The following is a 288,358-nucleotide window of genomic DNA, read 5'->3' on the forward strand; positions in this document are numbered from 1 at the left end:
TATTATGTAACACCTCCAGGGGGTCCAAACTCTCATCGTAGGAGAGTGTGCCAACAGCACTGAACGAGTGATCCCCTGGAAACATAGTGAGTGATTGACTATGGAATACATTGTATGATACGGAATCGGATGATTAAGGAACGGTGTGATAGTCTTTGTGCTGTTTAAGATGGGCCTCCCACAGGAGTTTTGTGACTCCATGAAAGTCCTGAATAATAATAATTCCGTATTATTGTTGTTGTTCAAATTATCAATTAAAACCAAAATAAAAAGAGATTTGGTCCACTGATGAGATGGTAATAAACAATATATAACCTCCCAAAGTCAAAACAATCCGGTAGTCTCGAGTTTTGGTCTGCTTCTACTAATAGTGCTCTGGCGCTCTCGGTGAGTGGTATGGACAAGCGATGCCTTTGTAATTGAAGAAATATAGACGCTTCCATGCTTATTGGAGACACGAAGTGGCTGATGAACTGTGAGCTTTAAACATACATCGGACAACGGTAGCTCTATCCGTTGGACACTCTAGATGCCATGGAGGTTGAATGTGCTCTCTGTACTAGTAGTATGCTTAAGAGATTAGTACTGCAATCCCTGCAGATTGTCTGTTCTTTTTGTTTTCATCGTTTAAATTCAAATATAGCGTCGCTATTGTTTAAATTAAAAAAGTCCCCTCAAAAATTTGTAAAACAGTATATAATCAAGAAACCTTACAAAAAAAGTCTCTTCTACATTCACTTGATGAACATTCGTAACATGCACAGCTACTTACTTGATGTATCAATCCAATCTTTAATCTCCTGTTTTTCACAGAATTACAAGTTACTGATCAGTGATCACAGTCCATCTTAACTGTTTAAAATACACCCTGATTGATACATTCTACTACAAGGGTTGTATTTGTGCATTTGTGCAATCTAATATTTCTTGCTAGAGGAGGCCTAATCCTGAATCACCTCACTTTGGCCTTCTATGAACTAAGATTTCTTTGCCTGATTATGAATTATTCATCTGCTGTCTCTCTCATTCTCAAACTCTCTGTCATTCTCTCACTTCTAAAAATCTTGTGACCACTTAGAATGCTATCATTGAATCTTGATTTACTGTAATCCAATTGTCCTGACAGTAATGTAATCTTTCTTTGTGCCTTTAATGTCCACAATTGAGGTTTTCTTACTTTTCCCCAATTCCATTGAACAAGTTAGAAGAGATGCTGAGCTATTTGCTGCAAGCAGTTAATTAAAGAAAACTGTTCATATACCAACCAGAATATGAGACAGCCTGCACACTCATCCAGCATTGTAGATCTTTCCTTAATTAGTTTTCTTTCGAAGTTACTGGTAACCTCTCTTGTTGGTAATTCAGAGCATAATTTGATGTTTCCTCTCTAGTGGAACGTCCTCTCCTCATTCATTCGCAACCTCGTATGTCTTTGTCCTACAACAATGCCAAGTGGGAAAAAATCCCCAGTATCCTCTCCCACAAGCGATCACTGTTTCCATCCTCCAGATTCGGATCACTATTGTCACCATGTTTTTATATTATAAATATGAATGAAGACCTTCTATCGCCCCTCTGTTCAAGATTCCAGCCCAGTATCAGTATCCAAATCATGATTTTCCATCATCCTGACATGGCAACAATTATCCGCACGCTCTTTCTCGCTCTCATCCCGATGACCTCTGAAATCATCGATAGGCATAGTGGGGACTGCCCTTGGTGAGGGCTTAGGACGGAGATCGGCTGCCTTACCAATTTCCAGAAGCGAAAAAGTGAGAAAAAAAAAAGCACTAATAACAGAAAATAAAACAATAAAAAAAGCATCAAATTTGCTTTGTTTCACTTTCGGATACAGTTCAGTGTTATTCACTTTATTATAATACTCTCCTGTATGGTCCAATAAGTTCATCAAACAGATTCTGTTTTTATGTATGTAAATAAATAAATAAACATATTATTGCTATTTATAAGTATTCAGCCCCAAACCATCTCCATCCATTTTTCCTTTTCTTACATTTATACAAAAATGTGTTTGTTGTCTCTATAATTGCAGTTTATTTTTTAGTTATTATTAATTTTTTCTTAATTCCTACGCGCCTGTAAAGCTGGCACGTCTTTGGGGTTGTCTCAAACAAATATTTGAAATACACATAACGTCCAGCGCGCGTAGTTTAAATTTTGTAAGCTGAGGTTTGTGTTTTTAGATATGCTAATTGTTGATTTTATATCGAAATCAGAAAATATGAATATATTTTGAATGATATGTCAGCGATTAAAATCACGTGATAAAAAACAATGATTACTTATAAATTCTATTTCAGACAGTAATAAAGTTTAACGAATTCTAAAAGTACGGAGCTCGGTGATCTAATTGTGATAACGAAAATTGTTTTGCGGGTATATAATATTCAGTTTTCATAAAAAGCGGATAGCGATATTATTGAGGTACATACCTAAATTGTTCTGCGGAGGTCAGCTATGTACCTAATATTTTTATTTGGTTGGAGATTTTGTGTAGTCTTCCAAACGATCTTCTAATCGAGATATGACAGATGATATTTTACATGTATATGAATCTGCTAAAAAAAAAGTTTAATAAAAATGAAAAATATATTTTGAAAACAGTAGTAGTACGTATTGTTTCCATGGTAATTTTAACATCCATATATTGCCTCAAATGAAAATATTGATAAAAAAAAATCGAGACAAATGAAAATAGTACGTATAGGTTGACACAAAAATTACTGATTTTTCATTGTGCTATGGTAAAGTCTTTTTTAAAAAAAAAAATTAAAAAAACTTGTATATCTTTAATCACATAGATCAAGAGATATAAAATTGAGTTGAACTAAATTTTTTATCTCTGTGAGGCCACATAACTTTTCATAGTGTAGTTATGTTCCATGTATATTTTGCACTCTTAATCCCAGTTATTTGCTGCAAGGAGAAAGTCAATCCCTTCCCACCATCATTATCTAGTTTATGCTTCTTCTAGCTCTTTGAGATTCAATTCTGTTGCTCTACCAATTGTTTTGTAGTCATTCTCTTGATTCATTGGTTTCTCTACATCAACCAGCAAAGGTTGGTCGATTGGTAGAGCCTCTGCTACTAATGGTTATGAAAAAAGTTTACAAGTTTGAACATAGTTAGTAGTTAGAAGGGGTACAATTGGTCGATGCTGTTGGCACACTTATCACAAAATGTTAACAGACATTTTGATTATAGACCCTTAGCTGTGTTCTTCACATTCAGTTTTTGGCTATCTTGTCCAAGTTGCATACAGTTTTTCCAAACACAAACTGGATTATTTTATTCTAGAACTTTGTGACCTTCCTCTGTCAGTATTGTCACCTGTCTGCCACTCACCTGCCTAAACACCTCCAAATATGTTAAAAACATATGAATTATTACTATGGTGACTTAATAATGAAGAGGAAAGTTTGCTTCTTGTAAAATGTCATATTATGTGAGTTGGTAAAGTAATAAGCATTGCTTATATCAAAATTTCTGGATGGAGATTTAATAGCTAGCTGTTTATTATTATATCACACCTCTAAGGCATCCAAAGACTCATCGAGGAAGGGCACCTACTCTACAGCTCTCTGTCTCTACCAATTAGAGTGAACTGCATCATCTACACCATCTACTGCCCACTATTAGTATTTTCACAGGCAATCACAAACATCCATGCCCAAGGCAAGATTTGAACCCGCAGCCTTTTGGCTGGAGAGCAGATATGCTAATCACTCGGCCAACCAGGCTGGCAGTTAAACTGTTTAATTAAACAGTTATCTTTTTATTAATTAATAAACAAGGTGCATTATAGTATCTGAACTCATTACCTCAACGCCCCCTCCTCCCCAGTTCTTACAAGAGACAAAGTTGGAAAATATAGCTGTACTCTGACACCAATGATAATAAACAGCTATTTGTTATCACTTTTCTGTTAGATATTTTAGGTATCTAATTACTCAGTTGTGCATTGCAATGACCATTAAAAGATGCTTGTCAGTTAAGTAACTTTCAAATGTTGACAACTAATACATAATGCAATAGTGAACTTTATCACTCATTTCATATCTTTCAACAGCTAATTTTTTTGTGGGTACAATTTAGCTACAAAACATTTTTTTATATCAATGTAGAAGATTAGCGAATGTGGCACAAAAAAGGTCCTACAACAAAAATAATCTCATGGCATATCCAGTTGCAATTATATTTGCTTTATTTTCTGGTGAGTATGGCTGCCACATAAACTCTTCTATTATTATTGCATATCTTATGCTATGATATGTAGAATGTGAGAACAAGAGATGCAGGATTAGGGTATGATAGTGGACAGGAAACAGAAAGTCAGAGTATATTACGAATGTTTGAAAGACAGTACATCAAATCATTGTAATGTTTAGAAGGTCACTGTGTGGTTATTGTTCCATTATGTGATGTAATCAGTCCACATCTCTACTACTGTGCTAGGCTCTTGGACTTAAGGTGGATTGCTGAGCACATTTGAGAGCCAGAGTTAAGATTTAAAGAAAAATTAATACAATGGATTGTATTAATTTATCCATTGAATTTATTAATCCATTGAATTTATTTGCATACAATTTTTACTCTTCAGTTTAAATTAAAATATGCACTAGTAACATAACTGAATAATGAACAATGAGATTGCATCTCTCACACCTGATTGAAGTAAGTTCAGGTAGACAGGTTTATATGTTGGCTATTCATAACTTTTGTTTTTCAGGAAATAACTGCATATACTGAATATTAATTATAATAATCATATTAATCTTAATCATAAAGCTAGCACCATAGCACAATTGGAAGAATAGCGGAACATTGCACCCTTCGATTGGAAAAGACCTGGGTTCGGTTCAATTCTCGTCATGATGAGGGGAATCCTTATATGGTCTTTTTCAGTTGAAGGTGAGTTAGCCGATCTCATATGGCAGCAACAGGGCTTTTCTCCCAGAAACTCAGGTTTTTTATCCTGTATACAGACAAATCAGCCTTCGGAACACGTGCAATTTACAGATAAAAAATACTGTTGTTGGTGATGATGGGTGATAGATGGCATTGATGATGATGGTGTCATAGTTGGAGAATTAAGTAGTAGTGGAGAGGATGAGATGTATTTAGCGAAGTAGAGTAGTGTGCCCTCCCATGATGAGTCCTTGGACTCCCTGGAAGTGTCATGTAATAATAATAATTTTAATTAATACTTTCCTGTATTTTGGCAATGTTACATTGCCATCATCAGGATCACAAAACAATGATATGTGCATGCAGGCACTAATACTGAGCAAATGAGGCTTTCTTCGGCCTCATTTGCCAATTATTAGTGCCTGCATAGACATATCATTGAGTTGTGATTCCTGATGATGGCAATGTAAAGTTGCCGAAATATAGGAAAGTATTAAAGTTATTATAATTAAGATTTGCAGAGTAACTTAGGGGATAATGTAATTCCTTCTGATTTATTCAAATTGGGATGACTTATCATGATTTCATGGTTTTCTTTAGACAGCGTTTCTATAAAAAAATGACTCCTATGTAGGATTCATTTTTTTCAAAGAATCCTGTATATGGCATAGGTGGCATATACAGGCAGCCAAGATTATAGTCTGGATGTTGCTCATGGCAAGCAGCAAAAGATCTGCACGGCTTGTCCAAAATTGGATGGACCACAGATTCAGTGAATTTGTTAGACACCAGGGTAGGCCAAAGGTGGAAGTCTCAATATAGAGCTTAGAGAGGAAGTAAGTTAATCATGCAAAATGCCGCTCTGATATCAAATGGATTTAAGAAAAGGGTTTAAGAATTGGAGATTTGTGCAGATAAACCTTTGGCATAAGGGATAGTGATGCACTTGACAACTTCTTGGTAGACTGTTAACAATCCTATTGACAAGAGATTCAGTGAAGACATTAAACAATAAGATGGCTTTGAAAAACTGTATTTCATGTGTTAGCAATGTCTTGGTAACACATGAGCCTGATGATACAATTTTTGATGGTGCCAAATTTTTGAAAGGAGAGTGGTGGTGTTACAGTGCATGGGTATAATGTCGTATGTGGAGTTTTTTTTTTTTTTTTTTTTTTTTTTTTTTTTACTGGAGATGAAAAACTGAGGGCTACATCTGGCTAAAGAAGAATTAGCTTGTCTAAGAAGGAAAATGATTTGTACTTTTCACTTTCTAAGAAATTTGTATATGAAGGTAAATAGCATTGATCCTTGTAAGAAGTCCTGAATTTTATATAGGGAACCTTTTGATACTGCAAAGATATCATTTACTTATCTGCAAGATACTATTATTATTATTATTAAACAAGACCTCATGGAGTCAAAGACTCATCTAGGAGGTCCTTTTATCTCACACACATCTCATCATACCGGGTCTTAAACACATTCAAACTCCTTGCAGACACCACACTCTCAGGCAAGGCATTCCAATCATTCACAACTCTGCACGAAAAAAACCTGCCTCTCACTCCCCTACTCACACCCTCTTTATACAGTTTCCAGGGATGACCTCTGGTTCTCCCCTGATCTCCCACTATTCGCTGTAGAACTTCTCCACCATTGATCCTATAGCAACCCCTTACCAACTTGTAGGTCTCTATCATATCTCCCCTCTTCCTTCTCTCCACTAGTCTCTGCAAATTACATCTTTTCAATCTTTCCTCATACTCGACAATAGCTTTTTCACAAACAAAGGACTACTCATTTGTTATTTGAATACAAATAACAAATGAGTAGTCCTTTTTCACTTACTCTTCAAGAAGGTATTTGTTATCAAATGCCCATGGCAGTACCATCATCTATTGAATGAAACTCTTATACAGAATTTCTAGATTTTTGCTATGCAAAAATCTAGAAATGCCATATATCTGTTATAAATCATGATTGATGAAGAATGCCCATTTTAGCAATAACAGAAAAGTAGTATACGGAGAATCAATGTTATTAAGAAAATAGAGCTATTACTCCTGCAGTGTTATTACTGTACATTAGAGAATACCCCCCCCCCAGTCAACTTTCCTTGGTTGGTGTTGCTTCGACTGCTACCAGATTAACCTTTAATGAGATTGTATATAATTTGAGCTGAGGGGTAATCCATTTGTTTGCTAAACATGCAAAATTGTAGGAGTTATAAGATGTAATATTAGTTTCTCTTGAGGAAAATTTCAGAATCATACAGTGGTACTGTGGATAGGTGAAATCAAATGCACATTGGATCTTGCTAAGTAGAAAACTTTACACTTCATACTGTGTAACTGGTAAACTCTGTACTGTAATAATGAAAATTTACTGCAGAAGTTAGAGACAAAGGGACAGGAAGTATCATCTGGATTACTAATCTGGTCTCCTAAATTTCCAGATGATGAACAGTGGAGATGATTGAATATAGGTAACTAAGATTTGGCAGCCTGGTTGGAGGTGGATAGTGTCTCTGCTCTCCGACCAATAAGTCACATGTTTGAATCCTACTATTGGCATAGAAGTTTGTGAAAATCTCTCAGTGGGAGATGAATTTCATTGTCCAATCTGAGATTACCACCACCCAGTTTAGTGGAGGCCCAAAGTGGTTTGAGGAAGTTCGGTTTGATCTCTAGAGTAGAATTTCCACATTATGTTAGAAATAAAAACATTTATTCACAATATACCTGATCGTCGACTTACGACCAGAAAAAAAAAAAAAGAATAAATTAATAATAAATCAGGCAGCTGCACATATGATAACTATGAGATATGATAGTTATCGTATGAAAACTGTCTCTCAGTCGCTTTAAAGCATCTGTTGCATGTGGTGTATTAATTAAAATTCTACTGAAACACTGCCCATAAAATGTCTAGTAAAAAGAAAATGCCTTCATCTAGATATGCCAGCTAAGAAGTCGAGGAAAATTATTGATTTAGAGTGTAAAATGAAAGTTATCCAGAAGTATGAAGGCAGAAAGAAAGTGAATACGATAACACATGACTTGAAGTTATCACATTCCATGGTATCGACGATACTTAAGGACAAAGAAAGAATTTGGGAAGTTGTGAAAGGTCCATACATCTATGAAGTCTACAATTTTAACCAAACAATGACAGAGACCCATCCATAAAATGGAGAAATTGTTGTTTATGTGGATGGAAGATTTAATAGAGAAAAATTCACCCATGAGCCTTTGCACAGTGCAACCGAAGGCTAGAAGTCTGTTTCAGAGTTTAAAATCACGCACCGGAGACGATTACACAGAAGATTTTCAGGCTAGTACTGGATGGTTTAAGCGTTTTAAAAAAATATTTGCTTTGCATAATGTACATGTCACAGGAGAAGCAGGAAGTGCAGATGAAGCCCAAAAATTCATTGATAATTTCAGCTCTTTAATCCAAGAAGAAGGTTATCTACTGGAACAAATATTTAATGTGGATGAAATCGACTTGCAATGGAAACGCATGCCTAATCGTATGTACATACACCAAGAAGCAAAAAGGATGCCAGGATTCGAAACTTTTAAGGATCGGTTGACTTTGTTGCTTGGTGGGAATGCCACGGGTTTTAAGCTGAAGCCTTTTCTCATTTATTGTTCAGAAAACCCTTGTACATTTAAGCACATCAACCAGCACACGCTTCCTGTTTACTACCGTTCAAACCCTAAAGCTTGGATGACTCAAGCACTATTCAAAGATTGGTTCATGAACTGCTTTATTCCTCAGGCTCGTGAATATCGTGCAGAGAGAGGTATCACTTTCAAGATTTTATCGATTCAACCCATGGATCAGGGCGCTATTTCAGCATTCAAGGCTCTCTACCTCAGAACAACATTCTCAGAAGCCATCAAAGTGATAGATTCTTATGCTGCTTTATCTTTGCGATACTTTTGGAAGCAGTACAACATTCTTCAGTATATCAAGAATATTTCGACCGCATGGGAATGTGTAGCAAAGAATTGTATGTCGGGAATTTGGAAAAGTGTCTAAAATATTATGCGAATACATTTGAAGGATTTGAAAAAGGAGAGGAACTAGAAGTGATTACAGAAAAAATAGTTAAACTCGCAAATAATCTTAAATTAGAATGTGAAATAGAAGATGTAGAAGAGTTGCTAGATTGTGAAATAAAAGAACTTTCGGATGAAGAGTTGATTGAATTGGAAGCACAAAGAGTGTCAGAAGAAAAAGCGAGAGAGGAAGAAGAGAAAGTAGAATAGGAGCCAGAAAAGAAATTCACTGCAAAGAGTTTATCAGATTCTTTTTCGCAACTCAATAAAGCTCTTGCCAGTTTCGAAGCAATGTACTCTAATGTCGAATGATTCACAAAGGTTGAACGTATCATTCAAGATGCTGTGTGTTGTTATCATAAAATATATTAAGAAAAAAGAAACAAACTTTTCAAACAAAGCTCAGCATGTTCCTCATCAAAAGAACATCTCCTACCTCAACCCAAGAACATGACCCTGATGATCCACAACCCAGCACAAGCAAAGATTAAAAATCGATTTTGTAAATTTCATTTGCATTAATTTTTTATTGTATTTTTGTGTTTACAGTACAGTATGTACAGTATTATTTTTCACATTATGTACAATATACATAATTATAAATTTAAAAGATTATAAAAATAAATTATAAAGATGATAAAAAGATTAGAAAGGTTAAAGAATACTGTTAATAAATATATGGCCGACATACGACTAGATCGACTTACGACCTGTCAGGCCAGAACGGAAGTCAGTCGTATTATAGGTTTACAACCTTTTGTGGTTACTCACTTTAAAAAATGACATTATATGAAATGTTGATAACTTCAAGTATGCAAGTTTCAGAGCTTAGTAAAAAAAAGATAGGTTAGAGACATTTTTTTTTTTTAAGTTCAGTTCTTACATTTTTGCTTATCAATAAAATCTCCTCTTGGTTACCATCCATGAAAGATAAACAGCCTCTCCCACTTCCCCCAATGTTTACCAAGTTCATTGTGAGTGTCTCAACTTGTACTATGGACAAACAGGACATTCTGTTGAAAAACAGCATTCTGTTTTTGTCTGTCTGTCTGTCGACGAACATTCTGTTTGCAAGAGAATTGGCATTGCCCCAGACAAAGTTGCTCATCTAAGTCTCAGCTCTGGCAGGATTCCAACCTGAATGGAAACACAGTAAAGATGGCTCCAAAGCAAAGGTAGCAAACTACAAATCAATTATTATTATTATTATAAAAACTTCCATGGAGTCAAAGACTCATCAGGAGAGGTCCACTGTTACACACACACAGTTTATCATACCACGCCTTAAATATATTCACTGTCTCTGTGCTCGCACACTCTCAGGCCATGCATTCCAATCACTCACCACTCTTTATGCAAAAAACCTGCTCCTCACTCCCTTGCTCACACTCTCCTTATACAGCTTAAAAGGATGACCTCTTGTGTTCTTCCTATCTTCACTCATTCTGTGCAAAACCTTCCCAACATTAATCTGGTAATAACCTCTTAACAGCTTATATGTCGCGATCATATCCTCTCTTCTCCTTCTATCCACCAATTTCTGCAAATTGCATTTTGTCAGTCTGTCTTCATACTCAACATTCCAGAGACCAGAAACCACCTTAGTCAATCATCTCTGAACCTTTTCCAATACCTCTTCATCTTTTTGAAAACCAGGTGACCAAATCTGTGAAGAGTAATCCTTATGTGGCCTGATCAAAGCCTTATACAAAGGAACTGTAACATTCTTACTTCTACAAGTCAGTGCCCTCCGCATCATTCCCATTATCCGCTGTGTTGTCCTCACAATTTTAGTAAGATGTCCACGAAATTTTAGGTCCTTGTCTACAATCACTCCCAGGTCTCTCATCTCCTCTACCATTTCCAAGATATTGCCACCGATTGTGTACTCTACATCCCATCTCTGCTTCCCAAATTTCAAAACCTCACACTTTGCAACATTGAATTGACATCCCCACTAATTTACTCATTCAGTCAGTATATTCAAGTTCTCTTGCAAAGCTACAGCATCTGCTCTACTCCTGATAGCTCTCCCCAACCTTGCATCATCTGCAAACAACTGCATTTCACCATTCAGACCTCTCCAAATATCATTTACATGCAAATTAAACAGCAATGGACCCAAAACAGACCCTTTTGGTACACCACTAGTAACTTAACTCTTCTGGGATATTGCTCCTCCATAGACAACTCGTTGATACCTATCAGACAGCCAGTCTCCAATCCAGCAAGCTAATCTACTGTTCTGCCCTGTCTGTTCCAATTTAATTATCAGCTTGTCATGTGGCAATTTATCAAATGCCTTTGCAAAATCTAAACATACTACTGTATATGCAAACCCTTATCCAATGCATTTGTCACTTTATTATAAAAAATAAGCAGATTGCTAAAGCACAACTTTTCTGTTGTCAACCCAATTCTGAATCTTTGTCCTAACTTCTCTAATACCTTAACCACAACTCAAACACACAGATTGGTCTATAATTCAAAGCCCTACTCTTATCTCCTTCCTTATGAGTTGGAACAATTTTATCCTCTTTCCACTCTTTTGGAACTTGACCCAGTGAGGGATCTCTCATGTTGAAAAGATGTGTAAAGCTGTTGTTAACTCTCTGGAACATTCCATCAAAACACATGGTGAAATTGCATCAAGTCTATTCAGCTCTTCATATACTTCCTGTTCACTTACTTACAGTTCCTCCTCCTTTCCCACTGCTTTCAAGCTTTGCATGATGTCACATTCATAAGAATGAAATGCCTTTATAAATTGCTCATTAAATATCTCAACTATATCCTCTGCAAAGGTTATCATTCTTCTGTTTTCACCAATCAATCCCATCTTACCATAATCATTCTTTCTTCTACTGGCCACATATCGAAAAAACTCCTTAGGATTATTTTTTGATTGCTTTAGCTGACTGCTGCTCATACTGCACTTTTACTACTCTTATCAAGCAAATCACCATCCTTGTCTACTCTTTGTACTTCTCATGCAACTGGTTTTTATAACTACTCATCTTGTATTTCTTCCATAATACCTTCTTCTACCAGTTTGCATACCTTATCTCTTGATTCATCCATTTCACACCTGCTCTGTTTACCCTCTTAACCTTTGAAATAAATTGTAATATTGCCTCCACCAAGTAGTTCTTGAGTAGGGCCCAAGCAGCATTGATATCCTTTCCAATTTATTATCGCAAGCTGTTTCCTGAGCTTTTCATAATTACCAGTCTTATAATTCCACATATATCCCTTTGTAACAGATATCCTCGAATGACTGGTGACCCCAAGCGATTGCCTCATGGTCACTCTCACCAAATGGTGAAGATTTGACACCTCAATTATAATAACATCATCTGATGAGATGATCAAATCCAATTCTCTTGATCCTCATGTACCCTCCATTACATACTGCCCAAGATAATTGTCTTTCAAAAACTCCAAAAATTCATTTTCTTTACCTCTGAATGCAGTCTCTTGATTCCAATCTTTATTACCATAAATAATGTCGCCTATAATGATCGCTCATTTCTTGCTATCTAGGCCAATTTGCCTACACATTTCCTTCTCATTACTTTCCATGTTACCAGGTCTATAGCAACATCCAACTAAATATTTCAACCTGTTTACCACTACTTCACACCATACTGCCTCAAAACTGTGGCCACTATTTGCACCTTGCAGATCAACCTTAGTTGGGCACAACCCATCTGTTACCATCAACAGTACTCCTCCTTTTCTTCCATGTCTGACTTCATAAAAATATCATATCTGTTCATCTCTATTCCTGTCAGGATGTCATCGTCTTCTAACCATGTCTTGCTTATACCAACAATTTTGGGTCGAATAAATTAATATATTGGGAGTGGTTGTTAAAGTATTGTAAAGTTGGTTAAAGGTAATATACAACAGTGGGGTAGATAGGGATGCGATATTCTATAATTGGCAGCACAGCTTTGTAAAGAGTAGGTTCTGTCTTAGTAACTTATTCGCATTTTATAATAAAGTGACAGTAGAAATGGATAAAGGTAATGGCTACACCATGATACTGCTCGATTTTGCCAAGGCATTCGACAGAATACCACATGGAAAACTATTACAAAAAACTGGAGCAAATGGGAATGAAAATGAGGCTAATAGCATGAATGAGGTGTGGGGGTTGGCTGACAGACAGACACCAGAGATTAGTATATGGTGAAATGAAGGTGACTAGTGGGGTACCTCAGGTTTGGTACTAGGGCCACTACTGTTTAATTTGCATATCAGTGCCATAAAGAAATTGTGTGCTGATGATGCAAAACTGAGAAAAGCAATAGTTGATAAAGGTGATGTAGATATACTGTAGGATGATTTAAATAAATTGGCATTGTGGGCAAAAGATAATTATTATCAATTTAATGATTCGGGTTGAAAGGTTGCATATTTTGAAAGGTGTATCATATTGATGATATTGGATTGCAGGAAATTGATGAGGCTAAGGACTTAGGGATAATGATAAAGAGTTGAAATTCAGAGGGCATATTGCAAAAGTTGGTAAAATAACTCAGATTATTTATATGCTGAAAAATATTCTAACAAGTAAAGATAAGGAAGTTATTGTCCTTCTTTGTAAGTCTATGGTTTGGCCATATCTTGATTACTGCACACAGATTTGGGTTTCTTATGGACCAGGAGGTGGTCAAGGGGATTCAGAGACTTGTGACATAGATGGTGACAAAACTGTGGAATACTCCCTATGAGGATAGGCTGAAGGTTTGTGGTTTACAAAGTTTAATTGATAGTTGGAAAAGAGGGGGACATGATTTTAACCTTTAAGATATTAAAGGGTTTTTATAAAATTGATGCAAGTGAAATTTTTCAATTTATGACAAATAGAGAACTAGGAACCATCCATGGAAGTTTTGTAGGAGTGTGGTTAGTAGGGATGTGTGTGCAGACCAGATTTTTTATATGGAGAGTGGTGAGTAGAATGGATTGCCAGAATTGGTTGTGAATTCCTTGATGGTGAATGGATTCAAGGAGAGGTATGATGGAATTTATATGATGGTTGATTTGGGTCTCCTGCAATGAGTCTCCAGACTCCATGAAGATGCTGTAAAGTAATAATAATAACTACAGTAACACCAATCTTATATTAACAACAATCTTCTTCTTCTTCTTGACTTCGCATGTTAGGCAAATGTTTGCCTGTGACGTTTTCAAGGGTTTAAAAAGTCCTTTGCCCATCTCCTCCTCAGTCTTCCTCTTGATCAATGTCTCTTTGGTTTATATTTCCAGGCAATATTTGGCCATCTATCCTCATTCATTCTTTCTACATTAACAACAATTAACCTGAAAAATCTGGCCTTGCTCAGCATGGAGTAGACACTGACCACGATATGCTGTAGTCCAGGACTCACCTTTTACATCGGTGCAGGTTTAGGTTTGAGCAATTATTTAAACAGAGTGCTGAAGCACTTTTAAACCATCCAAATTTAAAACAGAATTACCTTCTCTCTGTCAGCAAGATTTGGAAGTCTCATCCTCATTAATGACAAGCAATAATGCATTCCCCTTCTAATTAATTAATTTTTTAAGAATTTCATTAAAAAAATTATTATTTTATTGTAAACAGAATTGGAGAGAAAAGATTAGCAAAACAAGTGTTCTCTGCCAGGTTGGCAGGAAAAGACCTAGAGGAAGATTAAGATATAGATGGATTGATACAGTAAAAAGTACCTTAGAAGACAGAAATATAAGATCTGATAATGTTGGAACCTTGACAGGTAACAGATTGATTTGACGGAAAATTGTAGATTGGAAGTTAGTAATGATATACAAGTTTTTCATGTAGTACTGTCATATCCTGTACATGTCAGGAATTCACTGATAATTATTTTATTGTAACACCACCTCTAGTGGCATCAGACACATGGCTCAGCTCTGTAAATAGAATTAACTTTCTTTGTTTTAGTTTCACCTTGTAATTATGCTGATGCACTGATGATGACCAGTTAGTTTCTGGTCAAAATTTTTGCAGAAATGAAATTATATTCTTGTGAATACTTGTGTCTAATAAAGAGACATTAGTTCATGAGAATCTTTAGGAGATACCATGTGATGGTAATGCAACACAATCGATAACCAGATATAGTGCCTGTACAGATAAGATAGATAGTAGATAATCAGCTGTAATATTTAATTTTATCATCAACAATCCTATACAATTCTCTTATTTTGTATAAAAAAATAATAAAAATCCATCTTGTAGCGCTTAGAAGAGCGAAGGACGCTAACAGCACTGTTTATCACACAGTGTCATATTACTACGTGCACAAGCATATGCACGTCATAGTGAGATGTGAGCTATTAGTATAATGCGGCACTGTCCATCGCGCAGTTCCACTGTTGTTTATATGCAGTAGCAGAGTGTTCGTAGTGCTTATCGTGTTTACTTCGTCTCTTTAAATATTTTGACATTACAATTAAAGGATTTAATTGTAATGTCCAAAAATTGTAAATCCATTCCATTAATTACAATTAAAGGAATGGATTTTATTTTAAGTAATTTTGAATTATTCTAAGCTGTATAATTTTATTGATAATAAACAATATTTTTTCATGAAACAAAACAAGAAGAATATATTTTAGTTTTAAGTCATTTTGAATTATACTAAACTGTATAATTTTATCGATAATAAAGAATGTTTTTTCATGTTTCATTTTTTAAAAAATTTTTACTATAATTTTTATATAGTACATACAATGTGTATGTATTGCAACTCTCTCACAATTTGAAGCCATGAACCACTACGGTATAAGAATGATGGTTTGTGTCCTCCATTTTTTTTTTTTTTTTTTTTTTTTACACATGAGCGGCCACAAGACATGCAGCAAATAAATGCTATGGGAGGCTAGGATCAATAGCAAGGTAATCCTGTTAATATTCTTTTTGAAGAGCTTGATATTGTAGTCTTTGATGAATTCTTTATAAAGAAAATTTATCAATCAAAATTTTCTTCAGCATGAACCAAATCAGAAGCAATAATTACCAATATTTTATGACCATACATATTGGGTGAAGTAATAGAGGATTTGAATAAAACAAAAAGCATTGCAGTCAGTTTAGATGCATCAAACAAAAAAAGATATCAAACTTTTTCCAATCATTGAGATTATTATTATTATTATTCCTGACACCTCCAAGGAGTCCGAAGACTCATTGCGGAAGGACACCTACAACTGTCTCAACCACTACACCGAACCTCTACTACGAATCAACGCCATCTACCGCCCACCTCCACCACCACCACCACAACTGGTATTCTATGTCTGTAAATTGCGTGTGTTCTGAAGGGCTGATTTGTCTGTTGGGATGAAAAACCAGAGTTTCTGGGAGAAAAAACCCTGCTAGATTGGAAAATGATTTCTCCTGAATCATTGTAGATTCAGGAGAAATTAATGAGGCTAAGTTTTTTGAGGTAGTTGAGAATTTCTATGAAACCAGCTTAGAATATGTCAACAAGTGGAAGTGCAGTTTAGGAAGCACTGAGAAGTTCAAGTGGGTGCTACTAAGGAAGACAGCTGAATGGAAAGAAAAATATAGGGCAGCCTGAACAAGGAACTCATCACACACACAGAAAGAGAAGAAACTCGTATTCGATCGGTGGACCTCATTAAATCTATAATTGTGAGGCAGTTGGATACATGAAATAATGCACTCCTGTATCTGATAGATAGGTACAGATTTTTTCTGAAATGAGTGAAAAATGCCTAGACTTTCAGGACTTTTGTAATATTGTAGAGTTTATTCTTTTTCTTTCAGGAAGTACAGCACCTGTTGAGAGAATATTTTCGGTTATGAACAGTATGTGATCAAAGGAGAAATCTAGATTAAATGTTGAGACAATGAGGGCTATGTTAGTTATAAGACAAAATTGTGTCATGGGGTGTGAGAAGTTTTATGATAAGGTGTTGAAAGACCAAAATTTGCTGTGTAAGATCAATTCATCGGAGAAATATTCATGGTACGATTGTGGCGAAATACAGCCCCCCCCCCTCTATGTCTACATAAATTTTTGTATGGGTTCTCTGTCACTGAAGAATAATGGTAAGTTCAATAAGTTTATGTAATAAATTTTTTTTATCGTCTTACTTTTTCATGAATACGGAATATTACATAACCCCCGTACCATTTTTGCCATTTCAACATCCCGTTTTTGTCTCAAGGAAATATGGTCAGCCTAATTTAACAGAAATGGAGAACACGATAGATGCCAGTTTGCTGAACATTGTTCATGGAAGTATTTGTGCACAATGCAGAAACTAACTGTTGATGAGGCAATTGCTGAAGACAGTATGAGAGAGAGAGGGGAGAGGAGTGCATTGTCAAATAACTGAACTACACTCTTCAGAGAAGCACCAAGAATTTTTAGAGAACAGGGTTTTTTTAAATGCATCACCTCAAATGTGAGAGCAGTATTCCAAGGTTGGGCTGATATGGGATTTGCACACAGTAAGTAGTTGAATAGATGTAAATTAACATCTTGAGTGAAAAAGGCTGCCAATTTTTTTTGAAGCCGAGGATACTATAGAGGTAATATGATTATGCCAGGAAAGGATAGAAGTCAATCTGAGGTATGGTCTTTATTATTTAGTTGAGCATTATCAAAGGTAAGAGAAGAAAAACTAATTCTTTTTTTTTTTCCCCAAGGATAAAAAAGACAAAACTATGTTTTGGGAGAATTGAAAATGACTATGTTTTTATTTCTCCATTGAAAGATGATGTATGATCAGCATTTAGGGACATTTATTGCAGATGATTTTGAAGCTTCAGGTGTCGTGCACTGCATAGATTTTCACATGAGTTGGATGATTGAGCAGCAGCACTCATCAGTAAAACTGTGGATAGAGTTTGAAGCCATTCAGAAAATGTTGTTTATGTGTACAAGGAAAAGTGTATGTGAAATAATAGCAGAGTCCTGAGGAACACCTGTATTAATAGGAAAATCTGAAGATACAACACACTCCGCCATTGCACACATACTGAAGATCTGTATTTCCATGTTCAGATTTCCATAGCTGTTGCTATTATTTGTGTTGAAGTTACTATGTAGATAGCCACCAGAATGAAAGTAAATAATATACTGACTAAAAGTAATTATTTACAAGCTGACATTCTGAGAGATTGTTCTTGGAACCAGCACAATCTGTACAAAATCTGGGTAACTGTTACAGAACTGATGGTAATCTTGCACAGATTTTGGCACACTGCCCTATCCACCCATCATCATTAATAACAGAAATTACTACAAAGAATGTCACTTTTGCCCTCCTTGTGCATGTCCTTGTTATCCAGGTCATTTTGTTTTGTCTTCACTGAGTGTGTATTGCTAAAGTGCTGCTGCTAATGCTAGCAAATGCTTGAGCTAGCATTAGCAAAATGTCAGCTTGTACGTAATTAATTTTAGTCAGTAAATTATTTACTTGTATTCCAGTGTTTACATAGTTTCTGAAACTTCAATATGAAACATAGTGAATACATGATAGAAAACTTGCAATCCAGTTAAATCCAATCAAATTCCAATGAATCCAATTAAAGAGAGAGAAGAAGACATGTTTTAATGGCAATTGGCTGAGACGCTCTCGATTCCAAATCCTGTCACATGCCTTGGAAATGCCAAATGTACAGTTTCTCCAGACCTTTCCTTGACAGGTGTCTAGCAATGGGTTATATAGAAAAGAAGATTTGCTGTGAATCTTGATTTGTAGAATTATTTATCAAAATTTGGACAACACAGACCAGTAGAAATATGTGATATCTACTAACATATCCTTGGTGAAAGTAAATTTTAACTAAACAGGTAATTTAAATTAATTTTATCTATAAAGTAACATTTGTATATGAAAACATCTAATAATTTAGATACATTGTGACTTTGTCCTGCATATATTATTATTATTATTACGGGTGACTCCAAGGAGTCCTTAGGGAAGGTAAACATCATGTCCATCACAACTATTCGACATTCACACAGTATCTATCATAACTTTGCCTTGAACTCATTTACTGTCATAGCACCCACAACAAACTCTCTGGCAGCTTATTCCACTCATTTACCACTCTAAAAGTAAAGAACCCAGTTCTAACACCCTTACTAACCATACTCTTACCCAGCTTCCATAGATGTCCCCTAGTCCTCCCACCACCAGTCCTGATCTCAAAAATATTATCTGAATTTATCCTATAGAAACCCTTCAACAATTTGAATGTCTCAATCATATCTCCTCTTTTCCGCCTAACAACCAATTTGATATGCTGGTATACCATCCAATCCCACAGATGTATTTACATTAAGGTTCTGTAATAGACTATTCAACTCTACTTCATTCACCACAATTCCCATATAAACTAATGGTTTCTTCATTCCTTCAAAGTCACCACCTGGATGATATACTCTTGCAAAGTGCTCACTCAGTAATTCCACTATATCGACTGATTCAGTGACCTCCCTACCATCGGCATTTCTTAAAATCATCCTGCCGTATACAGTTTTTCTTTTACTTGCAGCATATTGAAAGAACTGTTTGGGATTCTCTTTAGCTTGCATGGCTAATTTCCTTTTATAATCCACTTTTGCTTTTCTTACCAGACTCGTTACCCTTCTGGCCTGCACTTTATACCGTTCGTGTGCCTGCAGGTCACCTTTCTCCTTAAATTCGTTCCACAGTTGTTTCTTTTTTTTGCAACTCAAGTTTAATGGTGTTATTCATCCATTTAACCCCTACTTGATTTATCATTCGGACTCTAGGTATACAGTCAGCCATAACCTCCTGCAAATGCTCCTTGACCGCTTTCCATGCCCTGTCAACATCCAGCCCTTGCAGTTTTGAATGCCAGGGCACTGATCCAAGCAATCTTCTAAGCTTGTCATACTTGCCAGCACGGTAATTCCACATGTACCGTGTCTTAATCGAAAATGTAACACATTTAGCCACCTCCCAGATCAAGACCCTATGATCACTCTCACCAATAGGTGGCAACATGGTCATATTCATTACAGTCAAATTCTCAGATGCTATTTCTAGGTCAAGCACTCTTGAACCCCTAGTATTTTCCATTACATGCTGTCTAAGATAGTTACCCCTTAGTAACTGAATAAAATCCAGTTCCTTCCTCACGTGTCCTCTCCTCCTCCTAGTCAATGTTACCGTTGAAATCCCCCATAATAATTGCCCTCTTTCCATTCATTTCATCAATTTGTCTATGCATACTGTCCTTCACCATCTATTCCATCACCTGGTCTATAGCAGCACCGAATTGTACATTTTGTTCCGTTAGTCTCAATCTCACACCAAATAGCCTCAAATTAGCTCTTTTCGCTATCTTGCAATACAACTTCTATTCTCCTTGGCTGCAGTTCATCGGCTATCATCAATAGCACTCCTCCCCTCATTTTATTTTCTCTGTCTCTCCTGAACACACTATACCCTACACATTCTATCCCACTAACTATATCATCTTCTGTCAGCCATGTTTCACTAATGCCAATAACCTGTGGCCAGAAAGAGCCAACCAAGGCCAAAAATTCTTCCTTCTTGTTCCTAATACTCCTGGCATTAGTATACATGAAATGCAGAGGTCCATTTGTCCCATCCCTATCTTGATGCATTATACTAACTATTCCATTCTGATTTCTTGTCCTTTATACTGGCTCGGGCACATTATATACATTCTTACACTCAACTGCCTTATTGATGTCTGTATATCCACTTCCTCCCCTCCTTAATAGTTCTAGTTTCCCTGATTTTGCACATCCAATATATAAATTATTTTTTTTGTTCTGTTGTAGAAAGTCTTTAATATGCCCAAGACATTTATTACAAAGTTATTCTTTGCAAAATTAAAAGAGGTTTGCAGAGAAACAGAAAAAGATATTCAAGAATTAGAAATGAAAATGAATATGCCAAAAACAGAATTTTCAGAAGATACAGCTCTACTTTGTGCAGTCGGTATCAAAGAGCATACCGATTCTCTTTTGGTATGTTTATTTTCCTAATCTCTCTCTCTCTCTCTCTGAACTTTTATATGTAATTTTAAAATTATAACAGATTCTGAGTAATATATATATATATATATTTATTTATTATTATTATTATTTTGAACATATTATCATAGGATATCTTCTATTTTGCTATGTATGTTCTTACAGTGATGTGACACTTATTAATTAATAATAATTGTCGTAATTTTTTTTTTACCTATACTCTTCAATAATATTTCAGAGTGACATTGAAAGAACTTGTTCAGACCTACAAAGTTTCAACTATGAAACAGATTTATACCTTATCCAGGCATCAAATTGTTTATCTGAAATTCTAGAACAGCTTGAAATGGTAAAGAAACAACTTGGGATAGAGCCTCTAAATGTGGACTGTCAAAGTAATTTCTTTTAGATTCCATAATGCACATTAGATTTAAAAAATAAAAAAAATTGTAATACAGTATAACTTTATACATGGTTTTATCAGTGGAAATGATCTACCTGTTTAATATATGTATATATTGAGATGTTTTAGTTGCTTTTATTTTAATATTTTTAAAACTTATATAAATTCTGATAAGTGTAATATTTCATCATAATCAAATTTCAGATATGCATCCTCAAGGAGTATACAATACTACGAGGGTTGTTTGAAAAGTTTGGTAAATTTCCAATAGACACGACACAGTTTGTTCATTCATACCAGTGTCAGCACATATCATCTTTTTCATTACCCCTGGTAATGAAAAAGATATATGTTTTCCATGACCTTTTTTTCTGGCAAAATGTTAGCCACGTGTGATACGTAGTTCTCGTTTGGCAAATGTTTAAAATGACCGTGTTCATATTTTTCATAAAAATGGAGAATAACGAGTTTCATGCAGTGATAAAATACTTTTATTTGAAGAAGTGGGTGGCCACGCAGATCAAAGCCGAGTTAGATGCAGTTCATGGGTACTCAACACCAGCATTAAAGACTATTTATTTTTGGATAAATGAGTTTAAACGTGGTCATAAGTCCATCGAAGGTGAAGTGTGCTCCGGACACCCGACTGAGATTACTGTGAAAGAAATCATTGACAAAATCTATGGTATCATTATGGAAGACCGCCGAGTGAAAGTGCATGAGATTGCTGAGATAGTAGGCATCTCAAGTGAATGGGTGTATAATATCCTGCATGAAAAATTGCACATGAAAAAGCTGTGTGCACAATGGGTGCCACGATTATTGACTGTTGATCAAAAATGCATGTGAAAAGACATTTCAACCAGTGTGTAGTGATATTTAATCGCAGTTCGCAGGATTTTTGTGTCGATTCATGATTGTAGATGAAACTTGGATCCACCACTACACGCCTGAGTCCAAGCAGCAGTCAAAACAAAGGACAATGCCCAGTGAAAGAGCACTGAAAAAAAGCGAAGACCCTTTTGTCAGCTGGGAAAGTGATGAATTTTTGGGATTCCCAAGGAATTATCGCAATAGACTACTTGGAAAAAGGTAAGACATTAACAGGAGTCTATTATGCATCATTGTTTATATATATATATATATATATATATATATATATATATATATATATACACATATATATATATATATATATATTTTTTTTTTGTAAATATATTTCTATCCTACTGAAATAATGAATGTTTAGGTTCACTATATCTATCTTTGAGGATTTAATACAGTGGAATGAAATTTTTGTTTGCTCTGGTAAATCATTCTGCTGGAACAAAAAAATTTCGTTCCAAAATAATGTGTCTGTATTACACAGACAGACGTATATGTGTGCGTGTATATATATATATATATATATATATATACATACATTAAAAATCATGACAACACACACACACAGCTTATATCTTCTCTATAAATAAAACTTTTCTTTTATTTCCATTTTGTATTTCAAGAAATTTAAATTATCAATATTCTTTTCCTTGTTAAAATTAACAAAAAATAAAAAAAAATACTATATCCCCTTAATTTAAGTAATGTTTTCATTGCCGAAATGAAGCTTATTAGCTCTTTATACTTAAGTAACTTAATGGTTGCACCTGTTTGGAAACTCATATCGCAGAGTATATAAGTTCTTTTCACTATACACTTTGGTATTAGGTCTAGCTACTCACTGATGAAGCCTCAAAAAAGGCTGAAACCAGTCTGGGTAGTGACCTCCCTACCATAATGTAATAACAGCATACATTTCCTAGGAAATGTGTTTTTACATTACGGAAAATACCTAAGAATAGCGATCAGAATTTACCGACTTTGCTGTGAGTCTTCCGGTATTGCACTATGTGCTAGGGTCACTTGCATTTGCTCACGCTAGTGGTTGCCGATACTTTATAGTTACTATATTCGGCAAGAAACTCTCTGATTCCAATCTTTGAGTTTCTTATTCGGTTTTAAAACTATGTGGGATTTAATATCCCCTTAATTTAAGTAATGTTTTCATTGCTGAAATTAAGCTTAGCTCTTTATACGTAAGTATACTATTTTTTACACCATTTGTTTTCCACTATCATAATTCTTAAATTAATGAATAGTCAATAAATAGATAGATAGATATTAATGAATATATTTTTATTTTTTATTTTTTTTTTATTTTTCGATGGAGCATTATTTTCTGGGAATGAAATTTTTTGCTCTGAACCAGAAATATATCTTTAGAGGAACAAATAAATTGTTCAAGTCCAGATAGATAAAAAATTTGCTATAACAAACCTGGACAAAAAAAAAATTCTGTCCAGGATTATTAATTCATGTGATTAGGAGAAAAAAAAAGTTCATTTTGAATTGTTCCAGTCTAACAAAACAGTGGGCCAAATTAATGTGATATCAAACATTAATTTGGTCCATGCATCAAACAACTTTTGTTTGCTTACCTCTCATTTCCATTTCAGTGATCATACTACTTTGAGATCATCTCTGCTCATACATTCCTAGACACTAATAATATTAGTTTGCTTCCTGATATATTCATTTTTCACATGATTCTGCCAGTGATGCCCTCTATCCACTGCTCTAATTATTTTCAGAACTGTTGTCATATCTGTGGATCTATAGTCTTTGATCAACTGTTTTATTTTTTATTCTAGCTGTCATATATGTAAGTTAAAATAGGTTTCAATACTCTTATGTCACATAATGTTAGTTTAGTGGTTTAACTATTATTTCTCTTATTCCACAAGTTTATTCATTTGAGTCCTTACCATACCATCTTTGCTTATCATGCTATTTCTGTATTTTTTAATTTTAATTTTATTTTATTTATGCCATCCCACAGAAGAGAAGCCATAAAGCCTTCAGCAGCAAGCAAATCAATAGTGTGTGTGGGCAATATTTAATTTGCCATCTTCATTGTGCCTAAATAGCCGAAATGTTTTACTTGTTCTCTAGGTTCTCTGCTCAGAGCAAAGATGATGTTTTCAACATTCTTGCCTAGTTTCTTAGTTTTTTTTTGTCTTTTTGCTGGTGAATTTAGTTACAATGGTTAATCAATTCCTGGGATTTGTTTAAGGGTATAACATCATCCATAAAGTAAATAGCTGAGATTAACATCTTCAGTTTGGATATCAGGGTTAATCCGACTTACCTTCATAATGTGATCATATAGATCAGGCGTGGCCAACTTCATTCTATACGAGGGCCAATATATGATGAGTGGTAGCGTCATGGGCCGCACACTTTTAGACAGAACTTAAATAAAATAAACTCTGCATTTTTTCAAGGCAATAGTTATATGTATTGAATTGCTATATCTGTTAAATCATTTTACTACTGGAACAATATAAAATACTTGATTGATTTAAATATAAGTTGCTAAATTAAATTTAATTACATATTTCTGGTTTTTTTACAAGTAACACAACTTAATGAGAAGACTGTGGGCGTTCATGTGCGGCAACAAGGTCATCAAAGTCGATTTTCAACGATGATGATGATATTCGTAACAAATCCTGAAGATGATCGTCAGTCAGTCGGCTTCTTTGTGACGATTTAACCGCCCTCATAGTTGAAAAAGTGCATTCACATATGTATATGCTTCCAAACTTAGATGCATTTCTCAAGTTGAAATCACTCAATGCAGGATATTTTTCCCTTGGTACCAGTTTCCCCAAAAATCAATGCCTATCTCCACCATTGACTGAAAAAAGGGTCACTTTGAAGGTCACACAACTCCAATTGAATAGTGTCATACTGCTCTGAAATGTCACATTTCATTGGGTTGTTAAATAATGTTAGTTGTGGCGGCATGTCACTGAAGTCAGAAAATCGCTTACTGAATTGCTCCAAAAGTTGGTCAAATATTGGCACAGAAAACTTGAAGTCAATTTCATGGCTCCCCTCCATCAACTCCCTGCAGGAAGGGAAATGTACCAAGTTTCCTCTGACTAGGGTGAATTTAAAAACCTTCAGTCGATGAACCCATCTAGGTGTCCAACTAAATCTGAGATTGTTTGGTTTACGTCCCTGTAACTTCACGTTGATTTCATTCATGTGGTGTGTGATGTCTGTTAGAAAGGCAGGTAAGCTGTTAAAATGAGGATCACATAGTTTTGTGATTAGTTCTTGTTTGTCTTCTCGTGTTCCTCTGAAAACTGTTTTATTTCCTTTCTCAAAGCAAAAAACCGTTTCAAGCAGTTCCCTCTGCCTAGCCAACGTACTTCTGTGTATAACACTAAATCATGATATTCTGCCTCCATTTCTGTTAGAAAAGAAAGAAATTTATGGTGTGTCAAGGCCTGATTTCTGCCCTTAATTATATTCACACACTTCATTACAGTTTTCATAACATCCTCTATCTCCAAAATTTTACCACACAGAGCTTCCTGATGTATAATGCAGCGCAATTGATTCCAGCCTTCCTTAGTAGGCCAACTAAGCCTGTTTGAGTCCAACGCACTGCTTTGGCGGGCGCCATCTGTCACAATATCTGTGATATTGTCGATGTCGCTAGTACCATTTACAACCTTCATAACTGCATCATAAATGTCTTGATCTTTTGCTGTGTTATGCAATGACTCTAATGCTAGTAGCTCTTCATTAATAACAAAGTCTTTAGAAACAGTTTGAATTAAGATTAGAAATTGAGCTGTATCTGTTATGTCAGTTGATTCATCCAGGGCCAATGAGAAGTAAGCCGAATCTGTAATAACACTTTTTAATTTATTTAATATGTGAGAACTTATTTCCTCGACTCTTTTTGTTACAGTTTGTTTTGACAGTGGGACGCTTTCAAACTCACTGGCAATTTTATCTTTCCCAAATGCACATGCCATTTTCACAAAACAGTGTTTTACAAATTCACCATCAGATAATGATTTTTTTGCTTTTGCTATCTCTTCACTTACAACAAACGATGCCAAGAGTGAGCTTTTTTTGTATTGATGTTGGTTTAGTAAAAATAGATTTCTGAGCACCAACCTTTCTCTTCAAATTACGTACAATTTTAGTACATACTTGTCCAACGTATTCTTGGTATTTAGCGGCATGGTGCTGTATGTAGTGGCATTTGAGGTTATATTCCTTGTGCACAGACAATACTTGCAAACACACAAGGCACTGTGGTTTGTTGTCGTTATTGTTTATAAAAAGAAATTCGTTTTCTAATTTCTTCTGAAATGACCTGTTTTCTTCACAGATCTTACGTTTCTTACTCATAGTACACAAAGGCTGAACTGATCACTGTAACCAGAGCAGAGCAAGTGACCTTCAATGATGCTCTACTCTGGAGTGCATAGAAATCTACCACTCCCACTACTACAACTCGCGCAGAGAAGCAGTAGATTTTATAAATTGAGTAATCTTTTTAAAGCAATTTTGATTCCGTGTTGAGAATATAAAATGTTTCTGTCATCAGAAATAATGAATATAACCAGTATATCAATCAGAAAGTCTTGCGGTCGAAACTAATAGCTAAATTGATAATACATATAATTTAATATAGGTTTTATCCTACCGTGGGCTGCACAAAATCAAATTACGGGCTGCATGCGGCCCATGGGCCTGCTGTTGGCCACCTATGATATAGATGATGAATAACGGTGGAGGTAGCATGTGTCATTGTCTTATGCTTGATTTTACATCAGACCATTTTCTGTATTTCCTTCATTTCTAACAGCTGACTATCTAACTTGCTATTTTTAAAAGTCCTATATTCCCATGATTTTGATTTCTCGACTGTTTGATCTAAAGTAAAAATGTGATTCTATCTTATCCTCTGTTTGACCTGAAATCAGCTTGTTCTTCTCCAAGTTTCTCTTACACAAATTTTTTTAGTGTCTTCTGGAGTAATGCTTATTAAATCTTACTTGGAACACTCAGTGATGAAATTCCTCTGTGATTTTTGTATTCGGTTTTATTTCCTTTTTTATCGATGGGTACTATGAGGGCACTCTACTCCCATCATAAAATGTATAAAGTGCATTCATCATATGTATAATATTTAATTTTATAAAATACAACCTCAACAAAATTAAAGACTATTAATGTAAGAAGCATAAATAGTGGATCTAGGCATTATCAAAAGTAAGGGAATGTTGAAAATGGGAGAAGGGGGTGTGTATGTGTGTTTGAGGTATGAGATAAGCTTCTGATCTCTCTCTGCTGAGTAAGGCCCCCCTCCCCTCCCCAAACCTAATGGGAGGAGAGTTGGAGTATTACTCCCATAATGACCCGGTCCATCTTGGAAAAGTATATTTTGCCTGTTGGCAAAATATACTCTTCAGCCAATTAGGTTGTCTTCTGCTCATTGAAGGACATCATGAAATCTGTATTTAAAACTCTAGTTCTTGAAGTCTTGATTGCTTAAGTATAATACATGTCAGATTTGCCAAATAAAGAGGAGTGAGTGCTGTTCAGAAAATGTTGAGCAGAATTTCAAATTATGGAAGAAAAGTTGGTTTGCCCAATTACAAGGGGAAAGAAAAATTATCATAGGATAGGTAAATAGGATGGATGTCTTAGAAATGTCTACAACAGTTTCTTGAGTGTCTCTGAACCATTAATTCTAGACTGGTAGTGTGCATACTGTTGATTATTGATTAGCTTGATGAGTTCCAAGTGAAGGTAGTTATTGGCATTGAATTTTTGAATTAACTGATTGTGTCATGCAAACTACTTGTAGTATATGCTGTATTGAGAACTTCCAAGTACAAAATGGAATGTGTACTGCTGTCAATAAGAAATGGAAGATAAAATAGTGATGATGATGATGATGATAAAGAGGAAGGTTGATGAAAAATAAATAAAAAGAAAATCTTCTAATAGTGGAGTTGTAGTCTTGCAGTATTAAGTATTTTTATTCTAATTGTTTCATAATGAAAAAAAAAAAAATACATAATACTTTATATGATACTTTATATAATACTTTATACTTTATATGTACACTTTTACCACTTTATTATTATATTTTTCTGCATTTGACTGCACTGCATATTGCTGCTGCAGTTGACCAGTCATTCCCGATCAGTTTGTTGCGACCATTTTATTAATCATTATTATGAAAGCATGGTAAGGCGAAAGTTGAAATTAGTGGCTTTAACTGAAAATTAGAGAGCACAACTACCATTTAATTTGGACTAGTATGCTTTCTATCCTTAAAAAAGTGCATAGTGTAATGGAGGGGGGGGGGATTAAAAGTTCAATAATTATAGTATTCAGTTGTTTTTTTTAAATCAGTGGCCTCTATTTGCTATACAACTACTAAGTGGATTATATCTGTCCTTTGCTACCAACAAGTTGCGATTCGTTGTCCAGAAAAAAAAGCAATTGTATATTGAAAGCAGAAAACATTTCTTCGTTCAATGAATCCTTTTAAATCTATTCTACTTTCCAGGGATTTTTTAAATTTCTGGGCACTAACTTATGGTCCTTTTGTGTGCATTCTGCTTGCAAAGGTCATAAACTTAATATACAATAGCATATGAGGAGCTAAGGGTTACACAATCCACAAACCAAAGCATGGAAATCTTTCAGATCAGCAGGCTGGTAGGCTCATCTCAGGTAGTGAAAATTATTTTGTCTTCAAGACTTCACAAAACATCCATGCTGCAGTGGAATGCAAACCAGAGATTGCATTCTACATATGGATACTAACACAGCCTTGTTAGGTAGGAGAATAAGATGCCTATTTACTCAGTCAGTCAGACTAGCAAATACTTTCATTGAGGCAGATATGATATGTATATATGTCTACCAAGTTGGACTTGCATGATCTAGAACAGAGTTCTTAGATAACCTGGTCCATCACTCACCTATAAGAGTAATATGACATAAAATGTATGACTTTCATAATCAGCCTTTTTGTATCTACTGTGAATCCTAGATACACCTCTCCAGTAACCTTGCAGATAGTTCTGTATCTGGCTTTTCTTTCCCTTTTTTTTTTTTTTTTTTTTTTTAATAGTTTCTTCCTCTTTAGCTTGTCTCTCCATTTTCTTTTCATTCTTCTTGGCAATCAGGCTGTATATCTTTTATCCACCTGTTGTCTTTCATTCTTGGCACAAGTCCTGCTCGTATCCATTTGACTGGATGAAGTTTATTATGATTTTGACACCAGTGTTTTTTTTTTTTATTGCATAAATTATTTCTTTTATCTTGTATTGCGGTGTTTATGATTGCTCTTTCCATTCTTCTTTGTGAGTTAGAAGTAAATGTGCGTATGTTTTCCATAATAAAAACCATAAGTTGGCATAATCAAAAGAAATATAAAAATGGAGGAAAACTTACATGAAAAAAAAAAATTTTAATAGTGTAGAATTTTCACCGAAGTGTCATAGGCATTATCAGTACAGGATCGCTAAACAGCAGTTAAACAATGACAGACAATTCTAAAGAGCACCACCACCTGAATAGAATTGACTTATTGTTTATTTGCTGTTCTGTGATCTACTGATGATGCCTATGACATTTAGCAAAAATTCTACACTATTAAAGTTTTATAAATTAATCCAAATTAATTAATTTGGATTAATTTATCCAAATTAATTTAGACAAATTAATCCAAACTCACATTTTAAAGAAAAATGTTAATTTTGCAAGAAAATAAGTACAAAAATTAAACTCCAACTTTACCTAATAATTTATATGTGCTCTTCTGTTCCTAATAAGTTCATTAATTTGGTTAGGCATGGATTTGACCAACGTAGAACACATTTTTCTTATTTCTGCATCTCAAAACCATACTTTTATAATGGATTGCATTAAATTTTCCTTTGTATCACAATTTAATTTTTCAAGTTTTTTTTTTCACTACGGCCAACATATTTTCTGTTGGGTTAATGTCAGGAGAGTTACCTGGCCGCTGAAGTTGAATGTTGTGATTTTTTTTTTTATGTGTTTTCCTCCATTTTTATATTTCTTTTGTTTCCATAAGTCATAGTAGAAATGTGCACATAGGAGTTTTTCTTTTGAAACTAATGAGAATTTTTTTTTTCTATTTTAAATGCAAATATACAATATCAACGTGCTGTAGATTGATGAACGAAACTTATTGATCATTAAAAAAAAATTGAATGCCATTTTGCTATCTATCTTGATTTTATGATTAATTTCTGTTTCTAAATATTGTCCTTAATACTTGTATATAATTTCTAGAGCCATGGCATTATTGTTTTTTGTGATATTTGTACATTATTTTCGTTTTAGCCAAGAAATGTTTTAGTCCAATCTAAGCAATTTATTTCTATGCAAATCCCAACCATAAAAAGCTGTGGATTAGCCCACTCAAAGTACATTGGTACTTTGAGTGGGCTAATCCACAACTAAGGGTTAGGTAATCTCTGAACTCTGCTTCAGAGTTCAAGTATAGAAACTTTCTCAATTTAGTTCAGGCCTTAATTAAGCAAGGTGTTGGTCTCATGCCAAGCAGTAAAAATAAAAATACAGTATAAACATTATTCCATTCCCAGAGTTAACTCTAATTAAGAGAATTTTTGATTATCATCATCATCATTAAATTCCTGCCATGTACCCTCAAGGGGTGTACAGGATATGATAGTACTACATGAAAATTTACATCATTACTAACTTCCTATCTACAATTTTCCTCCAAATCAGTCTGTTACTTGTCAAGACACTCCAACATTGCCAGATCTTATATTTCTATCGTCTAAGGCACTTTGTACCGTATCAATCCACCTATATCTTGGTCTTCCTCTGGGTCGTATTCCTGCCAACCTGGCAGAGAACACTTGTTTTGCTAATCTTTCCTTGCCCATTCTATTTAAGTGACAATACCACCTGAGATTAGCTCTGCTAACACATTCCTGGATGACGACAATGTCAAGTTCTTTCCTAATATCTTCGTTTTTAATTATGATATTGCCATTGATGCCATCTGCTCATGCCTCTAATCTTTCTCAAGACTCTCATATCTGTGGTCTCGAGTCTTTGGTCAAGTGTTTTATTTCTTACCCAGATCTCAGAACCATAAATTAAAACTGGTTTGAACACTGTCTTGTATACAGCTAATTTAGTGTTCCGATTAATTTCTCTCTTATTCCATATGAATTTATTCAATTGACTTCCTATCATACCAGCTTTGTTGATTCTGTTGTCTGTTTCCATATTTAATTTACCATCTTCACTAAAATTCGTGCCTAAGTAGATGAAATGTTTTACTTATTCCACAGGTTCTCGGTTCACAACGCAGTTGACCTTTTGAACGATTCTGCCTATTTTCATTGTCTTTGTCTTTTTATTGTTGACCTTCATACCATATCTATTACAACAGTTATTCATTTTAGTCAGAGACTGTTGCAGACTTGAAGCGAATTTATTTAGAAATATAACATCATCCGCATAAAGCAAAGAGCTGACATTGACATCTCCAATTTTGATATCATGTTTAATACCACTTTCCTTCATAATGTGATCCATATAGATAATGAATAACAGAGGAGATAATGTACATCCTTGTCTCACACCAGATTTAACATTAAACCATCTTCCTGTACTTCCTTCAATTCTAACCGCTGACTTACAACTCAAATAAAGACTAAGTATTGCTTGATATAATGCCCCATTGACACCATATAACTGCAGCGTATTGAATAGCTTCTCTCTTGGCACCTTGTCATATGCCTTTTCCAAATCGACAAAACTTAAATACAGATCTTTGTTATATTCCCATGCTTTCTCGACTATTTGTCGTAAAGTGAAGATCTGATCCTGACAGCCTCTATTTGGCCTGAATCCAGCTTGTGCTTCACCAAGCTTTTCTTCCACAATTCTTCTCAACCGTTTCTCAAGTATACTTGCATATATCTTACCAGGAACACTCAGTAGGGAAATACCTCTGTAATTCTCACATTCAGTTTTATTTCCCTTTTTATATATAGGTACTATGAGAGCTCTACTCCAATCATTGGGAATTCGTCCCTCTGCCCAGGCATTCTGAACTATGCAGTGCAGCCACTGTAAGACTTTTATACCACTATACTTCAGCATTTCTGGTCGAATATCATCTACTCCTGCTGCCTTTCCACATTTCAAGACTTTAATGGCTTTTTCTACTTCAAGTATGGATATGTATTTCTGACTGCATGCCTAGTCAGTGTTTTTTTATCACTGTGCTGTCATCACTGCTTGTTTCATTTAGCAAATTTTCAAAGTAATTACTCCATACTTCAAGGATATCTTTTTCTCCCGTTTTCATTTCACTTTTATCATCTCAAACTCCTTTTACAGCACTCTTTCCTCTATTCCTAAGCTTCTTCAACAACCTCCAGAATATTTTGCCACCTTCTTGATATTTATTTTCTATGTTCTTGCCAAAATTCTCCCATGACTTTTGTTTAGCTAGTTTTACACACTGTTTAGCTTTCTTACATTTGTCTCTGTATTCTCTAAGAGCACAAGCTGACTTATTTGACAGGAACTTTTGATATGCTTTCTTCTTTTCCTTCACTGCCTCAACTTCCTGTGTCCACCATGGAGTTCTAATTTTTCTATCCTTGCAGACAACTTCAGCACATGCCTCTCTAGCTGAATCAATCAGAGTTTTCTTCAAGGCTTGCCACTGAATCTCCAAGGTTTGGTTCCTGTTCTCAAACTCTTTCATTTTTTCTTCAATAATCTTTGTGTATTTTAGTCTACAGTTCACATCTGAGAGCTGCTCAACTTTTATTTGCTTTAAAACTTTCTTACATGTTATTCTTTTCAATATGAAATTTAATTTTATCCTTCTTAAGACTAAATAGTGATCACTTCCAATTTCAAATCCTCTGTACACTCTGGTGTCCTGCACCAGGGAGAAAATATCACTATCAACAATAACATAGTCAATGAGACTTTTCTTATTCCTTGCCTCTTCTCTCCACGTGAATTTGTGCACATTTTTATGTTGGAACATGGTGTTAGTAATAACCAGTCCATGTCCTGAGCAGAAATCCAACAATTTTTGATTATGTAGCCTCTTTAAAGTACTATGGGAATAAGTGCTTACTCTATTATATTTTAATTAGAAATACATATAAAACTATCAATATATTGAAAACAAGTTGGAATTTATTAAATTATGGAAATTCAGTCTCCTCATTTCCTCAACTTACAAGGTGAGATTAATAAATCATCTTATTATTCAGACTTGGAAGCTGAAATGAAAATTTCAGGGTGTTGGACAAACCATATGGAATATGCTGCTATTACATACTGTTGGTTATTGCTCAGCCTTTTGAAATTTAGTGAATGAGAAACTATTTATTCCTCTATGAGTATACTAAATGAAGAAAAGTTTTTTAAATAAGATCTCTTGCACATGATATTTACTTACATACAGTAGTAAAAAATTAATCCAAACTCACATTTTAAAGAAAAATGTTAATTTTGCAAGAAAATAAGTACAAAAATTAAACTCCAACTTTACCTAATAATTTATACGTGCTCTTCTGTTCCTAATAAGTTCATTAATTTGTTTAGGCATGGATTTGACCAACATAGAACACATTTTTCTTATTTCTGCATCTCAAAACCATACTTTTATAATGGATTGCATTAAATTATCCTTTGTATCACAATTTAATTTTCCAAGTTTTATTTTCACTACGGCCAACATATTTTCTGTTGGGTTAATGTCAGGAGATATACCTGGTCACTGAAGTTGGATGTTGTGATATTTGAGGAACGCTCACTTTTTTTTGAAGTATGGCATGGAGCAAGATCCTGTTGGAAGATGAGTTCTTTGTCTTATTGGATCAGTGGGACCACTCTTTTTGCCAGTATTCTTATGTATTGGTCACTTTTCATCATACCATCAACAGGCATAAGTGATCCTGGACTGTCATGTGTAAAACAACTTCAGAACATCTTTTTAGCTGGGTATTTAGGAGCTTGTTGAAGGTGGGCAGGAGAAGTCTTCTCAGCCGCTGATTTGCAAACATAGGGTATGCTCTCTCCTTGGACAAAGAAATGGCTCTCATCTGAGAATGTGACCTTCCACTTCTCAACAGTCCAATCTTTGTACAATTTTGTCCACTGGAGCCTCTTTTTCTGCATAGCTTTCGTCAATAGTTGTTTCATTTTTGGTCTGTGGGCAGTCCTTCCTGCTTCCAACAATCGTCAATGGACTGTCACATCAGAAACATTAATCCCACTAGCTGTAAAGTCTCTAATAAGTCCACAGCATACATTTTTGGATTCATTTTGCTTTTCCTAACTAGTAAACAATCTTGAGTAAGTGTACTTTCCTTTTTTGTCCACATTTTTCTTTACTGTCAGGAGAAAAGGTACATGTCTCCCTAAACCTCTTTAAAATTGCATTAATGGCCATATCAACACCACACTCATTGACAATTTATCTTTGATTCAGGGATGTGTGCGGAGATACATTTTTTTATTTTTTTGAACACTTTCTTGGAGATGTATCCATTTTATAGTTACACAAAATGAATAAAACATTATTAATAAATATCATAGAGACAGTTAAAATACACTGCACTTAACCAAAATAGGGAACTAAAACCAATACTGAAAATAATAACCCAAAACCAAAAACTTGACAAAAATTCAGTTTGTTTGGATTAATTTGTTTACTTCTGTACAAATGTTTATATACTTTTTTTTAGTATGATTGTCATTTAAGCATAAATATTTTATAAGAAGTGAATAATAGAGAAATGTGAAGAAAATAGAACTATATAGATAAATAAAACAATAAAGTATTTAATTACTTAAAAAACACTAAAGTGTTTATCACCAGGAAGATTCTATGAAAGGAACTCTGTGTGTGAGAAAATACAGTGAGTTAAAAATCTTCATATTTCAGTTCATGTTTAACTAAAAGTCACTTAAAATTCAAATTTCAGATTTGTATTGGTGTTTTTGTTTTATTTAATATAAAAAAAAGTTTATTACTTAAAATAGAAAATCTCCCAGATCGTGAATGTTCAGGTGATGAAAATATTAAAACACAGTTGCAGAATCATGAAGATCAGTATCCTTTGATATTATAATTATTATTATTATTATATGACACCTCCAGGAGTCCACAGACTCATCGAGGGAGGACACCTACTCTACAACTCTGTCTTCACCAACCACATCCATGTTCACAGTGGGATTCGAACCTATATCCTTTTGGCTGGAGAGCAGATATGCCAATCACTTGGCCAACCAGGCCGGCATTATGTTATTTATTTGCTAGAAAATTGTCTTAGCACTAAGATAAGATGCAGGTAATGAGTGTGTGTGGGGGGGGACTAATATAGATCCATACAGTATCAGATTCCTAGTGAATAGTTGGAATTTGGCATGTTGTATTATGTTGTGCTGTCTGTAAACACTGTTAGGAAATAGGGTTTAGTTCATCTGCAGTGTACAGAAGCATTCTTTTTTTTTTTTATAAAAATAAGTATGATATAAATGGCCAACCCTAAAGAAACATTTCCAAAATAAATTACATGAATTGTGAAAAATGCATTTGAATACGAATCTTGTTCACATCAGAGTAACTGCTGTAACTACATTGAAATCTTTGATATGCATTTCTGTTTTTTTTTTTATTATTATTATTATTTTAACTTAACATTTATGACAGTGATTCCAACCAAAAGAAGCAATCAGCAACTCCTTCAACTAGAACACCACATATTAGAGAGTTTGTATCTTATAAAACATCTGTACTGTGTAAATCAAATATATCTTCTGTGCTGGCGTCAAATCCAAAAACAAAATTTTGTTATCAAAGGTGTGTTTTAGCTTATTTAAATATGAAAAATTGTGTATGCTATTCTCCTCTTCCATGAGTTTTTGGTTTTTGTTTCTTTTTATGTTATTGGATTGAGAATTTTAGGGGATTTCTGTTTTAAAAATAACTTTTTTAGATAAGTTAAAAATTAGAGAGTTTAAAGAAAATGGACATAAAAAATTTGAACACCTGAAAAAAAATAAAAGGATTTCCATAGTAATTTAGAAATTTTAATTTTATGTTCTTTATTATATTTTTATGTTATGTTGTTATAGAATGCACTTATGCATTCAGTATATATAAATAATATGAGCATTATATCAGAAACCCTTTCCATTTGCATCTCGAATTTTCTCTTAGATTCATAGAATATAAGGGATATATGCCAGAACAAATTAACTACAAATGAGCATGCTTTAATATGGAAAGGAATTCCTTCAAGAATTTTTGTGAAAAAAGAAACATAGGTATTGTTTTAAGGCAGTATCTAATAAGACCACTACTCCTCTCAACTAATACATTAGTATAAATTAAAGATGCCAAGAAATTATATTCTTGGTTTAATCCTTTATCCAAGTGTAAGCAAACAAACTTTGCACATATAATGAAGTAGTATAACCAAGTGGAAAAACTTTCAACACCTATCTCTAATCCAAAGTATTTTAAAAATAAGGTGTGACACCTTTTGACTACTTGTATATGGAAATATGACTTCTGCATTACTTCAACTTTGGTATCACTGGGTCTGGCTTCCACTGATGAGACCTCAATAAAGGTCGGAGCCAGTCTGGGACCATTCCCATAATGCATAGCATCATACATGTCCATAAGGATATGTGCTTGAATTATGGGATACTAAGGCAAGAGATGCGAAGTCATTAGTCTCTATATACAAGTTGCCAATTTTTACTAAATAGTTTAAGGAAATTACAACATATGCTAGGATATACATTAAAATAAATTTTAATGCACTTCCAATATTTCGGCAACGTCACGTTGCCATTTTCACAGGAACTTAAAAACAAGACATGCACTCAAGCACAACAAACAGTAAATAAGGATGAAGCAGGAAGCTATTCTTTCTCCTAAAAGTCCTGATGGTGTCCCCCTAGCGGGCAATGTTGGTATTCTTGGGTGCTTGGGCTGAAGGTCTTCTGATGTAAGTTTCTCAAATTTGGGGCAGTCTCCTGCAGCCAAATTAGTTGAGGTTTGGTTTGTTTCTTAGGGTTAATTCCATGAAAAACCTTTCGTATTTGAATTTACTATGGTGTATTATCGTGGCTTTCTTCCACTGTATTCTATGGCGGGTATCCAGTGCATGGTCTGCAAGACCAGAGTGGCTGTATTGGTGAAGCTGGATGTAGTCCTTGTATTCTGAAATTCTGATATTAGCTGTCCTGCCTGTTTGGCCAAAGTAGGACAGCTTACAGCTGCAAGGGACCTGGTATACACCAAGTTGGTCTAAGGGGGAGGTTGGTCTTTAGTAGAGCGGATAAGGGATGCCAATTTTTTATATGGTCTGTAACAAGAAGTTAAGTCGTGTTTTTTTCAGATTTTTTTAATTTTTTTCTGAGAAGGGGGGAGGGTTGTGGTTTATTGGTTTCAATATTTTCTGGATTTTTTTTTTGGTGTGTGTGGGGGGGTAGCCATTGGCTGAGAAAATGTTGAGAATGTGGTTTAGTTCTGTGGTTAGGGCATTGTCATTTGAACAGATAAGTTTAGCTCTGTTATGTAGTGTCTTAATGACTCCATATTGTTGTGAAGGGGGGGGGATTGTTGGTGAATGTATCTGCCTGTATGGGTGGATTTTCTATTGACTGAGAAAACCAAGGTTCCATCAGGCTGGCGGGTGACTAGTATGTCTAAGAAAGGAAGGCAGTTATTTTTTTCTTCTTCCAGGGTGAATTTGATTCTGGGATGTTGGTTGTTTAAGTGTGTTAGGAAGGTAGGAGTGCATCGGAGCCATGTGGCCAAATAGCAAACACATCATGAACATAGCAAAGCCATATGGTTGGTTTTTGTGGGGCAGAGTTTAAGGCTTTCTCTTCAAAAGTCTTCATATAAAAGTTTGCCAAGGGTAGGGAGAGTGGAGAACCCATGGCTGTCCCCTCTATTTGTTTGTAGAATTTTCCTTGCTAACTTAGCTATCTAGGCACTCGAAGATGACCTTTCAAGCACCTTAAGCCACGAAATTTGGTCTATTTTATACAACATCTCGTGCACTGCTGCGGAGAAAGAATTTAAAAACGTACGAGATCGACACATCAAAAAATTTGAAAATTTAAAAAAAGAACTCGAACTCAAAACCACAACTTCCTACCAAAATGGCAGTCAACCTTTCGTCAGTTAGTGTGAAACCTGAAGCACTCAACGCTCTCTCACATGGCCACAACTTCATCATTGCACCCAGAAGAATACCTGCTGAAGATATTATGATATGAATTGAACGCGGGATACGACACCTTCCAAACCACGTCGCCAACGATATTAGACTGGATGTGGCTTGTGTTCTGACCAAAGCAAAACCACCAAAAACTAACATGTCTAGTAAGGAAATTAAATCTCTACTAGAATTAAAGAAAAACAAGGAAATAATAATCACCAAAGCAAATAAAGGGAATGCCACAGTATTGTTTAACAAAAGGATTACACAGGTAAGCTTAATGCTCTATTGTTAGATCGAGCTACTTACGTCCCTATCGAGTACAATCCCACCAACTCACAAATTAGAAAACTCCACAGGCTCCTTAAAAGGTCCCCTCTTGACCTGTAGAAGTCACTAACAAATTAAAATAATTTAACTCCATAACCCCCCCGTATTTATGGAATCCCAAAAATACATATAGAAAATGTGCCATTACGTCCCATAGTGGATGGCATTGATTTCCCCACATACAAACTAGCTAAACATTTGGCCAAAGCTCTCACACACTATACTGGCAACACACCTTCACATAAAAAACTCAGCCCACTTCAAAGCCAGCATAGAAAATCTTACACTCAAACACACTAACGTAATGGTCAGTTTTGATGTCTCCTCCTTATTTACAAATGTCCCACTCAAAAAATCCTTAGAGCTAATTCAAGCTAAATTTTCTCCCGATATCACAGCCCTATTTCAGTTCACAATGAACTCAGGCTATTTTGTTTGGCAAGGAAAATTCTACAAACAAATAGAGGGGACAGCATGGGTTCTCCACTCTCCCCACCCTTGGCAAACTTTTATATGGAGACTTTTGAAGAGAAAGCCTTAATTATGCCTCACAAAAACCACCCATATGGCTTCGCTGTGTTGATGATGTGTTCGCTATTTGGCCACATGGCTCCGATGCACTCCTCTCCTTCCTAACACACTTAAACAACCAACACCCCAGAATCAAATTCACCCTGGAAGAAGAAAAAAACAACTGCCTTCCTTTCTTAGATACACTAGTCATCCGCCAGCCTGATGGGACCTTGGTTTTCTCAGTCTATAGAAAACCCACCCATACAGGCAGATACATTCACCAACAATCCCCCCCCTCCTCGCAACAATTATGGAGTCATTAAGACACTACACAACGGGGTTAAACTTATCTGTTCAAATGACAATGCCCTAACCACAGAACTAAATCACATTCTCAACACAGATCTACCTGGTGTATACCAGGTCCTTGCAGCTGTAACTGTCCTACTTTGGCCAAACAGGCAGGACAGCTAATATCAGAATTTCAGAACATCCCGTTTCACCAATACAGCCACTCTGGTCTTACAGACCATGCGCTGGATACCCACCATAGAATACAGTGGAAGAAAGTCACGATAATACACCATAGTAAATTCAAATATGAAAGGCTTTTCATGCCTTTCATATTTGAAACAGCCTCAGCCTGAGAAACAGTCCAAACCTCAACTAATTTGGCTGCATGAGACTGCCCCAAATTTGAGAAACTTACATCAGAAGACCTTCAGCCCAAGCACCCAAGAATACCAACATTGCCCGCTAGGGGGCACCATCAGGATTTTTAGGAGAAAGAATAGCTTCCCGCTTCATCCTCATTTACTGTTTGTTGTGGTTGAGTGCACATCTAGTTTTAAGTTCCTGTTAAAATGGCAATGTGACATTGCCGAAATATTGGAAGCATAGTAAAATTTATTTTAATGTATATCCTAGCATATGTTGTAATTTCCTTTAACTATTTAGTAAAAATGCATAACCAACTTCGAAGCCTTTCCACTAGAATTACAAGTTGCCCAGTTGTGAAATTGCTCCACTTTCAAGCTTTGTTTGCTTATACTTGGATAAAGTATTGAACTAAGAATATAATTTCTTGGCATCTTTAATTTATAGTATAACCATGTGGAAAAACTTTCAATATCTGATGCATTAGTAAACTAATTATAAAGATATTTTAAGCAGAAAAACACGTTGTTGGTGTTGATGTTTCATAAATTGTATCAAGTTTTAATTGTGTGAGTTTCAAGAATGAATGTATGTACTGGAGATTTAAATTATGTTCCGTGATATGGATGACAGTGTTCTTGCAAGAGAATGTTGAATAGTAGGTAGAATTGAAAGTGGTAATAAGTGTTACACAGGGGTAACATGATAATCACTGCATTTTGAAAGAAAAAAAGATCTGTGCTTAGGGAATTTACCTTTGTTAGAAGGTGCTTGTCATAAGCAGTTAGAGTTTTGTCGAATATTTTATAAAACTTTAAAGTTCCTCTCTTCAAAATCACAAGATTTTATAATAATGAACTGGGGGGAAAAAATCACAGTGAATCTCTTTAGGGTAAATAAATGATTCTTCTTTCATGGAGAGAAGCTGCAAGCAATAAGAAAAGTCTCATTGATTATGGCATTGTTGATAGTGAAGTTTTTCCACTAGTTCAGGACAAAAGTATACAGATGATTTGAAACTGGAACAGGTTGCCATTTAGTTTTCATCATGATAAAATTGAATATCATATTGAAAAGAAGAGTATGTAAGAAAGTTATAAAATGAATCAAAGTTTAGTAGCTTTCAGAGTGATATCTGTAGACTTGAATATACAAACATTATTCAGGAAAAAATGAAAGAATTTGAAAACAAGAACCAAACTTCAGAGATTCAGTGGTAAACTCTGAAGAAAACAACAGAAAGCCGTGTAGTGAGGTTATCTGCAACGATAGAAAAATCAAAACTGCAGGGTGGACTCTGGAAGTTAAAGAAGGAGCCAAGGACAAGAACAAAGCATATCAAAGTAACTTGGCAAGTAAGTCAGCTTGTGCCATGAGAGAATACAGAGAAATATCTAAAAAAGCAAAGCACCATGTAAAACAAAAGTCATGGGAAGACTTTAGTAAGAACATAGAATATAATTATTATTTTGAAAACTATTGAAAAAGCTCAGAAGTGGAGGAAACAGCACTGTAAAAGGAATCAAAGATAATAAAAATAAAATAAAAACTGAAGATAAAGGTATGTCAGATGTCTGGAATGATTACTTTGAAAGAAACAAGAATTTAAATGAAAACAAGCGGTGACAGCACAGTGATAGAAAACAACCAGCAAAAATAAGGAATATATATATCAATACTTGAAGTAGAAAAGAAGAACCTGAAATCTGGAAAGGTAGCTGCAGTAGATGATGTTTGACCAGAAATGCTCAAATATGGAGGTATAAATTTTTACACTGACTACACTGCTTTAGAATGCCTGGTCAGAGGGTCGAATTCTAGTTGGAATAGAACGCTCATAGTACCCATCTGTAAAAAGGGAAATAAATCTGGATATGATAATTATAGCAAAATTGCTCTACTGAGTGTTCCTGGTAAGATTTATGCAAGTATACTTTAGAAAAGGTTAAGAAAAATTGTGGAAGGGAAGTTTTGGGTGGTTGTCAAGATCAGATTTTCACTTTCAGACAAATAATTGAGAAATTATGGGAATATAACAAGGATCTGTATTTACGGTTTGTAGATCCAGAAAAGACATAGACAAGATGCTAAGAGAAAAGCTGTTCAAAAATGCTATCACTTACACACACCCTCTGTCCAAAAAGAAACGAACTTTTGATAGAAAATAAAACACAGGCCAATTATAATTATTCAAATCATTTATTTCAATCAATATACTCTCCCTCAGCTTCAATACAGCATTCGGCACGGTCAATTAATTCGTTAAATGAGTTTTTTATATTGGTTTTTGGGATAATGTTGAGAGTCGTGGTTACTGTCGCTTGAACATTTTCAGTGATGTCATATTGCTTTCCTTTCATTGGCAAATGAAGTCGGGGGAAGAGAAAGAAGTCACTGGATGCTAAATCAGGTGGATACAGCGAGTGATCTGACACACAAGCTTGGTTTTTGCTCAAAAACTTTCTCACAATGTTCGAACGATGAGATGGTGCATTATCATGCAAAAGTGACCAGCTGCCTGCATCACAATATTCATGCCATAAGTGACGAATTCTCGCTATCAATTGCATCAAAACTTTGAGATAAAACTCACCATTGACAGTGTGGCCAGGCGGAATGAATTCTTTGTGGATAATGCCCTTGGAATTGTAGAAACAAATCAGCATTGTCTTTACTTTTGGCTTCTCCAAGTGACTTTTTTTTGGATGCCCCTCTTCTGGTGGTCTCCACTCAGCACTCTGGCACTTTATTTTGGGCTCATACTCAAAACACCATGTTTCGTCATAGTAATGATCGTTTCAAGGAAGATAGAGTCCTTATGAGTGGTTTTAATGAAGTCCTTGCAGTGTTCAATTCAATACATTTTTGGTCGTCGGTCAACTTTTGGGGAACAAATCGCGAATTCAATTTACGAAGGCCCAAACTCTTGGTCAAAATGTTGTGCACAGTTGATTTTGAAATCCCCAATTCATCTTCAATCAATCACATGGATGATTTCAGGTTTTCTTTGATGAAATCACGCACTTTTGGATGTTAACTTTGCTCAGTCCAGTTTTTGGATGGCCTGACTTTTCGTCGCCCTCAAGCGTCTACCACTTTGAAATCACTTAAACCACTTGTAAACTTGATTACTGGATAAGCATTCATCACCATATGCTTTTTGAAGAATTTGATGCGTTTTGGTAAAACTTTTACCAAGTTGAACACAAAAGGCAATCGCAGCTCTCTGAAACTCATTTTCCAAGTTTCATCAAAACACACTGTCACTCTTGGCACTATAACTTGGCTTCTAATGAAACAAATGTCATAAACCGTTCATACAACACTAATGAAGGTTGCCACTTTCAACAACAAAAAAGATACAACAGATGGTGTAAATAGGACATTATATCTGAGTTATAAGTCAGCAATTAGAATTGAAGACAGTACAGTGAGATGGTTTGATGTTAAATCAGGTGTGACACAAGTGTGCCCATTACATCCGCTGTTATTCATTACCTATGCAGATCATATTATGAAGAAAAGTTGTATAAAACTGGATATCAGAATTAGATATGTAAATTTTAGTTCTTCTCTTTATGCAGATGATGTTATAAATCAACACAGTACAAGTCTGCAGAATTTCCTGACTAAATTGAATAATGGCTGTAATAAATTTTGTATGAAAATCAGCAATAAAAAGTCATAGACAATGAAAATAGGCAGAAACATTGAAAACATCAAATGCATCCCGAATGGAGAACCTATAGAACAAGTAAAAGATTTCGATTATTTAGGTGCAGTTTTTAGTGACGATGACAAAACTAAATATGATGGAAATAGACAACAGAATTAGTAAAGCTGGTGGCCTGGTTGTCCAAGTGGTTAGCATATCTGCTCTCCAACCAAAAGGCTGTGGATTCGAATCCTACTGTGGGCATGGATGTCTGTGATTGTCTGTAAAAATACTAGTGGTGGTGATGGATGGTAGATAGCATTGGTGCAGATGATGATTGCAGTTGCGGTTCATTGTAGTTGGTGAATTGAGTGGTGGAGACAGAGAGTTGTAGAGTAGGTGCCCTTCCTCCCTCAATGAGTCATTAGACTCCCTGGATGTGGCATGTAATAATAGTAATAAATGATCTTCTTCTTCTTCTGCAGCTTCTCCCACTTAAGTGGGGTCACTGTTTGTTATGAGTCTCCTCCACACCTTCCTGTCTTGGGCTGTCACCACATCCAAGTTCTTCATCTTCAAGTCCTCTTCTACCAGCTCCCTCCATCTCTTCTTTGGCCGCCCACGCTTCTGCCTTCCTTGCACATCCATCTGCATGACCCTTCTTCCCACATATTCGTCCTCCCTCCTCATCACATGACCAAACCATCTCAACCTTGCCTCCTGTATTTTCGCTCCTAAGTTCGTAACTTTCACTGTTCCCCTGACATAGTCATTTCTCAGATGATCCTTTCTTCACTGCACTCAAACGTCATTTTATCAACTGATATCCTACAATGTCCTCTGAAAAGCTTATAGACCTTTACCATATTACACATCTTTCTTTTGTCTACCAGGATCTGAGTTCACATAGTCCCAATCTGTTCTCGTAATGTAGGTTCCACCAATATCATCTTTATAACTCTTTTCAGCCTTTCCACTTCTTTATCTCTTTGAAACACAGGAGACCAAATCTGTGCACAGTGGTCCAGGTGTGGTCATATCAAGGCTTTGTAAAGAAGCAAAATGACTTCCAAATCCTTATATGTCAGGGTTCAACTTAACACCACAATTATCCTCTGAGCTGTATCTGCAATTTTTGTTATGTGACCTTGGAACTTTAACTTTCTATCCACCATAAGTCCAAGATCTCTAGTCTCATCAGTTACTGCAATCATAATCCCATTACTATAATATGCTGGCAGATATCTCATCATACCAAAGTGCATAACTTTACACTTCTTAACAGTGAATTGATAGCCGTTATCATTTGCCCACACTTCCAGCCTGTTCAAATTATCCTGTAAATGCTGTATATCATATAATATAAGCACGTAAACAAAGAAAGATATTTAATTAGCCAGATAACTAATTGTTCTACTCCTAATTTTCTAGAGAAAGAACTTTCTACTGTCCAACAGCACATGAAACTCAATGGCTTTTCCGAAAAGAGTACACAACATCTTCTCGATTCATATAATCCACCACTAAACAACAATGATTCAATACTTTGAGTTCCAATTCCATACATCTCCAGGATTTCAGAACCTATCTCAAGAATTCTGAAGAAATATGAGTTAACAGCTACTTATTCACCTATTAACAAATTATCTTCCCATTTTCCTTCTCTTAAAGACAAACACTCAACTATGTCTCTTCCTGGAGTTTATCAAATTCCCTGCAACTGTGATCTCTCCTATTTTGGACAAACTGGATGCTCTCTAGAAAAAAGAATCCAAGAACATCAATTCTCCATTCATCACAACAAACCCGAAAAATCTGGATTGGCTCAGCACTGGATAGAAAGTAACCACAACATCCTTTGGTCAAAAACTCACCTCTTACATAGATCCCGCTATAAATTTGAACATTTATTCAAAGAAAGTGTAGAGGCCTTACTCTGTCGTCCTAACCTGAATCGGAATGACTGTATATCTGTATCAAAATTCTGGGAAAGTCTAATCAGGATAACTCATTAATTCATATTAATTTTATGTTATTTAAAATTATTGAAATTATTAATTAATGTCTTTATTTCAATCATGTCTGCTTAAAAATATTCTCTTTAATACTTAGTGATATAACATCACGCGACTTGTTCTATTTTTAAATAATCTATTGTTATTATTCCACCTTGTATTTTTTAAAAACTGTTCTTGTAGTGCACTGAAGATGGTCTGCAATTTTCAGACCGAAATATTTGGCTAATTAAATATCTTTCTTGTGTTTACGTGCTTATATTATACAATCTTTATGTCACAAGTATCATTAAAATATCAATGCTGTATATCAGTAGCATCTTTGCATCACCAGTAAACAGCTGAAGATCTCCTGTCAGATCCTTTTTAATATCATTAATGCATAGATTAACATTTACTGCCATGATTCTCGGCCATAGTTTGTTACCGCATACCAAGCAATTTCACTTCAAGGTCAGTACGAGTAATCTCGTTGCCAGCTGTAATCGACATACAAGTATATTCGTAGTTGGCTTGCGAGGCCCATATACCAACTACGAGTATACACACTTTCGCTGCTACGCTCCGCACGCCAAGCACTTTCACTTCTTCAAGGTCAGTACAAGTAATCTCGTTGCCGCCGGTAAGCATCATACGAGTATATTTGTTGTGGGCTTTTGAGACTCGTATACCAACTACAAGTATACTCGTAGTTGGCAGCGAACGTGTTAAATAACAATTGTCCAAAGACTTATCCCTGGGACACACCACTGATCACCCTAAATCTTTTGGATTCGCTTCTCCCATATACTACTTACTGATGCCAGTTCTGTCAAGCCAGTACTTTATATTCCAATCCCATATTCTTTAGTTTATTTAACAGCCTTTCATGTGGTATCCAATCAGACTCCTTTGCAAAGTATAACTGTATCATATTGTGGCCATTCCATTTATCCAACTCAGCCATAACCTTATTATAAAATATGAGCAGATTGCTGAGACATTACCTCCCTTTAGTAAACATATACTGTTCCTTGCAAAGTATGTTTTGTTTGTCCACCAACTTCTCTAAAATCTTTACAGTTACTCCAGAGATACTGATAGGTTGATAGTTAGACACATCAGTCTTGCACAGTTTGATTATCATACATTAGCCTATATATGTAGGTTTTTGGTAGCCAGTGTAAAACATATAAACAGGGGAAGAACATGAAGCAAACACACTGGTGTCTAGTGTATGTTTTATTTATTTTATTTATACCATAAAAATGAATTCTTCACCTACAGCACCATGGAACAATCAAACATGATGTTGATTGACCCCTTTGTTGCAATATCATTCACCAGTCATAGTCTCTTTATCCACCACTTGTAGCCTGGTGCATCCATTAAGTATAATGCCTCCTCACACCATGACCCCAGCACTACAGTATGTATCCATATCAAGAATGTTCTCTTGAAATTGGGCAAGACACCAATGGTCTAATGTACTCTGTACAGATGAGTCATTTTAGTCTTTCCTCCAATTCTAGATGACACTTGATCTGGCCTGATGGTGGTGAGCAATACCACTTTCATGCCATATCAAGCGTCATCTAGAATTGGAGGAAAGACTAAAATGACTCTCATCTGTAAAGAGTACATTAGACCATTGGTGTATTGCCCAATTTTTATGAATACAATACTACTGAAAACATGCTCTACGAGCTGTGGATAAAGGGATGCAGACTATAGGCCTTTGGGTGTAGGCCTACAGTTATCCACATACCTGTGTTCTTAAATTTTCTAAATTTTGCTGTTATAATCAAAAGTCTGTCTTCATGCTCCATTGTAGAGTGAGGATGACCTCTCTCTACAATGGAGAGAGGTCACCGAATGTCTGGAACACATTCTGTTTGTTTGAAATGCTGCCCAGAGCCTGGATGCAGTGCTGTGTGAGATTTCAAACTCTCTGCAATATCAGTAATTCTGCAGCCTTCTTCAAACTTTCCAATATTCCCAGCATGAAATCATCTAGACGATGTCTTTGAGGCATTACAAGACATCCAAGTTTGCAACTTTATTCCTTCCAGAAAAGGGAGGAATGTACTAAGAATGAACTAAATTTCTAAGAATGATGTTCAAATACAATTCGTTTAGCAGCCTTTTATCCTGTTGAGTGCTACTATGTGACCCCTTTGCACATGATTTGCAAATTTGAATGTGTACCTGCTTTCTACTCAGAATTGTCAGTTATACAAATTGCCACAAGCTGATTCATTTGAATTTGCAGTTGTAATCTTCAGAAATGGTGTTTGTCTTTAGATTTTGGACACCAGTGTACATGAAGAAATGAACATGCATTCTGGATTTTGCTTTTAATTGTAAATTGTTTGCTTCATGAAATTTCCACATTTAGTTGATATGGTAAGCCCATGGTTGTATCTTCTTTCTTTGAGAGAACTGTTTTAGTACACAAAAAGATCAGAATGCAACATATGGGCAGAGAGAGAGAGAGCAATGTTAGGATTTGCCTTGTAAAAGAAGAATGGTGTTGGTGATTGAGCATTCCTGAGAAGGGCAGATATGTCACAGCTGAGTTTAAAGTGTTTCTAAGAATGATGTTCATAATTATATTAACCATGTTTTTTTATATAGGAGATAGGGAATGATCTCTAAACTGCTTCAGTGTCACCTCTAATTTCTTGGTTAACTCAGCGTTAGTAAGGTGGCAGTGTCATAGTTATTTTTTTCTATACTTTGGGTCTGTGATACCCCACCTTACTAACGTTGGATTAAGCAATAATCAGAGCTATCAGTTTCTTCAATTACCTCCTGAAGTCTCATGTTATTTTTCTATATTTCTACAAGGTTGTAAATTCATGAACAGGTCCCACAGCAGGAAAGGTCATGGCATCTGTGTTTGTTTTGGGATGCTAAAGGCATTTTCTTTATTAATTATCTTGAAAAGGGTAAAACAATAACTGGGGAATGTTGCAAGATCAGTGGTGGTTATTACCAGTTAAACTCCTGCACACCATCATAAATAGCATGAAACATCATTGTGAGCACTGTATTACTGTGAGATGTGACCACATTCCTTATCGATCAAAGCAGTTTGGCAATATCTTTTTGGCCTCTTGTTTTTTACTTTTGACTTTGTGTACCCATTTGCTACTGAATTAAACTATTTATTTACAATTTTTTGTGAGTGTTTCTTTCACACCTCATACCATACCATACTGCTTTTCACTGAATTGCATAAAAATTCATAATACAGTTTTTGAGTTATCATGATTTTCCATTTTGCACCTTAATTTATGGAAACTACTATAGCTTTTTATTATGTACTGTGACATACTTCATCAGGAATAAAAATGCGTTTAATATGAAAACATAGCAGCAAAATGATTTTTAATGCATAAATGAAAATGCGTTTAATATGAAAACATAGCAGCAAAATGATTTTTAATGCATAAAATCTGTTTGATGTATTAAAAATCATTCTGTTCCTATATGTTTTCTAATTAAAAATACCTTTATTCTTGATGAAGTACAGCACAGTGCATAAGAAACTAGTAGAATGAAACAATTTTAGCTTTGTATTTTTTCATTGTGGTTTATAATGATATTTTTACCACAGAAGCTTGATGTCACTAGACTTCTAATGTCGTTTCTTTTTGTTGTTGTTATTTCAACAAGATTATCCATATAACAGAATAAATGAGCTATACACAGGTGTTTTAATGATCCTGTTTTTGGAGTTAGATAGCGATGTGGAGATATCAAATACAAAAATTTGAGTGCATAATAGCCCTTGTCTCCACTACACTTCCCTGACATTTTTGCACTTTCCTCAACCAAGCTTTTAGTATATTCTTTTAGCAATTTCATAAGTACTGAGTACAACTTAGCCAAGCTGCAATTTTCTTCTCCCACTAAAGGTTTGTGCTATGGTAATATGGATGGATAGGTAATATATTGGTGGTTATTTTTTTAAATCTCGCAGCAAGTTATCTTGTATGCTGCAGTTGACTCTCACTATAGTAAATATATCAAGATCATTTGAATAGCTTGTTATAGCAGATAATGCAAGTAGTTTAATTTTAATAGCACAATTTCTTCTAGCATAGCATTGTGCCTGAGTAATGTTGGTCAAGACTCTTAGTACTGTTTGACGAGTTTGCTACTGGTATTTGCAGGGCCGGCTATCTCGGGGGTGCAGTGGGTGCATTGCACCCAGGCCCCACGATCGAGTGGACAGTCGGTACGCATTTGCGGAAACATATTTTTTATTTTATTTTATTTTTTTTTCTTCTTCTAATTTTGCTTATAACTAAAGGGATTTCATCGACAGGATTTTAGGGGCCCCAGTAATAATAATATCTCTGTGTTTCTCTATTATATTAGGGTTTTTGCTTAACCCTTTTCATGCATTTATGTAGTGTATAAAAATTAACAAACATGATTTCGTTTTTATCCTAAAATGCTAAAATGCCTGATTCATCATTAGTTTTTTATAATAAATATTTTTGAAAAAATATTTATTATATTCTTTATATATGGTTAGTCTAGAGCAGGGGTGGACAACCCATAACATGCCTGCCAAACGTGGCATGCCAATGACTTTTTTCCGGCATGCAACCCAGGGCTCATCTTAAAAAATAATTAAATAAAAAAATACATTTCAAACATCTTCGCTGACACATATTTTAACTTCATATAATACAATTTTATTAAGTACAGCTATACCAAATAAAAATGCAATAATTAATTAAACTCTACCAACTGTTTCATAATAATAAGTAATAAGAAAATTAGAAACAAACATCCTATATCCAAGCCATCGATATATTGTATAGGAGATATATCAACAACTGAACTGGACAAGTTTTGACCAGTTCAGTTGTTGCATTATCCGTCAGGCATCCAGACATGGCGTGACTCCTTTACCATCATTTGATATATCTTTTCATGTTTCGTAAAGAACGTATCCATTTGCTAAAGTGTATTTGGATTTTATTAAATCATAAGTCATTAAAATATGGATTGGAAGTATTTATTGTCAATTAATATGTTTAACTTATTAGATATAAAATCAAATTTCCTTTACATTGATTTTCGAAAACTAAAGTTTTCAGTTTTTTTCGTAAAATCCACGCATATATTACAATTGCTATTTCCTGCCTAGAGAGCAGTTTCCTTGTGTGCATGCTACCCAAATAGCACCATATGCTTTCCCATTATTTCATGCAAAAATTCATAGTAATTTACAAGACTTGAGATATTTAATGAACAATCCTTCATGAATGACTAATGAACAGACAGCCATGGTACTAGGCCAGCAAAGATATGTGCATATGATTGGTGTGGTATTAACAAAAGATCACGCAAGTCAAAGATAAAACTCAGCATACGATTTTTGAATTGAAATGCTAATTCTTGCTAATTCTCTTCAACCAAATTCAATATCTAGTGCCATAACAATATTCCCTATATATTTCCTAGCTTTAACACGTTTACGAATTTTAATACTTTCTGTTGATTTTTATTGTTGCTCTGCATTTGAGCTGGGGGAAAACAGACTTCCACACATCTAGTTTTTAGTGTTTGCCAATGCAGCATATGGTTTTTGCTTGCGGCTAAATAGCATAGTTTTTTGGGGAAAGGATATGCGATTCATTAGTTAGTGCCATTTTTATCCCAGTTGTCTTTAATTGCACTATTTGTTGAGAAATATATTACACAGACTGCAAATGTTTGTACCTTATTCAGTTAAAAAATAAAACGACCTGCTTTTACTTGCATCTGCAGACGTATTGGCTAGTATGGAGGGCGCATGGTTTGCCATGGGAAGCATGTCACTATTGCCATGAGGGGAACGTGATTAACCTTTTTTTCTGTGCGAGGTTACGGAAACGTTTCAATTTCTTTTTTTCGCAAAGTAAAATCAGGGGTGCGAGTTATACGCAAGGACCAATTATGTTCCAGTAAATACGGTAAGTTATTTTTAAAGCTATGCGAAATGTATTATCAGTATTCAGGATTAAGAAGTGTTGCCTGCACGTGATTAGATCTCAACTACGTTAATTTCAACTCAGTTAATAGTAATAGATAAGGGTGAAACTGATGTACTGAAGTAAACAAATGAAAAAAATAAACACATTCCTTGAGTGTTTCTAAAATTTTGTAATATTGTAAAAAGTATGTACATATTTAACTTTTTGTTAATTCATGGGATAAAAATATTTAATATTATTTACTCATTTGACAGGCAAAGCCTAACCCATAATGTCCATGCCAAGAAAGTATCCGTCTGGGTGTCAAAAAAGGAAATCAGCAGAAAAGAAAAAAGAAAAAACGCAAAATCTCAAAAAGTCGCAAGTAGATTTGTTTTCATGGCGACAAAATAAATCTGACAATGAAATTGCTATGACTTTAGCAGTTGCGATTCAAATTTCGACTGAAGAAGAAAACTCCAAACAAGCTACACAACTTTTCAACAAAAATGTAGAAACTGTGGGATTCGTCGAAAAAGACGCGTCTGATTATACAAACGTTTTGGATACAACAAATAATGATGAAAACAATAATAAGGATGGTGATCAAGTGAATATAAATGATCCAGGTTTGTGGCCAAATATTATAACTGATAAATTTAGATTATTTTGTGTTAAAAACGGACCTAAAAAACATCATCAAGACACATTGGTTAAGAATGTTGAAGGTAGATCATTTTCTACATCGTACTATTTAAAAAAAATGCCAAATGGTGAAACTCAGCTTCAGCTGGTTAGTTTACTCAAAAGCTCAAGACTCAGTATTTTGCTTTTGTTGTGTATTATTTTCCAAAAGAAGAGGAAAAGATCAATCAACATGATTTATATATTATTATTATATCACACCTCCAGGGAGTCCAAAGACTCATCGAGAGAGGGCATCTACTCTGCAACTCTTCGTCTCACTACTCTACCAACCTTCGTCATCTAACACCAACGCCATCTACCACCAACTTTCACAGACAATCACAAACATCCATGCCCACGGCAGGATTCGAACCTGCAGCCGTTTGACTGGAGAGCGGATATGCTAACCACTCGGCCAACTAGGCTGGCAATGGTTTTAATAAATGGAGAAAACTGTCATCTGTAATTCGAGATCATGAGCTTTCTGTTGGTCATTTTAATTCTTTTATTGCTTGGCAAGAATTATTAAAAAGGCTTAATTTATGTTCGACTGTTAACAGAACAAATCAAATTAATATAAATAAAGAAACGAAACGTCTAAAATTACTTTTCCAAAGAATTGTAGATGTAATTCTATTTTTAGCAAGTAATAATCTGTCATTTCGAGGATCCCATGAAACAATAGGAATCCCGAATAATGGAAATTTTTTAAGTTTAATAGAATTATTAAGTAAATATGATCCTGTGCTAATGGATCATGTAAACAGAATTATAAATACGAAAAAAAGAATTGTGCATCATTTGGCGCATAGATTTCAAGAGGAAATTATTGCTGCATTAGGTAATGAAATCCTTAATAAAATTAAAGACGATATAAAAGCAGCCATATATTACAGTATCCAAATGAATTGTACTCCTGATATTTCTCACAAGGAACAAACTTCAATAATTATTAGATATGTAAATTTTGTAGACAAAAAATTAATTATAAATGAGTCATTTATAGGATTTATTGAAGTAACTGATGTGACTGGTGAAAGACTAGCAAATTCGCTTTTAAAAAGAATAGGTGAGCTTGATTTAGAAATTATGAATTGTACAGGGCAAGAATACGATAACAGTAGCAATATGAAGGAACATATAAAGGCGTACAATCTAGAATAATTAGTTTAAACCCTCATGCAATTTATGTACCTTGCTTATCACATTCTTTTAATTTGATAATTTGATGCTGCTGCTTCCAGTAGTATATATTGTAAAAAATTTTCGGAATATTGCAACGTTTATACTGCGTATTTTCTGCATCTACAAAAAGGTGGGAAATTATACGAAAGTATTTAAATTTTACACTTAAACTATTATTATTATTATTATTTGACACTTCCAAGGAGTCCAAAGACTCATCGAGGGAGAGTGGCCAACAGCATCGAACGTTTGTTCCCCTTCCAACTACTAACCGCACTCAAACTTACTTAACTGAGCCATTAGTAGCAGAGGCTCTACTAATCGACCAACCTTTGCCGGCAATTATGTGATACTCGATGGGAAGCCAAAATAGATGCAGTCAAAGCAGTGTATACACAGTTTGAACAAACTTATAATGCCTTAGAAGAATTTTTGGTGCAATTAACGATAACACAGCAGTATCCGAAGCTAAAAGTCTACTAGAATTATTACAAGAAATGCCATTTATTTTAAACTTATCGGTGTGGTTTAAAATATTGTAAAAAAATTAATAGTATCAAACTATTTCAAGCAAAAACAATTGTTCTTGACTTTTAATTTTTGTTTTGTAACTTGAATTGTAATTATTGCTTTTAATTTAGTGAATAAAATTAAAAATGAAATCCAAAATTTAAGATCAAAATTGAATACATTTTTAGATGACTCAAAAATGATAGCACAAAACTTGAATATTTCTGAAGACTTCCCTGAAAAAAGAATTTGAAAAAGAAAAAGATTATTTTCCGAACTAGCAGAAGATGAAGTTTTACTAAACCCGGTAGAGGAATTTAGATGTCACTTTTTCAAAATGTTGTGATTGATACTGTTATTGTACAAATAGATGAGAGATTTAAAAATATACCCAATGTTGTTTCTTATTTTAAATTAATCACTGATATAAAAACATTAGAAAAAAATGAACTAGAAAACTGCTCAAATCCAGGAAGTTGATTTGTTATGAAAATTAATCTTGGACCAAAAAAATGTAAATAATGCGCAAGACATATTGCAATATATATATTAAATAATAGTTATAATGAACTATTTCCAAATGTGCTAACTGTATTGAACATTTTCTGTACATTACCAGTTACTATAGCAAGTGCAGAGCGTTCTTTTAGCAAATTAAAATTGATAAAGAATTGTCTTCGGCCAAGTATGTGCGAAGAACGCTTAAATGCACTTGCTGTATTAAGCATCAAAAAGTAAATTCCGAAAAATTGTAATTTTTCAGAAATGATTAATGACATAGCAAAAAAAAATCGCATATTTAAATAAATACATATTAAGCAATATACGTGTTAGTAAAACTAGGCCCCTAAATAGTAAACCTATTTATTTTTTTATGTGCGTAAGTTAATTTTTTTTATTACTTTAAACAATAATTAATCGTAAATAGTTTTTTGTGCGCTAGTTGGTTAGCCAGATTACTTTTGTTTGTGTTAAATATTTATTTATTTTAATTATTTAATACTTTTGTTTTGTGTTCAGTAAACGTTATGTTAACCTGTTATATTTTGAATGTTTTTTTTTTTTTTTTTTTTTTTTTTTTTTCCTGTGCCAAAATCATTTGCAGGTAGGACGTTTTACAATACATTTATTTCGAATCCTTTGATTATTACCTTTGAAAAATATTTTAGGGCCCCAAAAGGTTTTTTGCACCCAGGCACCTTTATAGAGAAGGCCGGCCCGGGGTATTTGCTATAGTAAGAGTTTATTGTATATCTGTAAATTGTGTATACTTGGACTAATTGGTCTATGTGGGAATTACGAGGGTGGTCCGAAAAATTCTCTGCCTCAACCATAGATGGCGACACTATTGGCAAGTTTTTTTAAGTTGGTACATCTGTCATAAGCATCCATGTGAAAAAGCAAGTCATTCTATCAGTAGTTTGTTTTATACAGCTGTCTGAAGCAACAGTGTTGTCTGTATCCCTTGAAATGGATAAAATTGAGTATCATGTGGTTATAAAATTCTTTGTAAAAGTAGGTTTAACACCAAAAGAAATTCATTTGAAGTTCATAAAAGTTTATGGGCACTCTTCTCCTTCACTTTCTACAATTAAGAAATGGGCTGCCGAGTTTAAACGTGGCCGTACCAGCCTCGAAGATGATCCATGCAAAGGACGTCAAAAAAGTGTAACAACACCAGAAATCATTGATCGAGTGCATGATATGGTATTGGATGACCGGTGAATCAAAGTGCATGAAATTGCTGAGATTATAGGCATTTCAAAAGAACATGTAGGATATCTTTGCATGAAGAATTGCATATGAAAACGCTTTGTGCAAGATTGGTGCTGCTGCGCTTACTTCAGCAGATCAAAAACACACTTGCAAGAAAATCTCTGAACAGTGCTTGGAGCGTTTTAACAAGAATAAAACTGATTTTGTGTGTTGATTTATTACTATGGATGAGACTTGGATTCATCATTACACACCGGAATCCAAACAGCAGTTGGATAGAAGCCACAGATAGTTCAGCACCAAAGAAGACAAAGTAGGTTCCATCAGCAGAAAGGTAATGGTCAGTGTTTTGGGATGCTAAAGGCATTTTGTTTATTAATTATTTTGAAAAGGGTAAAACAATAACTGGGGAATATTATTCCGATCTTTTAACCAGGCTAGACAAAAAAATTCGTGAGAAAAGACCCGGTTTGCAGAATTAAAAAATCATCTTTCATCAGACAATGCACCTGCGCACAAAAGTGTTTTAGGAATGGGAAAATTTAGGTATCTGCACTATCAATTGTTGGAACCTCCAGCCTATTCCGCAGATTTGGCTCCCTCTGACTTCTGTCTCTTCCCAAAACTAAAACTCTTCCTTACTAGTCAGCATTTTTCTTCAAATCAAGAGGTGATTGCAGCTGTAAGAGGGGTATTTTGCAGATCTCACTGAGAACCGCTACAGGGACAGGATAATGGCACTGGAGCATCGCTGGAATAAATGTATTAATCTTAAGGGAGATTATGTTGGAAAATAAAAATAATTTTGAAATTATAAATTAGTCTTTTCATTGTTAGGCCAAGAACTTTTCAGTCCATCCTCATAAAAGCTGAATTTCTCAGACAATAGGAGAACCTTCTCTCAGTGTGAGAGTGACTGCCTGAAAAGCTGTATAAAATTATTTTCTTCTCAGACAAGATTTTGATATGAGTGTCTTTCCTAACTAAGTCACACAGCCATTGGTGTCTCCCTACATTGAATGTACAGATGGTGACATATTATAGAGAGCGTATATTTGATATCAGATTTCTGTGTTAGTTTTTTAAATTGTCATCATCATCAAATTCCTGATAAAACCTTCAGAGGGTGTACGGGATAATTATGATAGTACCAGATGAAAAATTACATCATTGCTGACTTCTAATCAATAATTTTCCTCCAAATTAATCTACTATCTGTCAAGACTAATATTATCAGATCTTATATTTCTGTCTTTCAAGGTGCTTTTTACTGTATCAATCCATCTGCATCTTAGTCTTCCTCTGGATCTTTTTCATACCATCCTGGTAAAGAACACTTGTTTTACTAATCTTTCCTCTTCCATTCTGTTTAAGTGACCATATCACCTGGGATTAGCTCTACTAACAAGTTCCTGAATGCTAACAGTGGCAAGTTTTTTCCTAACATCGTCATTTTTGATGTCTACAGCTATTGATGCTGTAAAAATAATCATAATTTAAAATTCTGAATATTTTTGCGTGCTGTTTATGTTAGAATGTTTATTAGTTTTGATTTTATAACAAGCATTGTCGGCACTTGCAATGTGCCCGTTATTGAAATTGTTTTGTCAAAGTGATATGTAAAGCATTTAAAAAATTTATGTACTTACCGGATTTAAATGGTTGTATTACTTTAAAAAAAAAAGTTATTATAGTTTAAAATATTAAGTTGTGTTTTGAAGAGACATTCTTGTTATACTAACGTAATCTACGTGTCAGCCATTATACCTAACTTCTTGCTTGCCAGTTTCATGGAGTGTGCATGCTCGCCGAGAAGTTTGATGTGTGATTGACAGCTGACAAGGGAGCGTTCGGTATCAGGGTAACGAGAATTAACAAGATAGCATTCGGAAAGAAATAAGAACACAGGCCGGCAGATATTTAGATTCGGAGGAACTTAAGTTTTTTTTATGTGACAGTCGGAGGAAAATTAATAGTATATTCTGAAAAAGGAATTGTGGAACTATAAAGTTTCAAAGTGGAATAAGTATTGATAAATAAAAGAAAATATTGCTATAGATGTTTTAAAAGGAATATCGAGGAAACTCTAATTGGAAGATTAGTAGATTCCAAAAAGGGAAACGTAGAACTCTAAGTTTTTTTAAAGTGGAAGAGTTAAGACTGTCAATAAGCATTAGTGAATAAAAGAAGAAATTGCTATTTACGTTCTAAAGGAAGTTTCGAGGAAACACTGATTAGGAAGTTTCATCTGTCTTAAGGACACCGAATCTAACTATTATTTCTACTGAAGAGAAGACAGAATTGAGTCGGGAAGAATTAATGTGTGTTACATGAGTGATGAGAAAGGATCCTATGAAAATGAAGAATAAAGTCATATATCTTCTGAAAAGGGTCTTAGCAGACAGAGAAACTGGCTATGAACATTTTGTCATTGTGAAAACAAAGTGTTTAGTCTGGTCTTAAGTGTGAGTTTATTTTAAAAGGCCTTGGATCCAATTAAATTTGTAGTTAGTTATGTAATATTGTTTGAAGTGTATATATATTAAGTGTTTGTGTTTTATTAAAAGTGTTTATTTTATATTTTGGTCTTGAGTTAGTGATTTTTTGGATTCTGAAAGAAATAGTAAAAAAGGAGGTCACTGCACCAATTGGAGTGAACCCTTGATCAATAAATAAATAAATAAAAGCACTCAGAATTTAAAAATAATTGTTATAGAAAAATCTCATAAAACTGAGGAGAGATTAAATAATACAAATAATATCATATCTATAAACAATGCCCTCTGTTTCACTCCACTAATTTTTCTCAGAACTCTGATATCAGAGGTCTCTAGTCTTTGATCAACTGTTTTATTTTTAACCCAGATCTCGAATCCATAAATTAAAATTGGTTTGAATGCTCTCTTGTATATACCTAATTTAGTGTTTTGACTAAGTCGTTTTTATTCCATATAAATTTATTCAGCTGACTCCTTACCATACAGCTTTACTAATTCTGTTGTCTATTTCCATATTTAATTTACTATCTTTCTTAATTATTGTGCCTAAATAACTGAAATAATATTTCTTTTAATTTTTTTAAATAGTATAATTTTTTATTTTATTTGTATATGACATTTATCAAATAGAGATATTAGCTGTGTGATTTTCAATCTGATGGCAGATGTAAATAATCTGACTTGCTGATAGAAAGTTTATTATTCCTCTTGTGATATGATCTCTTAACATACTAACATTTTATTATTAAATTTTTTTCTTAGATCTGCTGTTTTATGCACTCCAAGCCATAAGCATTCCCATACTCCATATATACCAACACCTCTGTGCTCTTCAAAACCAGGCATTCCTTTATGTTCATTTAAGAGAACGCCATTAGGTAAACAACTTGTAAATATAATGTTTCACTGATTTTGAAAGTTTATTTTTCACTTGGTTAGACTATCATAAATTTAGTTTAATCCTTTATCCAAGTGTGAGCAAACAAAGTTTGCACCTGAAAATATCTTCAGGACTGAGATAAGGTAGTACAACACCAGGCAACTTGTAGCAAAGGTGGAGCAAGATACCATCTCAGCAACACTACCTTATCCCAGTTCTGAAGATATTTTCAGGCGCAAACTTTGTTTGCTCACACTTGAATTAGAATTGACAGACATAAAATATTACTTAGCACCTTATTATTACTTAGTATTATTTAAACATTACTGAGAGTATCTAATTGCTGCACATGAAAGGATGCACACTCTCAATGCAAAACATTAGAGATACCTACTTAATAGTGTGTCCTCCTCTAGCATTAATGTCCTGTACATTCTCTGAGGCATCTACTCCACCAAAGGCCAGAGGTAATTCCAGCCATGTCTGTTACAGCACTGTCCACACCTCACCTTAGATGTCGGTTCCAGAAACATGGATCTGATGTCTTGCTCTACGGCATCCCAGAGAGAGATTCGATCAGATTTAAATCTGGGGACCTTTGGGACTACTGGATAGTCCCAAACTCGGATGAGTGTTCCTCAGGCCATACCTGGGTGGTTGTGACCTGGTGAGGGCATTGTCCTGCTGAAACAGACAATTGGCTGCAAGTTGCACTAAGGCCATGAAAGTGTGATTAGCCAGCACATTCTGGTAGCTTGCAGCATTTATGGACCTCTCCAGACACACTAGGGGACCTAATGTGTCACATGAGACAATGGGGCCATGGCATCATGCTGTGGACGCCACACCCATATCCTCCCATCAGTTTGGTGCAACTGATAACGGATTCATCAGCACAATTATGGTCTACTTTGCAGAGATCCAGTTTTGATGGTCATGAACACCAGGCAAGGTGCAATGCCCAATGATGAGCTGTCAACAGTGATACATGATTAGAGCATTGGCTCCCATAGACGATGCAGGGCACACCATGCTGTTTGGACCTCTGACCTTGAAACTGGATGTAATTTGTGTTGCTGTTGGCCTGTATGAGCCTGGACAGTCTACGTTGACCCCAGTCATCAATGGCATCTGGTCAGCCACCACTTGTTCGCTGAGTGCTGGTACATCCATTGCTGTTATACTTGCAGTAGACCTTTGATGTGGTTGCCCTCGAGAATCCTAGGGTTCTTATCACTTGGATGATAGAATGTCCCCATCTGTCTTGTGCTGATAATACGTCCATGATCAAAGTTGCTTAGATCACCACATTTAATCATGTTTGTTGATTGGAAAGCCCCAACATCTGTCTATTTGTGGTCTGTGTTCAGGTTGGGTATATTTCACTCTGTACAGGGGATGCCAGTGTCAAAGTTCCAAATGCCAAAATACCAATTTTGGCATTTGGAAATCATAATACTAGATTATTTCTTCTGATGAATACATCTCCTAATGTAAAAGTTATACATGAGTGATATATCAAGCATTTAGAGGTTATAAGCAAACAGTGCCGGTAATCATTTTTGGTATACTTCTTGCATAGCGCAAGCAGTTATGTTAATCTAGGGTCATATTAGACTGAAAATAGTAGGTGTAGTTTGCAGGCCATGCTGGACATCTGGGAGGATACCTCACACGAGCTATAAGGAAAGTAGAGAACCAATCAGGATTTCTGACTCAATGCCCAATGCTTTCTTCCTCTGTACATTCCATTATACGTATCTATTTTAATGCTGATTAATCAGATGGACTGACATTTGGGACTTGGCCTGATCAAATTGTATTCTATGTTGGCTAGTGATGGTACAACATAATCAGATAAAATGCTAGTTGAAGCATTGCTTCATGAAACGAGAACAAACACTTAAACATTAGCTATTATCAACAACCCCCATATAGCTGACTGTAGATACCACCATAAGACGTCACTGAGAAAGAAATGGAGTTAGCAGAGGAATTAGAGAACTTGCCAATGCAATTACTAGTGGTCAGAGGAAGGAGTAACAGCTGTAATATTCAACATTAAAAACACGAAAATCAACTTCTTGAATGGAATTCAGTTAAATATAGAGGAGTGATGCGGGCACGTTTCAAAATGGGGAAATTCTTCAGTGAGATTTTATCAGGGCTTTTCACCTGAAGCTGATGTAGTCAGTATCATACAGAGGTGGCAGGTTTTTTTATTAACTCAAGCTTTTCATCCCATAAACAGTTACACTGGCCTTGTGAACACAGTTATGAACAGACAAGAAAATACTTACTGGACAAGCAAGTCAACGGTTTAAACAACCTTGTTTTATTATTATTCCCTAGTAAAGTATCTTTGCTTCTTATTCTCGCCAACAGTAGGTTGGAAAGATAAGAAGGTCAGTGAGACTTACTGAATCTCACTGTAGCAAACATAGGTAAACAAATTTGGTAATCCTAAAAAAATAATAATAATAATAATAATGCTCCAACCAAAGCTCTGTTTTGGTTGGAGTAGCTCATAATTATCAACTCTTCCCCATTGAAACAGAAAATAACTGTTTTGGAATGTTCTTGTATTTTTACTTGACACTTGTCATTTCCACCAACAGAGAATAGCTTTCCATCTAATCTTCACTCAAAAACCAAAAATTATAATAGTGAAGATACAATAACTTCTGAATAAGAACTTAATAAGGAATCCGCAAAAAACAGCTATTCCTTCCTTATATACACACACACACACACACGCGCGCGCGCACACACACACACACGCACACAAGGGTGGTCTGAAAAGTTGACAGTCTCGACCATAGATGGCGACACTATCGGCAAGATATTTTTTTTCTAAGTTGGTACATCTGTCATAAGCATGATATATGATGATATATCCTGATATATATATATATATATATGTGTGTGTGTGTGTGTGACTAAAGTTTATTAGGCAGAACACTGGAATAAGTTGATACAATTTATTTTAATTGTCAACACGATATTTCATCCTAATTGCACAGGATTTCTTCAGGTGTAAGACTAGCTGACAAAACAATAAGGACTACCAAAGGTTACAACTGCTATGCACTTATAGAAGACATTGACGTTATTTTTAAAATATTTCTAATTGTTCAGAATGTTCTATGTGTTTACGCATTCAAGTGAACGTGTTTAACTAGTGAAGGCTAGGATGTACTCAGAGAAGTTAATATTTAGATGTTTAGGATCTAATCTTATTTCCAAAGGCTCTCAACAACGGTGTAATAGTTCCAATTTATCCAAAAAATCTTTATGTATCATTTGTGACGTGTCTTCTGAGTCAGCTGAAGAGAGCATGTGTGATGACAAAGCAGAGGCTTCACTTCTATGGTATTCAATATCTAAAGTGTTCTTCAATGCGTTGTTCAATTGATTTTTCTGTCTGTCCATAGCAAGATGACTGGCAATGGCACCATAGCCGATAAACACCCCAGATATTGAAGTGGGCTATGTCGAGGTTTTGCGGATCAGAGTAGTGATCTCATCTTGAAAATACTACTTTGATTTTATATTCCTTAAGTATTTTTGATAGTTTTATAGAAATAGGGCTGATATTATGGGAGCATGATAAATTCTCTGTTTAATTTTTCATTAGAAATTTCTCTTGTCTCATGTCAGTTAAGTAGCCTGGAGATGGTGTGGTTATTATAGCCATTTTGAAGGAAAATTTTTCTTAGATGTTGAAATTCTTTGGCTAGTTCATCTTTGTCAGTGATGAGTTGGCAAGGTCTTTATACTAGTGTGGAAATAATATATATATATATATACACAAGGGTGGTCTGAAAAGTTCTCAGCCTCGATCATAAGATGGCAACACTGAAGGTAAGAATTTTTTTTTCTAAGTTGGTACATCTCTCATAAGGATCCATGTGAAATTGGAAGTCATTCTATCAAGTAGTTTGTTTTATACAGCTGTCTGAAGCAACAGTGTTGTCTGTATCCCTTGAAATGGAAAAAATTGAGTATCGTGCGGTTATAAATTTTTTTTGTAAAAGAAGGTTTAATGCCAAAAGAAATTCATTCAAAGTTCATAAATGTTTATGGGCATTCTTCTCCTTCACTTTCTACAATTAAGAAATGGGCTGCCGAGTTTAAACATGGCCATACCAGCCTTGAAGATGATCCATGCGAAGGACGTCAAAAAAGTGTAACAATACTAGAAATCATTGATCAAGGGCGCGATATGGTATTGGATAACCGGCAAGTCAAAGTGCGTGAAATTGCTGAGATTATAGGCATTTCAAAAGAACATGTAGGATATATTTTGCATGAAGAATTACAAATGAAAAAGCTTTGCACAAGATGGGTGCCACGCTTGCTCACAGCAGATCAAAAACACACTCACACGAAAATCTCTGAACAGTGCTTGAAGCATTTTAACAAGAATAAAACTTATTTTGTGTGTCGATTTATTACTATGGAAGACTTGAATTCACCATTGCACTCCAGAATCCAAACAGCAGTCAAAACAATGGACAGAAGCAAATTGTTCAGCGCCAAAGTAGACAAAGTTTGTTCCATCAGCAGGAAAGGTCATAGCATCGGTGTTTTTTGGAATGCTAGAGGCATTTTGTTTATTAATTATCTTGAAAGGGTAAAACAATAACTGGGAATATTATTCCAATCTTTTAACCAGACTAGACGAAAAAATTTGTGACAAAACACCTGGTTTGCAGAAGAAAAAACATCATCTTTCATCAGGACAATGCACTTGCCCACAAAAGTGTTTTGGCAATGGGAAAATTAAGGTATCTGCACTATAAATTTTTGAAACATCCCCCTTATTCCCCAGGTTTGGTTCCCTCTGACTCCTGTCTTTTCCCAAAACTAAAACTCTTCCTCGCTGGTCAGCATTTTTCTTCGAATCAAGAGGTGATTGCAGCTATAGAGGGGTATTTTGCAGATCTTACTGAGAACCACAACAGGAACAGGATAATGGCACTGGTGCATCACTGGAATAAATGTATTAGTCTTAAGGAAGATTATGTTGGAAAATAAAAATAATTTTGAAATGATAAATTTGTTTTTTCATTGTTAGGCCGACTTTTCAGACCACCCTTGTATTTTTCTTTCTTGAAGTGAATTTGCTACTTTCCTTTATCTTCCCTGATCAACTGAATAAATTTATATGGAATAAGAGAGAAATTTGTCAAAATGCTAAATTAGCTATATAAAAGACAATGTTCAAACCAATTTTAACTTATTGGATCTGAGAGCTATGTCAGATATGAGATATGAGATAAAAATATGAGATAAAAGATAGAAACCGCAGATATGAGATTCTTGAGAAAGATTAGGGGCATCAATGGCAACATCGTATTAAAAATGAGGATATCAGGAAAGAACTTCACATTGTCAGCATCCAGGAATACGTTAGCAGAGCTAATATCAGGTGGTATTAGCTGGGAGACATGCTAATACCACCAAGATATATGTGGATTGATATGGTAGAAAGTACCTTAGAAGATAGAAATATAAGATCTGATAATGTTGGAGTCTTGACAGGTAACAGACTGATTTGGAGGAAAATTGTAGATAGGAAGTTAGTAATGACGTAAATTTTTTATGTAGTACTATCATATCCTGTATATCCCCATCCCCCTTGAGGAAACATGTCAGGAATTTGATGATGATGTTTATTGAAGACAACCAAAATGACCTGGATAAGAAGGACAGTCATGGTGATTCCTGTTGTTAATGCTGATGAGTAGATAGGGTAGATCACCAAACTCTGTGTAAAATCAAAACCATCCATTGTGTTACAGTTAATCAGCTCCTGTTAAACCTTTGCTGCTTCCAGGAACATTCCCTCCAGTTTAAATCAGAGACCTCCTGGAAGCAACATAAGATCTGCAGAACTGTAACAGAACAGATGATATGATTTTACATAGATTATATAGAAATCAAAATTCTAAACAAAGGTTTAATTTTGCTATTTGCTCCAGTAAAAATCTCATACACACAGATAATTGCAAATATCGAATTTGGTAACAGCAACTGTCCCCAGTTGAAACAGATGTCATTAGGCTAGAAGCCACTTTCTTACTAGAAGCACTATCTCCAATGGAGAAAAAGCAGCTCTGAAAAAATTTTAAATTAAACCAAAATATAATAATAGTGAAAGAAGATAAGGGCAATGCTATAGTGATCATGAACACAGATGACTACAATAATAAATTGAAAGAATTGTTATCCATTAGATAAATTTATTCACCTATAATAAAGAACTGTAGAATATGAAACAGAACTTGAAGTTTGCTAGATAACCTTACAAGTTGCCCAACTGAAACTATGTCCAATCTAGAAATTTTTTTTTTATCTGCATACACCAAAACTGTATGGGTTACCTAAAGTCCTTAAACTTGGAATCCCCCCCCCTTTCTCCCCATTGTGGATACCATAAATTGTCCCACTTATAAACTCAATATACACATTGGCTAGTCATTGTCATATATAAAAATCTCAGTGCACTTTAAACCACCACTGTATAAAGCCTTAAATCAGAGAATGATCACTTAGTGAGCTTTGATGTGCTGTCTCGTTTTACAAATATTCCAGTAGATAATACACTAGTTCTCCTGTCCAAAATTTAACACCCATTTAAATTGCCAGCTCTTTAAGCACTAGCAACTTAAATTGGCGCCTTTTAGCTGGAACAACAAGCTCTTAAACAAATTGAAGATATAATGATGAACTCCCCACTTTCACCCCCATTGCTAACTTATATATGGAATCATTTGAATCTTTGGCACTTAATTCGCCCTCCTTCAATCACAAACTTTGGTTGAGATATATAGATGATGTCTGCCATTTGGCTGCATCCTCTCTCTAACTTTTTACATTTTCTCAATAATATCTATCCTCAAATTAGTTTCACTGTGGAAGAGGAAAAAGAAGGGGGCTCGTGCCTTCTTGAAAACACTTCACATTTCATGCCACCATCCTATCCTGCCCAGAAAGTCTGAATTTTCAAAACTTTAGCCTCCAGAGCAGTGCAAATTTTGTCCTCAGGACTAGTACTGCACCTAGAACAACAGTCTCTACTCATATCATTCCCATAAAAATCCCTTGCCGAACTCTTTAAAAATGAACCCCCCCCCATCCAGACTATACATACGCTATGTATTTGCCCTACATCAAAGACACAACAGAACTAAGCTCCATCCTGAAACGACACAAAATCAGAACAGTATATAAACCTCTGAACAAAGCCTATGACAAATCAAGGATTACCTGGACCGTCCTTCTTTCCCAGGTGTCTTCAGTATCCCCCTGCAAGTGTGGCTCCCAGTATTTCAGACAGACAGGGTGAGCTACTTTGATCAGGAAAAAAGAACGTGAAAAATACATCCAGAATGGAGAACCAAAATGCACTGTCTCAGCATGCCTTAGAGAAAGATCACTTCATAAGACAGAATGCCAGGCTACTTCACAAATCCTGGATTAAATCAGGAAGGGAGAAAAAAACTTCCTGGAAGCAGCACAAGTTCTACAGAACGTGATAAACTGTAACAGAACAGATGGTATGATTTTACATAGAATGTGGTGCACCACCCTATCTACCTATTAGCATTAATAACAGGAATCACCATGAAGAGTGCCACTGTCGCCCTCCATGCATGTGAGTATCCTTGTTATCCAGGTCATTTTGCTTGGTTTGTTGTCTTCAATGAATGTTAAATTGCCTTTGATAATGCTAGCTTAAGTTAGTGAAACATCGGCTTGTAAAAAATTAATTTGAGCTATTATTTATTTGCTTTCTATGTCTACATAGTTTTATCTTTTAGCAACTTTGATGTGAATAATAGCAACAGTTACAGAATTTAAAATGGAAATACAGACATAAATGAGTTGGCTCATTATTGAGTCATATTATTACTACAAGGCAATGTTGGAACTCATGGATTCACCCACATAAATAAACATAGACCTTATATTCTTACTTTCTGTTCAGTGTCTTGTACACAGCTTCCCTCAAGGAGCACATAGTGGAAGTCCATTATGCAGTTTCATTACTAGTTTCCATTCAACAGTATTCTGGCCTGTTGGTCTTTTATATTTTCATATCTAGCACATACAGGCAAACAGAACCAAAAATTTGTTAATAGTAAAGAATAATATTATGCATATTGAAAAACAGTTATTTAATTTTTCTTCTTCTAATAGGAGCATTTGCAGTAAAGTCAAAACTAGATTGGGATGCTATTGAAAAAGAAAATGAGGTAAAGGTTCTTGTATAATATTTTATAATTAAATTCACGTCACAGTTTTTATAAAATGCTGAAAATGGCAGCTGTTATCCCATTAGTTATCTCATGTTATAATAATTCTGCTTTCTTAAGCTTATTACAGGAATACCTTGTAATGCCATTGCACACATTTCTAGCAGAGAAGGAAAAAACACAAGCTGGGTATAAAGCTTCAAAAGACCGATTGACACTTTTACTAGGAGGTAATGCATCAGGTGATTTAAAATTGAAGCCACTGTTAGTGTACAAAGCAGAAAACCCAAGAGCTCTTAAGGGCTTTACAATTTACCTGTTCATTGGTGTTCAAATAAAAAAGCATGGGTGACTCATTAAATTTTCGAAGACTGGTTTAAAACTTGTTTTTGCCCTGAAGTTAAAAGCTATTGTAAAAATAATGATATTCCTTTCAAAATTTTGATTTTATTAGACAATGTGCGAGGCCATCCAACTCTGTTGACTAACTTAGATGAAAATGTCAAGATTCATTTTTTCCCTCCAAACACAACATCAATTCTGCAGCCAATGGATCAAGGCGTTATCTCCACTTTCAAGGCAAACTTTTTAAGACGAACTTTTGCTCAAGCTATTAAAGCTGCAGCAGAAGAAGATTCTTGGACTTTTGAGTGAATTTTGGAAGAAATTTAACATAAAAGATGCCATTCAAAATATTTATGAATCTTGGCAAGAGGTGACCCAAAGCAACATGAGAGCCATATGGCATAATATCTTGCCGCATTATTCAAAGTACTTTGTTGCCTTTGCAACATTGTACTTTGAATAATGAGATTGAGATTTTGAAGAAATCTCAACAGAAATTGTGCAGATGGACAAAGATGTTGGTTTTACAAGTTTATATTGTAATAATGTGAACGAATGTATTGATTCTCATTCAAATGATCTGGATGATGAAACTCTTTTGGAGTTGGAACAACAATGAGCCTATGAAGCAGAAAAAGACGAAGATGACCTCACTGATGTCATGGTTGAAGAATTTTCCTTTGCTGACCTTTCAACTTTTGTGATAAAAATCAACAAAGCGTCCGACTTTCTCATAAATGCCGACCTGAATTTGGAAAAAAGCATCAAAGTGAGACAAAGTCTCAATAATGCCATCAAATGCTACAGAGATCTAGTACTTGAAGAGACAAAGAAGACAAGGATGGTTCAACGAACACTAAAAGACTACTTTATTAAAAAGTAAATTACTGCATGCTAAAATTGAAGCAATATTTGTTTTGTTTTGTACAACTTTTATATCAGTTTAAAAGGATTTTATTTGTTATTTAGTTAATAAAAATAAAAATTTTTTTTCATTTTTGAACATTTTTATTATCCTAAATTTTTGTAATAAACAAATTAAACTGAAAACCTTTATAAATAGACCTTGAACAATGCAGTTTTGCATAACGCGGACGCTTCTTGGAAAATCAATTAACCACGCTATACAAGGTATTCCTGTATTGTGAACAATGGGAGTTTGGGATATATAGAAAACTTCATTTAATAGCAGGCTTCTTCAAAATCCGTACCCAAAATTGTTTATTCTGCTAAATTACACATATTTATTTTGAAATGTATCTAATTTAGCAGAACGGTCATATTAGAGAGCTAGGTATTACTGGTTATAGACATAGAAGGAAGTCACCCAAGTCTTAGAACATAGGAAAAATTGATTGAATTGCTAGGAGATCCACTTGTTACTATGATTAGCTGCTGAAAACTAGCAGCTCTGAATGTTGATTGGATGACGTTTCCTTGTTTGTTTACCCAGAAAATTAAATGGGCATAGCCATTCCTTGTGAGTGCACTTTGGACCATAGGAAGTTTGATATAATGAATTTCTTTTAGCAAAGCATTGTATCCCAGGACTTTGGTCACTACTTTTAAATAGTTTGTTGTAATGAGAGAGTTTGTTATCATGGTGTTTACTATATTGAACATCCACTGTATATGGATTTGGCAACAAAGAAGAAACTTGTTCTTTATGTGGATAAAAATAAAATAAAAATGTTTAAGTGAAAGGGTTGCTTAGGGGTCAGGGCTAGATAACAGAGAGGACCAGACCTTTCAGCTAAATTACAGGACCATATCACCTTTAAGGAATACAGAGAACTGCATTTCATAAAGGGCTTCTGATCTAATATCCAATCCTCACCTTTATTTGGTGCACCTTGTTAGTAGATATCACTGGATACTAAATAAATGAGAATGGACTGGCAGTTTGGTAACAACTACGTTGTATTTAACTAGAATTATGTTTGCAATTTGTACCTATGGTCCAAAAGAAGGTTCTCCAAAGGAAAAAGTGGAGGAATTTTTTGAGTCATTACAGAAGGAAGCTAACATAAAGAAAACAGAAATTCTGTTCCTTGTTGAAAATGAATCCCTGGTATAAACTATTTCGGGGAAAATTTAAAGAAAAGGACAAAGCTAATAATAATTTTAAGTACTTGCTGGATTTCTGTGCTGGATACATCATTGACATCATGTTTAAACATAAAGATGTATATACATTTACGAGGGGAGATATATCAAAAAAGAAAACTCTTATTTGACTATGTTACTATTGATAGCAATATCTTCACACTAGTTCAGGATATAAGAATATGTAGGGAATTTGAATTAGGAAGTGATCATCACTTAGTTTTGAGAAGGATAAAATTGAATATCATATTGAAAGAATAAACTGTGTTTTCAGAAAAGAATCAGAGTTGAGTAGCTTTCAAGAGTGAATTTGCATTCAACTGTATAAAAAAAAAACTTGGAGTCTCAGGAACAAACTTGGAAGAAAACAGTTGATTCAGCTTTTGGGGGGTATCTGGTGAAGATTTCTTTGAGAATAAAAAAATGAAAAATCAAAACTCCATAGTAGATGCAAGAAGTTAAAAAGGCTGTCTGAAAAAAAAGAAAGCATACTGAAAGTTCCTAGCAAGTAATTTAACAGATAGCTTAAGATACTACAGAGAAAAATGTCAAAATGTTAAGCTATGTATAAAAATAAGTAAACAAAAGTGAAGATAATACTGCTATGAAGGTAGAAGATAAATATCCAGAAGATAGCAAAATATTCTAGAGGCTGTTGAGAAACCTTCGAAATGGAACAAAGAATACCATAAAAGGAATCCGAGATGATAATGATGACATGAAAACCAAAACTTAAGATGTTTTAAATGTACGGGGTGATTATTTTAAAGACTGTTAAATGCTTCAATACTTATAAAGTAGAAAAGCAATCAGAAGTGTGAAAGACAGCTGGAGTAGATGATATTCTGACAAAAATGCTCAAATATGGACATATAGAAGTTTATAGTGGTTGCCCTGCATAATTCAGTACAGGAAACCTCGTTTAACGTGAATTTGATATGCATGATTGAGTGAAATGATACTATTTCCTGCTTTAAGTGAGTGATTAATCAGTTAGCGTGATTTTTTTTATGTTATATGAAATTTTACATTACTCAAATCTTTATCGCCAATCTGCAGAGAGCGGCGGCACTTTTCAATGTAGTGTCATGCTGTGGGCAGTGGCCGGCAACACTTGGTAGTTGACTCAAAGCTATCATCACAAGCACATGTGCAAAGTCTGTTCTCTTGCTCAATCACATTTACTTCATTTTGCTTTAATTTTAATACCTATACGGCTTTGTTGATTGAGCTTATCCTTGGTCTGCCCCTTGTCGGTTTGGTGGTTTTCCATCCTAGGGCAATGTAAGGTAATCTCTGTTGATTCATTCTGTTCATCAATATTAAGAAAGCTGCTAAGATCAACAGCCTTCAAGATCTTTCAAGAAAGACTTCATTAGGAGAAGATGGACTCATGAAGTATTAAACCTATATTGATGGAAGAGAATCAATCATAAGGCTTTATTATATTCATCCCCTGATATGGAAAAGAGAAAAACTGATAAAGAAAATAACAGTAATAAAAAGAGAAGAAAAATAATTACAAGGGCTGTTCAATAAGTAATGACTAATTTTACTGTCGCAAAACCACTCATCACAATATTAATTTCTGTGGAATAAAGAAATGTTGCTGTCTGTATTAGCAAAAGAGGTTGATAGATGGCGTACGGGCTGATGTGCCAGAGTGTCATGTGACTAAACGCAAGCTTGTTTCGGTGCGCCTACGAACCGCGACCAGTCGTCGAAATGGAAGCGTCTTTGGGACAGCGTTATGCGATTAAATTTTGTGCGTTTGCAAAAATCGGCATCAGACACTTTTAACATGATACGCAAAGCTTTCCACGATGAAGCAATGTCGAGGGCAAGTGTTTTACGCTGGCATAAAACTTTTAAGGAAGGAAGGCAAAATGTGGAAGATCTTGAACGTGAGGGAAGACCTTCAACGTCCATCACAGAGACAATAATCAACACAGCAGCGATTATCATCAAGGAGGATTGCAGAATTACAGTTCGCCAGCTGCATGTTGTCCACACTTCCCACAGAAATATTTCTGTGGGAAGTGTTCGCTCAATCATAGCTGAACATTTGGAACTGAAACGTGTTTGCGCCCGATGGATTCCCAAACTCTTGACACCAGAGCAAATGCAGCATCGAGTGGATGTGTGCACAGAATGGAAAGAAAGACTGGAACAAGAAGGCGACAACTTCTTAAAATGCATCATTACAGCAGATGAAGCTTGGTTTTATCACTATGACCCTACAATGAACCAACAAAGCAGTGAATGGAAGCATCCATCTTCGCCTACCCCAAGAAAGCAAAAACTGTAAAATCAGCTGGTAAAGTTATGACCATAATGTTTTTTGACTACGAAGGCATTGTTTACCAACACGCTGTAGAACCCGGGAATACTGTAAACAGCTCATACTATGCAGATGTTTTACAGACAATGTTACAGCATGTCAAAAGAAAGCGTCCATTTCCGAAGAATGGCTTCTTATTGCACCACGATAATTCAAGGCCACATATTGCTGGTTGTGTAGTGGACGTTTTGCAGAACAACATAGATATCCTACCACACCCTCCATACAGTCCTGATTTTGCTGTATGGAGGGTGTGGTAGGATACCCGCAGCTCAAGAAACCACTAAGAGGCTGTCATTTCGAAAGCAACAAAGCATGTGTAAAAGCTGCGGAGATAGTTTTGAAAAACTCTCAAAAAACGGACTTTCACATGTGTTTAAGAAGTGGACGCAACGTTGGGACAAATGCATCGCGTCTCACGGTAGTTACTTCGAAAAAGACCATGTAAATGATGATGATTAAATGTAATCTGTTTTCTATATAAATATAGTCTTATAACTTAAGTATAAAGAGCTAATAAGCTTCATTTCGGCAATGAAAACATTACTTAAATTAAGGGGATATTAAATCCCACATAGTTTTAAAACCGAATAAGAAACACAAAGATTGGAATCAGAGAGTTTCCTGCCGAATATAGTAAACTATAAAGTATCAGCAACACTAGCGTTAGCCAATGCAAGTGATCCTAGTACGTAGTACAATACCAGGGCAGCTCGTTGCAGAGGTGGAGGAAGTTCAGATCGCTATTCTTAGGTATTTTCCATAATGTAAAAACACATTTCCTAGGAAATGTATGCTGTTATTACATTATGGAAGGAGGTCACTATCCAGACCGGTTTCAGCCTTTTTTGAGGCTTCATCAGTGAGTAGATTTTATATATTTTTATATTCGGCAGGAAACTCTCTGATATATTCGGAAATTCTCTGATATATTGGAATCTCTGATTCCAATCTTTGAGTTTCTTATTCGGTTTTAAAACTATGTGGGATTTAATGTCCCCTTAATTTAAGTAATGTTTTCATTGCCAAAATGAAGCTTATTAGCTCTTTATACTTAAGTAACTTAATGGTTGCACCTGTTTGGAAAACTTGTTCGCAGAGTACATAAGTTCTTTTCGCTATACACTTTGGTATTAGGTCTAGCTACTCACTGATGAAGCCTCAAAAAAGGCTGAAACCAGTCTGGGTAGTGACCTCCCTCCATAATGTAATAACAGCATACATTTCCTAGGAAATGTGTTTTTACATTATGGAAAATACCTAAGAATAGCGATCTGAACTTCCTCCACCTCTGCAACGAGCTGCCCTGGTATTGTACTACGTACTAGGATCACTTGCATTGGCTAACGCTAGTGTCGCCGATACTTTATAGTTTACTATATTCGGCAGGAAACTCTCTGATTCCAATCTTTGAGTTTCTTATTCGGTTTTAAAACTATGTGGGATTTAATATCCCCTTAATTTAAGTAATAGTCTTATAACTTATTGAACAGCCTACATACATTAGAGGAAAAGCGAGAAGTCATTAAGAAACATGAAAGTAGCACTATAATAATGGTTGTGCGAGACCTGTGATACCAAGTGTCTACAGTTTGGACTCTATGAAATATGAGCAAGGAATACAAAGAACAAGGAAAAGTTGCTACTGCTTCTTTAAGCATGCATAAAGAAGTAGAAACCATTTAATGATCAAGATGAAGCACCTTCTATCACTCTGGATTGAGGATTGTGACAAAAAAGAATACCTCTTAGTATAGGTAATATTCAGGAAAAAGCTCTCAATATTTTTACATCACTGAAAGAAACCAAATTTCAAGAGGAATGTGAAACATTTACTGTGAGTTTAGGATGGTTTAGAATAATTCAGGAGGGTGATTATGATAATTGTAAAATATTCAACATCGAAGAAACTGGTCTCTTTTGGAAGCATATGCCAACAAAATCTTTCCTAGCTAAAACTGAAGCATCTCAACCAGTATACAAAGTATCTAAAGATCGTCTTACACTTTTATTAGGAGACAATGCAGAAGGCGACTTTAAAATCAAGCCTATGTTAGTTTATTGTGCACAAAATCCAAGATCTAACATTGTAGAAGAACAATAATTGGAAAAGAACTTCATTTAATGAACTGGATAATAAAGATGTGAGAAACTTGCTCGATTCCAATTCAGAACAGTTAAGCAAGAATGATCTCCTTCAACTTGAAGAACAGTGTGCATATGAAGAAGGTAAGGAGTGCGAACAAAAAGAGAATGTCACAGCCAAAAAGCTAATGGCAAAAATTGAGCAAAAGGAAATTTTGTTTGATGCTGATCCTGATATGGAAAGAAGCTTCAAAGTCCACAGAAATCTTGATAGCGCGATCGCCCAGTATCGCAAATTGCATGACAAGATGAAAAATTCTACCACTATTCAAACATCTTTACTCAATTTTTTGTAGAAAAGTAGCTCAATCAAATGTCATCATCAAATTTCTGACATGTACCCTCAAGGGGTGTACAGGGTTATGATAGTACTACATGAAAAATTTATATCATTACTAACTTCCTATCTGCAATTTTCCTCCAAATCAGTCTGTTACTTGTCAAGACTTCAACGTAATCAAATCTTATATTTCTATCATCTAAGGCACTTTGTACCGTATCAATCCACCTATATCTTGGTCTTCCTCTGGGTCGTATTCCTGCCAACCTGGCAGAGAACACTTGTTTTGCTAATCTTTCCTCGCCTTTCTGTTTAAGTGTCCATACCACCTGAGAGTAGCTCTGTTAGCGCATTCCTGGATGCTGACAATGTCAAGTTCTTTCCTAATATCCTCGTTTTTAATATGATATTGCCATTGGTGCCATCTGTTCATGCCTCTAATCTTTCTCAGGACTCTCATATCTGTGGTCTCTAGTCTTTGGTCAAATGCTTTACTTCTGACCCAGCTCTCAGATCCATAAGTTAAAACTGGTTTGAACACTGTCTTGTATAATTTAGTGTTCTGAATAATTTCTCTCTTATTCCATATGAATTTATTCAACTGACTTCCTACCATACCAGCTTTGCTGATTCTGTTGTCTATTTCTATATTTAATTTACCATCTTCAGTAAAAATCGTGCCTAAGTAGCTGAAATGTTTTACTTGTTCCACAGGTTCTCCATTCACAATGCAGTTGACATTTTCAATGATTCTGCCTATTTTCATTGTCTTTGTCTTTTTATTGCTGACCTTCATACCATATCTATTACAACAGCTATTCAATTTGGTCAGAGAATCTTGCAGACTTGTAGCAGATTTATTTACAAGTATAACATTGTCTGCATAAAGCAAAGAGCTGACATTAACATCTCCAATTTTGATATCATGTTTAATACCACCTTCCTTCATAATGTGATCCATATAGGTAATGAATAACAAAGGGGATAATGTACATCCCTGTCTCACACCAGATTCAACATTAAACCATCTTCCTGTACTTCCTTCAATTCTAACTGCTGACTTGCAACTCAAACACTAAGTATTGCTTGATATAATGCACCATTGAAACCATATAACTGTAACGTATTGAATAGCTTCTCTCCTGGCACCTTGTCATATGCCTTTTCGAGATCGACAAAACTTAAATACTGATCTTTGTTATATTCACATGCTTTCTCAACTATTTGTTGTAACGTGAAGATCTGATCCTGACTGCCTCTATTAGGCCTGAATCCAGCTTGTTCTTCACCAAGCTTTTCTTCTGCAATTCTTCTCAACCGTTTCTCAAGTATACTTGCATAGATCTTTCCAGGAACATTCAGTAGGGAAATACCTCTGTTTCATTTCCCTTTTTATATATGGGTACTATTAGAGCACTACTCCAATCATCAGGAATTCATCCCTCTATCCAGGCCTTTTGAACTATGCAGTGCAGCCACTGTAAGACTTTTATACTCCATACTTGAGCATTTCTGGGCAAATATCTACTCCAACTGCCTTTCCACATTTTAGACTTTTGATGGCTTTTTCTACTTCAAGTATGGATATGTATTCCATATTGCATGCCTGTTGAGTGTTTTTTTTACCACTGTGCTGTCACTGATTGTTTCATTTAGCAATTTTTCAAAGTAATTACTCCATACTTCAAGGATATCTTTTTCTCCTGTTGTCATGTCACCTTATCATCTCTAACTCCTTTTACAGCACTCTTTCCTCCATTTCTAAGCTTCTTCACAACCTCCAGAATATCTTACATCAGCAAAAGCTGACTTATTTGGCAGGAACTTTTGATATGCTTTCTTCTTTTCCTTCACTGCCTCTTTAACTTCCTGTGTCCACCATGGAGTTCTGAATTTTCTGTCCTTGCAGACAACCTCACCACATGCCTCGCTGGCTGAATCAATCAGGGTTTTCTTCAAGGCTTGCCACTGAATTTCCAAGGTTTGGTTCCTGTTCTCAAACATTTTCATTTTTTCTTCAATAATCTTTGTGTATTTTAGTCTATAGTTCACATCTGAGAGCTGCTCATCTCACATCTCAATTTTATCCTGCTCAAGACTAAATAGTGATTGCTTCCAATTTCAAATGCTCTGTACACTCTGGTGTCCTGCACCAGGGAGAAAACATCACTATCAACAATAACATAGTCAATGAGACTTTTCTTATTCCTTGCCTCTCCATGTGAATTTGTGCACATTTTTATGTTGGAACATGGTGTTAGTAATAACCAGTCCATGTCCCGAGCAGAAATCCAACAGGTATTTGCCATTATTATTAGCTTTGCTCTTTTCTCCAAATTTTCCCAAAATATTTTTGTATGTCTGACAATCATTTCCTACTCTGCTATTTAGATCCCTAACAAGGACCAACTTTTCCTTTTTCATTGTGTCAGTTGCTTTTTCTAAAACATCAAAAAATTCCTCCACTTCTACCTTAGTAGAACCTTATGTGGGACCATAGTAAGTCTCATTGTCCAATTCCCCATTTCTGATATTTGTCACATCACTCTACTTGAGACTGCGTGCCATTCAAGAAGATTAGCCTCGTATTTTGTGTTGAATACTATGTCTGCTTCTTCTTTTCCTTGATTGTCATTTCCTGAATATAACATTTTATATTTATTGCTCAGAAAGATCTCACCAGTTTTTGTCTTTTTTTGTTTCAGTCACCCCTATTATGTTGATCTGGTACTTATCTAATTCTTCAGATAGCTCCATTTCGTTGCCATTCAAGCTTCTTATGTTGATAATACTGATCTTTAACTCTGGTGATGTTGAGTTGGGGTGTGCTTTCAGATGTGCTTTTTCAATGAAATGTTTATACATTATATAAAAATTTAAGCAATTGATTTTTATTAACTTTGATGATTTTATCTAGGCCGGTCTAGGGGGCCTCGAAGGTGGCAGCCCCCACCAGCACACCTTAATCCCTGCACACCTTAAAATTTCATTCATTAAAAGAAATAACAAAGAGATAGCCGAACTGCCTAAATGGTTAACGACAAAGCGAGGAAAAAGGTACACGAGATACGGAACATGGAACGTTAAAAAGTCTACATGGAAAAGAAAACGAATTAATAGATGAATTTAAAAAATCAAGATTGGATTTGCTAGCAGCCACAGAAACAAAAAAGAAAGGTCAAGGTTGCCAGAAAATGAAAGATGGGTATATACTTTTCTATTCAGGGGTAAACCCAAGAGAATGGGGAAAACAAGGGGTAGCTTGCATAATTAAACCAGATCTCAAAGAATATATTACTAAATAGCAACTAATAAACGAAAGGTTGTTGACAATTACTACACATTTTAAATCAGACAACCAAGTATTCTCTGTAATTGTTGCATATGGCACAAACGATAATGTCAATAAAGAAATTAAAGATGAATTCTTCGAACTCTTACAAAAAACATTTGAAGAAGTTCAAGGGCATATCATACTACTAGGAGACCTTAATGGCCGGGTAGGGAATCAAGTAGATGAAGAAACGAAACAACTGTTGGGATCACAAGGAGAAATAACCCGGAATAATAATGGAGAAAGATTAATAAATCTTTGCCTTACAAATAATTTAGTAATAGCGAATACTATGTTCAAGCATAAAGAAATCCATAAGTTTACCATGGAAGAGCCCAATAGAAACGAAAAATCTATAATCGACTATGCCATCATAAGCAGATCGTACTGGAAGTATACAAAAAATGCAAGAGTCTACAGAGGTCCTGAAATAGCCACTGACCACTACTTATTAGTATTGGAAACAATCCATAAAATAAAAGTTGAAAAATGTAGAAAAAGTAGCAAGGAAATAAATGTTAAGATAAAGAACTACAACCTAAAGAAAGAAGAAACAGCCATTGAGTATAAAAGTAAAATAGAAGAGAAGATGAAAGAAGTAGAAAAAGAGATATATGAAGACCAAGATGTAGAAAACCTATGGTATGGGTTCAAAACACTTCTAGAAACAAGCAAAGAAATTTGTGGTGTATCATTAGATAATAAACAGAAGAAACATAAAACACCCTGGTGGACTGAAGAACCAAAAGAAGAAATTAAAAAGAAAAAGCAATTATGGAAGAGATATATAACATCAAAGCTACAGGTTGATAGAGAACTATATAACAACCAAAGAAATAAAGTTAAAACCTTAGTGAAAGCAGAGAAAACAAAATGCTGGGAAGACTTCGGACATACTTTAGAACAAAATTTTAAAGGAAACCAAAAACTCTTCTATAATATTTTAAGAAGGATGAGGTCAGAGAAAGAATGCCCCATAAAGTTTATCAAAAATAAGGATGGAAAGTTACTCACAAATTCCGAAGACATCGTGGAAAGATGGAAACAGTATTTTCAGGAATTATTGGAAGATGCAGGACACGGAAAAAATAGAACCCTAAGAGCAAGACACACAAGCAAAATAGAAGATCAGAGTGAAGAAATTCATGCAAATGAACTGTTAGCAACAATAAATAAAATAAAACTGGGCAAATCAGCAGGCCATGACCAAATAACACCAGAAATGGTAAAGAATTTAGGAACGAAAGCAATAAAATTTCTTTTACACCTATTCAATGTTGTATGGAAAAAGAAAATTATTCCCAAAGACTGGGAAGCAGCTGTAATCCTATATTTAAGAAAGGAGACAACCGCAAATGTGAAAACCATAGAGGAATTTCACTTTTAAGCATTCCAGGAAAATTATATACCCACATTTTAGAAACGAGGCTTAGGAATCAAATAGAGGATACACTGGATGAAATGCAATATGGCTTTCGAAAAAATAGAAGTACACAGGATCTTATCTTCAGTCTTAGACAAATATCAGAGAAAACATTGGAATATGGAAAAGAACTACATTCATGTTTTATAGATTTTGAAAAGGCCTTTGACCGAGTTCCCAGACACTTAATATGGCAAACATTAAAGAAAAACAAGATACAAGATAACTTAATAGCAGCCATGCAAAGCCTCTACAAAAGTAATAGAAATTATGTAAGAACCTGTAATAATAGATCAAAAGAATTTGAAACAAATGTAGGAGTGAGGCAAGGCTGTATCCTCAGCCCTCTTCTCTTCATCGTAGTAATGGATGAAATTTTAAAGGCATGCCAAACAAAAACAAAAAAGTTCCACTTAGGATACAGGAAACTGAAAGAAACCAGGATTTCACATATGGCTTTTGCAGATGATGTAGTGATTCTAGCAAATACAGCTGAAGATCTGCAATACAATATCAACATTTGGTATGAAGAAACAAAGAAAAGGAATATGACCATAAATATAAATAAAACTAAAACAATGATCATATCTAGAAACCAACATATAATAAAAGTAGAGAATCACCAACTGGAACAAGTCCACTCCTTTAAATACTTGGGATCATATATACAAGAAGATGGTAGACTAGACACAGAAATTAACAACAGGATAAGAGGGGGAACAAAGCTATTCTATGCAATGAAAGGCCCATTCCTAGATAAGAAAGAAGTCACCCAAAATACCAAAATGGCAGTGTACCTTTCAGTGTTTCTACCAATATTAACATACAGTTGTGAGTCTTGGTGTTTAACAACAGGAAACACAAATAAACTACAAACAATTGAAATGAAATATCTCAGGAAAGTGGCACAAAAAACAAGACTAGACCGAATAAGAAATCAAACCATAAGAGACAGCCTTCAAGTTGCACCTCTGATTCAATTCATAACACAAGCCCAAATGAGATGGTTTGGACATCTCAATCGAATGGAAGAAGGAAGAATAACAAAAACTGTATACGAAAGCCAGAAAATAGGAAAAAGAAACATAGGCAGACCCAGGAAAGGTTGGCAAAAGGAAATTAAAGAAAAATTGGAAAAGAAGGGAATTAACTGGAAAGAAGCAAACCAACAAACCTTGGACAGGATGGCATGGAAATCTCTTTGGCAAAATCTCGACGCTTAAAAGCATAAGAGATCATAGACAAAGAAGAAGAAGAAGATGATTTTATTCTCTAATATAACTTATACTGTAATTTTTTTTCGAATTTATGCTAACTGATGGATGAATTATAATTTCTTATAATTATAACTTTATTGCACTCAGTGCGGTACAGAGCTTGTAATCTTTGTCATCCCAAAATGCATTACTTTACACTTTTCCACATTAGTTTGACATCTATTATTTTTTGCCCATACTGTCAGTCTGTTTGTCATTCTGCAAGCTCTCTACGTGACCTTGAGATTAACTATTACCCTACCCAACTTTGCATCATAGCAAACAACTGAATATCTTCCTTCAAATTATTTCCTATTTCATTTATGTACAAAATAAACAGCAGTGGTCCATCCATAGAGCTCTGTGGAACACCACTAGTCATCTGCTTTCTCCTGAATTCTGCTCCTCTATATATAGTATTTTGTATCTGTCCATCAGCCATCTTCATATCAATATCACCAGATTTAGTGATTTTAATGACAGTGGGAAATTAAATATGAAAACAGATAGTTGAATAAGCAAAACTGGTATGGTGGGAGAGAGCCAATTGAATAAATTTGTATGGAATAAGAGAAAAATTAGCCAATATACATACTAGCAGTATGAAAGGCAGTATTCAAACCAATTTTAACTTAGGCATCGTGGAGTTGGGCTTGAAATAAAACAGTTGATCAAAGACTAGATCTCACAGATATGAGAGCACTGAGAAAAATTACTAGAGTGAAGAAATGGCACTAGTGACAGAATGATATTAAAAATTAATATGTTAGGATGGATTATTAATACAGGTATCCCTTGCTTAACACGGGATTTGATTAATGCGGCGAAATTAATTGCGGCAATCCCTTGATATACGTGGCAAGAGTCAGATCAGCTGCTACAAGAGCTCACAGCTGATCTGACAGATACATGCAAAATGTTTAATATAAATATTCTTACACGATTCAGTGTATAGCTTGGAGGTCATGAGTAGCTGTGTATTCACATGCTATGAGTGATATTCCGCACTGTTTTTTGCTGTCAGTTTGGTTTAACACATGTTATGTAAAGGTTTCTGGTATTTGACAGTAAATTGTATCTGAGAGATATTGCGACCTCCATTGTCAGTATAGTATGTTTTTTAATTCTTTGTTCAGTTATTTCTAGATTGTAACTGAAAATAAATAAACCATCGTATATTATTACTGAAATAGAGAGCCAAAGGCTTATTTATCATACATGTCCTCTAAGAGATGTGCTTTACATTATGGAAAATACTAAGGAAAGTAATCTGGAGCTTACTCCACCTTTACTACGAGTTACCCTTAAGGTTGCTTATGCTTGCATCTGCTGAAACGTTTAGTTTCTGTCTATTCGGCACGAAACTTGTAGTTTCTATATTTGACTATGAAATAATGTTGGATTCAATCCACTTAATTTGTACCATCATGTATTATATTTGCAATGTTTTATTGCAAATATAATACATGATGCCATAGTCTGGAGAGTCATTTTGCTTGTTATCGTAGACTTTATGCCGATAAGAAAAAACTAAAACTGTTCAAACTAAAATTCGTGATAACTTCTTTTGATAAAAAAATTGTAGTAAATAATGTAGGTACAGTGTTTATTAAGCATTTACTTTCCATTCATTTTTTATCTTTCCTAAAAGAGTACCATATAAAATGAATTATTAATGCAGTAATCGATCATGGGTGAATTGTAATTTTTACCATTGATTATTAGATTTGATTAATGCGATTTTGATATATGCAGTAACATCGAGGGATTAATTAATCGCGTTAATCGAGGGATACCTGTATTAGATATATTAGAAGGAAGGATATTAGATATTGCCAGCCTTGTTGGTCAAGTGGTTAGCTTATCTGCTCTCCAACCTGCAGGTTTAAATCCCATCATGGGCAGTAGTGTTTGTGTTTGTCGATTGTCTTTAGTTGGAGATTCATTTCATTGCCCAGTTTGAGATTACTTCCCTGCTTGGCCTAAAGTGGCTTGAAAAAGTTCTATATTTGGTCTCTAGATTTGGGTTTCCAGACTATGTGTAAAATATAAATAAAAAAAAAACATCTAAAAAAGACCTCTGAAGTCAAAGCCATAACATTGTTTTACAAAATGAAAACAACAGTATCATTCTGGAGTGTGGCCAGGAGTGATTCGCTGAATCTTGACCAGGTCAGCCAAAGCCTGAAGAGACAAAATTATAATATGTGTGTTGGACTCTGGCCGAACACTTTGGACAACGCGCAAAGAAGCCAGCCATTTCGGTAACTGGCAGATTTTGGACTTGGACTGTACCATACGACTGTTTGCAAAAATGTGGTTTATTATTACAATTGTACAACTTAATTGTTATCTCATACTCCCCTCCTCTATCTATACACCGTTGCATATGAATTTTCCATTGTTGGAAGCAATGCTGCCAGTCATCAGGTGTTATCTGCTTCAGTAGCGCTGCTGTTTTCTCCTTTACCTCATCCACTGACTGAAAATGGGTGCCCTTCAATGTGGATTTCAACTTTGGAAAAAGGTAAAAGTCGCATGGAGCTGAGTCCTGCGAGTAAGGTGGATGGTCCAACACTGGGTTCTTCTTATCAGCCAGATACTGCTTTACAGACAGTGCACTGTGGGCTGGAGCATTGTCCTGATGGAATCCAAGCGTTGTTCTTCCAAGTCGGGTCTCTTCTTAATCACTCGTTCTCTCATCTTGGCCAGAACCTCAAGGTTATAATATTGGTTAACTGTCTGACCCTCTGGTACCCATTCAACCATTACCACACCATTGATATAAAAAAACGATCAGCATTGTCTTCGGTTTTGACTTACTCATTCTTGCTTTTTTCATTCTCGGTGACATGGGAGTTTTCCAGTGCATTCCAGAGTTTTATTAGTGCAAATTTGTCTGCACGGTTCACCTAGTGGCTTTGCGCTTCGCAACCACATGCCTGGGGATGGAATGTCCTAGGTTTGATTCCCGTCGGTGACGAGAGGAGCTTAAGGATCTTTCTCAGCCATAGCCAAGTTCTTGGGCATGGTTACAGCAGGGTTTTTCTCAATTTAGCTGGGGTTTTTCATCCTGCAAACAGGCAAACCGGTCCCGTAAACACACACGGATACAGCCAGGAATACCTAAGACAATCTCCAGCCATAGGTCTGAATTGTCAGCTGTGCTGGTCCTGAGCCTGGATAAAATTACGGGGGAGATTGAGGTTGTGCCATACCTCCCCGTAAAAGGGACTCACGGCTGTTGAATCACCATATGAAATAAAATAAATAATAAGTGCATTGTTTCCTAAAACAGCAGCGCTACTGAAGCAGATAACACCTGATGACTTGCAGCACTGCTTGCAACAATGGAAAATTCGTATGCAGCGGTGTATATTATTACAATTGTACAATTAAGTTGTACAATTGTAATAATAACGTACATTTTTGCAACCAGTCTTGTTATTTAATTGCTGCACATCGTATATAAAGTCAAGAAGCAATACAATATCCTGAAGAGAGTTACACAATACTAGGCAACTCACAGCAGAGGTGGATCAAGCCCCAAGCACTTCACACCCTTCCAAAAATCAGTTTAATGTCTTCTGTTCTATATCATATATGAAGCTGATAAGAATAGATACTGCACTCTTATCTGAGCCAAAATGCCAAGTTGCAAAAAGTGTAGTATCTGTACTTATCAGTTTAACATCTGATATGGGCCAAGATATTAAACTGATTTTTGGAAGGTAGCAAAGTGCATGTAGATTACTTCACCATTACCACAAGTTGTCCTAGTGTTGTACTAACTCTAGAGTCAGCTGTTTCCATCAGGAAATAATGAAAAAATGAAAAACATATATACACTAAACTGAAACAAAAGTTTCACAAAACAATACATCTGTCCTTATTACATATAATAAAGTAAAAAAAAAATGTAAAAGTTGATAAGAAACATGAATTTTATTAACATTTAAATGCAACATAGAAAAGAAACTCAGAATAATGTCTTGAACAGGCCTATGGTATCTATTGGGGAGGGAATATTTATCACTATACAGGGATATTTTCATTCATCTTTAGAATGAATAGGTATAGTGAGCAAAACTCTGTTAGTTCTATGAATAAAAATGAATCCATATGTGTTTTATGGCAAGCACATCTGTGGCATTAACAAAAACAGAAATTAGGAAATATTTTATTTAATGCCATGAATGTGCCTGCCTTAAAACACAGAAGGATTCATTTTTATTTGTTGGACATAGTGAGAAAAACAGTGTTTTGCTCACTATGCCTCTTCTTTCTAAAGACAAATAAAGTTCCTGTATAGTGACAAATATTCCCGCCCCAATAGACACCATACTGCAAGAAAAAAAAACATGTGGCTTTATTGTACCACTTGTTTATTTTGTATGGGGTTTCCCCTTTCCTCTCCCATTCCTTAGGATGGGTTTAGCCCTCCCAATGAGGGATTAGAGTAAGGACACAATTAGAATCTGGGTACTATATGTATCAACAATTAGTGTAAATTGAAGACATCTGGAATGAAATTATCTGATTCTTCATAAACAATTAACCCCTGCTATAGAAACTATACATTATTATTAAGACAATAGTGATTTTACAATTAAAATTTAATCAAGAAATTCAAGCTAACACGCCACATATATTTAAAACTGTAAAAATGTCCCTGCATAAAGTACACAGCATACCATTAAGCAGCTCCCTCCTGAAGGGATATGTCAATTGTAACACTGCCCAGCATGAACAGGTTAAAGCTACAAAATCTGTAAGATGGACTCTGATATTTTCTATTATACAGTAAAACCCCTTTTTTACACTTTCCAGGGGTAAATAGTAGGAGATGTCAAAAATATTAAAAAAAGGCTAAAAGATGACTTACTGCTAGTATGTGACTCTACATACTAGATTACAAAATTTAATAACTGAAAATAAATGAATTTACAATTATTTACATTTATCTATTTAAAGAAATCTTTAATTGTTGATTGTTTTTGCTTTTTCTGCACTCTTATAATTTCCACCTGCCTCTCCACAGTGTATAAGGCATTAAATGCCCCCCTCGTCTCCTGATGCACTTGCAATTTATACCACCTCAAAACAGAGGTGGCTTCCATTGCTTCTTTACTAGTACGGACGATAGGTTCTTGATCACAGTCTTCTTCAATCACTTCTTCACCAAGGTGGTCGGAAAGGATGTCTTCTACACTTGGTACATTGATGTGATCACACCAGCATCAACATAGTCTTGAAATGAGGAAGACTTATTCATCACATACCAGTTGGACTCTAACATATCTTCTTCTTCCTCCTGTAGTTGTTCCTCCTCTTTCACAAAGTAACTCCTGCCTTCCGGAAACAGTTGGATATGGTTTCAGGAGTAACATGCAACCATGTTTGGCCACATAATGCATGGCATCAAGGATTGATATGGTCATTTGTTTTGGGTCCATACCATTTTCATACATAAACACAGCTTTTACAACAAGCATTTTTCTATATTTCCATTTAATTGCATGGATGATGCCCAGATCTAATTCTTGAAGCTCACTTGTACAATTAGGGGGAAAGAACACTAATCTAATGTTTCTGAGCTGCAGGTCTTCAGGGTGTGCAGGACATTTGTCTAGCAGTAGTAGTATTTTGTGGTGATTTGCCCCCATTTTAGCATCTAGAGCATGCATGGTGGATGTGAAAATGCTGTTGGTCATCTATGCTGTGCTGTTGGCATCATACTTAGTAGGCAGATTTTTCACGTTCTTAAAACACTTGGCTTTTGAAATTTACCAATTACCAGTGGAGGTAATTTTTCTGATCATTCAGCATACACCATGAGCAAAACAGTTACACTCTGCTTGCTGAGTTTTCTATCATGACACTTCTCTCCTTTAAAACACAATGTTTTACTTGGTAGAATGTTATAAAAGAGCCCAGTTTCATCAACATTTAAAATATTTTTTGGTTTGTAGTCCTGAATAATAGTCTTTAGTTCATGTTTCCACTGGTTTACAGTTTCCCCTGCAACACTATTACTTTCTTCACACACTTGATTATGCACAATATTGTGGTGAGTCTTGAAACGATCAATCCATCCATTTGATGCAGTAAAACCATTAATCCCCAACCTCGCAGCAAATTCAAGGGCTTTCGCTCGGAGTATAGTACCATCGACTGGAATACCCGATGCTCTCGTAGAAACAAACCACTCCGCCACAAGTTTATCCAATTTGTCGTATGTCGATGTCTGGATATATTTTCGTTTTTTTGGCATAGTGCCAGATTGCTTTGCATCGAGTTCAATGCTTGACCTGTTTTTTACTATTGTGTTCAAAGTGGACACGGAGAGTCCAAGATCTTTTGTTAATTGCACACATGTTCCCACATGCCAATCTACACGTTGCAGAATTGCCATCTTTTCTTCTACCGAAATACATTTTCTGTCTTTTTTCTCCATGTTACTAACATGGATCATCCACCACCTCAACTTGAAAGCAACTATCACACGCTAAATTACGTAGCAAAAATTCCACAATATAGCCATGTGCTTCTGAATTGTGACTACTAACACCAACACTGCAAGCTAGTGAAGTGATATTTCACGAACTGTGGTTTATTCACTGATATCTAATATTCACGAGTAAAAACTGTTACTTGGTAGAAGTGGGAATGTGATTTCACACATTTGTGTATGATCCTTGTTCACGATTTCAATAGAGCACTGTGAATGTGAAATCACATCATAACACGTTACAGGTGCCACGAGCTACTGACAGTTTAAAATTACTGATATGAAAACTTCACGGTATCAGTTCGTACTGTGATTGAAAAATCATGGTATCGCTCATCACTACATTACTGCTGCAAGCTACAAGTCACCATGATGGCGGAAACAAAACTACAGCCGAAAGCAATGCCATCTGGGACAGAAATGTGCAGATTTCTGCAGAAATTGATTTGAATTAGAGGAAATCAATTCGAAAATCAGTGTTGCCACCCAAGAAAAAACCGTGAATCATGGGAATTAATGTCTACATCAAGTTGTTAATGGTGGGAAAACAATATATCGTAAGAATAGGCCTTAAGACGGGAACAACGGAAAATGACATAAATTGCGGGAATGTAAAAACGTGGTTTTACTCTATTTCCTTTTTAAAATATGTTCAACCCACTGAACTGATTTCACAGGCCACTAACAGGTCGCAGCCTGCAGTTTGAAAAACACTGCTCTAGAAGATAGAAATATAAGATCTGACAGATTTGGAGTGCTGACCAGGGATTGACTAATTTGCAGGAAAATTGATGACAGGAGATTAGCAATAAAGTAAACTTAATTGTGTAGTATTGTCATAGTATCCTGCACATATCTTGAAGGTATATATCAAGAAATTGATTATTATAATGATCATCATCATTATTATAATGATGTTTAATGAAATATTTTAATTTAAATTTTGTTTTCTTATGTTGAATAAAAATTTTTCAAATCTCTTTTCAATTCTATGTAATATGGGTTATGCTGCTTTGAAACGATAATTAAGTGAATCCAAGTAAAAGCAAAGAAAAAGGAAAAGTTGGTCTTTGTAGTAGATCTAAACAGCAGAACAGAAAATGATTATCAGATATATGGAAATATTTTGGGAAAATTTGGAGATGAGAGCAAAGCTAATTATAATAAGTACTGGCTGGATTTCCATTCAGACATGGACTAGTGATTACTAATTTCATGTTCCAGTATGAAGATGAGCACAAATTCACATGGAGAGAAAATTTGTTAGGCATATTCTCTCCATGTGAATGAGAACTGAGGCAAGAAATAAGAAAAGTCTCATCAGTTATGTTATTGTTTATAGTGATATCTTCACTATACTTCTTATGACACTAGAGTATACAGAGGATTTGAAATCAGAGATTACCATTTAGTTTTCAGAGCAGGATAAAATTTAATATCATATTGAAAAGAAAAGTGAGTAAAAAAGTTGAAAACAAATCAAAATTAAGTAGCTTGCAGAGGTGAACTGCACACTCGTTTTTTTTTTTTTTTTTTTTTTTTTTTTTTTTTTTTTTTTTTTTTTTTTTCCACCCACAAAAGGTTTATTTGTAAACCTGTAGTACATTATGGGTGGATTTTTTTTTTCTATTTTGATTTATTATATATATATATATATGTGATTATCAGCTATATTGACTCGGTAGGTATGTAGATATGTTTATATTATTTATTGACTGAATTCCGAGAATTAGAAAAACAAATTAATTTAATTTAATACACAACATGTTTCATTGGAATGCAGACTTCTTCAGGCATGAAGAAGTCTGTCCATAATCTGTTTTTGTAGTGTATCACTACAAAAACAGACTATGAACTGGAATTAAGTTTGAACTGAAGCTACAGTCCTGGCTAAAGTTCTATCATTAGGCATCTGTGAGCGTGACTTCACGGGTGCACCAGTATGTGATAGCAGAGTTATGAGTCTGGCAAACTATAACTAAGGTTACTGTTTATGTGAAAAGAGTCCAGGATAATTTCTTTGGATTCAACTATACGGCGTTCTATTTCATTGTGGCATATATGAATGTTTGATGTTGTATTCCAGTCTATTTCGTTTGGCGGCCTTCATTATTTGTGTTCACTGAGAACTGGACATGGCTTGAGAGGGCGCTTGCTCTGGTTCTACTATAAGCGATGTCTCTCTGATGTTCTTCGAGACGCAGGAGGATGGACTTCTCAGTTTGGCCTAATATGGCTTTCCACAGTCACATATGATTTTATTATATACACCTGGAAACTGAAGATGGTCGTGAGCCTGTTTTGGTTGGCTTAGAATTGATTTGAGTTTAGGAAGAATATTATTTTTTTAAAAAGCTTATCAGAAGACCTTCAGAAGCATTGGACTTTTCATTAACAGGCTCATCGTCTTAAAACGTTGTAAGTTCTTTTCTATCATTCCAAAATTCCTACAATTTAGGGAAGTCATAACAATGAAAAGGACACACAGAATTTACAAAAAAGCAAAATTAGAACTTTTATCAGAAAGAATTAGTGATACCAAACGCAATTTAGCTTTTCTCTTTAGGAAAAAATCATCTTTAGAAAACCAATTAGTGGCATATACTTAGACTATATGTCATGGAATACATTCAAGAGATAAGCACACATCGGGCCTCAAGATCTCAGAAAATTAGGATATTTAATTCGCTCAAATCAGCACAAGAACGATCTGCCCCTAACAATCATCATAAAGGCCTCAAAAAATTAGTGATAAACCATTCGTCGTATATTCTTAGTCCTGAAGAAGAACATATTCTCTCAAAAGGTCTCGATTTTTTCTTTTTGCCTAAAACAATCCCTGGAGAATTGTTTCTCACTAAGATAGAGAAAGCTACTTCACTACTTCCTACTGCAGAGGTGAATTTACGTCACATGGAGGCCATATTTGCGATCAACAACGCAAAACCTCCAGTTGACAACATTTCTTCTGGTGAAAGACTAGCCATTAAAAAATTTACAAAGAACACAGATATTATCATCCTCCAAGCTGACAAGAGTAATGCAACTGTCGTCCTAAGATTACTGTAACAAAATCTTAGCGTTATTAGAGTCAGATACATACTCTGAGCTAGAGAGAGACCTAACAAGAGAGGTACATAACAGAACCAACAACCTTCTAAAAAAGACCATGAAACTTCCATGAAAATATATGCCTTTCTCTTCATTCTCTACATCCACTCATCCCCAGATTATATGGCCTTCCAAAGGTACATAAAGAAAATTGTCCACTAAGGCCAATTGTTGATAGTATTGGACTCACCTACATATAAGTTATCAAAATATCTAGCATCCTCCTTAAAAGGTTTAGCAGGAAAATCTCCTTACATGAAAAATTCAAAGGACTTTGTCTCTAAAATTAAAAATATAAAGCTCAAGAATTCAGATATTATGGCGAACATTGATGTGGTGGCACTCTTTACGAATGTTCCAACTCAAGAGGTTTCTCAATATTTTAAGTAACAAGCTCTCAAAAAAGATGTTTGCTCTGCTGTCACATTGTGTTAATTCAGGCTACTTTAAGTTTGAAGAAAAAATTTATAAACAAAATAATGTATTAGCAATGGGCAGCCTCCTGTCTCCAATACTAGCCAACATTTTTTCCGAGAATTTCGAAGAAAAGGCCATCTCTACTGCTACATTTAGTATATTCCTTATTTGGGAATACGGTATAGATAATCTTCACAATTTTTTAAATCACTTAAACAACTTCCATCCATACATCAAGTTTACCATCGAAATTGAAGAAAATGGATCTCTGCCATTTTTAGGCTTCAAACTTACTAAGATGTCTTACTCCTTAAAAATCTCGATCTTCAGAAAATCAATGCATATGGATAGATACCTGCATGCATCCTCACACCACTATCAGCATAGAAGTTAGGTATCATCTCCACTCTGGCTCATCATGCCAGGACTGTATTGTCAGATGAGGAGAAGCTAAAAAAAAATGAACTACATCTCAAAAGAACCTTCATTAATAATGGCTACTCTTCAAAAACTATCAATACCAATAACAACTATACCGCCATTCTCAAAACAACACAGAGACACAGGACAACCCCAAGAATTATATCTCTTTACCATACATCAACTCGATCTCCCAGAAACTAAGAATTTTGAAAAAATTTAATATAAAAATGTGCTTTTCCACTCTTCTTAAACTCAGATCAATTCTAAGCTGACCAAAACAGGCTCACAACCATCTTCAGTTTCCAGGTGCATTATTATTATTATTACGGGCGACTCCAGAGAGTCCTTAAACTCATCGAGGGAGGCCCTAAACATCATGTCCACACACTATTCGACATTCTCACAGTATCTGTCATAACTTGCCTTGAACTCATCCACTGTCATAACACCCACAACAGACTCTGGCAGCTTATTCCACTCATTTACCACTAGAAAAGTAAAGAACCCAGCTATAACACCCTTGCTAACCACACTCTTGCACAGCTTCCATAAATGTCCCCTAGTTCTCCCACCACCAGTCCTGATCTCAAAAATATCCTCTGAATTAATCCTATAAAAACCCTTTAGCAATTTGAATGTTTCAATCATATCTCCCCTTTTCCACCTATCAACTAATTTCTGCAACCCACAAATCTTCAACCTGTTCTCATAAGGTTCATTCCATAGACCTGCTATGATCTTGGTCACTCGCCTCTGGATCCTCTCCACCTCCTCCCCACCTAGGTGACCAAATCTGGGCACAGTAGTCAAGATGAAGTCTTATCAAGGCTCGGTACAGTGGTACAATAACTTGCTTGTCTCTGCTCATCAAAATGTTTTTCAACAACCAAGTGAGTTGATGAGCTGATTTAGCCACTTTTGCAATGTGCTCCCTAAACTTCATCTTCCTATCCACCAACACTCCCAAGTTCCTGGCCTCATCAATCTCATGGAGTACAGTTCCACCATGTGGTATACTGCTGCTAATCATTTCACCCCAAAATGCATAACCTTACATTTTGTCACATTAAATTGACATCCATTCTCCTTAGCTCAGAACTCCAATCTATCCATGTTTTCCTGTAAGATTTTGACATCTTCTGCATTCACTATTACCCTATCTAACTGTGCATCATCAGCGAACAAATGAACTGTTCCTCTTAGATCCTTCCCTATATTGTTAATGAACAAATTAAACAGCAGTGGTCCAAGAACAGAACCCTACGGTACCGCTAGTCACAGACCGTCTTTTGGACTCTACTCCTGAATAAACTACTCTCTGATCTCTCTCCATCAACCACCCACCTATCCATCTCACCAACCTTATATCCATTCCCATATGTTGTAGTTTATGGATTAGAATTCCATGTGGTATCCTGTCAAAGGCCTTAGCCAGGTCAAGCAGTATCACTGTAAACCCATTACCCTTATCCAGTTCAGCCGTTACTGTGTTATAAAACTTGAGCAAATTACTGAGGCAATATCTGCCCTTCACAAAGCCATGCTGTCCCCCGTACAGTATCTCATTTTCATCAATCCATTCCTATATTTTTCCCTTGACTACTTTCTCCAAGACCTTGACAACGACTCCTGATATGCTGATTGGTCGGTAATTTGCAACAGTAGTCTTGGATCCTCCTTTATGCAGTGGAACTATTTTCCCCTCTTTCCACCCCTTCAGGACTAAACCAGACCCAAGACTCAGATTAAACAATATGGTCAAGGGCACTGACAATTCTTTAGCCTCTTCACGTAAGACACGTGCTGGTATACCATCCAATCCCACAGATGTATTCACATTAAGGTTCTGTAATAGGCTATTCGCCTCCACTTCATTCATCATAATTCCAGTATAAACTAATGGTTCCTTCATTTTTTCAATGTCACCACCTGGATGATATACTCTTGCAAAGTGCTCGCTCAGTAATTCTACTATATCGACTGATTCAGTGACCTCCTTACCATCGTCATTCCTTAAAATCATTCTGCCATGTACAGTTTTTTTTTTTGCTTGCAGCATATTGAAAGAACTGTTTGGAATTCTCTTTAGCTTGCATAGCTAGTTCCCTTTCATAATCTGCCTTTGCTTTTTTTTACCACACTCATTACCCTTCTGGCCTGCGGTTTATACCGTTCGTGTGCCTGCAGGTCACCTTTCTCTTTAAATTCCCTCCACAGTTGTTTCTTTTTTTGCAGCTCAAGCTTAATGGTGTTATTCATCCATTTAACCCCTACTTATTTTACTATTCTGACTCTAGGAATACAATCAGCCAAAACCTCCTGTAAATTCTCCTTGACCACTTCCCATGGTCTATCGACATCCAGCCCTTGCAGTTTTACATGCCATGGCACTGATCCAAGCAATCGCCTAAGCTTGTCATACTTACCAGCACAGTAATTCCATATATACCCTGTCTTAATCACCCTTAGCCACTCCCAGGTCACCTTATGATCACTCTCACCAATAGGTGGCAGCATGGTCATATTCATTACAGTCAAATTCTCAGATGCTATTACCAGGTCAAGCACTCTCAAACCCCTAGTATTTTCACTTAGATGCTGTCTCAGATAGTTATCCCTTAATAATTTAATAAAATCAATTTTCTTCCTCACATGTGTCCTCTCTTCCTTCCAATCAATGTTACCATAGTTGAAAACCCCCATAATAATTACCCTCCTTCCACTCATTTCATCAATTTGTCTATGCATACTGTCCTCCACCATCTATTCCATCACCTGGTCTATAGCAGCACCCAATTGTACATTTTGTGCCGTTAGTCTCAATCTCACACCAGATAGCCTCAAATTAGCTCTTTTCGCTATCTTGCAATACAACTTCAATTCTCCTTGGCTGCTGTTCATCAGCTGTCATCAATAACACTCCTCCCCCTATTTTATTCTCTCTGTCCCTCTAAACACACTATAACCTACACATTCTATCCCACTAACTATATCATCTTCTGTCAGCCATTTTTCACTAATGCCAATAACCTGGCCACAGGTTATTGGCATTAGTGAAACCTACACATTCTATCCCACTAACTATATCATCTTCTGTCAGCCATTTTTCACTAATGCCAATAACCTGTGGCCAGGTTATTGGCATTAGTGAAAAATGGCTGCATTATTCTAACTATCCCATTCTGATTTCTTGTCCTTAGTACTGGCTCAGGTACATTATATACATTATTACACTCAACTGTCTCAATGATGTCCGCATATTCACTCCCCCCCCTCCTCGGTACTTCTAGTTTCCCTGGTTCTGCACATCCATTTTCACTTTATTCAGCACCACTTTTTCCAGTCTCCGCACACCAAATCCATTCAAATGCAGGCCATCCATCTTGTATAAATCTTTTCGACCATCAAACTCATTCCTCGTGTCCACGAATTCCACACCACACCGTCTGCATAACCTGCGCATAAAATCATTTGCGATTATGGCCCTCCTTCTAAACTCCTCTCTGTCATACTGCGGTATATAAAATCATATGTGACTGTGGGAAGCCATATTATGGCCAAACTGAGAAGTCCATCCTCCTGCATCTCGAAGAACATCAGAGAGACATTGCTTATAGTAGAACCAGAGCAAGTGCCCTCTCAAGCCATGTCCTGTTCTCAGTGAAAACAAATAATGAAGGCCACCAACACAAAATAGACTGGAATACAACATCAAACATTCATATATGCCATGATGAAGTAGAATGCCCATAGTTGAATCCAAAGAAATTATCCTAGATCTTCTTAGTTATAGTTTGCCACTTACATAGCTCTGCTATTAGATACTGGCACACCCGCGAAGTCACACACTCGCAGATGCCTAACAATAGAACTTTAGCCCGGACTGTGGCTTCGGTTCAAACTTAATTCGCGTTCATAGTGTTTTTTATGTTTGCTTTTAATGTTCTCACCCCTGAAGAAGTTGGCATTCTGACGAAACATGTTGTGTGTTAAATTAAATTAAATTAATTTGTTTTTCTAATTCTCGGAATTCAGTCAGTAAATAATATGAACATATGTATATATATTTAAATTTTTATTCATTTTTTATCTGGTCTGGAAACCCTGCTCCAGAGATCAAACATGGAACTTTTTCAAGCCACTTCAGTGCTCTAGTAAGCTTAGCAGTTGTATTACAATGTATGATGAAATTCTCGTAGATAAGCTTATACATTGTTAGACATACTTCTGATTTTTTAGGAAATTACAATACAAACTAAATTATTAATTATAAAAACTTTAATGACTACCTATATTTTGGCTGTGTTGTCATGTTCAGGGATCACAAAACAATGATATGTACATGCAGGCACTCACATTAAGCAAATGAGGCTGAAGAAAGGCAACTGAAGTCGGTCCTAAAGTCCTAGAAGGTGCCCCCTAGCAGGCTAAATTGGGTTGTCTTGACCATTGGGCTGATGAATTTAGAATGTAAGCTTCCCAAATTTGGAGTAGTGTCATGCACCAAAATTTAAGAAGTTTTTCAATGCTGATGCTGATTCAAGGAATAATCTCTTGTACTTGCTGCAGTGTAATAAAGTGGCCTTCTTCCAGTGTATTCTGGAATTCAGGTGTGTGTTTAGTGAATGGTCAGCAAGTCCTTAGTGGCTGTATTAGTGGAACTGGATGTAGTCCTTGTGTTTGGATATCCTGATATTGGCTATCCTGCCTATTTGGCCATGGTAGGACAATTTCCAATTGCAAGGGACCCTGTATACTCCAGGTAGGTCTAGGGGGAAGCGGCTGGCCTTAGGTGGAGCAGATAAGAGATGCCAATTTTGTACGTGGTTTGTAACTAGTTTTGAGGTCATATTTTCTTAGTATTTTTGTTAGTTTTTAGGATGTACCTTGGATATATGGAATGGTGATAGATTTAGAGTAATCTGTGCTATAAAGGGGGTAGGGGAAAGGGAGTTGTGTTTAACTAATTTTAGCATTTTTGGGGGGTTGTGGCAATTGGCTAAGAAGGTGTTAAGGATATGGTTAAGTTCATTAGTTAGGGCATTTTTATCTGAACTGATTAATTTTGCCCTGTTATATAGGACTTTTATAATCCAGTATTGTTGGGAGGATGGAGGGTGACTGTTGGTGAATGTATCTACCTGTATGTATGTATGTATGTATAAGTTTTCGTTAACATAAAAAGCCAGGGACTTCAGTTGCCTTTCTTCAGCCTCATTTGCTTAGTATGAGTGCCTATGTGCACATATCATTGTTTTGGGATCCCTGAAGATGTCAATATAACATAAGTTACATTGCCACGAAATTTAAGTAGTTATTGATTAGTTTTTATAATTAATAATTTAGTTTGTGTTTTTATTTCCTAAAAATATAGAAGTATGATGAAATTCATCTCCCACCAAAAGACAATCACAAACATCCATGCCCATACCAGGATTCAAACCTGTAAAAATGATCACAAACATTTATGCCTGCAGGATTTAATCTGTAGCCTATTGGTTTCGTTGCAGATATGCTAACCACTCAGCCAACCAGGCTATCATGCACAAATACACAGAAGAACAAAAAGAGTTTGAAAAAATGAACCAAAACTTCTAGATTCAGTGGCAAACCCTGAAACCTTGATTGATTCAACCAGAAACACATCTGGTGAGGTTGTCTGCAAGGATAGAAAAATCAGAACTAAGTGGTAAACTTGGAAAGTTAAAGAGGCAGTGAAGGAAAAGAAGAAAGCGTATAGAAAATTCTCGACAAGTAAGTCAGCTTGTGCTCTAAGAGAAATATCTAAGAAAGTGAAGTGCTGGGTAAAAATTTCTGAACAAAATGTCATGGGAAGACTTTCATAAGAACATAGAAAATAAATATCAGGAAGGTAGCAAAATATTCTCGAGGCTGTTGTAAAAGCCTAGAAATGGAGGAAACAGTACTGTAAAAGGAATCAGAGATGATTACCTTGGAAGCTTGCTAAATGAGACAAGCAGTGACAGCATATTAAGAGAAAACATTCAAGAGAGAAGATATAATCAGAAGTACCTATGAATACTTAAGGTATAAGAAGCCATCAAAAAAGATGAAATAAGGCAGCTGGACGTTATATTTGACCAGAAATACTCAAAAATGGAGGTATAGAAATTAATTGGCTAAACTGAATATTCAGAAGTCTTGGTCAGCCTGTTGAATTCCAGATGATTGAAGCAGCTCATTTTTAGTACCTCAATGTGAGAATTACAGAGAAATTTTCCCTGCCGAGTGTTTCTGTTAAGATTTATGCAAGTATACTTGAATAAGGCTAAGAAAAATTATGGAACAATTTTTCTTAGCCTTATTGATATCAGAAATAAAATAAAATATATAAATAAAAAAAAAGCTAAGACAAATTGTTGAGAAATCATAGGAATGTAACAAGCATTATTATTACCCCCAAGACCTCATGGAGGCTGTTCAAAGTGCTACAGTTATATGGTGTGAGTGAGTCATTATATTGAGCGACACATAATCTATATTTGATATAAATAGTTTTAATGGAATATGTGCACTACAAAATAACTTGCATGGCTTTCACATGTAGCAAAAACGATGTAAAATTTTATTAAAAATAGGGCACAGGAGCATTGGATTGTTTCTTGGATAAGGTCACCTCTCCATATTTAGAATGTAGTAACACTCAGTGCATTGTCACACTTTACTACTACTATATTCACTGGGCATCTACAGATGCCGTATGGTCACTCCAATGCTCGGTGATGTGCCACACCAGGCCTCGCTATGTAGTCCTGTTGTTTGCTTTTCTGGCGGCCTCAACTCTGAAGATCAATCACTCCACACACGCCATCCAGCCATCTCATTGATGGTCTACCCCTGCCTCTTTTTCCAGGAACTTTACCTTCTATTACTGTTCTGAGAAGTCCCCCTTCCATCCTTTCTGTGTGACAGAAAGGATGGAAGGGGGACTTCTCATATTTTAGCTTTCTTCTGTCAATATCCTTAAGGATTCTTAAAGTTCTGCTGATCTTTTCTAACACCCATTCATTTGTATGCCTTTCAGTATATGACTCAACAGTCTTCTGTAACACCACATCTCAAAAGCAGATATCTGTTTCTTATCTGACTTCTTTAGGTTCCAAGTCTTACATCCATAAGTCGTTGTTGGAAAAACAACTGCATCCAAAATCCTCAACTTTGTTCCCATGGAGATAGATCCATCCTTCCAGATTTTAGACAGGTCTCTGACTGTTGTTTTAGCCATTCTTAACCTTTTTCTGACGTCTTCTGAACAGCAATTCTTCACATTAATAATGGATCCCAGGTACTCAAACTTGCTGACTTCCTCAATTCTTTCTCCATTAAGGTACACTTGTTTCTCAAGAGCTTCTTTGTTTGTATTTCCTTTGAGAACCATAATCTTTGTCTTGCTAGGATTGAGTTGAAGTCCTCTGTTATTACTGATCGTTAACTTTGTCAAGAATTATTCCTAGTTCTTCAATGTCATTACAAAGGAGTACTGTATCATCAGCATACCTCAGATTACTGATCAATCTACCTCCAATCCTAATTCCTGTCCTGAGCTCATCCGATGCTTCACGCATGATGTCCTCTGCATATATACTAAACAAGTGAGGAGAAAGTAAACATCCTTGCCCAACTCCTTTTCCAACTTGAAGCCAGTCAATCAATCCAACACCTGTTCTAACCGTGGCTTCTTGCTCCTTATACAAGTTGGCTATCAACCTGATAGTGTGTTGAGGAAAACCCATTCTTTTCATTACTTACCACAGTTTCACATGCTCAACACAGTCAAAAGCTTTAGAGTAGTCTAAGAAACACATTACTAGAGGGAGTCTGAATTCTTTATATTTTTCTATGATCTGTCTAAGGCAAAGGATCTGATCTCTGGTGCCCTTACCTTTCCTAAAACCTGCTTGTTCCTCGGGCATCTCTGCCTCAACTTTGGACTCAATCCTATTTAGCATGATCTTCAATAAAATTTTGCTTGCATGAGATATCAAACTAATAGTTCTATAATTCTTGCATGCCTTCATATCACCTTTCTTATGTAGTGGTATGAAAACTGACCTTCCAGTCTCTAAGCCATGATCCTGTCTCCCATATCCTTGTAATCAATCTATGAAACACTCTCATCTTTCCATCCCCTGTGGCCTTAATTAACTCTGCTGGAATTTCATCTGCACCTGGGGCCTTATTGCTGTTAAGCTGCTTAACTGCTCTTTCAACTTCATGCCTAAGTGGAGGAGGTTCCAAATCAATATTTTCCTGGTGGGAAGTCTTCACATTTTCTTTATCCACTCTGCTGTACAGTTCCTCACAATATTTTTTCCATCTGTTTTTGATTTCCAACTCTTCTGTTAGTAATGCTTTATTCCTGTCTTTGATGACATTCAATTTAGGCTTAAACTTGTGTTTTAAGTCCTTTTATAATTGTGCCTTCTCATTTGGAACTCTAATTTCTTCACATTTATTAGTATAGAACTTTTCCTTGTCCTGCTTGATGGCTCGTCTGACTTCTCTATGTAATCTCTTGTATTCTTCAGTCCCTGTGTCTCTTTGTTTTTCCAACTGCCTTCTTTTGATTAGTTCCCATGTTGAATCTGATATCCATGGGTCTCTTAGTCTTCTTATTGGGCTGAGATACTTCTTTGCTGTATCCTTATTATCACCTTGACTCCTTCCCAAAGCATTTCTGGTGAGTTTTCCTCATTGGTCTCCAACAAATCATCCAACTGAGTTGATGTTTCTTCTGTGAATCCACTAGGAATTACTCTAACATCCAACCTAGTGGGATGTGCCTGACCTGGCAGTTTTCGGCATCTTAGTCTTACTTTGGCCCTTACTAGCTGATGGCCTCTACCACAATCTGCTCCATGTGCAACATCTCTGATGTGCAACTTGTGCACATCAGAGATGCTTGTCTTCCACTGCTGGAGAGCCAGGATGTAATCAATCTGGTGCCTTGACCTATCAATGTTAGATGTCCAAGTATAGGTCTGTCGTGGATGTTTCTGGAAGCAGGTAATGGTAATAACTAATCTGTTAACACAGACAAATTCCAACAGTCTTTCACCACAGGCATTACGTTGACCCAGACCATACATTGTCACACTTTGGCGGAAAACAATTACGAAAAATGCAACTAAACTTTCAAAAGTGCACAAAATTGGAGTTCTGCTCCGCTCGATCATCGACGAAAGAAATTCTCCTACATATCTATTAGCTAAACATCTAGCCCGTCTATTGAAAGAAAATATAAAAAAAATCAGATTCCTTCATAAAGAATTCTAAGCATTTCTCTGAAAAATTAAAAGGCATTTCCATCGCAAGCTTAGACGTTGTTTCGTTATTTACTAATGTAACTGTTGAAGAAGTTATCAATATCCTAGGCAATCTTTATCCACATGACACAGCTCATCATTTTCGTCATTGCCTGAAATTTAATTTTTTCAAAGTGAATGACACATTATATGAACAACTTGGTGACTTAACCATGGGCACTCCCTTATCACCTCCTTGCACTGATCTGTTCATGGAAAAACTAGAAGCTGACATCCTTTCCAAATTAAACCCAAAGCCATTGGTTTGGTGGAGATATGTAGATGATGTTTTCATAATTTGGAGAGGCACAGAAACAACCTTATTTGAATTTCTTACAAAAATAAATTCTTTCCACCAAAAAATACAGTTCACGTTAGAGCTTGAAAAGAATAGCCAGTTGCCTTTTCTAGATACACCAATCAAGAAACAAGAGGATGGACAAATCCATTTCGCAGTCCATCGAAAACCAATACACATTGGACCTGCACTTCAAATCGACTCACCATATTGCACAGAAACTCAGCATGATACATATGCTTAAGAATAGAGCAACCAACATTATCTCAGAAGAAAAAGATCTTGATGAACTCATCTCATATCTCAGACCCTAGTAAACAACGGTTACCCAAGAAACATAACCAAACTCCTTAAGTCTTTCAACGTCAGAGTTGCTCTCAAACCTGTTAAGACAATATGCCATATTTTAAGATCACCAAAGGACATTAATGCCTTTTTCAAATACACAGGTGTATACAACATTCCATGTTCCCGTGGACTAAATTACATAGGGCAAACATCAAGAAGCCTGGAAATTTGAATAAAAGAACATGTAGGAGACGTGAACAACAACAGAACAGATACTTCAGGATTAGCCAGTGGCATAGCTAGAGCTTTAGCTACCCTCTCAATACACACCAAAAATATTACAAAAAGTCAAAACGATGTGGGGAAAGAAATTAAAACACTATGTTTATTTTAGTTATAAGTATAGTTGTTGAAAACTAATTATTAATTAACTAATAAAATTACTAAGTTAACATAAATAGAAGAATCATCGAAAAATAAAATTGTGTCTAACGTGAAAAGTGCTGCTCAGGGTGGACTGCCCTCTCTGCACAACCCCACCCCACCCCAGCCACGCCACTGGGATTAGCCCATCACTTCTCGATCTCTAACCATACCATCGATTGAGATAAAATCTCCATGTCCTATATAGAAGAGGATTTTCGATGTAGAAACTTCAAAGAAGCTGCCGTTGTACTCCGCTCTGGAGAAAATCTAAACAGAAATCAAGGAATGATTCTGAAAGACATCTGGAAAAGCCTAATAAGTTCACTCAGCTTACCAGAATTTCATTCCAAAATCTATATAATGCGCTCAATAAACAATGACTGATACACCACGTCCGATGCTTATGATGTTATTCACCATTTTAATTTATTTGACTGTGTTACTCTGTTCTTCTTTTTGACTAGTAAACGTTAGTTCCATGTACCATTACACATGTCCTGAGGAAGCCAGACAGTAATGCTGGTGAAACTTGTAGACAATTCTTATATATTTTACAAATATTTGGTCAACTATCTGATCTGATTTTCCCTTTCAGTCATTTCTGACCATAGGTGACTTTGTAGGCATTGCCCACAAAATACTCCTGATGAGATTTTTACATTATCTCACCAGGAGTATTTTGTGGATAGTTCACCATTGCTTCCTCCCACCCACCCCCTCCCAATTTTATCTGGACTCAGGACCGGCATATGGCTGGGACATATTCATGACTGTAATCCGTGTGTGTTCTGGGGGTGAAAAAACCACCCACCTCCGTATGAGACTGGCTAACTCACCTTTCATTGAAAGAGACCAGATAAAGGTTCCTCACGTCACTGATGGGAATCGAACCCAGGTCTTTCCGACCAAAGAGCTTCATCTATACTGACTGAGCTACTCAACTAATAAAGCCAGTATATAATTTCAGTTCAATGCTAAAGTATGTTAAAATAAAAAAGAAATGTTGGCAAAGACTTGTCATTTTAATGTTATCTAATTGGCACTCTCACTAAAAAACTTGTAGGGACCATAGAAATAGTTATGTGCCCTCCTCTCACTACAGCAAACACCATTATAACAAACTCACTCGCTATAGCAAATTATCAAGAAATTCTAACCATTCCAATAGTCATAGTGCTATTATACTATAGGAAATCTACCATAGCAAGCTGCTCACTGTAACAGACTATTCCTGTTGTCCATGCAACTTTGCTGTAATGAGAGTCCAGTATAATTTATTGATAGAGTAAAAGCTGGCTGTATATCATAAGCAGAGTATGTCTGTTTACCCCTTCTGACTAGGTATTTGAGTATGATTTCTTTTCTTTCCTTTCCTTTCACTTTGCTATTCCGTGTGAGCATATTTTACTTTATTGCACAACTGCAAAAAAAAGTTATATTTTAGAAAAATGAATTTGACTGTATGATATAAATAATTAATGCATGATTTGACTTGTAGATTCTCACTATATCAAATTCATAGATACCACAGGAATAGTTTATTATGGTGGAGAGTTTGCTGTAGTAAATGCCTATTAGTATAGCAGTGTGTGGAGCTTTGGCTGTTTGTTATAGCAGCAATAGTTTGTTACAGTAAGTTTATTATATTAGTGTTTTTTATGATAAGAGTCAACTTTACTATGAACTAGTCACTCTTACACCTGGTCACTTGATTGTGAGTTGGCATCTCATGGATAGTTTGTGGTATGTGCCAAATAGTGGGTGATCAGATAATTATAAATTCTGTAGCATTTGTTTTTATGTACAAAGTTTTTCTTCAAAATAATTATAACTTTATATAGATATATATAGTATTGTATATTTTTTTTTTCAATATTTAGGAAAAAACATCAATCACTCCTGAAGAACCTCCTCTGAGCTGTTCCAAAAAGATTTTGGTAAATCGTTAATTTTATATACAGTGTATTTATTCTTGAATTGAGTTTTTTTGCACTTATTATTTATCTGCAATGTGACTTGAATTTAAATCCATTCTCTGGTAAAATGAACTTTATTATACCCTTTTCATGTTGGAGGTTTAATGGAATATTATCAGCACTGAGAAAGGATTAAAACTAATTTTAATGCTTCCAATATTTCTTCTCAGTCACTGAGACATTTTCAGGGATTACAAATAACTTTTTGTAACAACACACACACAAATACAATACAATGATAAGTAAAAACATGTAAGTGAAACTAAAGTCCTATCTAGGAGGTGCACCCTCTATGGACATTTGCAAGTGGTCTAGGATGTAAAGAGGGATCTCTGATAATTAATGTTTCCCAAATTTTGGGAAGTTTTATGCAACTGTATTTGTTTAAATTTGGTTGGTTCCTAAGTGCAGATGTAGATTCAAAAAACAGTCTTTCTTTTTTGAATTTACTATGGTGGATTTTTTTCAGGAGATCCTGTGGGTTGTATCCAAAACATGGTCTGCAAGGCCAGATTGACCATAATCATTGATTGCAGACATATGATTTGTGTTCTTCTAACCGGATGGTTCCTGATCTGCCTGTCTGTCCAAAGTAAGCCAGCTTACAAGAACAAGGTACTCTATATACTCTAGGCACTGAGAGAGGAGAGAGCTAATCTTTGGTGGAATGGATAAGGGTAGTAAGTTTACAGTTGGGCCTTAAACACTGTATGGAGGTTGTACTTTTTTAACGACCTGGCTATTTTTTCTGATGTACCACGGATGTAGGGTATGTTGATGGTATTTCTGAAGTCCTGAAGAGATGGTTGGGAAATGGAGAAGGAATTGATTATTTTGGTTCTATAATCTCTGTAGCCGTTGGAAAGGAAGGTGTTGTGTATGTGTTTGAGTTAGGTTGAAAGGACTGTTTTCACTGGTACAAAGATTGTGGGCGCTATTGGTTAGAGTTTTAATAATGCCATATTGTTGAGAGGGGGTGGTGGTGGGAAGAGTTTGTGAATGTATCTGCCTGTATGAGCAGGTTTTCTATATACAGAGAAAGAAATTCACGTTCAAGAGTTGACCCCAACTCAGCATCACCAGAGTTAAAAATCGGTACTATCAATGTGACATGAAAATGAAAGAAAAAGATATCCTTGAAGTATGGAGTAATTACTTTGAAAAACTGCTAAATGAAACAAGCGGTGATGACAGCACAGTGGTAAAAAACACTGACCAGGCATGCAGTCAGGAATACATATCCATACTTGAAGTAGAAAAAGCCATCAGAGGCTTGAAATGTGGAAAGGCAGCAGGAGTAGATGATATTCGACCAGAAATGCTGAAGTATGATGGTATAAAAGTCTTACAGTGGCTGCACTGCATAGTTCAGAAAGCCTGGACAGAGGGACAAATTCCCGATGATTGGAGTAGAGCTCTCATAGTACCGATATATAAAAAGGGAAATAAAACTGAATGTGAGAATTACAGAGGTATTTCCCTACTGAGTGTTCCTGGCAAGAGCTATGCAAGTATACTTGAGAAACGATTGAGAAGAATTGTGGAAGAAAAGCTTGGTGAAGAACAAACTGGATTCAGGCCAAATAGAGGCTGTTAGGATCAAATCTTCACTTTACGACAAATAGTCGCGAAAGCATGGGAATATAACAAAGATCTGTATTTAAGTTTTATCGATTTGGAAAAGGCATATGACAAGGTGCCAAGAGAGAAGCTATTCAATACGCTACAGTTATATGGTGTCAATGGGGCATTATATCAAGCAATACTTAGTCTGTATTTGAGTTGTAAGTCAGCAGTTAGAATTGAAGGAAGTACAGGAAGATGGTTTAATGTTAAATCTGGTGTGAGACAAGGATGTACATTATCTCCTCTGTTATTCATTATCTATATGGATCACATTATGAAGGAAGGTGGTATTAAACATGATATCAAAATTGGAGATGTTAATGTCAGCTCTTTGCTTTATGCAGACAATGTTATACTTGTAAATAAATCTGCTACAAGTCTGCAAGATTCTCTGACTAAATTGCATAACTGTTGTAATAGATATGGTATGAAGGTCAGCAATAAAAAGACAAAGACAATGAAAATAGGCAGAATCATTGAAAATGTCAACTGTGTTGTGAATGGAGAACCTGTGGAGCAAGTAAAACATTTCATCTACTTAGGCATGATTTTTACTGAAGATGGTAAATTAAATATAGAAATAGACAACAGAATCAGCAAAGCTGGTATGGTAAGTCAATTGAATAAATTCATATGGAATAAGAGAGAAATTAGACAGAACACTAAATTAGCTGTATACAAGACAGTGTTCAAACCAGTTTTAACTTATGGATCTGAGAGCTAGGTCAGAAGTAAAACATTTGACCAAAGACTAGAGACCACAGATATGAGAGTCCTGAGAAAGATTAGAGGCATGAACAGATGGCATCAATGGCAATATCATATTAAAAACGAGGATATTAGGAAAGAACTTGACATTGTCAGCATTCAGAAATGTGTTAGCAGTGCTAATCTCAGGTGGTATGGTCACATAAACAGAATGGGAGACAAAGTGTTCTCTGCCAGGTTGGCAGGAAAAAGACTCAGAGGAAGACCAAGATATAGGTGGATTGATACGGTACAAAGTGCCTTAGATGATAGAAATATATGATCTGATAATGTTGGAGTCTTGACAAGTAACAGACTGATTTGGAGGAAAATTGTAGATAAGAAGTTAGTAATGATGTAATTTTTTTCATGTAGTACTATCATATCCTGTACACCCCTTGAGGGTACATAGCAGGAATTTGATGATGATAATAATGAAGAAAAATAACCAGAATTGATAGCAAAGGAAAAGAGCTCTGAAATATCAGAAGGAAAAACGTTTTGTAAGAGTGTTAAGGTGTCATTTAGGGGAATATTGGTAAACAATGAGATGATGTCAAAGCTCATCAATATGTCTATTTTTTAAAGTAAGATTTTCAATTAAGTTTTTAAAGTGGGTAGAGTTTTTTACATAAGATGTGGTAAGACCAGTGAGGTGGGGGGGGGTCAAGTTAGCTGGCTGCTTTGACAATTTGTAGCAAGGTGCATTAGTGGCATCTATTATAGGTCTTCGGGGAGAATTAGGTTTGTGGATTTTAGGTCAACCTTATATCCGGGTGTGGGGGGGGGGGGGGGAATCTGAAAGGCTTGAGTTTTTTTATAATGTCAGGAGGCCAAAAGGAACCTTTTTTTAAAATAAATTTTTTGATTTGTGTTTTGTGGGATCGTGTTCAAGTGGTATGTAGGTAGTGCGATCTCGAAAATAAATCTCCATTTTCCGATTATATTCTGTGGCGTTAAGGACCACTGTGGCATTACCCTTATCAGCTCTGGTGATGACGATACTTTTTTCTTTCCATAATTTTCTGAGGACAGAGAGTTGTCTAGAAGATAAATTACTTTTTGGTGGTGATGCCTGTTCAAAGATATTAGCTACATCAAGCCTGATGTTATTGGCTGTTTCCGGTGCTAAGTGACAGATTCCGCGTTTGATATTGTACATGATATCTGCACCGGAACTTCTTTAGGTGCGACAGCAAAATTGTTGCCGAGGCTTAGGGCACTGACAGCATCCTCGATGAGTCTTTTTGATGATAGGTTGATTACTGTGTGTAGCTAATATCCTTGCCCAGTCGTTTTTGTTCAGGTTTGTGTTGTGAATGTGTGCTTCACAGCTTTCCTTGTACAATTTTTCCAGAAGGAAATAACTTTTGTGTAATACTTTGGTTCTGTTTCAATAAATACTGTGGGTTCTTTAAGTAGAATCTGTTCGTGATATTCTTCAAAACGAATTTGTGCAGAATAACAAGTCTGTCCATAATAACATAAGCTGAAAGTGCAGGGGATGTTTGCAGAAGTCAGCAGGGAATTCCCTGCTGACTTCTGCAAACAGGATTAGAAATAGGAGGATATTTGTCTTTGGGTGAGATAAGGAAGGTCTGTGAACTGGATGGAAAGAGACTTGTGAGTTGATCTGTCAAAGTAGTCTTGCTATTTTTTCTGAAAGTTCTTTAGCATATGGAATGCAAATTCTGGTAATTTCTTCTTGAAGCAGGTTAAGACAACAGCAATAATTATTGATTATTTTTGTGATAGTTTTTGATTATAACCATTAGAGATAAAGATAGTTCTGATAATAAACAGTTCTTTGTTTAGAAGAGAATCTATAGGACATATTTTGAGCTTTGTCGACTAAAGATTTGATTACACCATATTTCTGACAATCTCTATTTGGCCTGAATCCATCATGTTCTCTTCTGCAATATTTCTTAGTCTCTTCTCAAGTTGTGATTGCATAAATCTTACCTGGGACACTCAAAATCCCTCCATATCCCTCCATAATTCCCCACATTCAAGTTCACCTCTGTCTCTTTATGCATAGGTACTATGAAAACTTTACTCATATCAACCTGAATTTGACCTTCTGATCATTTTAGAAGCATGTGACTTGATTAACAATTGAAATGTTTAACATTACACCTAGGAAATCTTCCTTTTAGGCTACTTGAGAATAAATATGGTTATAACATAAATTATAGTTGAATGTTAATGGAAGACAAATTTCTCTAAAGCTGTGATATTATTTTTTGGCAGATGACTGTTTAATGACACTCAAAAGCTCACATCTTGTGAGCATGGGACTGGCAATCCCAAGGTACCCTGAGCTGGATTTGATCATATTTCATGCTTGAAGTATGATCAAATATTTCTGATGGTCTGATGGTCAGATCCCTTTCTGGCCTCCTTAATTTCATCTTGTTTCTTTCTGACTTTTTTGATTCTTCAGCCCTTATGATATTAGAGTAACTCGAGGGCTGAGGGGTCTCTATTTTATCCCCCCCCTCCTTCCATTTCCTATTACTCTACTATACAGCTGACAGAAAGCTAAAAATGTATCTCCCAATTCATTTGGTCAACTTGGAAGATTAGACCCAAAACCTCCATGAATATGAAGAGAAGAAAGAAAGAAAGGCCATAATAGACAAAGTAATATAATCATGAATAATAATGTTTGAGGCTAGAAAAATGAAGAAACAGTTCCAAACTTGCAAAGGAGTGCTGTCTCAGATGAAAATAAACCTGATGTTTAAAAAATGGATAAGCCATTATAAGAAGAAACGACCAGCAAGAATTCTGTACAGTTACTTATAATGTGGATACTCTTATTAGTGATGACAGGTTAATAAACCTAGATAAAGAGCTAGAAGGTATTAAATGGGATATAATTAAATTAAGAGAACATAGATGTAAAGGAAATACAATCCATGATCTAAACAATGGGCATTTGCTAATAACAAACAAAACAAACAAACAAAAAGAACTTGGATGTAAAATTTTTATCAGAAAGAATCTGCCAAATTACAATAAGACTAAATAGAAGATATACCCTAAGAATAGTGCAAGTTAATCTACCTACATGGATGAAATAGAACTTGAGGGGGCACTAGCATCGTCTTGAGTAGTGGATGCAGTACAGTGTTGTTCAGCCAAGTTATTATTTTTTAGTAGATATTAGCTAAATTGTTAAATATGATATATTGGTGGTATTTTGTTTATTTTAACAATGTTGTTTTAGTCATCTTTTATTAAGTAATATTCTTTTCAGAATCATTTTTCATCATGACACCAGTACACACGAGAAAAATGGCAACCAAGACATCAATGTTGGCCGATATCAGTGTGTGGGATTTAGTTCAATGCATTGTGTATCTGATGTATTCATTGCCGAGAGTGATTGGTTTGTGGTGTGAGAGAGAGAGAGAACAGAGAATTATTTGTTGCAAATATTTTGTAAATGAATATAAGAAATGCAAGTCACGAAAGAATGAAGTGACCGACAATAAGGATATAAGGCAGGATTGTCAAGGTGTTGTGGAGAATGCAGTAGTGGTAGCAGTGAGTGACAGCACTCAAAATATGGCTGAGAGTTTGAAGGAAGTGGTTAAGCGTAATGTGGATGATGAGATGTTAGTGCAGAAAGAAATTGCATGCTTATGTGGACTCTCCTTCACAGGACAAAACGTGAATTCAAGCGACTGTGATTGGCGAGTAGTAAGGAAGGATGGAGCATGAAAGAAAGAGTGAATGTGAAAAGCATAGGGAGAAAAGAGATAGTATTATATAGGGATTTGAATGATAAGAGGTGTACTTACTGAGAAAGTGATGAAAGCATGTTTTCCAGGTGCCAAGATAAAGAATATTGGTGATGCTGTAAGTATGCAGAAGAATGGAGCGAACCAGTTATTTATATTGGCTGGCACAAATGATTTGAAAGGTGAAAAATATGCAACGAGAGAAGATATGAAAGAGTTGTTAGTGGAAGTAAAAATGAAGAGCAAGAAAGTAAAGATTGTGAGTCTGCTGCCTCATAGGACAGAACTGAGAAGAAAGGCCATGATTGTGAAGGAGGAATGGTGTGCAGTTTATTGATGTATAGAGTGAGTTTGATGAATGAAAGGACTTGTATATGCCAGATGGATGCATTTGAATGGTTTTGGAGTTAGATTGGAGAAAGTGTTGTTTAGTGGGAGTGTGGTAGTGCAAAACCAGGGAAAACTAGAGATATTAGGGAAGATAAAGTCTGGCATGTGTCTGGTCACCCCTGTGATAAATCAACATGGTTACAGTAATGATTATGTAATGCCGAATGGGATCTCACAGGCCTCTAATTTAATTGGGTTGGTAATGACATTACACAAGGGTAACTATGAGGACAAAGGGACATTGAAATGCATGTACACGAATGCTAGAAGTATCGGGAATAAGGGTGAGGAATTTTAGGTATTGGTAAGCTCAACTTGGCCAAAAATTATAGGCATCACTGAGACATGGTTGACTGAAAATGATATAGTTACAGGGATAGAATGTAAAGGGTATTGTATTTTCAGGGAGGATAGAAGGAACAAGACAAGAGGTGAAGTATTGTTTATGATAGCTGCAGAATTACAACCAACAAAAATAAAAGTAAAAGAGAATATTTTACTTCTAATATCCTAATGATGAGACCAAGAAGAAGGTGGAGGGATGAACTAGAACAAATTGCAGGAGTGAGATGGATGGGAGAGGCAGAAAACCGAGTGATCTGGAAAATCATGGGGGAGACCTTTGTCCAGCAGTGGATAGAACCAAAAGGTTGAAGAAGAAGAAGAGATCCTAATGATAAGAGGTGTACTTACTTAAGAGGTTCTGAGGGAGATGATTCATTTGAGGCTGTCTGGTGTGAGATAGAGGCAAATAGGACAAAAGACATTGTTGGGTGCTACTATAGACTGGGGGGGTCCACAGGAAGATGCCATATATCTGTAAATCAGCACAATGAGTGTAGGCTGAACAATTATTCTGGGAGAATAATTATATGTGAAGTGGGATTTATAAGTCACTAAGGAATAATTACATGAAACAATATGTTATAGAGGGGAACAAGGGTCTTGAGGATGTTGGATCTGATAATAGCATAAAAAGATATATCCATAACCAACTGGAGACAGAGTATATCTATACTCTGTCTCCAGTTGGAAAGAGTTACTATGCGTCTTGTTCTGGGAAGTTCCCAATCACATGGAGTTCTCTGTCAATAAGGGGGTTTATGTTAAATTATAAGGCTGGTGATTATGAGAGACTCGGGAGTCATCTTGGAACAGTGCCATGGCGTGAGAAGCTACAAGGAAAAAATGTCAGTAGTACATGGCAAGTGGTCAGAGATTGTTTGAGAGAAGCAGTATTAGACTTCATACCCAATTCATTGTATTTCCAAGGTCCAGAGGATAAACTAAGTTGGAATTAAGTGGATGAGTAGGGATATAAAGCAAGAGCTGCAAAAAAAGACAACAATGTGGAGGAAATATAAAGAAAAAAGTGATCAACATACTCATGAGCAGTGAAAAGTGCAAGCAAGAAGGGTGACTAGTATGGTAAGGAAGGCCAAATCAGACTATGAGGGAAATTTAGCCAAACAAGCCAAAGTAAAACCAAAAGATTTTTTTCGTTATGTAGCAAGTAAGAGGAAAATTGACTGCGATATAATAACTTTAAACATTCTCATGGTAGGAAGGTGACTGAACCAAAAGAAATAGTTGAGTTGTTGAGTGATCATTTTGCAAAGGTATGTCATCCAGGTGGTGATTTTACAGTTGATGTTACAGAGATGCATATCAACAATGAGGTAGATGAAGAACAGAAGGTTTTCCACATATTAAAAGATATGAATGTGAACACACAAATGGGATTGGATGTCATATTATCTCGTCTACTACATGAATGTGCAAGAGAATTTGCATTATCCCTGATGAAGTTGTTCAATCTAAGTCTCATCTCTGGCAGGGTTCCAAGGAAGTAGAAAGAGGGTAAGATAGTACCATTGCATAAAAGTGGTTCCAAGCTACAGACCAATTAATGTATCTGGAAGAGTTGTTAAAGCATTGGAAAAAGTTGTGAAAGGTAAAATATAACAGTAGGTCGATAGGGAAGTGATATTCTATAATAGGCAACATGGCTTTGTAAAGGATAGGTCCAGTCTTAGTAACTTACTGTATATGTCGGCATATAAGACGAGGCCTAAATTTTAGGCTTTTTTTTTTTTAGGTTTTAAACTTATGTCGATTGTATACGACAATCCCCCCAATTTCTTCTTTCTTGTATTAATAACAAAGGCAGAATGGTTATCTTGTTACAAGAAATATGATTAGAGCATATGCACTAAAATGATCAAGATTGAATCCAGATGAAAGTATAGAATTTCAAGCTACTTCAGGACGGTGTAATCATTTTATGAACAGACAAAATCTGGTAATAAAATTCATCAAAAAACAAAAATTGCTCAAAAACTACCAGCAAATCTTGACCACAAACTTACCAGTTTCCATAAATTTATTATTCAGTTGAGACAAATTTCTATTATCAACTATTGGAAATATGGATGAAACTCCTATGAGCTTTATGAGCTTTGATATGATAAGCAATAAAACGGTGGAGTCTAAAGGTAGTAAGAGTGTACTAGCTTGAAGCACAGGTCATGAAAAAACAAGATTTATGGATGTGTTGTCATGTATGGCTGATGGAACCAAGTTAAAACGAATTATCATTTCAAATGTAAACCTAAGATAAAATTTCCTTCAGGTGTTTTTGTACATTTTCACGAAAAAGGATGGATGGACGAAAATAGTGTGAAATTATGGATAAATAATGTGTAGAACATGTGACCCGGTGGCATAATGAAGAAACGCAGTTTATTAGTATGGGATATGTTTCGTAGTCATTTAACTGAGAATACTAAAAGTCTTCTGGAAAAAACTTTTTTAAATAACGAAACCTGTGGTGCGATCATAATTAAAAGAACATCTCTGAAATTTACCAACTTGTTACCTTCTCCTAAGGACAAACTCTCACCTTTGATGTTGCCTGGCATTTATGAGATTCCATGCTCATGCAAATAGTCTTACTTTGGACAGAGGTAGGTCTGTTCAGAAACGCATCTCGGAACATCAAGGCCACATTTGTCTTTTTAAAATGCAGAAATCTTGCCTCTCTCAACACGGAATTGAAAATCCAAACCATAGGATCCATTGGGAAAAGTCTACACATTTACATTTACATACATCTTTATATAAACATGAACGGTTATACAAAGAAAGTTCTGAATCCTTACTACACAGACCAAACTTAAACTGCAACGACGTTCTTACTATTCCTAAAGTATGGGAAATTGTCACAAAACTGTGTTAAATAATTTTTTTTTTTTACTTCTCATTTTTTTTTTAATCTCATTAAACGTGCATAACGTGTTACGCACGTTTAATGAGATTCTATTGTAATCATGCACCCTGTTATTCCTATTATTGTTTTAAACTACTGTACTGATGATGTCCTAAGATACTTAGGATGAAATATTTACAATTAAATAATTTTCACTGTAGTTAATACTTGTGTTTCTTTTAATTCTGGAAAAAAATAACACAAAAATTGCTGTTATACCAGGTGGTTTAACTTCTATGTTGCAACCACTAGACGCCTGCTTGAACAAACCATTTAAAGATCACATGCAAGAAGAGTGGAATAATTGGATGTTGACTGGTGAAAAATCATTTACAAACGGTGGATCTATGCATGCTTCATCACTTGAAATGTTGTGCAGTTTTGTGATCAAAGCATGGAATAAAGTAAAAGTAGAGACTGTAATAAAATCATTTAAAAAGTATGGTATCTCTAATCTTATAGATGGTACGAAAGATGATCTGTTGTGGGACACTGATGACGATGAAAATGAAATCAATTCACCGGATTTGAACTGGGATCCATGTGACAATCATTTAAACAATGAATCTGAAGAACTAATTTCAACAGATGATGAAGAAAATTAACATGAAAATTGAGGTTAATAATTATTATTTGTTTTTTAGATTTACATCTATTGTAATATTTTAAATAAATTTATGTAACAAAAAATTAATCTGATTTGTTTATAAACATTGCCTATTTTATTATATAATGATGTATTGTAACTACCTAAATGTTCATCCAAGAAATTAAGCTTCCCTTTTTATACTTGCTGTATAAGACAACCCATGATTTCGAGGGGGTTTTCTGTAGTATTTGAGAGTCATCTTATATGTCGACATATATGGTATTCACATTTTATAATAAAGTGACAGCAGAATTGGATAAAGATAATGGCTACACCATGATACTTCTCAACTTTGCCAGGGCATTTTACAGAATACCATATGGAAAACTATTACAAAAAACTGGAAAGGATGGGAATGGATATGAGGCTAGTAGCATGGATAGGAGGATGACTGAGGGACAGACACCAGAGAGTAGTATATGGTGGAATGAAATTTTGGAGAAGGGTGACTAGTGGAGTACTTCAGGGTTTGGTACTAGCACCACTATTTAATTTGGTGCTAGTACCAAATTAAATAAGGAAATATTTAAGAGGGGATATTCAGTTGTTTGCTGATGATGCAAAACTGGGAAGAGCAATAAAGGTGATGTAGATATCCTGCAGAATAATTTAAATAAATTGGTATTGTAGACAAAGGATAACGATTGTCAACTTAATGTTGCAAAATGTAAGATTATTCACTTCGGGTTGAAAAGGTTGCATATAGCGTATCATATTGATGGCATTGGTTTGCAGGAAATTGATGAGGCAAGGGACTTGGGGATAATGGTGGACAAAGAGTTAACGTTCAGAGGGCATATTGCAAAAGTTGGTAAAATAACTCAAAGGATTATTTGTATACTGAAAAACATTCTAACAAGTAAAGATATGGAAGTTATTATCCCTTTTTATAAGGCTATTATTTGGCCATATCGTGACTACTGTGCTCAGATTTGGTCACCTGGATTTCTTGGGGACCAGGAGGTGGTCAAAAAGATTCAGGGATGAGTGACCAAAATGGTGATGGGTCTGAGGAATCTTCCCTACAAGGATAGGTTGAAGGTTTGTGGGTTCCAAAGTTTAGTTGATAGACAGAAAAGAGGAGACATGGTAGAAAATTGTAAGATATTAAAGGAGTTTTATAAATTGATGCAAGTGAAATTTTTCAGTATATGACTGGGAGTCATCTGTAAAAGTTTTGTAAGAGCGTGGTTAGTAGGAGTGTGTGGATCAGATTTTTTTTTCATGGAGATTGGTGAGTGAGTGGAATGGATTGCCAGAATTGGTTGTGAGTTCCCTGACAGTGAATGGATTCGAGTAGAGATATGATAGGATTGTATGTATGATGGTTAATTTAGGTCTCCCACAATGAGTCTCCAGACTCCATGGATATGCCATAAATAATAATAATAATAATAACTTCTTTATGACCAAATACATACTCTTCTAGAAATGATAAACATTATTTTATTACTTTGATGGGAAATTTCAATACAACTGTTATTGCCAAATGAAGCATCTGTGGGAATTGATGGTACTGATACCAAAAATGAAAGAGGAGAATTTTTAGTGGAATTAGCAGAAGAAAGAAATCTAAAAATAATATTTTTTCAAAAAGAAACCTCAAAACAAATGGATCCAGATGCATTCAAATAGAACTAACAAGGACGAAATTGATTATATATTAACAGATAAACCATATATGGTTCAAGACTATTATAAACAAAGTAAGATTAAGCAAAGATCATAGATTACTCCAAAGCAAAATAACAATAAACTAGGAATGGAAAGACAATAACTGATTTAAAAAAAAAAGGAAAGAAAGCAAGCCAGAAACATCTTAGAAATATTTCGAATGAAAAAGAAGAATTTCAGGTAAATTTAGAAAAAGACATTTAAAAAAATGGGCCAATTTCAAATATTGAAAATTTCAACAGTATTCTAGCAAAAAAGTACAATAAAGAATGTTGAAAATTTATCTGGGAATTCAAAAAGAACAAAAATAGACAAAAAGGAAACTGAAGACCTAACAAAAAAAAAAAATAAGCATGAAACAAGATGCATATGGTGTAAGAAACATAGAATATACTGAACTTTGCACATAATCAAGAAAAAGATAAGAGAGGATGTAAGACGTTTCTATACAAAAATTATAAGAACAGCAATAGAAAATAACAACAGTATAAAGAAAGCAAAAAAACTTCTTGATAATACAGGTAATCTTTATATGAACAAGTATAAAAGATGAAAATGGAATACTGATTACAAACATGTTGGAGATTATAGTTACATTTTATCAAAAATTATATACAAATAAAGGGAAAGTAATAGAGAATAACAATAGAAAAAAGGATACTGAAAACTATAATTATTGTTATTATTATTATTATTATTATTCAGGCCTCCATGGAGTCAAAAGACTCATAGCGGGAGGTCCTTCCTAAGAAACACAAAGTCTATCAAGACTCATCATGGGAGGTCCCTCCTAGGAAACACAATGTCTAACATACCACTCCTTAAACTCATTGACCGTTCTTGCTCTCACCACTCTATCAGACAATGCATTCCATGGTTCAGCTACCCTCCATGCAAAGAAACCACTCCTCACCCTCTTGCTCACGGTTTCCTTTCATAACGTCCAGGGATGGTGGTCCCTTGTCATCACTCCTTCCCACTGTTCAACTAAGCAAAAGAACTCTCCAGTGTCAACCCTGTAACCACCTCTGAACAGTTTAGAAGTCTCAATCATATCACCTCTCCTTCTTCTATCCACCAAACTCTGCAGTCCACATTCTCTCAGCCGATCCTCATAACTAACATTTTGTACTAATATGCCTTTGTACCCTTTCCACAGTTAATTTATTCCCTTCAAATCCTGGGGACCAAATCTGAGAACAATATTCTAAGTGTGGTCTGATCAGTCTTATTCAACAGAATGATAACTCTTTTATCTCTGCAGGTCAGTGTCCTTCTCATTATTGCAGCAATCCTCTGCGTTACCTTCACCACCTTTGCAATTTGTGTCCCTAAATTTACAAATATGAGTGCTGATCACCATGTAACCTTAAAAGAAAGAATGTCCCCTAAATTTCAGGTTTCTATCAATCATCAACCCCAGATCTCTTGTCTCCCCTACTTCCTCCAGTATAGCTCCTCCAATAGAGTATGCAGTGTCCCATCGATGTGTCTCAAACCTCAAGACCTTACATTTTGTTGCATTAAACTGAAACCCCCATTCATTTGCCCGTCTGTCTAGCTTATTCAAATCCTCTTGCAGGGCTACCACATCTGGACTTACTAATAACCCTTCCCAGCTTTGCATCATTTGCAAACAACTGAATATTCCCCTGCAATCCACTGACAATGTCATTGATATAAAAGTTAAACAATATAGGTCCCAGTACTGAGCCCTGTGGGACCCCACTTGTAACCCTCTGCCTCCTTGAAACTGCCCCACCATACACAATTCTCTGATACCTATCGGACAGCCAATCCAGAATCCAGTTGTTGACCAACCTGACATTCAGTCCGATGTGAATATACTCTCAAAGATGATGAAGCAAAACTTTCAATCTATGATTCACTGATGATATCATTCTAATAATGTATAGTATATAGTGGTTAAATATCTAATATATAGTGGTTAAAGGCTTTGTTTAGAAATGAAGCTGCTATATTAGTAAGATTATATTTTCTTATATAGTGAGACCTGTGGAGTTTCCATAATTAAACATTCGCAAATGTGTCTCAGCCAAATATAATATTTATTTTACAAATACTTTGTCTTACATATTGTAAGACATTGTCGGTGAGAATGAAGAAAAATGGTAAGGAATTTGAACAGCAAAATAGTTCAGCACATGTGCCAAATTTGAATCCCTCTGTGTAAGCAAAACTTTTAGTCTATGATTCACTGATGATATCATTCTAATAATAACATCACCAAAAGAACTAGAACACATGATTATTAAATTAAATGCAGTAAGTCTGGAGATAAGACTACAAATAAATATGAATAAATAAATAAAATTAATAGTTGTGTGTTTGTTAAAACTATTCGGTTGAAATGGTAAATTAAATTAATTATTATGATACAAACTCTTTTACACAATTGAATATAACAGTTTCCCAAACTTTTGAGACTTAAATAAAGCAATTGCTACAAATAAGGTTTGGTCTATGAAATAGAGATTTAGTACTTTCTTTGAATAGCCTTTCATATCTGTACATATATATCTATGTAAAATTTTTGTATTTCCATTGGATCCTATGGTTTGCATTTTCAATTCTATGCTGATCCAAGCCCAATTTCTGCATTTAATAAAGCAATCGTTACAATTAAGGTTTGGTCTATGAAGTAGAAATTCAGTACTTTCTTTGAATAGCCTTTCATATCTGTACATATATCTATGTAAAATTTTTGTTTTTCCATTGGATCCTATGGTTTGCATTTTCAATTCTATGCTGATCCAAGCCCAGTTACTGCGTTTACATGAGCTGGATGTGGTCTTGATGTTCAGAAATACATTTGTAAAACTGATCTTCCTGTTTGTCCATAGTATGACAGGTTGCACGAACATGGGACTTGGTATACGCCAGGTAGAATCATGTTGAGAGTTTGTCTTTTGGAGAGGTTAATAGGTTTGAAGATAGCAATAAGTTTTTTTTTTTTTAATAATCTTTGCAACTCGTATAGAAATGCCTTTAATGTAAGATATGGAAATTTTGTGTAGTCCTACTTCTCTTGGATGTTGTCTTGGAGTGGTGTTAACTAATTTTTATGTTGAATCCATTTAGTAGAGCTGTTTGTTTAATGGTTTCCAATTCCTGTTTGAGCACCCCTTCAGAAGAACAAATCCTGTGTGCTCTGGTCACTAAAGATTTTATGATGTCATATTTCTGAGATGGGTGTGTTCTGATATATTGTGAATATAGCATCCTGCAAAGCTTAGGGACTGCAACTGAATAAATTTTAAGTAATTTATACTGAGGCAGAAACCGCTTGTAATGTGAGGTCCTAAGCTGTAACTTCTCTAGCCTATACATAAACCCAGACTGTCATTCCTGGAAGGAATGACAGTCTGGATTTATGTATAGGCTTTTTATGTATATTGATGTTATCATGTATATTGTAAAAGCCTATACATAAATAATATATAGGTTTATATTATTTATGTATAGGCTTTTTATGTATATTGATGCATCATTATATATAGGCTATTTATGTATAATGATGCACAAATCTTTTTTAAAGGTTTGTGCATCATTCTGTGACCAAATTTAATTTCATTATCCATGCCATCAGATTCTAATACTCATATCAGAAGAGATAAATTCGGAGAGTACATGTAATTAGAATAAATAACAGTGGTATCTGAATCCTGCACTTTGTCAAGGCACTAGATTCAGATTTTTCCGTAAACAAGGTCTTGGTTTGAATCTTACTTTAAATTTGCATATTTGTGAATGTCTTTAGGTGGAAGATGAATTTTACTGTTTATAGCAGATCTAAAGTCTCATGAAAATGTTCCATGTTTGGCTTATAGAAGGTTTCTATATAATAAGGTTACTCTTATTACCATACTACCCTTACAGTACTACCAACATATTAAGTTTATACCTTTCCATGGTGGGATTTGCATTTTGAGATGGAGAGACTTGTGTCTGTACATGTATCATCATCATATGAGTCAGTTTTGTGAATCCCATGTTCCTACAGCATTTCATTATCTTCTGAAAACTGTTACAAAGAAATTGGTAATTGACATTCTTACCAGTAATTTGAAAGGAATGATAGTGACAGGCTTTGTTTTCCTCATTTATGGAGATATTTCTCATCAACATATTATCTGTTCACTCAACATCTGACTTGGACAGATGGGTAGCACAAGTTAGATTTTGGGTGGTCAGATAACATCTGTTCTAGATGAATTTTATATACAAATTGTTCAAAATAATTATAAAGGTATATAGTATTTTTTATTTATTTATTTTTTGTTCAATATTTAGAAAAAGCCATCTATCACTCATGAAGAACTTCCTTTGAGCTGTTCGAAAAAGATTGTGGTAGGTATTTATTTTTATAATGCAGTATATAAATATGTATATACTGCATTATTCAACCGTAGATTATTGATGCCCTCTTCTTATTATTGAAGCATCTCAATTTTTGATTGTCAAACAGAGTTTGAAAGAGATAAACTTTACAAAAACTTTCCAAATTCCAAAATCTTGGCACAGTTGAACTAACAACACACGTATCAAAAGAGTGTGAATTTTTATCAGTAATTTCCCCGATAATTATCAGGGAAATCAGTCATTTCCCTGATAATTATCAAGGAAAATTAATGTTTTATTTATTTTTAATGTCTTTTTATTAATAATTATTATTATTTAATAATAATTAAATTATTAATGTCTATTTGCTTTGAATCAGTTTACTGACAGTATTGCTAATGTCTGTTTAGCTGGTTAAATAATACTGTATCTGTAATACGTTATCTTCAGTTAATAATCATTTATTTTTGAAATGAACTTACCTTTCAAAAAGAAATGGTTTTCTTATTTTCTTCATATGCTGTTTTTAATATTTCATTCTTGCATTTTTAAGTCAAATGTTGATGCAAGTTCACTTTTCTGTTCTTATAATCATTCTAATTTACTCAAGAGAATTCTTTTTCTCGAGTAAATTGACAGCTGCTCTTTCCCTATATTTCTATTTTGTTGTGGATCACAAAGATTCATGTTAAAAAATAACATTGTCTTTTCTCTAGCAGGGACAAAGGAGAATCATCATGTTTGAAATATTGCAACAACCAGTACAGTATCACCACTTGCCAGAAAAAAAGAATGAAAAACACAGTAAGGATTCCACAGTCATAACACTACAGTATTGTGTTTGTGTGTAAACCCCACATATGAGTTGTTGCAATGCCTATATCATATCACTGATATGTATTTAAATAAGACAGAAGTCAATAACTGATTGACTTTCCATTATATTTGGATTACATAACAAACTAAACAGTCATATTCCCTGATCCATTGAATCATCAACTGTTTGAAATGCTCATAACTACCTATTTGCTGAGAACTGTGGCAAGCATTTCTCCTTCTATATAAGGGCTGTCTTCTGATAAATGTCTCTTAATGTGATGTTTTAACACTAGAAAAAACTCATATACCAGAGGAACATTTTGTTGTTCATCTACTATGAAAAAAAAGTCACCATTCACAGTACTGTAACAATCAAGGCATTTTGATCACATACTAGAAAAAATTATGTAAAATGCATTAAGGATTCAACTTTCATAATGTTATTGTATGTCAAATACAATAAAGTTGGTAATTGTGTTTTAATTTACTATTATATATGATAAGCAGGGTTTTTACTTTTCATTCAGTTATTTAATAGGCTTGTTTTTCAGAAAATTGAATTAGGTGGCATAATGAAAATAATTAATACACTGTCTGGTCATCTGACTACTTTTCCTATTCTTGGTTGCTAGATGATAAGCAAGAGGCTGATGAAAGGTTTATAGCATAAGTTAGATTTTGGGTGGCTGGATAACATATCTAAGTAATGCTCTGGCTTAGCTTCAATTTTATTTACAAATTGTTTGTTCAAAATAATTATATATTTATATTGATATATACTATATTTTTTTCAATATTTAGAAAAAGCCATCAACCACTCCTGAAGAACCTCCTTTGAGCTGTTCTAAAAAGATTACGGTAAGTATTTAATTTTACATGCAATACTTTTTTCCCCCAAAAAGGAGGTATTGAGTGATTTCAGCACTCATCATTTACCAACAAAGTAAATATAAATTTCATCTCTGATAGAAGGTCATTTAAATTCAAAACTAAAATCAAATTGCATTCCATTGTAGAAAGTTCGGTTGCTGTATCATTAATTCTTACATTAATTTAAATGCGAGTCTGTCACATTTAAATCACCAGGAAATGAGAGCAAAAAAAAACTGTAGAAAAAATACCCAGATGATTGCGCAGTTTCATTTTGTTATATTATATCACTAATTTACTTTTAGATAATTTAAAATAACCTTAATTATTATTATCACTTGGGCCCCCATGGAATCCTTTGAACAAACACCCTTGACTAAGTGTGTTTGTTCAAAATAATTATATATTTATATTGATACATACTATATTTTTTTCAATATTTAGAAAAAGCCATCAACCACTCCTGAAGAACCTCCTTTGAGCTGTTCTAAAAAGATTATGGTAAGTATTTAATTTTACATGCAATACTTTTTTCCCCCAAAAAAAAGGAGGTATTAAGTGATTTCAGCACTCATCATTTACCAACAAAGTAAATATAAATTTCATCTCTGATAGAAGGTCATTTAAATTCAAAACTAAAATCAAATTGCATTGCATTGTAGAAAGTTCGGTTGCTGTATCATTAATTCTTACATTAATTTAAATGTGAAATTCTCTTCCTCAGATGTTGAAGACCACATTCCCCCAATTTGTTCTCATGTGCATTTCCGTAGGCCAGTTAACATCTCCATGCAGTGCCATTCATCCATAATACATAACTTTACATTTAGAAATGTTATTATCAATATTTACTTGTAGAATTAGCATGTTCAAGTTGATCTCCAAGGATTCTCTATCATATATGTTCCTTATTACCAGCCTCAATCCAGCAACATCAGCAAAGAACTGGATATATATCTTTCTCTAGTCCTTCTCAAGATGGACTAGAGAGGGAAAGATGTCATTAATTATCATCAACGTCCAGTGTCATTAATTGTCATCATGAAATTCCTTATATGTATCTCAAAGGGATGCACAGGATACTGTGATGGTATTACATGAAAAGTTTACATAACTGCTAACTTCATGCTAACAGTTTTTCCTTCAATTAATCTTTTATCTGCAGGACTCCAATATTATCAGATCCTGTATTTAGGTCTTCATTTGGTTTTTCCCTCTGCCATCTTTGCATTGAACACTTGCAATGATAATCTATCCTTCCCCATTCTGTTTAAATGACCATACTACCTTAGATCAGCTCTGCTCACACATTCCTGAATGCTAGCAATGTCAAATTCCTTCCTAATATCTTAATTTTTAATATGATTCTGTCATTGATGCCATTTGTTCATTTCTGTAATTTTTCTCAAAACTCTTATGTATGGTGTCTCCACTCTTTGGTCAGCTGTTTTACTTTTAACCTAGCTCTCAGAATTATAAGTTAAAACTGGCCTGAACACTGTCTTGTATACTACTAGTTTATTGTTTTGGCTAATTTCTCTCTTATTCCATATAAATTTATTCAGTTGACTTGCAGCATACCAGCTTTGCTAATGCTATTGTCTATTTCTATATGTAATTGCTATCTTCATAAAATTGTGCCTCAAGAGCTGATGTGTTTTACTTGTTCTACAGATTCTCCATTCAGAATGCAGTTGAAGTTTTCTTTGTTCCTGCTTATTTTCATAGTTTTGGTTTTTATATTATTGATTTTCATGCCATATTCATTAGAGCACTTATTTAATCAGTTAAGAAATCCTGCAAACTTGTACTAGATTTATTTAAGAGTAGAACATGTCTGCATAAAGTAAAGAGCTGAAATTAACATCTTCAATTTCGATATCAGGTATAATGTGATCCATATAGATGATAAATAACAGTGGAGATAGTATGCACTCTTGTTTCATATACTCGACTTGATCAAATCATTTTTCTTTACCTCCTTCAATTCTAACTGCTGATTTCAACTTAAATATAGATTGTATATCACAGTGCACCATCAGATTTACACCATATAATTATAGTGTTTTGAACAGTTCTTCTCTTGGAACCTTATTATATGCCTTTTCCAAATCTACAAAACCTTCTACAAAATCTACAGACCCTTCTTATATTCCCATGATTTCTTAACTATCTGTCTCAAAGTGAAAATCTGATCTTGACAGTCCATGTTTAGCCTGAACCCAGCTTATTTTTCTCCAAGTTCTCTTTGACAGGTTTCTTATGCCTCGTCTCAGGTCTATTTGCATAAATTTTAAATGGTACACTCGGTAAGGTTGTGAATGTGTGCTGTGAAGCACACATTCACAACGTTGAATGTGAACTTGAACAAAAGTGATTGCCTGAAATAAAAATATTAAACATAAGTGACTCTGGTATTAATATTTTATGACGAATTCTTCCATTCCAATTATGTCTCGATTTTTAGACGAATTAATCATGTAGTGCTGTCATTGTAGCCTAAACATTCCTTGAGGAAATTGATGATGATAAATAATAATTATTTAAATGGCACTGACCCCGTTTTGCTTTTCTTTGTCTCATTAATACCAATTATTTGCTCTGATGAAAACAGCAGGGATCTTATATAGCAAGGAGCTGCTGACATGACATGATATCTAATTATATTGTGCTATTATAATACATATTTAGTTTCAGCCAGTGGTGTGTTAGGACTGGCTCGTGCGAGCCGATTGTTAAAATTTTTCAAATTTAGTGAGCTCGTTATTAAAATTCTTTATGAAAGGATAGATGATGAATGGTGGTATATACTTTTTCTCGTAAATATTTTGAAATTGTATAATAAACACTTACATATATTACTATTATTATCAAAAATAAATGCATAAAGGAGAATTCACAAAACACAAACTCAATTTACGAACAGGAATTTGGAAACGATTTTATTTACTAAACAATGTCTGTATTCATTAAAACACAAACACGTTATCAAAACTCCCGAACTGGGTATTTGAATAAACAATAATGCCTTATTTTTCGGCGAATTTCCAAGAACTTGCAACATTAAGTTCTTGGAAATGCAATATTGTTGCACTATCGATAAATACAAAAATTCGTCGTGATGGCTACAGTCTCTGGTCATTTGATCGACTACTACGAGTGGTAATATCAGTGTTACATTTTTTTTGTTCAGGATTTCATTTGATAATAAGTAAGTTGTAGGGTAATATAGGAAAATTTTCTTTAATATATGTTTTTATTTCGGTTTTTTCTTCTTTTTTTTTTAATAATTAAAATAATTTTAATCAGGGTTAGAGTTTTGCGGTTGAAAAAGCGGATAACCGTTAGTTGAAAAAATGAAATAGAACAAAATTTCTTAAACATTAAAAGGACAAAATTTGAAGAAGCAGAAACAAAGACATCTGAAGATACAATAGAACTTTGTGAAGAATCGAATTTTTCATAAAGTGAGCCGGTTGTTAAAAATTTACCAACACACCTCTGGTTTCAGCCAATATACAGAGTGGCCTAAAAATAACAGGACAATCAGAGAATCCATATTTAAGCAGAAAAAATTTATTACAGAGCATCATATTTCAAAATATCAAAAAATTATAATAATGAAGTTTTAGTAATCGTTGTTCCAGCAATTGCACTATTACTTCTGGGTCATCCTGTATAGTGTAATACCATTTCATTATGTTTTGACATTTACATCAAGGTTATAAAGTCATCTTCATGAATACAGTGTATGCATATGTTACACACACACTATATAGAAGCAGTTACAACATTAATGTCATAATCTACAACAGGGCTGTTCAAAACATCCCGTGGTGCAATTTTGTGCAGCCCGCCAGTGTGTTTTGATTTTCATGAGCAAAAAAATAAAATAACAATTTGAATTGAATGTGTATTAGATATTTTAATTATTTCACTAATCGATAATCTCGATTTGGTAAATTTATTTGGTTATTATTTTTATGGCTATTTTGTCTGCTTTCATTTAATTTATTTGGTGTTTTTACATCACTCTATACCATACTCTATATTGAATAAGAATAAGATGAATAAGATGAATAACAGCTGCAGTGCAAGTGCTGCATCAAGGTACATGATGCAGCACTTGCACTGCATCATGTGCCTTGATGCAGCACTTGCACTGCATCAAGGCACATGCTCTTACACTGTTTTGTTCCAACGCACATGCTCCAAGTGCTCACAGGGAACGTGAGCATGATTAGTGTTGTTCATTCATTCAGCTATCGAGGTTGTGTCACTGCTGCTCACCAAATTACTAGATACGCATTGTGATGTGGCCCTCGGATAAATCTTTTTTTTTTTTAATGTGGTCCTCGGATTATATAAGGTTGGACAACCCTGATCTACAATATGACTATTACAATTAATCTCCCTAGCCTACTACCAATTAACCTCCCTACCCTCTTCTGAAGGGGGGGGGAAGTAACAATAAATTAAAAATTAATTATATCAGTCCAATATATAGAAGCTTTGTACCTATTACGCAAAGTACCAACCTGCAGTTATCACTACCTCAAGCTTATCTAACTAACTCCCTGCATAAGATATTGATCACATTCAGCTATTGGCTGAATATTAACTTATATTTTGACAGATTTAAAACAGGAATTAAATGTCATCAAGCCAAGAGTTTTTCAGTAATTCTGCATTTTTTTTTTCCCATTTCCACTACAACATTATTCTGGGCTAAGTACAATTAACAAATAAAGGATAAATAGAACTCTAAGCTTTGTACTATTACAATAATATGATATGGCAGCACTAATTACAAATATTAGTAATGGGATTTTGAAGGTTATTTTCTGAATTGGGCCAAAGTAATTAATTTTTAATTTAATCTATTTTTATTTACCTCGTTGGTCGAGTGGTTAGTGTATCAGCTCTCCAGTCAAAAGGCTGTGGGTTCGAATCCTGCCATGGGCATGGATATTTGTGATTGTCTGTGAAATTACAGCGGTGGATTGAGTGGTGGAGACAGAGAGCTGTAGAGTAGTTGCCCTCCCTCGATGAGTCCTAGGACTCCCTGGAGGTGTCACTTAATAATAATAGTAATAATAATTTTATTGCATTTTATATTATTTATTTATTATTATTTTATTTATTTTATTTTATTTTTTGTTCACTAGAGGCGAGGTCAGGTGGGTTCATTGGTAATAGACATACAATAGCTTAAGTAGTAGTGCTATTATTATTAGGTGACACCTCCAGGGAGTCCTAGGACTCATCGAGGGAGGGCAACTCCTCTACAGCTCTCTGTCTCCACCATTCAATCCACTAACTACAACGCCATCTACTGCCGTATTTTCACAGACAATCACAAATATCCATGCTCATGGCAGGATTAGAACCCACAGCCTTTTGGCTGGAGAGCTGATACACTAACCACTTGACCAACGAGGTAAATAAAAATAGATTAAATTAAAAATTAATTACTTTGGCCCAATTCAGAAAATAACCTTCAAAATCCCATTACTAATCTTTGTAATTAGTCCTGCCATATCATATTATTGTAATATTGTTTATCTGAATATGATTGTTGATTTCTTAAATATAATATGTGAATATTATTCATGTGAAAACATGAATCAAACCTTATAGTCTCATTGGCAGATTCTGAAGAAAACTTTGACTGATTTATCCAGAGAAGCATGTGGTGAAGTTGCCTACAAGGATAGAAAAAGCAGAACTCCATGGTGCTCAGGAAGTTAGATAGCAATGGAAAAGAAGAAAGCATGTTAAAACTTCCTAGAAAATAAGTTATCATGTACTCTTAAGAATACAGATAAAAAAAATATAAATGAAGGAGGGGTTAAAAGTAGCTAAACAGAAGCCATAAGAAGACTGGTAAGAACAGAAGATAGTAAGGGTGCAAAGCATTCTGGGGCTATTGAAAAATTAAGAAATTGAGGAAAAAATGCTATAAAAGTAATCAGAGATGATAAAGTGACATAAAAACTCAAGATATTCTTTACTTTAAAATATTATTAAATGAAACAAGATCATCATTTATAGTGATAGAATAGTGGTAGAAAATATTCATGAGGACTATATATTAATTTTGTATGACAAAGAAAAAGACATCAAAAACCTGTAATGTGAAAATGCAGCTAGAGCAGATGAACATCTGACCAGAAATGTACAAATATGGAGGTATAAAAGTTTTACAGTGGCTTTGCTGTATAATTCAGAAATATGATGATACGGTCAAATTCTGAATGATTAAAATAGTCGTAGTAGCCATATGCAGAAAGAGAAATAAAACTAAATGCAAACATTATAGAACAATTTCCCTTCTCAGTGTTCTAAGTAAGATATTTATGCACTCATACTTGAGAAGAGGATAAGAAAAATTGCAAAAGAGAAACTTAGTGAAGAACAAGCTGGATTTAAACTGAATAGGAGTTTTTGGGATTAGGTTTTATTTTCACTTTTAAAAAGACTAACAGTGATCTGTATTTCAGTTTTATAGATTTGGAAAAGGTATATGACAAACTGCCAACATAAAAGCTGTTTCACACACTATGTTGCTGTGTCGTCGACGGGGCTGTCCGACTTCTTCATGTTAACTTGTAAATCATGGTCAATTAAAGATCAATATATATTTCAGCTTGATTCTCATCTTCAAATTCTTTCATTTTTTTCTTGAATAATGTTTGTATATTTGAGTCTACAGTTCACCTCCAAGAGCTACTCAACTTTGATTCTTTATATAACTTTCTTACACACGCTTTTTTCAATATTATGTTCAATTTTATCCTGCTTAAAACTAAATTATGATAATTTCCTGTTTCAGATCTGTAATCTTGTATCCTGAACCAGTGTGATGATATCGCTATCAGTGATAATATAGTCATTATGACTTATCGTTTTTTCTTGTCTTCTCTCCATGCAAATTTCTGAACATCTTTATGTTGAGACATGTTAGTGATGTAGTGAGGCCCTGAAGAGAAATCCAGCAGGCACTTGAAATTGCTATTGGCTTTGCAATTTTTCCAAAACATTTCTGTAGGTCTGGAATTAATTTCCAACCTTGCTGTTTATATCTCCAGAAAGTGCCAGCTTTTCTGTTTTCTTCATGTCAGCTGCCTTTTTTAACGACTTAAAAAATTCCTACAATTGTACTTTACAGGAATCTTCTGTGAAATCATAGGCATATTTCATTGTCCAATTCTCCAATTTAAAATTTATCCCCATACCTTTACTTGAAAATGCATGCCAATCGAGAAGTTTCTCTTCGTGTTTGGTGCTGAATTCTATTGCTATGCCTTCCTTTCTCTGATCACTATATCTCAAATATAACATCAACATTTATTATTTAGCAGGATTTTACTTGTCTTCATCTCAGGAATACTAAGGATCTAAGGATATCCACATAGTTCTTCTACAACATGGACTTATTTTTTTTCCATGGATACTTCTTATGTTTGTGGTGCCAATCTTGGAGGTTATCGACATTGAGTTTGTACCAGTACCTAACTTGACACTATTTGTCCTATTTTCCTGATGAAAGCAATTGGAGCTTTGTTAAACTGGGTGCTATCCCAGCCACTATGAAATTTCGTGATATTGCACAATCATGTTTTTCTGGTTTAAGCCAGTGCAGAATACAATTTGGTTGGCTGTCCCAAACTGCCAGCCAATCCTGGTTCATTAAATGTCTGGTAAATACCTACTAATTGGGTTCACTGTGAGAATATGAGGAATGAACATTAGATCATATGATCTAGTCATTTCTCTACATTCCTTATAGGTTATGTGGAGGTCACTTTTTAGTTATCTAACTTTGACCTTTAAGCGGACCCCAAAAAAGTAAAACTCAGAAATAAAAATTATAAGTTGCATAAAGTCTGAATGAGTTTTATATTCTTATGAATAATGAAAATTATTATACATATGATTTTCTTTTTTCTAGAAGTCACCAGATAGGAATTTGTCATCTCCTGAAACACCTCAGCCACCAGTCCTTACTAGTATTCTCAAGCTTTATATGAAAGAATAATACTTTTTTTGTGTTATCCTATCAAATAATTTTATGTGATTTTATTTGTCTTTTAAAATTCATAAATTATATAAAGATTATGAAAGTGATTTTTGTTTCTCTTTTTCTTTGTGATGTCAGAAGAAACAAAAATGCAGTAAAGTAATAGTAATAATTGTACAGAAAGTAGCTGATGGTTTAACCTCTGTTAAAACTGAATAAACTTATTATTTTCTTCTCTAGTGAAATATGACTGGTTCTGATTACTTAACCAAAGTGCTTGATTAGAAGTGATAATTCTTGCATGCATAACTATCTTTTGTTTGATGTTTGTGACTGCTTAAATAGCCCATTTTCATTCGTTAACTTTTTGACATCCATATTTATAAGGGAATGTTTTATGGCATTTCAGCTAATAAGCTAGATTAAGTGGGATTTATTGTTGGCAAGTTAATACAAATTAGATTTAATTAACAAAGCTTTATCAAAACACAAGCAAAATTTAACAAATACCAGAAAAAAATAAAATATAAATATGCAATGAATAAATCTTTCTTTTAGTGTTGCACAGTGATCAGTATTCATTTTAGAAATTATGGACTTCACAACCATATTATAAATAACTCTTTTATTTAAAATTATTTATACATTTATTTATAAATAAAAGAATTATTTATAACACGGTTATAAAGTCCATAGTTTCTAAAATGAATGCAATGAATAAACTATTGACAGTGAAATAATTAATGACTTCTCATGTTGCAGCTTACTCTACTTCTTGAATTTCTTTTCACTAATTGTTGGAATAGTTGGGTAAGGTATGGCCAGATCTGATTAAGAATTTCCACACATCATACAGAATTAAACTTAAAGGTACTCTCAAGCCAACCGAAGAATTATAGAGCCATCTATGGTCTTAAAAAAATACTAATCATTTCAAAAATACCCATATTTATAAAACATGGCAAGTGTGTGACTAGCTAAAGTTATGAAATCCCTGAGGGAGAACACTGTAGCAGTATGGCTCATAAAAGAGAAGAGAAATAACTGTATACACACACACACATATATATATATATATATGTTACATTCACTAACCATTCTTCCATGGAATGCCATAAGACTACACTGCTGTCTTAATTAGAAGAAAATTTCTTTGTTCATTCTTTCAAACAATCAGAATACATAACCCTAAATAGGAGATAAGGCTTACTTACTGCTGCACAACATGTGGAAATCCCTGATTACCTAATGCAGTGCCTCAGGTTTCAATTATTCTAACAATTACCAACAAAGAATGCAAGAAATAGAGCTGGAGGTTACAAATTCAGTTCTTGCAATAATAAATTGCAAGAACTGAAATCATTCATTCGTTCATTATTTTTGTGATGAAAGAAATCTTTATATGGAGTTTTTTTTAACTGAAGGTAAGTTATCTGATCTCATATGGAGGTAGCAAGTTTTTCCTCCCAGAAACTTGGGGTTTTCATCCCACATATCAACATATCTGCAAAGAGAACACATGCAATTTACAGATAAAATGCTATTGATGGAGGAAGTTAGAGGATTAAGTAGGAGAGATGTTGAGTTGTGAGTAATTGAGTAGCATGCCTTCCAATGACGAATTCTTGAATGTAATAATAATAATTTTTCCATGTCAGTAGCTAATGTAATGCATTTCTGCATGTTATTATTATTTGCATTTTTTTAAATTTGCCTGCTATCTTCAGGAAGTACTAGGAATACATAGGAATTCATTTGTATTACATTACACAAAAGTAAATCCAAGTTAGTTTAGCTTTTAACATGTATTTATAATTATCCTTTTCTTAAACATATCATCATCATCAAATTCCTGCCATGTACCCTCAAGGGGTGTACAGGATATGACAGTACTACATGAAAAAAATTACATCATTACTAACTTCCTATCTACAATTTTCCTCCAAATCAGTCTGTTACTTGTCAAGACTCCAACATTATCAGATCTTATATTTCTATCGTCTAAGGCACTTTGTACCGTATCAATCCACCTATATCTTGGTCTTCCTCTGGGTCGTTTTGCTGTCAACCTGGCAGAGAACACTTGTTTTGCTAATCTTTCTTCACCCATTCTGTTTAAGTGATCATACCACCTGAGATTAGCTCTGCTAACACATTCCTGGATGCTGACAATGTCAAGTTCTTTCCTAATATCCTCATTTTTAATATGATATTGCCATTGATGCCATCTGTTCATGCCTCTAATCTTTCTCAGGACTCTCATATCTGCGGTCTCTAGTCTTTGGTCAAGTGTTTTACTCCTGACCCAGCTCTCAGATCTGAATCTCCAAGGTTTGATTCTTGTTCTCAAACTCTTTCATTTTTTCTTCAATAATCTTTGTGTATTTTAGTCTACAGTTCACATCTGAGAGCTGCTCAACTTTTATTCGCTTTAAAACTTTCTTACATGTTATTCTGTTCAATATTGAATTCAATTTTATCCTGCTCAAGAGTAAACAGTGATCACTTCCAATTTCAAATCCTCTGTATACTCTGGTGTCCTGCACCAGGCAGAAAACATCACTATCAACAATAACATAGTCAATGAGACTTTTTTTATTCCTTGCCTCTTCTCTCCATGTGAACTTGTGCACATTTTTATGTTGGAACATGGTGTTAGTTAACTAGTCCATGTCCTGAGCAGAAATCCAACGGATATTTGCCATTATTTTTAACTTTGCTCTTTTCTCCAAATTTTCCCAAAATATTTTTGTATGTCTCACAATCATTTCCTACTCTGCTATTTAGATCCCCATCAGTTGCTTTTTCTAAAGCATCAAAAAATTCCTCCACTTCTACCTAGTAGAACCTTCTGTGGGACCATAGGCACAGATAAGTCTCATTGTACAGTTTCCCATTCTCATATTTGCCCACATTACTCTACTTGAGACTGCCTACCATTGAAGAAGATTAGCCTCGTATTTTGTGTTGAATATTATGGCTACTCCTTCTTTTCCTTGATTGTCATTGCCTGAATATAACATTTTGTATTTATTGCTCAGAAAGATCTCACCAGTTTTTGTCTTTTTTGTTTCAGTCACCCCTATTATGTCGATCTGGTACTTATCTAATTCCTCAGCTAGTTCCATTTCTTTGCCATTCAGGCTTCTTATGTTGATAGTACTGATCTTTAACTCTGGTGATGTTGAGTTGTGGTTTGTTTTCAGATTTGTTCCAGTAGCTGACTTTTCACTGTTTGCCATGGTTCCCTGGCGAAAACAATGGGGGCCTTGTTTAACCCAGCGATTCACTAGCCGGCATGAAATTTTGTCATGTTGTACCATCATTTTTTTATTTTGGTTTAACCAATAAGAATACAATTTAGTCGGCTAAATCCCAAATTGCCACCCCATCCTCATTCATTCAGTATCCAAGTAGATACCCAACAGGGTGCACCACGAGAAGGTGAGGATTGGACATTAGGTCAGAAGCCCTGGTCGGTTCTCCGCATTCCTTTAAAGGCTATGTGGAGGTCTCCTCTCAGTTTAAACATATTTGTTTGTAAAATGCTATCAAGTATTAAAAGTGAGTGTCAGTATGCAACTATAACTAAAATATTTCTCAAACTTTTAGTGACACTTGTGATCCTGGCATTAGAAGAAAGCATATAACACAGTAAATGGAATAAAGCAAGTTGATTAATACTAATTTTCTAAAATAATAGATATTCAGAGTAAGTGTCTTATTCCATGTACATGCAGAAGAAATGAACTAAGTTTAAATAACAAAAGTATAAGTATCACAATCAGTTAACTGTTTGTGGCAAGTGCCATATGTTAGAATGATGGTATATGTAACTATTAGAATCCTTTTAAAGGGATTACAGCAACTTCTAAAAAAATTATTTTATGTAGTTCAAGTTGATAATTCTCTGTGCTTTCTAGATGCTTAACTCATCATTCTAACTCAGATTAAGCAGTGCATAAGTGAACCTGAATGCTCCTGGAATAAACTTCAGGTCTATAACAAGTTTTGTACTTTTATGAAGACTTCTCCATACTGTGCCTGTTTTAATTTGAGAGTTCATGAGGTAATCTTTAATTCTATTCTTCATGAATTTACCTTTCTGACTAAAATGTAAAAGACTATGCTCACATGAAGTCTGATGTATGCTTGAGACAGATAATGGAGACCATTTATTTTCAGGCCGGAGGTAAGAAATTGTCTAGTTTATTGACTGGTATCAAGGTGATAAAAAACTGATATATAAAGAAAAACTGATATACATATATATGTATATATATATATAATTTTTTTTTTCATCATCTTAATAGCCAACCTCTTAGGATCAAAATTTACAGCAGAACTAGAAGTTAACACTTTTCTTGATATAAAACTTACTTTTTCATCTGGAAAACTAAAAATATCTATCGACAGAAAGCTTACACATACCAACAGATATCTTTACACACAGTCCCATCATTATCCACCTCAAAAGTTAAGTATTATTTCAACTTTAGGAACTCGTATGCACACGAGTTCCTCAAGTTGAACTCATACGCGCATGAATTCAACTTTAGGAACTCGTGCGCATACTCTCATCAGCAAAGAAGAGGAGACTGCCAAAGAATTAAAGCCGCTTTTATCAAGTTTCCAAAAGAATGTTTATCCTGAGCAGAAGATTTCTAAACCCATGTTTAATCCTTCTACACACCATACAGAGAAGAGTTAGCATGTGAAAAATTATATCACCATTCCATATATCAGCTCCATTTCTAACAAATTGGCAAAAATCCTCAAGAAATATAAAATTTGTATCTTATTCACTCCCTTAAGAAAACTTCAATCATGGCTTTGTCCAGTAAAACCTAACAGTTTCAAACATAACAGTTTGAAATATCCAGGATTGTAATTCCCCATGTTATGGACAAACAAAAAAAAATTATTCGAGTTTCGTATCGAAGAATATCTCAGAGACATCACCTATGGTAGAACCAGGGCTACAGCCTTAATTAGTCATGTGCTTAATTCTTTTGATCTCACTCACCATCAGTCCATTATACACTTAGTAAACTGGGACAGATCAGAAATTATTTATAAATGCTATGAGGAAGTTGAAAGAAAAATCTTGGAATCATTTTTCTTTCAACTTCATCCTGTTCACATTAATGTTAACCTCAGCCACAAACTTTTTGATTGTTGCTATTCAGCTATGGTGGTCTTGAGACCATGTCCTTGTGCTGAGAACAACACAGTTAGTCTGCAAATCCATTCTAATTTGAGTACTCCATTAATAATTTAAATCTTTAGTGACTACACCTGAGTAATGTTTTTTGTGTATCGGTTTTTTTTCTTCTATGTATTACACCCTCAATGAAGTCTTCTAGAAAGATGAAACTAGTGGTGCCTTTAAAAATAAATTAGTTATTTTCTAATTTAACATTCAGCTGTATATAGTCATATAAGTACGGTGGCTTTCTTTTTCGAGAAAATAAAGGACAAATCAGAAATTGTTTCATCATAAAAAAGGGTTGTGTTTATTTGTTTCACTAAAACTAAAAAGCTATATTACATTTATTATAAAATATAAGCATATACAATAGCATTTTAAACAATTATATTATTACTTCAAAAATTTAATTTTGATACTTTTCACAAGAATGAACTTTTTTTAATAAATCAGGTTTTTGTTTTAAAAATTCATAAAACTGTATACAATTCATGTCAAAGCTGCATTGGGTATAAATGCATGCTTTCAGCATTTTGATTTTTAATTGCGTTTTTTTTCACTGGTCCAGATATTGTTCACTAATATGTGGACCAGTAAAAGTTCAGTGGGGGCATTAGATCCAGGGAGACATAAGCAAAATTGATCAATTTTTTAAATGTTTTTAAAAGACACGTATTTATCTGTGAAATATTTAAAAATTTCAACCCATCTGCGTTGGCAGGAAATCATTTTGTCGCCATTCTTTGATCTTTTTGCTAGCAAGTGCCAGTGAAATGACAGTTTCATGTTTCTATGGGCCATGTGCTGGTCATCAGTATTCAATTTACTATTTCAATTCATAAAATAAAGGACAAAATGGCCATTTTAGAAAAAAAAATAAATCTAAAGGTCAGAGCAGTGAAATAAAGGACTGTCTTCTTAAATGAAGGTTGTATGGTCACCTTACATATAAGTGATTCTTCTTAAAACATGTACAATGGCCGTGAAAACCTGATATATATATTTATTTTATTTTATTTATTTTTATTTTTTTAATTTTATTTTCCCAGAATCTTTGGAAACCATTCAGAAATTCCTGAGATTATAGGGAATTGAAATTCTTCCTACCAACAGTGATATGGGCTGGACATATTTAATTTTTTTAGACAATTTCAGGTTGTAAACCATTCTGTTGCAGAAGATTTTTTTAAAAATATATATTAATAACTTACTGTTGTGAGATTTATTTGTGCAGCAAAACCTTGGTTCTACTTAGTGTGAAAACTGTATAGTTTTGTAATAGTGGTGAGTTTATTGTGTATGCTCTCATCAGCATCTTGTGCCTATAGAGATCATGTTGGATATATAGTAGAGAAGAGCTATTCTAAGTGCTCTAGATAAGGAAATAGCTATTGTTCTCCACCTCCCCCCACACACACACACCATATACACACCACTAGAAACTGGCCAATTACTTTCTATAACACCTAGAAGACAAACCATTTTCTGTACACAACCATCTCCACAGACACATTGTTAGTGGCATTTTCTCTGTATGATCTACTGAAGCCAAATTAAATGAGCTCCTTCAGAGGATAAATACCTTCCCCATCCCTTGCCAAATTAAAAAAAGATCATCAGCCTACCATCTCTGGCTGTCTGCTTTAATGTGCTGTTTATATGCACAATAACTCTTCTCATTACCTATCACAGAAATGCCAAGTTATTACAACTTCATTAAGGTACCTATAACATTTACTTACAAATGCATCTCTACAGTGAGAAGTTACTAAAATGGTTATGAAACCAAAAGATCATTCAAAAGAATCATAAACAAATATGTTCCAGTGCATAGCCAATTCAGTGGGCTGAATGGTTAGTGTATCCACTTGCCAACCAACAGACTTCAAGTTTGAATCCCACTGTGGGCATGATGTTCGTTATTGTTTTTAGGTAGGAGATGGATTTTATCATCTAATGTGAGACCACTACTCTTATTTCTCTCTGAAGTGGCTTGAGAAAATTCCATGTTTGGTTTCTAGAGCAAGGTTTCTGGGCTATATGAAAATAAATAGAAATGCAAAAAATATGTATAAAATTAATAAAAATAGGGGGAGAAAATTACTAAGCCTACCCATGGTACAAACACTATAGGTTTACACAACCTGTTGTGGATGGGAGGCACATAAAAAATAACTAAATAAAATACCACATCTATAGAAAGAATTCTGATCCCGTGTATTACAAGATTTCTGAACAGATTGCAAGGATGCTGAAAAAAAATTAGTTTTTTAATCACCTTGCAACCAGTGAACAATTTCTTTAATTTGTCCAGTTTCCTTCAACTGAAAGTATCTGTGCTTCTTTACTTGCTTGTGTATATATTGATTTCCATGTGAGTAATCTTATTTTTGTAAGATATGCAGGTCCATACAGAAGATGGATATAATATAGGATGTAACTTCCCCTAAGTTGTGAAGCTTTTTCTGGTTTTGTAGAGTCACAACATGTTATAGATAGGAACATTTATTTGAGAACCATTAGCTGATTGTTTCATGCGTTATCTTTATTTTACTTAGTTTGGTTATTTATTTAATATGTTAACATGCTTTATTATAATAAAAATATTTTAAATTCATTTAAGTGTTGGTATTAAATGTCATTGTCTAATGTTTTCATACAGGCACTATTTGAATCACTTACTATAACTAAATTTTTTTCTATTTCATGCCAATTTTCCATGCAAATAGTGTGATTTTATATAACCATATGTTGCTAAGTGTGTCAACATTAACATAAATTAATTTGTCACCTTCCTGTTTGCTTTCTTTTGATCAACTAAAAATATGGAGAAACAATAGTGCTCTTGACTGGATCTGGATTTGAGTATTTACTACATGAGAAACATGTAGTAAATACTCAAACTTGGCAAACGAGAACTACTTAGTTCTCTTTTGCCAAACGAGAACTAAGTAGTTCTCATTTGGCAAACATTTAAAATGACCATGTTTGCCTTTTTCATAAAAATGGAGAAAAACGAGTTTCATGCAGTGATAAAACACTTTTATTTGAAGAAGTGGACAGCTGTGCATCAAAGCCGAGTTGATGCAGTTCATGGGGACTCTGCACCAGCATTAAAGACTATTTATTTTTGGATCATTGAGTTTAAACATAGTCGTAAGTCCATCTAAGATGGAGCACTCTCCCTACTGAGGTTACTACGAAGAAAACGACAAAATCCATTGTATCGTTATGGAAGACCAGTGAAAGTGCATGAGATTGCTGAGATTTTAGGCATCTCATCCGAATGGGTGTATAATATCCTGCACGAAAAATTGCACATAAAAAAGCTGTGTGCATGATGGGTGCCACGATTGTTGACTGTCAATCTAAAATGCATGCGAAAAGACATTTGAACACAGTCTTTGGTGATGTTTAATCGCACTTCGCAGGATTTTTTTTGACTGTAGGCGAAATTTGGATCCACCACTACACACCTGAGTCCAAGCAGCAGTCAAAACAGCGGACAATGCCTGGTGAAAGAGCACTGAAAAAAGTGAAGACCATTTTGTCAGCTGGGAAGGTGATGGCCACTGTTTTTTTTGGGATTCCCAAGGAATTATCATGATAGACTATTTGGAAAAGGGTAAGACAATAACAGGAGTCTATTATGTGTCATTGTTTATTATCGATCGTTTAACCCTGCAGAGGTTGGGGTCGAAAAAATTGCAGCATAGGTTGCATGTATCTGAGAAATACATTCATTACTAGTATGTGCTAAAATGTGATAAAACTTAAACTATATAAAGACACTGCAAATATAATACATGATGGTTTGTTTATTTTCAGTTACAATCTAGAAATTATTGAACAAAAAAAAAAAAAAACTAAACCAATACTATACTGACATCAGAGTTTGTGGTATCTCTCGGATACAATTTACTATCAAATATCACTTTCGCATTCGATTCTATCATTCTCATCATCGGACTTGAGTAACATCACTGAATCTCTTCAACATCTGATGGATTATCCAATCGATATATTTTTCCAGCCATTTTCAATGATAAACATAAAAAATTAAAAAAAAAAACACTGAACCAATACTATACTGACATCGGAGGTCGCGATATCTCTCAGATACAGTTTACTATGAAATATCACACACCTTTACATAACGTGTTAAACTAAAACTGACCGCATAAACAGTGTGGAATATCACTCGTAATATATGCGTGCACAGCTAGTCATGACCAGGGCCGCGCCAACCCGAGGGTGCACCGCATCTGACAGCAAGAAATATCAAATATTCATTTTATGTAGCTAATATCTAATTTGGATTATACATTGCAGTATAATCATTAATCGTAATAATATTCATTTCTTGGTATATCCTACATCGTAAAATTTAACTAATATAATATTAAGGGGCAGCCGATAAAAGTTTGCACCCAGGCGGTAAATACCCTTGGCTCATTCCTGTCATGACCTCCAAGTTATATACTGGATATGTGTAAGAATATTTATATTAAACAATTTGTATCTGTCAGATCAGCCACGACCTCCACAGGGTTAAAAGAAGAACTGAAGAAAAAACGACCAAGATTAGCGTTTTTTCTTCAGTTCTTTCATCAAGACAATGTGCTCTTTCATCAAGACAATGCACGTTCCCACACATTGGCTATCACAATGGCAAAATTGCACGAATTGAGGTTCAAATTGGTTCCACATCCACTGTATTCTCCGAACTTGGCCCCATGTAACTTCTTCTTGTTCCCAAACTTAAAAATTTGGCTCGGTGTGAAAAAATTTTCTCCGAGCAAGGATGTCAATGATTATTTTGCACAATTTGACAAATCCTACTTTTTAGATGGGATGAAAATATTGGAAACTCACTGTACCAAATGTGTAGAACTCGATGGAGATTATGTTGAGAAATAAAGGTGATTTTTTCCAAAAAAAATGTATTTGACTTATTTTTTTACCAAACTTTTCAAACAACCCTCGTATATGCATGGCCAATAGAGTCAACTTAGCATAATTCTAATGCTAAATTCTACATAACTGAGTCAAACTATATAATCAATGGTTTCTAATGCTTTTAAAAAATATTTTAATTTTGTAGTTTTTTTAGGTTCTCTATAAGGTATTAATGCCGTTTTTATTTTCAGTTCCTATTACCAATCTTTTATCTCAATTATGACTGAATAATTATATTTAATCTGCTACCTTTCTTTCTAAGGAGGCAGAGGGTTACAAGGTCCCACAGGGCTCAGTACTGGGGGCTATATTGTTTAACCTTTATATCAATGACATTGTCAGTGGATTGCAGGGGGATATTCAGTTGTTTGCATATGATGTGAAGCTGGGAAGGGTTATTAGTAATAGTGCAAATGTGGTAGTCATGCAAGAGGATTAGAATAAGCTAGACAGATAGGCAAACGAATAGGGGAGGGAGGTGTCGGTTTAATGCAGCAAAATGTAAGGTCTTGAGGTTTGGGACACATCGATGGGACGCTACATACTCTATTGGAGGAGATGTACTGGAGGAAGTAGGGGAGACAAGAGATCTGGAATTGATGATTGATAGAAACCTGAAATTCAAGAGATGTACTGCAAAGGTAGTGAAGGTAACACAGAGGATTGCTGCAATAATGAGAAGGATGCTGACCTGCAGAGATAAAAGATTATCATTCCGTTGTATAAGACCCTGATCAGACCACACTTAGACTATTGTTCTCAGATTTGGTCCCCAGGATTTGAAGGAAATAAATTAACTGTGGAAAGAGTACAAAGGTGGATAACAAAGACAGTTTCAGGACTGTACAGTGTTAGTTATGAAGATCGGCTGAGGGAATGTAGACTGCAGAGTTTGGTGGATAGAAGGAGAGGTGATATGATTGAGACTTTAAACTGTTGGGAGGTGGTTACAGGGTTGACAGTGGGAAGTTCTTTCGCTTGGTTGAACATGGGGAAGGAGTGATGACAAGGGATCATCCCTGGAAGTTGCGAAAGGAAACTGTGAGCAAGAGGGTGAGGAGTGGTTTCTTTGCATGGAGGGTGGCTGAACCATGGAATGCATTGCCCGATAGAGTGGTGAGAGCAAGAATGGTCAATGAGTTTAAGGAGTGGTGTGATAGATTTTGTGTTTCCTAGGAAGGACCTCCTGTGATGTCTTTTGACTCCTTGGAGGCCTAAATAATAATTACTATTCCAATTTTTTACCGTTCTCCAGCTTTCCTAATTGGTTTTTCCATCCCACTTTTTTAAAATTTTCTAATTTTTTTTAATGAAGAATGTTGAAATTACAGTTTTAATATTAAATGGTAAACGTTTTGTAAAATGCTAGTTTGTATAGATAATATTCAACTGGATATCTTCTCCTGTAAGCCATTCACATTATCATTGCTCTACAAATGTTAAACAGTAATGGCTCTAAGTATCTGAGCCTGTAATAATTCACTGTTCATGACGAGGCCTCCTCCTTTTCATAGTTGTCTTTTATATACATCACTTTCTGGTAGCTTTGTTACACACACGCACACACACATGTCTTGCGCAGATAAGTCATTTTTATTGTTATATAATTGGTGGTATTTGTTTAGGCAACTGTTATGTGATATACTTTCAAAAATGTTTTTCGTTACGATACTGATGCATACAAGAAAAATGGCGACCAAGCATTGATGTTGAGTGATATCAATGTACGGGATTTAGTGCGATGTAGCATGCATTTAATGTATTTGTTGCTGAGAGTGAATGGTTTTGTGGTATGAGAGTGAGAATAGAGAAAATATTTGTTGGAAATGTTTTGTAAGCGAGTCATGTTGGGAGTGAGTGGTTTTATGGATATAAGACAGGATTGTCAAAATGTTGTGGAGAATGTAGCAGAAGCAGTGAATGATAGTGCACGAAATATGAATGAGAATTTGAAGGAAGTGGTTGAAAGTAATAATCCGGATGATGAAATGCTGGTGCAGAAAGAAATTGCATGCATACATGGACTCTTTCAGAGGACAAAATGTGAGCTTGACTGACTGGGTAAATGATTAGCATGTGGTACAGGACAAGGAATGAAAAAAGACGAGTAAATCAGAAAAGCATAAAATTGCAAGAAACTGGGAGAAAAGAGAGAGTATTATATTGGGATTTGATCATAAGAGGTATACTTAAATGAGAAAGTGACAAAAGCATGTTTTCAAGGTGCAAAGATAAAGGATGTTAGTGACGCTTTAAGTTTACAGAGGAAAGAATGAAACTAATTGATTATTTGGCAAGCACAAATGTTTGAATGGTGAGAAACATACAATGAGAGAAGATATGAAAGAGCTGTTAGAAGAAGCAGAAATGAAGAGTAAAAAAGTAAAGATTGTGAGTTTGCTGTCTCGGTATGATAGGATAGAATTGAGAAGATGGGCCATGATTGTCAATTAGAAGATTGTGCAGGATGAAGAGTATGCAGTTTATAGATATGTGGAGTAAATTTGATAGACATAAGGACCTGTATATGCCTGATGAACTGCACTTAAATGGTTTTGTAGTTAGGAACTTGGAATAAGTGTTGTTCAATCAGGGGTTGGAAGTGCAAAACCAGAAAAACTAGAGATATTGGGAAAGCAATCAAGGATGTGTTTATCTACCACTCAGATAGATGAGTGCAAGAATGATTATGAAGAGCTGGGTGCAGTTTCCCAGGTTTCTAATCTGAATTGACAGGTAATGACATTCTCTAAGGGTAACTGTGGGATATTGAAATGCATGTACATGAATGCCCAAAATAAAGGAGAGGAGTTTTTAGCATTGGTCAGTTCAACTTAGCCAAAAATTATTGGCATCAGTGAGACCTGGTTGTCAGAGAATAATGTAACGATATTGTACTTTCAGAGAAGATAGAAGAAACTGGACAGGAGGAGGGTTATTAATAATGATAACTGAAGAACTTCAACCAACAAAAATAGAAGGTAAGCCAGATTTATAGATCTGATGGAAATACTTCATCAGGCATCTGCTGTGAGATAGAGGCCAATAGGACAAAATATATTGTTGGTTGCTGCTATAGACCTGGGGGGTGGGGGGGTTTCAGAAGAAAATGCAAACAACATTCATCAATAGAATAACACATTGAGTGCAGTCTGGGCAATTATCATGGACGACTTCAACTATGGTGATATAGATTGAAAGGAGGAAAGGGCACATGGCAAAATGGAAATTAATTCATACAGTTACTAAGGGGTAATTACCTGAAACAGCATGTGATGGAAGGATCCAGGAGTTTGAGAGTGTTGTATCTGGTAATAACATCAGAAGATCTATCTATAACTGCAGTAGCTCTATCTCCAATCGGGGAGAGTGACCATGCAGTCTTGTCCTGTGAGGCTGCTCAACATGTGGAAATTTCAATCAAGAAAGGATTTATGCAGAACTACAGAACTGGCAATTAGGACAAACTTAGGAGACAATGTGGAGCAGTGCGATGGCATAAGAAACTACTTGGAATGAATATCATTAGTGCATACCCAGGATCAGGAGAATAAACTGAGTAGGGATTAAATCGATGACTAGCAATATGAGGCAGGAGCTGCAAAAAAAAAAAAAAGAAAGAAAGAAAGAAAGCATTGTGGAGGAATATAAACAAGGTGATCAGCATGCCCATGAGTAGTATAAAGCACAACCAAGAAGGATAACTAGTGTGGTAAGGAAGGCTAAATCAGATTTCAGGAGAAAATCAGCTAAGCAGGCCAAAGTAAATCCAAAATTTTTTTTTGCTATGTGGCAAGTCAGAAAAAGAATGATTATGGAAAGATAACTTTACTCAGTGCTGATAGTAGGAAACTGACAGCAGTTCAATTACTAATTACAAAAGAAATAGTTCAATTACTAAGTGATCACTTTGCAAGGGTATATCATCCAGGTGGTGACTTTGCAGTTACTGAGGTGACAGACTGTTTGAGCATTGAGGTAGATGAGCTGCAGGCACTTAGCATATTGAAAAATATTAATGTGAATACAGCAGTGGACCTGGATGGTATGTCTGCTAGTGTGCTATGAGAATGTGCAAGCGAACTGGCAATGACTCTGACAAAAGGCAAGTAAGCTGTTAAAATGAGGATCACATAGTTTTTGATTAGTTCTTTGTTTGTCTTCTCGTGTTCCTCTAAAAACTGTTTTATTTCCTTTCTCAAAGCAAAAAACCATTTCAAACAGTTCCCTCTGCTTAGCCAACGTACTTCTGTGTACAACACTGGATCGTCATATTCTGCCTCCATTTCTGTAAGAAAAGTAAGAAACTTGCGGTGTATCAAGGCCCTATTTCCGCCCTTAATTAGATTCACACACTTCATTACAGTTTTCATAACATCCTCTATCTCCAGAATTTTATCATACAGAGTCTCCTGATGTATAATGCAGTGCAATACAGGGCAATTGATTCCAGTGTTTTACAAATTCACCATCAGGTAATGATTTTTTTTTTTTGCTTGTGCTATCTCTGCACTTACAACAAACGATGCCAAGAGTGAGCTTTTTTGTATTGATGTTGGTTTAGTAAAAATAGATTTCTGAGCACTAACCTTTCTCTTCAAATTACATACAATTTTAGTATTTGTCCAACGTATTCTTGGTATTTAGCAGCATGGTGTTGTATGTAGTGGCATTTGAGGTTATATTCCTTGTGCACAGACAATACTTGCAAACACACAAGGCACTGTGGTTTGTTGTCGTTATTGTTTATAAACAGAAATTGGTTTTCCCATTTCTCCTGAAATGACCTGTTTTCTTCACAGATCTTACGTTTCTTACTCATAGTACACGAAGGCTGAAGTAACTGATCAGGGAACACAAACTGCACCAATAACACTGTTACCTGTGAAACTAAGTCTCTGAAACTGATCACTGTAACCAGAGCAGAGCAAGTGACTTTCAATGATGCGTTACTCTGGAGTGCATAGAGATCTACCACAACTCGCACAGAGAAGCAGTAGATTTTATAAATTTAGTAATCTTTTTAAAGCAATTTTGATTCCGTGTTGAGAATATAAATTGTTTCCGTCATCAGAAATAATGAATATAACTAGTATATCAATCAGAAAATCTAATAACTAAATTGATAATACATATAATTTAATTTAGTTTTTATCCTGCTGTGGGCCGCACAAAATCACGTTACGGGCCGTATGCGCCCTTGGGCCTGCCATTGGTCCTGCATTACATAAAGGCGGCTCCAAGACAGAAGTAGCAAATTACAGACCAATTAGTATCTCTGAAGTGGTGGGTAAAGTATTGGAAAAGTTCGTTAAAAGTAAAATTCAGGAATGGGTAGATAGGAATATACTTTATTGGGCGCAGCATGGCTTTGTAAAAGATAGGTCCTGCCTATCACAGAATATCACATGGAAGAGTTTTTGGCCATGGTTGGCACTTCCAGACCACAGGTTATAGGTATTAGTGAAACATGGCTGACTGTAGATGATATAACTAGTGGGATTGAATGTGATGGGTATAGTGTGTTCAGGAATGACAGAGAGAATAAAATGGGGGGAGGAGTATTGTTGATGATAGCGGATGAGCTCCAGCCAAGGAGAATAGAAGTTGAATTGCAGGATAGAGAAAAGAGCACATTTGAGGCCATTTGGTGTGAGATTGTGGCTAGCAGAACTAAATATACAATTGGGTGCTGCTATAGACCAGGTGATGGAAAAGATGGTGGTGACAGTATGCACAAGCAAATAGAAGAAATGGGTGGAAGGAGGGTGATTATTATGGGAGACTTCAACTATGGTCGCATTGATTGGAGTGAGGAGAGGACACACGGAAGGAAGGAACTGGATTTTATGCAGTTATTAAGGGATAACTATCTGCGACAGCATGTAATGGAAAATACTAGGGGTCAGAGAGTGCTTGACCTAGTAATTACATCTGAGGATTTGGCTGTAACAAATATGACCACATTGCCACCAATCGGTGAGAGTGATCATAGGGTCTTAACTTGGGAGGTGGCTAAAGGTGTAGAATTTTCAAGTAAGACAGGGTACATGTGGGATTATCGGGCTGGAAAGTATGACAAGCTTAGGAGTTTGATTGGTTCAGTGCCATGGCATGTACAACTGCAAGGACTAGAAGTTGATAGTGCATGGGAGGTAGTTAAGAAGTGCTTGCATGAAGCAATGGCTGACTGTATACCTAGAGTCCGAATAATAAATCAAGTAGGGGTTAAATGGATGAATAACACCATTAAGCTTGAGTTGCAAAAAAAGAAACAACTATGGAGGGAATTCAAGGAGAAGGGTGACCGGCAGGCACATGAACGGTATAAAGCACAGGCCAGAAGGGTGACGAGTGTGGTAAGAAAAGCAAAAAAGGATTACGAAAGAACATTGGCCATGCAGGCTAAAGAGAATCCTAAACAGTTTTTTAGATATGTAGCAAGTAAAAGGAAAAATGTACATGGCAGATTGATTTTAAAGAATGCCGATGGTAGGGAGGTAACTGAATCAGTTGAGATAGTTGAGTTACTGAGTGAGCACTTTGCAAAAGTATATCATCCAGGTGGTGACATTGCAGAAACGAATAAACCAGTAGATTATACGGGAATTGTGGTTAATGAAGTGGAGGTGAGTAGTCTATTGCATAACCTCAATGTCAATACATCTGTGGGATTGGATGGTATACCAGCTCGTGTTGTACGAGAAGCAGCTAAAGAATTGTCAGTACCCTTGACCATTTTGTTTAATTTGAGTCTCGGGTCTGGGTTAGTCCCGAGCGGGTGGAAAGAGGGGAAAATAGTTCCACTGCATAAAGGTGGTTCCAAGACTGCTGTAGTAAATTACCGACCGATTAGCATATCAGGAATCATTGTCAAGGTCTTAGAGAAAATAGTCAAGAGGAAAATACAAGATTGGATAGAAGAAAATGGGATACTGTATCGGGGACAGCATGGTTTTGTGAAGGGTAGGTCATGCCTCAGTAACTTGCTCACGTATTATAACACAGTGACGGCTGAACTGGATAAGGGTAATGGGTTTACGGTGATTCTACTGGACCTTGCCAAGGCCTTTGACAGGATTCCACATGGAATTCTAATCAGTAAATTGCAGCATATGGGAATGGACATAGGGTTGGTGAGATGGATAGGCAGGTGGTTAACGGAGAGATATCAGAGAGTGGTTTACTCGGGAGTAGAGTCCACAAGACGGCCTGTGACTAGTGGTGTGCCACAAGGATCTGTTCTTGGACCACTGCTGTTTAATTTGTTCATAAATGATATAGGAAATGATCTGAGAGGAACAGTTCATTTGTTTGCGGATGATGCGAAGTTGGGTAGGGCAATAGTGAATGCAGATGACGTCAAAATTTTGCAGGATGATTTGGATAGATTGGAGGTCTGGGCTAAGGAGAATGGATGTCAGTTTAATGTGGCAAAATGTAAGGTTATGCATTTTGGGGTGAAAAGATTGGTGGCAGTTTACTGCATTGGTGGAACCGTGCTCCAGGAAATTGATGAGGCACGAGATTTAGGAGTGTTGGTAGATAAGGAATTGAAATTTAGGGGACACATTGCAAAAGTGACCAAAACAGCTCATCAAATCACTTGGTTGCTGAAGAATACGATGACAAGCAGAGACAAGCAGGTTATTGTTCCTCTGTATCGAGCCTTGATAAGACCCCATCTAGACTACTGTGCTCAGATTTGGTCACCTAGGTTTCTTCTTGATGGGGAGGAGGTCGAGAGGATCCAGAGGCGAGTGACCAAGATGATAGCAGGTCTGTGGAATGAACCGTATGAGAACAGGTTGAGGATTTGTGGGTTGCAAAAAATTGGTTGATAGGCGGAGGAGGGGAGATATGATTGAGACATTCAAATTACTGAAGGGTTTCTATAAAATTAATTCAGAAGATATTTTTGAGTACAGGGCTGGTTGTGGGAGGACTAGGGGACATCCATGGAAACTGGGCAAAAGTGTGGTTAGTAAAGGTGTTAGAGCTGGGTTCTTTACTTTTAGAGTAGTGAATGAGTGGAATGCGCTCCCTGAGTCTGTGGTGGATGCTGTGACAGTGAATGAGTTTAAGGCGAGGTATGATAGATACTGTATGAATGTCAAATAGTTGTGATGAATATGATTTGGGGCCTCCCTCGATGAGTCCAATGACTCCCTGGAGTTGCCCGTAATAATAGTAATAATAGTAATAGTAATAAAACTGTTACATAAGTTGGAGCAAATGGGAATGAATATGAGGCTGCCGGCATGGATAGGAGGTAGCTGATAGATATCAAAGGGTGGTGTATGGTGGAGTGGAATCAAGGGAAATGTGGGTGACTTGTGGAGTGCCTCAGGGTTCTGTACTAGAACCACTGCTCTTTAATTTGTATACTAATGATATAGTAGAAGATTTGAAGGTGGGGGAGGGCTATTCAGTTGTTTCCTGGTGATGTAAAACTAAGGAGGGCAATAATTGATAAAGGTGATGTGGATATCTTACAAGATGATTTAAATAAATTGGCAGTGTGAGCAGACAACAATGATTGTCAATTCATTGTTGTAAAATATCGGGTAATGCACTTCAGGATGAAAATATGACACACTAGGACACATATCAAGAGTTGGCAGAATAGCTCGGAGGATTTCTTGGATGCTGAAGAGCACATTGACAAGTAAAGATAGGGAAATTATTATCCCTCTTTATAAGGCTATGATTCAGCCACGATTGGCTGAATCATAGATTAGTGTAGTCATAGATCAGTGTAGTCAATCATAGACTATGATTGACTACACTGCACAGATTGGTCAAAAGTAATTTGCTCAAACCAATTCTAATTTTATAAACTCTTACAATGTTGAGGTTGTACTGTATATTAATGCAAAATCTCGTGACAGCTTGTGTTTTCAATTTGTTTTTTTTTTTTTAGGTGCAACATGCATACTTATTAAATCTGTTTTGTCCTTTCTTCCATATTGGATTATTAATGGACTGGTTATGCACAGTATATAAATATATATTCCTCTTCCAGTGAAATCAACCTCACTTTCCTGTAGTATGGCCTGTTTCCACAAACAGGGCTCTGTTGAAGCAAGTATTGCTGCCTTAAGAGCATATTTTCCCTAGTTGGTAGAAATTCCAACTAGATCTCTAGATGATAGATGACTTTTATTTTCTGGTGAAAGACTGCTGCCTTGTTTAGAGGTGTGAAATGACCATTACCTTGTGTTGTCTCGTGAGTAAGGTTTCTAGTTTCTGTTTCCCCCCCCCCTACACACACACACACACACACACACACACACACACACACACCTCTGTTTCTTTTTGTATGCAGCATAGGTGGTAGTCTTACTAGACATGCTTTCCAAACCATAATTATTTAACAAGGGAGTCAGCAGTTCTGCAGTCTAGCCACAAGATGTAACACAGGACTGAATCTATTAGTAATACTTCAGGAGGCTTCTTGAGTAGTTGGCAAATAATTTTGCTGCTGCTTCTTACTCTGTCAGGTTGTGCCTGGAGTGAGTCTGAGTATAGCAGCTTACAGAAAACACTCTTTAGTCCATGCTTGGATTGGAGTCTGGATACTCCCTGTGTAGAAGTTTGATCCACATGTCCTTCATCCCTACTGCATGCCCCTACTGTATACTTTTACCCATTTCACTACCATGAATAGCAGAATAAAAATTGACAGTGTTATTGTAGTTAAAATTGCCACTCTAGTTGACGGTCATTAGAGTATCCACTATCCAATCGCACATATCCTGCTGTGGATTGTCTTAAAATGGGAGATGTATTTCATCACCTGGTATGCAAGGCCACTCTCTTGGTTACTGGGGGCCTGAAGTGACTTGAAAAAAGTACCTTTTATTTATTTTTTTTTTCTCTAGGGCAGTATTTCTCAACCTTCTTTCATGTGTGCCCCATTTTTTAACATTAGTTTTTGTGGCACCCCTACCTTCCCCCTTGCAATTCTTGTGTTGAGACACTGACAAAACCCATAACTAGAAATTCACACGTATACCATAGTAATTAAATTTTAATAATGTGTACATATTTCATCTTAAATATCTTAAGACATCATCAGTCCAGTTCTCCACAAACAATAATAGGAATTACCTTCAAAGGAACAGTTAGTGTGCATGCATACATTAGCATGCTTGAGGATTAAATAAAAAAAAAATCACACTAACTGTTCCTTTGAATGTAATTTCTAGCATTATTTGTAAAGAACTGTACTGATGATGTCTTAAGATCATCAGTACAGTTCTCAACGTCAACAAGACGAAATATCCATATTATTAAAAGTTAATTACTGTGGTATACGTGTGAATTTTTAGTTATGAATCCACAGATTTTAACTATATAATAGACTTGGCAAAAATCCGTAAAAGTTAGCAAAAAAAAAACTAGGAATTAATTAACATTTTTAAATATTCATGCAAATTTAAATATGTCATCAAATCTTTCAAAAATTGTAGGGATCACTGCACATGTTGAATCGTATCGGCCTTTCAGAAACATTCGCGATTTCATCATGGGAAGTCTCGAATGTTCTGGAAATGTTTCTTTGAGTATAAATAAGGTTTGAAATTGGCAAGATGGCAGTAACACTGCAACAGTGACCAACAGTGAGAAGTCAGTGGTCGGTGTTATTTTACTCCTGTTCACAACGATTGTGATACACGGTATAAAAACAGTCTTTTCTAGCGTAGAAAAATGGATACATTTTTAATTGGACATAAGCAGGCATCTGATGACTGTGGAGTGTCGACGTCAACAAATTCAGGTTCACAGAATATCACTCTGAAAGTAAAATCAAGAAAGTATGCAGCAGAATATTTAGATTTTGGTTTTACAAAGACTGAAGTAAATGATGAAGAAAGACCACTGTGTGTTATTTGTTCGAAAATTTTGGTGGCTGATAGCATGAAACCGAATAAACGTAAAAGACATTTGGAAACACTTTGTAAGGAGTATGTTACCTTGAGAAGTTTTTGGAAGTTTTTTCACTTGATTATACTATAAATTAAAGATACCAAGAAATTCTTTACTTGGTTTAATCTTTTATCCAAGTGTAAGCAAACAAGTTTGCACCTGAACTATTTTCAGGACTGGGGCAACTCATATAAAGAAGCTAAGACTTCACATCTGCAAGGAGATGTGCTTTGCATTCATGTATAATTATTATTATTACATAACATCTCCAGGCAGTTCAAAGACTCATCGAAGGAGGGTACCTACTCTACAACTCTGTCTCCACCAGCCACAGCTACCTTCATCATCTACACCAGTGTTTCTCAAAGTGTGGTACGCGTACCCCCCGGGGTACACAAAAGGTCGTTAGGGGATACGTGGCAATTTTTGGCTATGCATAATTAAAGGAGTCATTATATTTTTCAACAAACAGTGCAATTAGAGACAACCGGGAAAAAATGGCACTAACTAATGAATCGCATCCCCTCTCCAACAGAAACTGCTGTATAGACCAAGCAAAACCATATGTTGCCGGTGGAACATATGGTTTTGCTTGACACCACCCCCATCATTAACGTGTTAAAACTAAGAAATATATAGTGAATGTGTTTCAGATATTATGGAATTCGGTTGAAGGGAATTAGCATTTCAACTCAACTGTTGAAATGCTAATTTGTCTTTGGTTCGCGCAATCTTTTGTTAATACCACACCAATCATATGCAGTTCTTCGCTGCTCTACGTATCTCAAGTCTTGTAAATCATTTGTAATTTTTGCTTGAAATAATGGGAAAGAAGATGACGTTATTTGGGTAGATGACTTTGATGATGCACACAAAGAAACTGTTCTCGATGCCAAAAGTAGTGATAGCGAGTAGGAGCTTCTTGGTAAGTCGCACCATTTTCAGTTTTTTTCTGAAAACTTTAGTTTCCGAAAATTCCCACACGTATCTCGCAACGCGATTTTTTAGCTTTAATTTGGGGAAAAAAGTTAGAGTTATATTCAAGTAAATACAGTATTTTTTTTTAGCTTTCAAATTCTTACGTATGGATCATTGGTTAAAGATTGGATTTATAAAACTCCCAAACGAGAGCAATATAGCAAATACAAGTAGCTGTAAGCAACAAGAAAACATTGATATTGCATCTGGATCAAATGAAATTGATGAGTGTGTCGTCTGACATCTCTAGAGAACCAAAATTTAAAAATAAATCATATTTTTTGTTTACATGAACATATAAATTCAAATAAAATAGATATTTCATTTTAATTAATATTTTCAATTAATTTATTAATTTTTAATTAATAGATTTAGTTTTTTAATTAATTAATTAGGGGGTACTTGGTAATAATGAAAATTTAAGAAGGGGTACGTGGATATCTGAAGTTTGAGAAACACTGATCTACACGAACGCCATCTACTGCCGACCCACTAGTATTTTTCACAAACATCCATGCCCATGGCGGGATTCGAACCCGCAGCCTTTTGGCTAGAGAGCGGATATGCTAACCACGCGGCCAACCAGGCCAATACTCTAGATTAGAAAAAGTTTGTGGAAGTTTTCCCACTTGGTTATACTATAAATTAAAGATACCAAGAAATTATATACTTTGTTTATATACTAAGGCAAGTGATGTGAAGTCTTAACTTCTTTATATGAGTTGCCCCAGTCCTGAAAATAGTTCAGGTGCAAACTTGTTTGCTTACACTTGGATAAAGGATTAAACCAAGTATATAAAATCTTGGTATCTTTAATTTATAGTATAACCAAGTGGAAAAAATTTCTCCAATCCAGAGTATTTTAATAATAAGGTGTGATATCTTTTGGCTACTCGTATATGAAAATATGACTTCTGCATTACTTCAACCTTAGTATCACCTCTGAGTCTGGCTCTCACTGATGAGACCTCAATAAAGGTCAAAATCGGTCTGGGTAGTGACCCTTCCCATAATGCATAGCATTATACATGTCCGCAAGGAGATGTTACTAAGGGAGTGGGTGCATGAAGTATTATTGCTTGAAGTTGGAGAATTCAATGAATTATGTGCCATTATCTGGTGTAATCATTTGAAGGTGGAGAGTTCAGGGAATCAAGGAAATTACCATTTTATCAAGCATTTACAAAAGAGCAATATAACAAAACAATATTAAATAGGAAGTGCTAACTGGGGTCTTACTATATTTATACTATTTTTTTTTTTGGTCATAGTCCACATTGCACTTCCATGTGCCATGATTTGGAATTATGCAGCTATCAAATATTTTTCTTTTAAGGCAGATTGAGATATCATCCTTTGATTATATCATGGTGTTTTCTAAGGGGCTGCCCAACCAAGCTGAACTTGTTTTTTCTTACAGTCTCTTCCCCCTGTTGTAATCTTTTGTCCCAAGTAAATGTAGGAAGTTACTGTATTAATGCTCTGATTTCCATCTGTATTAGTTTTTTTGTTCTGTAATTTTTATATATTGTTTTATCTCAGTTTAATTTTTCTTTTTACTTTCTACATTCAATTCACCGATTATTGCTTGAAGTTCTGCTGAGTTGCCTAGAAGAATAGTGTGATCAGTAGATCAGAGGTTTTACTCTTTTCCATTTAACATAATCCCTCTGTTTTTTTTTTTTCATTCCTGAGTTTTAAAATTTTCCTCGAGGACTCCTGTAGATAAGATTGTATCTCCTTATCTAATTCCTTTTTTTTTTTTGAGAATATAATATTTCTGATTTTATAGATTAATTTGCATTTTTATATATATGTCATTATGACTAAGTATATCAATATTTTTTTTTCTATTCCCATATTTTAGGGCTTCTAAAATAGCTAACAACCAAGAATGATCAAAAGCTTTTTTTTTTTTCAAAATTGATGAGTTAGACCTAAGAGTTTTTGATATTCATTTGTTCTGATATGATCAACAGGGCTATAGTTAATCTTGCTTATTCTACATCACCTTGCCTTTTGCTCTTGGTAATGATTTTTGTAAAAAGTATCTGTTATTGAAAGAAGGCTGTGATTAGGTAATTATTTTTAATATAATCTCTCTTGTTGACTTTTAAAAAAAATAGTAATAATAGATTTATTCCAGTTTTTTGGGTAATATTTTTTTTTCCATCTTAGACAGGATGTATAATTTTACTTAGTATAGTCATGACTGTGAGCCCTCTGTAGCTGATTTTTGATGAAGTCCTTTGGTTGGAAAGACCCAAGTTCAAATCCTGTATAGGATACAAAGAACCTTATCAGAACTTTTAGATGAAAGTGAGTTATCTAGTCTCACATAGAGGTGGGAGGATTTTTCATTCCCACTGGGCATATTGGCCAGGAGAACACACACAGGTACACAAGAATATATATCCTAAACTTATAGTTATGGAAACCAATCTGGGCAGTTACTGTAAAAAAGTCTGTAAATACCACAGATTATTATTATTGATTTATAGTATGCTTACAAACCCAACTTTCAAACTTATCTTTTCTTCACCTAGTGTTTTTTAAATATTCATTCTTCTCATTGCATTCTCACCTTCTCCTTTGGAAATATCAGAACATATTTCTTTCTCTTTCATTTGGAGTGTTAAATGTTTGCTTTTTATTATTGTTATCATCAACAGACCTCCATGGAGTCAAGAGACTCATCATGGGAGAGCCCACTCTCACATACATAGCTCATCATCTCATCTTCTTCTTCTTCCTTTTACCTTGCGATGTCAAGAGTTTATTAATCATCAGACCTCAAACCGTTCACAGAATAAGGGGGTCAGCCCTACGCCTATGTCTGTAGTGTTGAGTTTTCAAGGCCAGTTTGCCTGCTTTTGCATAATGAGAAGCCCCAGGATAAACTGGGCAAAAAATCCTACTGTCCATGCCCACGACCGGCTAATATGGCTATGGCTGAGGAAGATCCTTCAGTTCCTCACATCACCGACAGGAATCGAACCTAGGACACTCCTTCCGCAGGCATATGGTTGCGAATCGCACAGCCACTAGGCTAACCATGCGGATTAGCTCATCATACCTTGACTTAAATGCATTCACTATCTCTGCACTCACTACACTCTCAGGCAATGCATTCCAATCACCATGCAAAAAATATACTTACTCATCCCTGCCTTATACAGCTTCCAATGATGGCCTCTCATTCTTCCCATCTCCAGATAGTCTATGAAAAATCTCACCAACATCAATCTGTTAACCTTTACTAATTATACATCTCAATCATGTCTCTCCCTCTTCCTTCTATCCACTAGGCTTTGTAATTTGCATTCTCTCAATCTATCCTCATATTCCGGAGACTAAAAACAACCAACTTACTCAATCATCTCTGAACCCTGTCCAACAACTTGTCATCTTTTTGAAAACCAAGCAGCCAAATCTGTGTGCAGTAATCCATATGCTGTCTGATCAAAGCCTTGTAAAATGAAATCGTAACATCCTTGCCTCTACATGTCACTGTCCACATAATTCATAATCTGGTGTTCTGTCCTCACAATTTTAGCAAAATATCCACAAAATTTCAAGTCCCTTTCCACCATCACCCCCAGATCTTTTATCTCTGCCACCTCTAAAATATCCCCCACCAATACTATACTCTGCATCCTATCTTTGCTTCCCAAATTATAAAACCTTACACTTTGCTACATTAAACTGACATCCCCACACACTCACTTCAGACAACCTATTTAGGTCCTCTTGCAAAGCTACAACATCTGCTCTACTTCTCATAACTTGCAACATGACATTGTATCATCTGCAAATAACTGTATATCATTTAAGCCATTTCCAGTGTAATTTACATACAAATTAAACAATATGGCCCCAAAATAGACTCCTGGGGCACACTACTTCAAAATCTTTTACAAAATTTAAATATACTACTGTACATGCATCCCCCCCAATGTATTCACCACCTTGTTACAATAAGTAAGCAGATTGCTAAAACGCGATATTCCTTTAGCAAACCCATGCTGCCAATTAAAGAGAATTCTGCTGCCAACTCAATTCAGAATTCTTGCCCTCACTAGCTTCTCCAACACCTGAAGCACAACTCCAGACAAGCTGATTGGCCTATAATTCAAAGCCTTAGTCTTGTCATCACTTTATGAAACAGAACAATTTTGCCCCCTCCCCCCCCCCCTTTAGAACTTGGGCCAATCTAAAACTTTTGTTAAAAAAGTAAGTTAAATTCCTGTTAACTCCCTGGAACATTCCTTCAAGATATGCAGTGATATACCATCAAGTTCCATGGCCTTGTTGACATCTAGTTTACTAAATTCCTCATATACCTTCTGTTCACTCACCATCAGTAGTTCCTTCCCCATTTCCACTGCTGTCAAGTTCATTATGTTACAATCACAAGGATGGAATACCCTACTGAATTCCTTATTTAACACCTCCACTATATCCTCCTCCTCAGTGTTTATCATCCTCCTATCATTATTCTTTCTTTTGTGGGCCACATATAAAAAAAAAACTCCCTAGGATTTCCTTTACCCTCATTTGCTAACTGCTGCTCATACTATACTTTTTTTACCCTTACCAAGCGAGTCATCATCCTTGCTTGCTCTTTGTACTCTGATTGCCACTCAGCTCGTGCTGTCTCCACAATGCCTTTTTTTTTTATTTCCAGATTACATGCTTCATTTCTTCACTCATCCATTTTACACCTACTTCATTCAATCTCCTGACCTTTGGAATACACTGTCATTGCCTCTGCCAGATACTCAGTAGAGAATGAACAGTGTTGATTTCTTTCCCATCCTGTTCCTTGTTCTGTGATATCATTGCAAGCCACCTCCTGAGTTTGTCATAATCACCCACCTTATAGTTCCACATATAACCCTTTCTGACAAAAGTCCTGATATAGCTGGTAAGACTAATAAGAAAAGGGTGATCGTTATGGGCGATTTCATAATGTTTTATTAGTTTTATTCCAGTCTGTGTTACTATGAAATTTCATTTCATAGTAACACAGACTGGAATGAAGACACAGCATCAGGAACGAAGGAGAATGAATTTCTTGAATTTTTGAGGGACAACTACCTTAAGCAGTACATAACAGATGCCGCACATGGGTTGAGGGTTTTGGATTTGATTATCTCATCAGAAGATATTGTAAAAGAAGTGTCACATCTTCCTCCAGTGGTCAAAGTGACCATCACTCCAGTCTATGTTACTATAATTGAAATTGCTAATAACGATCAGCCTTTTCTTATTAGTCAGATCAATTTGCCTAAACATTTCCTTCTCACAATTTCCACATTACCAGGTTTGTAGCAACAGCCTACTGAACATTTCGTCCTGTTCACCTCCACTTCACACCCATACTGTTTCAAACCACTGAGTATTTTATATTTGTTTTGGGAGTCATCATCATATACAAGTACACTATGAGTTTCTGGCACACTTGGTTCCAGAACCCTGCTGGATTAGCTGATTTACCAAACCAACAGGTCAATTAATAATAATTCATCTGTACACTCTGACCCACTAATTATCTCTCTCCTATATCTCTTAAACACTATGCACTGCTAGAAACTTAAATATTAAATGAAATGTATTAGTATAAACATGGGCATCCGTAAAGGGAGTTCAAACGGGCACTTGCCCCCCCCCCTAGGATAGAGTAAAAAATGTCTCTGAACTGGACAGGATCAAGAAGCGCGTCGCTTAGTAACATCATATAGTACTTCAATGTTTATTATTTGTTTAAATATAATATCAAAATATTCTGCTATTCTCAAACCAATAACCCAAACATTAGAAGCCACAGATGTAGATTTACTAGCCACTCACCAACATATTGAGGACTTACTTAAAATATTTGCATTTCATAAGGAAAAATTTGAAGAGATTTATAAACTTTCACTAGATATGGCTGAAAAATTAACAATAAAAATAGAAATACCTAGATGATGTTCTAGAATCACACCTGAAGACTATTTTCGACAATCAATATTTATCCCATACTTATATTCTTTAATTTCATCCTTAAAATCAAGATTTTCCTCGGATAACAAAATAGCATTTTCAATATTTCAGTTTCATTCCAAGAATATTCTAAAAATAGATAAAATAAAGTTCCAAAACAATGTCAGAAGAGTAAGCAAAAAATACAATTTACAATATTTAGAAATAGAGGCAACAACATGGTATGAAAAATGGACAAATTTTCCACTTTGCTATATTAAACTGACATCCCCCACACACTCACTTCAGACAACCTATTTAGGTCCTCTTGCAAAGCTACAACATCTTTCCCAAACTATGTTCTGCGGAAGGTGAATAAGTGTTCCACGAAAAGCTCTCCTGGAATTTGTCATTTTAGTTTTCTACGCATTTTTCGTGAATAAATATTTTATAGTGGAAATATTCTGAGGAGAATAATATTCGTGAATATGTCGAAAAGCTCAGACCCGGAACGCTTAATAACATCTGTATAGCAAAGGATCTAAACTGGAATCTATTTCCCACTTATTAATTCGGCAATAACTATTGGTATGACATTACCTGTTGCGACCTGTACCATTGAAAAAAAGTTTCAGCACCTTCAGACTTATGAAAACATGGTTAAGGTGCACTATCTCAGAAACGCGCTTATCAGGTTTATGTATGATTACTGTGCATAGGAAAAATCTAGAAGAGGAAGCAGTAAAGAAGAATTTATTGAAAATGTCATCAATAGGGTTGCAAGCGACAGACGGAGAATTCAATACTTATACGATACGTGATTATTGAAATTATATATATATATATATGTTAAAGATACCAAGAAATTTTATAAACTTGGTTTTAATCCTTTTTTTCTCCCAAGTAAACAAATAAGTCAAGTTTGCGCATGAAGTATTTTTAGGTCTGAGGCAACTCGTGATAAAGGTGGCATAAGCTCTGATCACCTGCCTAAGTATCCCATAATACAAAGCACATATCCTTACGGACATGTATAATGCTATGTATTATGGGAAGGGTCACTACCCAGACCAGTTTCCCTGTATTAAGTGTGGGGTTACCTCTCCAAAAACTCGTGAGATCCCTGGATCACCCAACAATGAGCAACTTGAAGGATCAAAACTCAGCGTTGTTCCCCTCAATAACAGGGTGAGCCTGTTGCTGAGGGGTAACAGCAACAGCTGTGCCTCACTTAACTTCATGGGCTACAGCATTGCTATCCATTACCCCTCTACCTGGATAACAGTAACAGCCAAGTCTCAGTTGAAACTCCATTTGTTGCAGCATTGCCATCCATCACCCAAGCTTCCAATCGGTTTCGACCCTTAGGGATGATGTTTAAGTAAAGACCTCTTTAAAAATTAGGCAGTCCCCCAGACCACTCCCTATGAGTGACCGAAAGACCATCCAACTCAGTGGTAGCTCCACTCAGTGACAGGCTCACCCCACCACAAGCAGCCATAGTCTCAGTGGTGTCTCCACTCAGAGACAGGCAAAAACCTACCCCGCAAGCAGAGCCTCTCACATCTCAGGGAAAGTAATCACTTCTGCGCAAAAGTACATCAATGGGAGCCAGACCCAGAGGTGGTGATACCAATGTTGAAGTAATGCAGAACTTATAATTACCTATACGAGTTGCCACAAGGTGCTTAAATCTTATTGAATAGAAATCTCAGGATGAGAAAGATATGAAAAGTTTTTTTACCTTGGGTGTACTATACATTAAAGATACCAAGAAATTTAATAAACTTGGTTTTAATCCTTTTTTTCCCAAGTAAACAAATTAGCCAAGTTTTCGCCTGAAGTATTTTCAGGTCTGAGGCAACTCATCTGATCACTTGCCTAAGTATCCCATAATACAAAGCACATATCCTTATGGTACGGACATGTATAGTGCTATGTATTATTGGAAGGGTTACTACCCAGACCGGTTTCGCCCTTTATTGCTGTCTCGTAAGTGGGAGCCAGACCCAGAGGTGGTGATAACAAGGTTGAAGTAATGCATAACTTGTATTTATCTATACGAGTTGCCACAAGGTGCTTAAACCTTATTAAATAAAAATCTCAGGATGAAAGAAAGATGTATAAAGTTTTTGTTTATAAAATTTCTTGGTATCTTTAACATATAGTACACTCAAGGTAAAAAAAAAAAACTTTCTACAATTTTTCTCTCATCCTGAGATTTTTATTTAATAAGGTTTAAGCACCTTGTGGCAACTCGTATAGGTAAATATAAGTTCTGCATTACTTCAACCTTGTTATCACCACCTCTGGGTCTGGCTCCCACTGGCGAGACCGCAGTAAAGATCGAAACCGGTTGGAAGCTTGGGTGATGGATGGCAGTGCTGTAACCAATGAAGTTCTGAGGCTTGGCTGTTGCTGTAGCCCAGGGTTTTCCAAACTGTGTTCCGCGAGAAGTTCTCCTGGAATTTGTCCTTTTAGTTTTCTAAGTATTTTTCGTGAATAAATATTTTATAGCGGAAATATTTTGAGGAGAATAATATTCGTGAATATGTGGAAAAGCTTAGACTCGGAACGCCTAATAACATCTATGTAGCAAATGTTAGTGACAAAGCAGTGTATTTTTAAATGTGGAATCATGAATTATCGTTAATTTTCACACATCGAAACCTTTCAACATTTGGGAAAAGGAATGCCGCTGTTTATGACCAGTCATAAAAATTGCCTGCAAGCGGATTATAACAATTGGCGGCATATCCTCTGTTCTCAAAACTGGAGGAAATGACATCTGTGTAGCAAATGTCAGTGACCAATCAGCAAGAAGTATAAAGAAAATTTTTCCACTAAAATTGAAGATCAAGGTAGTCTGTATCCAGTTCTCAAATCTAGTAATACTGAATACTTTCTTCGAAAGTTCGTATTGTAGGGTGAAAGTTTCGACACCGTAGTGCCGTGATTTTTTAAAAGTAATAGGCTTGCAGATTTAAATTTTAATATGAATAAGAGACAAGGGTCTGTTTAATTTTGGTATTAAGAAATCTCTTATTGAAGGTGTTTGTGACGCAACAGATAGTGATTCATCCACCACCAGCCTACAAGGTGATCTCCAGGATGTACAAAAGGAGGGGAAAACTACCAGCACACAGGAGAAAAAGTCTGCATTCACTCGTAAGTACTTATAATAATATAAATTTTTGATGATCAGGATGGAATATGTCAATGAAAATCAGCACAAGTTAATTTAATGTTTATGTTTAATTGATGTTTAATTAATAATTAATGATCAATTATGAATTAATAAAAATCAGCTAAATTAACTATTAATTATTAATTAATACATTACTAAATAACCAAGGTGTTCCATGAAAATTTCAGGATTTGTGAAATGTTCCTTCGTCGGAAAAGTTTGGGAAACGTTGCTGTAGCTGATGAAGTTATCTGAGGCTTGGCTGTTGCTGTTGCTCCTCAGATGAGATAGGAGCAGTTCTGCTCGATGGTGGAGTAGGCCTGCTACTGGGTAGAGCCAACTTTGAGAGTTCTCGGTGACAGGCTGAGCCTGTTACTGAGGGGAACAACGCTGAGGTTTTTTTGGAGAAGTAACCCCGCACTTAAACAGGGAAACCGGTCTGGGTAGTGACCCTTCCCATAATACATAGCATTATACATGTCCGTAAGGATATGTGCTTTGTATTATGGGATACTTAGGCAAGTGATCAGAGCTTATGCCACCTTTATCACGAGTTTCCTCACACCTAAAAATACTTCAGGCACAAACTTGACTTATTTGTTTACTTGGGAGAAAAAAAGGATTAAAACCAAGTTTATAAAATTTCTTGGTATCTTTAACGTATAGTACACCCACGATAAAATACTTTCTACACACACACACACACACACACATATATATATATATATATATATATAAATTTTTGTTTCTTTTATATTGTTTTTGTATTGATGCAATATTATATTCTATAATCTACTTGTGAAAAAAAAACTAAAAAAAGTAAATAATTTTTTAGTTTTTTTGTTTATTGATGTAATTATTTGTCTCCAAGCTTTGCTCCCCTCCCTGGAAAATTTTCCGCCGATGAGTATAAATGACAGTGTAAGTGGATACGGAGTTGTGCTTACTTCTGACATCACCACTGTAAACTGCTCCTTGCGCAGAATCCTTAGCTAGGATTAAATGTAAGTGAATTAAGCTAAGAATCACTCAAAATCAAGAGGTCATCAATTGAAGATGTAAATAATTAAGAAATCATACTTACACCAATGTGCCGTCTGCAGCAGAGTAGTGAACTAGTCACGCTATTGTGGGAATTTCAAGTGCTCTCATAATTTTGTCCTTCCTGACTAAAGGAGGTGCCATAACATCCATTGCTGGAAAATGAGCGGTGTAGCTATTTGTGCATAGATGTCTCTATTCTTCTCAAGACCTCTTCTTTGTCTTTAATCAGTACTCCATTTTCATCTTTAAGAGCTATTAATTTATTATATTGTATAGTCGGCTCCCCTCTCACTCCTTTTAAACTATTATTGTTTTCCGTTATATATTGGATTTCATTTGCGCTAAAATTTCTAATTTCTTATATCATTCTTTTCATTGTTGTTTAGCATATCTCAGGGAACTACTTATCCAGATGTTTATTGCATTTCATTAAAAAGCAGCTTGTTCTTTACTAGTTTTACCCTTCAATAATTTTTGTTAATTGTTTTCTCAGATATACTTGGAAATATGGCAATGAGCAAAGATCTGAAAGAGTTGCTGGATTAAGCCAAAAAAGAGAGAGTAAAGATTGCAAGTTTGCTGCCATAATATAATAGGAATGAATTGAGAAGATTGTGAAGAAGGAATAGTGCACTGTGTCTAGAGTGAATTTGATGGATAAAAGGACACTCGATATATATGCCTGATGAGTTGCGTTTGAATGGTTTTGAAGCAAGAGGTTGGAAGTGTGAAATCAGGGAAACTAGAAGTGTTGGGGGTGGGGGATGCAGTAAAACATGCATCCAGCCATCTCAGCTACAAATGGATGAGTACAGAAATGAACATGCAATGGCAAGTGTAGTTTCTCATACTTCAAATTTATAGGGGTTATTAATTATATTATGCAAGAGTGCCTGTGAACTTAAGAGAATTTTGAAATGTATGCACAAATATTTCCGAGGCATCAGAAATAAAGGGAAAAAGTTTTTAACATTGGTCAGCTACTTGGCCAAAAGATATTCACATCGGTGAGAGCTGGGTGACAGATGACTATATAAAGAAAATGTAAGAAGTATTGTATTTTCACGGAGAATAGAAGGAATAGGATGGAACTGAAGAACTGCAAACAGCAAAATAAAGAGAATTTCTAGACTGGAGGAGAGAGAGTTCCTTCCGGTGTGAGAAAGAGGCCAACAGGACTTTGGAGAGGGGGGGGGGGGAGTAGGTACATCATAAAAATGTGGATCTGGGCATTGCCAGATTAACAATAAATGCAGGACAAAGGATGTATAGCTAGATGAAATGGAATTTATACATTTACAGCATGGAATGGAAGCGACTCAGGGATTTCATAGTGCAGAAGATGTATCCATGACCAATGTGGCTGCTCTGCTTTCTGATAAGAGAAAGTGATCATGTAGTCCTGAGAGATTAAACACATGGAATTATCAGTTAAAAAGGGGTATATGTGAAACTGCACAATCAGTAATTACAAGAAACTTAGGAGATCAGCTCTGACCACATAAGAAGCCCCAGGGACAGAATGTCAATAGTGCATCTTAAGAATCATTTGAAGGAAACAGTATCAGACTGCATAACGAGAATCAGGAGGATAAACCAATCAGCTGTTAATTGATAAATAAACTCGTAAAAATCTTTTAAAAGTAGTTTTGGCAACTCTTACATAACACGACCAGGAGAAGAACATAGGTTCAATGCTAGTATTCGACTAGAGGATTTTTTTTTTTTTTTTGGCAGTTTCCAGAGTCATTTGAGCTTTAGATTAGGAAAGTAAGGTTTCCCTCCTCAGAAATTCAGTTTCAGTTTTGAATTCAGGATAATAGCCACAAAACTCCCTATTTCAGAGGATGGATGAAGTCGTACTGATTATTCCTAAATCTTAAACTTGTTGCTGATCCAAAACTCATCAACCAGTGAACACTGGCTGCCTATCGATTTCCAAAAGTACAGAACTCAACGAATAAAATAAAACGCATTAGCGGATATATTTATTATATTTTACAATTATCCAAAAATTTCTCGTGAAAAGATTCATTTTATATACACGCGCAAAACATTTCCTATAATTGAAGCAGATACATTGACTATATATCCTATTTTTCATTCCACTGTATTTTAAAAGTTTTGCATAAAAAGCTTCAGGCTCTTTTAAGATATTGTTTTATTATACTATTTTCCTCCTTCCCATCTTCAACATACAAAAATAAAAAAATAAATAAATCAGCTAACGCCTTTTATTTCCTTATAGGGAATAGGCGAGGCCTTTTAACCCTATCTAGCTTTTGGAGACTGAATTGGCAGTTCAATCTCCACCGGTAGCCAATCAGAGATAGCTTGCCCATGTCTGTCACTAATTATAGCCGCCACCGATGAAGAGGCAAACAAGTACTGCCACTCTTGGTATGTAATCCTAACAAGCTGTGTTACTGTATGAAATAATGTGAGTACTACGGTCGATTTTCTTGAGTTTACGGGATGAAAAACCCCCCTTGCCAGTGCCAGAGATCGACTAACTCAGGAATCGGTCGAAGAAAGGCTTTAAAAAAGTTCCTCCAGTCAGCGACTAGACTTGAACTTAAGTCTAATTTCGAGCGACCAAACGCAGAGGACGCAAGCGCCACTTCCACTGAGCTACATAGACCTTCAACATATAATAACGAACAAATTATTCCGAACAAGCCTAATATTCGTCAAGTTTTTGTTTTAGTTCTATTTTGGTTGAGTGCTGCATGTTTTAACTGCCTCTACAATGTTTATTAAGAGTCTTGTGCGTTTTAATAGTGTAAAGAAATTGACATTCGTAGTGTTTTATTCATTTTGTGTAGCTATAAAATAGATACATCTACAAGAAAACGTTCAAAAATATGTACTTTCTCAGTACACATCCATGACTCAAAGACCTGTTGATTTGGGTACCGTGCGATTTTACAGAGGTTTAGGGACACGTGTACTTTTTCTCCTGACAGAAAAGGAAAATCTAGGCAAGAAAGGAAAACTACACTCACCTAAAATCGTTTACTAGTAATGAAAAGCAAAATAAATCCAAAAATGTATACTGTGGACTTAAATAGAGACGTGGCAGCTAGTGGGATTAATGTTTCTGACATGACTGTCCGTCGAAGACTTGAAAGCCGGGAGGACTGCTCACAAACCAAAAAAGAAACAACTGTTGACGAAGGCTATGCAGAAAAAGAGGCTCCAGTGGGCAATTGTACAAAGATTGGACTGCTGAAAAGTGGAAGGCATATTCTCAGACGAAAGCCATTTCTTTGTCCAAGGAGAGCGCGTACCCTATGTTCGCAAATCGGCGACTGAGAAGACTTCTCCAACCTTCAAGAAGTTCTTAAACACCCAGCAAAAAAGATATTCTCAGGTTGTTTTACACGTGACAGTCCAGGATCACTCTTGCCTGTTTACGGTATGATGAAAAGTGACTAATACATAAAAATATTGGAGAAGAGCGCCCACAGATCCAGAAAGAAAACGAACTCAGCTTCCAATGGGATCAAAAACCTCAACCCAAGAGAAAATTTATAGCTTTACAGTGAAAATGATACTTGGAAAATTAAATTGTGATACAAAGGATAACTTAATACAATCCATTATAAAAGTATGGTTTCGAGATGCAGAAATAAGAAAATATGTTCTACGTTGGCTTAGACTCCATGCCTAAGCGAATTAATGAACTTATTAGAAACAGAGAAACATGTAAATTATTAGGTAAAGCTGAAGTTTAATTGTTACTTATTTTCTTACAAAATTAAAAATTTTCTTTAAACTGATATTCGGATTAATTTGTTCGCTACTATATGTAGTATAATCAAAAGTTTCTGAACATGACGGTCCAGGATCACTCTTGCCTGTTTACGGTATGATGAAAAGTGACTACTATATAAAAATATTGAAGAAGAGCGCCCAGATCCAGAAATTCGGCGCCAGATGACGCCACCGTAATTGAAGCAAAACTCATCAGTAGATCTGCTGGGTTATTTGTCATTTATTGTGTAGTTGTAGCTTGCGTTCTTGAAAACGTAGTACCTTCTAAAGTTTGTGCTGTAAGTCCCTTTATAATTTCCGTTCCATTAGGGGGGGGGGGGGGTTCGACAAGCAATGGTGCGGATCTTGTCGGCAATTAACATATACAATGTTCAACCCAACGGTTTGAATCGCATATTATGGGATGTTTGCAAAGATCTTCAAGTGGTGAACGATTTTTGGTAATCGGTGTGAGACTATCACACCGATTGGAAGGTTAAATGGCATGAAAAAGGATCCATGCTTGTTTTCTAGAGCAGGGAAATAGGATTATCTAACTCTTTAGTTCACGAAAGCTAATACGTATAGACTTACAACTTTTAATGGGTGGGATTCACATAGAAAAGGGGGGTGGAAGTGCAGCTTCGAACTAGGAAAATTGTTACAAAAACTCTCCATGTATTTAAAAGTTTATTTCGAAGAAGAAGAACAATACAAAAACTCAAAACATTTTTTTTTCAAGTTCAAAAATTGAGCGACATTTGGTGATGCTAAATGTTACAGATGTCAATGACGAGCAAAAGTCATGAAAATGCCTTGCGAATCTCTTAGAAAAGAAACATCACTATTCGCAAGTTAGGTAATCATTTAGAAATTTCATTTGAGTCAAGTTTTGACAAGATAAACTGCAGAAAATTTTGTAGTAACAACAGTTATGCCGTTTTGGGAACAAAACTGCATAATTGTTGTTCTGTGCCCTCTTTTCTTCCTAGACCGGCAGCCTGGAGCTTGCTCTTTTTATCCAAACTCAACACTAAAGAGAAGACTTGATATCATTGAGTTTTCAAAAAATAAACACATCAAATAAATAATTGCATGCTGTACTTAACATATATTTAGAATTTAAGAGACAGGTCTTGCGCAAATATATTTGACAGTGGAGTAAACTACTCACTTTAACAAACAACCCTCATAGGAAAAAACATTATCATCGTTATCCTGAAAAAAAAAAAAAAATCCGTAGTTTTTCCCTTTTTTTATCATATCTCTAGTTAACCAAACTTTTCTCTATCTTTGATTAGTAATCTCTCGTAATATTGTAGCTATTCATCGATATCGTTTTATTTCCTCATGTACTTGATTACTACGAAACCTCCGCTATTTGTTTTATTTCTTTTGCTTTTTTTTTCTTTCCTCAAGAATAATTTACTCTTTATTTTTTTTTTATTCTTTTCTATAAATTATGTGATCTTTTTATAATCCACTTTTTAATGTTTTTTCTTCCTTTTTATCTATCGATTTATATTCTAGATAGATATTGATCCACAGTAGCTCACTTGGTTTCGATGAAGCGCTTGGGTAGGAGAGAGAGCCTGATTCGATTCTCGTCTATGATATGAAGAACCTTTATCAGGGCTTTTAAACCAAAGATGAGTTAGCAGGTCATCATACAATGATAGAGTTTTGTTGTTGTTGTTGTTGTTGTCATTGTTGGCAACTTGGACTTTTCATCCAAGTGGACTGTTGCCATGCTCAGTCAGGAAATGATTCCTTTCATTTTAGTGTTTGTGGAAAAGATTGAAGGTGTTTTGGGTGTTGTTCTCCCTGTGACGATGATGATGCTCATGGAGACGACAGCTTCTCACCTTTTGTTTGAAGACTGCAAGCAGGAGGTTAGCTGCTTCTCTCTCAGGGAAGGTATTCTACTATCTGCTGCAGATAGTACGCAAGAAAATAAAACAAGTTGCATGTCGTCACGATATGCTTCGTATACAAGGTTGGTGTATTTTTCTTATCAATGCCAACAGAGGCGACAATTTCCTGAGACGAAACGGATCAGTTCGCTATTAACGGACACTCCAAGTATACATACCAGACTTTTCCGCTTCGGTTGCAGAGAAGACAGTTTTCTGATAAATCCGGATCAAATTTTTGTAGTATGTTAGGGATGGGAAAGGCATTTTATCGTGTTCTCCGTTGTATGGTCATTGTCGGATTTAGTGGCTCTACTCCGGTGGGGTAAATCCAAACTGATGGATGTTTGCTGAAATGATGAGGGAGAGGTTTCTCGAATGAAGCTACTTGCTGTATCCGTTGGATTAAGATTGCATTTACATTGTGCATGTTCAACGAGTCGAGTGCAACCGTAGTATTACCGGTTTGCAAGACGTATGTAGGCATCAAATCTTCTGCCGTTGGTTGTCGAAGGTCTAAGTCAGATGTAATTTCTGTCCATGCCTGAAAAGAGCTGCTTATCTGTTGTGGACTTCTTATCATACTATTGTGAAAGTGTGACATGAGCTTCAAGTTTGCGCCTGCAAGTGTTGCAAGTCTTAGGAAACTCCGAGGCAGCTCGTGGTAAAGGCTGTATTTCATAGATCTAGACTTTTCCACCTTTTGAATTGCATATTTATCAAAGGTGGTCAGAACATGCTTTGTCATTCTTAAGGGACAATAGAGAGAGAGACCTCTATTCGACCTTTACCACGAGATGTGCTATGCAGCTTGCATATATATATATATATATATATATATATATATATATATATATATATGGATATATATATATAAGTTATATATTTATATTGGCATCTTTAACTATATATATATTTCTTTCTATATAACTTTCTATATATATATTAAAATTCGATTATGACAGATATAAAAGCTATATAGCACGTACATACACAAACACAGTATATGAGAGTGATGGTGGTGATGTCCCCCAGTGGGCGGCAACAGCGAACGATTACTTCCTAGTCAGTGGAGACTCGTGGCTTGAAATCGTGGGGGTGCTGCAACTTTCGAGATATACATACACACTGTAAGTACAGTGTATGCGTGTTTGGATAAAATATCAAAATTATGGTAAAATTAAGAAAAAAAATTAAACATGAAAAAATATTGTTTATTATCGATAAAATTATACAGTTTGGTATAATTCAAAATTACTTAAAAATAAAATCCATTATCATAACCCCAATAATGTTCTAAAATAAAAACTATAACAAATGTTATGTCTTTAATTGTAATGTCCAAATATTTAAAGAGACGGAGTGAACACGATAAGCATTACAAATACTCTACTTACTGGTGCAAACTGCATATAAACAACAGTGGAACTGCGCGACGGACAGTGCCGCATTACGCTAATACCTCGCATTTCACTATGACTGCATATGCTTGCGCGCGTAGCAATATGACACTGTGGTAAACACAGTGCTGCCAGCCTCCTTCTCTCTCCTAAGTGCTACAAGATGGATTTTTATTATTTTTTATACAAAATAAGAGAATTGTATAGGATTGTTGATGATAAAATTAAATATTACAAGGAAATATAAATAAATTAATAAATATATTTATATATCGAGAAAAATTGGGGGTGCTGCAGTTCCGTAGTGCCTATGCACGGGCTGCCCCAGTTCCTAATAGAGTGCTTCTTCTTCTTTTTTCTTTTTTTTGGAGAGGTAAGATGCACTCCTACTTTTTTTTAAATATTTTTTTCATCACTACACAATCGTTTGGGTAATATCGACGTATCATTTATTTTAAAAGAAGAAGCATGTAACGAATGCTTTGTTGTTTTTTTTCCTGAAGAAGCATGAATTTATGAATATTTCTATTAAAAAATAAAGTCTTGTTTATTTTTGCTGGGATAAATCTGTTTAATATGTCTTGCGTTATCATTTTATTTCGATAAATCTCCTCATTTCCGTTTTTCAAACTCAACAAAATAATTTTACAACAATCCCTCGATTAATGCGCCTAACGCATTCCTTAAATCGGGCGTATTAATCGAAAATGCACTAATCAAATATAATAACCTATGGGAAAAAGTATAATTCATTCCTCAAATTTCTTTTTTGACCATTTTTTTTTTTTTTTATAAAAGAATTAGGGTATGTCTGAGGGCTTAGTTAAGGGAAAATCATGAAGCTGAAGCTGAAAGCAGTAAAACATATTCAGAATATAAATTTATTATTCTACTTCTTAACAAAGAATTGAGCTAACGTAGTTTGGCGGGCACTTTTTTTTTTTTTTGTTTTTTTTTATACAACTGACGGTGTGGCCCTATTGCCTCTTCTAGAAACTCTGCAAATTTTACTGTTATCAGAGTCAGCCTCTAAGCATTGCTGCTTAAAAACTTCGACTGTACGAAAAATATTTTCAAATTGTTTCTGTGTAATCCATGCTTTCTTGTTAGACTTCCAAATAAACTGGAGAAAAGCTTGATTAATGTCTTTGAGGGCCTAGGATTTTGTGCCCTATAAACTGCCGTGGATTTTAACTTTAGATCGCTTTCGGCATTGCCACCTTATAGAAGAGTCATTCTATCCTTTGTGACTTTATAATCAGACTGAGATTTCTCTGATTTAGCCAGAAAAGTCTTGGAAGGTATTCGCTCCCCAAAAATAGGCCGGTTTCATCGACATTAAATTTTTGTTGGTCACAATAACCCTTTTCTTCCACAATTTTCTTCAAAATCTCTGGATAATTTCGAAGGCCACCTCCTTATCTGCACTTGCAGCCTTTTGTTGTCTTTGCTCTGAACTCGCATTGTTCATTTTTCTTTATTATTTCAACTTTTTCTTCCAATGAGATTACTTTTCAAATATTTTTCACACTTCCACTTTTTTTTGCTCACTAATTCTTTTACTCGTTATTAAAGGTTGGGAAAATACTTTAAAATAAAAAGAGTAAGGAAAACAATTGCAAAGGAGGCACGAGATATGATCAGGAAAATACTATGTAATTAGCAGATGACATTAATTTTGGCGGTAACTTTGGAACATAGTGTACTGTAGTATGTCATTAAAAAAGACGTTGTAAAATGTTTTAAATCGGTAACTAAATTATTTCATCCTGGTGAATGATTTTTTAAAATAGTTAGCCATAAAAAAATGTATAAATAGAAAATATTTAAAAATCTGTAACATTTATTTTAAGATGTATATAGGCGCACTAATCGAATTTTAGAGGCGCATTAATTGCATTTGGGTATAGAAAAAAAATTATGCACTAATTGAAAACGCATTATTCGGAGAAGCATTAATTGAGGGATTGCTGTAATTTCTTATTATTTATTTCCGAACTGTTTTTCTTACAAACCTGTCATTGCTGATTGCAAATTAGTCTAACTGGTTGTAGTTGTGTATTTTAATATATTTTTTTTTTTTTAAGTTAATCTCACCAAAGAAAGAAAGATTGTAAACACCTACCGCAATGTCGTAGGTTTGCCTTCAGGTGAAAAAAACCTGTTTCTTACGTATGAGATCGGCCACCTCACCTTCATTCGAAAAAGTCGTTATAATGGCTCTTCCCATTCCAGACAGAATTCGAACCTATGTCTTTCCGATTAAAGGACATTCGACTAAATTACGAAGACTCCCAATAGATTTTTTTTTATATGACTCCCGCCCATGAAAAGTTTTAAACCTATAGTGCATAAGTATCATAAGCAGGCCAAAGATTAGTTTTATTTATTTTTTGTATTTTAAAAAAAAATTATTTTGGCACTATCTTTCTGTCCCTCATACATTCGCTTCAATCACTTTCTCATAGACGTTCTGTTTCCATGTGCGGTGCTTCACAGAACTACTGACTCACATCCCTACACAGTTCAGCTTTAAACTTATATGACCAACTTCATCCTTCTCTTTCAATCCTTCTGCCTCTATTCTTTGGAATAATCTTCTTCACACACCGTTTTCTTCAAGAACTACGATTTCCAGCTATTCTACAAAGATCAATAGTATCAACTCACGGCAGTCTTGTGTTTTAGGTTTTGTGATCTCGCTTAGGTTTTGTAATTAATATGGGTATGCATATGTAATTATAATTCAATTTACAAAAAAAAAAAAAAAATACTGCTTTTTATTTATATTTGGAAAATCAGTACAGGCAGATATAAATAAATACATTTTAACATTATTTGATGACCTTATTGCATGAGTGAATGGGATGTCCACTCCCCAAAAGTGGCTTTATATATATATATATAATTTATATATATGAACTTATAATCAGAAACATGAGGATGAGACAGAAAATTGCCAGACATCTCATGTTTCTGATTATAAATAGCATTATCGTATGAAAATATGCGGTTTTAACAGTCACTTTTTCTGAATTATAGGATTAAAAACTTATGTTTGCAGGAAGGGATCTCTACTTACTTGCGACCAATTGACAAAGAAACCGATTGCAAAAATTTCTAGAAAAATTTCCTCTCTAGTCCATTATTAGCTTCGAACTGTCTTTCTTCTTGTCGATAACGTATTGTGACGTTATCACTACGATACACCGACACCGACTTAAATTGTGCCTGATGAAAAACGTTTAATTGTAAATCAATCTGTCTCCAAATGGATTCGTTCTAGTATTCTTAACTTAATGATCAGGATGAGACCTACTTAGATTAGTTTTTAAAATTTCGAAATTTTAAACGTTAGAATTCCTATACGTCGTATTATTCCTTATTTTTCAACTTAGAATTTGTTTTATTTCATGGAATGTGAATATCTTCTTCCGCATGTGGGAACGCTAGAAGCAATGTATTTAAAACATTTTGTTGATTCCCTAACCAACTACGTCAGTGTGTAGTTGGCGTCCCTGCATGCAGGAGAGGAGATGTTTTGTGGAATTACGTGTCAAAATACCCGGTGAGTCCCTTTGTCTGGGCCACTATACAAGTGTTCATGCCGATGATGCCTAAGTTACTGGCACTATCAACTTTTGAGAACTTACATAAGGATCAATGACAAAATGAATTCAAATTGAAAGTTGTATTGGAATGAATGAATTCATTCCAATCATTGTTAAGGCAATGTTTAATGTAAATTTAAAAAAATAATAAAATAGTTTATTGTTATTTATTTATTTGTTTGTTTGCGATTTTGAATTCATTTATACGTGAAGTATTTGTGGCCAGGATATTGCAGTATGGGACGAATTACCTTAACCGAATATCACAAAACCTGGTGATAAATTTTCATCATTAGTATTAATTATCATTTCAACTATATTATTATAATTAATGAATTAATTAAAACTATATAATCTTACTGCCATTAAAAAATATATGAAAAGGATACATTTATATAACTCACTAAAATTTTAGTGAAAATCTGCAGTATAAAATTTAACTGGATTCCTACTACAGTGACTGTATTTTATTACTGTATATTAAACTGTCAGAAATATCAGTAAAACTTAGGAAATGACATCAGTATCAAATTATATATATATATATAATCCTTGATATGCCTAAATCCTTGATATGCATATCAAGGATTTAGGCATAGCATGGCCTGTTCCGGCCTTAGAAGTCATCGTTGAATCTTTTAAGAGGACGTCCTGGTTTCTTTTCCCTAATGGTGTACTTTAAGGCTTGTTTGGTAATCTTTCTATTTTCATTCTTTGAACGTGTTCCATCCATTTATGTTTATATTTTTTAATTTTTTCTATTACTGATTCTTGGTTTAATTCTTTCATAATTTCTTCGTTTCTTTTGTGGTCAAATAGATTATACCTGACAGTTTTTCTCATAAACTTCATTTTTGCTGTTATTAATCTTTGTTTGTCTTTTCAATTTGTTTCATCGGATTGTCCGACTTCTTCAGGCGTGGGAACATATATGTTCCCACGCCTGAAGAAGTCGGACAATCCGATGAAACATGTTGCGTTTTGAATAAATTTAATTGTTATTCTAGTCTAGGTTATAGTCAGTATATATAAATATGAACATTATATATATATATATATATATATATATATATATAAAAAACCGCTTAGAAAGATTACACTGAAAAAACTGGATGAAGATGGGTGTTCTTGTAGAAAATAGAATACGAGAACACCAATCTTACATTAGCAACAGTGAATCTGAAAAATCTGGCTTGGCACAGAACGGAAAAGATGCAGACCACAACATCCCAGGGTCTGAAACACGCTTACTTCATCGGTATCAGTATAAATTTGAATCTGGTTTAAAGAAATCGCTGTGACTTTACTTTACTGCCTCTCTCTCTATCTAAGATATAGGAAAGTCTTATTTTAATCACACATCCGTATATATATTTTTAAATAACTAATAAATTATTAATATTGCAATATTTCCTCAGTTATACCATTGCGTTGTTTGATGTATAACAACGTCACGCGACTCTTACTTTGTCAAATCAATCCATTGTTCACAACTTTGTAATTAATTATTGTCGCCACTGATTATGACCTGTAATATTCAGGCTGGGATATATGGCCTTAAATAAATAGTATTACTCATCCCTTGTATTTTATCGTGTTAATTGGAGAAGCCTCTCATGGCACAAGTATCTCTTTAAACAACAATTGAAAAACCTGGAATACCATTCAAATATTTTGTACCGCATTTATCTAATGTATATATTTCATTCTGTTTGTTTTCTAATATACACACGCGCTACTTTTTATATTCTCATTTCAAAACATTTCGGCTTCTTTTAATTTTTAATCCTAATTATTTTTGCAAAAATAAAGTTATTTATTGGTTTGGTAATCAGCAGTTGTTAACCTGGGATTTAGTGTGACTTTTCTGTAAATATAAATATGAATAAACGGTGATACTAAATATATAAATAAACACTCCACTAAACATATAAATAACGGGGATACCAAATATATAAATAAATTACGATACTAAATATAAATAACGATTTTTTTTTACTTATAAGAGATAAATAATTTTGAGAAAATAAACGAATGTATTTAAAATTGTCATGGTATAGATTGCGTTGTGTATTTTAAATCTTGTTTTTAACATTAAATTTTATTTACTAAAAATTAATGATTACATAAGCGGATAATGGGCATGTTGAAATGATTTACAAAATAATAATAATGATAGAATATAATGAGAAATAAAATAAAATAATAATGAGAAAAAATATGAATAAACGGCGATACTAAATATACAAATAAATATCATATTAAAATAAATAAACGGGGATACCAAATATATAAATAAACAGCGAAACTAAATATAAATAAATAAGGATTTTTTTTACCTTGATAAGAAATAAATAATTTTGAGAAAATAAACTAATATATTTAAAATTGTCAGTGTTATAAATTGCGTTGTGTATTGATTTTTACATATTGTTCAATTCACTTGCCTGTTACAGACCACCTTGTACTTCGCGAACGCTAAGCATAAGCACAATGGAGAAGAAATGACGTTTGTGGGACACGCTGGCCAGGTTGTCACACCTGAGTAACGCTGTTACAACAAACAACCGTACACCCTCCGAAAACACGTGCCGGGTGAAGGCAAACAACGAATAGTCCGGTAAAGGAAACTGTGTGCAGAGCGGAGACGCTTGTGACATGGCGAGTGGTTCAAAAGGTGTGATCGCAGGTGTGCGCGGCAAGTATATTCGTTATTTGTATTTAGGATGAAAAATATTATTCGAGATGTGGATCTGAAAGTATGCCGTTTGTCAAGTGGTGTGTTGAGCCAACTACTTTGAGTCGTAATTCACTTAGCCGGGATAAAATTATCAAAGATGAACTCGAAGCGATATCGAATAATACGTTGGTGGGAGTTTTGCGGCAGCTGGCCTGTCTGGTCCGTATGGCCCAGCATGTTTTTACAGAGGTCAACACGGAATGCAAGTTGGTGTGTGAACGCAGTGAGAACTTAAAATGTAAATTAGACCGATGTGAAAAGTTGGTCTTGTCTCTTAATGCCAAAACTGTATCAGTTCGTAAGTATCATTTGATAATATTATCATATATATATATAAGTAGACAAAATGCAGTTAGTATAATGGTGTTTATATATATGTAGTATGCACAGGTGTTTATCGTTCGCTTTATTAAGTCAGATAATTGAATTATCTCGTTTAGTAGCTGGTATTTAAAAATATAGTTTCAGATTAAGTTCCCTACGTTCTTTTGCTTTTAATTTTGAATTAAATTTGGATGACATTTCAAGGTTTATGTGGACAGTGATTGGCAAAGTTCTCGTGAAAATACAAAATCAATAAGCACTCGTCAGTCATGCATATTTGTTTATGTAAAATAGGCACATTTCGTTATTATCGAGAAGACAAATAAGTAGTATTTATTTTCTTTCTTTTTATATATATATATAAAACAAAGAACTGGGATTTTTTTCTTTTCAGCATTGTATAAGTAGAGAATGTTGTCATGTCAACTATATGTTGTCACGAGTAAAGTGCGCGTTTTTAATTGTAAATTTATACATTAATATGAATTTACTTTTATGCCATTTTCAACTAAACAACTCATCGTCATTTGTTAATATTTATTCCATTTATTAATAAATGTAAACGTTGCCATATCTGTTTCAATGATTGCAGTATTTCTGTAATCATTTCTATAATGAAATGTTCTTTATTAAGATGGTACCCGGTGTGTGTTTTCTCATTGCTTCTTACCACTGAACTAATGCTATCTTGAAGATAAAACAAGGAATGAGTGAAGTTGGTGAAAGGGACAGTAATTGCTGATTAAATTGTAAATATTAGATTAATGAATTTTCAGTGTGATTAATTTAATTTTCAATAATTACCCTTCTTCGTTTAAAAACACCTGTAAAAACGCATCGTCATACATAATAACAAAGCGATTTCAATGGGTTTATTTTATTTTATTTTATTTTTGTATTTATAACGAAGTGTTGAAGTTGAGGAATCTAGGGAACCAACCCAAAACCACCAAGGGATCATCCCTGGGCACCGTTACCATACGCTACAAGAAACTTATAAGATTAACAATAGATCAGAAGCACTGCTTAAAATACAAAATGATTTAACAGATCACTTTCCATTAACTCAAGGATTAAAACAAGGAGGTAAACAACTAGTTTAGCTCCGATGCTTTTCTTGAATACATTATACAAAATCCTTAATAATAATAAAAAGCGCTGTGATAAATAAGTCAGTGCATTTGTAGCGTGCGTAGATGACATTGAACCAAACAGAAAGTAGAAGAAACAGAAGAAACATAATGAGAAAGTGGATATTGGCGTTATGCGCAGATGAAGGAATAAGTTGTGGAGGAGGTACGCTGTGTAGAGTATAATAGTATGGCTTGGACTTTGTGGCGCTGTCACGTGCAATAATAATAATAATAACGACAACATATTTAGAATTAGATATATTATCATACGACATAGGACTAAAATTAATCATTAACAAAATAAAATAATGAATAATATCAGGCAGAGTCAGTGAACCTTGAATTTCAAGAACAATTTGAATATTTGTATTAATGATTACAAGCCAATCAGGGTAGTAGAAATGCAGAATCGGATAAATATGGCCCCTTTTATTCTCTCTCGTCTGTGTCCAGGTCAAAAGAAGATACAAATATACAAAGCGATCATTTATCAAATTTTACCCTTGGATGTGTAATCTGGATTTTTACGTTGAAAGTGGAGGATTTGGTTTCTGCTTTTGAAAGGAAAATCCTTAGGAAAACATTTGATTCAGCAAATAATAATGGCCTCTATCCCTGTTTAGCCCAAACTGGAGAAGAGTGGTTTGGGCTAAACAGGGATAGAGGCGACAAATCTAAGAGGTCAATATTCGATTTGAAATGTGTAGCCATAGGAAGAACAAAAATGGTACAGTTAAAGAATCTCAGAGATAACTTTTGAATAATAACTTACATTTTGCAAGTGAATAATATCGTAATTTCTTTAGTGTAAAAGTTGTCAAATTCTTGAAATTTAAAATTTATCTCCTGCAATGATAGGAGCGGTTCGTTAAATAATTATTTACTGATTGTTTGATAATGATTAATAACGAGATATTAAATTATTTCAAAAAATTATATTTTTTACTCGTTAATTGGTATGCTTTAAAAATATTGGCTGCTCCTACTCTGTATTTCATTAAACAGATTTTTAATGAACTCTATTTTGTTAAATATATTGTGCATCTTTTTACCTTAATCAAAGAAAAAAATATGTTTTATATGAATATGTTTATAATCACGTGCATATTAATTATACACAAATAAGTAATTTTTATTTGTCATTTCTCTTGCTCATTTGCAAATTACAAACGCCCAATACCAGTTTTTTTTTTTTTTCTGACCAATCAGGGTTTTAGTTGCTTGGTTTGAAAAACCACGTAAGTTTTATTATTATTATTATTAACTATTTCATTCTTCATGATAGTTAAAATAATCATGGCAGTTCTCCGAATTTCAAAACATTATTTGCAAATCGTTTTTCCTCCCTTAGAATGTCCAAACCGACGATGAACACATGCATTAAATAAAAGTATACGTACCTTAGCTTTATCAACTTCAGAATAACATAACCATAATCCAGTCTTCTAACACACGGTGAAGTGGTTTTTTTTTTTTTTTCAATTGGTTATTTTTCTTTAATAGGTGTAAAATCGTACAAATTTTATAATCTCAAAAGTGCTCGATGCAGAGGAGTGGAATATATTGGAAGCTAAAGAGTGGCTCGTAAAAGTTCCATGTTTGATCTCTAGATCAGGGTTTCCAGATTGTATACGATATAAATATATTAAAAATAAAAATAAAAGTTTCATTTCGAGAAACAGAAAGTACACACAGTTTCTCATAACCTATTTTTGAAACTTTGCCGATGAAAGTTCGGGTTGTAAAATATGTATTGTAAGGAGAAGCATTGCTGATTACAAATAAGTGTAACAACTAATTCCGTAGGTACTAGGTGCTACGTAATTTTAAATACTGGTATTTGAAACATTTTTATGTTGTTCGTTCGTGTGTGTATGTGTGGAATAGAGAATAGCGACTAGAACAGCGGTTGACCACTCGCAGACCGCAAGTGATCCTTAAGTTCATTTTATATGGCCAGTCTAAGTTGTTTTAAAATCTACAAGCTATTATTTTTAATATATTTTAATTTTTTTTTCACCGTACAGATTGGAAAAAAAAAATAATAGTCTCAAAATCGAGCTATATCAAACTTCTTTACAGTCTATATTTTAATTACTCAAAATGAGTAGATAAAAATCACCCACTGGTTTGAAAAGTTACATAATTTCTCAACTTAATACGATTAAAAAAAAGTTCGCTAATTTAACGTTGAGTTGATTAAAGAAACAGTTCGAGTTTTGTGAGAGGCATGGAAGTACAGAAATCATCTGTTGGTTTAGCGAAGTCACATGAGCTTTTAAAGGATAAGAAATAATTCTTTGTTATTTTAGAGAAGTAAGTTGTATCTTAGTACAAAAGAAAATGATAAAACAATAATCATTTCCGATTTTAAGATTTAAGAAATTCAAAATAATATCTAATAAATATGTATATTGGTGCATAATAAATTTACAAATATTCGCTCTTTCTTTGATCTAATAACTACAAGTTTAGTCCCCGTTAAAATCCGAATTCTCGCGAATCAGGGCCACAAGTACATACAAGTTCCAACTCGAGGACTAATGATATTCATTGATTTAATCCACGATTTAAATTTCTGATTACTTAATTCTGTTTCTTCTTTCTTTCCTTCAGACTGATTTGAACCACAAGCAACACAACATCACTGGCTATATAAATTTGTTATAAAGATTTCTTTCTCTTTCTTCTTTGAGCTTTCACCAAATCCATGCCAATGCGATTTTTTGTAATTTTTTATTTTTAACATTATCAGTTGCTAACGCTCATAGTTATTGAAGAAATCAATCAAAATCGGATCATTACTTTTTTTTTAGAGTATATGAAAATAAAGTTTCTGAATGGTGTAAAACTGAGTGAAGTAAATCAGTGCTGCGAGAAACAGCAGTTCGTTGCCAGAATTCTGTTTATGGCCCTGTTTTCTTTCCCATTTCCGGACCGTTGACTTCTCAGACGACTCCTTACTCGTGACACATCACAGAACTTCCGATTCTAGGGCGATCCCCGAAAATCCTGGCCTCATGATAAGGTACAGGTGAGAAGTGGCATAGGTTTCACTCTGGTGTAGACATTGTTGACATAGCAGAGAACAAAAGAAAATGGATGGGTTTAAAACGGTCTTGGTAGTACAGGGGGTAGATAAGGGGGAGAGGGGGGGTATGATTTGTTCTCTGATTATAAAAATTGTGTTATATAACCAGAGAGAGAGATGTAACATCGAAAGGTTATTTCAACTGTTGATTGTAGGCAGCCTTCTGTTGCCACCAAGTTCACCCAGTGAGTTTTATTAGGGAAAAAAACAAAATATCAATAAAAAATAATAAAATACGAAACCTTGTATTTTTTAAAAACATTTGAGATACTAATAAATTAAGTTTAATTCACGAAGAAGCATCCTAATCGTAGTTTAAGGCAATTTTAAATTTAAATAATTTTGTATTCAGCATGCGATGATATAATTGTTATACTTGTTAATGAGGGAGGGAAAAAAGGAACACTGGAAAAGTGTGCCTATAAGCTTCAAAAAGTTAAATACGGCATTGTCTCGACATGCAATTATTTCCATCTCTATTTGATGACTTTTCACCGGCGATTTGCCTCGGTAATTACACAGGTTTAACTACCTCTTGGCTTTGCTATATGAACAGAGTTCTACTTTTAATTTGGGACATTGGTCTCGGCTTTTTGCAGATCGGTGACTTTTCCACTCTGTTTCCTTCATTTTTTTTAACCTGTTTTTCTGAAACCTGAATATCTGTTGGACACAAATTTCGTTATTTGGCAGTGGTGTTTTAAATTAAAAACGAAGTTCTTATTGGTAAATTTAAATTCGTAATCGTTCAATTTATGGCATTTTAAACTCAGCGTTCTTTTCCATGTAAAGTGTTTTTCTGAAAGGATATAATTTTTTTCTTTTGTGTGTGTGTGTCTTAATTAATAAGATTTAAACTTTCATTCATATTACTGTTATATTGTTTTGTCTTGTTTCTATTTCTTTGTTTTTATTAAGATAAAAGATAAATCTCAAATTTATCTCATATCTTAACATTAACTTCAATTATATTGGTATCAAGACGTTAAATTATCTTTGAGCCATACGCCCACCATTCTTTCAAGTGTTGACTAAACTAAGCGCGTAATAATAATAAAAATAAATAAATAAAAGTTTTCTCCATGGTCATTTTTTTTTTTTTCATTTCTTTAAAAGCCACATTAGACAGTCGAACTCGAAAATAAACCGTAAATATTTTACTCTTTAAGTAATCTTAGGTGGTCCCGGCACAGATTCTGAAGGCTAGAAAGATCTCAAGGTCTTCAATGGCCCATTGAAAGCTTTGCGGGAGTTTGAACTGCAGTTTTAAAGTGCGTTTAAAATGCATAAGCCCTTGATAAAATGATTTGTTCATTAGTGTTGGAAAGAGCTTGGTTCATATCCAATCAGGGGCAGCTCGTGGCTTGAAATTGTGGGGGTGCTGCAATTTTCGAAATATACATACACTCTGTAAGTACAATGTATACGTGTTTGGATAAAATATCAAAATTATGGTAAAAATTTAGAAAATTAAACATGAAACAATATTGTTTATTATCGATAAAATTATACAATTTTGTATAATTCAAAATGACTTAAAAATAAAATCCATTATCATAACCCCAATAATGTTCTAAAATAAAAACTATAACAAATGTTATGTCTTTAATTGTAATGTCCAAATATTTATAGAGACGGAGTAAATACGATAAACACTAGAACACTCTACTACTGGCGCAAACTGCATATAAACAACAGTGGAATTGAGCCACGGACAGTGCCACATTACGCTAATAGCTCGCATCTCACTATGACGTGCATATGCTTGCGAGCGTGACAATATGACACTGTGGTAAACACAGTGCTGCTAGCATCCTTCGCCCTCCTAAGTGCTACAAGATGGATTTTTATTATTTTTTATACAAAATAAGAGAATTGTATAGGATTGTTGATGATAAAATTAAATATTACAAGCAAATATAAATAAATTAATAAATATATTTATATATCGAGAAAAATTGGGGGTGCTGCAGTGCCTATGCACGAGCCGCCCCTGTATTCAATATAGAAAGTGAGAAACCCTTATAATGGCTTTTAAACTAAAGGTCAGTAAGTCGGTCTCATACCAACTAACTCACAAGTGTAAAAGTTGTTGTTAATCTGGAAATGTGGGTTTTATAATCCGAAGAACAGATAAACAGGCAGGGAAAAGACAATTAACTGCACTGTAATTATACACTAGCCTTATAACTGTCATGGTTTTGGCCTTAATATCAACCAAAACAAATATTCGTCTGCCGTAGCATATGCGGATTACACTTTGGTTCTGGCTAGACGAAGTTTAATGAAATTTGGAATTTTATTAGAATGTCTTCAGTCTTCATTTTTAGTTTAAATTGGACCATTCTAGTTGCAAAATCTGACGAAATAATTTAAAATGACAGAAAGCGATCAGGAATTTTACTAAATTTTGTCGAGCTCAGTTTTGGTTTCATTCTAATCATTTTTAGGAGGAAAATTATAAAGAACGATTTGATGCAATACAAAGTTATATGTTAGCAATAATAATAAATAAACGGTATAAACATTAAACTGGAAACGACTACAGGCTAAGTGCTGGGATGACATCACTATACAAGAATGCATTGCAAAACGCCCCGATTTATGATTGTTTCGAATCATTTCCATACTTGCTTATTTAGAGCTCAAGGAAATGATATCTGATTGATATCGTAAACATTTGCACGTTTGCAGTCAGTGTTTCGGATTTAAGAGATCACATTTCTTTTTGCTCTGAAAAGAAAAAAAGAAAAGGTTGTTAGTGTACACAGGTACACGCAGAGTTTCTTGGAAGTGCAGGAAAGTCTCATTGAACCGTTTTCAGGGTTATCTAATAATTTATAACTTCCTGTTTGGACCACCTGATAATTTTATCATTGCACGAAGTTCACAGTATCCAAATTATGGTTTTATTTTCTATTGTTAGCTTGCAAAATGCTTTCAGTAGTGACATAAAATCTCCCAGGAACACTTTTCACGAGAAACATAAATTACGAAGTTCTTTAATCCAATTAAAAGTGATATAAATTGTTTCCAATTGTTAATAGCAACAAAACTAGACTACCAGGTTAAGCATTGTAATGACTAGAGACTGGACTTGTGAGTTATAAACCATTTCCCATCAAGGTTGCAATTATTTTATTTTATTATTATTTTTTTTTTTTTCCGTCGGTATTGGAAGGCTATTATGTTTCACCTTGCCCGGTTATGACTAAGTAGAGAGAGTAAACACTTCATTAAAGCTTTGATAAACTTTATTTATTTTTAACGTACTTTTTCTCTCTCCTTAGTAGTATTTTAGTTTAATGAATAATTTTTAAATGCGTTTCGCAAAACGCGTAAGCAGCTATTTAAGTGTTTGGTCTGTCTCTCCATATACTCCACTTTATATGGACAGATTTTAATGAAATTTAGTATTGTATTTGAGATGTTGGAAGTTATTTTTTCCGCTTGGTTAGACTATAATAAATTTAGTTTAATCCTTTATCCAAACAAAGTTTGTGCCTGAAGTATCTTCAGGACTGAAGCAACTCGTGGTAAAGGTGGACCAAGCTCTCATCACTCCTTGTCTTAGTATCTCCCATAATACAAAGCACATCTCCTTGCAGACATGTATAATGCTATGCATTAAGGGAAGGGCCACTACCCAGACAGGTTTCGAACTTTATTGAGGTCTCATCAGTGGGAGCCAGACCCAGAGGTGGTGATACTAAAGCAGAAGCAATGGAGAAGTTATATTTACCTATACGAGTGGCCAAAATGTGTCTCACCTTATTATTAAATTACTCCATTGTTTCCACCTTGGTATCACCACCTCTGGGTCCGGCTCCCACATGATGAGACCTCAATAAAGGTCGAAACCGGTCTGGGTACTGGCCCTTCCCTTAATGCATAGCATTATACATGTCCGCAAGGAGATGTGCTTTGTATTATGGGAGATACTGAGACAAGGAGTGATGAGAGCTTGGTCTACCTTTACCGCGAGTTGCCTCAGTCCTGAAGAAACTTCAGGCGCAAACTTTGTTTGCTTACACTTGGATAAAGGATTAAACTAAATTTATTATTATTGTATTTGAGATATTTTCAAAATTACGTTGAGTCAATTTTGAAAATTGAAAAATGCTTTGAAACGATACAAAAAGTATATCACATGTAATTTTATCACATTTTGTTTTGTAAATAAACTGGATTACGATTCATATACCAAAAATAGCTGTACATTTAGTTGCTGTGATAATACTATATAAGAATGCTGTTATGAAACTTGCTCGCCTTTTTTACGATTTAAGAGACGGGTATCTAAAAATGCATAATCTGGTTTAATACAAAGAGCAAGTAAGTTAAATACTAAACATTTCCAGCCGGAAGTATTTGTATTGAGTGGACCGCTTCTCATCTCTCTCTCAGTTTCTGTTCACCAGTATGGAATAGCAACATCTGCTTCCACTCTACTACCATCTTCATCTAACAAAATAATTCTTCTATAATCTCATACAGAAGTGGCAGGATTTTTCTTTCGATACTTCGATGCAAAATAGACAACCCAGCCGAGAAACATACTGAATTAAAAGGCATACATAGCCCAATCACAATATCCTCCTCCAAAACTCGAGATCTCAGCCTTATTGCTTTGGTGATTTCAACAATAACTTACGTCACTGTTCTTTCCCTGCTAGCCACATAGTGACAAAACTTCCTGAACTTTTCATGCTAAACTATTCCTCACACATTTCTATATTTCTCTCATAATCTCCTTTTCTTTCTTTTTTTTGCTATCTCTCTCTTTTTTTCCCTTCTTATATTTCCTCAGACGGTCTCCTGAATCTATCAGGAGACCGTCTTTTTCAATAAAGATCGCACGATCACTTTAAACAATAATTTTACTTTTGTTTGCAAACAAGATGAGTTAATAAAAGTAATTTTAGCAACATTAGAACCAAATTGCAATTTTTTTTAAATGAAAATGAGTATATAAAGATACCAGCACACTCTTTATCCTTCCATCATATGCTGTTTGAGGGAGTTTAGGCTAAACATTCCAGCAATTATTTTCGATACTAATTAAAGAGAAAAAAATAATCGAATATATCTTTTCCCTGTACAATTCGGTAGTCAAAATTCCTCAATTACGGTGAAGTAATCGAAGCTAAACTAATTGTATCTAAAAATTTCATCGTTACTTCCTGATCTCTAACAAATCCTTACTTAAATTAGCTTGTTCTTTGCAAAAGAAAGCTCCGCAGTTCCCATATACGTGAACAGTGTTTCTCCCATAATGATGCTGTTGGCCTTAACAAATTAATACTACTTGTTTTTTTTTACACCTTTTATTTTGATATTATTGCATGAAATGTGCAAAATCCTCAAATTATGCTTTTTTTTTTTTTTAATTTTTATTTATCGAATGTGAGAGAAAATTTTCCCGCCTAATCTTTCGAATTTGAATGAATCCCACGTTAGGGCGTATAATCAACGTATAGATTTAAAAAAAGAAACGGCATCTCTCAGTCGGAACTACGGTATTCAAGGGAAAATGCGGTTGCTCCGATAGCTCTTTTATAAAAAGCATAAAAGAAGGAGAGGCCCCTGGGGTTTCTGATGGGGAAATTCCGCTATACACCTAACATGGTTTTTGAATGCTGTTTGCAGCACATGATGGATAAGGCGAGAAGTTCCATTTGATTAGCCACAAGGATGATGAAACCTTTTACAGTGTGCGATCAAGACTTTTCAGTGAAAAACAGCCTCTCCGGTTGCTGGGACCAGGGTGGAATTTATACTAAACATTGAAGTGAGATACAAAGATCCAGTTTGCTGTATATATGAAGTTTTTTTTTTTTTCTTTCGTGTGTGTGTGTGTGTGTGCGTGCGCGCGCGTGCTGTCCGATTTAACCTAAAATGAACAGTCGTTTGGTTTATCTAGGTTATATCAAATGTGCAGATTCAGAGAACTTAAAGACCATTTATCGAAACGACCCGCAACTGATACCCACTGTTCGAAAGTAGCACAGTGAAGTTTATAGAGAGCGATAGCATCTTCCAGCGGAAATGGTATGGCTGCCATAACTACAAAAGTGAGAGAGATGTCAACATGTGTGTGTGTGAGAGAGAGAGAGAGACAGAGAACGCAAGCTACTTCCTTAAGACCCATTTAGATTGCTACCATCTCTTTTATCGAAGCTGCTTTCGGCAAAAGAGAAGCTACACATCTCTTTTATCGAATCCTTACATTTAGTATTTGGTAATTAAGCAGGCAACATGTTGTGCACTTTCTTTATGATAAGTTAGAATAATTTGCTTTTCGTAGTTCGCTTTTTCTATACAAAACTTCAGCTATCTAAGCCGCGTTAAAAAAAAAAAAAAAAAATTCTCTCTGTGTTTCCGTCCTAGTTTAAAGCAAGAATTTCTGGTTGAGAGCCAAGAGTTCAGCTGCTACACCCTCCTAGAGGTCGATGTCTTCCTTAGCACTTGGCATCGTTTTTGAATGAGCAAATTATTTTAGCAGCGAACCGTTACATTTGCTTACCGTAATTATAATGAGAACGGAATGTCAAGGTTACTACTCCTCCCTCCCCCTCACGCCCTACACTCACACATACTCATCCATCCCATGGGATGTGGATGCGTGTGATGATTTGGGGATTTCCATTATGTGAAACAGAGAAGATTTGTTTCCGAAGATAGCACACAATAATAACAAAACTTCTCGAACAGCAGAGCGTTTTTTTATGTATTCTATTTTTAAACTGTTTGTGTAAAATAGATTACAGCGCTCGGTTTATAAATTCACCCTGTTTTGAGAAGTAAAAGTAACATTTTTAGTATACTCCATCAGTTAAATAACCTAACGGTTAAACTTTTTTTAAAATCATTTGACTATCACAGACATAGAAGACATACTGTACATGAGCTGGTGATATTCAGAGTTTCGCTCGACAATAGAAATGATCCCCAATCATACAAAAATGCTCAGCCTCACAATAGTTAGCCTGTATATTATCATTGTTCATTATCACAGCATTTTAACTCTTTACGTCACCTCATGTAGCTTCATGATATATATTAAAAACAGAAACAATCAATTGCTGTTCCGTTATTGTTGTATACTTACACAGAATACATTAGAAACATAGTTATATATAAATAAAAAAAAAGTTACATCACGAATGTTAAAACTATTTTAAAGAACATAACAAGAAGATACAAGTACATTCTATAATTGGAATACATAGAACTTTCGAAGTTACTCTTTGCTCTGCGTTTTTATAGTTGACATACCAAGAATGAAATATGTTGCAAAAAACATGTTTTGTTAGAACTGTGTTAAAATGCCAACATTTTATCAAAAGTATTTTCTTTTAAATATATACATGTTGATATTAAACAAATTTTATATTGTGGTATTCGAGAGCATCCTAAAAACGAATGAAAAACAACAATGGAATATACATTGATATTATTAAATAAACACGTCGAAATTAGTCAAGTACTGCTACATTATCTTGTGGCATAACTCAGACGAAAGTTTGTTTTGAATCAAACGTTCATCTGAGTCTTTCTATCTTCTAAGCGCTTTAAATGTGCACGCGTAATATTATATGCTTGTGTAAATGGAAACTGTCATCTTCTATTCGTCATCGCTGAGAAATTAATTCCGAGTATTGGGTGTTTCCTGTTACACGCTTCTTGTTCGATCGCAGAAAGCCTGCAAATTAAGTATTTTGACAGACATTAAAAAGTAATCAGTCAGCCTTTAAAAATTATAGTTTTTTTTCTTTCTTACAGTTGAAACATATCTTAAAATTATAAATGATTGATATAAATGAAGCTGAAAGATGATCTTCCCTGCTCATACTGACTATGGGATTTAGTAGTATAATAACATAGTACTCATAATCAGGAAATGAATATTTAATTACTATAAATTGGCTTAATGTGTATGACTAACCAAATACTTTTAAGAACTGTGTGACATTCTCTTAGTAACGCTGACCTATAACACAGTTCAAGTTCTTGTGTTTTTTGATATGCATTTTTTTCCCCCCTTTCTTCCATGGCCTTTGTCACGAGGGCAAATTCTTATAAATCAATTGTCTAGGTAGGCCAAGCTCTTTCTTACGAACAACAAGGCCCACCGTACTTTTTCTTCATTCTCATAGCACAAAAGGCTGGGATAGTCTTTGGTGGCGTCATCTGCTACCCAAAGCATGTCTGTATCCAGCCTCGCGGGTATCGACCTTGAGTGACTTCGCTCTGCCATCTGTTGCACGTGGTTTGTAGTGCAGCCATGCTCAAGACTTCATGCCAATACTGTAATTATGATGCAGTTTATAATGGTGAGTGCTAGTAATTTAACTTAGCTGTGAATTAGCATGAAAAACATTATCACTGCGTCGGGTCTTCTTTAGTGTGTTCATCTTATTAATAATGGAAAATAAATAATAATTTTTACGATAGAATATTGCATCTTCTGAAGGAAGCTTATCAAAAGCTCTCAAGATTTAATTATTTAAATTCCTTGTGTGATAAAAGCATTATTTTTTCTGGAGTTTTGTCTTCTTCAGAGTGATCAAATTACTAAATATATTGTAATGAAGAAAAAGTTCATTCGAAAATATTTTTTTTTGTGTTTTATTTTTATATCAGAACTGAATTTGCCATAACAGAAGTTACTGAAGAAATCGCCGATTCTTTCCGACAGTTTTCCCTTTTATATAGTCTCAGGTAGTTCGAAACATCTGAAGAAAGTTATACTATCCCTCTCTCTTGGAACTTCAGCCAATCCTATTGACAGTAAAAACGATTTATCTTTTTTGTGTGGTGATCTCGCTATCGTGAATAGATTTGAACAGGCATTGAGAATTAAAAAAAAAAAAAAAAAGTGAAGTATAGGCAGTTATTCCGACAAATAGGAGCTATAGAAATATCTGTAGAATTTGTATCTGATTCAAATTAAGTTGGAAAAAAAAATTAAGCAGTTCTTTCTTCGTTTTATGGGAAACGTAAAGTAGCAAAATTTCTTTTATATCGTAAGACAGTTTTTAACACGAAATCTATTTTTAAAAATCACTTTAATGCTGGTGCATATAACCGCACTTTTTTAATTACTCGATTAAAATGTTATTATTCATTATATTTTCCTCTTGCCTCTAACTTAAACCTCGTTCGAATATTGAATGCTTTTATATGGAAATGTTTGATTTTCATTAGTCTTATGATATGAAACTGCATAAATATTGCTTGTTCCCTAAATCGTAACGCAAGATGAAGGGATAGTTTATATGAATTATAAGTTAAAAACTTTCGAGTTGGAGAGAGCATTTAAATTTAACCTTCCTTCCAAATCCTAACAAATTTATGTAGTTTCCTATCCTAAAAATGACTGTGATTTACCTGTTTATTATTTTTTTTTTTCTCCTAACGTATAATTCATCCTTTATTGCACGATGTGTTCATGAACAGAGCTTATGAGTTGCTTGCAATTTGAGAATCTAGAAACAGTTGAATTTCATCTGTAATTTGATCTCTAATGCTAAATGAATGAACAAATGGAATGGCTTTCCATGTTGGTCTTATCCAGTCCATCCCGCTACCCATTTGAGAGAGATCGACTTACTAATGTTTCGTGCACTACATGAGTTCGTTATACTCCTTAATGACTGCTCTAACAATGTTTGGATTGAGGAAAAAAACTGTATGCACTATTTTCCGGTTTCGGACAGTATTGTAATACATTCCGAAATTTATTACTGGATATGTAGATAATTTGGGCAGCAATAGTAGGAAATCAGATCGGTAAATACAATTAAAAATAATAAATAAATAAACAAATGAATAAATATAATAAAAAAAAAGAGAAGTGTGCGGTTTTGCATGCCAAACTATAACACCGGAATCATTGTTCGTTCGAAATACACCTTGCTGTCTTCCGGAAGTTTGTAAATCTTATTCAAGCGGGGATAGGTTTGAATAAGAGTTAAAGCGTCTCATAGTGGAGAAGGGGGTCTTCAAGCATCACAAGATCTTTCGCTATGTTCATTCAGTTAAAAAAAAAATGAACGGTGACTCATCAAAAGGGAACTGATTCCACTCTTCCGCTTCTCTGATGCATGGGACAGAATTTAGATAGCACCGACAGAAGCCAGAGAAGATCATTATTGAGCACTGTTAGAAGAGTGTAATTTATCTATTGTGTGCTGTCAACGGCATATTTGTAAACCTCTCTTCTTCTTCCCCCATCCCACGAGATAATGAAACCCGAGAGCTTAGGCATACTAACTCTCATTATTATCCGCTGCTGCCTTTCAAGATAAACTTTTCATTGTATAATTAATAAATGCGACATCCTGTCTTCTCTACAAGGCCTACGTAGTGTTATGTTTTCTGAATCAGTAATTGTCTTCGTTTAAGAATTTTTTTTGTTTATTCTTTAAAGATGAATGAGACAAGTAGCTTTGCTTTTTTATGCAAAATAAATTTTACATAAAAAATTTATTTACATAAAAAATACAAATGTTAATCAATAAATTGAATAGTTATTTGCATACTTATACTAATCAGTTCATCAATATTTCTAAACAGACTTTGATAGTTAGCCTTCTTGATTTCAGATACTAGATAATAATCTAATGTCTTCTAACTAATCGATTGAAAGTGGAACTGGGTTAGGCTGTTTACAGTTGACGTCAGTTTCCACGAAATAAATGTTTCTATTCCACTTGCGTGCGTTTCTCTTCCGGATTTTGTTGTGCGAAAGGAACCTCCTCGCGTGTTTGATAGTTTTCGAACTGACTATATATAGAACTTTTTCAAGCCAGCTCAGGCCTCTAGTATACATTTCAACCGTTTGGTTGGAAACACCTGGGTTTGAACCAGTCTATGACGTAAAAGCAAATGTGGATTATTTTTCCGCTGATTAAACACCCGGGATTTCTCACCTTTTGAGAAACTAATCAGCTCTGCTGTTTTTAAAATCGTAGCTCCAGCCAGACGGGCACCCACAATAAGTCCTTTGTTTTAACCATTGTGATCAACACTGTTGACGATTACTGACAAGCAGCGTACTTAAATAGTTGCTTAGAACCTTGGTGAAACACATGACCAAGTATTTTGCATATACGTTGCGTAAGTAACAAAAAAAAAGGAAAAAAAATAGTGACACATTACAAGAGCTGCAGTTTTTTCCTGCACTGTTATCTGAGCTTCAACTGTGTACAGTTCATCCAACTCGTGCATTAACAGTCGCGCGCAGAAGGGATAAATGTTGCTGATAACAACTCTCTGGTAAGATATGTCAGACACTTGCAATTTGTATTCCGTTCTTAACCCTCAGTTTTTTTATACATATATTGAAAAAATGTTCCTTCACCCAAAACGCATTTTTTATTCAATTTATTTTTTTGACATACGCGTTTAAACCATCTAATGATATTTCTTTGAGAAATCTGTATTTATTATACATGTATTTTTATTTTATTTTGTATTTTTTGAATTTTCCATATTTCGCCAAGTTAGAATAAGAATTCAAGAAGCGGAGAAATTTGAACTTTCAGTGCTATAAAAAATTCATATTTCCTACTTTGAAAAGGTAAATTATATTTTCAAATTATATCTACAAATTATATGATAGAAACAGATTCCGTGCCTAAATAACAGTTAGCCTAATTCCTATACCTACATGACAGAGGCGTAACGATAACAAGGTCTCGGGCCTTGGGAAACTCCAGAAAACAATACTATAGAAAAATCTATAGTTTTTTTTTAATTAGTTTATATATGATTATCAGATATTACACGTGAATAACATAATCCACCATATTATGCTATATGCAATATTTTAAAAATATTATTTAATCGACACGGAGTTCCGTGGAGTCCCAGGACGACTCATCTTGGGAGGTCATTCCACACTAACAATACTACACACTCTATTCTATCCATTAACTGCATTATTCCTTCATAAGGGCTGAGAAATGAAGTTAGAGAACAATTTCAGAATTCTTTAAGAAACATTTCCAGAAACCACTTGTTCAAAATGCGTTTCCTGTGTTAGAAAAAAAACAATATCTTCTGAACAATTTTCGGAATTTTTCTGAAGTGAATTTTAAGACGACATGCTACTCACCTGTCTCCCTCAAACAGTTTAAGAGAAATGAACCTCAAACATTCTACTATATTTATCTCATTTTTACTTCTTCTTCTCCCTTCTACGTGTTAGGCCTACTGACCTGTTACAGAGCTATCTTAAGCCCTTCTAAGTCGTACCCGTCCCGAGTATATTCTATGGCTGTAACTGTGTGTGTATTCACGCGACCTGTTTGCAGGAGGAAAACCGCCAGATAAACTCGGGAGAAAAACCCTGCTGTCCACGCCCAAGACCGGCTGACTTGGCTATGTCTGAGAAAGATCCTTAAGCTGCTCACATCGGCGACGGGAATCGAACCCAGGACACTCCTTTTCGAGGCATACGGCTGCGAAGCGCATAGCCACTAGGCTAACCGCGCGGACCTCATTGTTACTATAACTGTGAAATAACTTTTTTTCTAAACCAGTTGTTTTGGAATTTGATACCTTTTAATTCGCCTGCCTGCGTGGTAAAGTGGATGCCCCTCCTTATTTGTTTCCAAAAGGCTGTAGCCTCGAATTCCAAAGTTTCCATCATCTTAGTTATTGGAGGCCTGAAATGGCTTAAAAAAAAGCATGTTTAGTCTATAAAACAGGATACATGAATTATCTAATTTTCAGCACAAATGTGTTTATATATATTCCCAATTTTTCACAGACAGAATTACCATTTTAAAATATTCAAGTTAGATACTCATTACATCGGTATTCTCTCTATTTGAGCAGCAGCCTTCTTCCAGAAAAGTGTTTAGACATATTAAAATGATTGTATTTACATTGAGAATAAAACCTGCAATTCATTTCGAGATTTGAAACGCGTTGCTGTCTAACATTGCAGCGATATTTAAGGCGCCATCCTTTCTGAGTTCTTGAAAAAGTTGCACGCGCCTGTAAAAACATTCTGTATTCTTTTATTATGAAATATGCTCCCAGGAATTTGTTTGTTTTTTTTTGTACTTTTTTTGTAAAGTTTTTGTAAGAAAAAAAACGTAGGTGTGACATATATTACTGTACTTATTTTCATCGAATGTTGCGACGACTAAAGAGAATGTAATTTTAAAGAGAAGTATATTTAACATAAATCGAAGTGATAAAGTACATCTCTAACACTGAAACAACATTCATTTTATCTTGCATAAACATTACGTAAGTTTATCTAAGACTGTAATCATGAATCAGGTTTTATGGAACTGGCACACATTCTTAGCTAGATCAAGTGATTTTGACATACACTGGCGTTGTTAGAGAACATTAACACTTAGATACGCCATTGTCGAAACACGTTTATGTAATCTATATCTATATCTCATACATGATCAGGTTTAAATACAAACGCGCGCGCATATATATCATTATATTTTATTGAAAAGTGACAATCCAGATACCATTACGCGCTCACACGTAATGGTATCTGGAGGATGAAGAAGGATAGCGGAGTTATCAAAGAAAGAGGATAAAGGAAGTGAATTCTACATGAAACATAATTCCATGCGAAGTGCTAAATGCACTTCCACTCCCCTCTTTTTATAAGGCTACAAAATTTTCCGTGTTCTGTTAATCACTAACATACGATTTTTGAATCAGAATAAACACGAAGAAAGAAAATTTATAGAAAATGCGTTGATCTCCAAGCAGGCCTGTTCTTACCCTTCTGCTATTTGGCCATCGCTCATCTATAGTAACATAAGTTAATTACGTAAATGGAAACTGGTCTCTCAGCTTTCTCTTGAAAAATGAATTCTACACCAAACAGGATCGAACATTATTATACCATTTATACGTCACTTAGAAGACGGGAAAAGTTAAAAACTGTTCTCAAACTGTTGATGAAAGTTTTTTTATTTTTCATTCCGTCATTAATTGGAATTGATGCTTCCAGTTTGGCAGACTGTGTACGGTTTCATACCTATGTCTAATAAATATGACATCAATAATATTTATCACCGAACCAGAGTCACCACGTGTCGAATGGTTGTCATTCTCTCGTACACCAGAAGTGCTGTAGGCAGACAGTTTTAATTAAGACTCATTACCATACTCCGACAAAAACCATACACAAATACTAGAATTGTTCCTTCCATAACTGTAAATTTTAACAATGTTTAGCTGTGCAACTATAGGTTTAGTAACAACCTTTCGTGGGTGGTAACCACATGAAAAAAAAAAGAGCAAAAGCAACCACCTACGCAAGTTCATGGCTTTCACAAGATCCTGTCATTCTGCTCAAATTGCACGTGTAACAAATGCAGATAATTTCATGGGACATCACTTGCCATCGTGTCATTGTTTCTGCCATACAAGTGAAGCTCGTTTCATGGGTGAAAAATTACTTTATTTTTCCCTCATCGACCGTAAATAAGTATTCATATATGTGCACTCTCACCAAAGCGCCCGCATTGTACAGACCTGAAAAATCGTTCCAAAAATTTCGAGATTATATAACAAGTACTGAACTAGTTTCAATTTTCACTTTAATTGTTCCCATTACCGTATTTCATATATTTGCATTCTATAAAAGAAATATTGAGCATTACTAATACGAAATGTGTTCATATGTACAATGTATTTGGTATAAATTAAAAAAAAATCTACTGAATTAATTAAAAACAAATTATTAGTCTTCCTCAACTATATATTTTATTTATATTCAGATTAAAATCATTTGTAAAATATGAAAAATAAGAGTCATTTATATCCGGAAGAGGCTCTGATATATTACTTGCTGGAAATGCTTCCGATTTTTCCTCTATGACGTGTGTGTAAATACATTTTATTTTGATTTCTCACTGATGTCTGGTTTAATTTACTCACATTTTTAATTTAAAAGCTTTTGGATTCGTAGTTTAAAGGTTGGTAACTTAATTGAACTTATAATTCAGTTGTCATACCTCTGTTAACTGTGATCGTCGACCTGGTGAATGGCGTGGTGGGGTATGAGTGACAACTTTTGACAACTGTCAGTTTGAATTCTTAGCCTTCCTTTTCGTTAAACATTTCCTAACAACACATTTTTCCTCTTCCTTTGATTAACGATTTGTTGAGTCGCTTGTATTTCTCTTAGATCTCGTACTATTTCAGAAATTTCCAGACAATCCTTACTATGCGCGTAACAGGAATTTTCTTTGTTCCTCCGAAGGTTTTCTTTACTCAGTCTGCGGCTTTTTAAAGTAGCAGCAGCTCCGTCAACGGCACCAGCTGTCGTCAAGCGGTCAAAGGTTAGAAGTAACCTTGAACTGCATCTTTCATCGAATTTACCGAGCCTGTAGCTACTGGTTTAAGATTTAGCACACTTGGGGAGAAAAAAAGCGCGAGATTTCGTAGCACAAGCAGGTGGGAGACTCCATTTTGTCCTCTTATTGAACCCGAGCTGTTAATTACGGTGCTTTTCCAGTGTGATCATTAAATTGGAATTCACACCCTAACGATCCCTTTCGATTAGCCCATATGTTTTCAGGAACATTTATTAATTTATGTCTTTGTTATACTAATATGGTGTTCCCCCAGAGATATGACTGAACTGGTTTGATCCAGTTTGAGCAGTTGTTTTTTTAAAATCACTTCCGGTTTACCAACCATTTGATATATTCAGATTATGAAGCTTAATTTAACAAATTGTTTGTATTGCCTTACTGTTTGATTTTCATTTAAGCGATGGCAATTTGGACAGATACTCAACTCTGTTCAACGAAGTATAACAAAATATACAGTCGTATATCAAGTTTCCAAGTAGTATCTAATACTACTTGGAAAATTCTAAAGCAGCCAACTTTCAATGTTGAATTCACTATTCAGCCCCATTTTCTACATATGAGATGTTTTTAAGGTTACTTACTTTTTTAGATCAAGTAGGTAGAGCAGCCGATGAATATCTCGTTGAAATCGGTTGAAGGATGAGATCTGGAGAGTGATTTCATTTTCTACGCTACTTCCCTTACAATCGCTTTCAGAGGATTTAGTCAAACGTTGTGAAAATCGTTTGAACGATACCATCCATAGAGGTATCTGCTAAGGAGGAAAAGAAAACGTTGCCTTTTTTTTTTTTTTTTGGCCATTTTCATTATTTTTAAAATACTCTAGTTCCTTCGTTAATTGGATATAAACTTGAAATTTGGCAGACTGTCTCTTTTTTTAACAGACACAAATGTATTTGTGTCTGTTAATTGCATGCGTCCTTTAACTGATAAAAGACCTTACAAAGTCGCCTAACCAAACGCCAAATCTGGCGATGTTCAGTTACCTTTGCTCTTCTGGGGACAATTAGTGAATCGAACAGTAATGGCTTAGCCATTACACACACACACACACACACACAAAAGAAAGTATTGGAAAAGAAAATGACCACATGTAAGACAGAGCTAATGTAAGGTACTGTGATCACGTAAACTGAATGGTAGATAAAAATAATTAGGCATTTGAAGAAAAAGTGCAACCAAAAAGACTTGGAGGACGATCAAGAACTAGGTGGAGTGATGCGGTTAGTAGTGTCACAGAAGACAGACGTAGTAAGAGGTGATCAAATTGGAGAAGTGACGATAACATATTAATTCGTTATAATGTGGACAAAGAAACTATGAGTGAAATATCGGATGAATTAGATTATTATATCGGATTATGTGTCTCTTCACGAGGATATAACATCGTAATTTTCTGGATTTATGTATTTTTTGAAATTGTTTCGATATACATTTCATGTAATGGTGATGACCAAAAAAAAAAAAAAAAAAACACCGCTCCTGATTTTCGAGGTTCTCAAATTCAAATTTTCTCGTAGACTTGACTTGGCTATTTTAATTTGAATATCAACGAATAAATTGAGTGAAAAAAGTCTTCAGTTGAAAAAAAAAAAAAAAAACGAGATCTTCGTCATGGCACGAAAAAATCTTTATAAGAACTTTTTCAGTGAAAGGCTAACTCAGTTAATTGAGTTAGCTGGTGTTGTACTAAGGTAGGAGGTAATCAGCTTGCCTGTTTTCCTCCTGAGAACATATGCAATTAATAAAAGTACATTTAATGGATTGAATGGAGTTGAGTGGATTAGGAAGCGGAATATAAAGTGGCCTTCCTCGGTGAATTCTGTCCATGGAGATTACAACTCATAAACAAAAAAAGAGTACTCGAAACTTTATAATTCTTTAAATAGTGGTTATGGTTATAATTTTGCTGATTACTGCTAATTCACAAATGATAGTTTCAAATTACTAAAAAATTGCTTCATAAAGATTTTCCTTATAATCTTAAAATAATCAGAAACTGAAGTAACTCTTCGATTCTGTTAAAAGGCTGTGGTTTCTACTTTCCAAAGCTCATTAAATAGAAATGACAATTTCAATTAGTGCATATGCAATTGTATACGAAAGATTCGTACTAAAAAAGGTAAAATGAAGATTTGCCATCTTCATTTTACCCATTGCCATCGCTGAGACCCGATATGAGTGGCTTTAAAGTAGACTTTGCTCTTGTTAGCCCTTGAACTTACGATTTCACATAACAAACTACACATCATAGGTATTTCCCCCTGATACATTGACTTGTGAAATATGCGAGGATATATTTAGTTGTTTTCTACATAATGCGTAGTACAAAGTACAGAATACCTTTTAAAGGCTCATGGATCTCCGTTTGTAACCTATGAAAATCAGGATAAACTACGTGGATATCTTGTACGGTTTGTGAAGAACGTACTTTGTTTTTCAGTCTGGTTTATATGTATTTTGTTTCTCATAGGTCCTTTATAGTGACTTTTTTTTTGTCTGTTTCATGCCGATTTTGGGCTTTCGTTGGTTAATGTTTTCAGATAAAGTCAGATATTAGACTGAGTAGTTTCTTGAGTAATTCTTCAGATTTGACTCTTTTTTTTATTTATTTATTTTTTATTTTTTTTTAATGAAGACGTTTTTCAAGAGTCAGGTAAGTAACCAAGCCAAGTACTATAAAATTACTGATTGCTCTTATTATAAGAAGTATTAAGTCTCAAGTTCAACCTGCTGTAATTCTGGTTCCAGGTTGAATATTATTCCTTTTCGACGGAATCATTTTGCAGGTTGCAGCGTATGACATTTGATACATCTAATTAATTCATTTGATTAAATAATTAATGAAAGAACTGGAATACTTTGGGGAGGAACTATAAAGCGTCTTTCTTTCCTGCCTTTCTCCTCAAATACTTCCTTGCATTTCTCCCCTGAGAATTCAATTCAGGCGAACCAAAATAGAGTAGAATACTCCAAACACCTCTACGAGTTTTATCTTTCTAGCGATTTCGACTATTTCTTTACTTGGTTTTTCAATTAAAAATATAATAATAAATAAGTGATATCTCTATGTCAAAAAAAAAAAAAAGTTACCGTGATAGTAGGTCCCTCTCCCCACAATTTAGAATACACCATTTGTCTGATATTAAATTATTGTTGTAATTGTCTAAAAATGTAAATGTCTCCTGTGAAATAATTCCAGCAATAACAATATATTTTACAAACATTAATAAAAATAATATCATCCAAGTAATTACTTGTTATTTGCGATGTCAAATTTCTTTTTTCTCAGTATCTGCCATATGCAAAAAAGATGTTTATTTTCACAGAGTTAATGATAGATATTCTGACAATTAATAATTTACATTTTGGCTTAATTTTACTGAACAGTGTGTATATTCGATAGTTTTGGCTAGATGGAAGGTTAATATTTAGCGTTAATGTCAATTTTGATGTAGTCTGTTTGTAGTCAATTTTGATTCTACGGATAAATTCAATAGATTTAAATTGATAACTAAAAATGAATTAAAAGAACATAAATGTCATTCATTATTTGTAAGATATATCAGATTATTTTTTTGCTTTATTAAAAATTACACCTTGGTTGTAACTCCATGTGCAGAGTTATTCGGTTCTTCTTTCCCCATTTCTCAAGAATTTTTGTGACGTAAATTAGTTTCAAACGGTGGATGTATTTTACTATTTAACTACTAAGAAGGAAACCTACTTCTGTCGTGGAGACAATATGCCATATTCATATGTTTGCTCAACTGAAACTTTTTTGTGTGTAGAGGGATAAGACGTAAGCAAGTATAAATAACTAAAGTAAGCATTCCTAATAGAATATATAAAGGAAGCTTTATATTTAATAAAAAAAAATCTTCATTAAAAACGAAGATTTAAAATAAATAAAAAAAAAATTACATTTTAACCGAATTTCATATTTTATTTTAAAAAATATATATATATTGAGAGTAGAGAGTGCCCTCTCTTGGAAGGTTATTGCATTTTCCTTGAGGAAAAAAAAAAGTTCGCGAATATATGTGGAATAGAAGGACAGAGAGAAATAAAGATAGTTAATAAGCTGTATTACTTCAACATAGTTTGAAAGCGATTTATTGCTATAAATCGCTTTCCGCAGGGTACTCCCATGGGTGCAATTTCACCTTGAATAGAGCATTCGACATGTTCTTTAGAACGAACACCATTTTATCTCCGAGGAGTGAAAATCTAGGATTTTGTGCTAAGCTAGTCTTCATGGCCTGAATTATTCACTGACACGTGCTGGCTGGTGTATTATGGTCAGATGCCGTGGGATGAATGCGTGACAGATATCGATTTACTAGAAACAAGAGAAGGAAGTTGTCACATTGCAATAACTTTCTGTTGTAGTAACTTTTCTTCAATGAAACATTAATTTTTCACACTTCATTTGATTTTTAAAATTGTTTATTTCATGACACATGATATCTTAATAAATATTATGTATTACTCTTTATTATTTACTCTTATTGCTGGTAAGTTGTAATGGCAGCATTCCACATCAATTCCGAAGTAATATTCAGAACTTCTTTTTTTTTATATCTTCGGGTGTGCGTGCTGAGTGAGTTCTACTATCTTCAAAACAACAACAAAACACTTGCAGATTTTTACCTGCGTAAATCTCTTATATTCTAGTTTGACACGTAGTTTCAGAAAGCAGTTTGAAGGGTGATTTTGTGTTCCGTTAAAACAACCCAAACTGAATAAATTTAACAAAACAATTCAGTTATTCGATACAGGATATATGTTTGTAAAATTTTATTCTCTACAAATTGTGGTAATGTTATTATAATTAGTGGAACTTGCAATTTCGGCTCTTCATTGCAAAAATAACAACCCCCAATTCGCTTGGTGGAAGAGAGGCTGTCTGTTTCATATTTGATTGTTTTTTTGCGCATCAAATTAGAAGATGCTGCAATTTTAGAGTAACGGGATTATCTTTTAGTGTCCCTTCTACGCTCTCTTTATCTCTCCATCAGCTAGCTTGAACCTGGAACAGCTGCACTATCCTGCTTGCGCCGCTTTAGTTAGACTTGCTAAGCAAGTATTAAATTATTAAAGACTGAATTTTGAATTTATCTCATCTTCCATTACCCTAATGGCCTACCACGACCTGACTTTTTTTTATAAGATTAACCGACCTTGGACAGGGTGGTTGCTTCTATCTCCATTATCTGAGTCACATGTTTTCTAGGCTTTTTTTTTTCTTTTCTGCTTTTTTAAAACTAGAGTTTCTGGGTGGAGAAAAAAATACTGCATGCTACTGGCTAGCTTACCTTCAATCGAAAATTATAAATGTTTTTATATCCTAGATTGGAGTGCTCCATCACACAGTTGCGAGGAGGAAGCAACATTTGCCAGTCAATACGAAAGACCTGTGTTCGAATTCTCTAATCTGACCTCTAAAAGGGCATTTCAACTGAACTCAGCTAATGAGTCTCTTACAAACATGGAAAGGTTTTACTGCCGAAAAATAAAGATAAACCACGGAGAACACACTGCAATTAACACACATATTTTCAGCATTGTTTTAGTTTCCTTGCAGCTAAAGCCATTGAATAATAATTGTAATAATTCCAACATGGACCTACGAGAGACGCTTTTTATTAAGTTTATTTGACTGAAGACGAATTAGCCGTTCTAGGCAGAGAAATGAGCTTTATTCCCAGAAACTGGAAATGATCCCCCCCCCCGAATTATTGTATCCAATAATTCGGGGCAAAAAAAAAAAAAAAAAAAAAATATATATATATAATTATACTACTGTTTTTATGTGTGTTGGGTGTTTAATGATCCCCTGGCACGAGAGATCTCAAAACCATAGTGATGCTGGATATAGTGGTTAAGGCGGTAGACAGAGTCTATTGTTGTGTCGTTTTGAATAGTTGGAGCTTGCAGTCTTCGAGAAAAAACGGTAGTGTAAGGAAGACTGTTTCAAAGAACAGAAGTATATGGAATGAAAGAGGAAAATGGGAAGTTTACCGTAAGTTTGAAGCTAAATTGTTTATAGATGACCATGAGGTGCTCGCTCATGTTTTTGCATATTTGGAAGAAAGCGAAGGCATAAGTGGTGGCCAGTCCGGCGAAGCAGCGCCCATGAAAATGCCTACAGAAAAAGAAAAAAAAAATTATGCAGAAACATAGCATCTATAAAAAGCTGATTGGAGTGAGTCTGTGAGAAAGGATCATTTGTTAAATGGACTTTCCTTTTCTTAATCGTCCATTTTTTGATGGACCACCGCAAATATGAAAACAGTATTCTAAGATTGGAAAAATTAGAAATTTATGTAGTGTTAGGAATATCATCTTGAACAGAAGAGGATGCCAAATTTTATGGAGTCTAAAGGCTGTAAATGTGATATGCTTGTCCCAGAAAAATCTATAGATGTGTGTTTGTTCCCCCAGGGAAAAAAAAAGCTGATGGATTTACAAAAAAAAGCTATAAATTTAAGTCAGTTCAAGAAGAAATATCTGATATTGATTGGAGACCTGAGTGTTATCAATTACAATCCGAGTACACAAACTAAGTAATACCAAATTCAAAAGGCCAATCATAAGATGGTTGTTTGGTAAGTAGGTCTCTCTGCAGAGGCCGATCGGATGTCCTGGAAATGTCAAGAACGACTACTCGAGTTTTTTCAAACTTTCCATGACTTGTGTCCAAGGTTGGATTATGGAGGCTTTAGTGGCGGAATCCATATTAGTGATTACTGATTAATTGTTGGGCCTCCAAACTGGTGAAATTGGCTCTCAAAATTATTTTTGGGAGGACTGAAGGACATTTGGACCACTCTTTTTTGACTGCCTTTTGTCTACCCTTTTTGGAAGGGATTCAATATGAGTTTGCTGCTCCTGAGAAGTTTCATATAATAGAATATTTTCTTCAGTGGGCTGTCTATGGTTACATCATACGTACAATATTTAATAAAATAACTTCGAAACCAAAAAATTTCGTCTGCTTAGCTCTGGTAAAATATTACAACTCGAAGCTTTGCTTGAATCTCTGATAGTGCTGGAGATTGCACGTATTTCTTTGTTTGTAATATTTAATCATTCCGAAACTTAGATTTTCTTCTTCCTGTCTTGCAGGAAGAAGAAAATCTACTCAAAAAAAAAAAAAAAAAAAATCCCCTTCCCAAAAATAGATAAATAAACAAAAATAAAGTTATGTAAGTCAGCGCTAGACAAAACTTGTGCGTTGGGTTTAAAATTCCTACAAATTATTTTCGTTTGTTTGTATCGCTCTACTAAACCGATCATAGGATAGTTTATCTCTTTAATAGGCATCTAAGCTGATAAATGATTGTATTTCTGGAATATATGTCTTATTTATTGTTTCGTACTGTCTGAGCAAATACATTATTCAATTCGGCGCCTACTTCCATCTATTACTCTACTGCTCTTGGAGATCTAATAATAGTTTTTAAAACTTCTGCTGTGACGATCCCGGATCCCGTTATGTGCCAAATACGACCCTGCTTCACCGTAAAGATACATAGATATGCGTGTGTTGTCCTTGCGCAGTATTACTGACAGCCAATATACTGCGCAGCTACTATTTACTGGTTTTAGCCATCAGGGTGTTAGATTATTGTACACCTTGATTGTTTTTCCTTTTAGTTGTGCGTGTGTGTGTATGTGTACGAACGGAAGAGGTTTTATCAAGAGTTTGGGCTTCCGTTTTTACGTATTTAAAAATGTAATCCTTTCGAAAAAAAGAAAAACATACTTCTTTAGTTGGGTAAGAATTGCTTCTTGTTTTTTTTCCAATTTACACTTTCATAGAAACAACTGCTGCATTTTGTTCTTGTAGTCTACTATTCATTTTTGCTGATGTTTTATTGGGAATGAACGTGTGGCAAGAGCATTGTGTTACGATGTGTTTTCAGATGAATATTACGCAAATATTTACTTGATCGTTGTTATTGTAAGAAAATTTGTAATAATCAATTTTGAAAAGTTATTAATTTTTAACTTGCTTTTACTGATATATGTTTTATTTAAATCTGTATGTGTTAAAATACTTTGTCACTTTTGTTTCTCTAGATTTCTTAATTTATTTGGTTTAATATCAAAGATGTGTCTGGCTATTCGTTTTTAATATACAGCATTTATTTTATGTCACTAAATGATAATAGTAGTAGAACATTTCGATGAATTCTTTTGAGCGCTTTTATTGGGCCACTGAAACTCTCACGGACCTTCACGGCTGTGTGATTTCGCAGAGGTAGCGGTATCATTATAAACTGCTGCTTTGAAGTAGTACATATACCGTACAGTAGTGGATTCGGGAAAGGAGGATGACAGGGAAGGGACTATCTCTCTATCTGTCAGAAAGAATCTAACAGTTGTTATTTCTAGTTAAATAACAGGTTTTCTTAGTATTGTATCCATATAAAATAAAATTTAAAAAAATCGGTTCATTGCCAACTTGGACATGCATCATCGACCAATATAAGCAGTAATCAGTGCATTAAAAATCAATAATCAGTGCATGTTTCTGCTGTACTCCAAAAGATATTTAAATAATAATAAACACGTTAATCCGTATATATCTATGTCTCTAAAATTCCTACGGTACCTCGTGATAATGCAATAATTTGATATTTAGTATGTCTATAGAAGACATACTTAAAGCCATAAGAAATATTTAAGAATGGCAGTCCTAGATTGTAAAACTGGTAAAAATTATAAGGTCGACTTTTTATTTCATATTAAAAAAGTAATTAAAAAGAATGTGGAGTTGTGTGTCAAAAAAAAGTGTCCACATTAGTTGACAGTATGTCATTATAAGCCAAATTAGACATTAGCTTGCAAATTCATTATATAATTTGAAATGCTAGTAGAGAACAAGCACACAAAGTGATAGTAGTTTCAATAGATGGTGAGACCAATATTTAAATTATTATTAACCGTGGTGATAACAATTTAAATAATTATTATCACCACGAAGTAAGACTGATTGGGAGATCCATACTAAACCATTATTTACACTATATCAAGCATATCTATCCTTAAAGTGACTCACTTTCAGAGCACTCACAGCCACCTCTAGCAATCTATTCCACTCAAACTATCCTCCAAGAAATCTAGTTCTCACATCTTTGCTAACCATTTTAGCAATACAACCCAGTCAGTCCCCACAGATTGCAATTTTTTATTCTTTAATTGCCGTCAAACTTTAAAAATGTAAATGTTCTGTTCGTTATTTAATATTTTAATAATTTATATTTAATGTTTCATATTGAATATTCAGCTTAATTTCATTCAAACATTCTAAATGTATTTATTGAAGAAATCAAAAAGACATTTGAGCTACAAGAAAATGAGAGAATGCTTCATTCAATCCTCAGTAATATGTAATATATATATATAATTTTAAATGTAATTTCGAAACTCAAAATACCAGTTGTTAGTGACTTTTTTTTACATTAATTATATCGCCAAGAAGAATAAAAGATGGGCTAAAGAATCGCGATATGCGCACTAAAAAGCGATATAGCATAATTAGCACGCCACGCACACATTGAAAGTTCTAGTAAAATTAGTTTTGAAATAAATGCTTAAGTAAAAACAAATGTCAAAATATTCAGTATTTATCAATCTATCCTAAAATCAAGTAATTTCAGCAGTTTTGGGTGTAAAAAGAATACTGAGCTAGCTCTTGCTAACAAACAACCAAAAATTATTTTTTCAGACACATACGCACACAATTTTTTAAAAATTTATTATTATTATTTTTTTTTTACAGTTCGACTACAATTATTGCATTATGCTTGACAGCGATTTGTTCGTCTGCTAGTTAATTCTGAGAACAGTCACTAGAAGTTATCATGCGAAACTAGTGTGTGTGGTATTTTAAGCTATAACTGGCGCAGTAATGTCAACTGTTTGATTGATGTTCAGGAGCCTCATTGTTAGTGTAGCACACATGACTAGATGTGTGTGACCTTCAAAGAATCCGGAAAACATATCAGTTTATTATGAGGGTATTATTAGGGAGCCGAATTGAAGGTTACGAATATCAAAATGATAGGTTTATTTCTATCAGAAAGGTACGGTTTAGGATAGAGATTTGTATAATTTTTAGGTAAATGATGTCTTATAAATACACTAGTTCTTTAAAAGAATTTTTTTTTTCTTTTAAAGGAAATTATATGTAAAAGTAGAATCTCTTTTTTGGATATTACAAAATCTTTTGGTAGAAGATTAACAAGATTTTTTAAACTTATTGCAATACGTAATTAATCAAAATACGGGATTGTTAGCTCGCGAAGAACATTAATTCCACACAAAATGCGAGAAGTTCTAATTTCATTTTATTTAGATGTTGATAGTTTCGTGAAAAAATATATTTTAGAATGCTTTAGGGGCGATTCAATTTTGGTACTGAGATATCGACTTTATTATCGCTCTATTAAATGCTGTTTACAGAAGTTATTCATTTGCAAAACGTGTTGCTAGATCAAACTTTTATTGCGTTCATTTTAAATCATTTGCTGATTGTAACCATTTTCACATTGTAGTTTGCGATGCTATGCTAGGCTATTGTATGCTCTACTTTACTTACAGTATACGTTGAGAATTATGTTAATATTATTTTTTTTATCTTAAATTAAATATTTGATAATTCATTAAACTGCATTTAATAATAATTCCTTTTAAAGGAATTATTTTTGTTTGTGGCTGATCCACGTAGAGAACATTTTTTCATATACTATTGTTCTGTTTTGTTTTGTTTTTTTGACGGGGGCGGGGGATACGTTTCGCAAACATGTTAAACGTTTTAAAACACAATAAATGAAACTGTGAAAATACGGTTATCGTTCTTGAACTCTCCGTGCGTATTTTAGCTAATAATTATGAGCATTCACGCTCGCTCTTTGACCCCCAGGGTTTCCACTCTGTACCGCTTAATCCAGATTGCTATTTTTAGGGGTAAAGCAGATCACAGCTGCTGCATGCGACCGAGTTAATAACTTGCACCGACGTGTTTAGCATTGTTTAGTTCCCCGGATTCCATGTAGTGGATGTTCGGTAGCTGCGTTTCCCCCATACACCTGGTCTCTTCGTAGGAACGTCGGTGGTGGACATCTGGACTTGACAATCAAAGAACCAGCAGAATTTATTTCGGTTCTTTAAAGATATTCAGGTTTGCTAAACTGTACGAACGAGATTTTTATAAAAATATAATTATAGTAAACATTTTAAGTTACTTATTATAATTAATTAGAGATAGTAATAGTGTATAACCAATGAATTGAATTAAATTGAATTTATCACGTGGTCTTAAAGCACTTGTCGATTGACTATATTCCACTAATCCAACAATATCGGTAATTATATTAATGAAGCACTTTGATTTTAAGGAAAGAGCACTTGTAGTTAATTGTCACTGGTTGACGTGTTGAGTTCAAGAGACTCACTATAAAAGGAAGCTGATGAGTAGAGATAAGGAAGTCATTATTTTTAGAGGGCTATTAAAGGCGCCATACATGCACGCGTTTTATTTAGATTTGTCTGAGCAAGTCATATCTGAGTAAAAATCTTATTTTCTGAACGAATGTTTCGTCCAAATGTTACACGTTAATTTTTACCCAGATTTGTCTGTGCAGTTTCTTTCTTTCTTCCTTTTTTTTTTTTTACTTGAAGCTACATGGCTTGCTGAATATAAGAATTGGCAACACGATTGAATTAATTTGTTTTAGCTGTTAATTGCAGTGTACATCATCAGTATTTGTTTCTGATTTTCTTCAATTTTATTGCTTTTTTTATTCCTTTCGAAAAGTGTTTGAAAGAGCCTGTTTTATCCACAACTTTAATTTTCTGAATCACATCTGCGTATATTATTCTTGTTTTATGGTCCATTTGCTGTAGTCTTTAAACTTCACCTTGCACACATTGATTCTTGGATGCTGCAATTTGATAAATTCTATACGTAATTTATGGGGAATGGGACAGTGGCGTAGCTAGAGCTGTTGCCGCCCCTCTCAATACCAAAAATATTACAGAAAGTCAAAACGGCGTAGAGGGAAATAAATTAAAACACTATGTTTATTTTTGAAGTAAAACTTTAATTTCAACATTCTAAAATATTATTTTTTCTTGCTTTTCTGTTAGCAAAATCGTCGATGACATTGGCGAAGTCTATTTCATAGTAATGTAGGTAATTCTTAATCAATTTTATTTAGAAAAACTCCTCTCACAACTAGCAACGCTTACAGCGATTGTGAAGATAATTCGCAGTAGTATTACAATATTTGGAAATGAGTTCTGGAGAAACGGTATTTTAGAATTAATTGTAAAAGTTCAAAAAGGTTCAAAGTGACGCCCGGGGTGAACCTCCTCCCCCTCCGCACCCCCCCCCCCTTAGCTACGCCACTGGAATGGGAAAAACTAAACGAAATCGTAGTTTATCCCACACACGTTGAAGATCAATCTGATTGTGTACGGCCGCCTTAAGGCACGGATCATACCACACCTGGACTACTGTGGACAGAATAGTAGTCTGGTTTTCTGAGGGGAAAATAGAAAGGTCAGAAAAAAGATAATTTTTCAGAAAAAAATATTGCCTTCATCTATTGAATTGTATATATGGATAGCTGTTTAAGAGATCACAATAAATATTTCTAATCTCCGGTAATTATATGTTCATAAATGACGTTAAACATGGGCATAACAAGTGAACAAACATATAAAGACTTTGATTGTGCCGTTTACTTTTATTTAGTGCTAATGAACAGGAATGCTTTCAGATTTTCCTTAAGGTTGTTGGCCTTTCTTATTTAAGGTGGGACCTTCCGAGAAGATGAAGTAGAGAGAGAGAAAGGAAAGTCGAGTCTTCAAGTTTATTCCCCCTCCGGTAGAGTGCTTAACCTCTTTATTATTACTCGAGGCTAGTAGCACAGGAAAAATGAATTTATCAATGCCCGTCAGTTCGCTTTATAGACCAAGGTTGTTACTGTTTAGAGGGGATGAGCTTTTTATTGATGCTACTTCAAAAGGATGAATAAGAAATTCCGGAAATAAAAATGAAAAGTTTTACCTTCCCGTGGATTTTTAAGTTTGCTTCGAATACCTTGAAGAAAAGTACATATTGTGGCAAGTCATTGATCCCTTAACCATTTTCCGTTTTAATCAAATTCAGTATGCAGCATATTTAATTAAAATTAATTAGTTACAATTATTCCCATGGATTAAAATTAACCGAATATGCAGTTTTTCAAAGTGGATGAGTGATATATAAACATCAAGCTTACAAATAATTATAAGGACCTAAATGCAAAGAGTTTTTTGCCTACTTTTGTTTCTGATGCAGTACCATTTATTGAAAGAAAAAGAATTTTTTCAGTAGAAACAATATTCAGCGTTAATTTGTTTTAATTCTTCGAATAAATAATGGGAGTGTAAAATTTTATTTTTAAGACGACAAAGAACAGTCTATGAAATAGTTTTATGCTCATCCAGGAGCGGTTGGTTGGTCAACCTTATAGTACGTTAGTATAGCGATGGGAAATACTACTAGTAGTATATTCCATACTATAGTAGAAATACTACTTGGTACTAAATACATTGAAAGCTAAATGAAAAAACAAGGACGATTGTATTTCACATAAAAAATCCCTTTTTTATACCTTTTTTTTCGTTTTTTTTTGTTAGAATTTCAACAAACTATCATGCGACATTCCAATCAAGTTTTATTATTAAAAGATTTCGTAGTTACTACAAAGTATACTCCTAAGTGATTCGATTTAATTCAAGGCAGAGTATCTTAGTGATAGAGGGATGATAGAAATGATAATGATAGAGAGCATGAAATTTTGAGATGATTAAATTCCAAAAAGAAATTATTGGCTAATACAGGGGTACAAAATGCACTGAAATTCAAGATGGAAGTATTTCTCCATTGCGATAGGTTAATTAGACCGTTGAAATTGCAATAATGCAGGATGAAGTAAGAGAAGTGGTGACTCAGATAGTGACTGAATTGCCATGGTTACTCAAACGAGTAACCATAGTCATTCAGGATCAACCTTTCAAGGGAAGGACCAGGATAATACACATCGGATCAATTCATTAAAAGGGTGTAAGAAAATGTATTATTATTCACATTGAAACAAATGTTATCTGCATAAATGCGATAGTAGAGATAAGTTAATATGAAGTCATTCTTTTGCCTTATCTATCGATGCAGTTCATTTGTGTTGATATGACATTTATACATCGGAAAAAGGGAATTCCTGGGTATTGACGAAGTTTATCATTGTCAAACAGTCAACAGTTTTATCAGATATTATAAAAGTAACCCATGTATAAACTACGAAAAAGGAGGCGAGAAATGAATGTGGCCTGCAGTGAATTGAAAACATTTCAAACCAGTGTCAGTAGCAAGATTGACAGTGCTTGTTATCTACGATGTAAATATACATAGTCGAAAATAGAACGAGAGAATTTATCAGGTAATATTAATAAATAACTCAGAATAGGAAATCAGCAATGAATTAAGTTGCATTCAAAAAAAAAAAAAATAAATAAATAAAATAAACAGTTCGACAGAAATTTCAGTTATATTTAATCCAAGCTGAATTCTTGGAATACCTGAGTCATTAGTAATCCTGCAGAATTATTGTGATAAGTACAAAGTGTAATCAGATAAGCGATAATGGTGAAATACTTCTGATTACGAGGAAATACCACACAATACAAGAGACAGCGTAACCTATTTTAACTTCATGTATAACAGAGGAGATCGCAAGTGCCAGGAGTATTATAAATATGGCAACAAACACAGTTAAAGAAATTATTCAGAGTTGGAGTAAATAAGCAAAAGTAAATCAGGATAATTGGTCCCGCATTAATATGGGACTAATTATCCGGATTGATTATCCTATTGACTAATTATCCTAAAGTCTTACAAAATCATTTGGAATCTGTTAAAGGATATCAGCATATATGCAGCAATCTGGTGAAGGATTATGGTAAAAATAGCAAAAATTAAAAAAAGTGCATTATTCAACCCTTATCTCTTTCAAGTTTCATCCAGCCGACTCACCTAAAATCTTTGGTGTTTGACTTGATGGAAAGCAGAATTGATAAACATAACATATGAAGTATTCGCATAATATCTCTATTAATACAACTACTCCAACCAACGTATTTATAGCCCGCTATTATGTCATTACATTGCTTGAATATTGAACTGATTACTGATATCAGCGAATAACAATGTTGAGGCATTCCTCCACAGTAATTCATTATCATTGCACATTGAACGTCTCAGAGATCGATGTGACATACTTTCATGGCATTTCACGTAATTTACGTACTAAATCTGTCTGATTTCAATCAAGGTTAAAATAAATCGATAAATTTGAGCGAAGAGTTCTTTAGAGTTGACGAACAAAGCAACTATAATGTCCCCTAACGCGATGTTGTGAAATACACCTAAAAATGGTCATATTTCCAGTATCCAAGATGTGTAACCAAAATTCTTAATACTTGGAAAGGTGAAGCGACTGTAACCCGAGGACGATGGTAATGCATTGCAAGTAAGCAGCGTACTGGAAGATATTCATTACCATTCATTTATGCACTAGTAAATCGGATGGGAAGAAACATAGCACATGTTTAATAAAAACATTAAACTAACGCTTAATTAAAGTTGAGAGCTCCAGAATCAGACGATCTCCAAGAGAGAGATAAGGCGGTGAAACAATCTGCAAACGCCCTTTGTCATAACCGTGAACCACTCCCTGAATCGTGAGCTGTAATAGTAGACCGGATGGGCGCATACATAATTTCAGTTTACAAAAATAGGTCAAAGACTGACGCGACAAGCTACAACCCGATAAACTTATCTCAGTAATAGGAAAATTCGCTCAGAACGTTTTTTCGAAACATTTAGATGGAAACAATATTCTAAGCGGCTCTCAGCACAGGCTTTTTACAAAACAAAAAAGCTAGCAAACCTGTTTAGCTATTTATGACACCAACACCAGAGTTAGATGCAGGGAATTTGTTTCAGTACGTATATTTAGATTTTAGCAAGAGGTCTTTGATACAGAAACACTACATGCATTTATTTTTGAAACACAGAGCTATCAGATTACAATGGAAAGCGTACTACTGAGTAAAGGACTACCGTAGCTAAGAAGTAGCGGGTGACCTGAAAGGTTATGCTTCGGAATGAACTAAAATAACCAGTAGTATAGATCCCCCCCACTCCCGATCTTATTGGGATCGTGATTGCTCTTGGTTTTATTAATGATATCTAATGTAATATATTAAATCGCACCGTGATTGAAGGATAAGAAGAATCTGATAGTATGCTCAGATTCTTCAGATGTTAGTTAGCTCAGATTCTTCAGATGATAGTATGCTCAGATGCTTCAGATGATAGTATGCACCGAAATGGATAAAACTCAGTAATGAATTTTCTCAGTGATATTTGAAAAATATTTTTCATCTCTCTCTCTCTCCAGAGTAATATTTCCGTGTGCAAAAGTTTTGTCATACTGGACTGCTGAAAACTGTGTAGACTTGTGCTGACGGCAATTTTTTAAAAGCCATTTTTCAGGAGATATGACACATATCTATGTAGAAATTAAATGGATAAATTAAATAATATCGAAGCTGTTAACATTTTGCAAGTGGAAGGCAAGACATGCAAGAAAGTGGGTATGCCTTTAAAATCCAACAGAAAAATAATAATATTAAAGGAAATTTAATTTCAAAACCCAGAGTAATATTTTCGAAAGCAGAAGGCTGTGAGTAGCTGAAATAAATAGCTTGCAAAATGGTTAAAACATTCAATTAAATTGAAAGGGATTTGGATAAATATTGTTAAAGACTGGAGAAGAAATACTAATACTTAAGGAGGCGGAGAAGAAAGAAATATGCCAATACCTGTGTTTGCATTTCGTTAGGAATTCTTATTAAAAAAAAAAGTCACATGGGAATGTCCTTTTCTTAGAAAATACGTACATCACGCTTGTTATTTTTGGGTAGAACATCAATGTTTTGTTTTAATTTTTGTACCTTTGCGTAGATGTATATAATCCTTGCTTTCTGGCATCTGATTCGTTTTACTTGCTTTACCATACACATAGTTACGAATCCAATCGTCGTGTGATTACGAGCCGTGACCAATGTCATTAAAGTTCGTCTTAGGGTAACGAACGTGCACACATGGACACCACCCACGGACTGTGGTGATGACTACGCAAGGGAAGAGGGAAAATTCTTATGCCGATTTTCAGACCTCATTTGGGTGTTTCGTTTTCCGAAAAGGAACCTAGTATGGTAATTGGGTTACACCCTCTTTCCCTCATGTAAACTTTTTTTTTTTTTTTAAATATTTTTAAGCGAATCTTAAGCTTTCCAAGTAAGTACAATTTTTTTTTTCTTGGTAAGAAAGAGCAAGAAAACTGTTTTTTTTTTTGTTTGTTTGTTCTGAGAAGAGAAGCTGTTTAATCGTCTGTGTTTTCTTTTTCTTTTTTTAGTTGTCTTTGGATGACAGAGGGAGAGAGTGTAATAGAAAAATAAATAAATAAAAACTGTTCTTCGTAATTTAGACTGGTCTGTAGAGAAGTTAAACTGTCTTCCACTATCGCTATTTGGATTATACTTCTTTAACTACTTGAAAATTTCACCAAAGTGTTTAAATTGAAAATAAGAAAGAGTGTTTGCAATTATATTCACTCTTTTCGCTTCGTTATTAACCTAATTAATTCAGATTAACAGGCTGTATTATTTCTAGCAGTCCCTTCACTGAAAGAAAATATTATAACGTCACCATTTTACTGAACGACACGTGACAAAAATACAGTCAGAGTATTTCAAAATAATCGTACGTCCCGAACATATTTTCAGAAAGATTTGTACAGTTCTTACATTAAAAAATCAGTAAGTTTGATATTGTACTAATTACTTTCACAGTGAGTGCAGTCTGCAAAACTATATTGTGAAAACTGGTAATTATAGAATAAGGATTTTGTATGCGACTCAGTGCATACCCAGTGAAAATGGATGATTGATCAGAAAAGCCTATGAAAGCGCCTCCTATAAATTTTGTTGATATTATGGATTAGTTGAATGCGTTGACTCAGTGCTTTTTAATTAGATCGATTAAGAATCGCGAACAGGAATGAAAGAAGTTTCGTTCTAGCTCAAAGTACATTAAAATACTTTTGCAAGCTCCATTTAATACCAATAGCATCAGTGCTTCTAGGAGTTTGTAATAATTTATAAGAATTCATTTGTTGAAATTTATATTTCTATTTATCCATTTTGCTCTTCGTATTTCTTTTTAACAATGTAAATATTTGCATTCTTTCTTTTATATACGATTTTCAGAATAATGAAAAGTAAACTTTGGAAAGTGGACTAAAGTAGCGTATTAAGTTTCTTTTAGATAACACAGAAAGATAATTTGACTCTCGCATAAAAGTAAAGTTAGCCATCACTGGCTTAGTTCATCGCTCTCTTATGATACACAAGTACAGTATATTGCCATTTCACTACGACACTAATGCCATTTCCGCCTCATAGATATAGCGATGTTATCATCGTAATATCAGCAAAGGTCAATAAACTAGAAAATGCGCCTTTGTGTCGCAAATAATCGCTACGATTTTATTAGATTTGAGGCACCAGTCTTACGAGAAAGTTTACCATGTATAACGTTTTTCGACGATTGATTACCAAGTAATTCTTATCTCTGAGAGAAGTATACATGGATTACTGGCTATTTACTACAGCCAAACTCTTTCAGTGTTGACACGTGGATTAATTTTCAGATAATATAAAAAGAAAAAAAAATTGCAGAACGTTTTCTCCAAAGCATTTATTATTTAGAAATGACACTAGGTTTTTTATTAGGTGAATAACCTTGTGTAGAATTATGCTGTCCTGCAACGATGACATTCACATGTTTACATTCATTAATAAACTGGAATGTATAATCCAGGAACTCCTATTCTTATTGAAATGGATGTGACCCTTGCCGGATTTCTTTCACATTTCTAAATCCACTTATTCAGTTTAAAAAAAAAAAAAAAAAATGATGGCGTCAATGAAGCGCGCACGTGTGAGGATCATGTTTTTCTTGTGCTACTTGAAACTTAGAGAACGTTGTTTCGAAAATATGTATAAGGCCAGTGAGATAATCGGAAACGAAGTAATAAGGATGGAGTCGTTTATTTAAATTAAACATATTAAATAACTGAAATCCGCCTTTTCTCATGACATTCAACCCGATTTAACACACAGCTATATGAAACTACTTAATAAAATGTCATATTAATGTTTTTTTTAATAAAAGAACATTGTATAAACACAATTTTATCGAAAAATATCGACTATAGTGCATAGTATGATTTTTTAAAAACTTTTCTTATTAAAAGTAATGGATATTATACTCGTAATTAGGTTACAGAATAATAGAACTGACGCTACTATTACAACTGACTTACCCAGTATGTGTGAAGACTTTCGTCTATTCCTTTTCTTACCTAGACTTTTTTTTTTTTTTTCAGTGAACGCCAAAAATGTGAAACGCAAGTAGTAATGGAAATAAATTTCTTGGTCACATTTACGTCACAGGTTTTGTCACGTGCTCTCCAATTCCCGTCCCACCGAATTATGAAAACTTCTACAGAACCACTGGTCTATTTTTAAACTGGTTGTGTGGAAATTTATTATGCGTACTACATTGAATCTTCATTCTCTTCAACTTGCATTAAATGCAATTGTATACATAATAATTAGTTTGCCGGGGACGTCGTTTGGAGTCCTCTAAAATAAGCAATTATAATTACTTGGTCGATGGCTACCTATTCGTGCTTGCACCTTCACCGTGCTTTGGTTAATATCATTTATGTCTGTTACATGAGTTCAGACATAAATTTATGTCTGGTAATGTTCAACTTCAAATTAGACAGTGAATTGGAACCAGAAGTTAAACAACTAGCCTGCTACTGAACAAATCTTTTGGAAGATCAAGAACACTGGAAGAAAATTTGGCTACATTCAAAAATTTCAAACACGAAATCTTATGTGCGTTTGTGTTGCAGTTTTTCCTTCACATTAAATTTCAAGATCATTAGTCACGAAAAGACTAAATTAAATGAAAGAAACTCACCTGAAATTAAAGATATCTGATATTTCACTTTCTTATAAGCAATTGCCATTTCATAAATAATTCCATTTTCTTTCGACAATAAGAATATCAAAGTACATAGTACAGATGGCATCAATGGCGATATCATATTAAAAACGCGGATATTAGGAAAGAACTTGACATTGTTAGCATCCAGGAATGCGTTAGCAGAGCTAATCTCAGATGGTATGGTCACTTGTAATGCAATTCCCTTTCGAGATGCAGACTTTTCTTTTTTCTGACTAACCGGCCGAAATACACGCATAACAATTTGACAGGCATAAGTACATCTAGATCATAGTTGTGATTTCCTTATCGTAATATCTTAATTAATCCGGTTGAATCTAACTCACAATCCTCTCCTCCATACACACATACATAGGTGCGTACCTACAATATATTTCTGCTTTTTTTTTTTTTTTAACACTAAACAGAGCTATCATGCTCGTCTAGAGCAGACTTTTACAACCTCCCCAAGACAGGATTCGAACCCATTGTTTGGAGATCAGGTACGCTATTCACACGGGCACTCTTGGGTCGAATCTGTATACATATATAAAAGATGCTGCATGGCTATAAAATTAATTTGAAACTACATTTTTCAGGTATATGGTACCCGAAAATGTGCCATGTTCTGGAAAATGGTAAAATTACTTATATAAATATGAATGACTAAGCATAGTGTTTCTACGCATGTTTAACACCAAAGAAAATCGAACAATTTTCGTGACAACACTTCGATAGAACTTCTTTTCGTATTGTAACTAAGAAATTGGTAGGCAATTTTTAAAAAGGGGAAGTAGAAGTGTAAATACGAACATTAGTTCGAGTGATCAGCCTTTTCCTTAAAATTAAATAAGATGGGATTGTAGCAGTTTAACGTACTGTTGTATAAATGAACTCTTGTTCATATAATTTTAACTGACAAGTTAAAAATATGATTTCTCATATTTAATATAATTTTATCTAGGCAAATTCACTACCAACTGAAAGTGTGACATATCCAGAATATAATTTCAAATGATTGACATTTAAAAATCATTAGTTGTTAGGCAGCACTTATTGAGTATATTAACTTGAATAAGTTAGAGGAACTGTGTTTCTTGATGGATGCTTACCAGAATAAGATAAGTGGAAACTCGTGAAACGTTTTAAGGATTACGGTCTCCATAATTGAGGATACTGAAGTAATTTTATAACGATAAATGACTAAACAGTAAAATATTATCCTATACATGTATTTCATTTACAATTTTATGAACTTTATCCGGCTTTTATAAACGCAATAGTGTAAAGTAAAAATTTCCTTCTCGTTATAGGCGAATGAAATTTTATTTCGATATAGTGTGTGAGAAGTCGATTAGTTTGAAATGGAATCTCTGTAGTTTAGTCGCCAACTCTGGGTGGAATATCCTGAGCTCCAATACCATCTTGGATGGGAAGAACTCTAAAGTCCCCCCCCCCCCTCCAGTATGAGGCAGATATCTAAAACAGACTGCTCCGTTGTGGATTCTTTTTTCCAGTCTCTTTCTGAACAATTCCTAAAAATTAGCGACTTTTACAACATACAGCATTTACATGAACTATTATTATTATTTTATTTATTTATTTTTTTGACATCTTGAAATTAAGATGTACTAGCGACCTGGCATAGAATATGGACATATTCTAAGACCACGAGATCTTGCATGAAACGCTTTTTTTTTTCTTTTTACTCAAAAGTTGTTATCATACTCAGAATATTACCAATTGAAGATTACTTCATAGAAAAATTGTCATAATAAAAGAATGAGTTGCAGTGGAGAGGATGTAATCTTAGTTTTCCAACAAGAAAAAAAAATCTTTTCAAGGTTAAGTGTTGCAACAGTAGCAGTGCTCACGGATATTTTCTCATTAGTTTGACAAGTATGACGACTTTTCTTCCCTCCTAGTCTCTGAATTGAATTGACTGACAATAACCTTGACAATAGAGAAAAAAAAAAAGTAAAAATTTTCGATCACTAGATCAAACCTCCTTATAATTTTATAATTATTATATGTTGTAAAATGCAATGATATTGCTCTATAGAGATATTTTTTTATAAGAAATTTTACTATTGGTTTCGAACGCCCACCGTATACAGAAGTCAAACCACGACAGGAAGTAGCATGATTTATGCACCATAATCATCTGTTTCTCCGTATTTGCATGCTAAATAATAATAAATTTGTGCTTAATATTCCAAGAAAAGATCGGCGTAGAAAATAATAAAATATTGTTGATTGTACCGAGTTTATGCATTGTCTACTTATACTGAGAAATGATTTGTTCCTGACGTCATCTTCAGGACGAGCAAAAGTCTGATTCATCCAGCTTTTACAGGCAATTAATCATTTCAATCCCTCGGTGTTTCTGTATTATACCTTCGTTAATGCATACTTTCTTCTTTTAGATTTGTTTCTAGCGTACAGAATGATAAATCTTACGTGTTGTTATTATTACAGAGGAGGAACAAATTCAAAACGTTGGCAGATATCTAAAACAGACTGCTCCGTTGTGGATTCTTTTTTCCAGTCTTTCTGAACACATTCCTAGAAATTAGCGAATTTTACCACATACAGCGTTTACATGAATATTATTATTCTTTTATTTATTAATTTTTTTTTCACATCTTGAAATTAAGATGTACTAGCGACCTGGCATCGTCTCATGTCAGTGTTTGCATATGTACGTATGAAAAGCTAAAAGAAAAGGTTGATGGTGGCGCCTTGTTTTTGCTTTATCCTTAAGCCAAGATATACTTAGCTCCTTAAAAAGAATTTGGCATTGGAAAATATAGGAGACTAAGAGTCGTTAAAACAAAAATCTCTTGTCTCAACCAAGAATATATTATTACATTTGAGACTCCCAAAGTTTTGTACTGTATTTTACACTTTTAGCATTGAACCTGTTTCTAGCAGTGCACATCTCCTTACTTATATATTCTATTTCGGCGAAAGGAACAAGAATTGTTATTCTGATATTTTGTTGTGCAAAATTCATTAAATCTTAATTAAAGCAGACATTTTCAACTTTAAATAATGAAGTGTTAATTTATTATTATTAGATGAACTTCATGGAGTTCCAGGACTCATTGCGCTGAGCCACTGAACCCTATATAATCCAATGTCTACTACATCGCCCTATAGAATATTTTTTCCGTTAATTACGTGTGTTTCTGAAAGAAATAATATATGATATAGGAGTCCTGTGGACTTCTTGTCTGGGTTGATTTGTAGGAGAGTGGTTAATTACTTTTTGGGTTGTTATTGGATTATATCCATTGAGTAAGGCTGTTTCTTTGATAATTTCCAATTCTAGTTTTAGAAATTCTTCAGAAGAACAAATGTTGTGTGCTCTGGATACTAAAGATTTTATTATGCCATATTTTTGAGATGGATGGTGAGCTGATGTATTATGGATATAACGACCTGAAAAAGTTGGTTTTCGGTAGACAGAAGTGGAAATGAATACATCTTGCTTACGCTGGATGTATACATCAAGAAAGGGAATATCTTTTGATGATTCTTTTTCTAGTGTGAACTTCATACGAGGATGCCGGGTGTTGATTTTTTGTAGAAATGAGTAAAGTTCGGGTTCTGTGTGACTCCAAACTGCAAGGATGCCATCAATGTAGCGTAGCCAAATTGTTGGTTTTGGTTGAAGACCACATCTTTGCAGTTTGGGGTCATACAGAACCAGAGTTCTACTCATTTCTACAAAAAATTTACGTTTATATAAAGAAAGTGCTGAGCCTTACTTCATAGACGTAATCTTAATCGGGAACGACTGTCTCACTATTCCAAAAATTTGGGAAATTGTTATCCTCAATTGTATTAAATAATTTATCTGTTATATTTTGATTAAATTAATTTTAATTTCAGTCCAGTAGTTTTAATCCACAAACACATGACTGTATACGTACGGAATTCCAGTTTAAGCATGCGCCCTACTATTGTTTGAATTTTGTTGTTCGTTAGTTGTACTGATGATGTTTTACGATACATGAGACGAAATATTTACATAATAAAAAAAGTTATTCCATATTTAGGGATACCCTACAAGTTTCACTGTATTAAAAAAATAGTATATTTGTCTGTTAATTGAGTGTTTACTGGTAGATTTGCTTAATTGTTTTATGCTATTTTTCGGAGTTTGATATTATATAATATCCATCATTAATATTAATTTTGACGGTGGCGAACTCTCATTGTTATTGGTGAAAGAATGAGGCCGTGATTGGCTCTGCGATCTTACTACACGTTTTCGAGAGAATTGTAAAACATTTGATTTTCATTGGAAAATCAAAAGTTTTGATTTTCCAAGGAATATTTGAAAATGTAACAGATCACATTTTAATTGTAGCAGTTATATTATTTGGATTGATTGCATTTGCCAACAGTTATTATGAATTAATTTCTTAAACTGAAAATGGAGTTTATCTTTGAGAGTTCATATTTTTCGCTTTAACAAGTCACTATCTATTACCGGTTTCCTTCCGTAAAATGCTTATTTCTTTGTTGGAAAGTTAGAATTTATTAAATCGGAATACGGTTTGCAGATATAAAATTAGTACTAGGAGTCACCAATTTTGATAGATAGATATAAACTCTTTTGATATACTAAAAAATCACCTGACTATAAGTTTATTAAAACCACTCTTCAGCCAATATGAAAAAACAGTAATAAGTATAAAAGGAGGTGAGAACAGGAGATCTTAGACAAGGATGTCCCCTTTCTCCAATATTATTTGGAATATATCAAAGAATGGAACTTAATAACAAAGAAGGAATTCATATGGAAAAGATTTTTTTTTATCTTAGGTACTTTACTCTTCGCAGACAACCAAGTGATATTTGGAACAACGGAAGATACTCTACAAAATGCTATATATAAACTGAATTTAATAACAAAACAATGTAAATATGTCAATCTCTCAAAAAAAAATATGTAAAATTGTCACATTCAGAGGAAAAATGCCATCCGAAACAGTCAACAATTTTAATTATTTCCGCTATAAATTAAGTTACAACGAAGATTTCAAAAAAAAGTAACAAATTCTCAAAAAAAAAAACGAAAAAAAAACTGAATAATACATTAAGATCAACCAATGGGTCCTGATCCCTCCAAAGAAAAAGAAAAAAAAAACACTAGAAAATTTCTAAAAATCTTTTCCTAATTAAAATTCATTTTTTTATTTATGTTGTGTCGTGTCTTCTATTTCTATACTCCTTATGAATTAGCGATCATTGCAGATGCTCAGTCTTAGGTCGTATGCGATGCGTAGTGTGTATTCTCAAATCGTCAACTGGACTCCCCCCCTCCCCCAAGATTAAATCCTGAGTGCGCTACTGAGACCAGCTATAGTCACCAAAAAAAGCAGACTGTAAGAATGTATATTTTATCACAACCAACATTATTATATGGCAGTGAAGCATGGACAATAAGAGAAACAGATAAGAAAGAAAAGAATCATTGCAGCAGAAATGGAATATATGAGAAGAACAGCTGGTTATAGATTGGATAAAAAGAGAAATTAAGACGCATTGAAAGAACTAAACCAAACACCAGTAATGGAAACCATAGAAAAATACAGAACCCAATGGAAAGAGCATCTAGAAAGATTGCCATGAGAGAATACCCATGAAGATGATGAAATGTAATCCAAAAGGTCATTGAAACGCTGAGCCGAGACCGAAACAGGCCAACTGGCCTAGATTTGTGATAGGAGGAAGAAGAGTCGCCAATTTTATGTCGTAATATTATTCCTTGTTGACAGGTATGAAACACTGTTATGGCAATACTAAATCCAAATGATTTTATTAGCTAATATTTCGGACTGATTTTGCTGATCCCCTATTTAAATTGCGCCGCCTCACTAGTGTACATACACAGAGCAACTAATATGTTACTTTTGGTGGCACAATAGTTCCTTCCTGGGTAAGTTTCTTCTAAGTTTTGCATTACTCTGTACACAAGAATATCCACAATAAAATTACTTCTTTTTCAAAATAATATACAAATGATCGGGGCGGAGGGAAAGCGTTTAAAGATTATTGACTGTGATCACTGATATAAGTGCATGTTTCAATAAACCAATGTGCATTTTATTTCTTACTCTTCTTAAATTTTTGAGACTGTAACAGGCTTCTTAATGGTAGACGATTTTCGTCATCTGGAGTAAGACCGCTGCTCCGGCTACACTGGAGGTTTGAGGTCTCTTGAAAAAGTTATGTTCGATTTCGTCGGCGAATTCCACCTACGGCGAATGTGCTACAGGTTTTCCGTGGATGGAATTTCATTAAGAAGTAGAGGAGGTGGAAAAGCAACTATCAGCAATTATTATTTATTTATTTATTTTATCCGCTGGCCAACAGGTGAAGTTAAATTGTCTTACCTTGTTACAAACGGACACTCGGTAATGTTCTCGCTCGTAATCAACATCGAGTGTCTTTTCTAGCAAGGAGGTTAATGGACAATAAAGACAATCACTGTAATAGGTGCGGAAAACGCTATGTTATTACTCTTGAACTGGAAGAATCCGGAAGAATCATTCGGCAGTGTAATTTGAAAATAACGCTCTTTGATAACACTAGTCACTGAATCACTACTCAAAGTAGCTTCATTACTATACATTGTCACGTACAATCTTATTCCGTATTGTATGAGGTAGTTGCCCAGAAATGCTACTGTAATAACCCATTTTTACGTTCATTTGTATTATTGAAATTTCAATCGTCAGCTAAGAAGCAAAATGAAAAATCCATTCTGTTCCTTTTAATAGAGATTCTTTTAAGAATACAAATTGCTTTTAATTCGAATTTTTCTCTGACATTAAAGAATGGATGAGTTTTCGGTTTTTTTTTGCAGTTGTCGAGATATTGCTGTTGTCCGAACTTCGTTGCCAGCTTAGTTAATATAGCCTGAGGTTCTCTAATTGGCTGTTAAGTTTGTTCGATGCATTGGCATATCTTTATTCCTATTCGTTGTCTATAAGTCGTTCGTGCTGTTTGCTTCGGGTAATGACTGTAATTACAACTCGGGGGGGGGGGGGGGGAATAAAAAATAATGAAGACATTCCTGGAGGTCAAGGTATTAAATATGCCCTGAAGCTAACAGAAGCTCTTCGTAAATACGAGGAAAGTTATCAATCGATAACACTAAAAGGAATATCAGAGTAAGTACGTTCATGGTTCTGGTGTTTGTCTTTTGCAAAGCAGTTGAGGATATCAACTCCGAATACCCAGGCAGGTAAGAGTTTTCTTTACGAACAGTTTCGATTTTTTTAAATTTTTTATTCGAGACGATAAACGTCAAACCTGACTGAGAAGATAACAAACTGGTTGGCTAATCCTTGCCAACTGGTTTTAATCATCATCATCGGCTCTTAAGCCATTTTTTCCAATAATTGAACTGAATATCTTTGGTCCTCAAAAGTAACCCAATTCAATTCATATTTGTTACTTTCTTTCAATAACGGAAGATCCGAAGTAATCTTCACTCATTCAATGTTACAGCAGTTGAATTTAGAGCCGTCTTGTTTGTTGTGTACTCGAGATTGGTTATTTCATTTGGAAAAGATTTTTGTATCGTTTTGCTTAATTTTTTTCATAAAAAATGATCCGATGTTAATCGAAAGTGGGCAAATATTAGGAGAGATTTTAAATACGAAATGTCATTAAATTCTATTTAGCCAGAGCGTAATTATTATTGAAACCAAAATTGAGTTGATTCGATCAATTTTATTAAATATCCCGTACACTAAATTTTCCTATCCTTCTCTGGCTAACTAGAGTGGAATTTTTATATGCCTTCGAACGATTAAAAAAAAAAAAAAATGCAGCAGCTCTAATAGGTACTAGGTACGTAAGTATTTTGCAAAATGCATCTGCTTACATTCACAAAATAAGATTTGGTTACTTCTGTCACGTATGATATGCTGCGCAGCTAATAAGTTACCGAATGTTAAACAGATAGATTAAGCTGGCTCCGCTATCAGACAGAAGACTGATTGAAATTTGAATGCGAAATATTGAAGTTCACGTCGAACGAAAATGTTCTGTAGCTTGTACAAAATATTGTTATTATTTTCACAGTATATCGGGCTGAAAGCATTCTAGAGCGATTCAAGATGCAAGGTGGAGTGTACAGAATGAGTTAATAAAACAAAATTGTAGCTCATTTGAATTTAAAAGATGTAGACTGAACATATGCTTTAACAGTAAACCAACATGTCAGCCACTGCATAATTTTGTTTTCAGAAATAGTGGCTGGTTTCTTCCTCCTTTAAACCGATAGGAGAGAGAGAGAACAGAGGGTGGGGGGAATGCTTCAACTTGTATTCTATCACCCCCCAACGTTTTATTGTCACCTCGCATCTCATCACCGAAGACTTATGTATGAATCTAATAGTGATTTTAGGGGTTTGCGCCTAGCAGTGATCAGTGTAAAAATATGGTTATCAGAAAACGAGTTTTTCGACGATAAAGACTCTCCCTCTCTTAGAACTTTGAGGCCACGGAAAAATCCAAATTGTGAAAGCCATTCTCATTTGGTAGGGGATGAAAACTCATAAAATTTTGTTTTGCGTGATTCTCTTCATGATAACAAATTAGCTAGAATTCAGTTTAAAAACTTCGTATTTTACCCAAATAACTAAATGGCCATATCGAATACAAGACTATTCTCTTTTATACGGTATTGTATAGTCTTAAAATACAATAATTCTTAGAAATTTCGATAACGTTACTTGAGGAAGCTTTAAAACTTTTGCTCAGTAACCAAGCCAGGTAGTCTTGTTCAAATTAGTGATTGTTTCCGCTTTCAAGTTTATTGTCGCGTCTTCCTTTTACCAAGCAATTCGATTCCGTACTCTCAGTTTCCCAATACTTTTATTTCGTGGTTATCTGTTAGTCTCGCACACCGTATCAAGTTATAATCGCGTTAAATATCAAGTTCCAGAAATACGGAGAATTCACTGAAATAATAGTAAAAGATTATTGGGGAAGGGGGGGATGTCAGTTACTCACATTCCATGAATTTGTTTTCCCTGTACATACTTTGGTTGTCATACCAAATGACGAGTTGTCGTACCAGTGCTCCAATTAGACTGAAGCTGGCTGTATACTGCCAAGACTGTGAAATCGGATAGTATCAACAACTGACACTTATTTAGACGTATGTTTACTTCTAGCAGAAAATGAGTAATATTGACACATGTAAATTAAAATCACGAATCTTGACTGGTGTACTCTAGATGTTTTACAAGTTTTTCGCTTTGCTTTTTTTTTACTGACAAGAAATGTATTAATTATTCTGCCCTGTCTGGACCATTGTGCCATCAGTTTACAGTACAAAATTATCTTCTTTTATAGTTTCATTTTAAAGGGCATTTGTTAGGTAACAGCTTTAAGAAGTCATCGCGGGAGGACACCCTACGTCACTTACACGTTACATAATCCACCATCACGTACTAATTGTCCACGCGGTTAGCCTAGTGACTATGCGCCTCGCAGCCATATGTCTGGAAAAGGAGTGTCCTGGGTTCGATTCCCTTAAGCTTCTCCCGTCGTCGACGGGAGAAGCTTAAGGATCTTCCTCAGCCATAGCCAAGTTAGCTGGTCTTGGGCATGGACAGCAGGGTTTTCCCCCCAGTTTATCTGGGGGTTTTCATCCCGCAAGCAGGCAAACCGGCCCCGTGAACACACATGGATACAGTCAGGGATATTTAAGACAATCCCTCAAGCCATAGGTCTGAATTGTCCAGCTATGCCGGTCACATACCCCGATAAAAATAGGAGGGACTGAAATGGTGCCGTACCTCTCTGTAAAAGGGGATCACGGTCGTTGAATCATCATACGAAATAAAATAAAAAAATAAAACCTACTAATTCACAACATAAGTCATCTTCACACACTATGCCTCCCATTGCCCGCTAATAATAGTTTTGTCTGTTAATTGAGTGTGTTTTCTGAATGATTGCCTGCACGAGGATTAAAATCCAGAGTTTCTGAGAGGGGAAAAATTTCAGTCTGCGTACAAGATGGGCTAACTCGCCTTCTGTCGAAAAATCCATGAAAAGATTCATCTTATGACGAGAATCGAAATCGGATCTTTTGAAACTGTATATATGTCATAATTACAAACAGTCTTGTAATGTATTTTATCTTAAATGACGAGTCAAGCATCTCTTAATTACGGACGTTTAGTTTAATAAGATTTCATTCACACCGGCGCTCTGCTATTATTTCAACAGAGTATTTTAGTGATATTTTGAAATGGAAGATTGTTGGCAAACTAAACCAAATCATTATATTTTAAATATTTGTTAAAGTACTCTACTCTATGTGGATATCTAAAGCTGAAAGTTAAAATATAATTTTGACTATTTCATACAAGATTGATAAATACGTGTTAAATAACAAATATATAAATGGACTACATTTGGATTCTGGGTCATAAGGCATAAGCACGCTAAGAAATTTTATATGAAGATTTTGTCTCTTCCCTTTCTGGTACTTTTTATATCAACTTCACATACGTAAGGTCACAACATTACCTATAACACGACAGTGCCGTGTTTTAAATGCCTGCAAACTCATTTCTGAAATTTCCAAACAAGTTCTCTCGAACAGTGCTTTGCTATTTTAGATTTTAAGTTAAGATATTTACACGAAATGGTATTTGTTTGACTTATTTTTGCGCTTATTAAAATGCTCACGAACTGCTTTGTAGTTCGTGAGCGCGAAGATGATTTCTGAAAACATTTGTGCATTAAAATACAAATATCGGTAAGTAATCTAATATAGTGGCATGCCCAGAAATTTTCATTTGGATGTGGTGAGGTGGTTGACATATGCTTGGTAAAATTTAAATAGCACCAATTTGGTTTATAAATTTTATAACATTCTTCCTTCAGCACGCTACACTTAAAAGAGTTTTGTTTGGTAACTTTTAATTTAATAAACAAATATGACAGGAGTATAATCTGTTTGATCGATTATCTGATAGAACCAAAACAGTTGTATTATAATTAAGCAATTTTTTCATTTTTGGTTATGTGGAAACTTTTGAGAAGCATAACGACTCTTATCTCTTACCGACTGATTTGAAGCTTAGAATGCATGTAATTTGCGTACTCGAATATAGAAATCAGATTACTCAGAGTTGTTTGTCTTCATGACACAATCGGTGCCTCTGTCGCAGTGGTAGCGGGGCGTCCATTCATAAAAGCTCTTCCGAAGGTGGTGAACTGAAATTCACAACATCTTAATAGCAATTTCAGTTAACTGAAATTGCTATTAAGATGCTGTGAATGCTAAATTCATTATTCATTTCGATTAACGCCGAAACCGAATTTTACATTTGGAATATTAAGCATAATAGCTAGGAATTGGGGTCAGTTTTTATCTCTTTTAGCATTGTTGCGTCACTGAATTAATAGTTTTCGATTGGTAATCTTAAGATTTTCACTCCAGACAAATTGAACTTTCATACTATTAGTCACTTCATTTTTGCGAAGAGCAGACAAGCCGACTGGAGACACAAGTTAACAAACACATAATACTCTTATCTTATTAGTTTTAGTTACATTTCCCTGACAGGCTTATCCATATCTCCTTAATTAACTTCATGCAAAATTAAGACATCTGTCTTGTCTTGTTTCGCGATCAGATTATTAGTTTTAAACCAAAAGATAATCCCTTCCTCCTCCTGAAGAAAATCAACAAGAGTAATTTTAGATTTCTTGTCAAGACGGGATTAAAGACGGATCTAGAGTGGATTAGAAATGCCAGTTAAATGTTGATCTTAGAATGACTGCCACTCGATTTAATGAAAAAAAATATTAGAACAAGTAATTTAGAAAGTTAAATATCGTAGAAAAAATTCAACTTCGCATTATTATTTTTTCTTCTTTCTTCATATATTAATCAGTGTATGTTCTGATAATTTTCTCTACTTAACAAAATTATACGAAGGTATTTCAAGATTGCGATCTTTTTTTTTTTTTTTTGTGAGCTTTAGCTAGAAAATTCTATTTATTTATTCGTATGGAGTTTCCTCCCTTTTCTCCCCCGTCTCTATTGCAGGATGAAAAATGTCAGATAAACTGGCGGAAAAAACCCTACGGCTATGGCTGAGGAAAATCCTTAAGCTCCTCACGTCTTCGAGGGGAATCGAACCTGGGACACTCCTCCCCCAGGCATATGGTTGCAAAGTGCAAAGCCACTAGGCTAACCGCGTGGACAGCTAGAAAATGAATACACAGCAAGGACAAAGCAGTGTCCATTTTTTTTTTTTTTTTTTTTTTTTGTAAACTGAAAGTAATGTATTAATGTATTACATTGAATTCCAGTTACTTGAATTGTGTTTTAAATATTATTCACATGCGTTTTGTTAAATCATCCAGCGAGATTTTTATCGTTTTTACATCTTCAAATTACTTTTATAATATTTTTCTTTCTCCTTTTAGCTTTAGTTGAGACACTTGTTGGTGATAAAGATCACAGACACATCGTAATTGCTCTCTTTTTCTTAACTAGCGTTATATACCGTGAAGCTTTGTCATAATTTAATAGCTGGTACTCATGCTGTCAGTTTAGTTGATTGCTCATGCGAAAGTGAAAAGAAACGACTTTGCTGTAGGTAATAGGACATTTTAAAAGAAACTGATTTAAAATGTTGAATACATTTCTTATAGAATGTGCGTTTAGTTCAATGTCTTCATGAGATGTTAGAATTAATAGTATAGAAAATTCGCCATTTTAGTAAAAGTTCGGTGTTATTTATCGTTATAAACACTCACAATATATAAATTAATAGCTGTGCTTGTAATTACATCATATTTGCATTGTTTTACTCAAGTACATATTGGTTTAATGGAGAGGAAGACGAGAATCTTTCTCTTCGTTGAATTTTTTTTTTTCTTCATTTCTTCCGAAATGTTAGTAGATAAAGTTCAATAAATCTAAGAGCATACATAGTACATTTATTATTTAGGTGTCATTTGACGAACAATACAGGAGTTGCATCAGCATCTCCTGTATTGCTTGTCGAAAAATGTAACTTGTTGCGACAAGTTATATTTTCCGACAATCATGAGAATTGTTTATTACGCATGAAAAGGTGTTAAAATAATTATGTGACAGGATAAACAAGAAAAAAAAAAAAACACCGAAGTGTTTTGCAATTGCGTATGTAACAGCAATCGTCGCTATATCCAGACCATTTTCGTGATGTTCAGTTACAATCTGTGGGTGGGCGCTGCAATATATACAAAGAAATGACATGGATGCCATCCCCAGTACCGTACTGAACTAAGTAAATGCCTACAGGGACAAATTATAGTCATAAAATATAGTTTATTTTAAATGAATATGTATAATTTTAATATATTGTAACTGAGAAAGGCGTCAAACTTAAATCTCTCTGGATCCACATTTTGTTATTCAGTAGCACCACCTTTCTCTTAAGATTGAAAAAAAAAAAAAAAAATGAGATCTAGTGCTCCTTCCAAGACATAACCTACTACCTTTGTGCTTTACAAATGTGCTTCTATAGATTTTTAGAATCTGTAGATGCACATCAGTCAGGTTCTTAGAAACGAGAAGCAAAAAATGGCTTCACAATTTGTCGCATTTGTTAAGATGGAAGCTACGAGGGTGTGCTGAAAAGCTATGTTAATTACCATGAAGTAATTGAGCTAGAACCATGTTCTAGGTGTTTATTAGAATTTTTTTTATTATTATTACAGAATTGGTTTTGTGTACTTTTCATTGATTAGTGTATTCATCATCCAAACCGTTACTCGCTAACGATTCGTCTTTATTAGCATAATCAAATTAAGCCATTGAACAACACCTCAAACAATTGGAATTTCTATCTTCCAACCATCAAAAGGGGTCCAAGCTGTGAAAAAAAAAAACTTGTGTATAAACTTGTTGGAAGTTTTTTCCCACTTGGTTAGACTATAATAAATTTAGTTTAATCCAAGTGCAAACAAACAAAGTTTGCGCCTGAAGTAAGTCTAACCAAGTGGGGAAAAACTTCCAACATCTCTCTCTAAATCCAGAGTAATTTAATAATAAGGTGAGACACCTCTTGGCAACTCGTATAGGTAAATATGACTTCGCCATTGCTTCCACCTTGGTATATCACCTCTGGGTCTGACTCCCACTGACGAGACCTCAATAAAGGGCGAAATCGGTCTGGGTAGTGGCCCTTCCCTTAATGCATAGTATTATCCATGTCCACAAGGAGATGTGCTTTGCATTATGGGAGATACTGGGACAAGGAGTGATGAGATCTTGATCCACCTTTACCACGAGTTGCCTCAGTCCTGAAGATACTTCAGGCGTATAAACTTTGTTTACTTACACTTGGATAAAGGATTAAACTAAATTTATTATTTGTATAAACTTATTGACTGCAATATGGAAAGCTTCTGCCAAGTCCTCTTTCAAACACCACCATCATACGATTATATGAGGGTTTGTTGAATGACCTCATTTTTTTCCCCAAGAACTGTCCAAATTTTCAATTATAATGTGCAATTTCAAATAAAAATCAGAATAAAATCAAAATAAGAATCATATAATGATGATCAGTACTTTGAAAACATTATTGTAATTCAATACAAAAATTGTATATGTCCTGCATAAAGAGTTTTATGTGTATTATTTGATCATAGAAAATCACTGCTTTGCTTTTGCCAGAAGTAATTTATATTTTAATAAAATATAAATACAAAAACGTATTTGTAATTTAGATAAAGTTTTGCTTATTACTTGTCAGATCTTGATCAAGCTTTATTTATAACTGAGTATTTGTACTGAGTATAGAAAAAATATTTCTTAACGTTTAACTGATAAATTTTTCTTTCGTCATCTGTTCTGGTTAATGAAGATATCACAGAACGTGTCGAATCGTCTGTTGTTGTAATAGAGCTGCAATAATGTATTTACCGAATGGGGGGGGGGGGGAGCGGGGAGGATTGGCTGCTAACATATCTGTCTTATTATTAAACTTAGTTGCTGATAATACCGTCTTGTGCATTATGGTGATTCATTGATACGCACAATAGAATTTATCAATGGTAGCTCACACAATATTTACCTACCACGTGAACTACAGACGAACTAGTGCTGTTTTCTAAATTTCTCACAACTTTCCATTATAGATGCAACGGTAAGGATTTTTGTTTGTTTAATATTAGAAATATTGCGACACCTTGTGAAAAGTAATTCACACGCAAAATAATGAATGAGGCCGTAACCTTTTATCTTTCCTTCAATACACAGTTTTATCAAAAAATTCGAAAGTTTGAATCCACTGAAGTAGCTGTTAGTCTATCTTTGGTTGTCTAAAACAGAAAGATAATTTTAAAATCAAATAGAAGTAGTTTACTTTTTTAAAGTTTTGTGCCGTTGCAGGGATCATTTAGGATTTCTAAGGTTTCCTACTGAAGCTTTTTTGGACAATCAACATTCTCATTAGTGAGGATTAGTCTTTATCCAGTAAGTAAACAGTCGACTGTATTCTGTTTAGACAGTAACTTGAATGTTGATCGATGCATGAAATCTTTAAAGGCGAAAATTGTCAAGCTTAGTGTGAATAGTAATATGACGTTCATTTCAAAAGTGCTGCTCGCTTTATTCCTGTTAATCCAAACATTTGACAAAACATATGACCTCATATTGTCATACTAAATGCACGATATCTCACCTGTGTCAGATACCAAAAAGTAGCACGAGACGTTTTAACTCAGAGTATGACTTACACCCGACTGAAGGTGAAACTACAGTATTATAATTCCCATTGGCAGTGCATGTGTGGTGTGTGCAGAACTGAAATGACCCCAGTAGGTCCCTACTTCCTCATAGATCCCAAACTATGAAGTCATGAGTCCCACTATATGCCTACACCAATACAGACCTCCAACAGCGTTAACTGTCTTGCTATTTCCTCCAGTATCCCTACGAAACCTTAAAGGAGCCCATCTACTCGAAAAAGCTGTGCTCTTTTTCCCTTCTCCTAGTGTAATATCATCGTCTATATAACTATTATACGGTCATATAAATGCGTGTCAGTTATTTGTAAAATTAGAATTATTTCTGTTACTTTATTAGTTAATTATTCAAATCATTTTAACCCTTTTAATACTTTTTAAGTGAATAAAATCGCCTAATATTTTGTCTATTTGGGGTTCATGTTTCCATTCATGCTAAATTGTTTGCAAATAGCAGTGGTTAGTGACGTATTCAGTCACCAAGTAGTAATTTTTAAGTTCATTCAGTCCTTTTGTCATTTCGTGTTCTTAAGATCTTTTTACCCAGTGTTTTCGCGAAACAGGATATCTTACTTTAGCCAAGGCAACGTTGGCTGTATTGCGTCACTCTCACTTCAACCACTATAATCTAAAATTCTTATGACATGTGTGTCACTGGTTACCATGCGTGGATTACCGAATATAGTATTAGAAACAGGTTTTCTTTGACGACCTGTATTCTGTGAAGAAATCCAGACTAGAGCGTTGCCTACGGCAATTATGCACATGAAAACTTTCTAGAGGAAGTCGCATTGTAACTGGTGTAGTTTACCAAAGCTATCGTCTCTTGTAGTAGCGTATGTAAATATATGTCTGGATACCATATTTAATAGTGGTTATCTTATACATTATTTTGTTTGTGAAATTCTTCCTTCGTTCAGTAGCGCTCTATAGAAGTATATGTGTGTGTTCCGAAAACATGGTTTATGGTTTGAGTTTTAAGTGCCGTTTCTATTGTAGCCCCGGCTATAAAACGTGACGTAGGAAATTATTTATGAAAGCGGACTTATTGTGCTTAAGATCGCAACTTCTTTCATAGTGGGGGGGGGGAATATTTATGGCTGTTTACATCAGCAATTTCTGTCCAACTTGTGATGACTTTGACATACTTTTTTTAAATAAAAGCCATAAGGCTATGATGGTGAAGATATTTTACGCACCATGCATGACCGTCAACATATATTTCAGCAACATCATTCAACACATCAGACTATGTAGCATTTATTTTTCATGTGTTCCTTCTGATACAAGGAAGCAAAACTTTAGCATCAATATCAAAACACAATCATCAAAAACAAAATGCCCCTCCCTTAAAAATGAAAACAAATGCAACAAAGTAATAAATTGACAATAAAAGGATGATGTCTAAGTACAAACCAAAGAACTATCATTTAAACTAAATTAATCTTACCCCGCTGCTACAATACTTTCCGTGAGTTTGTTCCAGTGATTGATTATCCTTTCTTTAAATGAGAATATTTCCTAACGTCTAACCTACAGCGATTCTTCATGGTTGAAAACCACCTGGTACACAGTTCTTTGGAAAACCTTAAGAGTTGTATAAATTTCATGAAATCTTCTCGTATTTTACTTGCCTTCTAAGAACTTGTCAAGTACAAAATCGAAGTCTTCACAAAAGTAACCACTTATTCCCGATATCAGTCTAGTATCTGCCCTCAACACTTTCTCCAAACATCTCAGTATGCTTTCTCAGATAGAATTCTAAACATGAATGCAGTACTTCGAACACGAGACCTAGCCATTGTTTGATAAAGAGAATAATTCCATCTTTGTATCTATTAACAAAGTCTTGCAAATCAATGAAAGAATCCCATTCGCAATTGTGACACTTTACGACAGTTGTTTAGTAAATTTTATGTCGAACCGCATCATTATTTCTATGTGATTTTCATCCTTCACTGTTTTAAGTTGATCTTTACCTATTGCAGACCAGTTTTGGTTTTTTAGCTACCTATATGGACTACATTTTAAGTCAATAGTAAAATTATACAAAAATTATATTAAAACAGATTCAGTATTCACTGACCTCCGAGGAACTTCTAGTTACAGCGAGATTCCACTGGGTGGGAGGAGGCGAGTTTTATATTTAACTTTAATATTGTATAATGTATAATTAGATCAGGATTTTGCATAGTGATATACAGAGTGCTGGCCACTATGCAAATCAAAATCAATACAACGTGTTGATTTTGGTTCCTGTTACTATACTTTTTTTTTGTTGTTGTTGTTGTTTGGTGAGCCTGAAGCGCCTAATTGAATATAATGTAAAGTTATTCCTTGGTTAGAAATGTAGATTTTCTAATCATTCTTAGTGAATTGCATTAGGAATGAAATATTATTGATTTGTTCAGATTAATTGACAAATGTGTTAATTATTCATAAAAAGGCCGGAGATAGTATCTTACTAACTTAATCATTCAATAATTAGTCTTCAAAACTAGTCGATAGTTAAAATTAAATGATTGATTTGTTCAGATTAATTGAAAACTGTATTAATTATTTATGAAAAAGCTGGAGGTAGTTACACTGTCTTATTAACTAAGACATTCAATTATTAGCATTCAAAACATATCGATAAAGTTAAAAGGGGACGCAGACCATTCACACACACACACACACACACACACACACACACACACACACACACACACACACACACACAGCGTTTTTCAAACTTAAGTTAATGATCACGAATCCTTTTATGCAAAGCATATGTATTTGACATTCACTTCGATTGTCCAAATTAAAAAAAAAAAAAACTCATTGGAAGAATTTTTTTCAGGTTCTTTCCACTTGATAGGTTTATTATGGATATGTTTTATTGAATGACAGGTTATCTGACATTCGAAATCGCAACTACTAATAAGACATTTGTTGTATGTACAAACAATATTTGTTCATTTTATCCATAGTCATTTGCTTTGGAGAAGTGTTTTATTTTGTTTTACTTCGGCTCTCCCCCTTTTAAAATGAGCATGTCCTAATTCTTTTTCTTTATTCGCTTTTAGCAGATAGCAATTGGGCATTTCTAAAAAAAAAAAAAAAAAAAAAAAAAAAAAAAATCGTTTTTAATGGAATATTATTCTTAGTATAATATTTATAATTTCGCATGAAGAATCATTTGTTTTCTTATTCATTTATTGTTTTCTTTTTTCTTTATTTGCAGTTCGCTTTCCTGTTTATTCGGTCGCTATTTTTTTCTACATTTATGTTTCATGTTCATAGCTTTAATGTTTTTTTTTATGTATATGTAGAACAAGGCAGAATGATGGGGAGTTATTTTTTTTAGTTATTTAAAAAAAAAAAACGACATGGCAAAAGCATGATCCACTACTGCTAACGAAACTAGCGAAGCGTGTTCTTGAGATAGGTGAAGGTCGGACTTTTTGTCGTTTTTGCAAGGAAAGGCTTAACGAAAATTCACGCAACGTCGTTATATCAAAACAAAAATTACCATTGATTAGGACTGTGAAGTAAGATTACATCTCGCTCCTTGCACTTGAAATAAGTAATTGATCAAAGAATCTAAATCATGATTTATTTATTTATTTTACAGGGCTGTGGCTTCCATTGCTCACTATTTTATTATCGACCTATTCTGACAGGAGGCTATCTTTGACAGTCAGTCACAGACAATTAACAGAAATCTTGAATAAGATAAAAAAAAATGTAATAAAATATTACACAGAACCATATTTTTTACATGTTGAATCGGGCATCAGTCTGTCTCATATTCTACTTACTAGAATAGAAAATCCAAAACGGTATTTAAAAATCACATCACAGGAGCTTCTTCAAGACCCACCTACCCCACCCACTCAATGGCCATTTACCTTTCCTGTCTCCTTTAACCTTGGCAAACGGTCTTCTGTTAGAATAACCGGAAACGATACAAAATTCCAAAGCACATACCATCTGAATACCTCTCGGGGATGGGGTTAGGGGTAGGGAATACAGAGGGATAACGCTGTAAAAATTCACTGTATTGTTTATCGGCCACGAGCCAAGAAAACTGTCTGCAGTAGCTAGGTTCGATAACCAGCGGTGAGTCAGTCTTTAACTTTTGGCCCTCTTACTTTGTGTTATGAACTATTGAAGTGTGTTTCGTTATTTGCACTGTGAGCCATTTTTGTAGTACGGCGATATTAATAATACTGCCTAAATGATTAAGTGCTCGTTTGACGTCACTTTCCCCCAGATTAAGGGGCTTAAATTGTCGGCCTCCTAGCACAAACTTCGTTGCTATTTTAAGTAAGTTCAGTGCTCAAGCGGAATGTAACAAACTTTTCAGAGGAGCACCGGTATGTATTTTAAAAGCTCGTTTTGTAGGATCATCTAAAAAGTAAGTCTGTTTTTTCCTTTAAATTTATCTTGTTTATAAAGATTAATATTTTATAAATGAGCTTTTAGTTATGTTTAAAACCTGATAAATAGATGTTCTTATACAAACAGTTCTCCTGCAGTTTAGTATTTGATTTCATGTTACTTATGGAACAAATCGTTCGGATTATATACAGTATAACTAGGCAGACGAAAAAAAAAAAAACGCAAAAAGATTCTATATAGCACGTGAAATGTTTTCGTCTCTTGAATCGTCGCTTAAAATGCGAAAACAGCGAAAACGAATTTCGGTCTTAAGTATGGAATTCTCTTTATATAATAACTACGTAATTTTATTTTCGTTAGCCACGCACTATCTGCTTGATGGAACATTAGTGTGTGAACATGAATTATTGATCTATAGAATTATTACCATATTTATTTTAGGCCCCCAAAAGCCATCATAAACGTCGTTCGTGTGTATAATTTACTGATAATTCTTCGGATTTAAAGCTACATTCGCTTCTGTAGTCATCTACGTAACTAAATATAATATCCTAACTTCCCAAAAGGAATTTCTATTGCATTGGACCGACTGATTTGAGTTTATCTTTTATTTTGACGTTTCCGCTGATAACGGCATTCTCCTTTCTCTTCTGCTTTCAGTTTCTGAAATCCATCAATACTATTCTACGTAGCTACGGATAATTCACATTACAACTTTTAAAGCGTCGCAAAACCATATGTCTACCATCCTATTTCATCCCCTCCATCCAGTTCTTAAATAGCTCCCGGTTTTAAAGCTTCACCTTTTGTGATAGTACAATAACCGTGACGTAAATTGCAAAAATACATCATCACATTATTTACAGTGTAGGGGAAGTAAGATCGGACGGATCAATAAAAAATATACGGCGCTTGGTTTCTTCATTTTTTTTTTTTTTTTTTTTAAACTGTCTGTAGGTCAATTGAAATTTCTTTCTTTTTTATTTTTATTTTAAAGAGGCAGTTCGGAGAGTTTGAACTGAAAAATAACAATATATGAAGCAAAACAAACTGACTTTTAGTCTCTCATTGTACTGAATATTCTTAAGAAATTTTATTCTGTTTCCTTTTATAAGAATATTGACAAAAGGAAATAGAATAAAATTGTAAAATTTGCAAACTTCAACTTACTATTTACAGTAGGACCCTGTCTTACCTGGTTAGTTTGTCCCCTGTTGTATGATGCTTTACGTTCTACGGTTAATTTGTATAAATTTCATTTTTACATAAATTGCATCACTGAAATGTTATATATTAAACAATTAATGTAGTCCATGCTTCAGACGTCATATTATGCAGTTTTCGGCTGAGCTTTAGATAGAAAGAAATCATAGAAGTGACTCGTCTTTTTAAATTTTCAGTAGCTACAAAGTGCAGTGTACTCTAGCTAGCGTTTCACACACACACACACATGCGATATTTTGTCAGTTCTGTTGGGTGAGAAGCAGTGAAATACTGTTTTGTAGGACAAACCAATGTTCGGCACATTAATCAAAGCTCTACCAGGCCAAATTCATGACTCTATCCGCATCAGTAATGTTCTTCGTGATGGTCTGCATCAACATTAAGCTCCGTATGAAGGGAAGGAGAAAATCTCTGAAGTATTCTATATAACGATAATGTAGTCTCCAGAGTGTCGTATGTTCTCTACAGTCTCTTTTGTGAACTTGCTCTGCTCCGAATGCACCTGCTCAAGAACCTAAATTCTGTATTGGCGAAGATCAACATAGAGATATTTTGAGCTTCCTAAGTAGCATTTTAAATCAAAATCTTCATTAGTTGTAAAAACGCTTTAACTATTTTTTTTTTTTTAATGTGATCTTGCCCACATTTATTTTGCTTATTGAATTCTAATAGTTTTCTTATCTTACTGTGGTACTCATTAAAGGGAAATTTGGGACTATCTCTGGTGAAGCTTTCCCCTTACAAAGCAATTAATTTGACAATAAACGTTCCGAAAGTTATTAACTAACGTCATCGCCAGAAAATTAAGTAGTTTCATGTCGCGGCGTAATTTTATTATGCGCTTCCAATTTCCTTGTTGTATTTAAGCAATCTCGCACGACAGCGAGAAAATCAGATCAAAAACCATCCAGTTAATTCACAATGTTACTCTTCCTCTCCTTCATCTGCACGGAAAAATTGTTGAAAAAGAATTATTTAAAGTCGAGTAAATTAGAATTGCATAGTACTACAGCTTACTGACATGCATTTCTAACCATAGATGCATAAACTTTTTCAATCCTTCCCCTCCTCTCTAACACATCTGGATTGATTCCTCCTGCAAAAAGATAATTTTGTATAACAACTGATTTTTCTAGTATTTCGCCATGTTTTCTTTATTTAAAAAAATGTGTTTATGGCTTTTCTATTTTAAAATGTTAATTTCTTACCCCCTCCCCGCCAAACCGAGTGAAATAAAAATAGCCTTTGAGTATATTTAAGTTAGGGATCATTGAATAGCAAATAAAGTATCATAAGTTATTGATATTTAAATAAATTAGACATTTTTACTTGTATTTCACCATATTCCTCATTCAACTATGATTTTGATTTTATACTACAGAAATATAAAGGGGGAAAAAATCCTGAATCCTGGAATAATCTTCGATATTATTTGCATACAGAATGGCATCGGAGTTTGTCTTAAAAATACTCCAGTAAATTTCAAAAGTTCTATACTCAATACCACACTTTTGTTGTTAAAGCAGACATTTAAAATTTAACAGAACCGCATTTACAGGCCACCAATATAATCTCCATTCTGCTTTATCACTTACTGCCAACGTTTGGATAAGTCTTGTATTCCTGTCAGCAAACCTTTTTTATTGTTGTTGTTCATGTGCGTGATAAGTTGAGTCACTTCAGCGAAAAGAAAAGCTTCATCAGTGATAGTGAAACGTTGCTCACGGAGTGGTTCTTTCAACTTAGGGAACAGATCGAAGTATTCTGAATCTCATGTATTCTGAAGTCTTATTTCTTAGAATAAAGAACACTAGAGACAGAAAACAAGCACACTACCTTTTTAACACCAAGTGAGACATTGACGTAAGAGCTAAACTGTAACATCATTCCATTGGCAACGCATGCGCAATTTGTAGAACTTTTTTGAAATGTCCCTCACAGTATTAACATTCGAGATTTTAGTGTTTTTATTTTTTAATAAAACAGTGAGGAGAATCACAAAGCTATAGTACTGTACACTTTGATATCCCAAATAATCATTATGTTGACTTTGCTCTAAATGTTAGGGTTATCTGATATTGTCTGATGACATAATTTTCTGATATAGCTTTTGTGATTTGTACGTAACTGTTCACTTATGCGAATCATGCAACAATTACATCCTTAGATGCATAATTGTAATGTTATGAATAAACCTTATTTATTTACAGTCGTCAGCATAATTTCAGTGGAACATCACCATCGTTGACGCAGATCAGTCCTATTTCCATGGATGTTTTTAGTAAGAGGAGGGTGGATGGTCTCCCACAGACTTGTATCCCCTTGACCCGGAGAATATTGTTGGTTTGTTATGTGTGCAGTAGAAGTACGATTCTTTTTTCTGCCGAAACTTCCCGTATTTCAATCCTAGTAGCGCCTAAGAATTCTTTTGACCCCCTTCCTCGAACGAAGCATATGATAATTCAAGAACATGTCGAGGATCGGTAGATAACCTTGAGAAGTTGTGTAGTTGCCATCGGAGAAATTACATTCCTATAAGTGGAAGTCTTCCTTGAAAGTTCCTCAGACAAACGTCACGATGATCTGCACACAAAAAAAATTGAGCCAGTAGTGGTCAAGTTTAGGTCTCTCTCTCTTTCTCAGCATCTTCTTTCATCCGGAGGTATCCAGAACATGATTCTAAGTGACATTTGGAAGGAATCAGATGCTGGCGAAATAAAAGAAACGCTTTCAGCATAGAGCTGTCTATCGAAATTCTGGGTCCTTTATTCCGATCTTTGGCCTAACGAGCTGGTGGAAGTGGTGCTAGGCAACACAGTTCAGACGGTGACAAAATAGTATATACATGTCAAAATAACAATTAGCAGGGAGTGATGTATGGGGCAGCCGTAAGTCACTCGCCCTAGGCGGCAAATTGCCCAGTTACGCCAGTTATTCGGATTAACATATTTACCTTATCGTCTTGTTCACAGCTTTGGAATCCTGTGAATGTAGTCCCTGCCACTGATTCTACAACAACTGGGGCTCCACAAATTATACTGGAACCTTACAATATTGTAATAGAAGTCGTAGAAAGGGGGGGACTTATGAAGACGCAGAACAATTTCAGATCGATGCCTTCAAAACAGTGTGCTTTAATAGTTTCAGCCAGTGGTTCTTAACTTTTTCGAAGTCACGGAAGAACACTTTTGATTATAAAAAAAATTTGGGAAACACCATGAGCATTAGAATCATAAAACTAACAATAAAAATATGCATGGACTTGCTTTTTATAAAAATTGAACTTATTTTAATGCGATACTTGAGCTTGTTGGCTTTCAGCAATATCAGGTTTAATATGTGATATAGCTACCCTCATCTCCTTGTCTATATTAGTAAGTCTTTAACGCGTTTTAGTTTTTGTATGGGTTAATATTGAGAAACCGAGCTCACACAAATATGCCATTGAAAACTGTAACAAAATTTTCAGTGCCCTTGTGAAGAGAGCTGGGTATTCGGCTTGCACAAAACTCCAAATTTCCTCAAGAGTTATTTCAGAGAATTTCATTTCTAGAGTACGATCCGTTGACAAGGTAACTAATTGTTCTTCTTGTAACGAAAATTCACAACTCGATGTATTAACTGTGCCAATTGGATTTCGTATCCAGTCATAATTGTGTGTATTTAAGGAAGGAATGTAACTTGAAATCTTTTCTTCCAATATTGTTAATTGTTCTGTTATAAGGGAAATAATCCCCTCGACATTTTTATTCAGAGTAGCCAATTATACTCAGAACTGTGTCATGTGACATCTTTCACCTGCAGAACACTTGTAGCCAGTTCGCGGAACACCGGTTATGAACCACTGGTTTAAGCACACATATAGTGGTGTTACCGGGATAACATGAGGTTCGTTTCAACCTCCTACCCATATTGAAAAAATATGGTATTTGGAGATTATGTCGAATGTTCTGTTCTATGTATGCGTCTATAAATTAAAAATTCCAGAAATTATATTCTTGGTTTAATCCTTTATCCAAGTGTAAAGGAAGTTACACTTGGATAAAGTTACTTGGATAAAGTTGCCCTGTCCTGAAGTTACTTCAGGCGCAAAACAAATTTTGCGCCTGAAGTAACTTCAGGACAGGGCAACTCGTATATAGAAGCTGATGACTTCACATCACTTGCCTTAGTATCGACAAGGCAACTCGTATATAGTCCTGGAATTACTTTAAGCGTAAACTTTGTTTGCTTACACTTGGATAAAGGATTAAACCAAGAATATAATTTCTTGGCATCTTTAATTTATAGTATAACCAAGTGGAAAATCTTCCAACAAATATGTATGTATGTGTCTGGCTTTAGAAAATAAAACTACGATTTAGGAATATGTATGTGAAGTATAAATTTATTGAGGAGATAATGCATGGAAGTATGTAAGTAGAATGTGAGTGCAACTGAGAATAAATATGAGCAGGAGCAACGAGTAGAGGTGTGAAAGTGAAGACGATCTGAAAAAAAAATAAGAAGGTTTAGGAGCGAGTTGAGAAGTCGCTTTTCTCAAATCCCCTGAATTGGGAGATTTGAAAAGGGGGGATCCATCAAAGTTGAGAGAAGGGAAAGAACGAAAGTAGTGGAGCATAGAGGACAGGTAGGAAAGACACGAGAAAGAGAAAGATGGGAAGGCAAGCGAAGGTAGCTTGAGAGAGAGAGAGAGAGAGAGAGAGAGAGAGAGTGTGCGCGCGCGCGGGACTCCGGTGCCAAAGGAATTAATGAGGCAGGATGTGAGGAATATAATGTATGGAAACATTCGATTATTCAAAATTGAACAGGATTTCATTTCTTTTTCTTCTAAGCATCCGTTCCCAACCAGGGGGTACGCGTACATCCGTAGCCTTATAGTGTAGTAATTTTCCTTTCCCAACTCATTACCTCAATGGATGTTTTGTGATTTTCATCGCAGGGTGGGGCGAGACCACCACTGACATACTTTTTTGGAGGACTGAAATGGCTGCCTGCTAATCTAACCCTTAGTCTCTTGATAGTACTATAGGCATAATTTAGGTTTAAAGCGTCTCGTGGGTGGGATGTACATAAAAAACAAACTTTAATTTAGTTGTAATTATTCTCGAAGTAACTAAGACTCTGTATTTATATTACCTTTTTAATTGCAACTCCGAACGGTTGGCTTGTTTTTGTTGTGGAGAAAATCCCTTTTCAGAAGGAAAACCAACGTCACTTCGCATGCGACCAGCTAAAAGACCTTGTTAATGATTGGGATTCTAATCTAGATCTTGCTAATCATTTTCAATCAAGGAAACGAGTTATTAGTAGAGTGAGCAGCAGAGATTGTGCAGTGTAGCAACTTTGTGCTAGGAGGTTATATGACATCTCACTGGGCAGAGCGGTGACCTGACCACCCAGGGTAATAATAGGTAATGGACAAATAGAACTACTGGCAATTCGTTGCTTTTTTTCGATACAGGAATGTGAAACGTGGTTGACAGCAGATGATGTTTGACTAAGTACAAAAGTTGAAGATCATATTTCGAAGGGATACGAGAGAAAAACGGGTTCGGTAAGTATTACTTATGTTAGTAGTTGTGTTCCTCGGGATTTAGAACCAGATGACACTGGAAATGGCACTGTTATAGTTTCGTGAAATTAGAGGCTGGCAGGATATTTAGTAATGCGTTGGCATAAGCTGGAAAATATAATGTGATGAGTAGAAAATGTTTAGACAAATTAGCTTAGCAAGTGTGAAACAGGTAATCATTTTGAGAGATTTCAACTTTCGTAATATAGATTGGGAAGAAGAAATGGTAAGGAAAAAAAAAATACGAGGATCAGCAGTTCTCTTCTCCCGATTTGGAAAATGCTGAAATATTCTACAGTTAGAGAACGAGTAGCCATTCGTCTCTCTAGAAGAAAAATAAATGAAATTATAAAGCCGGTGATTACAAAGAGGTTTGTGCTAATTCGGGATGGTATCATAGACGAAAGAACTTGAAGGAAAAATTATCAGTAGTGTGAAAATTAGTTGAGAAAAATTGTTTACTTAGTTGATAATTTATATACGTATAATGAGAAGGATAAGTAAACTTTGGGATGGAATGAATGCCCAGAGAGTTTAAATTAGAATTGCAGAAGATATGGGACAGGTATAAAGAAGCGAAGAGCAGAAAAGAAAACAACAACAACATAAGACTCAACCTAGGAATGTGACCACTATAATAAGGAAAAGAGAATTAAAATATTCTTTTGAAGGAGAAATTATTGAAGAATGAATATTGAAGGAAGAATGACTTTTGCTTGATGAAGAAAAAGTCGGGTGATCGATGCGTATAAGTGGACCTATTGAGTGATTATTTTACCAGAGTATTTCATTCAGTAGAAATAAGTTTTGTTCCAATGGAAAACGGTTGCATAAGGAAGGTGACTGAAGAATTAGAACTGAATGATGTTGAAGAATTGGAAGAGTGAAACGAATATATTTAGAACATTAGGTGATCTGGATATCAATGTGATACTAGACAAGATTTCAGTGTTTTAATGGAACGTACGACGGAATTGTGCCATTGATTTCATTATTACCTGAAGATCTTGCCACTGGAAGAGTCCATAAACAGTGACAAGAGTTTAAACTAGTGCTGTAAGCGTGGTGGTAAAATTCAAGATCAAACCAAACTATAGAACAGTTCGCATTCATTTCTGTAGTGATAATTAGATTTTGAAATGTTAATATATACAGAACTAGTGAGATGAGGACGAGATTAACGAACCCAGGTTAACATGCACAAATAAAGAGTGGTTTGGATTTAATAACTTGATTTTATAATCAAGTAAAAAGTAAGTAATGAGAAGAATGAATATACTGCCGTCTCCCTACTGATGACTTGTTACATGAGGGTACAAAACTGACCATTTTGCATGTTTTCCCACCAAAACTTCTTCTGATTTCTACACTTTTTCTCTGATATGAATTTTTGATATCCTCCCATCCACGAAGGTCTCTAGAACTTACAGCATGGGATGTCTAAAGATTGAAAAGAAAAATCTGAATTATCCGAGAAAATTCTCAAGGAATTGCCAAGATGTCATTGCATAATAAGGTATCTTGGAACGACTGCAGTGTAGTGAATTCGCTAAAAAAGTTGAATAGATTTGCCTTTTATTTAGCCATTTCATTAATGGGTGTTTGTATTTTTGATAGGCGACAAATTTGACATATGCGACAGGTGGTAACTTAAATTTCAGTAATTTAAATATTGTTTTAAAATAACAAATAATTATAGTTGCTACATGTGACTAATCCGACCCACTGAACTGCTGCGTGGTTAAAAAATAATTCATTATCATATCAAACATTAAACAAGAGATTATCTTTTGAAATATATGCATTATATTTCTTAAGCATACGTTTTAGTATTTATACTAATTTAATATCTAAAGAATTTTTTGCTTTCCTCTATCCTTCCCTGCTTATAAAAATATACTAAAACTATGAAAATTAATATCAGTTACACTCGATGTGATCTGATAAATGTGTTGTTCCAGTGAAAGAAAAAAGTCCCCTAATCTGCTATTTAATAATGGGAACGAGTTAATTACGTAGTTGTTAATTTTAATATCTTAGATTTAATTGTTTAATTAAAATTTCCGATTCAATATAATGTTTTTAATTAAATTCATCAAGTGATCGTGCAAAACTTTTCCCCTTATCTTGCCAGTCCCCCCCCCCCCCCAAAAAAAAAAAACCGCAGTCGAACTTACTGACAGTTCAGTTGCAGAATGATAAATGGAGTGCAGTAGCCTATAACCCAGCTTTTGATTGTCGTTTATACAAAGAGTGAGAATATGTTGAAATCTGAAAAGAAAGTAATTGTAACAAATAATTTTTGTCAATCATTTCAAGCATTTCCTATTATACCACAAACTGTGTGTGTATATGAACAATATGGTATGGATTGTACGCTATACAGTTATGTATTTTTTATTAACAACATAAATGCTTACTTGAACGATCTTGTATATGTATGAAATGTAGCGGTTTCGATATAAAATTTTTTTATTTCTTTAGCTAATAAAATATTTAAGCCAACTATATATCTGTGATTTTCTGTCCTTATCACTTAGCAACGTGGTAACCTGGCAACGCTGTTAATCGTGCGGCTGCGTGCTACGTTTGGTATGTGTCTTGTGTGAAGTGCTACAAACATAATTGCTATTATTTCAGTTCAACGGTAAAGTAATTATGCATTTTCAAAGTGTGTTGCTTAATTAACATGTTTGTTTTTACTATATTTGCTGTAGAGTCTCAGGTCTGTATTTTTTAATCTGTAAAGGTAAGATTAACTAACTCTATAAAACTAGGTCTAGGTCTTTCTTGAAGGCTAAAAGAGGTTATGTTGAAATAAATGTAACAGCTTACATTATACAAGTGACATGATATTCTTTATTATAGTTTTGGAAATATAATAACATTTTTGTTTTTACTGATAATGTATCAGTATTTTAAAATAATACAGAATTTGTTTATCAACAGCATTGTAATATGAATTTATATTTGCATAGTAAAATAACCTTAGGTAGCAAGCGACAGGGAAGATGACAGTATGTTTTTTTTTTAATTAATAATTCATGATTTACGTGCAATCAGGTGCTGCCATCAGTTTTCGTTAGCAGTAATCAGGTAGCCTACTATTTTGAGCTAATTCACAAGACATTATTTTCTTCCTTACTAGCACGATCTCGGATGGACAAATAAGGACGCTTTTAGAATACAAATAAAAAAAGGACCGATTCAGAAACATCTAATAAATAATAGAGGCCTGGTTATTTTTTTCTATGAAAAATGAAGTAACAATCTTTAGCCAGATGTTTTGCTAATTCTGCCCGCTTCCACGGGTTTCAATCACTGCCTACTTTAATCCTCATGCTTTCTCCCGTTCAAAACGAAGAAACGTTAGAAACTTAGAATCAAATTTAATCTTTCTGATATTAACTTGGAGAAGTACCAATTGGTCTTCGAATTTTTTTCAGCTTCGAGAAAATTTTGAATATTAGCATTTAGAATTAAACTTCACTGTGTGTTTCTGTTACGCGAAAGATTAGAGAACCTCAGCATAATAGTTTTAATGCATATTCTAGAAGTTGAAAAGAGAAAAGGAACTTATGGGCATTCTTTTTGAACAGCGTGTGGTTAGTGCTTTGGACTACGTGTGAAATGCTGTCCTAAAGATAGAGGTAGATAAAAATGAAGGTGAGGTGGAGGAGCTGGTTTGTTAGGTTGGACTATAAATGGATATTAACTATCTGTCGATTGAGTAATTTCGTAGTCTTTGAAAAAAGTGGAAGACTATGAGATACCAGTTCAATTGAACTGGTATCTCATAGTCAGAGTGGTACCTGGCCTTTGCCTGCCTGGTTACCATATTCGCTCTCCAACCAACAATCTGCTAGTTCGAGCCATGGCATGGATAGTTGTGATTGTTCTTAGGTGGGAGGATGAATTTCATTATCCGGTGAGGCCACCGCCCTGCTTATTGGAAGTATGAAATTGTTTGAAAAAGTTTCATGCTTAGTCTCTAGAGCAGGGTTTCTGGACTATGAAAAAAAAAAAAAACAGATATCCGTAGCCCACCTGCAGTACATATGTACTGTAGGTTTGAAAATATTTCATAGGTGGAAGCAACATACATAAGAATAAAAAGTGTGTGTGTGTGTGTGTTGGGGGGGGGGGGTACTGAGGAAGACTTTTAGCCTGAGATATGAATGTTAGTCTCGGAATAGAAATTCCAGCTTGTCTGAGTATTTGGGTACTATTAAATGCAGGTGAGGTAAGACTGCTTTTGGTAACATTAAAGTTCATTATGTTGTCCTTTCCCTGTTGAACAGTGGCATAGAGATCAAAGTTTAAGACTTCGCTTGGGAAGAATTTTTAAGATTGAGTGTACTGCCAGAAAACCTCACGAGAGGATGGAAGAAGACGCGGAGCTTAGAGGGCTCGATAAACATCCAAGGTTCTTTGCAAAACGGTAATGGACTCAGTTCTCGGAGGGGGCACTTTGAATTATGCCTAATTCAAAATTATTTATTTATGCCTAATAAGCAAACAGTATTGTACATTAAAACTTGTAAAGATTCAAAGGTGATCCAAAAATCTTACGAAATTGCAAGCGTGAATTATGGAGAGAGAGAGAGAGAGTATCTGCCTGCTCACCGATGGGAATCAACAGTTCAGAATATCTAACAGATTAGGAAAATCAGAACCACTAATGATAGGCAGATAAAATGGACAGAGTTCATATCTCCGTGGCAACGAAGTTCTAGTCAACACTAGAATCCAGTTGATTGAATAGTTCGAGTATTAGCCTCGCAACAATTTCCATATACGAGTCTGAAATAGAGGTTAGAATATTCTCCTATCGTGTTTTTCTTCCTTTTGTCACAGTATTTGAAACCACTTTCAGTATATTGGTGTCTTTTAGGTTAAGACTGAAGGATTTTCAGGATCTCGGTAGCTTCCTTAAGACGGCGTTCGAACTCTAGTATAGAGAAAAATAGCATAGTTGTGCCTTCTCAGTCGATCCCGATAATATGCTTCTTTATAGACGGTTTTTTTGTGTGCCTTCCTGTGATGACCATCCCTGGTTTTCCTTTCACGAGTTTGTCCCCTTAGCTCTCCCACATGTACCAAATCGTATATTTAGATATTTCAAAAGATCGGGGATCTTTTGATGATCTGATTAGTGTGGCCAGTTTTTTTACCCGATAACATGTTACTTGAAACCTGCATTTTCAGACTGCCTCATTTTTGCTGGAGGTGTTTTCTATTTCTACGTAGGCAATAGGAGACAGGTCCTTTGTATGATGGGTTTAGCTGAGGATCTGTTTCTTCTAAAAAGAGATATCGTTTTTGTCATATTGGTTTTTTTGTAAGGTATTCAATAAGGTTATTCAGCTCTGGGGGGGGGTTGCATCGTTTGTCATCATTTTTTCTGCACGATTATATAGGGCGGGAGCAAGGTCGCTTGGAGATTATCTGTGCGTGTTTTTTTGGAATGCCATACATAAAATAAATGTATGACATTCCATACATAAAATAAATAAATGCCATACATAAAAGATAATATACAAAACTTAATATATTATCTTTTCAAGTGAGTGCAGTGCCGCTATCTCTGTAGCCAGTGCTAGTGCTTAATTTCTTCCATATTGGGGTTTCCTCATAGTTCATGAAAGTCGGGAAGCCGTGGCTTAACTCTAATAATTATAAAATCTTTTCCTGTACTTGAAAAAAACTTTTATATATAAACAGTTGTTGTGGGTGTGTGGGTGTGTGTGTGTCGACAGTGGCCAAGCGTTACTCTAATTTTCATGAAATTTTGTATATATGTCCATAGATTTCCCTAAAAGTAACTTTGATTGAAATCATTACACGGAAAATATTTGAAATATTAAGGTTTTTTTATCTTTCTCTCTCTGGAATTCTAGAATTTCTGTTTTTGTACAAAAATAAAAATAACAAGTTATTTATCAATATCAGTCATCGTTTCGGAAGTGGCCATTGCGTACAACTCAATGCACTACAAACAAAATCTTGTTTATTTTACACTTTAGCTTCCATTATTATTATTCGTTTTAAATAAAGCTTTAAAAATTTCTTTTTTTTTTACCTAAAATATTTTAATTTAAGGTCTGCTGATTGATTTTAATCAACTTTGGATTTTTTTTTCTTTTCAGGTAATGAAAAATAAGTACTCATTTTCTGTTACAGATAATAACATTCGTAATGGGACTATTAATATATGGATGCAATACCATGTTTATGTAAATCCGCGTTTTGCTAGTTCGGTAATAAGGTATTGAAGTTTGTTTCACAGAAATATATATATACATATTTTAATTGAGAGCGAATGCTAATGATACTGCCCTTTTGTAATGACCTCGATGAATTTCATCGCCTATCCTTGAAATCCGTAATGTGCCTTTTCACAGTGTAGCCTTTTCCAAGTTTCCGCTTTACAACCTGCTTATATTTCTATTTAATACTTAGAAAGTTCCATGCATTCTGAATTTATGGAACACTTTTCCTTTCTTGTTTTTTCTTATGATAAATCATCTGAAGTTAAAAGGTTCTGCTGGTGAGCAACTTTAACAAATCTTTAATTTAGAAAAGGAGAAAAAAAAAAAAAACCTGCCCTACCCACTTCCTATTACTGTGGTAATATATCCATCCACAGCTAGTGATTTGATTCGGAACTGACACATGCACTATGAAGCTCGCCTAAGCCCACTTACTTTTCTCCGCATCGCTGCTTGATTTGGGTAACTTCAGTTGTGAAAATGCGTTGTAGAATACCGGTTAAGTTAGACCCGACGAAAGTCATTTGTTAAACAAACATTAAGGGGCACCTAAAGAAATCTTTTGAATTTTTCTTTGAATAGACGCTTTGTAAAATGTAAAGACTGTTAGAATCTTTAGTGGGAAATTCCTGTGACCTGAATTTCTGTTTTGATGCATTCTATAATCTCCTGCGATTACTGCAGTAGAAAGTTATTTGCTGTGGATGGGTGATTTTGAAAGGTAAATCGTCCAGCAAGTTCTCAAGGCTAAGTGATACTTTCTATTCATTTAGAAACGCATTCCCATAATATAATATTTGCTTATTTACTTGAATGCTACAGTGGATGTGTTTCGAAAGTGACCTAATTGTCTGATTTACACAACGACGGAGGTCTCTAAATGGTATTTATATTGCAGTTTTTTTTGTACGTGTTCAGTTTTTCAAACGTACAGTCATTTTTACTTCCCCGTGCTTCCTCAATTTATCTTCTTTTATTCCTTCGCTCCACACCTGGAGTTATTAGCAAGTCAATTGAGTCGCGCTGTTAGAATCAATTCATAAAGTAGCATCAAGAATTCCTGCTTGAAAGAAGCGGGCACACGCACAAATAGGAATGGCGTTTGGAGGAAGCGGTGTCGTAACACAAGCGACTGTATATATTTAACATTCTTTAGTGATGCCGAGATGGTGTGTGAATGGAGTTATAGTAATGTTAAACGCTATACATTTTTGTATGGTGTTTAGTTAAATTTAAACATCGAATTCGTTTTATCATAGATGCCATTGATATTTCATACATCTGCGTTAATCCGTATCTTGTTATACGTGTTTGACACATGGGATGATGGATAGCATTGTCAATAAATTGCATGTAATCATAGCATTGTTAGTTTAAGATTTCTGTATATATCAGTAACATTTTAGGTTTTATGCTACCCGTTGCAAATACACATGCACATTTATTATATGAAGATTAATAACTTTTTAAGCTAATCATGCTACTGAAGCGCATGCCGAAACCGTTTTTTGGAATTAGCTAGTGACTACTGGAGCGTGCTTGTTTATTACTGAATAGCAGAGATTAAAAGCTACATTTTTAATAAATAGTATTATTGTCGGAGACGAAACTAGTATTGCTAATGTTATAGACCATTCTCTTATTTAACTCAGCTGATCATCTGGTGCAAAGCGAGTACTAGCAAGCGTTCATCTTCCTCTGTTTTCTTTTTTTTTTTTTAAAAAAAAGCCATTTAGTAGAACATCTATATATTTAACTGTTTTCGAGTTAAAGGTATTCAGGAGTCTTTTCTATTGTATAATTATATATTGAGGCGTGGATATTTTTTAAACATTAATTATTACCGAATGCAAATCGTTTTGTGTAAGTAGCTTAATAACGTCGTCTTATTCTTAAAATGTTATTCTAAAAGCCAAACGTGGAAGGTAAATACGGTGTGTGTAGAAATATTCTTTGGTTCTTGGTCTTTTGCCAACTTTTTTTTTACGATTTGAAGCTTTCCATTTTAGACTGACATTGACGTCAGATCACGTGAATCTGCCTGAAGGCTTTTGTTCAGCAATTCTTCAGTAAGAGGGGGGGATGACTTTATGTGTATATGTTTGTCAGTACACATAACCGTCTCCCCTTTCTGACTTCCTGCTTATCAAGACTAAGTGGTAAGTAAAACTTGTAGTATTAAGTTACCTTCATGTACCCAGCACTTTCATTTATTCAAGGAAGCCAGCTATGCACGAAACCTTTGTTTTGCTGCTAGAATAATAAGTTGAAAACAAAACCCCGGTGAAGCAAGTAGGATGACGGTGCATCAAACTGTTTAACATATGTTTTTTTTTTCTTTTTTCATTTTTGAATAAGTATCAAGACGACTTTGTTTCATTTTTTAAGCAAGGCAGGTGTTTTTTAATTCAAATACCATATGCATTTATGCATTAGTAGACATTTAACAAAAGGAAAGGATGGAACAATACTGTTACGTTATGACATTTCCATCATACAGCACGTTAACCTACTTTTATCAGTAAAATATTTTCAACTGATGCAAAAACGTGCAGTTTAAAAAGGATTTCACATATAACAGAGGTTTAAGATAATAGTAATGAAATAACGTTTAATTATTTCATTACTATTTGTCAAATAGTAATGTTGTCTAGGCCAGTGAAAATATTATAGAATGATTAAGTTTTTCTAACATTCTTGTTATTTTCTGCTTGGCTATCCTGCGCATGCTACATCCACTACTAACTTTCATTTATGGGATTATTAAATTATTTTAATGTGGGTGTCAGTATTAATCTCATTTAAATATTTTGATGTAAATCTTGAGTTTCTTGTTATTACTATCTTGTACGTTTCAAAATGACAACAACGGTTTATGGTTCGTTGAAAAAGGAAGAAATCTTGGTTCGAGACAATGACAGAAAAAGCACGTCCGCACATTTAATGGAACAACTCAAGAACGAAAGAACCGATTTTGATTAAAAATTTAATATTTAAGTTTTTGGAGAAAAATTGACTTACTTTCTAATAATAATTAGAATACCAAAATACATTTTATTAAGCGCCGGTGATTTTGATCACTGTGGCGAACATAAATCACATTTATTTTCTTGCCTTTCGTTTATTAAATAACAGTTCACATCGACAATGCTTAAAATGTTATGTTGCTTTTCCTAGATTGTTATCTAGGAAAAGGATTAGCAAATATAAAAGCAAATATTGTGTGATTAGCAAATATAAAAATCTTTTTACTCGACTCTAGTATCCGTTTTGATTTGCCTTCCGAACAGTGGCAGATACTGAAGAATAGATCAACAAATGCTTATTAGTTTAACATTTTTATATAATTTGACCTTTTTTTTTTTATCACCAACATTTACTCAAATCTTTAACTTGTATTAATGCCAAAACAAAAGCATAGATGGGAGGGGAATTGATAATTGAAAATAGGCAATCTTTTATTCTTTTTCTGGGTCTTCCATTGCTATAGAAGTTTCTCTTCCATCAACGCTGATATTTTATCTTGCTAAACAGAAAAGCGTAAGTGATGCACACAATTAATAGATAATAATATACTGGCTCTTCAATAGTTTAAGTCAGTGCTTCCCAAACTTATGAATGTAAATGCCCATTTGGAAAAATTAAAATATTTCACGGCCCCCATCGGGAAAAAAAATCGTAATACAGACATATATTATTATAATATTTATTGCATTTATATTCAATACAAAACATACACAGCGAATATTGCAAAAATCAAATGGAAATATTATATTTTTAGCATTTACATACACATTTGACATGGCATACTTAGTCTTAAAATATTTTAAATTTGTTTTCATTATTTCATGCCCCCCCCCCCTCCTCAACAAAACTAACGGCCCACAGTTTGGGAAGCGCTGGTCTAAGTGGCTTCGGCCGAAAACCAATGTTCTGTTTACTTGATAATAGATCGATTACACTTTCTCTCTCCTTAAAGGATTTTTGCTGTTTTGAGACAATCCCCCCCCCCCCCCCTTTTCCATGCATTTCTACTTGGTAAGTGATTGTCAGGAATTACGACCGAAGCAATTAAGGCTATGAGGCCAATATATTATGCCTCTTAATTGCGTGTATTTCTCAGTTCTTCGACCGGTTTGCTTGTTTTGTAAGCTGAAAAATGCAGGGTTTCCCCTCCTGGAAATTAACTCATCTTCCATTGAAAAGTCCTTATAAAGGTTCTTCACGTTTAAGACAATTTGAACGTTAGGTTTTTCCAACTAAAGAGCATCGTCGATACCGACTAAGTCACGGAGACTCATTTCTGCTAGGGAGAAAAAAAAATCCCGGTCTACATGGCAAATACAAAGAAATGTTAGCAGTTTTATTTCAAGGAATGTTGGTAAAACACTGTTTAATAGACAATCCTAGAAAAATTCTAATACGGGTTGTCAACTATAGAATCAAGGTGCAGCAAAGTTTTCTTAAGGTGTTGTCTTGCATTCTTCAAGAAATCTGTCATGGTTATGCACGTAATAGCAGCTACCTATCAAGTGTTGGGAGCAATTGAATCCCGTTCCTAAAGAGCCATGTTTCTACCATAATTATTTAGTTGGAGAAGCCACATTTCCAGCATGGAATCTCGCAACACTTCACCGGGTTGCGAGATTATGATTCCGAGATTTTGAAGTTTTCGGAATCTTTTGAACAGTGTATGTCGAACCTTTATAAATATCTGCTCCGCAATCGAGGGCCGTTATTCGCTTAGCATTTGAATAGTGTTCGCAAAAATGCCTAAAGAAAAGTTCATTCCATTCATAAAAAATGCTTATGTTAGACAATCTGTTTCGTGGATCCTGACAGTGAACATCGAAGTTGATTGACAATAAATCCATCTGTTATCGCATATATTGCTCTGAAAACAAAAAAGAAAAAAAAAAAACCTTAGGTTTAAAGAACATTTTGAAAATTCGACAGTAATATTGGGCTAGTCATCATTGCATTATTTGGTTATTGCTCTCATCTACAGGGATTGAACTGAAAAATGGAAAGATGAATACACGATATCATCTTTAGAATGTTGAAGTGCGTTTTGCGCAACTAAGGTAGAATTAGGTTAGCCGAGTGGTTATGCGCTTCGCAACCATATGCCTGGGAAAGGAGTGGCTTGCGTTCGATTCTCGTTGCTGACGTGAGGAGCAAAGGATCTTTTTCAGACATAGCCAAGTTAGTCGGTCTTGGGCGTGGACTGCAGAGTTTTCCTCCCCAGTTTATCTGGGGGTTTTCTTCCAGCAAAGCAAGCAAACCGGTCTTAAGAACACAATGCTTCACAGACAATTACGCATGGTTGAGCGTGGCGGTAACGACCCCACCTCGTAGTGAGTTGTGAAACCCAGAAATAGGAGGCCAAGGTCCTACATGGGACTGTAGTGCCAAAGAAGAAGGCAGAATTAGTATGATGCAATATTTAAGTCAGCAGGGAATCCGAACTATTTCGTCAAGAAGCTTTGGTAGAATTAGGTTAGCCGAGTGGTTATGCGCTTCGCAACCATATGCCTGGGAAAGGAGTGGCCTGAGTTTCGATTCTCGTTGCTGACGTGAGGAGCAAAGGATCTTTTTCAGACATAGCCAAGTTAGTCGGTCTTGGGCGTGGACTGCAGAGTTTTCCTCCCCAGTTTATCTGGGGGTTTTCTTCCAGCAAAGCAAGCAAACCGGTCTTAAGAACACAATGCTTCACAGACAATTACGCATGGTTGAGCGTGGCGGTAACGACCCCACCTCGTAGTGAGTTGTGAAACCCAGAAATGGGAGGCCAAGGTCCTACATGGGACTGTAGTGCCAAAGAAGAAGGCAGAATTAGTATGATGCAATATTTAAGTCAGCAGGGAATCCGAACTATTTCGTCAAGAAGCTTTTATCGTTATTTCAACAGGCAGTATCATTTCTCGCCGATCGAAAAATTGATGTCGTGGGCACATCTCTAGAGTTCCACAAATACTCTGGGGAAATAATTTAAAACTACGATTCTTGTAGTGTCCGATGACGCGAGTATGTTCAGCCAAAATGAATAATCGTAATCGTGGATAACAAAACAGCCGAGGCGCACAGTAAATATCTTGAGTTTCAGAGGGATACAATCCTGAGAAAACAAAAGAACTACTGTTCTGGGGGGGGGATATACAAATCTGGCATTAAGGAGAGGGCATGGAGGAAGGATTAAGTTTGGATTGTGCTCTAAATTAACTTGCAGTGTGTTTTGGGTACAAACGTTATCGTCATGGAAGACTGCATTCTCGAAAAATAAGAAATATGAGCTGCTGCAGCCTGAGATACTGGCAGCTGAGAACGGTTAAGTTAGCATGCTGTCCAAACGTACCATCTGATAAAATGAGTTATTCCATACTTTCAGAAATATACTCCCACTAGTGCCTTGAAATACCACATATGCCATTCGCTTGGAAGAACCTGCTTTTATAATCCTGTCGCTAGACACTTTCACAAGGACTTTTCAGTTGAAGGTCAGTTAACCAGTCTCACATTGAGAGAGTAAGGATTTTTCCTTCCACAAAACAGTCATAATATATTGGCCTCATGGTTGTTGCTTCGTCCGTCATTTAAACAAACAACTCATGACACTATTATGGGAACGGTCATGTTTTTTCTATAGGATTTCGCTATTCAGTAGAGGACTGAATATGGTTTTATTTCAACAGAATTCAGCTGGCTGAAATTTCAAAATCAAAATTGAACGTTTGCTTGCATGGTTGGTCGAGTGATTAGTGTATTCGCTTGAATACGGGTTCGAATCCCGCCGTGGGCAGAGATGTTTGTAATTGTCTTTAGGTTGGAGATAAATTTCATCATCCGGAGTAAGACCATCACCTGCTTATTGTAGACCTGATAGTTTAAAAAGTTTCATGGTTGGTCTTTATAGTAGAGTTTCTGGAGTATATAAAAAAAAAACTAAAAACCCATAGTCCACTTTCGTTACTAATGTACCATAGGCCTACATTTCGTGGGTTGAAGTCACATAAAAAGAAAGGCAAATTTAAGCAAATTTCTTCAACTTACACCAGCTCTGTACTGTTAGCAGCACATGCCAAAAAAGTATAGAAGCTGATCTTTGATTTTATATTTGGAACGTACAACATGCTTTGTCCGCGCGGTTAGCCTAGTGGCTGTGCTCTTCGCACCCATATGTCTGCGGAAAGAGTGTCCTAGGTTCGATTCCCATCGGAGACGTGAGGATCTCAAGGAGCTTCTTCAGCCATAGCCAAGTTAGCCGGCCTTGGGTGTGGACAGTTGGGTTTTTCCCCTCAGTTTATCCTGGGGGTTTTCATCCCACAAACAGGCAAACCGGATCCATGAACACACAGCATATAGCCATAGGATATAGTACGGCAGGGAAGGCAATGGGAAACTATCTTGCTCATAGTCACTTCCCTAGTATGGTAGCATAGCTACCATACTAGGGAATGGTAGCTATGCTACCATTGGTAGCATATGTACCATTGGTAGCATTTCATCCAATGGTAGCTATTCTACCATTGGATGAAAGGAAACTAATCAATCAACATGCTTTATCGTGAAATAAAGCACGGCATTATATAAGATTATGTAACTATAATTAGTGACAACAAATGAACCAAGTATATAAATGACCACAAACAGTATTTCATCATTACTGTATAAATACAGTGTTGCCTTATATTCAGTGTGAAAATTATGTACGAGCATTATTGTACAATACAGTAGATAGTTTTATTTCTGCGTTGCTTAATAAATTTCACATGGCATTGACTTTTAACAAAACAGCTGCGATTGACTAGTAGACTTGTTCAAATTACTACTCAAAAGTTAAACTTTTTTTCTCTCCCAAAATTGTGAATTTTTAAAAGGCAGGATCTGTACTATGGATACATCATACTTTATATATCTTTCTACATTTGGCTATAAAAGAATTTCGGCCCTATACCTTGACATTCCACTCGTTTTTGCCCTGTGCTCAACATACATAGTATATATGTTGTAGTTACATGCTATAGTTATTATATCTTTTTGTGAAAGGTATCGAACATTTCCACCAAATGACGGCCCCTTCGACCTGAACTTCAGGTAACTGTGCCAGCGCCTATAACAGTTGAACTGAGTCTGAACCTCTGGTGCTGTAAACGTACACGTGTAATTGTTCAATTTTTATACTGAAGTTTGTTAACAAAGTCGTATTGATCGCATAACTAATGTTTAAAGTAAATGCGAAGCCATTTTTATATGGACTATTGTGGCTATGATACAGCTGATCGCATTGGCTACTGTCTAAGTGTTAAATTCATAATTTGTGTGAAGATTTTATTCGAGTGACTTGTTCGTCTTTTGCATTTTCTATGCCGTACCATCCCTCACTGTTACTTATACAAAGACTCACTTATCGATCAGTATTTGTATGAGTGGGTCGTCTGCACTACTTTTGTTTTGAACAGCTGCTTCTGCTAGTTGCCTTATCCACAAGACTTATCGATTTCTCTATATTTAAACATCATTTAAGCATAAAGAGTCATCGTCCACTTCCTCCTGCCTTCCTTTCATCATTTATCAGTCATTTCCATAATATTGTCCTTAAATAACTCCAACATTCTGCATTGTTCACGTGTCTGAACCTTACAGATATTCCACCCTCTCACAAATGAGAAAAATATGGGTGAAGTTTTTTATACCGGTGAATACCGAAAATTTTACTTCCATATCAGATTATATAATTGCCGATTGTAAAGCTTACCATTTGAATTTCTCAAAAATTAATATTACTGAAAATTTATAGACTAAGGCGAATCTTATTTCATATTTCCATTCGGCTTTTCTAAAACTAAAAATAGATTAAAAAAAAAGACGCTTAAAAGTGATATCTCATGTCCCTTCTCTCTCACACACTTCAATTCTCGTATTTTACTTTGCCGATTGGCTAGCATACTGCAGTCTGCGGATTCGAATCCCACCTAGGACATAGATTTTTGTGATTGTCTTTAGGTTGTAAACGAATTTCATAGCCAGTTTCGAGACCACCTGGCGATATGAAGTGACTTGAAATAAAGTTTTATTTTAGTCTCCAGAACAGTTTTAGGCTGTGTAAAAAAATAAAAATAAAAAATACTATATATCATATACGAGGGTGGTCTGAAACGTTTTCGGCCTCGACCATAGATTGCAACACTATCGGCACGATTTTTATTATTTTTTTTTGTAAGTTGGTATATCTGTCATAAGCATCCATGTGAAATAGCAAGTCATTCTATCAAGCAGTTTGTTTTATACAGCTGTCTGAAGCAAAAGTGTTGTCTGTATCCCTTGAAATTGATAAAATTGAGTATCTTGCGGTTATAAAATTCTTTGTAGAAGAAGGTTTAACGCCAAAAGAAATTCATTTGAAGTTCATAAAAGTTTATAGGCACTCTTCTCCTTCATTTTCGACGATTAAGAAATGTGCTGACGAGTTTAAACGTGGCCGTACCAGTTTTGAAGATGATCCACGTGAAGGACGTCCAAAAAGTGCAACAACACCAGAAATCATTGATCAAGCTCGATATGGTATTGGATGACCAGCGAGTCAAAGTGCAGGAAATTGCTGAGACTATAGGCACGTTAAAATATATCTTACACGTTCAAAAGAACGTGTAAGATATAATTTGCATGAAGAATTGCAAATGAAAAAGCTTTGCGCAAGATGGGTGCCGCGCTTGCTCACAGCAGATCAAAAACTCACTCGCATGAAAATCTCTGAACAGTGCTTGGAGCGTTTTAACAAGAATAAAACTGATTTTGTGCGTCGATGACATTGCACACCACAATCCAAACAACAGTCAAAACAATGGACAGAAGCCGGTTGTTCAGCGCCAAAGAAGACAAAGTCGGTTCCATCAGCAGGAAAGGTCATGGCATCGGTGTTTTGGGATGCCAAAGGCATTTTGTTTAGTAATTATCTTGAAAAGGGTAAAACAATAACCGGAGAATATTATTCCGATCTTTTAACCAGACTCGACGAAAAAATTTGTGAAAAAAGATCCGATTTACAGAAGAAAAAAAAGAATCTTTAATCAGAACAATGCACCTGCCCACAAAGGTGTTTTGGCAATGGGAAAATTAAGGGATCCGCACAATGAATTGTTGGAACATCCACCCTATTCCCCAGATTTGGCTCCCTCTATCTCTTCCCAAAACTAAAACGCTTCCTCGCTGGTCAGCGTTTTTCTTCGAATCAAGAGGTGATTGCAACTGTAGAGGAGTATTTTGCAGATCTTACTGAGAACCACTACAGGGACGGGATAATGGCGCTGTAGCATCGCTGGAATAAATGTATTAGTCTTAAGGGAGATTATGTTGAAAAATAAAAATCATGTTGAAATTATAAATTCGTTTTTTCATTGTTAGACGAGAACTTTTCAGACCACCCACGTACAGTATATAAGTTTTTCTGCCTTATCAACTATTACTTATATATATATATTTATATATAAATGAACAGCCAAAGTCTACATTATTTATATATTTATAGCCAAAAAGTCTGAGTGGCTATGCGCTTCGCAACCATATGCCTGGGAAAGGAGTGTCCTAGGTTCGATTCCCGTCGCCTACGTGAAGATCTTTCTGAAGGATCTTTCTCAGCCATAGCCAAGTTAGCCGGTCTTGGGCATGGATAGCAAGGTTTTTCTCCCCAGTTTATCTAGGGTTTTTCATCCCGCAAGTAAGCAGGCAAACCGGCCCCATGAAATAAACACAGGCTACAGTCATAGGACATACCGGGCTAACCACCTTATCCTCGGGACGGCTACAGCTTAGAAGAGCTAAGGATAACTCCGTAACAGGCCACGATTCCTAATACGTGAAGGGAAGAAGAAGATAGCGAAAAAAATCATTAGCTCACCCACGCTACTAATGTGCAATTGGTTTATAGTCTTTCTTCGTGAGTAGGGACACAAAACTTGTTTGTACTGTTGTAATAGTTGCTATGAATATTAATTTATAATTACTTTAGTTAGCATTTTATGTAAATAAAATCATCGAAGTTGATTTTTTCGCTTATTTGGTACTTCTATTGACAATGAGCGGAAATCGTGTTAATGGAATACATTGGTAAATTAATTTACTCTAAATCACTGAGAGCGATATAAATTTAGAATAAATTAATTTATCAATGTGCTCCAGAAGAAAATGTCCTCCACAAGAAAAACATTTTAACACTGAGATGAATCTAATTAGATATAAAATGCAATTTTCATTGTACTGTTTTGGTTTGATGCTACTTGGATCCGTGTATGTGATTTCTGCGTCCGTATGCTTTAGGCTCACAATTTATTGGATTGTGAGCTTCCTTGATTCTCTTAAATGTCTTCTTCCTCGGATTCCAGTGTTGTTTATTTAGGGCTTAGGCGCATAATAGACAGTTTGTTACTAGAAAGTCTACACCCGGCTCAACAATATTACATAGACCATGCACATTACTTAACTGTGCGAAGTGCATCAAGCTGTAATTTACTTAATAAATATCCAAATTAAACAAAGCAAAAAATAAATAAATTTGACAATTTCTTTCATATTACTCCGGATACATTCTGTACTATGTGTTTTTTAGAAGTATTATTACCAAGAGTATGTATATTCTTAAATAATTTTATTATACAGAGATAACATTGTTGGTTTTGAATATTTCTATGTGTGAAAAGTTACTCTCTCATGATTTTCTCGGACACATAATTCAAATCTTTCTCCTTTTTTAGCAAGCATTTTCAGATATAATCAGTTATTCTCAATTTTAAGGGGATGGAGTGAGTAGTTGATTCTGAATGGATCAATTTTTTTTTCTTCAAATTTTAATTTTGCTGATTTAAAAGCAGTGGCTTACTCATAGGCTTAGCCATCTATTTATATCGTGTTTTGCTCATCCTCAGTATTTTATGTATTATTCTGAATATCCGGATAATTTCAGAATTTGGATGTTCAGAAGCACGCAACGAATGTAACAGAATTCCACTCAGTAATGTTGAGTGAAATTCTCAACGCTCCAACTATTCAGATTGTAGTGACAGTTTTGAGATACATAAATCCTGTACAACCACTTCCTACAGGTCATAAAAGCGATCCGGTAGTAACGTGCCTCGTCAAGGCTTTGTGTCGTTAAGAGTTACAACTTATATTCGTGCATTTCATGATGTGTGTGTGGACCACGAATTTCAACACGTCGTGACTAGTTTGAAAAACGACCACCAGGTAGTGCGCTTATATGATACCTGCATAATAATCAGTCATGAATTCGGAATACTGGTAACATTTATAACTGATCACAGGAATGAATTTGACAAGTAAAATTATGTTTATGCTTTACCACATGGAGGTAAAGCATAAATAATGAATTGTTGGAACATCCACCCTATTCCCCAGATTTGGCTCCCTCTGACTTCTAAAGAGAGGGAAAAAGAATAATAGGCGCACTTGGGACTATGTTTGCGGGACGGTTTTTATTTATTTATTTTATTCTGTGGGTCTTCTTTCACTTGACGAGCGCTCCAATAGCTAAACATTTGTTGTAGAATTTTGTTGAGTTGTTTATGTTTCACTTTGTTTCATTTGAGGGCAAAAAACTTTTTTTTTCCTAGCTTGCAGGTGACGAAAAAAGGTAGAAGATGAAATTTACTTACCTTTCTGTATTAAGGGGAAAAAAAAATGTTATCAAACTAGGTGCCTACAAGATCTAAATATTTGAATAAGAATGACTTGTATAAAAAGTAAAAGAGAAAAAATAATGTAAAACGAATATGCTGTTACTATTGTTGACATAATAAATAGTCCGCACGGTCAGCCTACTGGCTATGCGCTTCGCAACCAAATGCCCGGAGAAGGAGTATCCTAGGTTCGATTCCCATCGTGAGGAGCTTAAGGATCTTCCTCAGCCATCGCTAAGTTATCCGGTCTTGGGCGTGGACAGCAGAGTTTTTGCCGGCAGTTTATCTGGGGTTTTCATCTCGCAAGCAGGCAAACCGGTCCCGTGAACACACAGGATACAGTCATAGGATATAGTATAGTACGGCAACGGGACCTTGCTCATAGTCATTTCCCTAGATGGTGGCGTATATATAGCTGTCCCTGAACAGCCGAAAAGCTATAACTACAACAACACAACATTGTTGACATATGTGTTTAGATGACTCAGTTTTTCGACATATGTCGATATTATGGACTACCTTCTTCAAAGTATTGACATTTCAATTAGAATGAGTCATCATTCTGATGATGAAAGTGAGAAAATATAGCGATAGCATACTAAAATACGATATTTTATTTATTTATTTTTTATTTCTGAACAGAAATAATGGTCGATTTTTGTTTGACGAGAGCGATTCCTTGCTGCGGCAAACTTAATTTCTGGGTATCAGGAAAACATTTGTAAAAGAACGTACAATAGAAGAGCTTGTTATTCTTTTATTGTATGTTGACATATGTTTTCCTTTTTTATCGAATAATTCCTTCCACTGCGTCCTGTTTAATGAAAGCTGAGTTAGTTTTCTGAGTTGTGCTTTTTCTCCCGGAAACTTGATTATTTTAGCATTGGGCTAAAATATTCTATTCTAAAATATAATATTCGCACTGCATTGGGTGCGAATTATACATAAATAAATAATACAAATAATTTGTGTTTCTGTGCATGTATTATGTACCGCTATATTTCTTTTCAGGTATTTCAGGTGCTAATAAGTTAGTAGTATTTTATGTTATAAAAAATTGTGTATGCTTTCGTTTAGATTTAAGTTCTCTTAATTTGATTAACTGAACATTCTGAGAATTTCGTACTATAGGATTTATAGCAATAAAATGGTAATAACATAAAAAAAAGCAACTTGTAGGTCAACGCGTATAAAGACTTGGCAAGCGGAAAAAAAAGTTAGTTCAATGTTTCCGTGTTATCCTACGTGACATCTCCAGAGTTAAATGATATCATGGAATGGCTATCCACATAAACGCCGTCTACACAAACACACACGCAACGCCACCTATCACCCACTAATAGCATTTTTCTGTAAATTACGTGTATTCTTTGGCTGATTTGCATGTATGCGGGATGAAAAAAAACTGTTTTCTGGGAGAAAAAATCCTGCTCTCTCCTTATCAGATCGGCTGACCCGCCTTCAACTGAAAAAGTTCATGAGATTCCTCTTGTCACAACGAGAAACCAATTCAGTTTTCCATTCGAGGGAAATTGAGTTATGGAGGCGCTTATATGCATAATTGTCGGAGGCCTTGGCGCGTAATCATTGCTATTGAGGAATACTCATAATAAAATTTCTGATATGTACACTCGAAATATATACAGGATATTACGTTACAACTATACGATTAAGTTTAAATTATTTTCTATCAATCAGTTCCCCCCCCCCCCCCTAAATTAGTCTGTTTTTTTGCCAGGACGCCAGTATTGTCGTATCTTACATTTCGATCTTCTAAGGCACTGCCTCAGTTTACTTAGATCTTGGTCCTTGAATATGTTTTTTTTTTTTTCTTTTCTTGGTTAACCTTACCTTTTCTTTTCCATTCTTATTACCAATTAGAATTTCATTTTATTCTTTAATTAATAAATTTTTAGGATGGCTTGATTCCTCTTATATAAAGCTGATTTTATCACATTCGTTCTTTCACATCACTGTTGAGAATGGATAAATTAGATTTCCTCTCCTTAATATAATTTGTTAGAGAGAGTCTGATTTTAAGACGTTAGATTTAGGTGAATGGGCGTAATGCTTCAGTGAATAAATAACTTAATTGATAATATGTTTTGCCGTCGGTGTTGGAATGGACGTAGCGGAGATGGAACACCACGAGAAGGGTGAGCCCCCTCACGCATCCTAGTTCAGTTGACCAACATGGGGAATGGGGTGAAACTTAAAATTATTTTAACAGATGGAAGTCAAGTATTAAAGGGAAATAGACAGACATCCAGAAGTGGTACACGCGGTGTCCATTAGTTCTCTATAACAAAATTTGAACTAGGAGAAGCATGGTATACAACACACTTGAAAGACTTCTGTTCTGCGTTATTGATGAAAATAAATATCATGCGAAATTGGGTGGAGGGTACTAATCTTAATTTTACTATTCTCAGCTCGTTCGCCCTACTTTCACGTTCGTTAGATATCTTACATTCACTTTCTTCATATTCATGGCTACTAAATCCAGATCCCATCTTAAGATGAAGATCCCGAATCTCTTGGCCTCCTCGATGCTTTCCTTGCACTCAGACCACTTTCTGCGAGTATTATGCTCCGTGATATCGCTGTACGTACTTATGCCGGTTTATCTGAAAAACATGGAAGAAAACCAAAGCACTTCTGTATGAGACCAGCTAAATTCGGCTTCACTTGAAAAGCCATTGTATTTTAGATAATGTTTCCAGTATAGCAACGAGATTCATATCCACCTTTTTTGTGATCAGTGGTGGCATCCAAGTCACTTCTTCCTTTTTCATTACGCCAGGGAAGTGCTCATGAGAAACTTTTTTTTCCTTAGTTATGAGGGGAGAGAGAGAAACAGTACTTTAAGAAACTGTATTATGATTTGACTGAAATTGAGATGGTGGCATCTTCAGTAATATGCTGCAACCGAATAAATCTTTAATGCAGATTGCATTCATAATAGGAAGACTTAATCTTTGTTCATATCTCCGATATGATCATTGCCAACTTCCGTCTTATATATTTATTTACTTTCAAGATGATAAGTCAATCACACTTTATCACTGTGTAGAGTAATGATTCGAGAATCGTGTCGGTTACTCGATAACTCCATTGAGAACAACTTCTATGCTATTGTATAAATTCCTATCTAAATTAGTTGCATCTCCATCATTTTATTTATTTATTATCAGATTTAGATGTTGATGACGTTTCTCTCCAACGCATTAAAGGATCAGCAATTATGATTAAGCATTAAAGTGAAAGATATAAAGAAAAATTCCTGTAGGTGTCGCTGAAATGAGTAGTTTGATTTATTCAAGTAGATGTTTATTTTTGTTGGAGTACGATGACTAATTTTTATTTATAAATTCAGTCACTGAATGAAGACTGTCAGCATTCGGTAGATAGCAGAATAAATGAAAACGTTTCTGATTAATGCTTCAGCTGTTACTTTTGTTTATTTCTGACATATGGTACTTCTTATTCACAGCAGAATTCATCAGAACAAATTACTGGTATATCGTGCAAGACATGACCTTTTCTTCACGCTTTGTATCACTAAGTGTTCATTATCGGGCCTAACTCGTGATTATTCTGTGGACACGTCTTTGAACCCCGGGTCGACTTTACTTGCAGTTAGAATCGCCACCCACGCATCTTGACGTTGCTTGCTTTATGCCACGCATTGAGTTGTGGATTAACAGAAATTGTAAAGTGGAGGTGATGAAATCTGCTGACATCCGTATATTTTAAGAGCTGTCCTATTGTTTGCAATATAAGATTGTTTGTATTCTATGTTATTTCTTTACCTTCTGTTCCTCATTCACACACACACACACACACACACACACACACACACACACACACACACACACACACAAAGCATGTTGTAGTTGGTATGCTATTTTACGCAAGAAAAGACAAAGCAAAAAATAAATCTTAAGACTAGAAATTAACGTATACCTTTTTATATTTTATAGATTTAAAGGATATTTCGAAAATTATGTAAACATGGATGTATTCCTAGGTCTTTCCGAGGAAACTTCGTATAGCATTTTTCCAGTGCTGAACGGTTACGGAGCTCTTGCTATGAGCGCGTGACATTAGCAATTCTCCATCAATGTATGGACAGATGTTATATTTGGAGACAAATTAATTAGCACCGTATATTTTGCTAAATATACGGTGCTAATTAATTTCATGTAAAAAGTGATTTTAAAAAAAATCATCTTCCATGATGTACTCGATGACTTTACCTTGCCATGGAGGAAAAACAAGTGGTTCATGCATGACGGAGCTCAACCACATTCAGTCAAGAGATCCGAGGATACTTTGATTAAAGGCTTCCTGGAAGATTGACTGAGGCGGAATAGTTACACAACCCTCAATCACATGACGTAAATACTGTGAGTTTTTAATTGTGGAGACCACACTGGGGTAGCGTACATTTAAAAACATTGATGTACGCTGCCCCAATGTGGAATGGCGATGCACTGCAGGGATGTGTTGAAAATGCATGTGTTACGATCAGAAACTAGTCAAAACTTCGAGCGCGTGAAGTCAATGGTGAGACATCTCGATGACTGCAGTTGGCAACTGAACTAATTTTAAACACCTATTAAGAGGTATATTCATCGTACTGTGTTTATTTTTCCAGTTGCGAAAAGATTTCTGCTTATTTTATAGCATTTGCCTTCTATCGGCATTGTTTGTCTCAGAAAAACAAGGTGTTCTTACTCATGTTTTGTTGGTGTTTTCGTTAATTTTGATGAGCATAATACGTTTTTAAAAGTTTATGACGGAGTGAATATTTTGTCAGAAAAGCAGTTCCATTGACTGTATTTTACATTAATAGTTATTCATTACATTGGAGCAGCAAGTGTTACAAAGTTAATGCGGAACCTGTTTCCGACCGTACAAAAAATATTCTAAGACGCTCTGCGTTTCTGAGAATTAAAAGGAACAAGAACGTTCCCATTAACCGCATTATTTGAGTATTACTGTAAAATAGAATGTGTCAGATCGTGAAGTTTTTTACGTTTTTCTGTGTGATTTAATTGTCGATATTTCTTTTATGGCATATTCGTTCCACAACTAACTAGACCTGCATTCGTGACCTTCACAAAAGCATGACTAATAGACAAAGTTATTTCCATGTCGTACCTTGGACTTAGTATTTCTCGGCTCACCTCATTTAATGCAGCTAATTTAATATTAAAATGATGAATCTGAAAGAATCGGCGATGCTTTCCCCCCCTTTTCGTGGGATAATTTCTTTCTTTTAAAAGTAATTGGAACAGACGCGTGACTTACCATGTGCCATGTCATTGGCTGATAAACGCTATAAGCAAAATCTCGGAGATTAGCTAGAGAGATATCCTGCTATATGAATTGCAGTAATGTAGCTTGGAAAAGATGCATATGACGATTCCCTCTGCTCCGTGGTTCCATTCTGGAAGAACATCCTGAACAGCCTCTCACACGAACTTGAATAGAAGAATTTGGTTTCATTTAGAAATGAAACCAATTGGTAAAATTACAATTTAAGACTGCAGAAAGGACAAGAAATCTTATTCAGCAAGAAACATTAATGTATTAAAAATTGAAACATTGTTTTAATTTCAATTTAATTAATGTTTCACTTGTAGGAAAAAGGAAGTAATGATACCTTTTATGCAAGTCATTGGTCAGGTCAATATTGGTGTATAGCTCCTAGCTTTACTCACTAAAGTTTTTAATGGATGTCAAGAAAATAGAATATTCATAGAAGATTGACTTAAGTGTGCCGAGGAATTTTTGTCATGGTAATTATGAGAATTGGTTGGTTACTTTCAGTCTTGCCAGTTTATTTAAAATTTATATAAAATATATAATCATTAATCTGGTATTTTTGGACATGGCGGTATTATGTCTGTATGTATTGTATGGTAAAAATAAACAAAAAAAAAGAAAGAAAGAAAGAAAAGTGTAAGAATGAATTGGAAGATAATTTGATAATATATTGGTTTGGTACAGTGGTGATTAGTCAGAATACGATTCACCTGCAGTTTTTCAGCATCGAGTTAGTCAGTCTCAGCCCGTGAGATTAGTTTCTTTCGGATGTTCCAGTTTTCCGCTTATACAGCCGACTTTGAACACGCATTCAGTTTAAGCAAGATGTATGTTGCTTATATGCTTGGTTAATTCGTTGTAATAGTTAGTGCCGTTTCACCCTAGATGGACGTGTGTTCTGATGGAATGCCGATGGTAACAATTGGCATGAAAATAGAACCGTGTAAGAAGATTCTGCAGAGTTTTTTTACTATTGCAAACACTGATTTTGGCCTCATATTTTAAAATTGAAATCATTATAATAGTTTTCTTGCGGTTAATTTGCTTTGATTTATTTTTTTTTTCATGCAGATTATGGATCTTTACAACTGTAAAATGTCATATCTGCAAATGATATATTTTATTTGCAAATGAAATACATAATGAAACACAAATTATTCATTTCATTTATAATCTTTCATTGTTTAAACTGACTAAGAGCATTAAACATTTTACTGTCATCACTTCTGAATGCCTCAGTCTCTTCTACTTTTTTATTTCCGCGATAAATTGTAACGAAGAAATCTCTTCCAACTGTAGACAATCTGCCCGCTCTTTCTCTCTCTCCCTCTCAGTTTAGTTGATTTCATTTCGTCATAACAATTCTTGGGGGGGGGAGGTCGATTTTTATTTTATCTTATTTCCCCGGTAGTATGCGTATACTTCCTTAATAATGAAATTTTGCAGGTAAAAAACAAACAAACCCTAATGCAATATAAATCTTCGTACAGCACTGTACGCAATTGTGGCATTTACAGGATTACATAATTTGAGATTACAGTTATGAACACACACAGATGTGAAACGGAAAATTTTGTCAAAATATTATTCATCAGATTAGCATATCGACCCCCTATTTTTAATTATTTGGAAACACTTATTGTTAGCCTATTTAATTCCAAAATCATTGAACCATAAGCTCATTAAAAGTCGCACTCTTTTAACGAGAATAGCGAGCTTCACTCACTTATTTGATTATAATTAGAGAAATGCTGAATTCTCATTTTTCTGCAGACAAGAATTTTCACAACTACTGAAATATTTGTGGAGGCGTATTTGCCTCCAATATTTTACTCTCAGCATAAACAATATAATTAAGCATTTAATTTACATCTACTTTCTTTAAAGAACTATTGAGGTTAATAATAATGATAGATTATCGCAACATTATGTTTTTTTTTTTACGAAAATAACACTTTCAAAATATTTTTTGCCTGCATTAGATAATCGACCCGATGAAGCTTGAGACTAAATTTAAACGCAGTGAGAGTTCCTCTTAATAACGCGATTAAAAGAAATTCTTTTGTACCATTGTGAAAGACAAATTGAAAATGATAATTATACTAATGGAAGAATTAACTGTTGTGCACTCGGTGAGATAACGTTAACTTAATTATTTCTTATTACTTCCTGGCCTTATAGAGGAGAATGATCGGTTAGTGAGCTTCAACGTGTTGTCCCTTTTTCACAAATGTTCCAGTAGACGATTCACTAGGTCTCCTGTTCAAAATTTATCTCCCTGACATTTGCGAATTCTTTAAGCACCCTCTTAAATCGGGACATTTTGGCTGAAACAACCAGCTCTTTAAACAAATTGGTATAGCCATGGATTTCCCCCCCCCCCCGATTGCTAACTTATGCATGGAATCATTTGAATCTTTGGGCTTGAGAGGGGGGGGGGGTCGAATTAAGTACCAAAGTTTGGTTTGAGGTTTACAGATGTCTTTGCCATTTGGCCACATGGCCCACATTCTCTCTAACTATACATTTCGTTAATAATATCCATCTTCGAATTAGTTTCACTGTGGAAGAGGAAAAAGAAGGGACCTTTACTTTCTTGGATATTTTAGTAACAAGGCAAGCAGGTGGGTACCTCATGTTCAGTTTACTATAAGCCTACGCGCGCACACACACACAGGCAGGCAGGCAGATACCCACATGTCACTTTACACCACCCAGAAACACCCTTTACACCATCCTGCCCAGAAACTTGGAATTTTAAAACTTTAGTCTTCGGGACAAAGCAAAACTTTGATATGAAGAAAAACATGGAAATTCACTAACTAATCCGATTACCAAGGAAACATACGGAGAAGGGGTTTATCTACACTCAAATTCGAGGATTTTCATTCTGAGAAAATAGGCTAAATAAGAGACCACACACAACTAATGAACTGACACAATATATACTGGTTTCATAGCCTTGGTTGTTTCCGCCATGATCCAAACAGATACGAAAATCCCTTCATGCGCGTGAGTAATATTCCTTTATAAGGAAATTTAGTATGGTTTTCGTGACTTTTCTTTCTTGAAGCCAGAATCAAGTTCAGATGGAACCAATCATTCTCCGAGGTCAATTGGTACCTTGTAATACTATTTTGGTATTCTTGAAGATATGTAACCATTGATATTTTTAGGGAAATGTCATTGTCTTCGAGAATATTAAATTACATCTGTTAATTTATATTATCTAGTGTTTGTATGTCAAGGTTGTCTACTAGTCATTCACCCCCCCCCCCCGAACAATGTATTTTAATTGCCCATATTTTTCTCCTTTATATTGTTCTGTGACTTCCACATTTTCACAGGTAACAGTGACCGGAGATGATTAAGGTGCGCTGCAGTGTCTCTTGACTATCGGCTATGTTAGTGCAGATAATGAAGTCACAATGGAATAGCGTGCGGCTGACCGTTAAAAGTCCATTGTTGCGGAGAGTCTGGTCACGCTCCTGTTCTGCTCCTGTCAATCGATAAATCCTAGAAAATGGAGCACGTGGGAGCAGTTACCACCACATAAATAGGGTCATCGGTAAGCGTTTGTTACTACAGGACATTGGCATTATTTCTTGGTTCAGAAAGCACTGTGTGCATTCTTACAGGTGTCTTCTTTTAGTTAATTACATGATGATTACCAAACTAAAAATTTGGGGAGGGGAAGTTGATGCAGTGAGAATTGTACCAATTTAATAATTATTGCTTTACAGTATTTCTGGAAAACGCAGATACACCAGGTTATAAGAAAAAAAAAATTTCGTCTTAGGTGGTGTAATAGTTGACCCCTCACTAGCTAATTATTATTATGGTTATAATGGATTGTCCATTTCTTGGCCCATACACAGTAATGTAATATAGATTTACAACTTTCTATTGGAATTGCAGAAACATAAAACACAGAATTGAGAAGAAATTGTAAGAAAAAAAAAAAAACTTTGGTTGTTGAATGTAATTGGTCTAAGAGTGTGATGCTAATACTAAGAATCGTGAGACAAAAAAAAAAGTTTCATTGCACACTCAGCGTTTACGACTGCATTAACACAGTAGAATTTATTTTTCTGACACTGTCTGGTTACAACACCGAGTTGTTAAACGTAGCAAATATTGATATTCCTCAGAAAATATGGAACTCAACTGACATATTATTCTTAGTTATGAGTAGTCCAACAATTACACAATTTTATATATTTTTTAATATTTATAAATGACAATGTTTTAATTATAAAAATATAAAATTACCTCAATTTAATTCCTCAAATTGCCTCAATAAAACATCCCAGTCCATCTGGGATGACAACAGGTATGAATTCCATGATTTACTTCATTCTTATTAGGTACTATGAAACTGACGTAGCTGCAAAATATGTTCGAAGCCGGTTTACGAATTCGTAAGCTCTCCTTAGAAATACAGATTACTTGCAACATTTAAATGATCCCAATAATTTCTACGCTTTCTCTCTCGCAGCTAACGCTGAATCGCTTAGCTAGCTATTATATGCATTTAAGTCCTGCTCGAGGAGGACTTCTGCCTATGCATAAATCGGTCACAAGTGAAGTTTTTAGTAGACGTGTTCTTCGAAATCGCCAAATCTTCTTTTACTATAAACAATGTTTTTTAATCTATATATAATTGTAAATAATTACGTCCAAATTAAAGAGCTGTCTCTCTCTCTCTCCCTCCCCTCAGTATAATTGTTTCATTTGTTGATAAGGTGAGTAAGATGGATGTGACTTTCCTTTTTTCTTGTTTGGATGACAATAAATTCTGCAGGTTACGGTGGCTACAGGGCAGGATTAAGGCCTTTCAGGGACTTAAGCACCAAAAATATTTTGGTGTCCTTCCTCATAGAATGTGAAACATTTTAAAAAAAAAAAACTTAAGAAGAATGTATGTTTTTATTATACAAATAGCAATTATATTGAATATTTGAATTAAAATAATCTCGTCCTTGATTTCTTATAATCGCAAAATCCTTGATTATGTCATCAAGGATTATATTCCTCGGGTGCTTCTGTTGGCCTGATGTCCTAAGCACATCTTTAGTGGGCTTAGTGTGTAAAGCGGCAATGGGTGGATGCAATCAGAATGACGGCTTAAGTTGTCAAGAACGAAATAATGGACTGGCTGCAGCTCTTCGGTAAGATGCTGACCACTACTTTAAAGCGTTATACTTTTTGAGTCCAGCTTACACCACAAACACGCGTATTGCATTTTTAAGAATGAGATACAAGATGCAATATTAGATAAAGATGAGCAGTGTATACATGCATCTAAACTATCCTACAGCAATCTAAAAACGTTTTTGCTGTTTTTCGGGTGTGTATAGCCGCCCTAGTTGGCCGAGTGGTTAGCATGTCCGCTCTCCAGCAAAGAGGCTGCGGGTTCGAATCCCGCCTAGGCATGGATGTGATTGACCACTCTCCCAATATGGACTGGGTCATCATGGGAGTAGTAGACCCCAAACCTCCCGCAATGGGAGGCCTTCACCCTGCAGTGGTAGAAATATAGGCTGTTCATATCTATATAATGTTTGTCGGCATGGTTGACTAAGAAAATAATATATATGAAGTATATATTAATATATACGAATAATAATATATATACGAAGATATACATATTTTCACCTTCCGTCATACCACGGTCGTATGACGGAAGGTTTTCCAAACCTTTCATCATACCACGAATGAAAAAGATTTGGAAGCATGTTCCAAATGTTTAATTTTTTTTAATGTTGCGCCCACCTACGGAAGTGTTTATAACGCAAATGCTAAAAAATAAATATCTTTATAATGATTTAGTGTTTGAATGATATATATCTTCTCGCAAATTAATATTTTTGTCGCAGATAAGTACAAATCTATTCTATAATTAATTTTTCAATAACTAAAAAATCTGGTTGACGGCACGATTGCATTCCAACCGGGTGGTTCTAATATTTTACATTTTAAATAGTTCGAACTTTCTGCTAAATTCCGTAAAGCCTTCGTATCGTAAATTGTAACGGTCTTGAGTGATTTTTTTCACTATCTGTACTTGCATGTATACATGTTTGATCATAAAGCGCCTCCGTAGCGCAATTGGAAGAACGACGGTACATTGCGCCCTTCGATTGGAATAGGCCTAAGTTCGATTCTCGTCGCGACGGGAGGAATCTTTATCTGGTCGATTTCAATCGAAGGTGAGTTAGCCGATCTTCTACAGAGGTAGCAGGGTTTTTTTCTCCCGGAAACTCGGGTTTTTCATTCCGCATACATACAGATCGGCCCTTCAGAACACACGCAATTTACAGCCAAAAATTACTAGTTGTGGTGGTGTTGGAGGTGGGCGGTAGATGGCGTTGATTCGTAGTAGAGGTTAGGTGTAGAGACAGTTGTAGGTGTCCTCCCGCGATGAGTCTTCGGATTCCTTGGAGGTGTCACGAATAATAATAATAATATTTGTGTCGCAAGTTGTGACGGATGTACAAGTTATTATACGTACGCAGATAACGCGTTTACTTTTTTTTAGTCGTTGTTGCTATTAACAAATCTTGAAGCGCAGTCTGATAATTTTAATAATATTAGAAATATTTCATTAATATTATAGCTCTTTTACATTTCTTAAAATCTTTAATATGGATCACTAGTTAAAATCAGGATGTTTTGAAACGCACAATAGAAATAGTGAAGGAAATTTTAAAATAATTGTCTTAATAAATGAGAAAGAACACATTAATGCACCAGGATCAAATATTTGTAATGAAAGTAATGAGTACGAGACATTATTTTAACTGAAATATTAAAAAAAAATACTTTGTAATTATTTGAATTATAAAATAATTTTTCCCAAATTACCCTGAGGGGGGGGGGTGATACGCCGGTAATAAAAGGTTGGGAAACGTTGCTATAGAACAGGGTTTTCGGATTATATAAAATACAAAAATATGAAATTAATAAAGAAAAAAAAACCTTCGTCCGGGTTGACAACCTTTCGATGGTGGGAGTAAAATAATAATAATAAAAATTGCATTGATATTCAGCTTGTTGATGCAGTTCTCTCTACGCTGCAGAAATAATCAGAATACTCAACAATTTCTAGAGGAAAAACGTCTTAATGTCAAATATGCTATTACCAAACTGGAGGAATATCAGAATCTCCCATATTCAAGTCAATCTCGTCTTGAAGCTTGAAGAAATTTACCAATAAACTTTCAATGTTTATTGGAAATAAACTTCTTTTTTTTTTTTTTTTTGGTAAATTAGATTTTAGGTGAACACCTGTTAGATTCATTTTGTTCGTCCGTACTTAGGTAACATCTCTTTTGAGTTTTATTAAAATTTATCGAGTCATCTAAATTGGTTTTAATCTGGCTAATTTTAGTATCAAGTCGGCGTAATGCACAGATACATGTTACGATGATAATTTTCCTCAATACCGAGGCCAGAAATGACCACAAACAAAATTTGTAACATGTACAAGCCAGTACACACTCACTCACTCACTCACTCAGTGAGATGGATGGATGGTGTGTCTCATACAGGGTGGAGGGGTTAGTTTCCCGGAAATTCGGGTTCTTCGTTTAGGTTTTCATATCGCCTCCATAGCGCGGTTGGAAGAATGACGGCATATGTTCTTTATTGGAAAAGACAGGTTCGATTCTTCATAACTTGAGAAATCTTATTATGGACTTTTTTTGGAGGTTTGTCCTCTACAAAACAGGAAAACTACGCAATTAACACGTGCAGTTAAAAAAAATTACTGCATAGTGTGTAGTACATGAATTGAAGACTAGATCGTGTAGTGTAGAGCAACGCTTCCCAAACTGTGGGCCGCGGCCCCCTTGGGGACCGTAGGTTTTGTTGAGGGGGGGACGTGAAATAATGAAAACAAATTGAAAATGCTTTAATTTTTATTAATTTTTTTTATTTATTATTTCTTTTTTGTTATTTATTATATTTTAATTGAAAAAAAATCACACATTGGTGCGGGTTAACAAATTTTGCTTCCTGCGTATTTCGGCGCTTAATGAATATTAGTAAACATATGCTTATTCGCGTTTCATTTCTAAGCAGAAATCTAAGAATTGCAGTTTCAAATATTTCACCTGATATTGGTGTAGCAGTATTGAAACACATCCATCACATTAAATTGTTATTAAACTTCTTTTATGTTTTTAATTCTTTCTTAATTACTAATCGTTTTACGTTTCCTGTGCTTGTACTGCAAATGTACAATAACAATATATCGATCTATATAAAAATATGAGATGATGTGCCATGTCAAATGTGCATGTAAGATGCTAAAAATGTAATATTTGCATTTGATTTTTGCAATATTCGCTGTGTATGTTTTGTATTGAATATAAATACAATAAATATTATAATAATGTGTCTAGATTACGATTTATTTTTCGAGGGGGGGCGTGAAATATTTTTATTTTTCCAAAGAGGGCTCTGACACCCAGAAGTTTGGGAAGCACTGGTGTAGAGTGGCTCTGCGAGGAGTCCTCGAACTCCATGTAATAATAACAATACAGTACAAGCAAACTGGACAGAGCACACAGCTAACATACAGTACACTGATCTCATAGCTTTGGTCTTGTCGAATAATTCCAGCTAACCAAATTTCAATAGGAGACAACGCACACATGCAATGACGATATTTTAGTTCCTTGCGCACGCCGAGAATTATTTCCCTGTTAATTATCTAAAACCGAATTCAATTTTTATGAATTATAAAGCAGCGTTTTATCGAGCCTCCGTAACTCAGTCGGTATAGACAAAGCCCTTTGGTCGGAAAGACGTGGGTTCGATTCCCGTCCATGATGTGAGGAACCTTTATCTGGTCTATTTCGACTAAAGTGAAGTTAAGCGGTCTCATATAGAGGTAGAGGGTTTTTCGTCCCTCAGAACAGGCAAATCGGCCCGTGAACACACGGATCTACAGTCGTCAAATACGCACTTAATCCTTCACTAGGAGGGCTCAACTAGTCCTAAGGAACCCCATACGAATAAATAAAAAAAGTGTCCTATCAAAGAATTTTCTGAATCTAAAACTTGCTTTATGATGTTTCATTTCGCTTTATTTTATTTTTTTACAGTGAGTAATAATCTTTTGCTAAAACTGCAAGGATTTCATCAAATATAATAAATGGCATAACACATTTATATTATGTAGTATTGGATACCGTGTTTTGTTCTAATATACAAGCCCTTAAATGCAGCTGCTTTGCCAGTTCATAATCGCCGTGGCACAGATTATGCGTTGTTCAACTAGCCGTTAGCGGTTATTGCACCGGCAGAGAGCTTGAGTATAAAGGATAATCTCTTCTACGCAGAAGAGTATTTTTTAAAACCTCAAATTTCAATAGATACATTGTGTTGCAAATAGAAAGGAAAACATTCACAACAAGCTGCCACTGCCGTGGTAGCAGACTGGTGGCAAAGATTATATGCGGGAAAAAAAAAAGAAACAAAAAAGAGAGAATGCAATTTTTTTTTCCCCTCTCTCCATCTTTTTGAAAACTGTTTTCTTTCAGAGCACGTGTTTTGATATGTTGTGGCGAAGTCCGTAGCGATGTGCAGAAATTACTAATAGGCAAAACAAGAGAGAATAAATGGATAAACAGCAATTTAGAAACTCATTTCTTATTGTTCAAGATATACAAAAATCAGGTGAGGAGAAATTTCTAAACCTCCGCTGAGTAATTCTGGAACAAATCCTTATTCTTAAAAGAAAGAAAGAAAAAAAGTAACATGCGAAGTACTGGAACTTCTATAGTTCAATCATATTTCGTTCATTAAGTGTCAGTAATACGACAATGCTCGCTCGTTGTTTCAACGAGCCCGGGTTCAAATCAGGTGAGGAGTTTGCCGTCCCGTTTTTTATTTCGTAAAACGGGACGGCAAACATCAGAAGAACACAACGGTCTCATTAGCTGCTTCGTCGTAATTTAAAATAACAGTCGAGTACTGATTGGCCGGACAAGGACCGAAAATGCGGTCTACAACGAGGAATCTCAACGAAATCATTATGGTTTTACATGATGATTGGGGTCTGCACGGTTCTCCGAGTGGCTATGCGCTTCGCAACCATATGCCTGGGAAAGGAGTGTCCTGGGTTCGATTCCCGTCGTTGACGTGAGGAGCTTAGGATCTTTCTCAGACATAGCCAAGTTAGCCGGTCTTGAGCGTGGACAGACAGGGTTTTCCTCCCCAGTTTATCTGGGGTTTTCATCCGCAAACTGGCCTTCAGAACTCAACGCCTCTACAGGCATAGGGCTAACCACCTTATCCTTGTGTACAGTTACGGTTTAATGAACAGAAAACCCTCGACACCGCAAGGAAATAAGGACAAAAGGAAGAAGGTAATGATTGGGTTTTGTATTGCATGAAAGTGTTAAAACATGGATTCTCTTCCTTCAGCCGAAATGTTTTATTCCACTACATGTTCACGATTTATGTAATATGTCAATGGTAATGTTTTGTTATTATGACTACTTCTTCATTGAAGTCTGGACGTAACTGAAACTGCAATTACATTTCTCTTCTGCTACGTTGTAATAAATTGTTCAACATACGTTTGTTATCAGTAAAGTCTCTTTTCCATTAACCTTCAAGTTTGGTTGGCAGTTAATTAATCCGGATGTATGCATTGGTGCGCATATATATATATATATATATATATATATATTCGTTTATTTATATGCGCATTAAAATTCAATGTATTTAAATTAAACAAATAATGCCTTATTGCAATTGGTGTCATTATTATCTGGAAAATAAAATAGTACTTCCTACGTTACTTCATTCGGAACGGTTTAATCATTCATGCATTTTTTTTAATGATAGCATTGTGGTTTCTGTAGTGTGTTTTGAAAAATTTCGATTATGGCTTACGAAACAAATTTCCAAGAAGCCATTATTATTGTATTAGAAATACTGCAAAATGTCAAAGTACCATCTGATTATCTGATTAAGGTCGTAAGGGAATCGCAACAAACATTCAGGGAACACGTGTTTGGCATTCAGATGCAAATTTTGTATCTGTGAAATGCCTAATACGTTTTTTTTTTGCTATTTTTTAAATGATTAGTGATAACACAGGTGCATACTAAAAAAAAAAAAAGGCTGTCTTTTCGTGTGCCTTTCCCCCTCCCCCCATTTGATAGGTTGATAAGATCATGGTGAGCTCTTTGTTACTGGACTCACAGCCTAGTTGCTTCTGCCGGAATTTCAGTTGACCAACTAGCTCGGTTTTGGAGTGCAAACAATGAATAGAACGGTGAAATTTTTAAGTGGGGGTACTGTATATACAAAATAAAATAAATAAAAAATTGTATTTATTAATATATCTTTATTAATAAACTTTAATAATAAATATCTTTATTAATATATCTATTAATAATTAAATTTACATATTAAAATATTGCTTTATTAAAAATATTTCACCACGAACAAACACCAATAATAAAAGTTTCGTATCTCACAAAAATAACGCGCAAGCATACGATACACTGCCCAAACGAGCAGTGTCGGAATGGCTTGTAATGTGCAATCACAAGCGCAAACGAATATCGGCGAGATGGCTGCATTTGGCCAAACGCGATAATTCTGACACTGCGTTAGATCGGTGAAAAATATAATTCGTTTAATATTTTCAACAGTGACACTCGTCATAATTCAGCCTTGAATCTATAATAAATAAATAATTACTGTATATATGTTATTTTAACAAAATAAAATAAGATTTGCAAGAAATAGTTCACCCTCACCACGAACACGCATCAATAATAAAAGTTTCGTATCTCACAGAAATAACGTCGGAATGACTTGTAACGTGCAATCACAAGCGCAAACGAATATCGGCGAGTCTGCCTGCGATTGGTCGAACGTGATAATATCGACACTGCGTTAGATCGCAGTGTATTTGTTTCGTAATCTAAAGCGTTAATCGAACAATTCCAATTATTAACTATTCAATCACTGTCGAAACATAGGCTGTAACCTTTAACGTGTTGTATTGCATTTATAATGTTGTAAGCATTGTTATTATTTATAAACACAAACAAAATTAAAATTTTTCATTTTTTCCTTGGGGGTGCTGCAATGTCACAGTACTTATGTACGGGCCGCCACTGGAGCAGAACCTAAAATTTGTTTGGTTTACCAAATTCAAAAATAATGACCCATGTTGATTTCTTTTATATTCAATGAATTGTAATTAAACTCGTATCCAAGGGTACTCCCAACCAGTATTGTTCTGTCTGCAGGAAGATGTTCGGCGAAAACAAACTAAGACGCATATGGACATCGGTGATTCCCCCCCCCCCCCCCTCACAACAAGCTTCCCTCCCCCCCTCTACTTTATTTTTGCTAAAATTTCTCCAAACACGACATACCTCTGATTTGAATCCTTTACTCTCTCTCACATCTGATCTAATAGCAAGATGGTGATAATAAAATAATAATAATAAAAGTCATGATGTCCTTAGTTCAAAACATAATACTTCTGCAAACATTAGACACCGTATTAAGTCAGAAATTATTTCGAAGTGGACAGTAGGAAAGATAGTCTTTAATTATTATTATTATTTTATACTGCTTTTTACATTAGTAAACATTAATTATTACTGTAATCAGTTATAATTATTAATACTGTAATCAGTACAGATTATAATATTCTGAAAAGTTTTTTTTTTTTTTTTTTTGTTTCCCACATTGTCCTTCAAAAGCTGTATTGGTGTGGTTACTTGTACACTATTGAAAAGTTTAATTTATTAATCACATATTACTGTGAATTATTTCGAAATTAACGTAAGTTTTTGATTCTTCCTTGAGAGTTTTGTAGGTAATTCCTTTTTCTTGTCTTCTGGCAGATTATTACTGTTTTCCATATGTATTATCCTTGAATCACGTAACTTTTGTGAAGTGCAGCGTTTCAAGTCTTGCCACCCTCTTCGTAACAGTGCCAAGTCTGGTTTATCGAGGTGAAGGACTTAGACCGTGTAGGTAGTACTGGCACACTCATGAGTAATTTCATTAAGGTCAGAGAAGAAAAAAAAAAGCGCATGCAATTTTTGCCTCTAATGGGAAATATAATTATTATTATACCCCATGTCTTTTTTTTTTCCCCTTGCCTGTCATATTGTTAGTGTTGAGAATCACAGATTCTATAGATTACCTTGATAGCAGAGGGACAACAGGCCAAGTTAACGCCTTCCATTAATTTTTCAGTATTATGTATATACTGGCGAACATATTCCATATTGCGTGCCGGAGTACGTAGTCCTACTTATTTTTATTCTTTCAAAGATTTTTTTTTCCCTTTTATGAGTATTATTATTTAGCCCCATGCAGTGGCATAGCTAGAGCTTTTGCCGCCCCTCTCAATACACACCAAAAATACTACAGAAAGTCAAAACGACGTATAGGAAAATAAATTAAAACACCATGTTTATTTTTGAAGTAAAACTTTAATCCCAACATTCTAAAATGTTATTTTTCTTGCTTTTCTGTTAGCAAAATCGTTGATGACAATGCCGAAGTCTGTCCCACCATATTTTGATAGGTTATAAGTTAACAATCATATATAAAAGAAAATGTCGGGTCTTTCTCTTATTTTCAAATCCGTGCATACAATGCTTAATAATGCATGCTGTGCTGTGACCAGAAGTAGACATCATTGTCTGCAATTCGGTATCGAGTAGTGCTATTTTAAGCATGTGTGTACCGTGCGAACATGGCAAAATGTGAAGGAATCTCATTAGAATTCTTTGTTCGAATATTGTTCTGAAAATGAGGTTACAGTACAAATGGACTAGCGCTGTTTGCATATAGGACATCATAATCGATCACTGAATGTAAATGTTATAGATCACTTTCGCTCGACCATGTTAGTTTCAGAGAATAACGAGATTCGATGTTCAGTTCGTTCAAAAACTGTGACACCAATTTGCATGTATGCAGTTGGTAGCAAATCTTATGGATAAGTTATTTTAAGTGAATCGAGAATGTTTAGTATTCTTAGAAGACATCCTGGGAGTCTAAGGACTCACCGCGGAATGTCAGCTGTAAGCAACATGAATTAAATGGGAAATGAAACGATGCCACGATTTTACATTATGAATCCTGTCTGGGATGCGAAGAACTTTGATCAGAGCTTTTCATTTGAAGATGAGTTACCCGTTCTCATACGAATGTGGCGGATTTTATCTTCCGGAAAATTAGGTTTTTTTTCATTCTGCAAATGTCATAAAGAGATATGAGTTAAAATTTACATCTACCGAAGAATATACACGGAATCAGAAACTTAAATCTCCAAACTGCAACTTGTAAACATAACTTAGGATACAGTTATAGTGCATATAACTGCTTTATATATATTTAAATTAATTATACACAGTAGTAATATTTCAGGTTTTATACACAAAGATGTCGCATTTCTTTTGTTGCCTCCAGTTGGTAAGGATCCTTATGCAACCCTCAGGTTAAGTAGTATTGCCTTGGGGGTTACATAGGCACGCGAGTCTTCAAGAAAAAAGGAATCATCTGTTTTGTGGAATTCTAATAATTCTAATTATTAGGCAGCTTGAAGTAGCACTGTAGAGGGAGGAATTTTAAAGTAAAGAAGTTAGTCATCCCTAGTCCTATTTAAAAAAAAAAAAAACATTTAACAGAAAATAGCAATAGTAAAAAAATCGAGTTAAAATTGATGACTGTGGAAGAAGTCAAGTGGGACTTGCTTAAGTCAGAAATGAAGAACAGTTGCATGAGAAATATAAATCTCAAGCTACGAGGATGACTAGCATACTAAGGAAGGAAAAATTGCAGTATGAGCCTAGAGTGGCACTACACTGCATTCCAGGAACAATCGCAAGGAATTCTTTTGTTATGTGGCCAGCAGGAGTAGAAATGGTTGTGGACAAGCAGCCTTGCTAGATAGAACAGGTGGTAGAATGACAGTTTTATATGAGTGTAGAGTTCAATACTAAGTACTTTGGTTTGCTCCAACTTGGCAAAGCAGTTGATCCTGGATGAAATTTCGCCACGAGTTTTAGGACAGTGTGCTAAGGAACTAATAGTGCCACACCCCGCTGGTTAATGAAGGCCTTGCAACTTGAAGAGTTCCCGAGGAGTGGAAAGAGAGTAAGATGTCATTTACAAGGATGGTGGTGGTAGGAAGGAGGTATCCAACTATATATCAGTTTGTATTTTTTTAAGATTTCGGAAAGCTAAAGTCTTATATACAGACTTAGATGAGGGTAAGATTATCCGTGTACAGTCAACACAATCTGTTGAGGGACACTTTTGTTTCAGTAGTCTGGTTACTTTTATTAGTAAATATAAAAATAAATATAATTAACGAGGGAAATGCATACATTGTTCTTTTCTGGATTTTGCAAGAGTGAGGTTTCTACCACAAGTTATTTAATTTGCAACGTATAGAGTTAGGTTTGTGGATTGGCAATTGACTATCTTTTACCTAGTCTAGCCATGAATACTGTTACAGCTTGAACAGCGCATAAATTTAATCTATCAGTAAATCATTTACAGCTTTCAGCACATACAAACTACATGTATAACGTGCATACAGCCGCACTCAATGTTTCCCTTTTGCTTTCACGCACGCCCGAAGTCTGTGAGGCCACATATCGATGGCGGCAAGCACAACATCCAACGAAAACGCTGCCGCTGCTCACTCCAAATCCACCTTCAGGCTGAGGTGTCGTTTCTTGCAGGCTACTCTCTCAAGCTCTGATCACAATTTGAAGCCCAATGGATCAGGACTTCCAGAGGGCCAATCAGATGGTGGTTATGTGGTCGGGTACATTCTTCTCCAACCACTGTTATGGTTCTTGCCTTGTGCGCAAGACCTGAGTCCTGTTGAAAGGTCTTATAAAGACCTTCCAACAGGACTCATAAAATGACCTCCCTATCTTTACTTGTCAATGTGCTTCAGCATCCAAGTAATCCAGTGAGCTATTTTTCCAACTCTTGCAATATTTCCTTTGAATTTCAAATTTCTATCCACCATCACCCCAGATCACTACCCTCATAATTTCCTGTAAACTAGTACCATAAATATGATACAAAGTGTGTAATCTTTTCATCCTGAAGTGCATTGCCTTACATTTTACAAAACTGAATTGACTACCTTTGCCCACATTGCCAATTTATTTAAACCATCCTGTAAGATCACTGCATCACATTTATCAACTATTGTCCTCCCTAGTTTTGCATCATCACCAAACAACTGAATATCCTCCCTTCAAATCTTCTGCTGTATTATTAATGTACAAATTAAAGAGTAGTGGCTTTAGTCCACAGCCTTGAAGCACTCCACTAGTCATCCTCATTCTCCTAGATTCCGTTTCACTATATACTACTCTCTGGTGTCTGTCACTCTCCCGCCATCCATGTCACCCGCTTCATATCCATTCCCGTTTGCTCAAACTTCTGTAATAGTTTTGATGCAATTTTATGTCAAATGCCTTTGTAAAGTCCAGAAGTATCATAATATAGCCATTTCACGTATCTAATTCTGCTGTCATTCTATTATAAAATGTGATTAAAGTACTAGGACAAGACCTACCCTTTACAAAGCTGTACTGCTGACTATAGAGTATTGTGTTTCTATCTACCCATTCCTCAGGTATATAATTACGTCATCATTATATAAGAATATCTGTGATAATACAATTTACGAGTATTATAATAATTGAATATTGATACAATTGTGATTTTTATTACCATTTTGTTCTTAGCTCTTGGAGACCTCAGCAAGTTTAGCCAAGTAAAGCAGCATTACAAAACCAAGTATGAATGTGATGATACACTTTTTATACTTGAAACAAGACCAGCATGCATTCAAAAGTTATATCAGGTGGCAGCAGCAAATCCTGTACCAATCATACGTTCCATCGATCAGTATCGAACTGATGGATGCACTGGTTCAAAACTCTTTATGTGCATGCCTGTTTTTGGTGATGCAAAATGCAGAGAATCAAATTTAGAAATTGAAACTCGCAGGGTAAGCTGTGTTTATTTTGAGTTAACATTAATATTGTACCTCTTTGTGGTATAGCTTGAGTAGTTTTAATTTATCAATTCATTTTAATAAAAGTAATCTAATCTAATACACAAAACAATTAGGCAGTTTTTACTGTTTTTGACATGATAAAAACCTGCCAATTTATTCTAACAAACATATATGTTTTTATATATTGAACAGATCAGAAATTTTGCATCAAAATTTCTGATCTGTTCAATTTTTCTGAATAAAATTGAACAGATTCATCAAAATTTCTGATATTAAATATCAAGCCTATATTTTTACTTATTTGATACAAATATTTCTTTTTGTTTTGCAACTACTGCCTAAGTACAAAACAATTTGAAAAATTAAAGGCGGAAATTTAAACTTGCATGAAATAAATTTATTAACTATAAACTTTTCGTCAAAACATTAGCCAAATTTTTTTGTTCCATTATTAGCCAAAAAATAAATAAATTAATTTCCATGAAAAAATCAATTTCAAAAAAAGCTCCTCTACAGTGTCAGGAGACAATAAGTCTGTAAGTTCCCAATTATTTAAAAAAACCAAGAATTTGCATAAAATTGACATAATATTTCCCATCAAGGAAATAAAAGGCCATCAGTTCTTTTTAAGTTCGGTCAATGTAGAAAAGCCTCGCAACTCTCTATATAGCTACTCTATAAGGAATCTACTTTTATGGTAAAAGTTTAGTTTTCTTCTGAAAGACTCTGTTTAGTCGAGATGGCATGTTCTGTAGGTCAGACTCCTCAGGTTCAATATACTGGATATAAGATTTATGTTCTATACGATATATGGAATCAGATCTGCCAGACTGTCCAAAATAAGACCACAGGAGCAGAGGTCTGGCAAATAAAGGAAGGTATAAATCTTCCTGACAGGATGAAAGAATACTGCAATGATAAGTTAGGTTTCAGAAATTTAACAATATGTTCAGAAATTTCTTGAATATTTGGGATATCTTCAGATCTAGAGACTGGTGGCCTAAAGTTGTTAAATGCTTTTTTTGATAAAGGATTACAGCTTAAAGCTATTTTTCATAATAGCAGATTTGATATGATTAATTTCTTGCTGTAAAAGGTCTTCAGTGGAATATATATTATAAGCACGATGTAATAAGATCTTAATGGTTCCAACTTTCTGACTGGGATAATGATAAGTAGCATGGATATAATGATAGGTATGAGTTTCCTTTCTAACAATTGAAAATTATAAACTACCATCTGGTCGATGAATTAAAATATCTAAAAAGTCTAGTTGATTTTTGTCCTCTTCTAAGGTAAACCGAATTCTTGGATGAAGCATATTTATTTTTGAAATGAATAGTTTCAAATCTAATGATGAACCTTTCTATATTGCAAATATATCATCCAGATGTCTATACCACACTGCAGATTTAGTAGAAATATCTTTAAGGAGATGTTCTTCTGTTTAGGAGAAAACAGGTAAAAATTTTATTAATGAAGAATTTTTGCTTAAATATCATAGGCATCGTCAATACAAGATTACAGGAGGGCAATTAAACAGTAACAGACAATTCTAAAAAGCGCCATCTAAGTAGCTAATGCAAGATAACTAAAAAAACTAAAAAAAAAAAAAAAAGTCAATTTCCTAACTTATTAATAAAAGTTATATAAATATAGACATAGACAAAATAAAGTTATAATTTTTAAATCTGCTAATCTTTCCTATCTCCCACAAATGGGATAAACAAAAATCATTGTATCTGTTTAAGTTATGACAATGAAGTAAAATTTCACACATTTCTTTATAAAGGCATTCTATGAGGAAACAACTTTTATGAAGGACTCTTGTCTTGTTTCAATGAACCCTATGTTTAGTGTCAATAGCATGCTTTGCAAGTCTAGACTGTTCAGGTTCGTCTCATTTAATATAAAACTCGTGTTCTTCTAGATGAATAAAAGCAGACTAAGTGTTTGTCCAAAATAAAATAACTCACAAGGGCAGGGAATCTGGTAGATGCATGGATAACTGAGAGGTGGATGCATTTTCTTAGGAGAAGCGAGAAAGGTGGAGATATTTTCTTATGGGATAAAAGACAACAAAAAATATTCAGTTGTTTTAAAACTTTTGCTATGCATTCACTAATACCATACATGTAAGGGATAGGAATGCAATTTATTTCATCTGTATTTGAAGAGGAAGAGATACCATAACTGTTAAATGCTTTCTTGCTGAAAGAATCCTTGAAACCATATAAAAAAAGGTGGAATTAATAAGATTCACTTCTTTTTTTTTAAAAGTTATCTTATCTTACATTAGCTACTCAGATAACGCTGTTTAGAATTGTCTGTCATTGTTTAGTTGCTGTTCTGTGATCTTGGCAATCTTCAAAGAGAGGGCTTTTGGTTATCTCCTTTATGGGAAATATCAATTTTGTGCAAATTCTTGATTATTATCTTATTGTAATTTTTTTGTTTTTTTTAATAATTAGGAATTTACTCACCATTTGTTGTCCTACTGATGCTGTAGTCAACACTTTTTTTTTGAAACTGATTCTTTTACTGTAATTTATTGTTCCACTGTTGTTATTGTACTGAAGATATGATAACTTAAGCGAAAATTTTTTTCCAGCTAATAAATTTATTTCACATTGGGGGTCAGGTTTCCAAAGTATGTCAGCTTATAAAATACAACCTATATTAAAGCAATTAGGTACAAAATAAAATTGTGAAACAGTGATTATTTCTGAATATTAGATTTAAAAAACTTAAACTGTACACTATAAATATATATATTTCATATATTCTAGGATAGGATTTAAACTCTCAGTGTAGTCCTTAATAGTCAAAAAAACGTTTGCAGTTCAGTCAGTAACAATATCTTTTAGTTTTTAAGATCTGAATTTAAATCCTATCTTAAAATATATTTAAACTTAGGGAAACATGAAGTGAAATATTTTTATAAAGATTTTCAGTGAAAGGTGAGTTAGCCATTTCACGTAGAGGGAGTTGGGTTTTTCCTCCTGTTAACTGGGCTTTTTAACCCAGGCCAGAAGAAAACATCTTATTTATTGCTTCCAAAACTTTAATTTTGTACAATGATACTTGGTTGGAAAACAACCAAAGAAGAAGAAGAAGATATCTCTCTTTTTCTTTTTAAGACCACTAGTTTTTCAGCTTCTGTTATTTCAGCTTCTGTTATCACATACACATATAATGTGTATGTGACATGCATACACAAAAAACATTGCCAATCCACGGTTTTATAGCATTTTGCAAGATGACTGAATTGAACTGTGTACTCTTACTTGGAACAGTTTTGTAGCATGCAAGGAATTTCTCGCAGCATCTTTTATCAGCATTTTTAATTTGGTTAGTATTTTAAAAAAAAAAAAAATTAAAAAAATTTGAAGTATTTGTTGTTGACAGAAAGCATAACACCTTCCAAATAAGATACCTTATTTTTCCGTGTATAAGACGAACCCTACTTTTTCGAATCCAAAATAAAGAAAGCAATATTTTAAACATAAAACAGAACACATTTGATATTTTTGAGTCCAGGTGGGATCTCATCATCAAAACCATATAAAGAAGTATAATAACTTGTTTATCTCTGCTTATCGTATTGATGGTTAGTAAACAAGTAATCCAATGAGCCGCTTTTGCAGTCACCTCTAAACTTCAATTCCTTGCTTTCTTCAGTTTTGTGGAGTATGGTTTCATCAATATGATACACAGCTAGTAATATTTTTGCTCCAAAATTCATAACCCTACAGTGTGCCCATTAAACTGGTATCTGGACTCCTTTGCACATACTGCCAGTCTGTTCAAATCATTCTGCAAAATTCTAACATCTGTATTGACTATTGTTCTAACCAATTTTGCATCATCAGCAAACAATCGAATATTTCCCCTTTTCTTATATCATTAATGTACAAATTAAATAGCAGTGGTCCACATACAGCGCCCTATGACACACTAGTCATGGCCTTCTACTGGATTCTACTCCTGAATTAACTACTGTCTGATATTGCTCCATCAATTATTCTCTTACTCACACTACCAACTTCATATCCATCCTCATTTACAGCAATTTATTGATCAGAATTCCATGTGGTATCCTGTCAAAAGCTTTCGAAGTCCATCAATATCACAGTGTAGCCATTGCCTTTTATCCAACTCAACTCTCACTATATTGTAAAAGATAAGTTACTGAGACATGACTCACCCTTCACAAAATATGTGGCCTCCCATATAACATCCCATTTTACCAACTCTAATACCTTGACCAACACTCCCTAGATGCTGATTAGTCAACAATTTGCACCTGTCTTGAAGCTCCCTTTATGCAATGGAAGAACTATTTTCCTCCTCCTTCCATCCACCTCGAGCTGAGACCTAAATTAAAACTGTGGTCAAGGTACTGCCAATTCCCTCACACCTCATAATACTTGCACTCATGTGCTATCTAATCCCATATTTGTATTCATAGCAAGGTTCTGTAAATACCCTATGCACCTCCAGTTCATTTATCTGTATTTCCAAATTAGCCTGTGCTTCTCTTGTTGA

General features: G+C 34.9%; 2 protein-coding genes and 2 pseudogenes across 7 annotated transcripts in view; 3 read left to right on the forward strand and 1 right to left on the reverse strand.

Annotated features, from left to right (window-relative positions):
• Positions 1-2,143: 2,143 nt before the first annotated feature.
• Positions 2,144-129,897, forward strand: LOC150094277 (uncharacterized). Of its 5 annotated transcripts, none has more exons than XM_090412257.1 (12): positions 2,144-2,190; positions 20,831-21,019; positions 21,264-21,420; positions 35,394-35,463; positions 36,067-36,216; positions 59,085-59,200; positions 67,411-67,466; positions 103,377-103,433; positions 119,893-119,949; positions 121,561-121,617; positions 122,074-122,130; positions 129,584-129,897. In XM_090412257.1, the coding sequence occupies exons 2-12, from the start codon at positions 20,843-20,845 to the stop codon at positions 129,668-129,670; spliced, it is 1,041 nt and encodes a 346-aa protein (XP_090268383.1). In that variant the 5' UTR covers positions 2,144-2,190; positions 20,831-20,842; the 3' UTR covers positions 129,671-129,897. The 5 variants fall into 5 exon arrangements, with proteins under 5 accessions (XP_090268383.1, XP_090268381.1, XP_090268380.1 ...); XM_090412255.1 differs by lacking the exon at positions 2,144-2,190 and adding an exon at positions 2,224-2,445; XM_090412254.1 differs by lacking the exon at positions 2,144-2,190 and adding an exon at positions 15,824-15,909.
• LOC150094278 (U2 spliceosomal RNA) lies at positions 84,191-84,358 on the reverse strand (annotated as a pseudogene).
• Positions 84,342-84,509, forward strand: LOC150094279 (U2 spliceosomal RNA; annotated as a pseudogene).
• A 45,380-nt stretch (positions 129,898-175,277) lies between the features above and the next one.
• Positions 175,278-288,358, forward strand: part of LOC150094280 (uncharacterized) — a 146,380-nt gene continuing 33,299 nt past the window's right edge. Inside the window, exons 1-2 of one of the 2 annotated variants that reach the window (XM_090411969.1) lie at positions 175,278-175,646; positions 283,536-283,801. In XM_090411969.1, coding sequence (XP_090268095.1) covers positions 175,370-175,646; positions 283,536-283,801 — 543 coding nt within the window. In that variant the 5' untranslated portion in view covers positions 175,278-175,369. Of the gene's footprint in view, positions 175,647-202,903; positions 203,054-283,535; positions 283,802-288,358 lie in introns of those variants that run through there. The other variant, XM_090411970.1, reaches the window with a different exon arrangement.

This window comes from Typopeltis vanoorti, chromosome 22 (assembly GCF_054136105.1).
Source record: "Typopeltis vanoorti isolate ZY-2024b chromosome 22, IOZ_Tvanoo_1.0, whole genome shotgun sequence".
Lineage (NCBI taxonomy): Eukaryota > Metazoa > Arthropoda > Arachnida > Uropygi > Thelyphonidae > Typopeltis > Typopeltis vanoorti.

Excerpts from the sequence above, each read along its gene's own strand:
- LOC150094277 (XM_090412254.1), top strand. The coding sequence starts at position 15,880 with ATGCTATGGGAGGCTAGGATCAATAGCAAG. Across the intron at positions 67,467-103,376 it reads CTATTGAAAAAGAAAATGAG|GAAAAAACATCAATCACTCC; the intron begins GTAAAGGTTCTT and ends TTCAATATTTAG. Across the intron at positions 103,434-119,892 it reads GCTGTTCCAAAAAGATTTTG|AAAAAGCCATCTATCACTCA; the intron begins GTAAATCGTTAA and ends TTCAATATTTAG.